Source organism: Gymnodraco acuticeps, unplaced genomic scaffold, assembly GCF_902827175.1.
Source record: "Gymnodraco acuticeps unplaced genomic scaffold, fGymAcu1.1, whole genome shotgun sequence".
Lineage (NCBI taxonomy): Eukaryota > Metazoa > Chordata > Actinopteri > Perciformes > Bathydraconidae > Gymnodraco > Gymnodraco acuticeps.
In genome coordinates this window covers 34,577-295,000 of record NW_022989742.1, presented here as the reverse complement: position 1 = coordinate 295,000, position 260,424 = coordinate 34,577, and the positions used below count along the sequence as shown (strand labels likewise).

The 260,424-nt window shown below is 41.7% G+C and overlaps 5 protein-coding genes and 1 long non-coding RNA gene across 10 annotated transcripts; all 6 read right to left on the bottom strand.

The window, feature by feature from the left end:
- Nucleotides 1-24,709: 24,709 nt before the first annotated feature.
- On the bottom strand, nucleotides 24,710-27,865 carry LOC117562736 (gap junction delta-2 protein). The gene is made up of 2 exons (XM_034241025.1): nucleotides 27,425-27,865; nucleotides 24,710-26,715 (listed from the first exon to the last, which is right to left on the bottom strand). The coding sequence occupies exons 1-2, from the start codon at nucleotides 27,493-27,495 to the stop codon at nucleotides 25,872-25,874; spliced, it is 915 nt and encodes a 304-aa protein (XP_034096916.1). The 5' UTR covers nucleotides 27,496-27,865; the 3' UTR covers nucleotides 24,710-25,871.
- Nucleotides 27,866-29,519: 1,654 nt separating this feature from the next.
- On the bottom strand, nucleotides 29,520-32,447 carry LOC117544084 (actin, alpha skeletal muscle). Its single transcript, XM_034213253.1, has 7 exons — nucleotides 32,411-32,447; nucleotides 31,936-32,074; nucleotides 31,347-31,671; nucleotides 31,113-31,274; nucleotides 30,643-30,834; nucleotides 29,869-30,050; nucleotides 29,520-29,796 (listed from the first exon to the last, which is right to left on the bottom strand). Exons 2-7 carry the CDS (start codon nucleotides 32,062-32,064, stop codon nucleotides 29,653-29,655), a joined length of 1,134 nt encoding a protein of 377 aa, XP_034069144.1. The 5' UTR covers nucleotides 32,065-32,074; nucleotides 32,411-32,447; the 3' UTR covers nucleotides 29,520-29,652.
- A 6,811-nt stretch (nucleotides 32,448-39,258) lies between these two features.
- Nucleotides 39,259-43,892, bottom strand: LOC117533342. Of its 2 annotated transcripts, XR_004567116.1 has the most exons (3): nucleotides 43,853-43,892; nucleotides 41,873-42,038; nucleotides 39,259-39,920 (listed from the first exon to the last, which is right to left on the bottom strand). It is a non-coding gene; the product is annotated as an uncharacterized LOC117533342 (long non-coding RNA). The 2 variants fall into 2 exon arrangements; XR_004567081.1 differs by lacking the exon at nucleotides 43,853-43,892 and having other exon boundaries at nucleotides 41,873-42,078.
- A 2,480-nt stretch (nucleotides 43,893-46,372) lies between these two features.
- Nucleotides 46,373-97,435, bottom strand: aqr (aquarius intron-binding spliceosomal factor). 2 transcript variants are annotated; one of them, XM_034211296.1, is made up of 36 exons: nucleotides 97,304-97,435; nucleotides 96,767-96,871; nucleotides 96,403-96,459; nucleotides 96,125-96,165; nucleotides 95,973-96,008; nucleotides 95,740-95,860; nucleotides 95,424-95,564; nucleotides 93,035-93,103; nucleotides 92,782-92,882; nucleotides 92,589-92,665; nucleotides 91,501-91,565; nucleotides 88,947-89,063; nucleotides 88,716-88,829; nucleotides 87,536-87,639; nucleotides 84,802-84,904; nucleotides 83,079-83,199; nucleotides 82,507-82,648; nucleotides 81,796-81,974; nucleotides 80,621-80,788; nucleotides 78,268-78,437; nucleotides 77,126-77,367; nucleotides 76,805-76,954; nucleotides 76,276-76,345; nucleotides 74,821-74,931; nucleotides 74,188-74,297; nucleotides 69,476-69,611; nucleotides 67,655-67,864; nucleotides 64,804-64,941; nucleotides 64,616-64,687; nucleotides 63,696-63,883; nucleotides 63,404-63,575; nucleotides 60,296-60,466; nucleotides 51,982-52,067; nucleotides 48,761-48,935; nucleotides 47,542-47,652; nucleotides 46,373-46,996 (listed from the first exon to the last, which is right to left on the bottom strand). In XM_034211296.1, the coding sequence occupies exons 2-36, from the start codon at nucleotides 96,848-96,850 to the stop codon at nucleotides 46,586-46,588; spliced, it is 4,563 nt and encodes a 1,520-aa protein (XP_034067187.1). In that variant the 5' UTR covers nucleotides 96,851-96,871; nucleotides 97,304-97,435; the 3' UTR covers nucleotides 46,373-46,585. The 2 variants fall into 2 exon arrangements, with proteins under 2 accessions (XP_034067187.1, XP_034067964.1); XM_034212073.1 differs by having other exon boundaries at nucleotides 46,373-46,993.
- Nucleotides 97,436-99,628: 2,193 nt separating this feature from the next.
- dph6 (diphthamine biosynthesis 6) lies at nucleotides 99,629-155,957 on the bottom strand. Of its 3 annotated transcripts, XM_034209774.1 has the most exons (16): nucleotides 155,818-155,927; nucleotides 154,800-154,891; nucleotides 154,579-154,658; nucleotides 153,764-153,948; nucleotides 141,153-141,226; nucleotides 140,197-140,315; nucleotides 132,446-132,507; nucleotides 131,920-132,014; nucleotides 131,702-131,795; nucleotides 129,575-129,725; nucleotides 129,027-129,152; nucleotides 127,225-127,354; nucleotides 126,927-127,101; nucleotides 112,271-112,519; nucleotides 105,307-105,688; nucleotides 99,629-101,307 (listed from the first exon to the last, which is right to left on the bottom strand). In XM_034209774.1, exons 4-16 carry the CDS (start codon nucleotides 153,929-153,931, stop codon nucleotides 101,189-101,191), a joined length of 1,944 nt encoding a protein of 647 aa, XP_034065665.1. In that variant the 5' UTR covers nucleotides 153,932-153,948; nucleotides 154,579-154,658; nucleotides 154,800-154,891; nucleotides 155,818-155,927; the 3' UTR covers nucleotides 99,629-101,188. The 3 variants fall into 3 exon arrangements, 2 of the variants coding, with proteins under 2 accessions (XP_034065665.1, XP_034058540.1); XM_034202649.1 differs by lacking the exon at nucleotides 154,579-154,658 and having other exon boundaries at nucleotides 155,818-155,957; XR_004568477.1 differs by lacking the exons at nucleotides 99,629-101,307; nucleotides 105,307-105,688; nucleotides 112,271-112,519; nucleotides 129,575-129,725; nucleotides 154,579-154,658 and having other exon boundaries at nucleotides 126,960-127,101; nucleotides 155,818-155,957.
- A 69,064-nt stretch (nucleotides 155,958-225,021) lies between these two features.
- LOC117532626 (uncharacterized protein K02A2.6-like) lies at nucleotides 225,022-229,400 on the bottom strand. The gene is made up of 2 exons (XM_034196382.1): nucleotides 226,917-229,400; nucleotides 225,022-226,556 (listed from the first exon to the last, which is right to left on the bottom strand). The coding sequence occupies exons 1-2, from the start codon at nucleotides 229,042-229,044 to the stop codon at nucleotides 225,070-225,072; spliced, it is 3,615 nt and encodes a 1,204-aa protein (XP_034052273.1). The 5' UTR covers nucleotides 229,045-229,400; the 3' UTR covers nucleotides 225,022-225,069.
- Between the last annotated feature and the right edge of the window lie 31,024 nt (nucleotides 229,401-260,424).

Sequence of the window (260,424 nt, the reverse complement as noted above, 5' to 3'; positions counted from 1 at the left end):
GAAGAATGATGATGTGCAAATGAGACATAAAGATACAGATTTACGCTTCAAATTAAAACAGAGACACTGACACAAAAAGGCATAAGTACATGGACACACACATTTACTGTAGAGGCACTTTTTTCTTAACTTGCAGTGGGGAGAAGCCGGAGCCTCTCATCACACATGAATAATTAAAACCGAAAGAACGCCTTTGCTTTTTTGCAGGGTCAGCGCACAATCAGTAGGAAAGGTCGAGACCAGGGACACTGTTCTGAAGGGGGCATGAAATGAAAACAAGCTGGTGCCGTGTGGTGCAAAGATGAAAGAGAGGTGTGCTGTTGAGATTGGGTGACAAAGGGGGAGGGGATGGAACACTGGGTGAGGGCTGGGAGTGAGTTGGAATGGATTTAGAGAGGGAGGATTGATCTTCTGAGTTATTACAAAAAGGGATTGATATCTTGGTTTGTGTGATTGGACTGAGAAATCGATCTCGGCTGTGAGGGTGGTTGGAAAGACTTTGGATGCTGTACTATTACCAGTTTCACTGCCTTTGCTCTGTTTTAGTGAAGATATGCTATGTCAGACTCAGCCAGACTACATACCCTGAGAGACGTCTCTCCATTTGAAAGCATTAATATTTGCATGCCTCTTTACATGAGGGGAACTCCAAAGATTGTGGGTATGTGTGTGAATAAAGCTTGCATGCAAACAATATTATCATGTGTTTGTGTCCATGAATGTTTGGTTATGTTTTCAATGTTGTCATTTTGGCTACAAGCAGCAACACATGCATGGTTAGAGATTGAACTCTGTATTAGATTTGATGCTTTTCAATCGGTATAAGTAGAACACTGATCACAGTTTGATAATAGTTATCACTCAAGTCAAGTCAACTAATAAGTGACTTTTTTCCCCATGTTTTACTAGAACAATTTAAATAAACCTTGGAAGGTAAAACTATCAAGTAATTCACCCTTACAGTATAAGCCTTGCCTTCCTTATTAGTAACTGTTACTATTCCTTAGGGCATGCGCTAACAGTGTGCCAAAGTTCATGTTTGTATCATCAAAAGCACAATTCTTTCACATACTGTATCTGCTAGACTATATCAATCTTTCCATTATAGTAACAATGTCAGATTAATCACACAAAAATGGAGAAGCAGGTTTATCATTTATAGATAGACCATTGATTTTGAGGGCTGAACTAATAGCAGTTAGCTCATTAATGTTAGCTCTTCCTGTTGGTTTAAAAGCCTGTCTTTGGTTGATTTAATTTTTTTAAACATTCATTTCTGCATTGATATTACTTTTCTATTTCAACATCATGTTTCAGTTTTGGATGAAAGGTATGATAAGGGCTAAGCGATGTGGATTGCAAATACTGGTTTGAGGGTAATCCCCAATTTAAACAGATAACAAGATGGAGCCTCTATTGTTATTCTCAACTCAAAGCATTAGAGCTGTAATGCTGTGCATGTCCTTATTATATGATTTGTTGTTTACTGAACCTGTAACACTTGTCCATTGCTTGAAGATATGTTGCTTTACTTCTTGTGAGAAACACAGATCTTTAATCCATTCCTTACAATTTTGCTCCTGAATGTAAGGTTTATGAAAGGTCTTTGGGTTCAAAGTGTATCACCGTTACTATACAAATCAAAAGCTTGACAGGCCTGCCATGCCTAGTTTGTGGTTGCAAAGTTATCATTGGACACTCACCATGTGGGGGTTTAGCCAGCAGTCTAAGCAAAGATTAGAACAGCTTTGAGATGATGCTGTATTTATTAAATGACCCCTATCTTGCTTCATTGTTCCTGACCCCCAGGTTTAAAAAAAACTTCACTAGCCCTTGCACAAACCTATTCTTTTCACAACAAACCTATATTTTATATCGGATTATTTGAAAATCCTTGACTATGCTAAACACTGATGATTACCTACTAGCCTCTGAGCGAAAGATGAACTTTTAGCCTAAGTTGCAATTACTAAAATCTTCCTCCCCCAACAGGCTTTTACATGACCTCAGATTGGTACCAGTCCATGTGTCCATTCTGCCCACTCTAATCATCAATCTGCAGCCTGCTTCACCAGCCGCTGGCACCTGTCAGGATGAAAGACATGGATTAGAGACAGAGAGAGAGAACGTGAAAAGGTTGGGCATACAATACTAGCATCACGTGTGCCGTTGCTAGGGAGGCTGTGTGGGTGTGTGTGTTTGTGTGTGATGTAAGTCCAACACCGCTGTCAGGCCTAGCTGCAGGCACAATGGGACGATATCCAGATTTGTTTGTGTTGGTTTTTCTCCAAGACTCATGTGTGGCTTATATGATTTTGTGTGAAGTTTAAGATAGCTTGTGCCTCTTCTGCTATGTTGTTTTGGAAGAGACTATCACTGCAGATCATGCTCACCCATATAATCAAACAGCCACACACACACACACACGCACACACAATCACAATCACATGCACACCCCCTCATGCTTATCCCTTCACTATTTCAAGTCTAAAAATAGACCTTTATCTCAATGATCTCTCTGCATCTCAAAGCAGCCGGCTGTAAGACATCCATGTGCATGGGGTTAACTACAGCCCATCCTCTGAAGAGCTCTCTTTTCTCACTACCCCCCCCCCCCCCCCCACAACTCCACCCTCATACAGACACTCATACACACATACGCACACACATACGCACACACATACACCCTGAGAGCAGCCCATTCAGGGTGCAGATGGCAGCTAGTGTGTGTGAGACAAGAGACCCTGTGCGCTCAGTTGGTTAACAGGCAGTCGGGCTCATTGACATGCAGGCAGCACTTCTCCTCCAGAGTAAGCTTCACTCTGTGGAGAGCTGGGAGACACTTAGATCACAAGATATGATGACCATATGTTCATTACACGCTGACATCCTATGAGTCCTCGCTGCCCTTGGAGGAGATAATATTAGGTTTACAATTAACACACCACAATCAAGTGTCACAGTCCTTCAAGTAGTTAAGTGGTGATGTTCAATAATGGTGGAGAAAGTGAGTCAGCCGCTCTGCTAACAGGCTTTGCATGTGATATCTTAGTTAAATGCTACTTAATGTAAGCTGCTTAATGATTTAGATATTTGTCCATATGATTTAATTTAGTTTTCCAACCAATTTGTCTATTTTGCTATGTATTAATTATGCTCCCCATTCACTTGCTCAAGTTTTCCAACCATCCTTTTTTCTTCCATGTATCTACGTAGGCCACTGCACATCATTAATGTATGAGTTTATTAAAACAAAATGTTATCAAAAATCATGTTAAAGATAACAATGCTCTTATTTCCATTTAACAAGCAATACTCAATATCAATTCCATACAAATAACAATGAAATACTTTGTTACTAACCCTAACCCTTTTTCAGGCTATATAAAGCGAATGCCTCCATGCCCTAACACTAATCTTTCATTAAAAAAAATATGGAAAACATAAAGTTATATATTTGCTTATGAGTGACTTTTTTAAATGATGATGATCATCTCATAATTTAATTTGTAGTCTTCCTCTTGCCTCAGCAAATTATCAAAACTGTTCCTTCTTGATCTGAACAGCTGTTAAAGTAACAATCTGAAATCAAGGTCTAGTCACTGTCTTGTTCCGGAGATCATTACCATGTGATAAGTATTGGAAGATTAAATTGTAATTCAGAATAAATTGTATAGGCCATGTTTTGTAATGAAGAAATAATCCAAATATGCTGTAGTAGGTATTTATTTCTATTTTTGAACAACATTATACCTGTACTAAAAATGTCTAACATACAACTTTGTGGTACTCCACATTTCCTGGTTCACAAAAGGAGCTGGCAACTACACTATTGGGCTCATATGTAAGCTGCAGATAGTAGTTCCTAGTAGAATACAATATATTTTTGTATTTCCATGGGATTTAATTACCAAATAATAAAACATAAAAGCATACCAGCCCTGTGCTTCACATCACCAATAGTGTACTGATGAAATCATTCATTTAAGGACACAGACAGCTGCAAAAATTGAAGGAGGTGATGTCCTCATTATAGGCCACAGCATAACAGTGAGCTAGTTAGCGCTGCAGGTAAAGAGAAGGTCACTGTGGTGTGATTGCAGTCTGTTTGAGGCTAACCAGCAGACAGGATCATCCAGAGGGATTAGTACAGCCCAGCAATCTCTTAAACATGTGCAGTGTGATCATGAGTCCAGAAAAATAGGCTGATTAAAGCTACCGACCAACAATTGGACTATAAATGTACTGTTGGCTTTCACATAGTATACATAAGTCATGGAGACTGTTTATTGTAGGTATTTTTTGTGTTTCTGGAACTCAATGGGTGCAGATGCTTGTTGTTTTCTCCATTTTTACTTTTACACATAAATTCACTTCAGTTAAACGTTGTCTTTTGTCCCCATTGTGGTGTGACTTATGAGCCGTGTCGAAACAAAGCACATACAATAAAACACAAACCCTCCCTTACACTCACTGCCCAATTAGTCTGCCCATTCATGTTCACATCTTTTTTTACTGCTTCACACCACCATGTTAATTAATAAAAATGTCATCCCTCATAAATTAGGATAATTTTTGCACTGTGTGTGTGTGTGTGTGTGTGTGTGTGTGTGTGTGTGTGTGTGTGTGTGTGTGTGTGTGTGTGTGTGTGTGTGTGTGTGTGTGTGTGTGTGTGTGTGTGTGTGTGTGTGTGTGTGTGTGCACCTAATCGGCGCCTCTGCAGCTGAAGCAGTATGTGTGTCAGCAATAGCCGAGCTCTAACAAAGTACCGTCTATCATTCTGCTACGCCAGGCTTCAATAATAATTGGGTTAGAATAAATGGGCCATGATTTTGGAGCAGAGAGGAGAGAAGAGATTGCCAGCCAAAACAAAGCCAAAGACAATTCAATAATCAGGCCCCACCCAGAGAGAGAGGCAAGAAGCAGAGCGGCGTGGCAGAGGCTGCAGACACAAAGCGGATTGATGTCCTGCCCCTGCACAGGGCCAGCTCTGAATAAAGATGTATCTGTTACCAAGGCAGGGAGGACGCTGCGGCCCTGAGGCGCAGTGACACATCAGTGGGCCTATTCTGCAGCATTTGATCAGATTATACATACGATGGAATGCAGGAAAGATAACAATATGTCATGGGAATTAGGAAAATCATTTAGAATAACATGGTGAATAGGTGGTGGATGCAGGGTGAGTTACACCTCATTTAATGTAATGTATACATTGTATACTCTTAATCTTTGACCCGTTGGAATGTTTTCTCTGTTGCTATTATGAGACATTAGTGTCGGTTTAAATCAATCACTGGATTCACAGACTGATTAGCTGTAAGATTATTTTTAGTTGGCTCTCATGCCGGAATAAAGAAAGTCATCAATGAAAGATCAGAATGAAGTCCCCATAAGAAGTATCGTAAGTAATATAGTAAGCATAGAGTAGAGTAAAAGCAGACAGTATAGTAAGACACTTAGTATAATGAGTAGCTAGCTTGGTTAGCAGTAAACTGATGGCAGGCAATGTCAATGAATTGATCAGGAGTATTACAATATTTACTGGTATGCAGATCTGATAAAAATAATGAATGTAACAATGTCATGGAACTATGTCAGGGGTTGTTGCTACTAGCAACAGAATGTTCAACCAAAACCACCTGCCATTCTCTCATAGAATAGAAAAACACCATCTAGATGCTAATGTTGTTGGATTGGATGTTGGCATTGATGTTGTATTGGAATAGCAGGGGTTGACATGGTTGACAATGGAAAAACATGAATAAATGAGGGGAGAAAGCATTGCTTATGAGACAATGCCAACATGTTTTACAGAACTCTCCATCTCCATAATCAAATCACCAAACTAGGCAATATACTTTGGAAAAAATGTGCTTTATTTTCCCTGTAGAGACCCAGAGAATTGTAAAAGCTATATCAATAAGTATTGACGCTATTCAGATAGCTTTGCAATACTTGTTTCTAACACAATTTATGCTGTTTATTCCTTTAATGCGTCACCATTCTGCAAATGCTATTTAAATGAGTCTCATATACTGAATTTACGGACACAACTTGGTATGGTATTTAAGACAAATGAATACTTTGTTTTAAAAACATTATTTTTTTATCAATATGTTTATTGATTTACAGCACACAAAAAAATCACATACATAGGACGAAGACATAGAGCCAAAAGCAATACATATATACACAGGACAACTACATTACTTTACATTTAAAGAAAAATAACAACACTAAATTAAATTGGTACATACATTCATACATATAACAAGGGCACTCTAATACATCGGCAACCATCCAGTTTTCCAGCAGTAGGGCCGTATTTCTGCAGAGGATATCACAGTAATTTACATTTTAACATATTATAACATATTATCCTGCCCCAGGTTTTAAAAACATTTTAAAGTAATAATAACGTTTTGTGAAATGCTGTTCACTTGTAAACATTTACAAATACAGTGGTAAACAGTTACTAACTACATCGATTACAATTTTGAGGTGTATTTTTAGCACTGCAAATCTTTTTTTAAGTGAAAACCTATATCATGCTTAGCGCATACCACATATAAGTTTGTTTTGTTTGGCAGGAAAGTCTTTCATGATTGAAAGTAGAGGCTCGAAAGCAGGGAACAACATTTGCAATGAGGGCAGTAAATCCCCAATTTCATGTAGGAGGACAGGGAGAATGGAAGCAGGGCAGAGGAGAGGAGAGGGACTTACGAGGATCAAAGGGCTCAAAGTAAGAAGTAAATTCCAAAGAGGCCTGACAGGAGACTCAGGGAACAAGCGTGTCCAAGGTGCCATTGGGCATCCCGTGCAAGATGGCACCCGTGCCCACCTCTATGGACAAACATACATTTCCACTCTCGGGGACAAAATGCTTCACCCACTAATCCCCTGACAGTGTGTGAATGACAAGGTGGAAGCCAGTCCCAGTGTGAGTCATTTGGCAGACTCACTGAGACACACCTAGAGATAGCAGCACAGGGATGGAGTCACATTGAGTCCGTATTACTGCAGATCATTCTCCAGAACAAAACAGCCGGATTCCACCTTCCTCCAGTGGGTTTGCATCGGAAACAACAGATTAACACTCCTTTTCTTTTATGGCGTGAAACAGAGTGGTGGCTCGGATACAGCGCAGCAATGTGTTGCCTAAAGTGGGGGTTTTGAAGTCACAGATAATCTGCTTTTGAAAGAATGAGATAGTGTTGCTTTTCATTCGGCTCGGTTAAGCCATGCTCCAAATGAGGAGAGGGAGATAGTGCGGATCAAACGTTTTTTGTGTCGAAGCCGAAATTGTACAGCGCTTTTAAGTAACAACAGCTGAAACATCTCCATGTATTGTCCTGACTTCTTTTGGAGATGATGGAATTTAGCATTTTGGACACAAATAATCCTCATGAAGTACAGATCTCAATGAAGGAAGAATCCAGGCTCTTTTTTTAAACAACTGGGCACTGTATTTCAGCTTAATCTGCACATGTTGTTTCGTGTAAGAAAATAGTATGAAGAACAATAGATGATTCCACAGAAACTGAATGAGTTTCCGTGGCATGATCCTGGTTTACGTATAGCCACAATGAAACAACACATCTCTTGTATTACAGTGCAACATTTCAAAAGCCTTTCTTTGAAAGCATTGATGGATTGTATGTACAAAAAACAAACAAAAAAGAGCTTGAGAGAGACATTTTTTCTATACTCAATACACCTTGGTAATCTCTGGATTTAGTGGGCATGATTGTTGAGTTATCTGTTTTGGAAAGTTGCCACAATTGTTGGACGGTATTGTGGGAAAAGCGTGGGAGGAGGAGGCTTGGACGCTGTTAGATTACTTTGTTTGAGACTTACTTATTGATTATTTTTCCATTACAATAGCCCTCTTAGTTTATGTGAATGAATTTCAACTTACTAATATTATATATATACCAAGAAAATACATTCCAGGAATATAGAGACCATTGAGAGTATTATAGTAGTTTCATAAACTCCTGAACCAGGAATGTACACATCACTTGAAAAAACACACTATGTGCAACGCTGCAGTATGTATATTTAATTCCCTCTTTGAATGTGCTTACCAATGAAGGAGAATTATTTATAAAGTCAATTTAGTCCAATCCATATCTTGCATGTTAGTAATGGACATCTGTTTATTGCTTTTATTATGATCATTAGCGAGGTTGTGATGCATGCAGCTTACTCGCGCTGTTATTTGGATTTATGCAGGACATAAATTCTGATCCTTTTGTTGTTTATTTGTATGGTAATGTTTGAGAATGAGACGTGAAGCTGAATGACATTTCTGTATTACATCGAATTTGCGCCGCGCTGTGCAGAATACCAACGACTGTATTAGGAAAGGAAGGAAGCAAAGGACAAAGCAGGACATTGCAGAATGTGTTGGAACAGAGATCGAAACAAGATTATTTCTGGTAGTCATTTTCGAAGGGAAATTCCTTCAAGAAACAAACAACATTCAATGTGATTTTTACGTGGGAAGATCTTCAGGTTTAGTGTACAAAGAAAGCTCGATGTTGGTACTGTAGAGCGGAGGAGAGGTCGGGTAAAAAGGGAAGAAAACTGGAAGAAAACTGGAAGAGGCAGAGGACACAGAGTCCTGAGCACACAGATCCATGTTTGCTAATGGAATCAGGCTGCTTCTCGGCCCTGCCACATTCAAAAGAGCCCCGGACCGTCGACCGCGCTTTAATCTTGGGCAGGTGCACAAAGGGAAAATACACATGAGGGAGGGGTGAAACAAAGGTTAAGTGAAAAGAACGCTTTACAAAATGGAAACCATAGCAACTTGCATCAGGGACAAAGTGACTGCCGATTAAATAGTGCAGCTAAATTGGAAACCACTCAATCACACAAAATGTCATTATCGAGGAGCAGTTTAGTTTTATCAATATAATTTAACGGTGCCATTTATAAAAACTCTGACATTAGTCATTCTGGTTTTTTCTTTTTACTTACCTGTGAGGGCACCTAATCCATGCAAAGTGTCATCACATTTATTGTAATTGCTGAATTAAGCATGCCTACTTTTGCAGGAGATTTAGTCCTGAAAGCCACTAAAAAGCATTTCAGCTAAATGAATGGTTACATACAAGGAAGGTGTATTATCAACTAAATCTTGAATGTAGATCGTAGTGTAAATAATGTATTCAGTGCATACCACAGGCATGGTCAAGCTTATTTTATGTCACCCCGGCCCTGAGTGCACATAACAACATGTGTGTAAATGGTTAATGGACTACATATATAGCATATTTCTGGTCTTTACAACCCCTCGAAGCGCTTTTATATTTAAGTCAGCATTTACCCATTAACAACCACTCATACATGCTGCCATAAACTAACATTTATACACATTCACACACCGTTGGCCATGCCATCGGTAGCAATGTGAGGTTATATCTTGCCCAAGAACTGCAGAGGCTGGGAATGAAACCACCAACTGATTAGTACATGACCACTGTAACTCAGAGCCTCAGCCAGCCATGTATTATGAATCCTTGCACGTTTGTGTAGTGGAGTATGTCTGTATGTGAATAACCTCTGGCATCTCTCAGAACCAAAGCTGTGGACGAGTGATGAGGATGTGGCACGTTGGCCACAGCTGAGCTCTGGCACTGATGAGATAACACGTGATCAAAGAGACATGAGGAAGAGGAGACACTCTCAGATTGTTGATAGAGAGGGAACTAACAAAGGACGCAGTGTGTGGTGCTTTCACAGCACTGTATTGGTTGGTCTATCCCACTCACAAAGCTGATCCTGGTGGCTGACAGGCATCATGTTTTACAAGACAGCTGTCAGGCTAGATGCATGTTTGTGCTCCTACAGCTCCTTGGTGGAAAAATAGAGCAAATAAGATCTCAGACTATTCATCCTGAGTCAGCTAATGGAGTGTGAGAAATCAGGCCAGCAGCTCTTGTTTCTCTCGTGTAAACTGCCAGACTGGTCACTGTGTGGCAGAGTAGCTTCCTCACACATCCTGAGCTGCTTAAGTTTGGAGAGGGTGACATGTGTTGCTCGCTCTCACTCAGACGTGTTGGCCGCTGAATGATGCAGAAGGTGTTAAAAGCCTTTGGAATGAGTTAAGGAGCTGCATATGTGTCTATGCTGTGTTCGCACAGATATGTGTGGCCCAAACATACTAAGCCTTTCTGACAGAAACAAAAGTGATGTTGATATTTTAAGCAGACTTTGTGTTTTATGCCATCGCCTATGTGATATGAACAGGATATCAAATTGAACACTAGACCTGCAGGTTATTTAGAGCAGCTTGGAAATGTAGAAGTCTTGGAGAAACACAGCAGAATATGGCAGTTGAAGTAGAACAGTAATCTTTATACCAGATAATCCACAAAAGAAATCAAAATTACCTCAGCCAGACTGTTACGTGCCAGGCAGGTTGCACTTGTTTTGTTTTTCTTTCCCTCCTGTTCTTTTCTCTTCTCCCTGTTTTTCACTGCAGCTAAACAGCAGCTGATCAGTACCTGCCTGGGCACCTGAGACTGATGGCTGATTGGATCCCCCTCATCCTCAGCCAGGGCCGGTCATAAAGGAGGCACACAGGAAGCCTTCTCCCTCTCAGCCTGGGCCTGCTGCTGACTGAAGAAGAGCCTCTGTTTGATTGTTTGGTAGTTGCTGATTCGACTGTGGATCTTGTTTTCAGAGCATTGTTGAATGTGTGTGTGGTGGGAGGTGGAGGAGTTAGGTCAGTTGGGGTACCCTCATCAGGTAGGTAACATTCTGTTAGACACACTAGGTTAGTGGATTGTTGCCACCACTGTGTTTTGCCTTGTCCCATTCTTAGTAGTTCAGATAGTGAGGGTTTTTGTTTGACTTTTGGTTTCGGAGGATATATTTAGAGATAGGCCTGGTTTTGTTATATTTATTTATTTTGTTTGGCGCAATCTCCTCTTCCTCCTCACTAGAACAACATTTGTTGAGTTAATTGGTTGTTGTGTGTTACTGTCTCCAGGTCCCCAAGACACAGACACATTAACTCCACCTTATCAGGGCTGCTGCAGTCAAGCTGCCCTTTCTTGTACTGAATATTCAAATTCAACCAATAGTTGCTGCCCTTGTGCTCAGGAAATGATGTACAATAGACTACATTTTTCTAAATGACTTTCCTGTAGGCTACAATGTAAAATGGAGACGAAATGAATAGAAAGTGTGTCGTTGTCTGAGTGCAGAGGTGCAGACTCTCAGGTTATCCGGGGAGTGACTCAGGTGAGGCTGTCTTGAGTCCAAGACTGAAGACATCCATGAATCATCATTTTTAAGATAAAGTTTGTGAGTGTGTGTTTGATTTGTTTATTATACAGTTCTCATCATGAAGTCCTTCCTCTCTCTGGAGATGGACACATACTGCGTCAGAGGTGTCCGTCAGAACCACCAAACCACTTCAACTTTTCATCACAAACTCACTCTCCCCTCCATTGTTTCATGTCACTTGAGAGGCTAAAGTGGAACATGTACATACGGACATTGGGCAGGGGAGAGTGGAAAATGTTTGGCTGATAGGAGACCTCTGTCCCGAGGGAACGCTCTCAGCATTTTGACCGGAAAAATGAATGACAGTTAGTGTTTGCTCAGCTGGCATCCAGAGAAGAATGAGGGGAGAGGGCCAGAACGGGGACAACAAAGTAACAAGGTCACGCAAACTGTGTCACTATGAAGGGGCAAACATAACTTTTGAGTTGATCGGAGACATGCAGTATATAGCCCATATAGAATGTGTATACACACACATAAATATGTACTTATATTAAAGGGTATAGGAATCCTACACATGGATGTTGATAAAGTAAATAAACACTGAAAAAAAACACTGTCTGGATTATTAGTCTGGGTCTAAACTAGACCCTGAACTATAATTTCACGGGAAGACTCGGGGTAGAGAGGAATGTGAGAATTTGGTTAGGGGTATTGTCAAATATCTGGAACAAACTACCAGAAACCTGCTGGTCCGCTGCAACTCTTATTACTTTAAAATCCAGGCTGAAGACTTTTATTTTTGCCGCTACTTTTAATTGAACTATTCACATCTTACTTATCACTGTAACTTTTCTGTATGTACCTGTGTTATTCAAGTTTTATTATCTTTGCTTTTTAATGTTTCGAATGTGTTTTATGCTCTTAATGTCTTTCATTTTTGTAAAGCACTTTGAATTGCCTTGTGTTGAAAAGTGCTTTAGAAATAAACTTGCCTTGCCTTGAGTCTGGTAATCACAAATTCATGATTTAATTTTCAAAGTTTATTGTTTCACTGAGTTAATTGTTGAGATTTGTTAACAACATCAGTAATAAGGATACCGTAAGAAACACCAGCAGTCCAATGATTTTATATGAATATCCTGTAAAGATTTTAACCCCCAAATGTGTTTTGCTTATTAACAACCTCTCTGATCTTCTGACTGCTTCTTTCACCGGTTAACCATTGCATTGTTGCCATGCTCCAATTGGTTTGATTAGTACAATGTTATTTTAACCAAAACAATGAAAATATATATAAACTTACTGAAAATATCCTTTAAATTTGTTGTTGAAGGACTAAGAAGACTTGAAATAAGATTTGCACCTCAAAGGTATGGGGTATGACCCACCAGGATGAATACATTAAAAAAAATCTAAAACCCGCCATATAAACCTCAACACTGTAAACGGATTCAAGGCTCTGCTCTGAAAGTGTAAAGATAGGTTTCTGCAGCTAGACATCTTCGTGCTGGAGCACTGTTGCACTTCAGCTCGGATGAATTATGCAGTTCAGGATCAACTCAAACGTTTTGGGAGATTTGGCTTGCTCTTCTGCGGCCTGTGTAGTAGTAAACACTGCATGATTTATCAAAGGTTAGAAACAGCTTGTATGACTGCTGCAGGTTCCCACAGACGAGAGGAGCAACTCGTATACAAGTATGTGGCTTCATCGAGCTAATGCTGGATGGCACAGGCTCATGAGGTCATACTATATCTGCAAACAAGGAAGCTGTGGTGAAGTCATGTCTGGCTTTGTGGAAGAGACAGCAGTCTGAGACAAACACACGTGTGGCCTCATCCTCTTCTACTGCTTTATTCCAATTTCCTCTATTTCACCATATGTCTTTCTCCCCTATTGAAGTGTAATTTCCCCCCATGTATTGTCTCTCACGTTTCCATAGCTCTGGCCTTGTTCTGATCCAGCGCTCCCATGATAAGGTACAGAGGTGATGTAATGCAGGTCTGCGCTCATGAATGTTTGAGTACAAATTTCACACTCTATTTCAGTCATGTGAGAGGCCGAGCCGGGATTGACTGAGCATTTTCATAAAGCTTGTGTGTGTTGTGTTTGTGTTTGTGTGTGTGTGTTTTCATGGAAGTGCATGATGTCTTTTCCTGTGCTTCCGCTCCAGTGAAGAAGTACAAAGGCTAAAGAGTTGTAGATGTGAGAAATGACTGTAGAGTGTAAAGTGAAACTACAATTTGAACAACCTCAGACTCATTAATGTATTGCCTACATTATGATATAATTATTTTGAAGACATTAAACATATGGAGGGGGCTTTAGATCTATAGCCTTTAAGGCATGCATGCATCCATTTACATACGTTTGCATAAATTAACTTATAATGTGTTTAGTGCTGAAATGACAAGTCAGTGAATATGTCATTTAATTTAAAACAATTTTAATAATTGATATGTCGTCGGGGTAATTTATCAAAAGAGAAGTGTCAAACATTAACTCCTCAAAAAGGAGGATCTGTTGCTTTAGTCTTTAGTCTAATAAATATCATTATGGGCTGTTGGTTTGACAAAACAGGACATATTACTTTAGGTTACTTGACATTTCATGCACAATTTTCAGAAACATCATACAAAATAATCTAAAAAATCTAAAAATAAATCAATCAATAATTATAGTAATAACTAATGATAGAGGAAATTATCGTAAGATGCTGCCTTAATGTGTAAGTTAAAAAAGGAAAGGTTAGAAGGAAACAAACCTGAAAAGCTGATTTTAAGGAAAAGTAGTGTTAGCCTTAATTACAATAAATCCTCTTTGTGATCAGTACACCTCTGGATAGAAAAAGACGACAAATTGGGCTCCGGTAACCCAGAGAGAGCGATGATAATAGCACAGTCTTTGCCAGATGTGTGACGTCTCCCGGGGGAGAACCCTGGTGCACTGTGCTTCAGGATTAATCGTTTGAATAAAATAAAACATAATTAAAACCTTCCCTCATGCCCAGGCAATCAAACAGAGAGAGAGAAAGAGAGAGAGGGGAGAGACAGCTTTGATGGATAACCAATTCCGACCCCCTTACACTCCACAAGCACACACACACCCACCATGCCTTTAGCTGAGACGACATACCGTACATAAGCGAGCACAATTGATAGCTCCTGTCTCTCAAATGCAGAGAGCGTCAATTTTCCCTTTGTGGGATTACAGCGGCCACAAGGCGGGATGGCAGCTGAAGTTTTGATGGTCGCATGAATCAGCTGTGTGGAGGGGTTCAGTGGGAGTGGCAGGCAGTGATTGTGTGTTCTCGATATACAGTATCTATGGACTGTTTTAGGGGGAGGCCTACAGGCTGCACTCAGTATGTGTTTGCAGGCAATCATGGAGCACAGGCTTTCTCAAATATAGTGTGGTTATCCTTGTGGATAAGAGAGTATTTTCTCAGTGAGGGAAAAGCAAGAGCACAAAGGCAAAGAGGAATAAAGTGAACACAATAAATGACAACATGAGGGTCGTGCAATAGGTCACCTTAGGAGTGTCTGTGTATATGCATGTGTGAAAAAGGGAGATGTCTTTTATTGTTTACTTGAGTATGATTTTTATTCTCTGTAAAACTGTCTAAAGAACAAATGATCTTGCAGGGATAATAAATGTATCGTAACTGCAGCTGCAGGGCTGGAATTAGTGATCTGAGGCAGCTTCAGCAGGGTCTCAGTTGTACCACTACATCGGATTTGAAAAATGTCCAATTTTTTTTAGAAGCGTTAAAGGCCCTCCCTGCTCTTAGCAATAAGGTCCTACATTAACATGCTATTGACACGCAGGTCTGGAGTGTTAACATATTTCTAAACTGAGGATCCTCTAACATCAGTGGAAAAATATGATGCTGTTTGTTCTAGTGGTTTTTAATGTGCTTGAGCCGGGGTCTTTTTTTAACAATTCCTCTATTGGCCGTGCTGTTTGAAATGTGTGTCATGATGGATATCTTTTAACCGGAAATCAAATGGTACAAATAAATAACCTGACCCTGAATTTAATGTTGTATTAGTGTCATTAAATCCCATGTAAAGACCAAAATTATGTGATGATTTATTTGCTGTTGCCAAAGCCAGATGCTGCCCATTCCCCTGTGCCAAACACCTCCATTGTTGTCCAACCATTTATAAAAAAACATAATAAGCAGCTCTGTTGTACTGGTCAACATGTCTGTCATTACAATGGACATGGAGATTGTAGTCTTTTTTTTGTTGCTACAAAAATCTGCTGAAAATAAGCTCTATCTTGGTTACCTGTTTTCAAATGTGCATGTCCTCATTAGGAACAAATGGGAGGGTTTTCACTGCACATTTTCACCCAAGCAGAACAAATGACCTTACAAAATATTATTTAATATGGATGGTTCATTCACATGCCTTCGGGATATTTAAAACGCCCGCAGTAATGACTTGGCAAGCTACAAATTTTACTTAATACTCATAAAGCTATTCTATAGTCCTGTATGTCAACCATGGGAGAACACAGTGTTCTGTCCATGGTGGCTGTTTTTAATGGTGTGTGTGTGTGTGTGTGTGTGTGTGTGTGTGTGTGTGTGTGTGTGTGTGTGTGTGTGTGTGTGTGTGTGTGTGTGTGTGTGGTGTGTGTGTGTGTGTGTGTGTGTGTGTGTGTGTGTGTGTGTGTGTGTGTGTGTGTGTGTGTGTGTGTGTGTGTGTGTGTGTGTGTGTGTGTGTGTGTGTGGGGGGGAGAGAGAGTTCACTGCTTAGTTGAAAATCATGGCTTTAACATGAGCAGAGCTTCTGCACAGAGGACATTCCCATTCTGCAGAGTGTGGTGCTGGGGGGGGGGGACTGTGGGGGACAGCTGCTCGCTCAGGTCATGTGTCTGTTTGGAGGGAGACCAGCTTGTCTCCAGTTGTGCTCCTAAGGCCATGGGGGGGGGTCCCAGACCAGCCCAGCCCAGCCCAGCCCAGCCCAGCCTGAGCCTCAGCCTTTACATGCCAGTGGAAACACCTCAAAACAACTGGGAATACATGTTTCAGTCTTGTAAAATGTTGGATAAGAGATGGCTAATAATAAATACCAGAACATAATAGCTAATAGATAAGAACTGAAATATGTTAGGCTCTTTAAGAATAGTGTACTGCCAAATGTAATTCAGTACTAGACAAATCCGTTGGTAACAACAGTATATGCAAATGCTAAAACATTCATCATCATGACCTAATGCATGTCAAAAGACATGATACAGAATGAACATCAATACTGATAAATGCTAAATGAAGTCTGCATTAGTTCATGTAATCACATTGTAATGCTTAATGGATTGTCATTTATGATGGAATCACATTGAATTCAGATTGAAGAAACATGATTCTTCTATCTTCATGTGTGTATAGAGATAGAGAATGTATAGAGAATACATGTATATAGTAACATTTCTCTACTTAATTGATACATGACCCAAACTCCTCTCAGAAGACACTGATCACTGCAGGATACAGTAAACTAGATCCTGAAAAAAATGGTTGTGACCTACAAAAGGTTTGTTATTGTCAAATGTTCAATTACAGTACTGGTTAAAACATGTAATAATGAATTTGGGTTGCAGAGATTCAATAATATGAAGAGCATATCTAAAAAAAAAGAAGAGCACCCTACATGTCAAAGCGAAAATATTATACAGTTACAGTCTCATATAAACCCACTCTGCTAACCTACACAGTGATGGATGATTTTATCAATAATGAGTAATTGCCACAACAGATTAGGCTGCCCCAGCACATGAAACAGTGTTCTGTTGTTATCAAGTCCACCATCACACCGCTGGGTGTGTGCCATTATACTCCTGTTGGCTGGCGGCAGGAGCAGCCTTTTAACTTCGGTTTGTGCAGAGGCAATGCAAGACCTATAAAGGTTAACAATTCTGATCCATAGTTAGCTTTTTTTAGATGTATTTTTCTGATAGGAAAATAGGGAAACATTAACCAGTGCGAAACAACAAATTGTTAACTTGTCTTAAAGATTCTTTGTAACAGACGGCTGATGATAACGACTAAAGCTGTAGTGAAAATATCTCCTCTTACTGGCAGAAAATATGGGTTTAAGACTAAATGACTTGTGAAAACAGACGCTTTTTGCAGTATGAGAACATAAATCAGCTGAAGTCAGGAGAAATGGACCTTCAGCAGGTAGAGCCCATCTGTTTGCTGCTGGTGTATTGATCCCAGAATAACATTAAGCCATTTCTTTAAGGATTCCTCTGCATCAGCAACCTGACGCTCTTCCTCCGGCCCTCATTGGTCCTGACACCCCTGCAATGATTTTTGACTTGCTTCTCCAGTGATGGAATGTAACTAAGTATACATCCTCAAGTACCTTCCTTTCTCAAGTACTGTACAATTTAGCGAGACTCATACTTTGACTTGACTATTGAAATGGTATGCTACTTTAAACCTGGACTTCAGGGAAGTATTGTGCTTTATATTCCACATACAAAATAATCATGAAATAAATTCCATTGTATAATGAAGAATGACCCGGCAGTAAGTCAAAATGAACCCTACCTTAACCAGATATTAGCAGCTTAGAAATGACATGAATTGTACTTACTGTATAAAATGTATGCCTTCTTTTTGGTTATAATTGCATCTACGATATTTTGTATTTGCAGCTTCCAAATACAGCGTGTTAATTACAGTATGAAATCATGGCGGTGTTACCTTTGGCTGTTAAGACAAGTTGGCATGAGAAAGCAGAGAATCATTAACACAATCACACGCCAAAGCCCGGCCACTGATCTCATCCAACACATTTACACCAGCTTCGACAGAGAAATGAATGACGCTCAGATTATGAATGATCTTTGCTGATCAACCGGAATTTTATGCACACATTTCAAGTGGCTTACAGCTAAGACATCTTCTGGCAGCCATAGCTGGTTTTATGGTGTGTGGGGGGAGGTGTGTGAGTGTGTGTTATCTTCTTCTGTGTGTAACTGGACGGCTTGGAAGGAGGGTCTAAGACGAGATTTCTCAGTCTAATTAACGCCTTAGCAACAACAACCCCAGCATACGTTTTTACATAAATCTTTTAGCAGCTCTTTTTTGTCATTTGAAACACTCAGTAGGGAGCAGCTCAGCATGTGTGCTAGGAGACGTGAGGGCCATGAGGGTAGAGTGTGTTTCCTGGGCCATTTTGGGCGACTGCTGCCTTCTGACCCACTATTGGTAGAAGCTGTTGGTCCATAGCCAACAGTCAATTTGGGGTTAGTGCTACCATCTGCATCATATTGGCAGGATACACCAAGATCAGAGATTTGAATTCAAAGTTTTTTGGCGAACAGACAGAAAAAGGATGCTGCTAATTCTGACTTTTGATGAATATACCATTTTTCTCAACAGCTCATATGCACAGGCAGATGGAAAGGCAATAAGGCCTTCAAAAAAATGTCTGTATAACGACAAGATTAAATCATCTTGCATAACACAGTATAAACAAAAACGTATTGATTTAGTTACAGTAGCATACTCCCCAGTAATAATAGAGAATCTAGAGTGGGCATAACAGTACATTTGTATCTAGATTGGCCTTCAATCCCCCACCCAATCTATTTGTAAGCTTTGGTTTGAAACCCTGGTGTTTCTAAAGCAGTGCTGCAGGAATAAGAGACAGAGCTGCGATGTAGAGTGTGATCTCATACCTTTCTTTAAGGCTCAGTAAAACCGCAACCACGTGATTCATCGACGAAGGGGCTACACATCAGGATAGAATGGGAGTGGGGGGATGGGTAAGAGAGTGGGAGAGGTAGGAAGAGAGAGAACGGCACTAAGCAGAGAAAAAAAAAGATTAGATTGGATTGTAATAAAGTAAGAGATGGAGAAAGGAAGAGGTAGATTATTAAGCGGTAGGGTGAGGAAAAGAGGAAGGAATAGAGATACTCGCAGAGATAATGCAGACAGCGCATTGGCTGGTTCATACAGAGTCCAAAGGTAAACCACAGTGTGGTAGAGTCAGTGAGTCCAACACTCATTGTGTAATATTACACTTCCCCTGGGATTCACCATCAAAGTAGCAATATTTCTTTGTTTGTCTTTCTCTTTGTCTGCATTTCATTAGCGGCGTCCTCACTCATCTGGCTGCAAGGATAAGTTCAAAGGAGGTCCTTTTATTCTGCAGCCACAAATCTTACAAGATGAGTATTGCCTTCCTTCGCTGTATGCCTCACACAGTAGTGAGTGAAATTCTTCCCTGTGTGTGATTGCATTTCAGTTGGCTGTAAATTAATATCTCTATACTTCTGCCTCCGTGTCTCTTCCATCTTTCTAAGCACGATGTCTTTCTCTACCTCCTATATCGGTACAAGTCCAATTGGCCGGCGAACGCTCCGTGTCTGATTAAGACTTGCCAGCCACTGATTTTTATTGGCTGTGTAATGGTGCAGAACCTAAACATTTATCAGGGTCGATGGGCTGTGTGTCGTACAAGCTATTAGTGAATGCAGAGGAGGCGAGTGGGCATAGAAATGTAGAACAAGCAGCCAGTGTCAAAATGAACTGTCACCTCTGGAAGGAAATGCAAAATGTCACAAGCAGGAAATTGTTTAGGGTTTGTTTTTGCTGCAGCGTGGCCCTGTCTGCTTTGCATTAATGACAAACTGCTTTACCACAGAAAGTTTGTGCACTATGGCAAAAAGTTATTCAGGAGGTTGTTGCTTCCAAATGCTAGAGCCGCATAACAGAAGAAATGCTTCGAGTGCACAAATGAAATAGTAAAATAAATAGGAGGTGTGGAGGATCAGGTGGGCACAGGTTCAAACCCCACTGCAGTCAGCATGTCGTTGTGTCCCTGGGCGAGACACTTCACCCCAAATTGCGCCTGTGGGGATTGTCCACAGTATTGAGTATGTAAATCGCTTTGGATAAAAGCGTCTAACATGTAATGTACATACAGGAACATCTGGTCTCTTTCTGAAAGTTCTATCTTCCCCCTAACTAACTCTTAACCTAACCCAACCTACTAGCTGAACATAGGATGAATATTTGGGGTTTTGGTACATTGTGTCCTCACCCAGGTGCCGCGCTGTCCCACTGCGAACCTCTGGTAGACAAATCTGTGTATAATCCCCTAACGTTCTTAATCCTGGGGTCACATTAAAAAATGGATGAGAAATTAATCTGCTGTCAAGTCTGTCAGGTATATTTTGTTTGTGCCAGTGCTTATTTCCCACCAAATCCTTCTCTCTGAGCCAATACAGCCCAACCACCACCAGACCAGCCACCCAAATCCCTCCGAACAGACTCTGTCGAATGATCTCTGTCCTTTTGTCCTTGTACTGTGAAGATTTCATTAAAGTGGAGAAGTTTAAAAACAAAACACCCCAAGCACAAAACGTAAGTTTGGTGTTGTGCTTTAGAGCAGCAGTGGTGAGGAGGGAGAGAGCCTGTTGTGGCTGGAGACATAGAAAACGACTTTACAGCCAGAACAGAGCGAATGCTTTTGCTCCCCTGGCAGACAGAAAGTTATAAACTTGGCCGCGCCGGGCGAATACGTTACGGTTTCCTCCCCCACATGAATGCAAACATCAAGTGTGTTTTGTTTCAATGTCTGCCATATCTGCCTATGCCATGCTATGCCGTGCATATGTGCAGCAGTAACCAGGCTAATTTCATTGCTTCTGGATGAGTGGATCAAAAAGACCCACATTCAGTGTTTTTCCTCTGTTTGCGCTCCCCCTCTCATGCAGTAAGCTGCGCAAAAAGCAGAATTAAAGCAGCGCTCCCCTGGAGCCAGCCTTCTCTTTTCAGACTGGTGAAAGAGGAGAAATTGGGAGGACATGCTTGTTTTGGGGCAGAGGGATTGCAGGATTAACTCGCAGGTGAAAGTTTAATCTGTCACAATTACTCAAGGCGGGCCACAAAGAGAAGGGGCTGCTGCCAGAAAAACAGTTCTGTGTGTGGGTATTTCTTTTCTGCGGAATAAAATTCATACTGTAACATTAAGTTAGGCTGTTCTGTGTGGCCTATATTTTACTGTGTAGAAATGGGGGAGAGCGAGAGAGTTGGGTGTGCAAAGGATCCGAGATCAGTCGAAGCCTATGTTGTGGTTTGATTTAATGCAATGTACCCACCCAGGGCTAGTTGAACAGTTTTCACAGACATCACAGAATATGAGAAGTTTAAACTCTTCGAGCCCTGTTCTGATTGATTTGGTTGTATTTTGGAATCTCTTCCACTGTAAGGCAAGTTTATTTATATAGCACTTTTCAACACAAGGCAATTCAAAGTGCTTTACAAAAAATGAAAGACATTAAGAAAATGGCATTTAAAATCAGTCATTAAAAAGAAAAGCTAATAAAATAAACATTAAAAGAAAAATACATGGACAAAGGTTACAGTGCAGTCTAAGATATGAATAGTTCAATTAAAAGCAGCGACAAAAAGAAAAGTTTTCAGCCTGGATTTAAAAGTAGTCAGAGTTGCAGTGGACCTGCAGGTTTCTGGGAGTTTGTTCCAGATATTTGGAGCATAATAACTGAACGCTGCTTTACCATGTTTAGTTCTGACTCTGGGGACAGAAAGCTGACCAGTCCCTGAAGACCTGAGAGATCTGGATGGTTAATAATTTAGCAGGAGGTCAGAAATGTATTTTGGGCCTAAACCATTCAAAGCTTTATAAACCAGCAGCAGTATTTCGAAATCTATTCTTTGACACACAGGAAGCCAGTGTAAAGACTTCAGAACAGGAGTGATGTGATCCACTTTCTTAGTGTTAGTGAGGACTCGAGCAGCGGCGTTCTGAATCAGCTGCAGCTTTCTAATAGATTACTGTACTCATCTAACACCTTGTTCCGGGGTTGTCAGTATGATGTAAGGTACCTGCCAGAATTTGTAATAAAGCCAGCTCTCCTCCTCTATCACTCACACACCTACCAGTCTGGATGTGTCCCTCAAGAAAAAATACACTTTGGTCTGGTATATACATGGCAGATCTGCAATTCCAAACCACTAATAAAACCTTCTTCTTCTTCTCAGGAAAAAAGACACGTCGATCTGCTTATCAAACCACAAACCACCCAAGTCTTCCCTGGATCCAATCAGCAGGCTGGAGATAAACTCCGCTGATCATGTAGCTAAGTGTACGATGCCATATTTGCTCCAGTAAATGTTGTGTTATTTAGAATGTATAGAAAATCTTAACAGTAAAAGTTGAAAACATTTTTTATCATATTTTTTTATTTTGAACATAAACACTGCTTTAGAAATTGGGAATAGTATTTTTCTAAGGATGATTACAACAAAAGCGTTTTTTTTAATGTTGATGTCATGATCCACTACAGAACATTTTACATGTGTGAAACAATGACATTCCTTTTAAATCAGGTGCCTTTAGAACGAAATCGTTGAGTTTGGATATCAAATAAAAATGAGTAGGAACTGCTGTACTGCACATATTGCTGCTTTCCCCATGCTGGACCTGTAACAGTCTTTGACTCATACTAAGTGTTCCTGTGAGTTCAACATGCTGCAGTGATAAAGAGAAAACGCAACTTTATCACCCACCCCTATACGAGTTGCTTCTTTCTCTGGAACAACTTGCCTACTGACCTTAGCATATTATCTTACATTATACTCAACCGTAGACCTTTCTTCTTTGTGTGTGACTAGTCAGTAAATACTGAATATTAATGGTGTTATATTATGGCCTGCCTTAGCTTTGTTACGTGAGTGTGTCAATTTATGTGGGATTGTAAATTAAATGTTGACTAAGATCATATTTAGTTTCTAACAATGGCACCTGCATAACACACAGCCCTATACAAAAACATGTCTGCATCTTATGATCTTTAATAATATATATATTTCATCCTGAATGAAAGTGGACAGAGTTAATATGAGGGGGCCCACGGTTTGCTTATGATCTAAGGGCCTTCCACTCCTATAATATTACCAGGGAGAAAGCCTCTTTTCATTATTAGAGTGTCTCTTCATCGATGAATCTAATTAAGGGAGGAAATACTTCTTTAACAAACCCTTCCTCCACCCTAAGCACCTGCAATCACATGAACCTGGAGGTGTTCCTGCAGTGTTTGCCTTGTAGTCTTAAAATAGCTTGCCTGCAGCCTTGATGTGTTCTACTGCAGTGAGTTGTTAGGATGATTAAGGCCGGTAGATAAATGCACAGGGCCTTGAGATGACTCGATCTCCATATACAGTACATTTGCATTGTTATTAGATGTGTAAATGTACCCCAAATGATTCACATTGTACGTACCGTCTCCAGCCTCAGTGTAGCCTGTGACCTGGTGTCATGACGGGGAACATGCAGACACACGGGAACAGTGTAATCTCTGCTGAGTCCTGCAACACACATGATTTAAATGCCTGACAGCATGCAACATTGCATTGGAACATACTCCAGTAATTATGCCATTTTGCCGGAGTTTGAAACTAGGTTAAATTCTGCAGGACAAATTGACTAAAGCATTAAAAATGTATGATGTTAATGTTGTACTGTAAGTAAATAATTCATTTTTTTTGTTGAATTGATATTTTCCGCTAATTCTGTGATGTTGTGAAGTACGTTAAACCCTAATATTTAATAGAGTAGAGCATATAAGAAGTATTTGAATGCCTAATTAAAGGAAAGAGGAGGGAATAACGGGCGAAACAGAGACGCACAGGCGGGCACTGCATTGCATCAGAGTGAAGTTGACAAACGGTTCTTCTTTCTTCTTGTTTTTTCTTTTTTTTCAACTTCATGACTTAGGGAGAAATCTCGGGTCCCTGCTGAGTTGGAGATGGATGTGCCGGTGCCGCTGCTCTTCGATTTCTCCTGGCTTTGCAGAGTCATCCTTATAATCAGAAAGGAACCAGCCCTACCCAGTATATCTCACTTTTTCTACGTGTTTTGTTTTCACCCTCTCTCCCTTGTGTGGGCGTATTATTGAGCACCTTGTCTTTTTTTCCCTCTCCCTATCTTTTGTTTTCATGTTTGACCTTCACAAGGAGCACACAACCTTTCCCTCACTCCAGGCTACTTTCTTACATCCTTTCTCAAATTAGAGAAAAAGGGGATGAGCAGAGCTGCAGAAAGGGCAGCTCCGTCTGTTTCAGAGTCATGATCAGATTTGTTATCATTCCTGCAGAGTACAGGGAAAGTCATCTAATAAGTTCATAGCAAGACTCTGTGAATGTATAGCTCATGTTGGATTTGATGCATTTAGACTAAAAGACCACTCTGTTATCGAGCCTATCGATGCGTTATGGAAACAGCATCAGTATTGCAACACATTGCAGAGTGATGAGATCCTGCACAAGGTGTGTCCTGCAGTGTTTTTTTTTTGTACAGAGTGGGTGTGGCTAACATCTTCACTGCACCAAGGCAAACTTCCTCTGGTTAAACTGTATGTCTGTGTGATAGGTCAGTCAACACAGAGTAGCAGACACAAAGCACTCCACCTCACACATTGCTGGTGTACATGAATCCCACTTTTATTTTCCACAGAAAAAAAAAAGGTTTGAGATTTTTTTCTGGTTTATTTCGGTTACATTTAAACCAATAAGAAAAACTGTAGCACCAGAGCAGATTTATTTTGCCCATTCTTTGATAAAAAGGTCAATTTGTGCTATTTTCCAGTTTTTAACAGCTTTGATTAGGGAGAAACATTTACTTCTTGTATATAAAAAAAAGACTAGCACTTCATTTCTTTTTCCAGTCATTTGCAAAAGAAAACAGAGAAAACTGTACATCTTATTATTTTTTTCTTCATTTAAATCACAACAAACACATTTAAAGCAAATAAAAAAATTGGGCGGCATTTAGCATAATCCAAGCAGGGAATCAGCTCTCATGATGATTATTATATATTTATATATTTATATGTATACATATATATCATGTTTATATACAAGTATGGCACTTGATTACACAAAAGCAAGAAAAAAACACAGTGGGCGCTTTGGTGTGTCATAAATTAAGGAAGTCACAGACGTTAGCATTTGCAGCAAATTCACCAGATACTGTTTTGCAAGTCAGCTATAAAGCAATGAAATGGTTACATATGTTAAGGTCAGTGGTGCAACACAGGCAACAAAAAACATGAATTACGCTGATGTATTTCAACTAGGTCGAGCCATAGTCAGTAAGGATTTATATATCGAAGCATATAAATCTGGATAATAGATTTGTCCTTTAACCACTGTGTATGTTGCCAATTAATTAGGTTGATGCCAAAAACTGGTGGAAAGAAAATGTCTTTAAAACACCGTCAGGTCAGTAGCACATTTTGGATAAGGTCAGGCCCTCAAGTGTTCACCTCTTAGTGCAATTTTTGCATGAACTCTTTTCAAGTACAGCAGAACAAGCCCACAAAGAGTAAATATGTGAACACGTTAACATGGTCTCCTTTTAGCATCTTACAGAGTATAAACGTTACTAAAAAGTTGCATCAGTGCAATAATAAATAAGATAACAAACGTGTAACCCACGTTTGCCATGAACTCCTCAAAAGACCAACAAATCAAAAAAATCTGCCCACTCTTAAAGTCATGACACGAATTAGGCGTGCGGAGCTGTCCATCATGTCCATCATTTTATTTGACATGTTTTCACTCTCTTCTTTCCATGAGTTACACATAAGCGGAGTCACTGGACTGAGTGCGGCCGAAATTAGGCACACTCATCCTCGGCATGTCCTTATTTCGGATTTCATAAATGGACTTCCTCCGAGCCTGCACACCTCGCACGGCCGTTTTGATTTTCCTCCATCCTAAATGATTGAGTTCTGCCAGGTTCAATATCACACAGAACCCGCTGACCGCGAACATGAACACCAGGAACACAGTCTTCTCCGTGGGTCTGGAGACGTAGCACTCGACATCTTTTATGCAGGGGTAGCGATCACATTCGTACACCGACGGGACGTTGAATCCATACAAGAAATACTGACCCACCAAAAAGCCTATCTCCAGCGCGTTTCTGAACACCACCTGGATGATGTAAAACCTGGAGATGCCCTCTTGTCGCCTCATTTTGGACTTTGTAGTTCTCATTGCCGAATTAGGCATCTCTTTGACTTCTAAACAGTCCGGCTCGGTTTCTTTGGTGGAGTTCTCTGTGTTCTGAAGTACTCCATTAACAATGGTGTTCTTTATCTTTTTGCTCTCATCTCGCTTCAGTGAATCTTGATCCTTATCTAGCGTCAGATAGACTGTTGAGTAGCCGCGCTCCTTCTGTTTGGCCGATTGATGCACGGAGTATGTGATAAAACAAAGGCTCGGGGTGCACACCATGATGATTTGAAAAACCCAATATCTAATGTGTGAAATGGGAAATGCCTTGTCGTAGCATGCCTGGTTGCAGCCCGGTTGTAAGGTGTTACAAACAAACATGGTCTGCTCATCATCATAGACAGTCTCTCCAACTATTGCTACGATTAGAATCCGGAAGATGACCACCACTGTTAGTAGGATCCTAAAAAGCAAGCAAACAAACAAACAATGTGAAAAATAAGTGTAAGTATATGCGTGTGTTTAGTGATACAAATGTGGTTCATTTGGCTGAAGCGCTCACAGTCCAATTCGGGTGTTTGAATTTAGGGAGCTGTCCAGTGCTGAAACCGGACGCTCTTCGGGATCATATGTGTGTGCTTTTTACTGTGTTCTTGTAATTGTTGCGTGTGTTGGTGTGTCTGTGTGTGAGGTGCGCGTTTTTCTGATGTAATGGCTGAAATGAAATGACATGAAAGCAATCGGCGTTGCTTTGACTGTACCTGTATGAGCTTTGTTAATGGAAAGAGGAGACATCGCCGACTCTTTTCAATCTCTTTCTGCCACCCATGATACCACAAACACCTCTCAAACACACCAACAAACATGAAATGGATAATTGGATGAATGAATACATGAAATGACACGTGAATTTGAGTTTAGGCTGTTTGCAACAACCATCCCAGGTTCTGAAACGACAGCTGTCAACTGGTTTGCTTAGCTGTCTCGTTTAGAAGCAGGAAAAATTGGAGATCTGTGAGACACGACAGAAAAAATCCACAACACAGACACGAAGGACTGGGCACTACAGAAGATCCTCGAGGCACAAGACAGAAAGGAGGGAATGGGAACCATGCTAAAGCGGATCCTGGAGGCTGCTGCAATTCTTCGTCCTTGTTTTTCGTTGATCTTACCTTCCTATCATAGTCGAGTGCTGCTGGACAGCAGCCTCCAGGAGCCTCTCTAGTATAGTCCATTCCCCCATTTCTGAGCATCCGGAGAAGACTAGAGCACAGCGGCACTCTGTTCAAATCCCTCCAAAAAAGCGCGTTATTTCCCTTCCTGTCTCTCTGACTCTCTTTGTTTTCAGTCTCCAAAGCGTCCGATTTTAGCAAAAAAAATGCATCCGTATGAGGATGCTGCTGCCGTCCTCTCTTCCCTCCGTCTCTCTGCGCGCTATCTGGTTGGTTATGTGCTGAGCGCGCAGCTCCAGTGAGCGTCCTGCTGTGTGGACCGAGCGCTCCCACGACGTTGCCACACTTTTCCTTGTCATGGAAGTCTGAAGGGCTGATTACTATAAGCCCTCCTATTTTCGATCTTCAGACCAAGTTGATGGGCTGCGCGCGGCGTCTGTATGGAGGGAGGTTGGATGTAATGTCTTGCCAGCATTAATCCGCCTTTAAGTAGTCTCCCCCCTCCCATGCGTCACGTACGCGCAGACAGGTCGGAGGAGCGCAGCCAGGAGCACCAGGGCTTCTAATATCCAATACTTCAGTTTTGTGTATAGCTTGCGCAATTCAGTGGAAACTTCGATGGACGATCGTGTCCAGAGTGGTACCTGTATGCCTTAAGTTAATACATTTTAGCTTGGGTAGCTCCACCTGAGAATCAAACCCTTAACACTGCCTGTTTTATTACGGATTGGGTTACAGAACAAGCTGATAACAATATAAATTGTTCTTAAACAGATGCACCTTATTGTGGGCACAACGCTTAGGGTGACGTGTGTGTGTGTGTGTGTGTGTGTGTGTGTGTGTGTGTGTGTGTGTGTGTGTGTGTGTGTGTGTGTGTGTGTGTGTGTGTGTGTGTGTGTGTGTGTGTGTGTGTGTGTGTGTTTTAAAACGAGTTCATGTTGTGAGTGTAATCATTATAACCAAATATTTGTTTCAACAACCTTTGGGCTGCTTAGTATGGCTTTATAAATGAACTCAATCGCGCTGTCTTGAGCGGACAACCTCGCGTGCCCAGAGGCTTCCCTCCTCGTGTCACAGGCTGCTGGCCCTGCTGGTGGAGCTGTTGTTTTCACATCGGGCAAAGATGGTGCTCTGGATACAGTGACAGTGAAAGTTGCTAATCGCTTCACAAGGCAGCCTCTCCTCTCTCTCTCTCTCTCTCATCTCTCTCCTCTCTCTCTCTCTCTCTCTCTCTCTCTCTCTCTCTCTCTCTATCTCTCTCTCTCTCTCGCGCGCGCGCGCGCGCGCTGTCTCTCGCTGTCTCTGTCTCTGTGTGCAGGTTTAAAAATAGAAGCAAAATATGTGGCCCCGCCCTGTATACAGCGCTGAGATTTGATCAATTTAGAACGCAGCATTGTGTGTGCACTAATATTAGATCTCGTGTGGTTTTACACTATTCATGTCAGATATCAATGCGATTGCCTCTTTAAACTAACACCTATGGCTTCATAATTATGTTTTATCAAACCACTGTAAAGCGTCTTTGAGCACCTGGAAAAGCGCTTTGAAATAAAATGTATTATTATTATAAATTAATTATGGATTAACACTGCATGTTGTCAAGACACAGTAAAAGTGTGCTTCGTTTTAAGTGTATACATCATCTTATCATTATAATTATTATTATTATTAATATTATTATTATTATTAATAATAATAATAATAAGTGTATATGACCATATAACCAAGTGATGCAGCGATTATTATCAGCAGTATTTGTTTGGTACCTGAGTACCTTATTGTTAGCATCATTTTAGTGTATCCACTGGGTTAGACAGTAGAGTTTTGCCTAACCTGGCAAACAGGGGATTTACCGATCATGTGACCCTGGGGTTTTCACTCCATGGAACTTTGTGTGTTTCATTTCTCATGAGGTGGCTTATCTTCTCCGCTCACTGTAATCTTTTTTAATTCAAATCTTTAATAACCTTTACTCATCCATCACGTGGCAGAAGGACAGAGCCTCGCTGCTTTCGAGAGACAGTGAGAGAGATTTTCATAGATCCTAAACCAAATCCTGAACACACCCACTTATGGTTCAGATAATACATAAAAAACAACTTCAGGTTCTTATTTATTTATAAAGCTGTACATATCCACATATGTATTTAGTGTAAACAAAGAATTTGACGACAACACACGCATTTCTTCAACTTGGGGGGATGATGAGGAAGGGGGCAGTCCGGCACTTAGAAGCACTTCCTGTGGACGATGGAGGGTCCTGCTTCATCATACTCCTGTTTGCTGATCCACATCTGCTGGAAGGTGGAGAGAGAGGCGAGGATGGAGCCTCCGATCCACACGGAGTACTTCCTCTCAGGGGGGGCGATGATCTAAACACAAACACGTGTTCATCTTGGACTCTGCTTATGGAGAGGTGTGTGGTTCACAACATTTAAAGTTACCTTAATCTTCATGGTGCTGGGGGCCAGAGCAGTGATCTCCTTCTGCATGCGGTCAGCGATACCAGGGTACATGGTGGTGCCTCCGGACATTACGTTGTTGGCGTACAGGTCCTTCCGGATGTCGATGTCACACTTCATGATGCTGTTGTAAGTGGTTTCGTGAATGCCAGCAGATTCCATGCCTACGTAAACACAACATACAAGTTATTGGGTTCCCTGCTGCAAAGAACACATCTGACACCGCCTTCAGCTGTCTGAACCGGAGCTGAAACGGACAGCTCCGCTAACAGCTGCGTGCACTGTGGTGCAAATGTGAACAATAAGCCCCTGCTTTACACTACTCATGTCTATTTATCGAGCATGAAGTGGAGAAGCCCAGCGTGGATAAACTGTGACCACCAGTTGGAGATTATAAGTAGGCAGCCAACCACTTATATTTACTGAGCAATAAGCATTTCTATTTTAGGAAAGACATGAATTCATCCAGTGTTTATTCTTATAGTAAGATATTTATGTTCGCCTGAAACTATTTCAAGCTTTTCAGAAACCGAGTTTACTTCATCTTGTTTTAAAGCATTTCATATTATCTTGAATTGAGTTTGTGGTGATAAGATCACACGGATAAGATTTACAGTTAAATGTTATTCGTGCCATTACAATTGAACAGTTAATAATGATATACCTATAGTAAAGTCATATCACTTTGAAACTACAAGTCCTTAGACAGTGTCAACCTTAAGGAAATCCTCCGTTTCTGCATTTGTCTCTACGCACCAATGAATGAGGGCTGGAAGAGGGTCTCGGGGCAGCGGAAACGCTCGTTGCCGATGGTGATGACCTGACCGTCAGGCAACTCGTAGCACTTCTCCAGGGAGGAGGAGGAGGCGGCGGTGGCCATCTCATTCTCAAAGTCCAGAGCCACGTAGCACAACTTTTCCTTGATGTCCCGCACAATCTCACGCTCAGCTGGAGGGGATCAGGTTGATTTTTGTCAGTCAAAAGTGCATCATCAAATATAATAACATGCTCGTGGAATCTATGTTCTCCTTGTTTGATTTGAAATGACATCCAACAAATATCTTTCTCAGAAACAAAGTACATTGTTTGCTTTGTTTTTAAACATCTGTATGGATGACACTCAAACTGATGTATTCCTTTTGTGCCTGTGTGGTATCAAGCCCTTTTAGAGTAACCATGATTTGTAAATACAGTTTATTATATGTGAATAAGTCATCTGTGCTCACCGGTTGTGACAAAGGAGTATCCACGCTCAGTCAGGATCTTCATGAGGTAATCTGTGAGGTCACGACCCGCCAAATCCAGACGCATGATGGCGTGAGGAAGAGCGTAACCCTCATAGATCGGCACGTTATGGGTCACACCGTCACCGGAGTCCAGGACAATACCTGATGATGGATACGTTTAATGCATGAACTCACTGAATACAAACATGTGCACACCTGAGAAATCTGTCCTACCTGTGGTACGTCCAGATGCGTACAGGGACAGCACGGCCTGGATAGCCACGTACATTGCGGGGACATTGAAAGTCTCGAACATAATCTGGGTCATCTTCTCTCTGTTGGCCTTTGGGTTGAGGGGGGCCTCTGTCAGCAGGGTGGGGTGCTCCTCGGGGGCCACACGCAGCTCGTTGTAGAAGGTGTGGTGCCAGATCTTCTCCATGTCGTCCCAGTTGGTGATGATGCCGTGCTCGATGGGGTACTTCAGGGTCAGGATGCCTCTTTTGCTCTGGGCCTCGTCGCCTACATATGAGTCCTTCTGGCCCATACCGACCATGACACCCTGAGTAAATAAAATGATTTACATGTTAGAGAACTTGAATCGCCACAGAGCACTTAAAGCACAGTTCAACCATGTTTTTAGAAAGATGTAGGCATTGTATGGTCTGTTTTTCTCAGTTGAAATCTAGATTATAATTCCGGTGTGAAATTACGCAGAGTGGATCTGGCCCTGAACCAAAGCCATATGTTGTTTGTAAGTGTTGATACCAACTTACAGTTATACTACTCTTTAAGTTCCATGGTGTTTATGAATAGTTTAGTTTACCTGGTGTCGGGGGCGACCAACGATGGAAGGGAAGACGGCCCGAGGTGCGTCATCACCGGCGAACCCAGCCTTCACGAGGCCAGAGCCGTTATCACACACCAGGGCGGTGGTCTCGTCTTCATCACACATGGTGTCAGTTCTGCAACACAGAGCCACTGTTAGGTCCAGACATACAATGCCCTGTTGGTCTGGATTTGATACTTGCTGGGATGTTGATAGTGTGTACTATAGGAGTGCATGTTGTACTATAGGGTTAGCATATAGTGAAAGTTATTTTTCAGTATTTCACAACAACTGTATCCACCAAAAAGCAAATAAAGAGGAATAAGCCGATGCTGCAGTATGATCCGTTTCAGTTAGGTGTGGTTATGAAAAGGTGGACATTGTTGCTGTTCTTGTTCAAATCCTGTATCGATCTTCAATAATAAATCCAATGGTTGGCCCTTTTCAGTCCCTGGGTTAGGCGTGTACTCACCAGTTCAGCACCAAGGGAAGGATCTTGAGGGTGTAAACCAGGGGTGCCTGATGGTCACGTCGCACCACTTTATACCCTGACCAGTGTCCATATATGGTAGCCCGTTGCCCCATTGACGACAGCCGCTCCATGAAGGGTATGACAGGAGAAGGAACTCCAGCGCGGACATCTGTGGCCGCCTCCCATGAAGGACAGCAGTGAGGACAGACAGACGATGACAGGCATCCTTTTGATCTTTTCCTTACCCATAAATCACAGTACTATTACTGAGGAAACATGTCTGCTGAGGAATGCCTATACTCAAGTCAATGTCAGCTACAATGATGTCTTGTGCCAGAGTAATATCCTTTGGAGAACAGTGTTTTGACAAAGGGAATCTGAACCTATAGGCCATGATAAGCAGAATCAACCAATTGAAAACAAAAAAACAGAGACACTTCGTTTGTATATGAATATCAAAAACAAGATACTGATGAATTGTGAAATTAATTATACATTTGTGAGGATGTTTCTGGAAAGGTCTGCTAAGAGTCCACTGGCAGGACACATGTAGCCCTACAGAACCACATGGAAACACCACTTGTGCCACACAGCTGGTGTCAGCAGCTGTTTGACTCTATTAGCTGCTCCAAATCCCACATTTTAGATTTGCCTGAACAAAGAGGGGGAAGCCACGGCTGAAGACCACACATTCTCATTATAGTTCAGCTTAGTTAAGTGTGTCCCGCATTCGAAATATTTTAATTACATTTCATGCAAATATATTCATAAACTACAGCGTACTGCTGAACTCGACATATGGCAATGAAAATATGTTTTTGCTGATACATTCATAGATTTATTTAGCATAAAATCAATGAGTTTCCATATTTCTAATGAGCTGCTTGGATTTTATTGATGTAGTTGCCATGCAACCCGCTGTGTCCATATATGGAACATTTTGAAATGATTAAAATCCATGACTTAGTCATGGTCTTTTAGTTTTTTACCATTTGCATTTTTCCCTTTTTCATTCGTTATAGAAAAATCCTAATGCAAACCAGACTATCAAACAATTAGATGTACCTCTCAAAAGTATGGAGAAATAACTTAGAGTGAAACCAAAGGGTATCACATTGCATTGAAAAGGAATTGAATATTCTCCTTGGCATATTTAACTTCCTCTGTCTGAACACATACTGGTTCCTCAAACACCAACCAATCCTCGGTAATTACCTTTTTATATAAAGGAGGCGTGTGGCGCAGTGGGTTAGTGCATTGGTGTTCGGATCAGGTGGTCACAGGTTCAAACCCCACTGTAGTCAGCATGTTGTGTCCCTGGGCAAGACACTTCACCCCAAATTGCTCCTGTGGGGATTGTCCAAAGTATTGAGTATGTAAGTCGCTTTGGATAAAAGCGACTAACTTGAAGTAACATGTAATATAATACAAGTCAAGGCAATATTTTTATTTGTGCAGATACATCAAAAGCAATGTTGAAACCATTTGTTGTTCCCCACATCAAAATAATAAAGAAAAAGGAACATCTCTTGTTGTGACACATGCCATATTCTCTCCTTATTTCTGCACTGAGGAAAGAACAAGACATAGGAAATGACATTGCCGGTTTACTTAAACAGACAGGGAGCGAGCTCTGAAGGCTGTGAAATCACATTGGCTAAGAGCAGTGGATGGTCCCACCACAAGGAGGACAAGACAAAAGGGCACAGCAAGCCATGAATCATATGCTGCTGTCACCCGACCCCGAGCCATGACCCTTCACTGTGTGACTCTTTGTTTGGCTCTTATGTAATGAATGGTAGGCTGTGGTGTGCTTTAAGCATCCTTTTGCCCCAATATTCAAATAATGCTAATATTTTACAACTAGAGCTTAGTTAAGTCCGCTGTGGAGAACAGAGCTTTGAAGATAATGAGGGGAAAACAATGTGAGGTTGCCCTTGTGGTACAATATTTAAATGTTACTGAATTATATGTTGGTGTTTGCCACTATTCCTTTCCAGTGTGTTCAGGTAATATCACTTCTAGGGCAATGGTTTAGGATGTTTGAATGGAACATATTTGTTGAGCTTGTTGTCGGAGCAGCCATGGGTGTGATAGGTTTATGCCAGAGCCAGGATTAGACAGAGAGACACTTGGAGGCTACTCAAACAGTCCTGTAGTGTGACTTTCACTTTAGCTGCTGCTACTACTGAGAATTAATCATTGTGGCACGATCATTCTCCTCCTACTCACGAGCCCTCAGGAGATCAGCCTCATTGCTCAGCAGCAGCAATGAGATAATAAGGACAAAACAGTCCAGAACAAAAAACCTATTGATTTTCTATGGGAATTTCACATCATAAACAGAGTACAAGCCCTTTTAGAGAACCCTGAGGGGAAGTCATTTGCCTGATGCAGGCCAGGTTTACTATCTAAATCAATAATGTGCAGATATATGGGAATGTCCCCACGCTGGATCGTAGCATTTGAGCCGTTCATCAAAAACTCGCTCAATACAAATGGTCTGAAAGCACTTTCTTCATTCCAACATGGCACATTTATGTGTTTGGAGCGTCAGGGGCCATTTAAAGGACACAGCAGAAGGAAGACATGAAACATATTGCTCAGTGAAAAGTGGGTGTGCTTTCCCTCTCTGGCCTGTGCACTGAATTCTGAGTGACAGGCTGTTGGCTTATGTTAGAGTCTTCTGCAGGGTACCTAAAAGAAGCTCAGGGCTTGGATTGCTGTCAGTGTGGCTGCATTTATACTTTAATATTGATACTTTGGACAGTAAGTCTCACTTTCCTAAAATGCACAGTTTCCATGTTTTATACTTTTGAACATCTGTTACATAAAAGGCTTATAGGAAACATGTATTAGGATTACACTGAAAACAAGTTATGAGTTTAGAAAGGTGAGTTTCAGGTCAATGTTCATTATCTTGCAACATGATAGAATTCATTAAATAGAATGCAACACTTTCAATATTTGAATATTTCAAATATAAATTAATCTAAGTTAGAAACCCCTACATGACCACTCACATTCGGTCAGCTGATCACCTGCTCCTGAGTGTACCAAGAACAAAGCTCAAAGGGGACCGTGCTTTAGCTGCTGCGGCCCCCAATCGGCCCCTAAAACCCCTCCATATTAGAAAGGCTCCCACCTCTTCTCCTTAGCGTTCTGTACTTTGTAGATGGTTGCTTTTATTGCTTTTAAATGGCATATTGTTTTTACTATGTGGCTGTTGTTTTTATTATTGTTTATTTTGTGTTCTTATCTTCATTAGTTTTTGTTTGTGAGCTTGGCTGTGTGATTTTGTATTTCTCTGTACAACTCTTTGGTCTGGAGGTTTTGAAGTGCTTTATAAATAAAGTTGGATTGGATTGGAGAAGGCACATAAACCCCATTGGGTCTACATTATTAATGAATGGCCTTCAAAAATACTCAGGGTGATGTCTTAGAATCACTTTTGTTTCTTCAATTAGCAGTCCAAAACAAATAATATATTCAATTCGTAATGAAACAAAACAGAAAACCTTAAAAAACCGGGAACCAGAATGGTATTTATACGTTTCTTTGCTGAATACATTAAGCTGAAAATATTATTTATTTATTAAAACTCTCAAATGTCTCATTAGGAAACTAGAGAGTCCTCCTGTGGACTGAAGAAATGCCCCACTTCCAGAATGACATTTCCTCCCAGCAGCGACGTGCAGTCAGGGGAGGCAGAGCCTCGTCTGTCATACTCATAGACTGGCCATACTACAATGTAACGGAAAAACAACTAAAGAACAACTAAATAGTAATAATAAAATGTCTCCACTGATCTGTGTTGTAAATGTGATTTATGTATGATTCCAATCGCTTTTTATAGTCAAAATCAGCAAATCTGCCGAGCTCCGCTACAACTACGGGTAGCGATGAGAAGTGAGGCAGGGACGAGCTCTGCCTCACGTAAGCCCACAGTAACTTGCTGGAGCGCGGGCACTAATTTAGCGCGGGCACTAATTTAGCGCGGGCACTTATTTTGTGAGCGCGCTCAAGCCAGTTACTGTGTGGTAAGGTGAGGCACAGATGAGCTCTGCCTCACCTCAGAATGCGTCACCTCACAGAAACTGTCTGGAAAGCGGGCCCTAAGCGCATGCCTGCACCATCTCACTGTATGTCACCAATGTAATGTTTGTAGATCCCTTTATTACATTTATCCTCGCCATCCATAGTCTCTAAATAACTTATTTCACGTATATGATATTTAGGCTCGCCGTACTACTGTTATTCTACGCAGAGACGGTATCTATGGACGGTATAGACGCGAACAACAAACTAGACTTTTGAAACTAGAGGAAGATAAGGAGGACTTTTACAAAAAAGTAATAGAGATTGTTGTCAATGGACAGCTCCCCCCCCCCCATCTATACTCGCATTTTAGACTATGTTACTAACTGTATATCTGTAGACTTGGTATGTCTTAAATGTCCGGTTAGGATGTATTAGAACAAAATCTAAAATGAAAATTGTAAACAAGCAATCTGTATGTAAAAAAACCCACCTGTATGTAAATTGTAAATAAGCCATCTGTATGTCAAATATGTCTTATATGTCTTAAATGACATGACGAATTGGAAATGGGGGACCCTGATGTAAACAAGACGAAAGTATTTCTCTGGTCTGCATCCCCTTAACAATTGTATGTTTTGAGCTGTACTGTACTGTACCCAATATACAAGCTGTTAATAAACTTTTCAATCAATCAATCAAGTCCTTGTCCAGAAGGATAGCATGGACTTCATCTTCAAGTCAAGGTAAGACCACATTGGTAATGAAAATTGGTTCTTACTAAGAAAGAACAATCCAATATTTAGATTGTGGGTATCCTTTTGTTGAACGGTCTGTTTAAAATGAATCGAAACATCAGACCAAAAAAGCTTTTGAAAATAACAGAATATTTCGATTAAGGTCAGAATATAATATTTGTAAATCTGACTCTGAAAGAGTCAGTGCCTCACCAGCCATGAACCTCACCGCACGTCACTGCCTCCCAGCCATTTCATAGTGTATGTTGTGTGTGCATGTGTGTGTAAATCTGAGGCTGAAATTACAGAGCAGTATGTGGTTAATTGAATGAGGAGGCCTCTCTCTCTCTCTCTCTCTCTCTCTCTCTCTCTCTCTCTCTCTCTCTCTCTCTCTCTCTCTCTCTCTCTCTCTCTCTCTCTCTCTCTCTCTCTCTCTCTCTCTCTCTCTCTCTCTCTCTCTCTCTCTCTCGCCTACTGTGTCCTCTGCCAACCGAGAAACTAAAATCGGACGCTTTTTTTATTTGGCTCGTGACTTCTTTCCCCCGGATGTTTGGGAGCAGAACCGGGCAGACAAATAAATCTAGGTCTCCCATGACACTCACATAAATATTGCATTTTTTCAACTAATGTATCTGAATAAGTGAGGTCAGTCTGTGCATCTGCAAAAGTGAGGGGTAGAAAATGAGGTTAAAAAGCGATTTGGATTAAAAATGAAATATTCATGAATACAATTTAAATAAGCTACAAAATAGACAGATACCCAGATTTGTAGGAAGGCTGCTCAGCAAGAGTATTTTTGGGTGCTTTTTAAAGGTATCCCTAAGTACCCTGTCAGTCCAAACTGATAGGAGAGTCAGTGAGTTTAAACACCTAGCCGAGAATACGTTCAGCTAAATAGGATTTTGCTCTCTCGTCGTGCATATGCTGAACATTTCGACATGTCATTTGAACATTCTTTTTGTAAGACATGCAACCCCCAGGGATTGTGTTATGAAGCTACATTTGCTTTAGCCTTTAGCATCGCTTAAAGGATTCCACCCCAAATAGTTGAGTTGTACATTAATGTGCCCATTGGTTGTTGCACTATTATTTTTGGACGGTGTTTCATCTTTGTCTCACCAGCTTCCAACGTGTATTATACAACGATCAAAGCAGGAAAATGAGCTGCTGCACTGAACTGCTATTAAGTTTGCAGTGAAATGTATTTGTTAATTTAATATACATAGAAAATCTAATCGATTAAAGAGAGAAATGTGCAGATATAAGACATAATTTGTGGATTATTTACAGAATGAAGCAGGCGATAAAAAGCCTCTCATCATGAGCACAAACAACTTTAAAATCTCCATAGAGTAGAATAATGTACTTAAGTTTTACGTTACTGTCCTGTGAAAAACGAAATGTCAACTTTCAGTGTGCTAAGAGAAGCCAGCTTTCAGTTTTTAGCTCAGGGCTCATAATTATACTCAGTGCTCCTCACTTTCCAAAGTTCTTCTGAGAACTTTTCAGCCTTTCCTCTGGGTGTTGGCTTTCAGAATGTAATAACTTACTGAGGCATGAACCCACAATGTCAAAACTTCAGTGCAGCCATCAAACAATGGATCATACTTCACAGCATTTGGTCAAAACCTTTCCAGCTTTACTTAAGTTTGTTTTCAAAGGCCATAGTGGAAGAAAGAGACCTAAACCTTGTAACTTTAATAACAATCTTACTTATTGAGCCCTTATCCAGTTGCAATAGGGAGCCTAAATATACACTCCTGTTTTCAAACAATGATTGAAGTATATTTGACAACCCTTAAAACAATGGGTCGCCCCAAAGCAGTCGCCACGTCAAAGTTTAAAGTTTTTCTAGAGAAAGTCTTACACTTTCTGCAAAGTCATGTTATTTACTTTTTTTTCTATCTCCTATGACCTAAGGATAAAAGCAGGTAAACAGAAATATCAAAGGAAACTATAAATCCATCTGTTTATATCTCCTGCTTGTTCTGCATCTCCATTTACCTTCAAATTCTCCAACATGGATTTCCAACCAAATACTTTGTGCAATAAGTCAGTCGACAAATACAGAGGGCAACTTCAAAGCTATTTAATCGCATTAAAAGTTTCCATACAGTCATTTACAAGTCTAAGCATTTCCATTGTTAAAATGCCATTTTCATTCTTATCTTCTGCATGCAGTGTCATCATGAATTAAACAGCAAACAGACCATGAACACAAAGCCTATTTTCTTCCAGACATACCCATACAAATTTCAAATCCGTGGTTAATTACATGTTAACAGATCACGGGGAATCTATTTTGAAAACCTTCTGGAACTTTGTTACATAACTTGCTAAACAGTTCCTTGCTGTATTGAGTGCCAATCATCTGATGACATCTCCACATGAAACAGATATTAACCCCTCTGTGGGACAAATAAAGGTATGATTCCCCTTAAAGCAAAGGATGTTTTTCAGTCGAAAAGCACCAATCTCCCCCCCCCCCCATCTCTGGTTCTGGGTGGATTTTAACACATAGGCTTGCTGTGCCTCATGTTATTGGCACAGGTGCGGCCCAGGTTGGCCCCCTCCAGGAGCAGATCAGAGAGTCTGTCCAGGCCGAGGCAGGTGGTGAGGGGGCAGAAGAGACCGTAGAGACCCCCGAGGAGGATGCTGAGGGGCCAGCCGATGAAGAGCAGAACCACCAGCCAGATGATGCTCCACAAACACGACCCGCTATCTGCCATCCTAGTCTGGGAGGTAGAGAGGGAAATGAGAGTGGGAGATCAAAGTGGACAACAGGATGACTTGCAGAGCAAAACTCATACAGCTATAACTGAGCTTTGAAATGTGTGGGAGCCTGGCAGAAGTGCACTTTGGGTTCAGTAAAAACACTCAGTCACTACAATAGCATCCGAGTGTGATGCTGTGTGAAGCCGTGACTCTTTAGTGAAGATAGCAGATTATCAGAATGAAACATGCCCGGTTTGATGATCTGGTAGGTTGTCAGGATTAAGCATTGGCCTATACAAAGCATGATAAACTGGTGTCACGCCCTGGCTCAAGGACGGACAAAAGAAGGAGAACACACACGATTCATATCCAATTAAAGTACATTTATTTAAAGAAACTAAGTTAACTATGAAGTCAGTTAATCAGTAATGTGTGTGAATATGCATCAGTAGATAAAGCAAAGACAAACAAACCAAGATCCAGTAGTGCCAAGCAACCCAAGAGGAGAGAGAGACTGACTGCTCAGGCACCCATACTTGTAGCTGCGCAGTCAACCTGAATCAGGTGTCAGCAATCTCTCCTGATTGGGGGGAGTGGCTGACCAAGGAATTGGATCTGAGGCCTAGGGGCCGTCACACTGGCAACCACAAGCAATAACCACCAGTCCTGTCTGCCTTCGAGGGTCAGCAGGCCGCCCACTCACGGGGTGTCGAAGACCAACGCTGGCACATTAGTCACCCGCTAATAGCAGATCAGCGGAGATCATGCATAACTTTAGTAATGAGCATTACTTTATCTGTCAACGCCGATCACAAACAGTGACCCAGGCCAGGAGTATGATTTGCTGCTGTTTTAAGCCATAACATTGCCTGTTGTATCGTCCGCAATGAAAAGTAGCTAATTGGAATGCAGTGCAATTTGTGAACACTTCCAACTTGATAATTTATGCATCTACACATATACTATACTGTATATGTATATCGTTTATACTGGTGAAATGTATTCGTTTGCTAACTGATAGCAACCTGACCACCAGCTGTGAGGTCAGGCGTGATTAAAGTGCCGTATATATTTAAACAAAAACTAAAACTGATATTGATAATATAACTTTCAGTTTCAGCAAGCTAAGCATTTTGCCTCTTTAATCAAAAGTTATACAAATATATATTTATTTATATATAATGACAAACAGTAGATGTTTTATGTGGTCTATAAATCTACAAAGATCCGCCCTGAGGCCCAGCCTTAAAGTTCAAATTGTAGAACTGATGGTTTTATGAGTGTGGAATTGTCACATGCTAGTCAGGCGGATTCCCTAAACCTCATTCAGCTGTAAGAAGACACAATGGTCAGATGCTTCCCCCTGGCAGGAAATACCATCTTCTTGATGATGCAATGTGTAATTTCCTGTTGTGACACTACTGTCATTTAGGGTTGGGCAATAAACGACACACTGAACATGAGTGTGTGTGATGGTAAACCCGAGATTTTGGAAATGCCTTTACACTAAAAAGAGAAAATACTAGACACCAGCAACTACATTTTCTTAAGAGGAACAATACAATAGTGCAGCCAGTACAAATGGACTCTGTCATACCATAAAATCACAAATAAAACACTTCAGTGCTCTCTGCTGCTCTTCCATAAAATGACTTACATTCGTACAGGTACTTTTTTCCTAACCACTCGACTGAATAACTGAATATTACATTCAAAATGCCTCTTTTCAGATTCAATGCCATTTTTGTTGCAGCATAAAACACATTTTTATGTGGCAAGTTACAAGTCAGTATAAAGATACCAATACCATAATGCATATGCTCATGACCAAATATACATTAACACTTCTACTGCATGCTGTTAGTCTTTCTCACACACTAGCTCATAGCAAAGGTTAAAAGTGAAAGCATTGCAGAGTAGCTATTAACCTAATGAATACCTGTCGTTGTGTAAGTATAAAAGACATGTTCACCTTCAGCAGAGAAATGTCCTGTTGGTTGTAGGTCTGTCTTCCAGTCTCTCAAAATCCTGCTAGAAACTTCCAGGGATGTTGTGTGCGAGCAGTAGTCACGTCCCACCAGTTAGCTCTAATTTACAACAACAAGGCACCACAGGCAACTGAATTCTCATGAGTCCGGCTGAGAGAAAGCAGAAAGTTAGTAAGGAAGTGTTAGCGGAGGGAGGATATAACACAATAAAGACTCTCATGTGACTCAGCGAAAAGTATGCAGGCTGTCATGTGTTTGTAGACAGATAATTAGTGCTATAATCCACCATGAACATGTGTGTAATTGTGATTTGTCCAGTACAAATCATGAAATATTTCACCATCATGTGATATATTACATTGTTCTAGTAGGCTTTATGCCAACATTGTCAAGAATTTGAACATGGGGCCTCAGCCGACAGGGATTATATTCCTTATCTAGCCGCTCCTTCTAATCCTTTCCTCAGCCGACAGAGAGGTACTACTCCAAAATACTCATGCGAAAACTTCGACCCGGGGTGCCCTGCTCTCAGAAGATGGACAAATAGACGTTACACGGCGGCGGCGCCACACTTGACTGAATGCTGAAAATATGTCTCTCCACATCTATCAACACATGGTTCTCTCTGTCAGGTCTTTAGACTGGGCCAGGCTGGAGCAGCTGTGCAGCTGACCTGCTCCCTCAGCCTGCCCGAGGTATGATGTAACAACAACCAACCTCTGGTGCATGATAATGAATGCATTTCCACTCTTGTGTTTTTGCCTAAAGGGCTGTGGACCTTGTTAACCTCTTCATTTTAAGTGGACTTGTGCTTTATTTATTTGTTTATTCCACACATTGCAGTTATTTTAAAACAAAACATGTACTCTTATACTGTTTAAAAATAATAATAATTATAGCGCATGGTGGAAATGAGCAGGGAGAAGAACATCTTATTTTACTCGTCCCTTCTTAAAAAAAAGTATAACCATAACAAAGTAAATTAAAAGCAATATTCTTTCAGTCACAGTTGCTTACAAATACTGAAACATAAAACCAGAACACAATCAAAAGTCAACTTCATACTGTCCAACTTTAATTCTATGAGTCAGGCAAGACTATATAAGAAAGGGGGTGGAGTAGCTATTTTGTTTAATGACTTATTTCAATGCAAGCAGACTATGTATGGAAACGTTGCTTCTTTTGAATATGTGGCCCTTCAGTTGAAATGCTCCTTTCGAGCTCTTTTCCTAAACATCTATAGACCACCCAAATACTGTGCAAGCTTTTTTGATGATTTTACCGAGTTGTTGTCTATAGTGTGTATTGACTTTGACCGTTTAATCATTTTTGGCGATTTTAATATCCATGTTGACAACCCTGAGGACAGAGGGGCTAAAGAACTGTTTTGTGTTATCGACCATTTTGGACTGACTCAGCATGTCAAGGGTCCGACGCACAATAAGGGGCACACCCTGGACTTAATTGTATCAAAGGGTCTGAACATCTCTAAGCTTGTGGTGAGTGATGTTGCGCTCTCCGACCATTCCTGTGTTTTCTTTGAGAGCTCTATTACCGTCCATACAACTGTTAAGAAAGAGGTAACCACTAGACGTCACTTAACTGAAAATGCAGAGGAAATGTTTGCTCAGATTTTTACTCCCTCAATTGCCCATACTAACTTCTCAGTAAATGAGCTAGTTTTAATCATCATTTTAATTCTAAAATAACAAATGTCATGGATACCATTGCTCCCATTAAAATAAAGGAAGTATCTGGCAAGAAAATATCTCCATGGAGAAAAGCCATGACTCTGAGAACAGCAAAAACTGAGTGCAGAAAAGCTGAACGCAGGTGGAGAAAAACAAATCTCCAGGTTCACTTGGAAATATATAAAGAGAAACTTGGTTTCTATAATCAGGAAATAAAAAAGGCACGACAGTCGTTCTTCTCTGACATCATTACCACAAATAAAAACAACTCACGTGCCTTGTTTGCTACCGTCAACAGACTAACAAACCCCCCAGTGTCGATAGCCTCAGAATTTCTATCCACCAGGGTCTGCAACGATTTTGCCTCCTTCTTCACTGACAAAATCATGCAAATTCGACAGGCAGTCAGTGCCTCTGTATCAGGTACAGCAAATGTTTTGTCCCTGTGTACACCTAAAGTCAATTCAGACATCATGACACATTTCCGTCTGATAAATGCTAAAGACCAGGAAGACATTATCCAACATCTGAAATCCTCCTCCTGTAGCCTCGACATCATCCCGACAGGATTTTTCAAAACTGTTTTTCATTGCTTGGCCTCAGATATACTACACATAGTAAACAAGTCTCTTCAATCAGGTGTATTTCCACAGGCCCTGAAAACTGCAATAATCTAACCGCTCCTAAAAAAGCATAACCGAGACGCAACCAAAATGAATACAGGCCAATATCAAACCTTCCCTTTTTAAGCAAATTGATTGAAAAAGCAGTTTTTCAACAGTTGAGTAATTTCATGTCTTTAACTGACGGTTTTGATGTGTTTCAGTCGGGCTTTCGACCTAACCACAGCACTGAGACTTCACTTGTTAAGGTCTTAAATGACATCCATTTGAACACAGACAGTGGCAGAATATCAGTGTTAGTATTATTAGATCTCAGCGCTGCCTTTGATACTGTTGACCACAACATATTGTTAGACCGTCTTGAAAACTGGGTGGGAGTTTCAGCAACAGCTCTAAACTGGTTTAGCTCCTACTTGAAGGACAGAACAAACTTTGTCTCAATAGGCAATTACAAATCAACCCTGATAAATATGTCATGCGGGGTTCCTCAAGGCTCCATCTTAGGACCTTTGCTTTTTAATATTTATATGCTACCTCTGGCTGAAATTATTAAAAAGAGCGATCTAAGCTATCACATCTATGCAGACGACACCCAGATTTATTTTAAAATTACACCGGGAGACTATTCTCCGATTAGAACACTGAGCAAGTGCATTGAGCACATCACTGACTGGATGACTCAGAACTTTCTCCAATTAAACAAACTGAGATCATTGTTTTTGGAGCAAAGAAGGACCGATTAAAAGTAATCACAGAGCTTCAGTCGGCAGACTACAAAGGAACTCACAAAGCAAGACATCTGGGTGTAGTGATGGACTCAGACCTGAATTTTAACAGTCACATTACAACAGTTATTAGGTCTGAAGAATATATCAAGGATTAAAAAACTAATGTCGCAACAGGATTTAGAAAAACTTGTCCATGCTTTTATTTTCAGACTCGACTACTGCAAGTGTATTCACAGGGCTCACTAAAAAATCTATCAGAAAGCTGCAGCTGATTCAGAACGCTGCTGCTCGAGTCCTCACTGACACTAGAAAAGTGGATCACATCACTCCGGTTCTGAGATCATTACACTGGCTTCCAATCGACCAAAGAATTGATTTAAAAATAATACTGCTAGTTTTTAAATCACTAAATGGCTTAGGACCGAGGTATATAGACGACCTCCTCCATCACTATGAAGCATCCAGGAGTCTCAGGTCTTCTGGGTCGGGTCTGCTCTCTGTTCCGAGAATAACCACTAAACATGGAAAAGCAGCTTTTAGTTATTATGCCCCAACAATCTGGAACAAACTGCCTAAATCATGCACGTCCCCTGAAACACTCCCTATTTTTAAATCCCGACTAAAAACACATCTATTTGCCGCTGCTTTTAATTTAGCTGCTCATACTCACACTACAGTATGCCTTTTCAGTCATGTATTCTGTTCCTGCTGTGTTTATTTATTTCATTACCTTTGCTTATTATGCCTGTTTTTAAATGCCTTTTTAATAATGTATTTGTGTTGTATTTGTTCTTAAATGTCATTTGCTTTTAATCTGTAAAGCACTTTGAATCGCCACGTGCTGAAAAGTGCTATATAAATAAAATTGCCTTGCCTTAATTACGCTTTCTTTATACATTTTCTTAAACATACAAATGTTCTTACAGCCCTTTAACTACAGATACCCGGGTTGGAACTTGGCTTTGTTTTTGATGTTGACACAAATATTGAGCCTTAAACTATGTCCAAAATGTGGTCGTCAAGCCTCAACCCAGACACTGATCCCCCTGATGAGATATTCTGCTGTCAGTATTCCACAAAAAGTTATGAATGAGTATTTAAGGCTTGGTTGAGTGAATGTGTACATCCAGAGGGCAAAGCCCAAATCCCCCAGCATGCACACTTACCCTTGGGTGAAGTGACTGACCTACAAATGCAGCTTAGTCGCAGCTTCTGTAGCTGGTATAGGCTGAGCCAATCAGATTTGACTTGTGTGTAAAGCAGAGGGTGGAAGCAGATGAATGGATGCAAGTATCATGACAGAGAGATTTTAACAAGGCTTAAATATGTGGAATATACGCTGTATTTGTCTGAGAGGGTGCGTGTGAGAGGGATACAGATTAGAACCTCTGTAGGAGCATTATAAGCTCATGCACATATAGTTAAACATGTCCCAGACAATGAAGGATTTGCAATTCTTTTAATAAAAAAGGACTGATGGTTACAAAATTGAATGGTATAGAAAAATGAATGAAACATTATCACCAGGATCTGCTTTGAGCAGAAACAAATAAAAAATCACTGACTTTCCACTAATCTTTTCTCAAGGGACAATCCACTCGGTCCCCTAAATAACTGAGGCCCTTAATTAGACAGCAGTCCCAGAAGAAGATGCTCTACTGCTTTTGCTCCTCTTCATTTTCCTCTTCGTCACTGTCGCTGTCTCTGCCGGGATGCTCTGGCATCTTAGCATGGCTCACTGCTTCTTGCTGTTCCTCCTTCTCCTCCTTCTCCTCCTTCTCACTGGTGTCCTCTGGGTTTGGCTCTGGGGTTGCCTCTCCTTCTGGGTTTGGCTCTGGGGTTGCCTCTCCTTCTGGGTTTGGCTCTGGGGTTGCCTCTTCTTCTGGGTTTGGCTCTGGGGTTGCCTTTCCTTCTGGGTTTGGCTCTGGGTTTGTCTCTCCTTCTGGGGTTTCCTGCTCCATGGGGGTTTCCTCTTCTGGTTTTTCTTCGGCGCTAACTGACGCTTCCTCATCCACAGCATCAGGCTTGGTTTGTTGTGGAGGCAGAGCCAGTTTCTGCTGCTGCTGCTAAAAAAAATGGTGGAAAGGAAAATATTTACATTATTACATCTTAGTGCGTTCTACTGGGAAATCATCTTTAACGATGGCAGTGTAGTATTTATTCCTTTCCCAGCAGAGAAGCCTTTTTCTCATTTCTTCTCCCCCTGTCATGCCATAATCCTCTTTTTAAGGCAGCACATAAAATATGAACGTAGTGTAAAAATCACCTGCGCTCTTACTATGCTCAGCTTGTTCATTCTCAACACGCAAACTACAACAACTCTTACATCTCACTTATTTACTGCTCTGCATTACAAATACTAAAATAGCAACAGTGACAGAGACAGTGACAGCTTTTAGCACTGCTTTAGTGTTGAATATCACTACGACTAAAATAAAGTGTAAGACAGAATTGTGTTGGTAAAACAAGTGTACACTCAAAGTAGTAACAGCTCTCAAATATTCTAAGGATTATAAGCCTCTCCTTTTCGAAGCGACAACATGCTGCTGGTTGATTTGAATGATACAGTAAAACATCCTTTGACACTCATTGTATTTATGAAATGTTTTACCTGTCGGTGCTTCTGGGAGGTCTGGATCATGTGCATGTACATGTTGTACACCATGTTGGTCATCTCTGGCATGTTCTTGATGATTTGGTCTTTCTGTCCAGAAGCATCTCTCTGAGGGAAGGAAGGAGAAAGATGACGTGAAGGGAATGGTAATGATGTATATCGGTCTTGTTAGCACACACACTATGGTTAACTATTGATTTGATGCAAATGTGCACAGAAATTACAATTCCACTATGTTCGTTATTTGAAAGCAAATTTCTCGCCCACTGTATCCTGCGATTGCTGCTCACGTACTATCAAGAGGTTTGGAGTTTTTAATTGACAGTATCAGTATGCAGACAGAGCCGTGCAGCCTAAACTGAGGAGCAAAGCGAGCAGAATGTTTAATCTGCTTGCTCCTAAAGACATGCTTGATGCTCACAGAGGCCCCCAGGGCATCAGTACTGTAAAACTTAACCATGTGTGGTTTTATTACTGTAAAAACATCATGGCGTCGAAGTGTTTCCCAGTGATTAAGTGTGATTAAACATGAAGCTTTACGGCCTGTCCAATACTGTTCAACGGTGCTGTAAATACGCCTATATCCATATGGAGCACTAAGCAGCATCCTTTATGGTTTAGTTTCTGCCTCTGAATCAGCCTGTGAAAGTTCTGATCAGTCAAAAGTCTGAAGCAAGCTGTAAGCAGCAGGGGTTACCGACTCCAGATAGACGGGCTAAGCAAGGGCCGCATGTGTGAGCTGTCCCCCCCGGCGACGAACACTCTGGAGTCAGTGGAAGTGTCACAGGCTGAGGGGTATTTTAGACGGCCATGTTGCCACACACGCCAGTCAGCGAGACACAGTGACCAGACAACAGTCGTCTCATGCTGGCCTGGCGGGATTTGGGAGAGTGCTTTAGCCTTCTGACCTTCGAGGGTTAATTATAGCCAGGCCTGTGTTTCCTATGCTTTCAGATGGCCCCTGCAGAATGCTGTTAACAGGGCAGGGCCTATGGGCGAAGTGGCAGTAAGACTTAGAACCAGCGAGGAACAAAGGGAGAGAAGATGCCATTCAGAATATAGAGGCAGGATTAGCAGAGTCAAGGGGCTTTGGAGTGCGCAACAGTTATGTGGAAACTGGCAAATACAGAGCTTGAGTTCTTGACTATCATCCAAATGTAATGGAGTAGAAGAAGGAAGCGCTTTGAGAAACTGTTTTGTGCCTGTGTGTACGTACGGGCTGTTCCTGGCTGTAGTACTCGTGTGGCCGGATGTGCAGCTGCATGGGTCGGGCGGTGAGCTGGTTGAAGACGGGAGTCAGCTCGAAGCAGTTCTGGAACAACGACACCCGGGCGAAGATGTACAGACCCAGCCTGGCTCTGGACATGGCTACCACCAGACGCCTCACGTCCCTGTGGAGCAATAGGAAAAACAAGTTTAAAATTGGTTTGATAGAGGGGAGAAAAAACATCAAAGAAGTGGGAGGCAAGTGTGAAATTGTGAGAGGAGATGAAGTCATGTGTGGGGGGCAAAGTCTAAAACAAGTAAAGGGATCACATTTCAAGGATGAAGTCAATATTATAAAAAGGAATGGAAAAATCAGTGTAGGGTAGGAGGAAAGAGGTTTAGTGAAGGATAAGCAACATGAAAGGGGGACAAATGTATAGGCTAAGAGAGAAATGAAAAGCAAAGGGCATGGATAAACAAAACACAAAGAGCGGGAGAGGTGGGAGATAGCTCACTTTTTCTTGCAAACCCAGTAGAATAAATAAATGTATTCTTAAGAACCAGAGAAACTAAGGAATGCAGCTTGGCTTGCTCTGATGGCCTCAGAGTTTGTTTACCTGCTGCATTTTAGAGAAATACCACTGAATGCCTGTATAACCAAGTTAAGCAGCAAAAGAAAAATGCTTTGAACATGCCTTTGACTTTATAGCACACATCCAGATATTAGACTCTATTATAATTAAAGTAATATACATTCATACGGTGGATAAGTAGCAGAAGCTATTTGACAAATTCAGAAAGACACAACAATCTGGGATACCATTGAAACTGTATGTATAAAATACACACATACATATCTTTGTATTGTGTTTTAGGTGTTTGGATGGTCGACCAAATGGAGCTTTGCAAAAATACACCAGCTGGCCTATAAATCTGTGGGACTAAAGCTTATAAAAATCTACAGAAGAAGGCAGAGCCTATGGGGGGGGGGGGGGGGGAAGTGTGGCTTATTCAAGCAGCTGTGCTGATACCGTCTTTGGTTTAATGTACAAGAATGTTGGCTTACCAACACACATTAACATATGGTGAAATGCAGCCAAAAAATAAATGTGGAATATGACCACCTGAGCACTTCATGAGATTAAGAGGATTAATACTGCAATATGCATGATGGGTCTCATGAATATGCAGGAGGAGAGAAAAAAGGCTTATGGAAATCATCTCGCAGGGTTTATGAGTGAGGTAATGTGCAGCAGGCTGGTAGGTGTATTTCAAATGGTTGCACCTTTAAAACATGTAACAAAATGAAAGTAGAAAGCACAACATTTCCACAGAGACAATCTTCACCAATGAGCACCGAGCTCAAGGAGAGGGGAACCAATCGTGGAGCTTGTGGCCTGTGGACATGGCACTACTGAGACGCCCACCTGTGCTGTGACATGGCAGGGCAAAGTGGACGCATGCTGTTTGCGTGTGTGTGTGTGTGTGCATGTCAGAGCGTGTCTGGATCTGCTCCTCCCTGTCAGAGAGGGTGCTCTGTGTGTCTGTGTGTGTGTGTGTGTGTGTGTGTGTGTGTGTGTGTGTGTGCGCATCAGCAGGAATGCCTCTCCTGACAAAGTAAGGGGTCGGCTTGTCATATGGTCAGCTGCGTCCCCTGCGGTTGTCACGACAACAGATTGCCATGAGGGCAGATGAAGGGAGGGGGTTGTAACGTGGGACTCAGCGGTATACCACAGTGATCCCTGTGTGGGAAAAACACAATGACAGCACAGGAATTTCCCATGAACCCCTGCTCTTTTAATCACTGAGGCGGCCATTCACAAGTGTCAGCGACGCCAAGATATGAATGAATATTAGGTCAAAGCACAGCTCATGAGAAAGGGAATTAAAGACAGTTTTTGTTTAAAAGCTTTAAACTCAGCTGTTCAGATGTAATGTATTTTGGCATTTTAATAAAACAACCTGCCATTGTTATAACATGAGAAATAAGAGAACATGCTCATCACTCATAGTAAGAAGCTGACAGAAAGATGATATTATCAGGCCCTAGAAGATCAACTTCATTGATGGAAGCACTCATCCAGGATAATGAAAACTTGAGTTATCTGTCAGTGAAGGGGTTTACAATAGTGCTGAAGTTGTAGCACATTGTTAAAGGAGCAACCTTTGACAACCTTCCCACTCTGTGTGGGCTGAGCATGAGTATAGGAGCAGGGAGCAGTGTAAGACAAGATCAAATGGATGATACTGAGAGGAGAGCAGGCGCTGGCAGCAAGATGAACTACCCTCTCTGTGGCCCGCTGCACTCCCCATTCATTGCTTTATCTGTGGAATGAGGAAAGAGCAAAATAGAGTTTTTAAGTGTTTACCTGCCGGCTAAAAGACCAAGCTCAAGGGTGGGGTGTATAGGGGAGGCTTGTATTTAGCTACCAAAGAAAAGGCTTTGTATTCGTGCTGGGGTTCCATTTTACAGAGTGTCCAGTGTAAGGGTGGGTGAGAGCAGTGGCAGTGCAGCTGGGATGAAGCTGTGAGCGGTGCAATTCCAACAGCAGCTTCTGTACATCACAGCCAGAGGCCAGCGTGGCAAGCTGGAGCACCGAGTTGAGCCTCAATAGTCTGGTATTAAAACATGGAGCGTATTAGTCACGAAGAGCTCATCAGTGTGTCATGGCAGCCGAGGAGCGAAAAGCCATTTCACTACGAACCGATTCAGTGAAATGAGGCGGTAGTGAAGAGAAGAGGAAGCAGAGAGATAAGGAGCTGGAGCTGAAGGGAGGCCAGTGAGGGGGGATAGCTGAGCAGATAGCAATGGGACATGAAACAAAAAGACATAAAACCTACCGCTGCTGTTTGGTTAACACTCCTGCCTCTTAATGACTATTATATGGTATGCCTTTGATCCGAGCAGAGCCCTTTGTTTGATACTCTCACCCCAATCAGCATAGCACAATAGCTTCTCTTAAACATGACAAATACATTCAGCTGCAGAGACATGCGCCTGTCCCGAAGCCCCTCTTTATCCTCCCTGCCTCAAATTTGAGCATGACAGAAGCACAACGCCTCCCGAGAGCAGCAGTCTCAGGAGAGTTTAGAGCCGACGTCTTGCTGTGTTGTTTCCCTGGAGGGTGTGTATCTAAGGTGCAGATCATATTAAACATGTATTTTGATGTAGTAGAAAAGCAGCTGAAGGTGTCTACTGAAGGTTTTCTGCCTGGCACTTAAAGTATTTACCTGAGATGTCCCACGGCTTTGGTGCGGACCAGGGAGAGGATGATGTAGTCATTCTGCTGACCCTGGAACCTGTCCACTGTTGTCACCTGCACAGACACACAAACATATTCATGATTAAACATACACTAGGGGTGTAACGGTATCCGTATTCGCCGCGTACCGTCACGGTTCGGACGTCACGGTTCGGACGTCACGGTTTGGACGTCACGGTTCGGCACATGCAGTCACACGGCGAATACACCTTTTTTTACGAGTGGGAAAAAAGTCTGTCACTCAGGGCAGTATTACACTATATATAATCCAGGGGGCGGTATTGCGCCTAAAAGCCAGCCGCCCGTAAATAACAAATGAAGAACAAGAACAAAACGAACACAATACATGAAGAAGAAAAGTTAGTAGCTATGGCGAGTTCACACAACAGACAGGAGCTAGAAGACCCACCTGCTTCTTTTAAATCAGCTGTGTGGGAACATTTCGGGTTCCCTGTGGACTACAACAATGATGGGGTGCGAGTTGTGGATCGGACAAGGACGGTGTGTCGGCGTTGTTCGACAGCGGTGCGGTATGCTAGTGGTAACACGTCAAACATGCTCAATCACATCCGAGTCAGTCTCAGTCCCCAGCGAGAGGGTTTTCTCGACGGCAGGTGACATAGTTACCGCCAACAGATCTGCCCTCACTACTGACAACGTAGACAAACTCATCTTTTTGAAGAACAACTTGAAAATAGAGTAAAGCTTGAGTACCTTTATTTAGGCATAATGGCCTCACACACTCACAAGTTAATTACACATGTTAGACATTGCTCCTTAAGGTACAGATTTTATTTTGTTTTATATTTATCATTGTATTTATTTTATATTTTGACATCAGGAGATGTTATACAGTTCTGTATTGCCTTTTATTGAAACACTTTATTATTATTTATTTTAATATTTTCAAGACATTCTTTTTAGTTGTACAGCTTATTTAACCTTTTAGTTTGACATCAGCCAATAAATAATATGGCCATCTGAGTGTGTGTGTTACTGTTTGTGGTTTGTTTTTAACTGTAATACAGTTAATGATTCCAAATGTTAGAGTTCCTTATTTTCTTACCAAAATTTGCACTACTGTTAAAAATAAATAACAGCAAAAACAATATGCATTTGGAACTTTTTTTTTGCTTTTCCTTGTTGTACCGAACCCGTACCGAACCGTGACCCCCAAACCGAGGTATGAACCGAACCGTGACTTCTGTGAACCGTTACACCCCTAACATACACACATACATATTAAAGATAGTGGCAGAGAAAATGAGTGTATGCATTTGAGGTAGGTGGAAGGATTTAGCTGAAATGTTTTGGAAACACGAGGGAGATTGCTTTCCTTCTGAAATGTTGCCCTTTTTCTTATTTGTTTATTTTTTGGGGGGCTGAATGAATGCTGGTGGCAGTGCCTGTGTTTGCTTGTTATTGCTGTTATCTCCGCAGGCCACATGGGCAGCTAGCGGGGCTAATGCGGCTTAGAGGGCATTTGCCACCACTAGCCTCTTACCTGGGCCCCTGAGACTCAGGGCCAAGGTACTTGTGACCATGCTGCCTGACGGGTGAGAGATTATCGCAGGGAGGAAGAGAAAGGAAATCACTGTTGGAGTTTTCTTTTTCAAATCAAAAGGAAACTCATGTCAACCAATTTGCTTTCATACCCAGGTTATCCTGTCTTGCTGAGGAGCGTTCTTATCCCGTACATGAAGAACAGAGCTGTGTTTTTACTTAGCAAGTGCCTATACACCTTACATAATCCAAAAACATATTTATAAGAAGCTAGGACCCTGTAAAACGGAATACATTACAATACTAGCAGTAGCTGTACTGTATGTACAACTGCTCCTTCAGCCTACAAGATCTGTGCACAATAAAGTGTTTTTCATTTTTAAGTACGGCTGGTCATAACAAACCGATAGGATCGATGTTTAGTCCCACTAAGAGTATTGCCTCAATAATAAATCTAATTGAAATACAAAATGGAGAAAACACTTTCGAAATCAGCATCTCATCACACTTGGTAAAGGCAACCAAGTAAGAAGCAATAATGTTATCCTGAAACCTTCATAAAGTCAGACTGGAAGTAAATAATGGTGACACAAACAAAGCATGTCCTCCTTATTAACATGTGTACATAAAAAGGATGCTATGCTGTTGTAAAGGCCACATATGCGGCTTTCACACCAGTGCTTTTCCCTTTCTAGCTCCGAGCTAGAGCTTTTCTGGTTCAGCTCCGGTTTCCCTTTTCTGCTCCCGCTCTGTTCACACCGCCCAGCACCCGACTGGTGCTGCAGCTGCTGCGTCATGACGTCACCGTTTACATCGCTGATTTGCTCCCCAACGGCGTTACGGCGCTCACAACAACGGGGAACTGCGTCGGGTCGATGATCGTGTTGCTTTTAATCACACGAAGCCAGAATAAATTGAATAACGACTTCTCCAACCTTATACTTTGCTCCAGAGTGCCGTGGTTCATTGTTTATTAATGTGTTTCTGCAGCATTTACCGACCGCTGCAGTGCTGGCTGCTCTTCTACGGGAGTTTATTCTCCTCCGTTAGCTCCCGGTTAGCTCACACTGCAGCGGCCGCTCTAAAGTATTCACTGTCCGACTCACACAAGCAGCTGATACATATCCCCAGTTCCCCTTAGCCTAAGTGAATGTGTGTCAGTCTGAATTGACGCTGTTTGGTATCACAACACTGTTATGAAAGTTTCTCTGGTATAAAATGGGTGATGTTAGCATAGCAACCGAAGCTAAACTGACTACTTGCTATTGCTATCCTATTGTGGCATAAACCGTTTTCTACAGGCACATTTTACGGGCGTATTTTTATTATGATTCTACTTGTGATAGTCGGACACGACAACCTGTGCAGCCCATGTATTGATTCCATCCGATAGCTGCTATAATACAAAACAACACGTCTGCCTCTCTCCACAATGATCAATAACAGTGAACGGATGGTCAAAGTAAGGTACAAATAAACAGAATCACACGAAGCCTGGTTAGTGTTGCCTGACTTTATAAAGTGTGTTTATAAGCACTACTGCTTGTAGGCCGGCATGACAGTCGACCCATGTTCAGGGGAGGAGGGTTTAGTTTCCTGCACGCCTCGACGTAAGAGAGACGTAAGCGACGCCACCTCTTAGCTCCGAAGCTCTTGCCTCTAGACCGACAATTTTTTGGAGCTGGAAGTGAACCGGATTCCGGAGCTAAGAGCCGGCGCCGCTGCGGTGTGAACAGGAAAAACCGGCGCTTTTCAGGCTCCAGCTCCGAGCCGGAGCTGAAAAAGCGCTGGTGTGAAAGGGGCATTAGTGTGGTATCCAAAGCCCATCAGAAAGACCTCGGCCTTCCCTCTATAGATGCATCCTGTAGAGAGGATCAATGGAGCACCAGCTACCATTGAGAAGCCGCCCAGGCCTAGGACTACCAACATAAGAACCAGCCATGCTGAATACATCATCATGTGGTCCCAGTTACCTCATATGAGCTATTGCAACTTTTAGTGATCCTTTACTAAACCCTGTTTGGGTGACGGGAAGGGAGTGTGGGGAAAGTGTGTGTGAACGTGTAAAAGAGGAAGAGATAATCATGCAGCAGACCAACATGTCTCCCTGTTGCTATGTAGAACAGATGCAGCACCAGAGGCAACAATATGTCGGTTTTACACTAGCACGAGGCGTCATGGGCTGTATGTTAGAGTCAACTGTTTAATGTTCAAGTCAAACAGCCGCGGTATGCATGCATGCACGCACACATGTGACATGTAGAGACCGCGCTCCAGTACACCATGTGTTGATATAACTGTGGACTTAAAGGGGATATAAAGACATCGCTTTAATCAAAACATGGCAACTCAATACTGAAGTAGGGGCGCTCAAGAAAGGGAGTTATTCTGAGCCCACAGACAAAGAAGCCCAGATAGAGAATCTCCCCAAGGCGCAGCATTTTGCATGGAGTTTAGTTATTTATGAGAAATCTTCCAGGGAGTGAATTACCGAGGTCATGCCATTGTGGCACACGCATATCTGAGGACACGAGGAAGCACACCAACACACATAACACACTCTGAGATGCATATGTGTGCGCACACATACACACAGTTTATTGCTAGTAGAAGCTATTTGAATAAATGCTCTTCCATTTCTCACCGTGATGATGCTAATGGTCAAGCATGAATCTCTCCTCTCTCTTTACTCACTCGGTCCATCCTGCCGTCTAATTCATGGCAATTACGCCCTGGAATGTGCAGAAGTCAGGCTGCCAGATTATCACATTTTTCACTCTTTCTTAGAAGTGTAAGGTCGCGTTTCCCATTTCCGAGGCTCAGGATTTAATTTCCGTTTCAAAAGGCGTGATGGGACATGTTAGGAAGAGGTTTTTTATCTTGGTTAACACATCTGATTAATATATCCTGGTTCTGGTCACACAGCCAGATTTTCTTTCCTATTTTTGAAGAGGCTTCAGCTCTCAAGAAATGAAGGGATCCCACAGGAGGGATGGAGAAAGTGTTTGTGTTAGCAGCCATGCATATTAATGAAGGGAGGGGGGCACAAGGTGACACTAAGGATTCAACATGACCACTCCTCCCTTCTAATTCCTCTCTCCACGACTGTGCACTTTCTATCAAGCTAAACAAAGGTTTACTTGATCACAATTGCTCAAAAAGGGCTTGGCGGCTTTGGTAGGATTGGGCTGAGATTTGTGTGGTAAGAAAAGATGCAATGACTTTCGTGTCATGAAGTTTTAAGTGTGACGTCAATGAATCCACAGTATCCTGGTGTTTAAAATATACAGCAACAGAAAGTGAACTCAAATGTACCTTGTCACTCTGAACACATACAAAATGAGATATGTATGCAAACTGTTGTGTTTTGATACAGCAGACAGCTTTGGCCGGTGTGTTAGTTGTTGAGTCAGTGACTGGTGCTAACTGTCCCTTCTCCTCTTTCCAAACTCATTTCAGTCATCGCAGTAAAGTGGGATGGCTGTTGACATTTGCTTGGTTTTAGCTATTGTGACACATTCTCAGACACACTGTGGACCCAGCGCTCTGCGCCATGACCTTTCTGCTGCTCAGCATTTTCCCACAAGAGCCCCTCTTTCTCTTTTATCTCCCTCCCTGTCTGGCTATCTTTCTTTTCAGCAAATCTGACAGCCTGTCGCTCCTGTCACTTTATCACAAGGATGGCATACTGACTAAGGCCATGAGCACAATGCATGACAGTTTATTTCTAAACATTGCAGGACTTTTAACATGACTAAGCACAATCTATGGCTAGCTGTCAGAACAGTGAATATACTTGAAGACAAAGCAACAAGGATGTGTAGCACAGCAGAACAAAAGGCTCCGGCCCTGCAGGTGGTACAAAGCACCACGCACACAAAGACATAAGAGGGATCCACTTCCTGTCTGCTTGTTAGAAAATTACTGACCAATCTGCAGTTTGTGTTTCTGCCTTCATATGTGAAAGGATAAGGCTGATTATGTTTCTTATTGTCAGCAAATCCCAGGAAAACAAACATAAATAGTTCTTCTATTAAAGTCAGAAATAGCTTATTCCTCTGCTTAATGACTCCCTGGCTACATGTCTTGCTGATGCCGCCAAGGCTAAACGTTACATACCACTCACCGTGCGACAAACAGCAGAACACATATGCAAAATATTTGAGCAACATAATTGTTGATCCGCTGCCACTATGGTGCCCTAACACAGTGTTTCTCAAATGGGGGTACGCGGAGCCCAGGGGGTACGTTGGGGTACTGCAGGGGGTACGTGAGATAAAAAAAAAAAGGTTAATTAAAAAAATACCATGCATGATTACAAAAATAATCATAGTACAATAAATTAAATAGACGCTGAGCGGAAAGCCATTTGCAATATTATATTATAACGAATAGACATTGAAACGGAATCGTGGTTTAAACGTAGCAGCACTACAGCAGGGAACGTGGACAACGGAGAAAAAAAGAGAGCCAAAATTGAGCCAACAAAATGCCGTCAATATCAGGAGGCGTACGCTTGATGGGATTCATGTCAACAAACGGCAACGCGCCCCGGGCATTGTGTTATTTCTGTGGGGAGAAAATGGCCAACAGCTCGGTGAAACCAGCGCACCTCCAGAGACATCTCAGCACCAAACACCTGTGTCATGTTGGTAAGCCACCGGAATGTTTCAAGAGAAAACTTGCTGAGTACAGATCCTCGCAAGAGATGATGCGAAAAGCCTCCACAACATCCGCCAAAGCACTGGAGGCATCGGACCTAAAACTCCTAAATAGTGTAATTGCAGTGTTATTACATGGTTTGTTTATAATTGCAATTTAAAAAAAAAAACTCTTTCATGCATTGTGGTCACTACATTAGAGACTGCTAATTTAATGCTGTTTTCTTGTATATGCATGGCGTTTCGGATGGCATAGTTGCACATCAGGCACCACAGTGGATTTTTTTATAATATGTGTGTATTGTATTTTATAGTTTTTGCAAAATATATAATTTTGTTCATTGGTTTGCTAAATTGGTATTACTTAAAAATCAGTTTTTAAAAAATGTCTCATATATAAAGATGAAAATATCCTTAGTTTGTTGTAATTCATGCATGAAGGAGTTAATACATCACACACTGATGGAACATTACTATATTGTAATTATATATATATAGGCTTTTTCTATCAAAAATGTTCGGGGTCGGTCAGGGGGTACTTGGCAGAGAAAATGTTTCAAAGGGGGTACATTACTGAAAAAAGTTTGAGAAGCACTGCCCTTACACCCCAACTGACACTGCGTTTGCACTCCGATCTCACAACTTTCTCTGGCATGCCTAAATAGCTTTTGGCATTTTTAAGTGTGTGAAAGGCTCGAAAAACAGACACCAAAGAAAGGTGAGAGAATGTGGGCAAAAGAATAAAGAAAAAGGAAAACATATCCTAAGGCTAGCGGGGAAAAGCATTTAGCAGTACAAACAGAAAACGGATGGGAGATGGTGCCAGCGGGCTGCTGACTTAACACACTACAAAGGAAGGAAATGGAGAAGGTAGAATAAGAGGAGTAGGGGGGAAACACCGTGGGCTGGAGACAATATAACAGTATTTTTCAGGGATGAACATAGCATGAAGCATACACCCACTCGCAAAGTATTCACATCTCCTCACACACACACGCACCTCAGTGAGTTTGATTTACAGAGGTATGCAGTCAGCTGGTATGTAAACTGTTGGGGACAGAGTGCACACAAAGTGCTCCTCTTGAGTCTCATGACCTGCAGCAGTCTTGATGGTCTCATGATTTGATTGAGCGGGACAATGAAGGCCACAGTAAAACTAAAAACGGACTCTTTTTGCTTTGCCAACAACCGGGAAAAGAGAACCAATGAACCTCTATGAGTTGTTTAATGAATTTCCCTGCAAGTATCACGCAGATCCACTTAAGGAGGTAGTGTATGTCGCACTGAAAGCACAGGGAGGTGCAACAGCTAAAGCCTTGTGAGAATTGAGAGCTGTGAAGTTCTCTCTCAGAGAAACAGAGGAAAGAAGGCTTTTTGCATTGATATCAGCTGACATCTGAAGGTGTGAAAACAGTGTGTGCCTGTGTGTCACGCATGTTCCTAGTAAACTAGCCTCAGTCCTACACATACTATACATGAGGTGAAAACGTGTCTTTTGGGACTGTGGATTTCTTCTTGACAGGAGGGAAAAATGTGTCAGCCTCAAGTGATATCAGGAGTGTGTACAGTTCATGTGTGTGGTATTATCGCATGTGTTTCACTGTTAGAAGGCTACATGAAATGTGTAAATGTCAATATTTCCCAAGTAGCTTGATTGATTTAGACAGAATTTCCACCTTTTTTTTTTATTCTACTTGAATAACTGACAAATGTGAGATGTGCTTGGTGAATCAGAGGTCTAGGTATATATGTTGAATTGTATTAAAGCCTGTGTAAGAGAACAGTCAAGAAAGTACAGTAAGGAGATTAAACAAAACAGGGCTTGATTCTGCTTCTAAAGTGCGATAATATTGCTACAAAGAAAATAATAATGAGACATTTGTTTTATATTACATTAACAACAGACCATTTTGCTTTAGGTTTCAGCCCATTATTGAATATTCTTTAATAAAGTAGCATAAGAAATCTGTTATACAACAAGATGTTGGACTCGCAAATTTCACCTCTCAAACTCGTATCAATGTAATTAACATTTCATAAGGACATATTTCTACTACTATCTGCTTTATAATAATAATTATTATACAGCCGTTGTGTGCACTGTGTGTCGGTCTTTACCTTGTTAGGCTGACTGAAGAAGGGGTTGCCGGCGCAGCGCTGGTTGATGACGTCTCTGATCAGGTGTTTCTGCCCGTTGTAGGTGGTGAGGATGCTGATGCGGTCAGCAGGGTAGCCCAGCAGACGCATGTACATGAACAAAGCCACGCTGTACTCCGCTTCCGCTAGGTTCTACACAGGAGGATAGAGAAAAAGGAGAGGGTATGATTGCATGCAAGAGTAACTATCTGATTTGGGCTGGAATTAATTGCATCAGACGGTGCTCCACACCACCATAAACCAGGCTGGGACAAAATGTCCCAATTTAAGGATCCCCTACACTGCAGCGAGGACGTCAAATGGCATATTTCTACTGTGGCTTTGATATCTATAAAAAAGAGGAACAGCTGATTGCTATTTTTTAGAAGTGCAACAAGAGGCTGCATGACCAAAAGTTTCATTCGTCAATCAATGGCAGGGTGTTATCGTAAAATAATACCAATGTCAAATCAACTACATTTTAACTAGGAAAGAAAATATTTCCAAAAACTGGGGCTAGTTGCTTTCAGATTCCATACAAAGAGATTCTAACAGGAGCATATATATATATATATATATATATATATATATATATATATATATATATATAGTAATAAAAACACATTGTTCTTAACATGACACCAAATGTCCAGGCCCCAGGACAACAACACAAGACCTTGTCCTCTAATGTGACTTAATGTAAAGGCCAGTGTTGCATGCATCATTCAGCCCTCTTATAATCAACTAATTCCTAGGCATGTGCATCCTGGCTTCAAGGCTACACTCTGCCCTTCAAATGTGACCAAAAAAGGAAAAGAAAACAGCCAACAGTATGCATTATTCATCCTGTCTCAATTAGACCTGGTCTGCAGCCTCACATCTTTGATAATAATTCATGCAGCTCCATAAACCGTTCCTGATCCAGCTGCACTGGAGTCAAAACATCAAAAACAGTGACAGCCTCTGTTCTTCTTCCCATATTACATGTCTCCAAATGGCACAAACTCGACACTTTAATGACCAAACCATAGTTTTACTTCTAATGTATTCATTCAGGCCATACCTTACTTTTTAATTATTCGAGTATAACATAACAAGAAAGTAAACAAAAACATTGAATTAGGTATTTAGGTAGATTGTGGCTCGAATGCCAAATTGAGTTCTACATCTTAATCCATTAAACATAGTCTCAGAGACACAGGAGAGGAGTAGTATCTATGTAGGCACATGGTGGGCATTTGCAGCTTTGCCTACCATATGTGCATATTTAACATAAATGTGATCTAATGCCCTAACACTCCAGAGAACTCGTTAACCATAACAACAAGGTCATGCCAACCAAACCCAGCGGAGTTTAAACCAATGTCCCGAGGCTACATGAGGACCGGAGAGGATGAAACAGGGACAGAAACAGAAGGGACGAGAGGATCGCAAAGTGTGGTGTCGGTACAAACACATTAGGTAGTAAGACGATAAATCTACCTGTGAGCAAACAATGCTCTTTGCTCTTATGTAATTTAAAATGTAGCGTGTGGAGTAGAAAAGACTAACCGCCTAGTGGCTGAGAAAAGCCATTTTCTGACAACAGAAGATGTGGATTTAGATAAGCATCTTACCCTTTATGAGCCATTTGACGACTTGGGAAGCACTATTAACGGGCTGAGGCTCAATATGGAGAGTGCTCTGACAAATGAGGCGAAGGAACAGGAACAGACCTTTGGACTGTCTGAGTGCACGCACATGTGTGTGTGTGTATGATGGATGTGCAGTTCCTGTGGAAGTGCAAAGCAGGCTCGTGGCAGTGTTTGTTCAGCTGTGGCAGGCATTCAGCATACACTGGATACAATTGCTTCTCTAGAGTCCAATTTATCCCTTCTGGTTCCTAGGAAAGTGCATGCGCGCCCGCGTGCGTGTGTGTGTGTGTGTGTGTGTGTAAGGTACAGTGAGTGATACTGCCAATTCCCTTAAGGGGCCTTAAAAAGGCAACAGGCAAATAGAGTTGAGGTTCATGTGACCTGATGCCTCGAGAAGTGCACATGGTCTGGATTTAAGAACAATAGGAAGCTTCAGAGACATGAGCAAGCACCGTGTTGAACACAGCAGTAATATTCATGAAGCAGCACTGAGAGATCCTCACTGGCCATGAAGCTTTAAACAAATCTGTGCCCCACTTATCTCGTTTCTCTAACAAATTTGCTGCTCTTAGTTTCCTGTATCCAAAAGGAAGATTTCAGAATTCCTAATAATCCAGTAACGTGAAATAAACTAAATAAAGTAACTCGTTATGTGTTATACCTCAGCACTTTCACGAGATACCTTTGCTGTTACATTTGATCTCCTGTGCCAGTAAACTATTTTTGTTTTTTACAAACCCCTATCAAGCCTGCCTTCCGCCCACACAGCAATGTCATAATGAAACACAATCCGGCTCCTGGTGTGAAAGACAAACCCACTGCTCTGTGCTGGGCAGGCAGGGCTAGCTGCAGACTAAGCAGGGTTATGAATATATAATATGAACCGGCAGCTAAACCATTAAAGTTTTTAAATGAATGAACTGCTGTACAACAAGCGGTTCAGAGGAAATGGAGGTAAGGGCAGGATGTGGTTCTCTGCTCTGGTGGAACTAAGTGTGCATGAGTGTAGAACCTTGTAAAGGAGTGTATCAAATCGTGCTTGGAAACTGCCACACAACTATTTCCGCTGTTTTAACATAGTGTATACCTGTGCAACCAATATACTAAATACTGGAGCAGCAAGTTATTTGAAAATGAAACATGTATACTCGCATCAAATTACAGCTTTTTTAGATATTGTTTTTGGGAAAACATTTAGTTTTACAAGGATGGATTATCATTAGTCCCACTTTCTCTTGGTTGTACACACAGCTCAAATTGACACGCCTTCTTGTCGCCACCCCAGCTTGCTTTGCACTGTAGGTATCCCAGCATGCTTTGTGCAGCAAATCAGTTGCTTCCCATACACAATAAACAGTAGTGAATGTGTTGCAAGTCTAGTCGAGTAGAGATGGCATTCACCGTCACAGTTGTGGCGGGTGTTTTATTTGTGTACTTGTTGTGCACTACTACTGACCTGGTAGAAGTAAGGGTTGGGCTCGGATTCTCCCACCCCATTGAAGTCCTCCACGTTAACAAGCTGGAAGTTGAAGGTGAGGCCGGGGTTTGGCACCTGGAACTCAGGCAGCTGCTGGACATGAGGCAGGTTCCCCAGCTGTTTGTAGCGCCAGTTGTACAGGTTACATAGGCTGTAGGACACATAGGACAACATTAAGTCATGCTGTTGTTACTTCCCTTCTGCCATGACCCCCTATGAGATCTAGTTGGTCAAACTTCCTCCAGCTTTATGTCCCGCCATGGAGACCCACCTTGCTCGAGCTCGGCCCTGTGCATCCAGATCTATGGTGGGCACTCCCAGGCGCACAAACCGGGTGAAGAGAGACTGCTCCATGTTGGAGTACTTCTGGAAGGCCATGTTCTTGATAACAGGGGGCAGCTGATGGTGGTCTCCAATCATGATCCAGCGCTTCAGCCTGCTGTAGCCATCCTCTGGGTTCTGATGAGGGGAAGACAGAACATGAATGAGACCAGTCAGTATCTTTTTTGGCCAGAGATTCTTTAAATTCTGGTTTGTAATGACTTGACAAAATTATAAAGTGCACCTGCTATCCGACAACAAGATTTGCCTCAATGAAGCATGAAGGGCCTGTACAGTTTTTTACTCCCGTCTACGTCATGCTTCCAGATTTTGCCAATTAGACGTCGTTTATTTGGAGCTTGACCTCGGACAAATATGATATATCAACCACTGCATGTCAAGACTTGATTCAATCGCTGAAATCCCTGATAAGGGTTGAATGGCTGGATAATGAAAGGGGAAGGGAGGACGAGGAATAAACAGTTTTGCTGTGACGTATATCTGGCAGAAGGCTCGGGCTGTGACTCACTAGAGTAGAGAGATAAAGTGAGGAGCTCTGGCGAGGTTATTGGATTGGCTGATGTGCTTAATGATCTCATCTGTAAACAGACATTAGCACTATCTCGGGCAATTAGGCACAACTACCAAAGACAAGCAACCATTACTGTGCTCGTAGGCAATTAGTCAGACCTTAACAGGGAAAGTCAAGTGGTAGAAAGCAGTCCTGAGTTAAGGATTAAACTAGGCTAGATGTCAGAACTTTTGACAGTGCTTAGGAAGTGATTTTTCTGACTGCAGTTTTTCTAAAAGACAGGATTAACAGCTTTTACATCATACATTTAACTTTTAAGACGGCATCAGGACATTTACCTGTAACAGGAGGGGGATGAAGGTTTCGATCTCCAGAATCTGAGCAGCTTCTTCCATCAGGATATTGTCATACTAAAAAAAGATAATCAGCAATTTAACCAAGACTTAAACCAACCTCACGTACTGTCACTGCAGTAAATGCAATCCTAACCAGGTTGTATTCTAGTTGTTAGTTGATAAGAGCATACCTTAAATCCCAGCTCCACCAGGTCATGACGTTTGAGTGCAGCATGGGTACAGGTCATCGCAATGATTTTGGCTTCCTTCACGAGCAGATACTTGGAGCGGTCCAGTCCACTTCTTAGAAGCTCAAAGGCCCTGAACTCCTACAGGATAGACAAGAGAGGAGGTGAAGAGTCAATTACCGCATACAGAAATGTTTGGGAATAAGAAAATAAAGAAAGAAAAGCAGCAACTTTTCTGACCTCTAGGAATAACTTTTATTACATGTGTGTTCATCCATCTGTGAATGATGGTGAAGTTTTGCTTTCATGTTTTTATAGTGGGGTTGTGAGGGGAAACCTAAATGGCCTTCTGACAAATTGATGGATGAATACTGTCAAAGATGATGGATAAGGTGATTATCTCGGGTGAAGTAATCCCACCTCTAAAACAGAGTTCAATAATCAGATACAACACCGACAGTGTTGCGTCTACCTACATTTAAAAAAAATGTAAGTGTTTTAAATGCAAGTGACGTAACCTTAGCACCTCTAATAGCTCAAATCACCTTTACTTTTGATACCCTTTATTCCAATATACAAGAGAATCATAAAAGATGATGAAATGATCGGCAAGTTACTAGCCTTTTTATCAAATATACAGTTAACAAAATCCCCATGCTTTCTTTTCTCATTAGAAACAGTCTCTTTTCCCCAGGTGCAGGTGAACAGAGGTCAGCAAGCCACAGGGCTGCTCTGGGGAGAGTATACCGGGTGTAGTTAGCTGCTCAATAACTGCAACGTGAGGAGCACTTTAGCACAGATTGTCTTACATAGCTTATACTGGAATGAAAAATGTAGGGCCAGTTTGAAAAACAAGAAATCCCTTCTCTTCAGAGGTCCAATATCACGGCACTTTGAAAGCCACGCTGTGAGGGAAGGACAGAGGGGGAAAATACGGGTAAACAATAAACATGCGTGCTATTTCCCGTTTGCCACACTAGTTGTGTAGGGGTATGGAAGGCAGAGAGGAAAGGAAGAAGTCGACTCGGACAGCACTGGGGTATAAATATTTGATGTGTTACTATTTTAGCATTAATATTAAACCGATCAAAACATGCAATATTGATGAGATCTATTTTTAACACCCATGGCTCCAGAGTGGTTGAAGGGTGAAATCAAGATGGGAAGGTTTCACTGAAACTGAGAAGCGGGGGCAGAGAGAAAAACGAGTAAATAGCGGTAAAGGTGTGGTGGGTCTGCAGGAAACTTGAGACGTGTATACAGGAGGAACCCAGCAGGCACAATGCTTTGCTGTCTATCTGGCTAGCAATACATTCTTTGGATATTCGTAAGACAGCTTATTCAAAACTGCTTTTACATTTGAAAAGTCAGACAAGACAAGCATATTCAGCAGAATGTTGCCTTGTCTACCCTGCGCCACAGACAGCAGTTCCTCTTAATGGGTGTACAGGTTTCACTGCAGCAAGGGTGAGGCAGCGGGAGGAGGGAGAGGTGCTGTGATGCAGTGATACAGAGGCCAGCCACATAAATCAAGGTCGCCACACGTGTTGGGATATTACCTCCAGCCAATAACTTCTTTATTGCTTTTCAGAGATCTTCTTGGTGTTCCCATAAATCTGAAATGTTATTGTTATCCCTATAGAAAACACCGGATGGGTTGAGAAGGGAGAATAACACATTCAGCCGTGTGTTTGTAAGTGCCAACGAGTGCGAAAAAGAGTGACAGGGAGAGTAAAAAAAGATAAGCAGTAATTGCCTTCCTCACTTTGTTGTTACGCTTATCTTTTTAAAAGGGGTCAGCAATCGTATCGACAATTAAACAGTACAAGTAATGCTTGGCATTATAAGGGATAACGCTTATAGTTAGGGCTGATTAGATTCAGCCCCTAGTTTTGCTGATATAGGCTTAGTTTGTCGGGGGACATCTTACTTCTTCCTTCTCTCTGTCTATACCTGTGTACTCTCATGTTCCGATTAACCCAGCTTCCCCAAATGTCTTTCTTTTTGGTGTCTGTATACGCCGGGATCCGGAGTCATGGATGATCCTGTGCTCCTCTGTCCTGGATCTTGAGTCGTGGCTGTGGTCCTGGATCATAGGTCCTCGTGGATTCATCTTCCTATTATACACACATGCATTTCCAAACATTTGGTCTACCTATGTTGCAAATGTATTATCTTTTCAATTTACACACGGCATCTATTGCACGTCTGTCCGTCCTGGGAGAGGGATCCCTCCTCTGTTGCTCTCCCTGAGGTTTCTCCCATTTTTCCCTTTAAACTGTGGGTTTTCTCCGGAAGTTTTTCCTTGTACGATGTGAGGGTCTAAGGACAGAGGGTGTCGTATTGTCATACTGATATTCTGTACAAACTGTGAAGTCCACTGAGACAAATGTAACATTTGTGATATTGGGCTATATAAATAAACATTGATTGATTGATTGGCATCTTATATAATTATTCAAACTTTGAACGAAGCAAATGGGACATGTGATGGCTAACCACTTCTAACCTTCAGCAACATGTCACTGTGGTGGACAGGAAGGCCTTTTTATTTGTAGATGGGAGATTGTGCAACACCTGGACACACAGATGGCAAATAGTCCGAGTATCATCAGCCAATGTAGCCTGTGTCTGTGTGTGTGTGTGTGCCTGTGTGTGTGTGTGTGTTTGCGTAAAATATACGTTAACCTTTAGTTAATGTGTGCTTCTGTGCATGTTATTTGTTGCTGTAGTGCATTGAATTAAACGGTACATGCGCTCTAGAAATCAAATTGCCGTATTACACTGAAGTAACCTCCTTACATCCCACTGGGTGTTGCTCAGCAGCGAGCGGACTAGTTTACCGTGTTCTTACCTCCAGCTGGGTGAATATTTTCTTGATGTGGCGGTAGCAGCCCTCTGAGATGTCCATGTCCTCTTCGTATGAGCGTCCCTTGAACACAGGCTGAGGGGCGTTGGAGAAGTACTGGTGGAAGGGAAAGTGTGCCGCCACAGCTTGCACCTCCACCTCCTTGCTCTGCTTTGGCCTGACTTTGCTCATGTACTCTTCCCAGCGAGATATCACCTGTTATGGGTAGACAAAGCACACATACATTACCCTCTGAATGTTGAGAGACAAAGCCCAGTGTTATAGTATGTGAATACTGATTGCTAGAAATGCCAAGACACTGTTTTTGGTTTGGTTTCTATATATATGTTTTGTATGTTGACACTAAGACAAACATGGCTTTCCAATAGAATCAAACTTTTTGTATGCATGAGTCGATGATTGTCTGATGTCTGCCTTAATGTTGTCTGTGCACACAGTGAGTGTTCTGTATGGCTCAGTCTGTATTTTCCCTTTCATTATTTGACCATAGCAAAAATAATACACAAATGAGAACAGATAGCCTCACTTGTACAGAGGAGCCCCTGCTGAGCAACTAATAACCAAACAGCGGGGTAGCCTAGTTCTATAAATACCACTATGAAAAACAACATTATGGATAACACTAACGAGTCTGCTAGAGGACCAGCTTAATTACATGTCAAAATATACGTCTATATGGACCATTAGGATCTCCATCGCAACCTGAGTATGTCTACATGTGTGTATTCTGATCATTGATTACTGACAGAGAAGACTGCTCATTATCACAGATTTGCTACTCCAACGACTTCTTGACATTTACATCTTCAAATGTCAAAGAACTAGATTGTTGGCCAGTCGTCAGAGCTAAAATAAACATAGAAACTTGAGAGTCCAGTCTCTATGCGATATCAAATTAATGAGGACCCACAGTGATGTGTGTGTGTGTGTGTGTGTGTGTGTGTGTGTGTGTGTGTGTGTGTGTGTGTGTGTGTGTGTGTGTGTGTGTGTGTGTGTGTGTGTGTGTGTGTGTGTGTGTGTGTGTGTGTGTGTGTGTGAGAGAGGCAACTGACAGATTCCTGGCAAAGTGCAAAAATGGCAGCATGAACATGATCAGAAATAAACCCTGATACTGGAGCTTGGGTATACCGAGTTATTACCACCACTCCAAACTATGTGACTGGGAGATTTACACTGCTTTTACAGTATAGGTCTAATATGACTGCCGTGAAGCAAGTACGTTTACAAACAATGTAAGGTTGGATTTTAACTTGAGCCTGGTAACACCTGAAAATGAGAGCTAGGCAGGAGCTGCTTCATGTTGAAACTGTCTATAATGTCTTTTTTTAGATCCCTTCTAAAGGCGAACGGGGGTGCGTGCACCTTAGTAATTGTCTGCCGTGGCATTTCTACTGCAGCCTGAGCGGACAGTGATAATTAGGTGACAGGATTAAGCAGCGAGGGCTGAGACCGTTTCAGGATAATTGTAGCCTAGGCAAAATAAGCAGCAAGTCTGGGGAATGAATATTTTAAGAATGTCTCGGTCTGATTGGCATGGACATGTCCAAGGAACAAGAGAGAGGCACAAATCCATTGTAATTCATTCAGCAAAATCTCCTGGATCCCCTGAACTTTCTTTTAAAAATCAATATTATTATCTAATTTGTAAGGTTTGTTCTGCTAAACCTCAATTACCGATTTTATTTGAGCCTGATGGAATATTTTACATGATATGAAACATTGCTAAGTGGGTAAAAAGGAAGTATGGCATTATTACAGTTTATGTCTCAGCTTGTTACAGAAACATACACCATGTTATATTCTTACCTGGTAGAGGTAGAAGTGTCCAGCTGTTTCACAGGTGTAAGAAACATCTCCTGGGACGTCCAAGCTCTCCTGTAACCTCCCCACCTCCCTGAGGAGCTCCAGGCGTCTGGCTAGGACGTAGTTTACTCGACCATATCTGGAGACAGTCAACACAGCATTGTTAGTCAAGAATCTAAAAACACCTTTACATATAGGGACAGATAGACCTATGTGAAGAATGATACAATGTAGTAAGATTAATGTTTGAGTTTAAACCTTCTCTTTATAGAAGTGTACGCATAATCAAATCATGTTTTTTTTCCAAAGGTGGGGTTAGACTTTGACATTATTTGGAAACATCCCTTCTCTTCTTGTGTTGTTGATTTTTGGTTACGGATATAGTGTTTGTGGAATAGGCTGTAAGCAAAGTATCTAAAAGTAAACTATACTGTAAATACGACCTAAAAGAGAACATAGATTTAAAGAGGGCATCATTGTTCTTGACTGCACACGGTTTGTTTAGGTTCCATCATGCTTTTTTTGTATAGCTTAATACAGTTTTAAAGCAGTATCAAGACATGCAGCACACAGGAAGACAGGAAGTAGGCGGGGTCACAGGGTTATACTAGAGGTTCATTCTATTTTAAGACCCTTTGCAAACATCCTCAGTCAGCAGATGACTCAAAGAAAGACAGAGGTCTGCCGTTTTGGCCTGAATACAATTAAATAACATTTGGAGTGACCTTGCTTCACAGGATGACGAACCTGTAATGAATTCAGCTACTTAGACAGAAAAACCAGAATAGACACACAGCTGTGAAGCAGCTTTACATGCCAAACCCAAAAAAAGAGGTGCACAAATGTGTTTTGTTTTACCAGGGGGTAAAGATTCAAGCTGTCTACAACTGAACATACACATGTGTGAAGGTCTTCTCTATCAAGAACCAAACATGCACTATCTGCAATCTCATTAGAACCGCTCAGAATTCATCATAAAATGCAGGGGAGGTATTGTTAATGGATGGTGCTGCAGCTTTGCCTTTGCTAGGCATTCGGGGGGCGTTCATCTCATATACAGTGTTAATTAAAACTCTCCGGCTCCCTCCTCTCGCTGGTGTCAGTGGGGTGGAAGGAGTGTGGAGTCTGCATGTTGTTAGTAGGCAGCCAGGCAGGGGGAACATATTAAATGCTACTAGCAAAAGCTCTTTTATGTCAGTGTTGCTGGATAATTTAAGTATGTAACAGACTGCTTCAATGTGCAGACACCAGTTCCCACTCCATGCCCCGCCATTCATACAGTTATAGTGAGCAGGAGTCATACACAGGGTATAGCAAAATGAGAGACATGCATCACCCCTCCCTTACTCCATTGGAAGTGTTGCTAAGAGCTATAGGGTACAATTTGCTCAGTGCCACAGATGGATAAGTGGTAATTAACAATGTAGGTTATGAGGAAACTTTAAATAGTACCAGCACAAAAACTTAATTAATATTCAATGACACCGAGCTATTTATATCTAGCTGCCTGGTAAAAAGCTTTGCTAGCAAAAAAAAAAAAGAAGGTCCTGGCTGATAATGTTTTTTTAAATATAGCAGCAGTCATGAAGAACTGTAAATGTTTTGGATATCTGAGATAAGCCGCATTCACACCGCAGGACTTTCCCTGGTACTTTGGTTCTTTAGTTCCGTTAGTACCAATAATGTCGCGTTCACACCGCCGGGACTACTCAGTGCCGGGAACTCTTTTGGCCATTTTCAGTCCCTGCTAGAGAGGTGGTACGAACCTGGTGATAAAAGAGTGCCAATTTCTATTCTATTTCTATTGGCTGGGCGAATTGCAAACCACGCCCCGTTAGACTCTGAATTTTTTTTGTCAGGCAGCCATTTTTTTCCTCGCTACAAAACCACATCCACACCTGAGCGAGTCATTTTTGTACTTTAAAGCAGTTATGACCACACGTACTACAACACCGGAGCGGTGGAATGATGAGGAAGTGTCGGCGCTTCTGGCAATTTACTCCAAGGACGGGATGCAGCAGCTTCTACAGAAAGCAGTTCCCAACTCCAAATGTTTTGAGCGATGTTCGCAAAAGCTACTTGAGCTGGGAATCGTGCACAGTGCACACGGATGCCGGGTAAAATTAAAGAAACTCAGGCAGGACTATAAACAAATTAAAGACCACAATAATAAGAGTGGTAACGATTTTCTATTGTTAATATATATATATATATATTGTTTTTTAATACTGACACCTAACTTGCACTAAGGCGTGTCTGCTGCTATATATATTGCCACTGTTACATTGTTTTGAAACTACTTACACTTTATTTTACATTTCACACTTTTATTTAACTTCAATTTACATGCATACGACACACCTGGAACAGCGTGATGCCGTTATTGTTATGTCTTGACTGTGCAATAAAACAAACAAACTGGCGAAGCTTTATTTATTGTGTCCCACCCCAAATTTGCAGAATAGAAGAATGTGAGAGCAGACAGGTGTCGGTGGTTGAATTTATCTACAATGTTGCAACCTTGTGCAGCAATGGCAGGGGCAGAAACACAAGTCTTACACACATAAACACAAGTAATTTATCATGTCATTTGTTTTAGATAAATAAGGGAAAAACACCAAACAAGGGTTAATGTCCTTTTCCAAAATCAGCCTGAGGGGGTAATATATAATAAATACATACAGATAAAGTACATTGTTATAATGGGGTATTTTATTTGTAAATTACCCTTATGAACTCCATCATGTCTGAGGTCGGAAAGTAAACAAACGCCTCATACAGCGGGTGGGCTTTATACCCCCTCCCCCGTGTAGTTCTTCTTCTCTCGTTTTTTTTTGTACTCGCCGTGAAGTGGTTTTGCGGCCTGCCAGTAAACCCAGAGAAGAAGAAGACGAAGTGACGTCAGCGTAATCTTGCCTCAGGGAAAGTACTGCGGTGTGAATGCGATTGGCACTTGCCCCCTGGCGGATTCAGTGCCGTGGTACTTTAGTGCCGGCACTAAAGTGCGGCAAGTCCTGCGGTGTGAAAGCGGCTATAGTCTCTGTTTCTCCAGTATATCGTGAGGGCTTAAAGTGCACTGCCCCCAAACGTCTCTTTACCCCATCTCACTATGTCTCAGTAGTAAGGACTGAGTCACTATCCTTCAAGGCATAACACACAGACCCACACACACTGGAGTTTACACATAAATGGGGATAAGAGAGCTGGGAACTACCGGGGCTTCTAACAGGACTCTAGTGGTTCCTGTCTGAGGCCATTTGTTGTTGGCTCTGCCACCTGTGCTACATGGAGAATAGCAGCACTGTGTGTATTGTGTGTCCATTAGGGTGTAGGAAAAAAAGTTACAAAAAGATCACAGTCAGAGAATGTGGCCACCTCAGATAAAGGAGGGCTTTTTCCTGACCTGAGCTAAATAAACATTTAAAAAAAGGTCTTTAAACCTGAAATGAAATTATTTATTCATGTAATTATGTATTTCTTTGTGCATTTATTCAAGTATTTTCTTTGTCTTAGTGTTGATTATGTATTCATTAAAAAGGGCCTAATGGAGCATGGGAATTAAAATACATCAGTTCATCATTTTCTCTTCTCACTGCAACATTGTGTAGAATGCCTACACCCTTTCTGAAGAACCTTATTTATTAGGGTATTGAACAAATTATTATTAAAATAGGTTTTTAGGTTATCACAATTGATAAAAAGAGAGAAACTGTTGGGGAATAATTTGCTTAGGTATTTAACCTTTGACACAGTTCATAATTCTCTCCTCTCACTGTCTCCTTTCCCATGGCGTAGTTCTACGGCCTTGGGTATTGCTGCTATCTCTTTTAAGGAGGAGCCGCTTGGGCGCATTGTTGTTGCCAGTCTATGACAGAGCACAAGCCGCTATGAGGTAGTTTACTGTTCAGGGACGTAGGTTCCCTGGCGCACATTCTTTTCTATGGACGAGAGCTCTAGTTAGATTCAGGGTCCATATTGCTTTAGTCTCACTGATGAAGAATGTTGATTATTACACTCCGAACTAAATAAAACCTCGAGCTGCAGAAGAGTTCTTCAGAATTGGTTTGGCAACTGCTGTGTCCACTCGTGACACACCACCTGTCTTGTAAATTCTCCGGCCGTAACTCCAAATAAACCATCAGTGTTTGCCATCAAAGCTCCTGTTTCCAATTGCTTCAGAATTTTCCCCCACAATACATATAGCTATTTCCCTGTTGAATTTATAGCAAACCCCTTTCTTTTGTTTTTACATTAAAAAGATTCCTCCTACTACCATGGGGCATGAGGTGAGTTTACATGGTCCAGAGCAGAGCAAGTGGAACTGCCTCTGAGTGCAGGGCTGCAGGGAGAGATCACTTACACTGGTGGAATGGCCTTCAATGTCTAATGAAGATGAACCAAGTCCATGGCTCGCATATGAGAGTATCGAGTAGCGCTGTTACTGTGTTTGCTCAGACTAATTATGTATGTGAGCAGCTGGGATGCATTTGTGTGTATTGACTGCTTTGATCAAACTGTAAAGGTAATTGTTATGCACTATAATATAAGTCTGTAAGATAGTTCAGGTATACATTCAATTTGTCTTAATTACCACATCAGCATGTCTGTTTGTTTAGGTGCATCTATCGGTGTGTGTTGGTGTATTTGTGTGTGTGTGTGTGTGTGTGTGTGTGTGTGTGTGTGTTCTCTCGCCACCTGCCCCTGGCTGTCCTCACCTGCTGAAGTCCTTCTCAGTTTCCAGCTCCTCTTCTCCGTGGCCAAGACGCAGGAGATGGCGCTCGTCGATGTCTAGAGCCATGATCTTTTCGAACAGCTGGTTCAAAGCCTGATGAAGAATGAACCATGGAAACAAAAAAAACATGTTCAGACAGAGAAAATATATTTGTTTGTGTGTGCTTTTTTCATAAACATGGTTCATAACAACCTTTATGGATTTTTGGTTTCTTTATTCCTCTATGTATTTGGACCAATTCTTCATACAGTGCTGTTTGTAATATATTTGAGGTATTTCTCATGCTATGATGAAGATGTCTTCCTGTATCAATAATATAAATCGAAAGTGTAACTATTGCATTTTCATCATTACATCCAGGTTTTTTTGGCAAGCTTCCACTGCTGTAAAACAACAGCAGATTACTTTATGATTAAATACTGAGGAGAGTCCGGGTCGCAAGGGAGATTAGATTTTAATTTTTCCTCTATGGTTTGAATATGACTTTTGGCTGATTAATGGGCAGCTCTGAGTACAAGCTCTATATTCTCCAGACGGCTGCACGGCTTTTTAAACGGGGTGTTTTAGAGGAGATGTTTTTTCTTTGGGGTGTAGACGTAGTGTGTGGTGAGTTAACCTGGTTAGAGTGTGTGACTATCAGGGTCCTCTGCTCAGGAAAGTTGTGATAGAGGTTGGAGATGATCTGAACGGCAACATCTGTCTTTCCGGTACCTGGTGGTCCAACAACCTAGAGACACAGAACCAATGAAGAAGGAGGTGTGAGAAAAGAAATACATTTTTTGACAGAAAGAAGCAGAAGATAATATGAGCAAAAACCAAAGTAAGGTCACATTGCATAGGCGCTTGCCCTGGAGACACCCTAGTGGTTGTGACAGCTAGGCCATGTGCATGTCAGAACGGGCTAGGCTGGTGCTCCATCGCTAGCCGTGCTCAGATACACAAAGCAACAAGGCTGTGGTGCTGCCTGGCATGCTAAGACACAGTGACTGCACAGATGGGCAAATATACAGAGATACTGAAAATGGAAAAAAAAGATACAGGAGGCAAGAGTTTTTCTCTAGCCCCCTTCTGTACTTGTTGTTTGAATGCTAGTAGCACATCATCTATTTATACAGGTCACCATGATAATGAAACTGAGCAACACATTTACTGAACAAGGGGGGGGAACAGCATCTCATTTACTACATACATATTCATGAAACGGGGTTGGTCTTTGCGTGGGCATCTAAGGTGAGTCATTTCAACAAAAATAGTGGGTACAATTAGATATTCCGGCATAAACGGGATGATAATGTGCTCTACATGAGAGCCAAGCCAGGCAGACTGGGAGGTGGTGTGTGTTTGTTATGGCTGCTAATGACATATGCCAAGATGGAAGGTTAGACGGGGTGAGGAGAGGAGCGGAGAAAGGCATGCATGTAGAGTTGTTTTAAGACTCTGATGATAGCCTACTTTCCTCTGCTGGCTATATAATAAATAACTCTTCCAACTACCACATCAATCAAGCACACCAAAATCACTTTTGTCAGAACAGTGTGTGTTTCTTCAGCTAACAATAGCAGGCTGGAATGACAGAGCTGTGGATGTGTGTATAGACTCCATAGCTGTCATACGTGTCATTTTATGTGCGGCTGACTATGTTATCAGCAGTGCCAAAATGACAGAGAAGGTTTTAGGGGAATGTGTCATCACGTTACAAGAGTGATGGAAATAGAGATACCTTACAACAGCATATTTAAAGGTGAAGGAATTTGCTTTGGTGCATATCACAAAGATTAATAGTTACAAATATGTATATCAGTGAGGTGGAATCTGGAGCATCCCACCCCTGGATATAGGATGGGTTAAACACATGGCTTCTTATTCTAATTTAGTCCACAACGATAAACTCATTTTATTCTGTTACCAAAAGAATACAGTTGGAGACAAAACACTAAAGTTTAATCATATCTGTACTGCTATCAAATCATCTTCCAAACATAAATAGAGAGGGTGACTACACAAGTATATCATGAAAACCAGATATTCACGATTATTGTTTATGTGTGTACACTCTGTCTTGAATGCTTACCATGGTGAGGCCTGGCTGCATCCCGGCCCGAATGGCTTCAATCTGAGTAGGAGTGAACTGAATTGTGTTCCTGTAAAACATGAACATTGCTTATTTTAATACATCTTGTAATTAGTTGGAAATACTGAATATCCTTGACAGCATTCTTTCACTATTTTTAAAGAGATGCTCCAAATATTATTTGTATTGCATCTTTAAAGATTGTTAAATCAGGTCTTCCCCACGGACGTGTTGTTTATATCAAGATTGAAATATCAAAGTGTAATTCGGAAATGCTCAAACACTACAAGATGAATCTTTAATTTGCTATTATTTGGTGTTATAGTTAGCAAACAAATATTTGCTCTGCAGCTTTAATTGCGAAACACCATGGAGACAAACAAATTAAATGAGTGTTGTCTAGTACATAATAAGTCCCCATTTCTTTATACTCAAAATAGTATGGTATATTTGAGGTAAAAAAAACCTTTGACCCCCTTTATCATTTTATAGTGAACGAGAAGCCTGAATGTGCGCAGTGACCTCTCACCTTTTGGGCTGGTTGTAGGGATATGGCCCGCGGTTGGGGGTGACAAAGGGCTCAACGATCAAGGTCTTGTCTTCACTTTGGTCTTCTTCTGGTTCATCAGTCTTTCTTTTCTTCCCTTTTTCTGCTTTTTTGGAGATTGGGAACTTGATTCTGGTAAAGCAAAAGGAAGATGGTGAGTAAAATATAATATGCTATAATGCAATATATATTATTAACCGTATCTAAACATGGTAATTAGCCTATACATTTATTTTGAAGAAGGTCGTTCAACAGCAATAACACTTGTATTTATGATGTGATTATTGGATGTTTGACTTTCACCTGAACGGGAAGACTTGCAGCTCGGGGTCGTCCTCGGTGACCTTGATGGTGTAATCAGGGAAACACGATCGTAAATGGTCCAGGGACAGAAAGGTGTCATTGAAGTCCAACGTGGAGATCTGATTAGGCATTTTGGAGTAGTGGGCGCTGCCTGGGTCGCCATAGCCAAGGATGATGTCGTGAAGCCAGTCTGGGACCACACACTCGGTGTTCATCAGGTTTCTGATGGTCTCCAGCACTGCCTAAAACCAAGAGACAGAGAAATGTGGGCGTCGTCAGACAATACACAACCTTCCCACAAGAGCTGTTTTAGCTGGACAAGAATAGCTTTGTGGTGGGCTGATGGGACAGCAGGTAATTTGTATGTCTGTCAATTATATTTTAATGAACTGCAAACTGTCTAATACCCTGAACATCAAACACCGGGTAGGGGAACGCGTTTACTTCTATCTATGTCACACATCAAAGATGGAGAAGAATGTTTCCTGAATACCCATTAGTTCCTGCTCATTTGAAATTCATTACAAAAAAAACACTTCAAAATAAGCTGTCATTTCCCCGTCTGTGAAAGACGGGAATGCGTGCGCCGAATTAGAAATAGCAGTTTTGACAAAGCAGTAATAAGAGGCTCTCAAATAAAAAGATGTGATAAACAGCAAGAGTTTTTTGCAATGATTAACATCCAAAACAAAAATAAGTAGAACAAAATGAAGCAAAAGACAGATGGCATATCTAACAAAAGTTTCACACACTTACATGTACAACTTTAGTATGACCTGCTTTTTAATATCTGCAATAACATCTACATATATTAACCTCTCTGCTGTTGGCACCTGTATGTCATACTGACAATAAACAATGGTTTATTAGTATACACTGATGGCTTGCTGCCACAGGAGAATGCTTAAAGGTTAGGGCGAGGTTGGGGTACACAACACATGAATATCCAGTGAGAAGTGTCTCTCATTGAGTGGGTGGTAATCTCAGGGCTGCCCTGGCCCCAACCTTACAGCTACAACACCCAAGAGAGTGTAATATGTGCGATACATCACTCTAGGGTAGTGTTGGCAGGACCAGAGCTCATGGTCTGTAGATTAACTACTCAATACAACATAGTGTGTGCTTTAGCGTATAGTCTGAACCTTGAAATTGTTCTCCTTGGGTTTGCGTCTCATGATGACGTTGAAAGACTCGTAAGGGTCTTCTGTGCCACTCTGAATGCTGCTGGTCATATCCTGTTGATACTGGTTTGGGTCCAGCCATACACGGAAGGTTCTGGCGTCTCCTCGCAGCTTAGGCTTCGGGTCGGGTCCTAGAGCAGAGGATTTGGCGGGGAATAAGTGTTACACCAATGTAGTGATGACAACCTTAAGTGATAAACAATACTAAATGCAATTCTTTCGAAGTGCTAAACGCGAAAACTGAATACAAATGACGTAATCCTAACACCATTTTCTTAACAATATCCATCCTTACATTCTAAACAAAACACTTAGAGGAGAGTTCACCCTGGCTTGCCTTGCTACAGTTCTGCGAGTCCCCATGAACAGGAATTACATAGATGCTTGACTGACAGGCCACGGGCTTAAGGCTTCCCCCATAGGGAGCCTGTGTGCTGCAGCAAGTGCAGCTTTCACAGATGTCTAAATAGATTCTTGTATGGCGCTGCAGGGCACAGAGCAGGAAAGTGAAACTCGATCCCTTCGGCATCTGATGTGTGTGTGAGACCATCTATGTGTATGTCTGTCTGTGTGCACACGTGTACAGCTATGGTGGATGATCAAATCCCCCTTACTAAAAGGAGTATGAAAGCTTACGGGTGGAAGCTACACCCTCAATGGCATGGAATAACAATGTGGACAGCTGGGCCAAGGTGTTTTAAAACAAGTACCTTCCTTTTTGATAAAGCTTATAGTTAGGGCTGATTAGATTCAGCCCCTAGTTTTGCTGATATAGGCTTAGTTTGTCGGGGGACATCTTACTTCTTCCTTCTCTCTGTCTATACCCGTGTACTCTCATGTTCCGATTAACCCAGCTTCCCCACATTTCTTTCTTTTTGGTGTCTATATACGCCGGGATCCGGAGTCATGGATGATCCTGCGGTCCTGTGTCCTGGATCGCGAGCCCTGGATCTTGAGTCGTGGCTGTGGTCCTGGATCATAAGTCCTGGATGGATATCCTTGTGGATTCATCTTCCTATTATACACACATACATTTCCAAACATTTGGACTACCTATGTTGCAAATGAATTATCTTTTCAATTTACACACGGCATCTATTGCACGTCTGTCCGTCCTGAGAGAGGGATCCCTCCTCTGTTGCTCTCCCTGAGGTTTCTCCCATGTTCCCTTTAAACTGTGGGTTTTCTCCGGAAGTTTTTCCTTGTACGATGTGAGGGTCTAAGGATAGAGGGTGTCGTATTGCCATACTGATATTCTGTACAAACTGTGAAGACCACTGAGACAAATGTAACATTTGTGATATTGGGCTATATAAATAAACATTGATTGATTGATTGATGTACGTGCCATTGTAGGTATTGTGTTAAGCTGTCAGTTATTAAAAGGTTGGATTAAATCAATACACATTTAGATTTAACTGTTTTGATATTTCCTACAAATATTCTGTATTTAAGCCCTATTGTTTTGCACTTCTCAGCTTGCATCTCACCTTCAAGTGCCCAATGATGTATGTCCAACTCATCCACCCAGTTACCTTGGGTACCACTTAGGCCCGTTGGGGATCTGAAAGTTTAACCAAGCCAACAATCTCAGGGCATGTTCCCTGCAGGCTGCATGTCTAGTTAGAAAGCCCTGCCCTCTGCATATTTAATCCAAACAGATGAGAGGATAGGGGAAAGGGAGCTTCAGTGCACGGAAACATGTTCTGACAGGGACAAAAGCAAAGGCTTAGAATAGCAGGGCTGCGAACTAATTTAGGTGAACCGACGACTCCGAGGGAATGCTTTGGGCTGTGGTTAAAAACATGTCAGTGAAACAGAGGAGATTGTGATGCTGTATAAACATATTTTAATTTCAAGGAAAGACCAGGAGTTTAAATTTGATATGTAGGGATTCCTTACGCGTGGACAAAAACAGAATGTTTCTATTAGCAAAATACAACAGCTTAGAAATAGAACTGGCTAAACTTTGTCGGAAGAGCACAATCAGTGTTCTCTTTCAGCATAGAGTGAATCCCTGTATAGCCAATGCAACACTTCCCTTAAATCCAATAAAGGAAGCAGAGGGCAGGGTCCAAATCTCTCAGGTGTTGCTGTCGACCTCAGGTTAATGGAATGTTAATGTGAACAGGTCAGGTCTCAATGTGACTGTCACCATGACAACACCAGTCTGACCCTCTCTCAGGATCTGTCGTTGGGGAGACAGAAGGTCTGACGGGTGGGTGGATGTCGTGTGTCACTGGTGTGTGTGTGTGTGTGTGTGTGTGTGTGTGTGTGTGTGTCTGTGTGTGGGCAGGAGCACACAGGATCATACCTTCTTCAATGACGCGCCCCTTGTCATCCAGCATGCCCTGCACCTCGCAGCCTCTCACGTACACCAGGCCCGTCTGCTCCACAAAGGGCTGGCGCCGGTCGAAGCGCGTGCCGTAGGGCAGGTTGGGGCGCACCGTGATCAGAAAGCAAACGTCATGCTTCCGCAGCCCTATGGGGAAAAGGGATGAACAGAGGGGTTAGAGAGAAAGAACAAAGGAAAATAAGGGTTTTAGACAAAGAGGGGACAGAGGGAGAAAGAGAAGTGACAGGGAGTGAGACAAGGTGTTGGGGGAGAGTGGAGGTGCAAGAGAAACTGCCCTTTCAGCATTAGCCTGATCTATAAAACATGATGCTCTAATTATATGATGGGGTAAGAGCTATTGGTTATGAGGAAATACACCATTCCTTCACTGAAATTACACAAAAGAAAGTGAAACCATACAATTGGGTTTGAAGGAAATTAAGACATCAATTTGGGATACATTAGGCTTACTTTTTTTAGCCAGTTATCACTTCATTACTTCTACAGCATTTGCCCACTGAAAGAGCCCATTTCCTTTCTACATTAATCAGTGCAATACCCCATTGGCATACATTAGTGTATGAATATATCCTATGTCTTTCTCCGAAGAGCTATGGCAGTCAGCTGGCCGACGGCTTCCTTGGGCATCTATGTGCATCCCAGTGAATCAATGTCTTTCAAGGCTGACAAGCTACTGTAATCATTATCTACAGTGCCCTTATCAGCCACATTGAGAAACGGAGAGGAAAATGATCAGAAAATAAAACAAAGCGGCTCAGTTGTAGAGGCTACCCAGAAATAGCATGTCTTCACAGAGACATGAGGCTGGTGAGGGTCATGAGTCAAGGCCCAGTGGGATGAGGGAAGACTTTATGGTGGTTATAAACGGCTTACTAGGACTCCTAGAAGACACAATAAGAGAATATAGAGGGAAGACAATGTGTAGCAGGTCTAAATTAAATGGAGGGTAATCAGATTTAATAGGCATGAAGTGTGTGAGGATGTGTTTTGTAATCAATACGTTGTTGTTAATTCTCCCTTTCCATTAGAGTAACTATAAATAGATTGAGAATGCAGGATAGCAATATAAATGGTGGACAGACCTTCATAAAAACTGGTTCAAATACAGTAAAAGTATTGACAAAACATTTTACCTTCCCACTCATGCTTGATATGATCTTGTACATTCAGATTTACAGTGACGTCCCCTCGCACACGGGCCGGCCAGCTCTCTCCAATGTTTGGCTTGGCAACCTCCACTATGGAGAAGGAGGTGATGGTCTGAGCCATCCTGGCCCAGCCCCCAAACACCACTCCGCCGTACTCCGACTGCCTGCGTAAAGGGACAGACACGACAAGAAGTTAGACAAGCGCTGTGGGCTGTTGTCAAGATTGAAATCAGTTGGATTTAGGGCAGCACATGGCACTACTGCTTACTTATTTACTTTTGCAGGAACAACAAACAAGTTGACATAATGGGAGCACGTATTATGTTAAGCATGCAGTTTCCAAATGTGGTTTACAAAATACCACAGTTTTTTAATAAAACATTATCAATCCGCAATGCCACTTAATCAAATGAAAGGGGGACACAGGGTAAGGACCTTTATTCATTGATGTTAAAAATACGTTATAAAGTGTGCTGTAGAGATTTGTTCTACTTAGAAAGAGAAACCAAAGCTGCTTATCAGTGTGCGAGAATCCTATTTTAAACATATAACTTGTATATGATGATATTCAAATTCATTTTATTGCACATGAACCTTTTAACCACTTCCTCTATAGTATTTTATTCCTAGCGTTTTACCCTACATATTGACAATATGAGCATACAAGAAAGATATGTTTCTGTAGAAAGCCCTCACCATGGTTTCATACGCCAAACCACATCCTCTATGTCCTGTCTGATCTCATAGGTGGACTCTAGACGAAACAGGTTAAAGTTTCTCAACAGGTAGTCATGGAGGGTCAGGAACTGGAGATTCAGCTTAGGTAGCGCTAGACAGCCTGAAAAGACAAAGAGAGAAATAGAAAGAGACAGCGTTAACATTATTCACATTTTTTGAGTAATAACACACACTTACAATAATCAGTTCATCATTTGTATTTGTATTCAATTACAAAATGACCAACATTTTATGAAGCAACATCTGTAATGTCAACAGTTTGAATTGTTGCTTCTACAGAGGCTAAATGTCTATATGTTACAGTCAAAGTATGCTTAAGGGCTTTTGCTTGTGCTCCGAGAGTTGTTAAAGGTGACCTTGACAACTAAAGAGGAATCCCGAGAGAGATGCCAGTTCAGTGCCAGATAAGTGATAAGAGATAACAAGGTGTGGGTACAAAAACTGATTTTTGAATGTGTGCTCTAGTGTTCCTAGACTAAAACAGGCACAGTAATGCAAACCAAATCACATTTCACAGATGCAACACACACCTTCGCCTGAATAGTACTCTGTCGGGACAATGTTCTCATCCCAGATTATTTTTTCTGTTGGATAAAGGGGCATCTGGTTAAGTTGCTCGATCTGAGAGATTCTGCGCTCATGACGGGACACCTGTGTGTGGCAGACAGCAAGAGAGACAGAGAGAAATTAGATGAATTACACATGTCCCTGATGTTTATCTTCTCCCTTACTAGAACACATACCATGGAATAAAGAAAAAAACAAAACCAGGTCACTTCAAAATATGTTACATCATACCCACGGTAAATCTCTAGTTTACCTGAAACCTTTTTATAACATGTCGTGGAAACTCTATTTTAATGCATTCACTTCTGCACACATACATTATATCTAATATGTCAAGGGGAGGACTATTGACATCAGAATACATATCGGCTCATCGGTTCCTCCAGAGGAAATAAAAGCCTTAACACAGGCTGTGGTGTAACAGCAGGAGTGTTTCTCAAAAACAATGGGCCCTTCTCCCTAAGCATATTTATGGCTATTTCCCCTGGAGCAAGTACAATTCTTTTGCTACCTTGTGGCAGAATTCTAGCCCTGTGGGCCCTTCCGCTTAAACCCACTCGTTCAGAGATGTTGGTTGTTGGGGGCAACCTCAGGCGCACACAAATGAGTCCCCTGACATTGTCTCCTGCAACAATCTAATCAGATAATTATGAAATGGCTTTTCTCCATTGCTTCTCTGAAAAGGACCTGGGGAGGGTCTGAGTGGGTAATTATGAATAACTGCAGGACAGCCTTGAAACACCCACTTAGATGAAGAGGTCTACAGCGCATGTGTGAGTGTCTGCTGGGACACTTCAGTCGTTTCCCGGGGGGGTTTTAAAAATAATCAAACTGGGAAACAAGGGGAAGTGGAACCAGAGAGGACAATCAAACTAGCTATAGTTTTTTTGAATATAAAAAAGTAAGAACAAAATGTATTTCTATGTTATCAGCACTTCGTCCAATTTACCCTACGACACACAAATGCCCAAATAAGGGAGTAATTGGATTAGAAGGCAAATTCAAGAGGGACGGGCAGTGAAGAGGGGATTCTGTACGTATTCCAAGGTCAAGGGCTGAATGACTTTAATATGAGAAACATAAAACCTATTATGCCGCAGCGCTGACCGGCCGGTTATTGTTCTGAAAAATAACTGTTCACCAGCATCTTAGTAGAGGTGCACCAATACCAATTATGCAGTCTTTATAAGGCCGGTTGACAAGCACACAGTGAAGTATTGCTTCATCCCCTTATACAAATGCATTTCTATGTAATAAATAAATGTCTTGGGTAATAAATATGGTCTAGGATAAAAAAATATATATATTTGATGTACAGAAAAGTAGCATATTTTCAGTTTAAAATGATTGTGGATAATCATTTTGCAACTTTGGTTTGCCATAAGGTTTCCCAAATGTACACGCTATATGTCACTGGTACCTTTCTGCATTTCCATCCAGGTCACATTTGTTTTTATCTCTACAATCTATAAAATCCAAATGCAAACAGGATTTTGTGAGACAATGATGGGTCACCCTCTGTCTCTTTAGGGGATGAAGGTGCATGCTTGTCCAAAAAATTGTTTGTCTATTTTAGAGTTAAAGGCATCAATCTGGGCGGTCACAGTCAAGGGAAACCCTTCCACTATGAAGCCTAAGACTTGCATTGTATAACAGACACTAAACTAAAGTCATGACTGCACTTACCAGAAGCTCAAGGAGAACCTCCTTCTCATAGGTGGTGTCTTGTCCTTCAGGCAGCTCTGGCAGCAGACACAAATACGAGGCCACCTGGTGGAGCGTATTGGGACTACGGAGAAGAGAAACAAGAGGTTAGTCAGCTGAAAAACTATTGAAGATAAGGGATGACAACAAGCAGATGTAATTATTTGGTTTCTAAAGACAATGGTGAAGATTAATCATGAGAAAGAGATCATCTGATGTCTAAAACAACATTTAGTTGTGGTATCATTGCATCATATTTCCAAAAAGAAAAAACTGCATGATCAGCCTCTCTCCTAGAAAACGACATCCCCTTCTCAGAAAGACATTTCAAATGGCTACAGCAACACCACTTTATGTGTGAAGATACACCGGCTTATCGAATTCTTTGTGCTTGTTAGCACTGTGGCACAAAGCAATTCCTGTGTTTGCTTTGACACTCACTCCTGCTCTGTCAGCATGTGTGTTAAGGGGCCGGGGAGCACTGATGCGACAGGATTATGAAAATCAAAGCCCATCTCCTTCTCAGAAAGCTGAGGCATGGCTCTGTGCATACAGACCTGTTTTAATCAGGCTGACACACTGTGACACAGGCAGGGTCTGGTACACAACGAAGGACAGGGCCTGGACACATTGTGACAGCCCTGGACAGCCACACGTGGCCCTGACCGGCTGAATCCGTGAATGTGCATCAATTCTGCTACTTGTGATGCCGCACTGGGACAGTTGGGCGGCAATTCTGCCAATGTAGCAGTTTGGTGGCTCAGTGGATGACCTGGCATAGGTCATGTGGACATTCCTTACCTTAATAAAATAACAGCAGCACTCTTGAGTAATGGAAATGACTGGACCAGGTCATGACTGACAGCTGAGCTAGGGGCAGGGTAAGGTAAGGATGGGGACATGACAGAAACTGGTCTACAGTAAGTTTACTAAACAACCTAAAGGCTTCTTGTTCAGACTTTGGATCATCTATTTTAGCTAAAGTGTATTTTTGTCAATTACATTTAATTCTTAGTCCAATAGGGGCAGTTTTATTCAGCTAGCTACACACAACATGAGAAAAAGAACCCATGACAAAAATGTGTTTCCCGGCAGCTTAAATCTGCTAAGTATTGAGGACGTTTATGCTTTCGCAATGTTTTCTTTTCTTTACATAAAGCCGTCAGAAAAGGAACCAGGATTAAATGAGAAGCATAATCGATCAAATCCAAGACCCTTTTCAATGACAGTACCACGCTGAAGAGCTAATCCACAGACCCAATTACATCCTTTCTTTTTGCTTTTGATGACTCTCTTCAATTTTGCCAGCATTTCACAAAGTGCTGCATACTCTTTGATCATGTAGTCAATTCACGTTTGGCCTGAAATGACGCTCACACATACTAACATGTTCTATGTAACTGAAAGTGTGTGTGTGTGTGAGAATGGGTGTGTATATGTGTGGGCAGACTAAGCAATAATGCTGCGTTTGTGTGTTTGGGGGACTTAGCGGATAAATGCAGAGCGGCGGGTGACTGGGAGCTTAGCCCGTGGGTAGAGCAGCTGGAATAAACTGGCATTAGCATGAGTTGTTTGGATGAAAAGTGCCTCGTTAAATCTGATCGGCATATTTGGAGTTACCCAGGAGCTGCTTTGGTGACAGTTGTGGAGCAGGGAACAATGCAGTTCCTGCTATATTCAAAACCCTAATTCTGGGAGAAGGAGCAGAGCCTCTTGAAATGCATGAGATGGTATAGCTCAAATCTTTACCTGATTCAGCTCAGCGCGGCTCATAACCCTCTGCCTGACTCAAAGAAACTAAGTTTGGGATTTAAGAATTTATAATCCACTAAAGAAGTTAAAAAGAGGTGATGGATATGCAAACATCAAATGCGAAGAGGCAATGTATGTTGTTCCTACACGGTCAGAGAAATCATGACGAATAAAGACAAAACATACTAAACAAACAAGTATTCAGCTACTCGTTTAAGTTTGTCGTAGAGCTAAAACATTGGTGGTTTAAAGACCTTCGAAAAGCTTTGGTCAATGTTCATTATAACATCAAAATGACAAGAGCGATTAGAAACCCTAAAGTAATTATAAGTTAGAATTAAATCAATGTCTTTTTACTCCCCTTCACGCATGTGCACAGGTTAAATATCCCACACACAGGCTAGTTCAAAGCGAGGGTGCTTTTTAGCTCTTTGGCAAGCTAATATGATCTGACAAACACAGCTGTTCAGACAGTTTATTCTCAAGCCACTGCAAATCGATTAAATTAATGAGGCGTGCCTCTCTCTCTGGCTGGTACCAGCTGCCTGTTTAAGGGCTCACTAGCTGCCATTTAGCAGGGAAAACAGGCAGCAACGGTGCTGATGCTGTACTGCTACTTAGTGACGTCTGCGTGGGCACTTCTCGACTGGGGTTTGTCATTTCTGGAGCTCCAAAGAACCTCAAATAAAAGGTCAGATCATCTGCTGGAGGGTTTCAAAGCATGGAACTCTTGGCCACTGACAGTGCTGTATGATGACACTTTTAAAGAAATAAAGTACACTCGTACATGAAGTACTTATATATATATATATATACGTATATGAAGCAGAATGGTGAAAAGCAGAAAGGGTGAACCAACACAAGGTTTTATATGCAGTATGTTTACACATCAAGTAGTCCATTTAGATCAAATAAAAAAACACATGCTAACGCCTTTTAGGTTTAACGCCACATCTGGTTTTACCTGAGATGCCCAAAGTGTTTGGTCAAGGATTCACGAGTGTCTACTGCTGCCACGTTGGACAGAGCAAAGTCCTGCAACTCAGGGAAATGAGCAAATGCTGCTCTCTGCAAGACACAAAACACAAAGCAAAACACAATTAAAAACATATTACTCTTTATTACTGCATTGCCTTTACCAAGATAACGCCTCTCCAAAAGTATTAGGAAACATGGCAACAGTCTCGGGTGTGGCAATAGATAGATATACAATACCGACTTAAGACATATATCTAGGGATGGGTATCGTTTGAAATTTATCGATTCCGATTTCGATTCCGGTCTGCTTATCGATTCCGGTTCTTATCGATTCCCCGTTTCGATTCCAAAATTGTAAAATAAAGAGGTCAAACGTTTAGATAACAAAAATATATTTATTCTTAAAAGCTTTAACTGAAATTGTTACTAAAAAATATACATGCAATACAAATGTATTGCACAATAGCTGTGCTTTATTTTAACTGAGCTATGCCTGTGGCAAGCTATTAACAAGCATTACACTTTTCCTTTTCTTTTTTAATGTAGTGGAGCCTCACTTCAGAGCGTTTACCGCGACCTATCTTTGGTGTTATGAAGTGATTGAGCTCGTGAAATGTCTACGGGAGGGCGGGGGAGCATCGCTGCGGGGCAACTGTGGACCTCTGTCGCCTGTCAGCGCAATTTATATGATGCCGTTTAAAAAAATGAAGGGCGGTGCCGGCCGTCAGCGTACCGAGCCGGCCGTCAACGGCCCGCTGACGACCGGCCGTTCTGTGATTCTCTAGGTCCGCCCTGTATTCCACCGGGTCACCGCAGCACCGCGGTGCAGACGGACCCGCTGGAATACAGGGTCTACCGCGTTTAGGAACCGTTAAGCAGAACCGAAATTGTGTATTTTGTATGGGCACCCGGTACCCGGCATTTTCTTATCGGTTCTCATCTGGAACCGAGTTTCGGTTCCCAACCCTACATATATCATTTGTCACAAGTATACAAATGTAATTTGGTCACTGCCTGTATCATTTTATATTGAAGCCAAATATTCCATCATAAAGAAGAACTATATGTAGAACACCCTGAATACTTTGTGTTTCAAACAACAGAAACGAAGCAGGCAGCTGATTAATGCCACTGCATTTCGGTCCTTATCCATGTATAGTGTTTACCTGCAAAGAGAGGATTTTGTCATAGTGCAGAGTGGTCATCTCTTTCTCCGTCAGGGCAGTTCCTGTCTGGTCACTGATCTCAAAACCTGTGTAGAACTTCAGCATGTCCAGCAACTACAGAGAGGAGACAACAATACGAGTTACTTCTACATTTGAAAAAACAGAGCAGAGGTGGTTTCATTTCAGCATACAATCATTTCAAGTGTATTTGTGTCTGCTATCGTGTTGTACCTGGCAGAAGAGGTGTCCTTCCTTCTCTCTGTGGACGAGACTGGAGAGGTGGCAGCTGACCACCAAGTGAGAGTCATCCAACACGGTGTTGAACCAACGCCTGGTGGGCAGCAGGGCCTAAACACACAAGACACCACGTTTACAGCTTGTAACAAAATACCTGAATACATCCGGTGTAAAAAGCATTCTTTATCAGTAGACAGCATCAAAATAAGACGAGCTCATTTGTGCAGGAAAGGGTTCAGATCGCCCTCCATCATGGTGGAAAGAATTAGGTATTGTACGAACAGACGTTTCACGAATCAATTGGCTCCACAACTACAGCATTTCCCAGCATCTGGACCATGATTATCCATACATCTTATTGATCCATGAGCTTTTCTTGTCTTGAGGTTGTTTTGCATTGTATGATAGAGAGGCAAACAATAGGGCAGGCTGGCAGTGATATGTGAAGATCACTGCTCTAGACATCATTCATGTGCTTGCTGAAGCATGCGTACATGACATGAAGGCAAGTAATAGGGAAACCTGTCAAAATGAGATGAAAGGGCCGCTTTGGTGTAAATATAACAAAGAATTACGGTACATGTTGATGAACTGACAGCCTAAGAGATAGAATGACTGGTGCACAGAGGTTCAATCTATCATAGTATAAAAAGGCAGAAAGAAAGAACTGCCCAGAAGAAAACGGCATTGTGAAAAAGAATATGAAATACTGAAATGCAAAGCACCAACAAAACGTCATATCCATTATTTTATTCATTGAAAACAGATCTTCAAAGGGAGCAGGTGCAGCAAGCGATACCTAAACACTGGATACCTTTATATCCAACAGCCATCTTTGATCTCAACACAGCACTGACAGCCGGCATACAAGACACATGAAAACGAGGATCTTTTTTCCTGTGTTCATTTTCAGGTCGTCATCAGAGAGGGGGAAGTATGGATTTCAAGCTACTGAGGCTTTGTAAAAGGATAGCGCTGAAGGACAGGAGATGTCTCTGGAGACTTTTAGCTGGCCGGCCACTAGCCGCTGCCAGGAACAGCGAGGCCGGCCTGTCAGCACCAGAGCCAGAGGAAATCTATTCAGCTCCTTTGCTAGAAACAGGAAATCTGCACAGGCAACAACAGCAACCATCGTATGTGTCTTCAGTCCAGATAGCTAGCCACATTTGCTCCCTGAAATGTGGTCTTTTGAATTAAGCCATATGATGGTGGTGGTTCTTAAAAGTTCTTGCCTCATATCACAGAGAATTAATTACTCGGTTTCCATTGTGAGCCTGACCTTTCCACATTTTATGTTCCCAATTGCTACATACCATTATCTGCACTTTACCACTGGTGGTTAGCCACGCCAACAACCACATTTTGCCAAGGTATTAAGAGTGGACTTGCCTGGCGTCCAGCTTAGTCTTAACAAAAACACGCCACAATACAGCCAATGCTAGTGTATTTCATCGACAAGACATTTATTTAAAAATTACACGGCAGATAAATTAAAAAATAGGGTGAGCTCCTTCAATACCTGGGTTTATTCCAGAAGTGAACAATGTCTCAGGTCATAACTCTTATGTCCAGCACACACACCGCACATAACTCCTTACACCTTACTAGGGCTACACGATTTTTCTGACAAATATTGCGATTCGAATTGCGATATTTGTTTTTAAGCGACCCAACGGAAGTTTATTGTAAAATGCGGCCATAACTCCGGCTAGGAAGGTCGTATCAACGTACTCCCGTCTCTAGCGCCCCCGCAGCCCGAGCTACGAGTGAAAAAACTAAACTTACATGAAACTTCCGTTGGGTTGCTTTAAAGTCAAGCTTCAGTTTAAGATTCACCCTGTAATAGAAACATGTGATGGAGCATTACTAACCTGACCCAGATGGTTTGTTTCACCAAACCATCTAAAGCTCCATTGGAAGCCATTTGGAAAGAGCAGGCACTTTCAGAAGCACTTGGCAGGTGATTGGATCAATCTGTCTATCACCTTCTATCATGGGCCACTTCTGATTGATTAACAATGGCTGGTACATGTGGAGCACAGCACTTCTGATTGGTGTGGATGACTGACACACAAGAAAAAAAAAAAGGCTTTGTGATTTGATAATTGCATCATTTCAAATCGCGATTTCGATTTAAAATCGATTAATCGTTCAGGTTAAAAATAACCTTTCATACTTGGATGAAAGACAACCGTTTCAAATACTGCATAGCTTTGCAGACAGCAATGACAGAGACACATCGGGTGGAGCTGAGACTGGACATTTGGCTGTCTGTTGACCTGAGTTAGCTAGAAATGTGAAGGGCAAACGAGCTGTGCAGAGACGGATGTCTACACCACTTCCTTTATCAGAATACCATGATTAAGCAAATACACTGTACGTACACGGTGGGGATGAGCGCCTGCTGAGTCTGCGTAAAGCCTGAGTGCATCATCCCGCACTCTGCATTTTAAATTAAGCAATAAAATGTCGGCAGGGAGGAAGTACAAATGGCAAAAGATTGTCAAATTAACCGAATAAAGCTTTGCAATGGAAGGAAGTGTCTTACCTCCAAATCAATCATGAGTTCAATGAATCTTTCGCAGTAATGTACTTTGTCCATGGATACAGGCCCTATGGAAAAGGTAGGAGGAAAATCATTGAGGTTAGCACTTTACTTGATGTCAGGGAATACATGTTGACAATGCCTAATACAATCTGACAGACAAGCAGACATGACTTTTTGACAAACAAGGCCAAAAAAAAAAGCCAGGGGGAAATAACGATGAGGTGTAGCAGTGGAAAGGAGGCTGTGCAGTTATCACAGAGGATATGAGGACAGCAAACGCATGTGGACATCACCGAGGTGCCATGCTGAGTGTGTGATCCTCACTTTGAGATACTGCATTGCCAGCACAGCAGCATGCTGGGACCTCAGCCCTCATTAAGCATGTTGGTGTGTGTGTGTGTGTGTGTGTGTGTGTGTGTGTGTGTGTGTGTGTGTGTGTGTGTGTGTGTGTGTGTGTGTGTGTGTGTGTGTGTGTGTACACACTTAAAGTTGAGGCATGCAGCACGCATTAGAGTGATGTGGATCCTGCTGGGCTTTGGATTGTAATCTACCCTGTCAGGTTTGAATTCTACCTAAACCCACAAATACACGTTCTGTTTTTAGCATTCAGGTGGGGGGCCTCTGTGTCGGCCTGCATTACAACGTAGAAGTCGGTGCCAGTGGTTGTATGGCAGCTGGAGCACATGCTCCTTCGGCGGATGCACGACTCAGAAAGTAAAGGAGGAAGTAGTGCAACTAGTGAAAGAAAGGGTAATATTGTGGTTTAAACTGGCAGTATGGCCCGGGACCAGAGATGATCTTCTGACACTGCAATCTATAGAAAATCCTTAGTACACTAATCATGCCGGAAGCTAAGATCTGCTTTGGGAACAAAAATACCCAGTATCATTTGTAAACTCATTAAATGTAAACACTTATTTTGAGCTAGAAATCCAAAACCTTAAATGTACAATTTTTCAAAATAAGTAAAAAAAGGACCAATGTGTCATGGTCATTTGTCTTCATGAATACACTTCATGTTAGAATTAGAAGTACACAATAACACTATGAACTCCTAGGGAAATAAACATAATACTTATATTGTTTACCTAATGCCGGGATGGACACGAGAACTCCAAGAAACTTTTTAATGAGAGCTGAGAGGAATGCCCTCTCCTTCTGTGCCCTGAGGAGGACACAAAGAAAGCAAATTAGAAAAAAGCTTAGCAACTCCTAGGATACCAAACACTATTTCCTAGTGTGTATAGATCTCAACACACAAGCAAAAGAAAATGTTATTACTGTTCAGCTTCGTCAGCCTCCATCTTATCAGATTTCTTCTTGATTAGATTCCAGAATTTCTGCAGCTTTGGGACTTTCTTAAGCTCGTGCTGGAGTCTGGACTGCAAACATGAAAGCAAACAGATCATTGTTTCAAACGTTGAGTATCATAACAAGCAGGTTATTGTTTCCTATGATGAATATCAAACATTATGACAGTGTGTGCCAATGACCACCAGATCAACTTAATTAGGGTAATAGGTTGATATCTTACTGGTAGGAGGCCCATCCACATAGGCAGAGAGATGAGCTGCTGCACCTGCTCTCTGATCAAATCTACCTCCTGGGAGAGGGCGCACAGGGGGGGGGGGGGGGGAGAGAGAGAGAGTGGTCAAAATGCACTGTGTATGACAGATTTTTATTACACATCAGCCCATAATAAAAGTATGCAACTAAAATATTTAGAGGGCTTTATAGGATACAATCAAAGTGCAGCAGGCTATCACAGCAGATTTTAAAGTGAGACATCTGCAGTGCTTCTCTGTGGTTTAATGGCTGCAGAGCATCCAGAGGGGTGGGAGCTGACCCAGGTGTTACTGCCTGGTCTACTACTGCCATCTAGTGGGCATTACTAAAAAAGGTCCTTATTTCCACAAATATATTGGGGAATAAGGCATTGCTTGCATTAATGAGTAAGAAGCTAATTGTCTAGAGTAACAATAGAATGGTGTAAAATGAACACTTCCCAACAATTAGGCATTAGAGTACACAGCAAATGAATATACCGCACTGAATAAAGTATTCTCATATTCTACTGCGCATTAATAAACACAGCCAAGTCAAGCAACCCTAGTTTGATAATAGATGTTACTGTTATGCGATAAGGAATAGATACTCCCATTAATCTAGACATACAAAACAAACGTTGTCATTGACCTTAAAGCAGCAGTACAAAACTAAAGATAGATAGAGCTTTATTGTGTCCCTTGTCTTTGGAATCGAGATAATAAACATAAAACATTTAGGACAATCGGTCATAGATACAGAACAGAGATCACATATCACATGGCAAATAAATAATACAGGTACAGAACTTTCCCTATTGCACATACATAAATCAATTATTGCACTTTTCCCTATTGTATTTATACACAAATCAAATATTGCACTTTCCCTATTGTGTCCATACCTATTTACACATATTGCACTCCCTATTTAACCTTCTCGATTGCACAAACTACACTGTAAACATTGCACCTCCCAACAACTCCTAACACAGCATAATCACAATTGTTTCTGACTGTTCAGCAGCTTGATTGACAGCGGAATAAAGGAAAACTTATACCTGTTCAATTTACAGTTTGGTAATCTATACCTTCTGCCGCGGCAGCAACTCAAACTCTCTATACAGGATGTGTTTGGGGTCGCATGTGATTTTACGGCCTTGCTTCCTCACCATCTCCTCAAATATCTCCTGAAGAGAGGATGGTGGAAGCATGCTAATTATGCTTCCAGCCCTTTTTATCAAGCTCTGGAGTTGTGATTTAGATTTAACTGACAATTTACCAAACCATGTTGTGATGCCATAACGAATAATAGACTCAATTGCTGCCCTGTAGAACATTAACATGATACATTTATCCACTCCATGAACCCTGAGCCTACGCAGAAAATGCAGGCGCTGGCTTATCTTTGAGCATACCTGATCCACCTGATGGGCCCAGCCTAACTGAGCATCAAAATAAATCCCAAAATATTTAAAACTTGTAACGTGCTCAACTCCCTCCCTGTTGATAAGGACTGGGCTGTGATCACCTACTGACCTGGGGTCAAAGATCATTTCCTTTGTTTTTTTTAACATTTAACACCAGGTTGTGCGCCTCACACCACTTCACGACCTCTTCAATCTCAAGTTTATAAATAGAAATGTCTGAGTCTCTAGTCAGTAGACTAAGTATGGCTGTGTCATCAGAAAACTTTATAATGTGTATAAAAGTGACATACTGCTCCATTGAGTCAAGATATTAAATATGATGACCTCTGCAGCTCATCCAGAATGCAGCGGCTCGTCTGGTCTTCAACCTTCCAAAATGTTCCCACACCACTCCCTTCACTGGCTTCCAGTAACTGCTAGAATCCACTTCAAGACAATGGTACTTGCTTACCATGCTGCGAATGGATCTGGCCCTTCCTACATCCAGGACATGGTTAAACTGTACACCCCAGCACGTGCACTACGCTCTGCATCGGCCAAACAGCTCGCTGCACCCTCGCTGCGAGGGGGACCCAAGTTCCCATCAGCAAAAACACGTGGGTTTGCTATCCTGGCTCCAAAATGGTGGAATGAGCTCCCCATTGACATCAGGACAGCAGATAGCTTACACACCTTCCGGCGCAGACTGAAAACTCATCTCTTTCGTCTCCACTTCGAGCGATAGAACTATTAACGAAGCACTTATATAAATATATAAATAAAGGACTGGTTTATCTAAAGCCAGTTGAGTAGCACTTGAAATGTTTGGCTCTATGAAACCTGATGTACTTATATGATTCTGTTTTCTTCAAGGTTTGTATCTTCTTGGTCGAATGCACTTATTGTAATTCGCTTTGGATAAAAGCGTCAGCTAAATGCAATGTAATGTAATGAGTGTTATGGTACCTACCAGACTGTTGAAGCAGTGGTCCAGGAAGACCAGCAGCACGGTTTGTTCCTTCAGACTGAGGCCGGCCCCCTCACTGGCCAATACAGCCTCCATCACACATTTGAAGAAGAAAGGGAAATGGCTCGGCTCCTTTTTGAACACCTGATGCACACAAATCAAAAAATACAATAATGCTGTAGATAGCCATACATTTTAAAGGGTAAATGTGAAGATGGTGAACAAACAGTGAAGTAACTCATTGCAATATGGTGTCTTTAGATGCCCAGGTCACCATGCATTAACAGTTAAGTGTTCGATGAGATACTTCATTTCTTACCTCCCACGCTGGGACATTCTCCCTGAACTTCTCGTTGACGATGCAACAAATGGACATGAGGTAGGCATTGCTGGACACTTTAGGAGTGTAGTTCACCCACAGGTAGTTCTCAAGGTACTGGCTGATAGATGAGAAAATATTGTATTAATATATATCCACCAAGTTGTTTAAATACATATTTTCTTATTGGCTTCTTCATAATAGAGGGAAGAAGATGAAGTGACATTTCCCACCTGAACTCAAGCAGCATAATTTTTCTGATGGCAAATCTGAAAGTAAAATGAAAAGAGGACAATAGAGAAAGATACATTAGTTTAAGTGTTGATGTGAAATATGTGATTAAACGGAGCAGTATAAGGCAACTATTATGTTAGTATTCACTTACTTGGACATGAGAATCTCTTTTTCGTAAACATCTTCCAATACCTTAAAAAGGGGAAGAATTTGTAAATGTTAAATGCACACCGAGCATCAGCACCTCCATGCTTAAAGCATAACAGGTGAGTAGAGTTCAGGCAGAGTGCATGAACTGGTCAGAGAAGCACTTTACCATTTCATTGCATCAAACTCAAACACACAAGTAACTATCATTATGATAAATAAACAATACAACAACAAATTGCTTGGCCAAAAGAGAACAACAATTCAATACATATAACTCACCTTTGGGTCAAATGGTAGCTTATTCTTTGCATGAGGAGCCCAATATTTATTAGCCAACTGAACAAATAAATAGGAAAACAATCAATAATAGTATTAAACATAAAGGAAACTTGTTTAACTTAGATTGACTATCTCTTAAGATCAAACATGATATGATCTAGAGCAAACATGCAAGTCTCCTGTCAAGAGTACACTCCTCCTAACATATTATAAATGACAGATGCATTAAATCAATTACAGGTATATGCAAAAACACTGACTGGAGGTTGAGAAAAAAGTCGCTTCAGCATATATAAGGGATGGGACACGTTTTTACAACAGATCTTGCTGGACAACAAGTGTAGGGTTGATGTAACATAATTACCTGTGTGACATATTCAGCATTAATCTGAGACACTGAAGGCGCCGCAGCCTTTTTAGCGGGGGTTTCTTTCCCCTTCGTGGCCATCTCAAGCTGCTACAATGACGACTGTCAGAAAAAGAGGGCAATGATATGTTATATGAAAGTAACCGTGGCTAATATTTGGTACAAATAAGGTTTGAAGTTAGTTGGTTGTACTGGTAATGCCTTAAGAATATGGGGCTGAGAAAGTTAGCTAAGGTTAGCTAGGTTCAAAACTTCAGGATCTCAAGTTAATAAAAGAGTATTACATTATATAATTACTGTAATGCCTTCCTGATACTTTTATGAACACGCACACCAGTCATGTAGGTTAATTGATCATTATTAATACTAAAACATAACAAGTAAACGTTAGCTGTTTCACACTATCAGGGGTGAGCTAAGCTAAGCTAATGAGTCGCAGTAAGATAATAACTAAGACTTTTTCTTAATAATGGCTTTGCTGAAAAGTACCGGGGCGTACCCGATATATACGAATTATAGATAAAGCTCTCAAACCTTTATGTTTATTCCAGCATGAGTGTTACTGCCGTTGGATGGTTAGTTGCGCATGTACACAATCAAAACGCGCTGTTTGCGATTGACTTCCTGAATGGGTACGTTCGTAAAACCGTCCCCCGGATACAGAAGCAAGACCTCGGTTCCTACTACGCACGAATACATGTTTTTTTACATTTTCCAAAGACAACTAAACCTTATCCCTAATTTACCTGCGTTTTGATGTAATATACAAAACATATATTAAGACTCTCAAAATTATAAAAATACATTAAAAAAGTTAGGAAAAAAGCAAAATAATATTGGATGTCTGAAATATTAATGAAATGCATTAATTGTTTTATTTTTGTCTTCATAATTGTCTAATAACACCATAATGTTAATCGTGAACATAATACACACAATTGTATACAAAAAAATCACTGCACAGCAACATTGTATTATTAATGAATTAATCATAAATGAGTGAGTCAGTGTGTTGACTGTGAAGCTTATGCCACAAATGTTACACCAAACACCGTCTGACATCACACTTCTACATTATGAGCATTGCCCGCATACTGTTTCAGCTGTCATGTTGTGATTGTGGACCACATTATTTATAAATATATTTTTTAATAATTTGCCTTATATTTATTTATAAGGCAAATTGCAAAGTTCTGAGTAAAATGGATAATATAAACTTTAGCCTGATCATTATTGTCAGTAACCTGTTAATAATGTTTGTTTTTTTGTAATTGTTAGAATGACATCTATAAGGGTATCGTTATTGGGTTTGGCAGGATTTATTCTAGTGGGACTATCAATAAACTGGGTTAAGTTAAAATAATCACAAACCTGCTTAAACTGTGAAGATTTATCACTCAACCAGTCCCACATTTAATGGATAAACGACTCTGAGTTTGTCCATTATTTAGTCTTGGAAAATAGTTTAGTCTAGCAAGAACCAGACGGATACCCAACCCCTTTTTAAGTCCTGTTACATTCTGTTTCCATGGTTTTCCGATTGGTGTTTGCTCACATTTTGTTGTTGAGTAAAAGAAAAATTAGTCAAAAATGAATCAGTAGCCTACCGTTTTTTATAACTTGTCATTCAAGAGCGTTTTTGAAAGTGTGCATATCAAAATCTAAAATCATCTTTTGGTCTTTACTAAACAATCTAGAAATTAAAGACAAGTTACTGTAACGTAGAAATAAAAGAGAATTGTTTGATCATCAGAAATACAAAATATAAAAGTGCAATGTCCATTAATTTGAAATAGCAACACTGTTAATATAAAAAAAATGTTTAGAAAAAATATTCAATATCTAAAGTATTCACACAGAATATTGAGCACTCAACCAAGTATATCACTAATTTATTATAGGCGCTGAATGCTTGTAAAATATATGGCTTTATTTTAAATTGCATTTTTTTTATGTGGACCACAAGAGGGCAGCAGACACCACTCAATAGCATGTGATGGCTTGCCAGTTCAGCAGAAAGAACAAGTTTCATTTAGTCAGTGCTGTGACCATGAAGACATGCTTTTACAATCTGTCAGGGGAGGAAAACAATGCATTATGAAACAAAAAGGAATCAAATATACAAACAAACAAAACCACGGCCACTGAGGCAAACAGAACCCAATGTCAGGAAGAGTCATGCTGTGAGGCGGCTCCTGAGCTGGGCTCCCCTACCGAAGCCCACTGCTATGGGGAGAGAGAGAGTCACACACATCAGCCTGGTTAGCCTGGAGGAAGAAACACACAGTTAAAGTCCATGTGCAAGGCCACAATGACAAGAGCCTGAGGCTGGTACACTGTGCACAAAGGACAATGTTAGCCACAACAGCCAGTTTGTTTGCAGAGCGATTGCAGGTCAGCTAAGTAGAAAATGTACATTTGACAAAACACATGAGAAAACTAAATGTCACCCTGTCTTTATTCATTTCATGTGGAAACACAGTGGTGGAGACACAAATAAATGTGTCTGCCATAGGCCATCACAGTGGCCATGATTATAATGTGATGATATAGTCGTGGCTTTGCCTGTGTCTGTATGAAAACATGTCTGCTGAAAGACACAATGTAGTGTTTACAGTGTGATCGACAAGTGGTTGTTGTGCACTGAATTACAGTGGCAAATCTCCTCTGTGTGTTTTTAAATGGGTTTTGTATGTTTGTGTATTGTGACACATACAGTCCTTGTCATTTAGCCATTGTTACACTAAAGAAAGAAGCATGGGCAATCAAGACTGAATACAGAAATGTCTTGCAAATGTGGCTTTTTATTTAAAATGTTGAATCTACTGCCAACTTAAAATAAATGAAATGTACATGGGCTGGCGTAGGTTGTTTCTTTATTACTCATTTCTGAATTTCGACAACAAAACGTATTTCTAATCCTCTCTGTAAACCATAATGTATCATGTCTGGTGAATATGCATGTTAGCGCAGCACACAATTGTTTGGCAATAACCTGCTTGACGTTCAGACTGTCACACACAAAGAAATGTAAGGAACCAAGAATATGTACAAAGAAAACATTTTTAGAGCAATATCTTCTTCAGCTATTTGTTTCATTGCTTAATCTGTTGGAATTATAATCAGTTTTATTTATTGGAAACACTGAAATATAATCAAGTATGTAACATGTATTGGTGTTAAGTTAACTGAGGTGTACAAGTACAAAATACAAGTACTTTATTTCAAAATATCTATATCTTCGTGCTTATTTGACAGCTACATCAATCAACAATTCTAAATCTCCCCCTGGTGGGGCCTTTAAAAGCAAACAGGTGAACATTAACACACACTGTATATTTATGGGGCATTGGATTGCTCGCTCTCATAAATAATTGCTTGTTTGTGTTTTTCAACCCTCAATAAAATCTTCAGGCTCTATTGGTTGCCTCTATTATAAATATTTTGATAACAACAATCAAAACAACATTCGGTTGGTGAAGATCAATAGCCCACTCCACTCTGCCGCCATCACAAATGCGATAAAGAGAATAGCTGGAGTGAAGATGCATTCCAACTGAGATCATCAATACAGTTCATGATCTTTGAGAAAAGCATTGTTCCAGGAGCAATGGTTAATGGCGTTGTTTTCTTCCCACATCGGCACAATGTCCATTTTCGGGCCCGAGCACATACACACAACACAGAACACACACCTGGCCTGCAGCTGTGTGTTGCAGGGTCCCTCTCCTATTAACCAGCTTGCCTTAGAATCAATAAAACACATAAAGAGGCTTAATCTTTTCAGGTGCTTGCCACTGATTGCCCATTACACAATAATAACACACCTTGAATCCCATGGAGCATGAGAGAGAGAAACAGTCACATCATCCACAAAGCAGTCACACAGTAAATCTATAGGTTTACAACTGAACAGATGGTGTCAGCGGTGGCGCTAGGCCTTTATGAGGGGTGTTAGCTAACGCGGTGAGAGAAATTCCACCAGAAACAGTGGGATATCAGGGGATACAGTTTATCGCCTCGTGGAATGAGACACTGCTGGTGTCTCCTTTTGTAGTCCGTGGTCTCCAGCCTTCTGGTATGCAGCTTTAGCTTATAGAAGTTCTATAAGACTCTTCTCGAAGGAAGAATAACAGCTGCTGCAGTAAACAACTCCAGTCGAGGACATAGGGATTATTGGCCTAACTTCTGCGATATGAAGTCAAATAGCACATCCTCAAAACTGCACATCTTCAAAACCACTTGGAGGCGGACAAAAGTTTACAATTCAGTCAACATCAATAAGCAGTTACGCTGTTTTTATTTGTCACATTCACAATGTCCTGTTGTAAGTCATGAGTTGTTGGGCTTTGATAGTTGCTTCGCCAGAAAAGCCCCATTGGATTCCAGTGCTGTGGATGACTGGAGTCTGGCTGTTGACTATAAACTGAGCCAGCAGGACAGGTGGACGATCTCGGAGTCAGGCAAGTCCAGGACTGGAACCAGGGCCACAGACGGACTGGAGTCAGCTAGAGAGCTCCTCAAACTTTCTTCAAGCCCTGGCAGTTAGAGGTGGGGAGGGAGATAAGGGGGTGAGGACAAAAAAAGAAGGAGGTGTTAGTCTCATGAGAACTTTGGCTGGAGTTGGACATTAGGCTCGCATACAGACGCCCCACTGGGACCATCCCAGGAGAGAAGCTACACTTAACCCTTCGACCAGGGAACACGGGCCTATTTACAAATGATTGGCATTCCTAAATCCTTGGCAGATTGTAGCCCCCCCAACTCCCTGCAGTGCGGACATATGGTCAGCAAGGACTGAGCTCTAAGCTACCCCTCCTGAACTCACACACATACAACCAAACATATACACAGAAGAGAGGGAGGGGGAAACCCTGCCATGCCCTTTTGGACAATTGAGCAGCTTGTTGGGGGGGATCTAGTGCAATGGATCCTCTGCTCCCGTTGTGTTGGGATGTTAGGAAGCTGTGTTGGGACTACCTCTCAGCTTTACTGGAGCTGAGAGATGTTGTTAGTGTGTGAGTGGTGGGGTCGGACTACAGACGGGCAGCGGACATGTGAGAATTCATTGAGCATCTCAGCGCCTCGTCTTGATGACAGCCTGTCTGTTTAGGAGCGGCCCGCTGGGATGTTGACCATTCCCTCCTCTGCTCCGTGCACTAATTGGTCACAAGTGTTCCTGTCTTATGGTTGACTGTCCTGGCTTATTACTACTGACTTAAAAGCACACTGGATGGGCCTGGGGTGTGGTCATAATAGAGTTACACATCTAATGCAAATCAATCTTTTCCATTCACAGAATTAGTCCAATATGATGTATGTAAAATGTAATCCTTGACCACTTATCTTGACTGGACAAACAAAGTTTGACCAACTTCTACTCTAGTACAACTATGTGACATTGATGTGAACTTGTAGAGAGAGAGAAATCAGGACAAAAAGGTTATTTAAGCAATTGAGCACTATTCTCTTTCATTTGAAGCACCCGCAGCATGCCAAACATCCTTACAAAGAGCCCACACACCCTAATTAGCTAATACGCAGTACAGCTTAAAATACCCCCACTGAACACAGGCCTTTTTTGGAGGGCATTAAAAGCCTAAATATGTGTTATCAGAGCATGTGGTGCACCCTGGGAAGTCGGATCCTCTGGAGGTGGCTAGCTGACAACTGAACGAGCTATAGAGATCACAGACAGGGGATGGTTTTATTAAGAGAAGAAACACACCCTTCATCACACCTTGCGCACTAAGCCTGTTTTATGTCAGGATGTTTTAATCTTTGTACTAACAGATAGGAAATAATTGCGCTCTCTCTTTGAGGGTCTCTGTCTGTGTCTGTGTACACAGACATGCCTGCTTATGCATGAATGAGAAACACGAGGGGGGTGAAGGTGAGTGACTGGGCAATTTTGTGTTCTTTTGTCTTTGTGAGTAAAAAGCGTGTAAAGACAGACCAATCCCATATAAATGCTTCTGTAAAAATCACACAAAATGTATAGAACACTTCCCATCACACACCCACTCCCCTGCCCTGGGCTCTTAACCCCCCTTCGGGCTACACAGGGAGCCTCATTGAGGGGCTCAGTGGACAGAGGATGTAAGATTCAAAGAGCCATCACATTAGCAATGGGATGGAACTAAACCATCTACCCAAGAGGACCAGCCATTATTCTGCTTACACAGCGAACTAAAAAGGCTTCTGCTGAATCACTGTGTTTTAAAAACCAAACCATTACTAATGCCCACAACACCCTTTTATGCTAAAACCAAGAGCCATTTCTGTTCGAACTGATTGATATATAAATAGTGTAAGGCTAAGTGAAAAGAAGAGGAAATGGTGTTTCTGAGTGGAATGGTTAATGCCTGCTGGGCTTATGGGGCTTTTAAGCACTGGCCAAGGCCCAGAGCCAGTGGTTTTTAGTTGTGCTACACTGACTCCCATACTGGTCAAATTACCCGGTAAACGAGGTGGTAATTAGCGTTGGCTCATGAAAATTGTTCATTTAGTCCAAAAACAATGAACAATTATTACGAGGGGCTGTTAAGTGGAGCCACAGAGGATCATTACACTTCCTCACCTTTCCTAAAAGTAGCCCTTGTTATTCATTTTATATAAACAACAAGTCGCCCGCCTTGTATGTGAGAGGATTTGCTCGTAGTGACGAGCTCACAGAAAAAAACAACTTTACAACCTCTCAGCTCTAGGGATCATTGTATCTTCTTATAGCTTATTGTTTTTGGGCTCAAATCCTATATGGAGACCAAAATATAACTACATTTATTAGATGGAAACAAACAACTTCCTCCAAATGCTAATGTTGCTCTTTGTTTGATCGGTGTGAAAATAAGCGACTAATTGCTATAAAGTTCACCATTTTGAAAGATGTCAATTTCAATATTGTTTTTACAGTGTTTCAGCTACACAGAAGTGGCCATGCAGATTAGGTTAAATATTAGAGGTACTTTTTTCTCTAGCATTTAGCAACAAATAAATCAAAACGTATTAAATTAAAAATTCTTACTGTACAAAATAATGGCTTTCTTTAATCACAAGACCTTCATACAGTCCTTCACCACAAATGTGAGGTTTTATTGAGCATTGAGGTCCTATCTTTGAGAAAACCTCTCTATCGTAAGTAACAGGTTGAGACAAGATGTTTAAAGGTTTCATTTGGAGCATATGTCATGTCTATCAGCTGTGAATCTTAACACAAGTAACCCAAGGGTGGGGTGGGGGGTTAGGGGGGGTGCAGTCACATTCTGCTCCAATGTTGTTGTCTGTCTGCTCGCTGACAGCAGCAGTTGTGAGGCTGTGACTGCTAGCGCCAGAGGTGTTACTTTTCCTCCTTTGACTTTTTGGATTCATCACTCGATGAGCATAGGCTGTGACCCATAAAAACGCCCATGGGTGAGCTCCCAGGGCTTGGCTGTACGTGCAGGGTAAGGTAACAGATTCAAGCTCAATGATGAGTCAGTAAATGGTTTTAGGGGAGCCGTCTGTGCAAGCCATAATTAAAGAAACATACATTTCAAGGGTGAAGATTGAGGTTGATTTTGCTCCAGTAAACCAATGACCCAGTAACACAGTTAATGGTTTCTATAAAGAAAAACTAACATTCTTTCTATAGTGGCATTAATAGTAAATGTTGAGTTGTCCTAAATATATACGCTAAGCATTTATTGCCATATCTACATCTATATCATTTTGTATTTGACATTTGTATTTGATACATTTGAATAAGATTCCTCCTCAAGCCTCTTACGCTTGCATTGTGAATAATGAAAGAAGATATTAATGACATGCATCGTATATCATGAAACAGTGTTGAATAACAATTATATAATTAGGTTACAAAACAAATAGCACTGTTCATCTGTCATGCATATCAACACGTTTTCCAAACGGATCAACCTTACCCCCATTCATCACTGGTAACCATAATTTCCCGTCCTCAAGAAGATGAGTTATGTCAAAGCTAAAAATGACAGTAAGATGGCTGGTTTGGCACGGATTCAAACATGTTAATTGACTGCTTCAGCGATGACTTGACAACTGAGCCTGTGTGATCGATGTGCTCGTCGCCCTTTTCCCTCCGAGAGAACATCTCTCAGGATAAAACAAATACCGTTCCACATTTGCCTTGACGAGAACCTGGAATCCTGGGAGCCGGAGATGGTGGCGTATAAAAGTGTAATGATGACAAAAGACTGTGCCAGCTGCTTGCGTTACTGTACGCAGTGCAGACACAACAAATGACTTACAATAATTAAACACAGGAAGAAAGATTCCTCCTCTGGAGAGACTGCTTCCTAGAATATCTTATGGAGTTTACATAAACAATGTCAGCTCAAACTTTATACCAAAAGAGAGTGCAGAGAGACGGGCTGTCACTTTGTTTCTATTAATACAGTGATGTGGAGCTTAACTGGTGTCGCAACAGAATGACTTATTTATGATAAATCCTGTTAATGAGTGAACAATTTAAAGCGTATGTGTAGTGTCTTCTTGAGTGAGATACATCTCCAGTGACATACCTTCAACAATCTGCTGTGCCAGCGGGTGGTTGCACTTGTAGAACACCCTGGCACACAGTGGCACCAGCTCAGCAGCCATCTTCTTCATGGCTTTCTTTAATGTAGCGCCAATTGCTTCTGTAACATCCTTTACACCGGTGACCTCCAGGTTATCGCCGGGCACAGCCAGGGAGAGTGAAAGGGAAGCGCTACATGCAGACATTACAGTGTGGCACTCTATGGATCCGCACGCCACCTTTGTAGTCATGTGACAGGAAGTCCTTTGGGTGGGATCATCCTGTACTGCAGTTACATGAAGCTCCACAGCTGCACCCTTGGGTAAGGCCGGCACCACGACCACCAACAATGGCGCAGGTTTGATTGCATGCTCCCACATCAGGTCCTGAAATGCAGAAAGATGACATTCAAATGAATTGGCTGGCAAATTATATACTGTGTTCTCCTATACACTTCAATCAAATGAATGGCCCTCCTGCTGGGAAACATGCTGCGTCCTCTGACCACAAACACTGCTCCATCAACATAACACATTATTCTAAAGCAAGTCATAAAACTCTACCACACAGCACTAAGACAGGCTCTTTACTTGACAGACTGACAGGCTATCAATTAGCATGAGATTGGGAGGTGACCCTTGTAATGATAGTGTGTACAAATAATTCAGAAATAATCCATACTACTCGCAGCCACCGTAAACAAAATGCACAAATGCATTTACTTTGAGCTAACATGACAGGTCCCATCAGAGGTGACTTCTCACCTTTGTAAGAAGATCACTCACAACATATTATGGCAGTTTCACCACACGCATTTAGTTGAGATCTGCCTCAATTTTATCTATAGAGCCAAAATCTCTTTATTTGTTCTCCTCTGGACTGAGGGCCATTAGCAGTAACAAAATGTCTTGGAGCAATGCTACAATGTGGCCCTCTAATAATACTTGGCTGTGGCTTCATCTGCTAATGGGAGAGAAATGAGTGTTTTATATAACCGTCATTTCAGTCGATAGGGCACAAACACTTAACCCCCTTTCCAATTTGCTGGATCAATTTTCATCCACTTACACCCCACTTCGTAAGTGCAGAATAATAACAGGTTTCTTACATTTTATTTTGATATTCACTCACATACAGAAAAAGAAGAGCAGACGACGGCCACTTTGTCCCTTCAACAGACCAACCCGTCATGACCCAATCAGCCAGATTCACTGGAGCAGCACTTACCTTCAGATTAAACTTTAGCAAACGCTTAATTGTGTATCAACAGCTAACCTCTTGCCTTGGAAAGTGAAGAAAACGTAAAAAAGTAAGTGTGTTGAATGAGTTTGCGTTCAAGGGTGGAGATTTCTTTACTTGAAGAGAGGCTAGCTTGCAGTGATGAACAATCACAAGAGCAGAGAACAATAGCCGTGTCAGCGCGGACCTCTTAGCATGTCAGACAAAGTGACAGCACACATACAGGTCCTATGCTTTGATAAATGTTATATTAGCACTTCTGGCACAGGCTAGGTATTCCTCCTAGAGGGAACTGCTCCTGCGCTTGTCAATAGTGATTGAACATGGAGCAGAGAGTGGGAACTGGGGAGAGAAGTGACAGGACAGGGGGTCCTGCTCAGCCAGGCTTAAAGGCCACCCTGCAGGCCTCTGCTGCTGAGGTACTATACCCAACCGACCATTCACAAGGAGATCAGGGGACTTCAGTTCTGCAGCTCCAGCCTCTGGCAGGACTTTACTGTCACGGCACAGTTGCTGACTTTTTGTCCGAGCTGTCGGACGAGGTTACATCAGTCCCGTTTTGTTTCTTTATTAATGTATCCAGCAAAATGTAACATTATGAGGGAAGTTTGTTCAGCAGGTCTGTGGAACTAAATGTGCAAAAGGTGCAGTATTGAGTGTGTGTCTATGAATGTACATGTGTCATGTGAGTCTCAGGCTTGACTGGTCAGAACTCCATTACCCTGCCAGAGGAGTGAGAGCGGAAAACAGGCTGACATCCCTACCTGACCAGACATCATTTATTAAATGAATCCAATAAAACACAGGCTTTGATATATAGTGGAGCTGAATGCTGGAGTGGCAAGTTGGGAGGGCAGGCGGGTGGCAGAATGTATGTGTGTGTGTGTGTGTGTGAAGGGGGCTCTGTTCCGCTCTACACCAGCCACTTAACACAATCCATCTCATTACTTCATCGCACTTCGGTTCCAGGGCATGCAGCCATTCCCCCAGTGCTCTCTCGCTCTGTAGGCAGCAGGTAAACGCATGAAGTCTGGATCTGCTGCGCTCAGCTCTCTACACTGATGGAGTGTGACCTGCCTCTCCTTATGTTTGTTTTCTTTCTCCCCACTTTCCTCCCTCTAACTTGCGTCCGTGTGCCTGGAGCGTGCGGTGGGTTGGATGGCCGAGAGGCGTGAAAGCCGAACGGTAAACACGGTAATAAGGAAGTGGTGTAGAGGCGGGGAACAGCGGGGAGCTGATGGGACTTCGCTGCTTAGCCAGTTCCCCTACATTTCCTGCCCAGCGGGACGCCTTCAGCATGTGGCTCTATGTCTCAGCACTTACTGTAGTGCTGTCAGTCTGCTATAATATCCCTTCCCATTCACTCCCTCATTCCCTCTCTTTTCTTAAGATTCCACGCTGAAGCCCGTCAGACTGTTTGTGTAAATGAAACACACAGGGCCATGTCAGTGGGGTGAGGAAAGGTTTAAGGGTATTAGGTCATTATAAAACCATGCCAAGCACTTTAAAAAGTACCAAGTAAGCAGGAGAGAAACAATGGAAAGAAGTATTTTACTCTGGTATGCAAGAAGGAAACTCCCCATATTGCAAATGCAATACTATTAAATTGATCACAAATCAAAATATCAACAAACAGATCGTTTGATAAATAATCTTTCCCAAAATAGATAGGTGCTTATGAATATTGTGTGTGAAATTAAAGTACTGTTAGTCTTAATAACAGAAAACCTGCTTCATAATTATTTGTCACTATACGACACGTTTCCAGAACCTGTTATTGTTACACAAAGGGACGTCTGTTTAACATTTATTGATTTATCACATCAACATCTCTCTGTTCATCAAACCCTTTTCACACACAGACAAACAGGCTCTTTGTGGTTTAATGCACCGTAAATACAATTTCACACATATAGCGACTCCAGTATGCTCCCAATTAACCCTGCAAGCTTTTCCATCCACCTGATTAGAGAAATTATCTGCGCACAAAAACAACATGGCCCTTTGGCTTCACAAACACGCCATGCCATGGTGTTTCTATCATTTCAATTCACATGTCTGGTGTCGGAAAATACACTTTACCATTTATCTATCTTACATGTCAACATGTAAAGCTACATACACTGGTTCTCAATCAGCATCCATAAAGAACAGATGTATTGTGGGGTAAACAAAGAAGGGATCAGAATGGGGAATTAAATCCCTAGTATCAATAATACAACCTATAGCAATTGACAATATAATGTCTTTAGGCACTTGATATAATTAAATAGTTATTTTTTGGCAATGCCAATTTAAGATTACGAATTAGGTATTAACCCATCACTGTACCCTGTATGCAAGGGCAGGTTTGCCTTCACTAACTGTACGGAGGCTCAGTCACTGGTACATTTTTATATACAAAACCATGTTAGGGAAACTTCCATCCTACATCTGCTCCCTGATCTCACTGCAAATTGTAAGTGGCTACTGCCTGAGATAGCATGCTGTGGTTTTATTAAATGTGCCAACTGCTAGGACTGTCTCAGGGAAGATAGCTTTTAGATGCGCAGCTCCGCTAACTTGGAATAGTCTGCAAAAGGAATGGAAGCTGAGCAATTTGGTTCCACTAAATGTTTTTAAAGCAAGGATAGATGCTATCCAATCGGAAACTGTTGGAACCTGTAAATGTTACTAGCTATGTAAACTGTAGTCGCTGTAAATATGCTGTATGATGTCCTTTTTGTTTATCTGTTATGTTTATATGTATTCATGTGGAACCTACTTGCAGCAGGTCACCCTTGAAAAAGAGATCAATGATCTTGTGACGAAGGTAACTTTGTCACTATGGACTGACTGCTTCAGGTCGGGTAATTGTGTGCACCTGGTGTCCTGTGTTGTCTCCTCCCCCCCTCACCTGTGTCTTGTTGTGCTGATTAGTGTGTGTATTTAGGCTCTGTTTCCCTGTCTGTTGGGAGGCTGGTAGTGTGTGAGATCCTTGTGGCTGCAGGATGGGTGCAAGGTGAACAGCAGGATTGAGGCTGTGAACTTTGTGCCCAGAAGTTGAATAAATGCCCACGTCGGGTTATATTTTTGGACGTTCTGCCTCTGCCTCCTTGCTTGGTCTGGGCCGCTCAACGGTCAGCTTCACAATTGGTGTCAGAAGTGGGATTTGACCAAGTAAGGAAGTGAACATTTTGAGAGGAAAGAAGAGGGACCAAAGAGAGGAACCGCGGCTGGGGGTGGCTATGCCTGGAACGGACCAGGGGGCCACGGCTGTTGAGGCAGCAGGAGACGAGAAACAAGCAGCAGGAGAAAAAGATTGACTACTTTGAGAGGGCTGAACGCATTGAACATGAGCAGCGAGAGGAGGAGGATCGGGAGTACCAGGAGCGTCTGCGCAAACTCGAGGAGCAGGAACAAAAGCAGCGCGCTCGTCAACAGGAGATCGAGGAGCGGGAACGCCGTCGTGACGAAGAGAAACGGGTCCCAGCCGAGGAGAAACCCAAGGATTGGAGCGAAAAGGAGGTTGCAAAAGACACTGCTTCCTGGGGAGAGGGGGAAGGAAATGTGACGAAGGTAACTTTGTCACTATGGACTGACTGCTTCAGGCCGGGTAATTGTGTGCACCTGGTGTCCTGTGTTGTCTCCTCCCCCCCTCACCTGTGTCTTGTTGTACTGATTAGTGTGTGTATTTAGGCTCTGTTTCCCTGTCTGTTGGGAGGCTGGTAGTGTGTGAGATCCTTGTGGCTGGTAGGATGTGTGCACAGGAACAGCAGGATTGAGGCTGTGTCCTGTGCTCAAGTTGAATAAATGCCCACGTCGGGTTATATTTTTGGACGTTCTGCCTCTGCCTCCTTGCTTGGTCTGGGCCGCTCAACGGTCAGCTTCACAGATCTCAATGGGATTCACCTGCATAAATAAAGGTTTGAAATGAAATGAGGTATAACTTTCCCATTTTATTTAAATGTAATTGATTGTTCAGTTTTATAAACCAGAATGCCAAAAGTAAAAACATACTAGATTTAATGTTAAATCACACATTATAGATATTTTGCAACGAACTGACTGTGGAGCATAATGTGATTTGGTTGGTTAATGTCCCTGTTTAACATAATTATCTTGTCAGTCCTCTTTTCTTTTATCTATTTCTGTAAACACACTTTATAGCTTTTGCTTTAAATAAATCTTAGACACTAACTTAAAGAGCTACCAAAATTAAATTTAAATTATTCTTGCAAATTCCAGCTGGTGGAGTTATCGCTGTTGTCTGTGGGAGTCGTGTTATCAGCGTTTGACCTGAGTTAACCATTCTAATTACAGTCAGTTCAAATGAGCACCGGTGCTTTGTATAATCCCCACCCCAGGGAGAGAGCATTTCACCTAGTTTAGGATGAAACAGTTTCCCCCACCACAGCCGCTCTGCCTATCTTCCCTTGAAGTGGAAGAGAGGAGAAAGTGTGAGAGCCAAGCTGGGAAGTCACACGAAGATGATCTGCCTCACAGGCAAAGAAAGAGCATGAGGTCAGGTTGGTAACCCACCACCTCAGCCAGATCTATTCTTAAGGGGAGAACTCGCCTGTTTACAGATGGAGCTGTCAATTAGAGCTGCTTAATCTTAGAATCAGTTGAAAATAAAACATGGTCTCCTGTTGGCAGTCCTGGGTCAGCAAAGTGACATGGAAGCACAACAGATGGATGATGTTGTCCATCTTCAGTGACCTCTGACCTGAGACGAGTCTTGTGACCTCCCTAAGATTTGCCCTTGGTTAGCCTTGTTAAATGAACAACCCAATATGCATGCTAAATTGCTGGTACGCTGTCAATGCTTTCAAGATTTTTAATCCACAGTGAGTTACAATATGTCAAATAAATGCACAAATTGACGGCAGCTCTTGACTGAGATAAGCTTAAATATATGTATTTGAATTCAGAAAGTATCACTTGATGATTTGAGAATATTTGCTGGTCTTTAATAACACATTTATAGCTGAATATATGCTATACTTTTCTGGAATTGACACAAAGTTGACATCCTCTCCCCAGTCTTTAACACCTCTCACCACTGAGCAGAGCCACATGTTGGAGGTGGGCTCCTGCCTCTCCCTTAGGCCCTATTCCCATGGCGACACAGATTATTGTAGGAGGAGAAGGGCTGCCAGGGGAGGCTGGTGCTCCTATTAGACGTATGGAGCAGGGGTTGTAAGCCGGGGCGGTGGGATGGAGGAAAGGATGGAGGGAGGTGGCAGGAAAGGGGGGTGGAGGGGGGGATAAGCTGCTCTGAGAGTTGAACGGAGCTCCAAAGTGGTGTGTGGGGGCAAAGGATTAGGGAAGCTCTGAGGAAGACATCTGCTTCTGTGCCAAGCTCGGCATTATCAAAGACACCAGCGTTTCCCACATCATCAACTTTTCATGAGCGCACTCACTGGTAAATATCAGTCGCGGCGGCTTGTGTCTCAAGGGGGCAGAGAGGGGCGAGGAACTTTACCTTATTTCACAACTATAAAACACAATTCTGAAAGGCTCTACTGAAAAACTTCGATACCATATCAACTTTCTCTCATTTTACTTATTCATCCACTGTCTTTTAATCCATTAAACATGTTTTCATTCTATGTGGGAGCAGTATCGTATTATAAGTATGATCAATATTTCCTCTGCATCTATAATAAAACAGACAGTCATTGCTTTTTCTTTTTAACCACTGGTATATATTTCATAAACAAAAGCTTCAGTGCACATGAACTGACCTTCTCTTCTTCTGTGGTCCTCAGCATGCTCTCCCAGGCGGCCCTGATGATGGGGATGTTTTGGTGTTTTGTGGTGTAGCAGTGGGCCTGGACAACATGAGCTAGAGTCAGGCTGCTGATCACAGCCTCCAGAACCTTCTCCACGTAGCTGAAGGACAAACGGGCCTGCGTCCTGGTGCCAGCCTTTACCAGCTGCATGGTACAGGGGACCAGAGCAATTTGGCCTGCGCAGAAAACAGACTCATCGACCTGGAGAAAGAGAAGAAAAACACAGCAGTGCGGCTTTATTATGGTGGCACTAGACAAAAGTTAATACAATATATCCTGAGTAGAACATGACTGACTGTACCAAATGTCATATCAATCAATTCAGTATAGTGTTTTGAGATATTTCACTCAAAACAACAAATGTGAAACTCATGGTGGCACTACAGAAAAGGTCCGGGGTGACTAAAGTAATTAGAATTCATCCTCTGGGGACTAAAGCAATCTACTCAAATTGATACAAAATAGTTTTTTTATGGTGTAGCCAGTCTATACTCAAATGCTTTATTTATATCACACATTCACATAAGTTCATACAAGGGCTAAAGACTTTAATTTAGCTTATTATGCTTGACACTTCATTAGAGCCTTAAAGGGAACTTTTGTGATGAGTAACGTTAAAAAAAGAATACAATCTTATTGCCAAATGAAAACGTTGCCCCTGCCCTGTACTTACTGTATGTATGTTTGTTACCCCACCCTAGTAGTTATTGTGGAAACCTTGGCCTTGTCAAAAGAATATTTAATTAGCCAATTGTGAACTGTGAACACATCTATTCAACCAGAAAACTAGATTTAAAAGTCACCCAACATCAAAACAAGTACAATTTTAATCTATGAGGTGCTATAATCAAATTAACATTAATTATAAGTGTTTGTTTGTTTTAGTAGCACTGCATTAATTAACAAGTTTTATCAGCTTCTTATCACCAACTAATTCTTGTTTCACAAGCAGGTACACTGTGAAAAGCCTGCCAATGCCTCTCGTTGCACAGGTGTTATTTATGAGCATATTAACAAAGTGATAATAAGCTCTATTTTCAGTTAAATACCTTTGTTAGAATTAAGCTCCTGAACAAAAATGTATCTGTTTAATGCAACGAGATGAGTAGGGATGAGGAATGGCGTTAAGGGAGGTCAGGCCTTTAGAGACCCTGCAGCTCACCAGTGTTTGAGGTTGGATGGCATTAGCGCCGGACACTAGCTGCTGGTCAATGCAAATAGCTGTTGGTGACATGGTGATAATTGCTGGCCTATGCAGGGCCCCCCCTGAGCACATGCAGATCTCCAGGGAGGATCAAGAAGGCCTAAATCAATGGATACATGGCCCCTGACATGGTCCTTCACTGATTAGCAAAGACACAGCCAGGGGGATCATGTTCCACAGTGAGATTACTAGAGTCGAGCAGATATAATACTTAAGACTTAGCACCCTCTCAGCTGAACTTCCTCTCCAGCTCATTTAAAACAAGCCCTTTGTTTTATTGTTTGAGGCCTACACAGATAAGCCATGACACAACTTGTTCAAAGGAGCAATACTGAAAACGGAATATGTTCCCTTTACTGGATTGGTATACACGCAGAACAAGATGCTAGCCGCACAACTGTTTAGCTAGAGCACAAACATGGTCATGGCTATTTCCATAATCAGATGGGTTTGCCATGATCCCCAGCTCCTGGGTTCACTTGTCAACTTTGATGAATCGTCAGCTTCCATCTCTGCTGCTCCAAATGACTGGGACAGTGTGAGAGACAAGAAACGGAGGGAAGGCGAGCGCGAGTGAGTTAGGGGGAAGAAAGGGAGGAGATAAGGCCCTCGCTGCTTTCAACGAGTTGGATGAATCACCGGATCATTTACCTGCAAGCACAATCTGCCCGAGCGCCTGCATAACTATGTCCGCCTAACATAAAAGCCAAATTCCCACACATCAACAACAAATTGTCAATGGCATTTCATTTATGAGCCATCAAATGCCATCATATCCACTCCAACAAAGTAGGGCTCCATCAGGTTGGACGGGTGGCCAGAATATCTTAACAAGCTTGTCCCCATGAAAAGAGCTCGCTCCACTTTGAATTCATAAAGACCGGCAACCATTTGTCAATTTGAATATCAAAAGGGGCTAGCATGGGGCCCCTTGACTGTTAAAGGCAGACTCCCATAGCTTCTACCAAGCAGGTGTGTGATGATCAATTATTAAGGATCCCGTTCTGGTTACTCTTAGTGGGAGGTGGAATTGGGGATTTGGGGGTTTGTGGAGGTGGGGGCAAATATTTCTGTGGTGAACCTGGGAGACATTGGAGAAGGGAGAGCGAATACTATTTACATAAAATTAACAGTTCAAAAGAACGAGTTCACACACCAATCAAACTTGTTAATTGACTGTCAATGGTGTGTCCCTGAATATACAACACAACTACATTATTCATCTTAGGCCTTGACAGGGAAGACAGTCCAATTTGCATGGGCGTTCTAAACGTGATCAACAACCACAATGCCACATGCATTTTTAATAGGACAGAGACGGGTTCCTTTAATATTCATAAGGGTCAAACAATTGCATATGACATTAAACTTTCTATAACAAGGTAAGTCTTTTTCAAAAGCTAGCAGTTGAAATGGCCCACAGAGAAAAGGGTGAATCAATACTACATGTTCATATTGGTTTATTTCTGTTCTACTGCTGTTTAATAATATTTAATATCTCCTGTCACAACTTAAAGGTTTTAGGAAATGTCACACTCAAAAAAATAAATATGACTTTTAATATATTTTAGATGTATTGATGTTTTAAATGAACATTCAGTGCCAATGGTTGGGCACTTTAGACACAAATATTCACAGTGAATATCGAAGCAGTATTTCATTTTCACTACTTGTATTTAGTAAGAAAATTAAGATGCATTCAGTCAAGTAGTCACGTTTTGATTAAGAAATGCATACAATATCGCCATGTCTCTTTTTAACATGTCTTTGGCGCATTGTATACAATTATACTGGCACCCAGCCTTTACAGTAAAAACAGACAACGACGCAGTTTTTCCTGCTTATAATGAACCAAGCATTTTTTTTGTCATGCCTTATCAACCTTTATTTAATGTCTAAGATGCCATCACTTTTCTAATTGACCCAATGACATGTCAAAAAGGTCACCCTCACCAAAGACACCCTCTCTCTCTCCCTGTGAGCTGCAGACAGTAACATATATGTAAATGTGCTCAGGAAGCGCCTGCCTGTGTCCGCTCCCAACCCTTAACGGTGTCTTGTTTCAGGCTGGTGTGTCTGAGGTGTTTCTAATTGCAGTTTTTTTGTCAAAGAGCTTCCAGAGATGACCAGACAGTGCTAGACTATATTCACATTGGTGTTGGAGCCCTCTGGGCCCTCATCGAGTTGAGGACGTCTCCGAGTGTCATTAGCAAAGCTTTGGGACGGTATGGATGAACTGCGCTGGCCAGGATAAAATGACCTGGTATTGACGAACAGTCAGGTTTTTCTGCCTGCTTCCAAGGACAGAGAGAGGTGGAAAACGGCTCCAGCGCTCCTATCAGATATGCTAATGGTCACATTTCTCCCCATTGAGACCTCATGCATAATTTAACCAGTAAAATGATGAATACAAAATGTGTAAAATAGGTTGGATTAATATGGTGTAACTTTTCCCCTATGCAAGGACACGTTATCAAGCTAAGAGGTTAATGGCACACACAGCAACCGAATAGGTAATTAAATACAACATTTAATACATATTTTTGACATGTCCTTTCAGGGAGATGTTGAGCGTTGTTTACAGCTTACCCATCCGTGTAATAAGAGTGCATCTTCAGAGCACCAGGTTTGTTTGTACTCAAGAGCTAAAACTTTTAAAATATGTTTTTTTAAAGTTGCATGCCTTAATTTAAATGGTGTGTCCCATTCATACTTCATTTGATTTACACACTACAATTCATTTTAAATGGGACACTGGGTTGTTCCATAACGGTTTACCTAAATCCCTTATGGAACATTCCTTATATATGTGACAAATTCCAAATTTCTAACTTCATATTTTTCACTTCAGTCATTTCTTCTCTTCTTGAATATTTTAGGGTTGGCAAATGACTCGAAATGTGGGGATCAAAAACTGAGGGTTGAAGTTTTGTTAAATGTATTTAAATGCATATATTATTTCTTCTTTTTGGCGGGGATTTGATGCAACGACTGTTTAATCCGTGTGTGGTGGATGGCAGTTTGTCAGGGATGTGTGCAGTGATTTCATCTTGAACTGGCTTCAAGTCTGTGGGGCTCTTTCAGCATTAGTGCATTCAAAGCAGATCACGTCTGGGAGTGGGAAATGATAAGAGATGGGCTCATGTTGTGCTGCGCCCTGAGGAAATCCTGCCTCTTCTGACACCTCATTTCTACAAATACAAACCTTTCAGGAGAACCACGACCCTGCTTCTACAGAATCTCTCCCCATGTTAGGCTTCTCATTTAAGGCTTCATGGGAAGGGGGAGGGAGATATTTGCCTTTTTATATTCTCTCCCCTTCTTTTTTCTACTATCTCTATTTTTTCTTCCTGTTTGTGCTCCAGTTTGAGCCTAACCCCTGTATGCTCAACTGTCACACAAAATCAGTGTTACTTAAACGGCGACATAAATAGCAGTATGAAGTGCACAAAGAGCGGCAAGTACAGGGCCCTTCTGAATGCATTCTCTCAGGTCTAGAATTGCACATTTATTCCGAAAACTAACCATAAGCATATGTTCAGAACACAAGGGGACACATTTAGAAGTACATTAAAAATGACGCAACTATAAGGAGCCATTGCTGAGAAAAATGTGTGGTCAGTCTGAGCCAGGGACACTGGCCTTTCCCCAACCCCCACCTTCTCTAAGCTTATGTGTATTTTCCTGTTGTGCCTGTTTGTCTGCCCTCGACATGCCCGCTCCATAGACACTGAAGCGTGTGGAAGAGTAACACTGTCATGTCAGCTTTGGTCAACTTTATGGTGGTCAGGAGCTGCCGCTCAGTGCTATAACCAAGGTCAGAGGAGCCTGACTGCTGGATGCTCAGGGAGACACATCTGAATGCCAACAGGCATGAATAAACAAATAATAAATAAATCTTTCCACTGCCACAAAAATATATTTTTAACCAAAAAATGATCACATTTTGAAGCTAAATGGTATTCTGTTCCTGTGTAGATTTACATTAGCAATATTGATGTCAATATGATAAAATAGAATCAAATAAAACCACAAATACTGAAAGCTGATGTCATAAGATTGTTGTTGTTGAGTACTGTGCCACACCAGAGCAGGGCTGTGGATGCAGAGTAATGGAGGGGCATGGTTTTTCATTGCGTTAGGCAAAATGCCCTGCTGCCTTCAACTGTCCCGACCTCACATTTTTTGACAAATTGGTTGTGAGGCTTTTACGACTGATGCACATATCGCAAAAATCATTTCTGCCAAGCTTCCTCTATGACCTGCCCGTGGGACATGACAAGCCCCTCCATGCATCGCTCTATCAAACCGAATCTTTCCAGGACAATGCAAATTATGACAAATTCCATCATCCTGCATTATGCGCTTTCCTGCTAATCTCCCTAATTCGAGAGAATCGGGGAGGGTCTCGCTGTTTCAGCTGAGGGGCATGTTGTCTGATTGAATGATGCTGAAGCTGCATCCCTCAACCCCCGTTCTTTCTGCCTTTCCAGCTGTGACCACCTCGTCTCTTCTGTCTTTTCATATTTTTCCTCTTTTTGATGCTGCATCTCTTGGTCTGGCTGGTAAAGTAACCACTAACTTAACCTGGGCACAAACAACGATGTCAACACAGAGGCACAACCATTAAAGAGTAACTATCAGTATCGGTGAGGTTAAGTAAGTCTGTGTAGAGATTGTGTGAGATTTGAAGGAGAGGACTACATTGTGAAATATTTATTCAAATGTCAAAAAGAAATCAGCTTGCGACCCAGTGACATGAAGATGCTCTTCCATTAACAAAAGTATTCTGCGTCCGTGTCCAAAACATCCAGTCAACCCACAAACACTCTCTTCCTTGCGTTGTTGCTACTCTGTTGGTTGTAATGGATCAAATGTGTAGTTCAGTTAATAAAAGATGAATAAGAGACGATCAAAAAAATGAAAGACGGATTGAACAAGATGGTGTTGAAATTGCAGAGGAGAGCAAAAAGAGATGTAGTCCCTTCTGGTCTCAACAGATGGCAGTATGGCTGCATTCAAAAGGCAGCCGGATCCACAATGCTGTTCATACACAGTCCGCCAAATCCATGGACAGGCTGGCTAGACAGCTTCGAAGTCTTCTTGGATTTTCCTCTTTTCTTTTTTTTGTTGGCAAAGTCAAAATGTTTGCATAAATAAGCAGAACATTCCGTCAGTGAGATTCATAAATATGGATGACATTTTGGGGTAAATTATAAGTAAATAGTGTAAAAAAAATAATGTGAGGTTGTTATATATTTATTTTATCATCAAATAATGAAAATCTAATGAATCTAAAAATGTGTCTAAAAAAGAATAAAAATACAATTACAATATTATTTTCCATCTCAGAGATCCTTTCATATTCTTACTTTGGAATAATTACAATCTGTATTTTGTTGTAAATGTTCACAAGAAACAATAACATAACTATAGTAAGCTGATAAAATACAATGTGCTGCAAATGAGCTTAATCTCCCTTAAGATTTGTGTCTGAGCATCAAATTGAACTCAATATATTTTGACATGTAGAAAATATTGTGTACTCTATTTTATATTGAATGAACTCTTACCCCGAGCATCTAAACTACATTACATTACCCAGACTCACAGGGCCTGACATCCCCTTACATAATAAATCCATAATATCAATAATAAATATATATTAAAAGTGAACATGCCGATATGTCCGCAGAAAAAAAGGAGGCTGTGTATTATTCATCTGCAGCAGTTTTTACAACAGTAAAGCGGTCTTTGATGACAATGGCATTTCAAAAATGAATGACCCAGGTTAAAAGTTACTACTCAAAAGAATTGCCTCCATAGGAAATTTATGATGAAGCTAGTTGCCAAAAGTAAATGGAATGTAAGCGCTAACTCATGTCTGACTCATCCGTAGTACTGCTAAGAAAAAAGTGAATAAAAGAAGAGAATACGGCAATGCCTGCAGACTGTTGAATGTGGATGTAATAATCATTCCTAACCAGAGGCGCTGACTGCCACTTTTAATGTACGCAACTTATGGAATCACAGAAACATAGTGAACATAATAATTATAGGAATAATCTATAAAAGCTGTTTCCTAAAATACATAAACTACAGTGCAGGGATGTACAGCAGACAGTAGGAGAATCTGCTGCAGTAAAAAGCCGACTAACACACACTCTGGGTCGGTGACAATTACTGTTATAAACTACGTGTTTGTTACTGACATATCAATCGTTGTTTCTCTTTGTTTATACATTCATTCTGTGCTAACAAAACACTATTACATTTGCTAGACATTTGTATATTCTGTTTGGTTGATGGATAGAAAGCATTATCCTGTTTTTTTATTGTGCCTATTTTGCTACGTTTTATTATATTCTCTATTAGGAATATTTCTCCATTACATGTTATGAAAAAAAATGCTATGAGTGAAATGTTAAAACTAAGGGAGATATATTTCTCCCTAACACGGATCCCTATTAGTTTCTGTATGTCACTAGTTTGTGTGGGAACCTGTTTCTGTAGTTGCCACACGTGTATATTTCACAAGTAGCATCTCCAAGAGCATCCCAATCTGTGTGTTTTTGTCTGTGTGTGTATATGTGTAGGCCCTGTCAGCTATGCCCTCTCGTCACTGCAGGGGGAAGAAACACACCCGGGCAGCTCTGAATATAGTGGCTAGTTACCATAGTAATGGGATGGTCATACGTCTCTCCTCTCTCCGACAGTGATGGGAGTGGACAGGACACGCCGCTATGCTTTTTATCTATGCATTCGCTATTCAGTTATTTCATTCCACAAATAAAAAGCCAAGCCACCTCTCCTCCTTTTCCCGTATTCAAATAGAGGGGCAAAATGGGAAGTAAATAGTTGGATATGGGGTAATAATTCACACATGGGACTACACATAATGATGTGTTTTGACTGAGTGTTTGTGATTGCAATTGTAACAACGTGAGTGTCTTGGCAGATATCTGCTGCTGTGGGATCTTTAAATGACGCTTTTCAGCTGCCTTCTTGATATCTCTGAACCATTCGTCCCTCCACTACTCATCAGCAGTGACAAAGTGTGAGGAAAACAAGCAAACACACACTCATGAAACATGTGGGTGTCTCAAATAAAAAATGCAACAGTCTGCCATTTATCAAATCAAATCATTTTCATACTTCATAGCTAATTGCTTGCATCTATGTTACGTACAATGTTATATAGACTATACTGTTTAATCACTGTGGCCTCAAAAATAATTACAAAATGCTTTTTACACATAAGGTATTTAAGTATTTGAAAATCTGTAAAGGTGAACAACTTGGATAGGGTGCTGACCATTCACTACAGACACCAGCGATCTGTGTTTCTCGAGGCTTCCCAGGTGATTAAGAGGCAAACACACACACATAATGATTATACAGTATATTTACATGCATGTCTGGTATCTATCTCCATTTAATAGAGGAAGAGGGGCGATGGACATGGCTATCCTGTCCCTGCTCCCCATGGCTTGTTGACATGAACCAAGGCAGTCAGGCACCAATAATACATGAAGAGCTGTTCAAAGGCAATTAGGATCAGTTGTCAGGGCCGAGCCCATTAATGAGTGGGAGTGTGGCAGGGGCCGGGGAAGAAGCACAGCGCCGGCGTTCACGGCCGCGTGAGAGTCGATGCGCTCTGACAGATCCAGTCCTTCCCCTGTCCTCGCCTGGTACAAGCTGATACCAGTCTGTCCCCACGTGGTGCTTCAGCAGCACAGCGCAGGATAATGTATTAAAGAAGACACTGACTTCTGAAAATGACCACTGCCATTGCAGGTCAGCCTCCACGCGGTCACAGCGGGGCAGAGGGGGGGGGAGGCATGAGGCGCGTGGGACAGGGTTGGGAGGAACATAATTACCTCCTCTGCCGTCTACCACTTCCCATGAAACTGCCCCCTCATCAGATTGAAAACATAGTCTCACATGAGCTCTCAAATATATGTACACATTTAGAGGCATGGTCCCTGTCCAATAGCTATTGCTGTGTCCCAGGACGGAGATATGACCGCGTGTCAACAGATACATCTTAGGGTGTAGAGATAAATTACAAAAGGGGAAAAAAGAGCCCATTCTTGCAGTAAACACAGTGTTAAAGAGTATGCACACATGTTGTGGGTAACTAAACCAGCATATGAGTAAACATTTGCCAGGAAATGTTTGTACGCTGATGGTTTGAGATAACCTGCTCAATTGCTCATTTGATTTGTCTTTGCATACATCTTTATCTATTTGCATGTCAATCAGAGTGGTTTGAATGTTGTATACCTGTCCTGTCAGTCATGAGTGAGTAATAGGTAACAGTTAGTCACCTGTGACTCATTTTAATGACCAAACCAGTTTACCTTTTCATACAGCCAGGACCTTTCACAAAGAGCTCACAGGTGTGCGTGCGTGTGTGTGTGTGTGTGTGTGTGTTAGACCTGGCCTCGGGCATGCAGCCGACATGCCATTGCGGTAAGGTCTTACTGGGTTTGATCAGTGTGTTTCGTGTGTGTCCAGTTCAAGCGTAGACAGTTGACCCCGGTGTTTGGGTAGGATGAGTAAAGCCTACAGAGACAAACTCAGGTGATGTGCAGAGACAGGAACTGAATCGATGCTCGCAGGGGAAAGGCTGAGAGGTGAAGCTCGACTGTCAGTCAAAACCCTTTCTGACTCTCCCCAGACAAAAGACTCCTTGCACACAATTCAGGCATTCAGGAAAGGAAACAGCCAGACAATTCTACTTGTGCCTTCAGTGAAATGAAAAAAGGAAAAAAAACTATTCTGTGTTAACATCCTCCTCTGCAACTAGGAGCAAGTACATACAAGTGCTAAAGAACCCCGTAGTTTTGAGAAGCTCTCAATCTCATCAGTGCTCAAACCGCTGAGCTTTCAAGACCTCATTTTTCATCGACTCAATTACTCGACAACTGTTCCCCTCCTGGTCCCTCCCCCTTCCTCCTTGCCTCATCCCCCCTCCTCCCTGGTTGGAAGTGATCATTCGTTCTTTATTAAAGTTGATAACATCCCTTGCATTGTCTGAGTGCGCACGCTAGAGAGCCGCCCCTACTGTTCTTGCCTCCAGCGCTTCGTATTATTGGTGCATTATTTCACGCATGCCCTCCTCTTTTATCAAGCGCTTTTGAAGTAATGTTAATAGACTAGAAAATTGAGACATTTATGAAGTATGGGCCGTGTTTATGAAAAAATCCATAAAGTATGACAGGGGAGAGGTGAGATAAAAGCAAGGTTTTAATAGATTATGGCAAACAGGGGAGATGCGTCAGATGCTGACAGGCACCTCCTCTGAGATCCCTCATATTTTATGGGATTAATTTTGTTGTATTAGAAACGAAGTTAAATGTCCTAATTAATCTGTTCGTGCTGCATGAATACCTCCCCCAACGCGGATGCACGCACACACACTGTTTTTGGGCTAATTACTCTTCTGTGGTAATTGAGGTAGATGCAGTCTCTAGATGTATACTGATGAAGGTTGGGGAGTTGGGGGGTGCTATTTGATGTGATGGAGTGGGGGGCTGCTGAACTGTGCATGTTGGCTCTTTGACAGTAGAGAAACATTCTGGGTGAGAACAACAAACCATAAAACTAAACCACTTAGCTTAATTTCTGATATTCATCACTAACATTTTGGCTTACTCACTCACCACACCAGCTCATATTTAGCTGTCAGCGATTTGATTGTTCATCACAAAGCAGGGCTGATATCTTCATAAACCCATTGTGAACTATTTGTTATAGAGCTATATTTCAAATGGATATCCCTGTGAAACAGATATATGTGTCTTTTCAAACAAAGATGGATTTAATCATTTGAGCGGTGAATTCCTATCCCTCTCATCTCATCCCTGTCACTCTTTCCTGTCAATCCTCCGATATGCGACTTTGTTGGCTGGAATAAACAAATCAAAATGAGGCTTTCAACTACCAGAGGCAACTTCTACCTTTGTCATTCTTGCACACTCTCTCTGGCCTAACATGAGTGGTCCAACTTCACTATGACTCAATCTAACCTCTGAACTTTCATCAAAAGTGTCAGACAAAGTTTAGATTATTGTTTTTAGACATCAAGACTCCTGCGAGGAGATTATTCAAATGCTACCCCCCGCCAAACACACTCCTCCCTTTGACACTAATTGGCGGCGTCAGATCCACTTTTCTCCTGATGCCTCATAGTCCACTTTGACCATTTTCAAAATCCAATGCAAATCCTATCGCGGGCTTGTGCAAGACAGTCCTCCACAATATTGACTGTCACTCACAATTAAGGGAATGAGGCAAGGGGTTAGTGTTCACCAGCAACCTGAGGCTAGTGTAGTCAGCTCCCAAAACACACCCCGCAGAATCTGATCAGTGAGTATAATTTCCTAGCAAATATCCCAGGGGTGAGCCACTTACCTTAACAGGAAAGGGGAGATGTTTAACAGCCATTCAACGGCTAGTCTTTCCTTTTCAGACATGGTTTGGCTTTTGTGTTTGCCTCTGTGAATGTGGCTCCGAAGGGAATGTGAGGGAACAACCCGCAGTAATCTAAATATATGTGGAAGAGGTCCTGCAGTTTGAATCTCCTGTTGTTAACTCTGACTTTAGTAAGTAATGGGTACATTTTTTCCATCTGGCAACTCAATCGCATAATCATCTTCTATAAGCACAAATGGATTTCTGTGCAAAAAAGTTGAACATGCTGGCTAAAGAAACAAAGACTCTTTTGTCCTGCTTTTATCTTAATGCAACAGAATTGTTTAAAAGCACCTTTTAGGAAACATAAAGTCATCATTTTTATTAATTTTAAGAGCATGCTATTATTTGGCTTTTGTTGTAATGAGATCATTTGTTTTGATATTTTGAAATGAAAATACTGGATGTCAGAGAGCATCTTCGTTTTCCTTAAGTTGATTGATGTATTAAAACAGTGACATTCTTATATCTTAATTAGATTATGCAAATGTGGTTAAAACAAGTGACAGCAACATTTGCATTTGTTCTCTGATAAACAAGGCAGCAAAACAAAACAACATTGTGTCATGAACTTTGTTACCGCTGCACTCACAAATGATATATGATCTGACAAGTAATGCATATTGTGATGAATACAACCTCCAAACACATGTCAATCAGGTACAGAGCAACGGTAAAAACAAAGCATACATTAATTCACTGTTTTTGTCTTTATAGCTTGTGGCTTTTACCTAAACTACCAGCATATCGTACATTAACATACAATACACCAAGAAGCCCGCAGCTTTGACATCATAAAGGTTAACTAATTCTTTAAATCAAGTCAGATCTGAATCTGTCAGCATGCCAGGTCGAGTCGACAGTTAGTCAGCATGCCATTCCCGAGAGCTGAAGCTGAGAGAAATGACAAGCCAGGCAGATAGATGAATAGATAGATGGAGTTTGAAGGTCCAGCATCCATCACATGCCAATCCTTAATGCCGTTCCTTTCTACCTCCAACCGTACCACCCTTTCAATGAGGAGACCTACTGTAGTCACATCCTGCAGGGCCAGAGCCATGTTCTGTCAGCATGTGCTGTCTCTCAAACCACTGGACACTTGTCAAAGTAATAAACTGGTCCCAGTAGAGCTGGACATTGGTCCGTTAATAGCCCTATTTGTATACAGCACATTCAAATTGTTAGCAATACCTCATGTTGTCAGGAAAACAAACACCAGAGTTAACAGTTGACCTCAATTAATCATCATAGGCGACTCTCAAATTGTAGTTTTTTCCACCACTTACTGTAGTTATTCCTTCTCCATCACGAAAACACCTCTGCTGCACAAAACTGATTACATTCTCTGGACATAATTAAGGTCACAAAGACTTCCTTTAATCATTACAAGTCCAACCCCCAACACTCTAATATAGCTGGATCCTTCTTTTAATTACCAATTATTTTCTGCAGTCGGTGAATGTGGAGGGCTCCAGGTTATTTGGTCTCAGAAAGCAGCTTTTCTGTCTCTGTTGTTGCCAGAGCCATGTCGCCATGGTGTCACGGCAATAGTCACCAAGGAAAATTGTCATTAAGATGGAGTCAACGTACTGGTGAGAGGAGGGGTTGCACTGCATGCTTGCTCACAGCAAGGGGCTAATTGTATCAATATGTAAAAATCTCTAGCTGTACTGAAGAGTTGTTAATACATTTTTGATCAAATTAAGTCATTGTTGCGTGGAAGAGGAGCAGACACACTGAGAGGCGACACAGGGGTCGTGCAAAGCGTCGCGTACGGCTCTGAGTGAGCAAACTACCCTCATTGTTTTCTCAAATTGCTTTGGATATGAATGATCATTAGAGGACTGAGGGATTAAACTGTTTTCCAGAGGCAATAGCACATGCCCACGGCTGACTTCAATTTCATGTCTCAATGAGACTCCATTGAGGAAATCAAACACGGCCGGCATGTTAAAAGCAAACCTGACTCTGTAGGTTACATCTCAGGAATCCCAACTGCACCAGAGCCTCTGAGCTTCGGTGACACACTGGTGAGATATGCCGTCAAGCTCTAAATGAATGGCTAATCCACACATGTTCTCACTCATAGACAGATTTGGCTGCGGGATCAAGGACAGTGTGGAGGAGATGGACACTATCCTTGTTGACAGTACCTTGACAAGTGTAATCCCATATAATACACACTGGGTAAACAAAACACCAAGCCAACCGTGCAACCGCGGCCCACACTTCCTCTGCTCTGCCTTTGAATTTGACATTCTTCCTGGGTTTGAAACAATATGAAAGAAGTGCTATTCGTGGCTTTACAAACAAGTGCAAACATGGATACACACTGCCCACTAGAACAGGGATACATATTTACATGCATAGATAAAACCAGCAATGAGAACAAACTATCACACGTAACAACAATCAAACGCATGCAACTATACATAAACACAGACAACAGAGACAGCAGGAAACACTGCATGTAATTTGAGACACTTGGAATGCTTTGTAAGAGTTGAGCACAAATAAGCATCACAAGAGTCACCTGCAAGATTCATCATTCATTCAAGTAATCCTTGGTACTCATCCATTAATCTATTACTCACCTGTATAAAGTGATACTTTAAATTGCTATGCCAACAATGACGGAAAATAATATAATGTTCTTTGTGCCTTGCTCAGACACAGTGACAAGAATCAACTGATTCAGTGGATTAGGTATCATTTGCAATTAGTAGACAAACATGTTATGTACAGAACAGGGTTGTAATGAACAGATCATACAAAGCTTATGATTTGACAAGTCTATAATGCTTAAATGATTACCTGAATAATTTCCTAAACTATTAACAGTTCCTTATTAGTCTATTAAACCGGCAACACCCTCACCCACCACAAGCAACACCACCCTTCCCTGTTGTGGAGCTCGGAGCTTACCCTAAAGGCCTGACTGTAGGGCCCGATGTTGGCGGGGGCCCAGTGGGACAGGCTCTGGACATGCAGGGCTTCTCTCTGGTGGAAGCAGCCCTCCTCCAGGGGCTCGGCCCAGTCATGGAGCAGGCAGTCCATCTGCAGCAGCTGCCCGGCAGGAAGAGGAGCCTGGACACACACCCTTCAAGGAAAAGAGATGAAACAAGGAATTAATGGCTTTGATTTTAAACAATATATATACTGTATGTTTACAGAGAGAGAGGAAAAACTGCAGGAAAAGTCTGTATGTGTGTTTGCATCTTACCTGGCTGGAGGGTTTATGCCAAAGTGTTTCTTATAGACGGTGTTCAGAGAAACAAAATCGTCCATGGACCTCACATACAGGTGAACAAGGATGATGTCCTTCAGCTTCCAGCCTCTGCAGTCCAACTCACCTGGACAGAAACACATGTTTTAGTATATCACTGTAGTGTAGCATAATGTCAATTAATTATAGTAATTTAACCATGACCAAATACTCCCATATTTATCAAACAAATTATTGCATATTTGGTAATCCCTATTTGGGAATGTTGGCATGCATTACACATAAGTGGCTTATGGCAGCATCATCTATATACTATACTTTATTTTTAAAAAGCATTATATTCATTTGTCCTGCTTATACATGCATAATACGCATAGGCTTGAGACCAAAAAGAAGTGCTGCATCTGGCGTACATGCCGTGTTTGTAACTGGTCACCAGCTTCATGCAATTGGTTCTTTGAGACTTGTGTTTTTGGTTTACCACGATACACTTATTCTAGTTATAGTATTTATTTTGACATGTTGAGGTTATAAATTGCATTTATCCAACCACCACAGGCAAACTTGCCTGTGAACAAAAAATCATGGAGTCTAAAGTGAGTGTTCAGGCATTTGTTTGTGTACAAATGTCAGGCTTACAGCTGTGCTATACCTACCATAAAGCCAGTCTGTTCAAACAGTCTAAAAAAGGCTATCACTATTGTAGTTAAGAGGTAGAGGAAGTGGTTAGCTTCAATATTTTTTCCTAACACTGAAATGTATTGAAACTGCATTAAAGCAGTGTTGGTATTTGTCACCTTCTATATAGAGCAGTGTAACACAGTATGTGTGCACATCAATGGCTTTGGATGCAAACACAGGCACGAGGGCTCAAAGCAAAGCCTCCTCACTACAATCATTTGAAAGAGCTTCAAGTTTGTTTTTCCTTTGCCAACACTAGCGTCTCAGACTACTTCGCCTTCATACAAAGAGGTTGTTCATTAAATATTAACTTGTTTAATATTGTCTCTGCACTGTGAAGGCTGTTCTGCCGAGCACCACGATAAACATTAAATATGCTTTTCATCTTTCGCTCCTCTTTCTCCATCAAAAAAGAGAAAGAGGGAAAAAGAAAGGCTCAGACACACTGTAAAAGCGTGCACTTTAAACTTCTGCAGGGCAAAAAACGATAAACCCACCCAACATGACTGCACTGTATGTGTGTGTGTGTGTGTTTTAAAAGATGCTCTGTTTTGGTTTATTGCAAGCGCTTGTCCTTGTTTGGTGGTCAAATCGCGATCCCATTCTTGTGACTGACGGAGCCTCTGACACACAGGGTTTTGCCTTCTGGGTTGACAAGCTCTTCAGAATAAGGAACAACTTCTCAAGCTCTGCCACACCTCCTTGTGTGTCTTTAGCTAAGGCAGCAAAGAGAAAGAAAGACACCCAAGGGACAAAGACGTTTTCCCCACATGTTTCTCTACATTGAGTTTTTGGGGCTTAAGTGTTTGTAGTACTTCAAGCCCTGCAGAATCTGTTTTAATGCTTGAATCAGTAAAGGACAAGGAATTCTGTATCATCTCTCCTTGATCATTTCAAAGATGAGATTTTTATTTGATAGAAGATGATTTATTAAAAGGTGAGTTTACTTCTGAGTCTCCTTTTATGTGGCTTTTGCTTTTGTGATATATGGGAAGAAAGAAATAATTTTCTAGCAGACTTGTGTTTTTCCTAAATATATTTTAAAGCAGGACCACAACTCTGGTCCACAATGTTTATTTTCTTCCTCAATACTTTGTCCCTCAGACTTAACACCTTACTTTGCAGCTGTGTGAAAGCTGCCGTTGTCTGGCCCTGGATCCCAGGAACTTTGCTCTGAAGGCCGTTGATGCCAGAGATCCACTGATAGCCTTTGGAGCTCTTTGGTGAGCAGGATGGGGAGGGGTCTGCAGGAAGAGATACAAGCAGAGGAAGAGGGTAGGAACAACTTAGTACAATCAGCACTACAAGTGTATGGTCCAAGGCTTCTAAGGCTTGTTCAAGACTTTTAAAAGATACAAAATAAGTATGTAACGGCTTGCTTTTTTCCTTTACAACTAGGGAAAATGCTGTATGGGAGATAATGCATGCATAGGTGGTTTTGTCAAAGGAGCAATGAATTCAGAGACTGTCACAAATACATTGCTGAAATGACAGTTCTTGTCAAACAATCACTCATAAAATACCGGCATCACGATGCTGGCCGCATGACACAGATTCAGGAAGCACACACCACACACAAATATCATCTGACACACACATAGACACATAAATACACACTGTAGCACGCATGTCAGCATGTGGATGTCTCGCCGTAAATGAATCTCACCGTGGCCCCGCTGACAACTAAGGTCACAATTTGATGTAAATTCTTGCTGGTTGTCTTGAGCTTGATCAGCATATTCCACCTCCTCAGTCATCTTGTCAATGGCGTTCTGGCAAGGACAACTACCATGGGGCAAAGCTCTCGCCACCACATCCTGCAATAAAGCACCACAGGGAATACATCAGGCCAAACGCCCACCAAAGCGCGCTGAGCCTTTTGCAAAGACAGACAAAACGCTGTATAATTAGCCAACCTTTTCAAATACCCCACCAAGCTGGCTGTGTGTGTCAGTCCTTCATGACAAGGGCCCAGACACACATAACTTCAAGGTGAATGAATATGAAACAACATGCTAACATATTCGTTGTTCAGGCGAATAGGGAGTGGTGTTTTCTGATACTGTAGATTCAATCATGCTGGATGTCAGTCAAGTAGCTCATGACTGGATGTGTGGGACATGTTTTGGATTTCACCAGTCAGATCCTTCTGTTGGCTTATGCTTAGCCCGACTGCTGCTTCTTTAAATAACAAATCATTATTATTCTCTAAGGCGTACATATTACCTGCCAAATCCTGCTGGGGCGTCACACATTTGAATACATATTTCATATTTCTTCAACGCCCCCCCCCCCCCCTCACCCTGTCCAACACTCATTCACCCCCCTCATCTGCTGTCAGCTGCATCAGGCCATATGATAATCAAATTAATTATACTTCAGCCCCTCTCTCCTGGCCAGCATAAAAAAAATAGCTTGACTAGCATTAACGGAGGGCAAATGATGGTGGTCCATCCCCACCCCCTGAGCCCGGTGCAGTTTCCTCTAGTGCTGGTGTCACCGCGGATCTGTCACCCTGACGAGAAGAGCTTCAGAAGGCTGAACCAGGGCAGGTTCTCCCCTGGTTGCACCCCCCCCCCCCCCCCCTCCCCTCGCAGGCCCTGGATCTCCCTGCTCTTCCCCCAGCAACCTAGGGGGGGCTACAGGGGCTGTGTGTGTGTGTTTGTGTGATGGGGTGGGAGAGGAGACGTGGGGAGCGAAAAATATATAGCTGTAGGGAGTGAGGCTGCAGGGTCACGAGGGGTTGTGGGATGGGGGTATGTTTTCTGTCCATAACAGTCCCAGCCCCCACACACACACACACACACACACACACACACACACACACACACACACACACACACACACACACACACACACACACACACACACACACACACACACACACACACACACACACACACACACACACACACACACACACACACACACACACACACACACACACAAACAAATAGAAAATCAGATGTACGCATTATGTGATGTGCAAAGAAACGCACGTGCAAATCACAAGCGTTACCTTGGAGACATGTGAGCTACAGGCGAGTAGCATCCCTCTGTGTAACCCTTGTAGTGTTACCCCGCTGCAACAAATACAACGGCGTGCGAGCGGCACTTCTTGTCGCTAGGAATACTCATCAACCAGTAGGTGTCTTATTAAAGCAGACAATTTCAACCACAGTCATTAAAGCTGCACATAAATGAGGTCACCGTCTCCATCACAGAATACTTGATTATAAAGTAGTGTGTTTATGCAGGGAAAGTGTTTCGAAGTGTCGCCCTTCTTATCTGTGAAGCCCCGTTCAGCTGCTTTTAATATACCAAAAGCCAATTCTTAGTGCCTCCCCTCAACCCCCGCCTGTGTCCGCTTAGCAAGCTACCTGAATGCAAAGCGCCTTAATGTGAGCAGACATGTTTATTAAGCTGGGCCTAGTTTCAGGCTGCAGTGAATATTGCAGACGTCAAAGTAGGCCATGTAGGGCTGGCGGAGAGAGAGAGCGAGGGATGAAGGGAGACACAGAGAGCAAGAGTGTGCGAAAGGGAGAGAGAGGCCCTCTGGAGGTCGATCTGAACCCTGCCCTACAGTGCTGTGTTTCTCTTCTGTTCGACAAAGTTATCAGACACCAAAAGGTTTTGTTCTTGTGTTTGTTTTGCCCTCACAGCGGTTTTTGAAGTAATCAACCCCGGGAGTGACTCAAACTTTTGTTGTGAAATCATTGATTCGGCATTGAAAGCATTGATCTTATTTGCAAAACAACTTATACTCATGGATTCCTTCAGAAGTTTTACTCACGCTATCTTTGTTCTCGCTGTGTATCTCTGTGAAGCGCAGGTAGCCGACCGGAGCGAAGGCATCTGCTGAGTGGATCACCGTCTCCACTGCATCGCTGCACACACATGAAGAAACTTTAATGTGCAGTCATGCTGGCAGGAACACAAGTTAACTTTCCAAACTTATAGCAGCAAGAGTTTTAATACAGACACATAATGAACGTTTATATCTTTACTCACACAACCATCTTTTTTTTGAAGAGGGGGCAATCGAGAGTGAAGGATTCATATTCTCCTCCTTCTCCGCAGATATGAACTCCATACTTCTGAGACAGCTAATCAGTGAAAGAAAACACCTTGTTAAACCATTGAATCATCTATTAAAACACACTATTTACTTTCACTCAATTTCAATCATTTCACCTAAAATTGTCTAAACATATCATACAAATACCTTGTGGTATTACAAGTCTTACACATACAAATTGTCATTTCTAATGTTCAAAATAAACTTAGATTTTTGAACATTATAAATGATTTTCTGTATCTCTAATAGAATACAAATATGTTCGCACAATCAATCTGTGAAAGCAGAGAACTGAGAATGAAATCACTCTAAAACTATAACTGAAAGTGAATGATAAATATATTTTACAGTATAATAAACATATTAAACACCACAACATGTTTTAAGTATCGTAATGTAAACATAGAAATACATGGAAGTGCTGCAGTGATGAGTGTAAACTGGGTGGCAGTGTGTGACCTGTTTCAGATAGGGCTCCATGTCAGATAGAGATTTTCCCAAGTGCTTCTCTGGATCCAGGCCTGGCACCCACGTGGGAAACACACACAGGAGACATACAAACATACACACAACGTGCACAAAGACAGAAACACACACAGACACACGTATGTAGAGAGAGAGAGAGAGAGAGAGAGAGAGAGAGGAGAGAGAGAGAGAGAGAGAGAGAGAGAGAGAGAGAGAGAGAGAGAGAGAGAGAGAGAGAGAGAGGTCTGATCAGGAACAGGGAACAGTGATTGAAGATGACAGGCAGGGAGGTTTACGGGCAGTCGCACAAACACACACGTAAACCTGCACCCTGGATCTATTTGTTTGACTTTGCAAGTAGTGTACACAGATCTCTCTGGGTAAGGGCAACAGTTTTCAATTGCTGGCCGCAGACCCCCCCACACCCCCTCGCCTGTCGCCCCCTCATCTAGTTTCCTTTGAGAATATAAACTCTGGAAAGAGATCTTGTTTATTTGCCTTTTCCCTCCCCTTCCCCTGAAATGGTGCATGGAAGTGACTCACAGGCATGGGAGAGAAAAGAAGGAGGGGAAAGAAGTTTGGAGGAGAACTCTGCATGAATACCCAGTGGTGGCACACTCCTAAAATACAAGCTCATTCCCCAGACAAAAAAAAGTAAAACCAAGCTGAGTAGACTTCTAGAAAAAAAGAAAAACAGGCCATGCTTTCTGCCCTTTAAGATATCACATTCTAGATCAGGGGTGGGGAAACTCCGGCCCCCGGGCCGTGTACTGCCCATGAGACCATTTGGTACGGCCCTCGAGGTAATTTATAAACACATGCAAAGAGAAAAATTAAAGAAATCTAGACCACAAAATAATTAAACAAGCAAGTGCCCGTTTTTCCTGGTCCTTGAACACAACACGAGCCTAGTGTCATCACGTGGTATATGTCTCGTCTGACAGGGGTGTAGTGCTGACGGAGAGCACCAGAACTCCGCTCCGGCACTTCAGAAATGTCAGTACCCATAAGGAGCCGTACACATGCCGCAGTTTTTGCGTGGCTGTCTTTAGTTGAAAGCCCAGTGGCGATCTGTTCATCTGTCATACTGATCATACAGTCAATAACTTTGTTGTTATTAGCATCTGGTTAGCTAGCTATGCTAACGAATATAAGAAGCTTTTTCTACAACCAGTGAGGTAAAAGCACATCTTGATATGATCATTATATAGTTATATTATAAGAGAATAAAGTAAACAGGTATAAAATACTATATGACAAAAATCTTCCCGGGGGAGCATGTCCCCGGACCCCCCTAGAGGAGGTTAGGTCCCCCCCACTTAAATCATGTTCACATGGATAGGAAACTATATTGCACACATCTTGTGTCCATATCTTTCTGTTTTGGTGGCCATGCCACAACCGTGCACGTGCATGCATGAGTCATGGTAAGATATCTGGATTAAGAGGTTGCTTTTTCTTTGCACAGCATGAAAGAAAGGCGAAATGAATGGGCTGTGATTTTAGTATTTTTAAGCAGAGGTCAATCATTTGTACGAGCCCTCGGAGGATGTTGAAAAAATTGAAATGGCCCTTGAGAGGAAAAAGGTTCCCCACCCCTGTTCTAGATCATAGCTTCTCCAAAGTATCACCTTTATCTTCTTATTTAGGGATTATAAAAAAATATGACCAGTTCTAAAAAGGTATACATAAACAGTAAACACTTGCTTGTTTGGCTTTTAATAAGGCTTTTAATTCTTCCTCAGACTAAATCCCGATTTTGTCTTTCAGACGCATGTTCCTGAAGGCACCACGCTGAACTCCATCTCACCATGTAAACAACTCCTTTCACAAAGAAAGTGCCGCCTGCGTTTTCCTACTGTACATTCTTTACTGTTCCGATGAAAAACAAAAGCCCTGAGTACCAGGTGCTCGGGACAAAGAATAGAACAGTAAAAACATAACAGGACATGAATGTAAAATGCTACATTTTTAGGAAATTCCAAACTGTGTAGTTATATGCTGTTGCAACTATGTTTAGCGGAAAACATGATCGATATCTACAATTTTATCAGGGCAAATTACTGGAACCAACAATTACACCCTAACAGTCACTGATGAAGGCTTCCCTTATTCTCCAACATTTTCCTCTTCATTTGGCCGCCTCTTAATTGATTGACATAATCATTAACAAGTTACTGATGACCTATATGGAGTGACGTGCAGTTGTGACAGTAATGCCATCGCAATAGAAAGAAATTGCTGAATTGTCCCTAATAATTTATCGGAAAATCCACTAGCTCCTCTATTCCGAGGCATCACCGTGTCGCGCTCATCGGCACGTTCATGTGTTTAATTAAAGGAAAAAAAGTTAATCGTAATGTGAGAATCTCTCCTCTCTAATGGTCTGACAACCTCAAAGGTTAACGTGTCATCCCGGGGACCCATGGGGAGCAACGGATGGGAGCCGAGAGGAAAGGGTGAGGGGATGTGATGGGAGGACGTCGAATCCCATCCTGGGTTCATCTTAATCCCAGCTGTGTCTCTCCTCGGGGCCCCGGTGGTCCAGCACTGCGGGGGGGAGACGCAGGGCCACAGCGGAGGGAATGAGGGAGGGTATGGGGGTGTGGAGGGAGAGAATGAGCAGGCCCTTATTCTCTTCCCAGGGGAGAGGTGGTCTTAATTAGTGTGAGAATATCTAATCTCAACATCCTCTCATCTTAACCCTGCCACAAAGGTAATAAGGCAGGAGGGGGAAAAAAGCATTAAAATTCAATCCCATTTAAATATCCTCTTTAATTAGTCATGCTTTTTAACAAATTCTAATAATTGGCTCCAAATTGCTGAGGGGATGCCACCTTTTTTGATATGTTCATTAACTTGGCTTCTCGTAAATAATATATGGAACATGATTTGATATTTACAAGGAGGGAAAAGGACGATGGAAATCTAGGAAGACAGGAGTGAGGGATAAAATGATACAAAGATGGCATTAACGCGGAGGCATTACTCCCAAGACCACTTAGCACTTGTATGAGTGTTTTCATAATTGAAGTTCCAGACTGACTTAAGGTTAGTGAAACCGTTTGGAAATGAGGGTATGGGGAATGAGCTTGCACTTGTACAATACATGCTTTGAGAAGTCTTTGAGTAGCCACTGGTGAGAGCCTTCAGCGATCTAACACCACTCATTTACATCTTCACATCTCTGTCTCCTCTGAACCTGTTTTACAACTTGACCTAAACCCAATTACCTAACCTCATTATGCCACATTAAACCCAAATAAGCCCACTAGAAGCTGCCATTAGTCTGCCACCAGAGACAGCAAGACCGCACTTTGGAGAGAGAGGAGCTTCCCTAAGAGAGACTGAGAGGAATGGTTCTCCTTTAAAAGAGCTTTTTACCTCGTATTATCCTATAAAACTCCAATTAAATTCAGTGAACTTTAAAACCAGTGAGCACAGTAATGAGGGAGAGCCGTTTTCAAAAACCCTGTTGACATTTAAGGCCTTGAAAGTAGCCAAGAATAAAAAGTTGACTAGAAAACCAAGAGCCATTAAGGGATTCAAGTTGTTTTAATATTAAAGATATGAACAAAAATGTAAAAGCTGACTTCTATGCAAAGAATGATCAGACACAATGATAGAATATTAAGTGGAGTCTGGACAACCCGTTGTTTCTGCTTGAAAACTCATTATTTAAAGTCAATTCTTGGACCAAAGGAAAGGCTGTGAGATAAAAACCCTTTCTACGGAAAATGCTGCTCTCACTTCTACCCTTATAGAAGTCAATGGCAATTCTTTTCAGAGCACACTTTTGCACTATTTCTTTTAAACATCCATGATCGGCCTTGTCCTACTTTGATGAGTTTGATTCATGTAAACCCACAGCAGTGAGTTGCCCATTTAATTGAAACTGCTTGTGATTTTGCTTACTGAGCCTAATGCTAAATTAAAAGCCAGGAGATTGTAGATACTGTCTGAGCTGAGCTGAGCGCAGTATCGCAGACATCCACGGGTTGTCTTAAGATCTGGCGTGCCAGCTGACAGCTCGGCTTTAATCCCTGCCTTCAGAGAGAAAAGGCAGAGAAAATTGGATTCATGATGTGTAAAATGTTAGCCTTTAAATGGATGAAATAAGCATCTCCTACCTAGTAGGTGAGCTGCATCAGCCTTTAAACAATGCTCTCAACGACCCACGCCAAAACAATAGCTGTTCACTATCACCTAATCTTTGCCAAAGAAAGACAGAGAGAATACAAAATGGAAAGGAAGAAAGAAGGGGAGGGAGGTGGCACCGTGCAAAGGATGATAAGATTAAGGTTATATGTGAAATTTGTCAGGCTCTTATCTGAAATTCAGCGTCTGTGAGCAGAATAATAGACAGCATGAATTGTGTAGCAATCACATCAAGATGAAATCCTTTCAGTTTAACAAATCAAAAGGAGAACCGGGAGTGCTTAAAACCATACAGAACTTTCTCTGGGCACATTTTTTTTTCATGTTAAGGAATTCACACAAAGTTCGCCGGTGATTTAAAAAGACGAAACAATTTATTCCCACCATACTAAAATCATTTAAAGTTATAATCTCGAGAACTAATTGTATGAATATCTGTTAAATTGCCATCAATCATCAAATAGGGTATCACAATGGTGACTGAGACTATGATCCGATGATGAAAGCCCTTGCATTTGCTGTATTGCTAACTTTGTAACGGCAATTTCTGGCAAGTGAGATCCAAAAACACACATTCCTGTCTATCATACACTGGAACTGCCCTAAAACCTCCTTACATGTGTAAACGGCGCTGTTGAGTTGTATTGTAGTTAAAAAAATATATATCAGCAACAGATTACATGAATGTATGGATTGAAATGATTCAAAGAAAGTCGGGTTAGGATACAGTACACTTGTTCCAGAAGCACATTGCATCTTGTTTTTTAAAATATAATTTCCTACTATCATGCTCAACTCTTTAAAGAAATCTTATGCCTGTTATTTTTTTCTTGAAAACATTTGTCATATTAATGTGCCGTCTCACTATAGCTCAAATATTCCTTTATATTTGTACGGTAGGTAACTGACAAATCTGGCTCTCTTTTGCATTGTGTGTTTCTTTAGAAAGGAATGCTATTTAAATGCTATTCATTGCCTTTTATATTGACAACAAAACAGTTCACTTTCTTGATGTGTTTGAATTAATTGTCCTTTAAATATATAATAAATGATATTCAATGTCCTTAAGTGGGTGAGGTGATCAGTGAAAGCAAATTTGTGACATAAATTCCTTTCTTCGTGGCACAAAGGCTACGTTCGTGTGAAGGGTAAACGATCATGCAGTGATAAAAGGTTTTCCAGGGGAGAGACCTTGATTTCACACATGCCAATTATCTCTGGAGCTGAGGTCCAATTAGCTGCTGAACCTGTGCCCTCATATATACCTGCACTAATCAATCAATTAACTAATCACATGAATATTTAATTGGAGCTTTTGGAATTGACAATTACCACAGTTAGCTCAAGAGATAATGCATTATAAAGAGAATCTTTCCAACAATAATATGCATTTCCCTTCGAGAGAAATGCTTTTTTTGCTAATTAGAAGCATTTTCATATTTAAAATGACTTCACTACAACATGCAATTTGGCATCTTCAAAGACTAAAATCCTCTTTCTTTCTTTTGTGGTTTTATGCTGCCATCAGCACGCAAATGAACACTTCTAGAGAATTCACTTAGAGGCTCATCCTGCATTTGGACAGCTGTCTTTTCTCTGCAGGGATTTGTCATCAAGGAATATATCCTCCCTTAAGAAAGAAAGTCTTTTTTTCCCTTCTTTATCCATTCACTGCTAATTTCCACCTGTCTTTCTGAGTGTCTAATGAAGGAATATTAATCTTGAATGACTTCTCACTATTCAGAGCGCACCAAAACCCATTTCATACTACCGCAGAATATCATAAGCCGTTTTGGCTGTCAGTTCAGATGCAGACTTAACCTTTGTCCTGCAAGAGTTGTTTTTTATTTCTCCTCATGAGGTCTGCACGAGTAAATCCCTCCGAATCTCTTTCTCTCGCTCACACGTACACACACAAACACCAAAGGCCACCAGGTACGCCCTTGTGTCACCCAATCTCCCCTAAACAGCACACCTCACTGCTCAGACCTGCTCCCACCAAAGCTGCAATTATGTGAGTGCTGCCTAAAATGCCTTGGGCGCTTGCATCCCTATTCAATTCTCTCCTTTCTAATTACCACTGCCTCGGGACAGGTGAGGAGTCAGGGCTGATAAGATCTTTCCTTTTTACCTGTAGCCAAAACACACATGCACACAAACACCTACAGATACACACTCAGAGGCACCCGAGGTGATTTTCCTTTCTAATTATAATCTTCCAAAAAATGTTGAGAATTTGCTTTTAAACAAAGTTGTGTTTAGAGTAGAAGGCTTGGCAGAGGTAGATGGGTTAGGAGGTGACCGGGGTCGTCAAGGTTGGGTTCCAGAAGGGTAATTTGACATTATGATTGGTCAATTAATATAAAATGCAGACTTGGATCTTATCTGGTTACAAGTGTAATGGAATTTAAAAAACATTGTGCATGTCAAACAATTATTATAATCATGCAGAATCCTAGAGAAAGAGAATAAATGTTAAAAACATGGGATTCTGACATCATCCCTCCTCTGATGGGCATCTGACAAGTCATATTATTTATTACCAAAAAGTCCTTTATCATGAGACCATTAAAAATGAAAAATGGCTCCAAATAAAGTACCAAAGATAAATGGCTTGACAAGTGCATTCCATGAGAGGTTATTCGAGCAGCGCTGAAAGACATGCAGAATATCTGGAACGCGCTGCTCAGCTCTGCGGGTCATCAGTCAGCCGTCGACCCCTTTTGGACTGATTGCAACCAAAGGTGACAACAAGCACTTAACAGCACGTAAACAGTGTCTACATGATGATGTATCGCCATGAGTAGTTTGAGAGTAAAAAGAACCATTTGTAGCCATAATTATCATTTATCACTGGCACCGTCAAAAGGGATCCGGCTGCACTTTCAAGTAGATACAGGTAGAGATCTTAAAGTCATGTACCCGAGAAAAGAAAAAGACAACTTTTTTTTTTTTTTACTCTCTCGTGTTATTCAGTAATCTGATCTCTCTGTCCTGGGGCTCCAAAACAGGCAGGTAGAGAGCAGGTGATACCAGACTAACCTCGTCTCTCAGTGCTGACGCCGTTGAAAACCTAAATGAGAGATTTTAATCTTCGCTTTACGGACCATGTATTCTGAGCTATGCATAAGCAGAGAATGAGTGCTTCTCTCACACAATGGGGACATGCGTCGTTTATTGACAGGTTGCATTAATGTGATTATTTCTCAACTGCCAACAGCCCAACCCCCCGTCCCCCCCCCTCTCTACACCCACCCACCTAATACCGCTGCGCACTTCCCTCGCACCTCCTCCCTCTGTGCTTCTTATCTTTTCATATTGTTCTCTGCTTCAATACCTTCGCCGCTGGCACAAGTCTCAACATCGCTGCTAAGCCGCAGATTAATGATTAGGGCATTACTCTGCTTGTCTCTCTTTTTCTCTCTGGTTACACCTCCCTTTCTCCTCCTCCTAGCCCTCATTTATCCAAATGCTGTCCCTTCTATCCCCGTGCCAAACACCACTTAACCAACATGGCTCAGAGGAAGAAAAAAAGAAAGTAAAATATTCCCGTTCCCTGAGACACAAAGGTTGAGACACAAACTCACCGAAGGCGGCGACTTTGATGAGGATAGCATGGAGGTCAGATGATATCATCTCGGAAAGCAAGGACTCTTGGTTTCGGCGCCACAGGTAGGCCAGGGGCTGCAAACCTAGACGCAAACATCTGGGGAACAGGTGAAGGGAGCAGGGAGAGCAGGAGGTTGTAGACAGAGACAGAGATGCGAAGCGGTTATATATTGAATATTTGCCAGCTTCCGATCAACTTCAAAGCCTACAGGGCCGGGCATCTTCTACTTTGGCGGGAAGGCTGCCACCCTGATAGGCCATTAGGACACACTCCCATCTGCCACCACTGCCAGTGGCTTTAATCAAAGACAAAACAAAAACACCTGGAAACACACATATAACAGCAGGTAACTGGGAGTCTGCACACAAATGTCTACTGCTCAAGAAAGGCTTAAGATGTGTATGTTTAGGCATACATAGTTTGCGTATTGGGAAACAAAAGTTGACTGACAGGAGGATTTGTGAATAAGAGGAATCATTTGCAATATGTCAAGTTTGTGTAGGTCTATAACGAGACAACAAAGGGCAAAGAAAAACAAAGAGAGGAAGAAGACAAGACCAAGAATAGAAAAAGGGCATGGCTATCTGTGTCACAAGGAATTCATCTCCTTTGTTTACAATGAGACAGTTTCACACATGACGAGAACGTTTTTTTTTATATTAACAAAATTATAATAACAACCTTTTCTTCAAAACAGTTCCATAAAAACAGAGTGGCACCATACAAATCAAAGCTAATCTAAATAAAATGGCATAAACAAAAGTAAGTGTGTGTTTAAACAATATCGGTGGCGGTGACTACAGAGGATGTACTCTTTTCCTTCAGTGGACCACAGAGTGTGCGTCATTCGAGTTCAGAGGCCCAAACTCAGCGGGTGTGTGCGCACTCCAGATAGAGAGTGTGAGCTGCATCGTGAGTGTGTGTTGGACTTACACATTTTCCACACGGACCCTCTGGTAATCGGAGAGAATGGCCCCCACAGACACTGCCTCGACACCCTCCTTTTCCTGTGGGGAGAAAAAGATGGAGGAAACTTAACCTCAAATATTTCTTTCCTTTTCCATTATACAGCATGTGCAACGTGCATTGTAACGGCAATATGATGTCACCGTCCCATGGGGCCAAATACTCCTTGCTACAATGGTTTCCCAAAGTGTTATCTGAACAAAACCACGCAACACATGTAAACAAATACACACAGTGAAACAGACAAAGAAAGCAAATTCCTGACGGCTCTATCCTTTCATCGGACGGCAATTCTGTGGGGATGTTTACACTCTGGTCGTATCAAGGCCTTTATGGTCCAGACCAAATCCCCGGGAGGGTTGTGTACATGGCTCTGTGAGCGAACGTGTGTGTTTGTGTGTACATGTGGGTGTGTCACTGGAGGCCCCGGCACAGCTAAAGGCAGTTCCTGGACCTTATCCAGGTCTAGTGTGAGCAGGAGATGAGTGTGTCTGGCCGCAGCCTCCATCCACTACACAGCCCAGCTGGAAGACTGCAGTGACAACTTGAAGTATCAGTGGAGCATTGTGTCTGTGAGTGGCATGTATCTTTAATATTGCTGAGGGCCAATCTAATTGCTTTTCATATCATATTCATATTTCATAAAAGTGAGACAACTATGCACTCGAGAGATGCTGACACAGCCTTGAGATGCGTTCAATCTTCGCTCATGGAAACAGGCTTGATCGGCAGTGACACACACAAACAGACACACATGGGTGCAAGGAAGTGGTGCATGCTAGCATGCATATATAAATAGGCGTGCATGCACAACCCCCTACACTACCTCCATGCCCCCTCCCTTACAGACACACACCTGCAGATTCATTAGAACATTACATGGGCTGTAATTAGAATGAGAGGCCAGGGTAGAAGCAGTGGAGGGATGCACTAGTCTCCAGTAAATTACCTTGTAGCCATTATCAATTTCCCTGGCTACTGGTCCTTAAGATAACCCCCCCCACCCTTTCTCCCTGTGGTCCCTTCCTGCAATTTTTCTCTGCCTGATAAACATGCTGATTAAAGCGAACAGCGTGTAAACCTTTGATACTTTCCTAAATGAAATCCATGCCCTGCCTGGGGCCTGACGCGCTGCGCTGTGCCTCACACACACACACACATGCGTGCATGCACACACACACACACACACACATACACACACACACACAGACACACAGATCCACGAAGGCGTGCCAGCTAATCAGATAAAGGATGTGCTCTGTATGTGTGGCTACGTACGTGTGTGTGTGTGTGTGTGTGTGTGTGTGTGTGTGTGTGTGTGTGTGTGTGTGTGTGTGTGTGTGTGTGGTGTTTAGGGTGCAACAGAGGATGTGAGGACTTAACACATTAAGACAAAAACACAGCCAGAATTTAACTCTTTGACCTTAAGTTAAACACCAAGAGATCTTAAGAACTTGGAACTCAGTACTCAAGTTGTAATATCTCTCTAACGTGTCCTACACCAGAATATTCATCACAGTCAATTCCACTGTCCAGTGACAGTAATTAAGTCAGACTGATAACATTTCAGCCCTGCACAGAGCGAAGGGGGCTGCAGGCAGTGTCATGTAATTCTAGGTAAGCCTCAGGGCCAGCACTCTATTCTAATACAATGATAACCTTTTCCCTAAATACAACTGTCACTTCCTAAAGAGGCATATTAGGAGGTAAAGAGCGGGATGAGGAGAGACGGAGAGAAACACAAAAAGAGATAGGAATGGAAGTGTTGAAGGAGTGTGCTACATCAACACCAATTTGGTGTGTTGGCTTAAACTTGGCAGGACCAGACTTGGCCTGACAGAACAACAGCATCAGAGCAAACAACATCCTCATCTTGTGTTTCAGTTTCCTTCTGTCTCCCCTTCTCTCAGGAGGCAGATTGTTGTAGATACCGGGGCCTCTGAGGCTCGACTCAGACTCAATTAAATGGCTTCTCTTTTCACTAGCTCTCATTACATTACATCATGCAACCTTATAATACCCAGGCATACTGACTTCTAATGATAACACCCATTTCTCACACACACCCTTGTTTTTATGGAGACTCCAGCTCGTGGACCTTTTGGAAAAAATGTTTGGAAAATGATTATTTTTGGATGCAAATATGTTTTTCTCGCAATTATAGCCATCACAAGGAGACAGGCAGGAATGAGGGGGCAGCTAAGGCTCCTCTGGACGCCATTTTACAAATTCTAGACATACTTTCTCATCCTCTGTGGGAAAGGTAGGATACATTATTGGGAAGGAGTGCTATATGCATGTATAAACCTGAGTTGATGGATAGTATGGGAATTGTTCATGTGTATTCATGACTCCATAAAAAATACAAACTTTGATTTTATGGTAGCTGAAATATTTATCAAAATGGTTTATAGTGGGAATACCTGACAAAGCGACAAGGTAGCCCATGAAGCACAGTATGATAATAAATAATAATAAAAATCTTTATGAGACCTATCTGGCTAAACGATGTTTTCACTACATTAGAGGTTGGATCCGGGTAAGAAGCTAACATAATGATAAATCAATGCAGAGGTCATCAGGACTCTTTTGACCCGCAGGCCACTTTTCTTTCTTCATGACTGTTGGCACGAGATCCGGAGAAAGAGTTCCTCGTCTGCCCCGATTCCGTGTCACTTTTCTTTTCTCAATGTTTAATGACCCCAGCTCATTAAAGGAAGCTTCACCTGATCCAGGACCTGGGGCCCTGCATTAACTCACGCCCAGAGCGGGACTAATTCTGGCGTAGCATTGTGCAACAGTGCAACCCTGTAGCAGCCCCATCAGAGGGAGACTAAACAAAGGCCTGGCCCGGCTTCCCCTGTCCTCTCCAGCAGGCAGAAAGCTATTAATGAGGATCTATGGCCCAGAGCAATGGAAGCCCTCAGTCCCCCCAGCCATGTCCATCAGGGTACTTAGCCCCATGCAGTCATTAACTTCTGTTACTAATTGTCAAATTCATTAAACTAATCCTTCCCCCACATCCGGATGTCTCCTGTGGAAATGGATGGAGAGGACTGAGTTATTAAGATGTCAGCAGTGGGGAAGATTAAGGCCAGCAGACATGCTCCACAAAGAAACGATACAGCCATTAAACTCTATATCAAGGTAGTGTGTGTAATATACTTTGTAATTATATATACATATATCTTAGTAAGGGAGTAAAAGAGTGGTTCAAATGTATTCACAGTCACAGACATGCCTCCAGTCGAGAAAGGTATCTGCCCCAAAGATACATACGTGACGATCATAAAGCAAATAATTCAGCTTAAGAATGCAGCCATTTCTTCAGCTCTCAGCTTAAAAAGGTACTTAGGCATGCCACACATTCAGTCTGGATAATATTCAACAGTCAAAACCATTAACAGCATCCAAGGCAATTAGAAAGCCATAAAATATTAAAAATGCAATATTCATATTCATATGGAATACATCAGAACCCTCATTAGCTCTCTCTCCCTCTGAATGGCTGTCACAATGAGCTCTTAATTATACACCCTAACAATACAAAGCTCCATTTTGCAAAATGGTGGGTTTCCAAAAAAGCCTGCTTCAGCCTGTTCTGATAACCAGGAAGCCAGAGTTGGCAGATATTGGCTATTACAGACACCAGGCCTCACATTTCCATATCAAAATAGTCTTTTTATTGAGTCCAAAGTTGTTGACACGCACTTTCCATTATATTACTGCCTCCTGTAAGTAATAAGCTTGTGTGTGATGGCAGGGAGACGGAGAGGAAGTCAAAGTGGGGGAATTAATTAAAGTGCTTTGAATGACAGTTTGCTCAAGGGCACCGGGTACCATCACAAGCTTTCCGCTGCTGCATTCGCACGTTCATATCGACACCGCATCTAACCTCACAACATCCCTTCCCCCTTCTCTCCAACACTCCTTCTCCTCTTCATCCCTCTCTTCCAAGATCCATCAGGTAAGTGACTGGACGCGACATGGTTTTAATGTTCTCTCCATTAGATCAGCTCTGGGCCTGTTGTAATGTAATGGGATTGTTCTCCCCTGTCCCCCTACATGGTGGGAACATGAGAAGGGGGTTGCACCTTGTTGTAGCAGCTCAAGTAGATGTGGTACAGGATAGGGCCAGCTAGGGTCAAGCGATTGTGTTTAATGTAATGCAGACATAGTCCCGGGGCGTGTTTGGCTGTCCTGACAACTCAGACATGCCAAACTGACAGGAAGCTTAGCACGAGCTTAGTAGGAGGAGACACTAGTTATTTGTTTTGAATCAGCTTCTTCATTACAATTCTGTGCAGACAGTTACACTCCAAGGTGACTCCCAGAGTTGGTGAAGGAGGGACAGGATGTGGAAGAGAGGGGCATGAAAATGTAGCCACGTTTGGATCAATTATAATGTTCTATAAATTACAACTAATGCTGACAAGATGAAATGCTGCTTATATATACTGAGACTATGTACAATGTCTGATCCATCAAAATAAAGCAACAAATGGACATGCAAGCTTAGCAAATGTCTTTGTAAAACAAACATCAGCCAAAAGCTTGTTCTAAAAGGCTTACAGAGTCATTCCCTTTGGTAAATTGGTGGGGCTGTCTGTTTGAAGCAGCTGTTGAAAGACGGGCTCTTCCTTTGTGTTCGTGGACGGGCTGGCGAAATGACTCGCCACGTGTCAGTCTTCGACCATACAGACTGGTGGAATAAGAAAAACAAACGGCTCACAAAGCCAGCTGCACATAAACCTAAATACCCCGAGCGGTTCCTGAGATGATGCAGGTCACAATTACAAGAACAGGAGAGAGGGAAAGTATTATCCTCTAGTGAGGCCATGGTGCAGGTGTGACCAGCCAACAGAGGATATGACATGAGACATTGTCTCATCAGCGTGATGATTGAGGGCCGCTTAGCAGGCCACAGAAATGTGACAGGCCAGTGTGCACTGATTTAGGTCCGGACAGGAATGAAATGGAAGCAGCAAATGTAATCCATGAACGTACCACTGCAGCTTTTTCACGGTTGAGTTTGTGTTCGTAGTTTCCTAGGCTGAAGTTTACACACACATAATCTACACGCACACTCTTTAGTCTTGGATAGTGATTCATTTACAATGACAGAGCTGTTTTCAGTGATAGAGCCTGAGCATAAATATGGCATGCCGCACAGCTGGAAAATGTAGAAATTCATCAGGGTTAAAAAGTAGAGAGATTAACGTTTCACGAGTTTCCTCTCTGATATATATGGTTACGTAAACAGAGGCCCAGCCAGTAGTCAAGCAGGGAGGGAGAGGGTCTTGGCCAAAGCAAGCACAAAGCCCTAGTTTCAGCAGGCCAAGGACAAGGAGGCTTTCCATATCTACACGCATGGAAAACTAAATGTTGGGAAGCAGCAGGGAGACATAAGGTTGTTTATCGATGTACTGTATGGCCATAAATACTTGAAATTAAAGCAAACAAGTTTAGTTTTCACCGGCTATTAAATGCAATTATCTTAAGTTGTTTTTTACATTTAAGAAAATGTCACTGTGCCCACCTACCAATATTCAAGGTCTCCCCATTAAAAGGATACGTTTTTTTCAAAAAATAAGCATGATCAAACGGTTTTCTGCAGGGAATAAAAAAAAGCCATAATAACAGCTCTGTCATTACAGAACTCTCATTTGGCTGAGGTAAACGTTTTTGAGCGTCCAAGGAAAGAAAGCTACTTCCAGAGTGAGTAGGACTGAATCAAAGAAGGAGTCTCATGCCACAGAGAGGTAAACTATGTCAGTTGCTTTTCATGGTCCGTAACAACCACCTAGTCCGCAGGGTGTACGCACACACATGTATTGACGTCCATGTATATACACAGTCAAGAACTGGCCTACAAACACACACACACACACACTCCAAAATGTAAATGTTTTTCTGGTGAGATCAGGTTCCAGGCTCTTGGCATCTCAGCTCTCCTGTCCTCTATCCTCCATAGCTCCAACAGACATCATGAACCCCCCTTATACTCCCCCTTCCCTCCCAAGAGGGAGACTGGAGGAAAATATAGCAGCGATGCTGGTTTAACCAACTCTCCAGACTCCAGACAGTGTTTTTCTACGGTCGGGTTATGACTTTAGCTGCGGGAGGTGATGGGGCCTGCCACAAATATTTCTTGAGGGGAATGGTTCACAAAACACAACATAAAAGCCCTCTTAATTTTCGAGTAGATGAATGGCAGGGAGTTGAAAGACTTAGCACTATTCCTCAGCTGTCTGCTCTGAGACAGGCAGTATTGGGCTTGACTTGCTGTTAGTACTGGTGAGTTTAAAGGTTTCATTACAAGTCCAACCTCTTCAGTGACTGCCTGGATTATCCTCACACTCTTACATGGGGCTTCAAAGATCAATCAACTGGCTAGAATCCAAATGGACGAATAATTTAAACATGTTGAAGTCATGTAATTCTAACTATATATTTTCAGATTTACTTGAAATTTAGAGTAAAAAACAAGTATTTCATCAAGTGCAAAAGTGAAGACGTAATAATAGATCTCAGATGATCAAAAGTGGAAGTTGTTTTGAAAGCAAGAACCAAAAGCATTTTGAAGAAAAAGTGACAAAACACAGAATGACAAAAAGAGAAAAGATATCAAATTTAGTCAGCCAGGCTTGGGAAATGATCAGAGCATTTCCTCTTCATTTTAAATATCAAACAACAATCAAACAAAAGAAAAATAATGATACAGTTCCATAATGGTGTATTTTGTTGGAAACTTAACATAAGTGCATGACAAAACATATTAGCCAATATCTCAAATGCAAATAACTGCAAGATACATCTACAATCCATCCAACATAAAAACAAATCTGAAAATACAAACATACAGACACATTCTTCATTGGAACAATGTTCAACCAAGCAGTAGTGGCTCATGCCCTTGGCAAGGCGAGATAAGGCTATCAGCTTCCATCATTGCTAAACAAGATTGAGCAAAGTACATTAAGCAGAAAAATATAAACAAATTACAAAGGCTTGAGGCAAGGCTCTTTATCTAATGTTTGTGGGGACTGTTAGCGTCAGTTGGAGGGAAATGGGCCTGGGTCTAATAGATCCTGCCCCACCACTTCCACACGGCCAGCGAACAATACACAGCGCCATTATCTCAGCGCTAATGCTATCCTTCCTCATGTGCAAAACAAGCTCCCAATCTCAACCTCTCTGCCACTGTGGCGACCAACATAAATACAAGCAGTCTCAGACCAAAGGAAAAGATAACAATGGCTATCGCACAGAGAGGCGGCTGTTTAAAAGAATCTAACCTAGCCTGCTGAAATATATTCTTAAGTATGGTGCTCAAAGAAAACTTTCTACAAAGCGATAATCCATTGCTTTTAGACTGCTTGTAAGCTACTTCTAATAACACCATTTAGAGGTCTCTCTACTCCACCAACCAGCTATAACAAGCCTGCATTAGCTTTGTTATTGATCTGATCTCCTAAACCCCTTGCTGTGACCCTAGGAGTCATGATATGATTAAGCAGCTTTTTAAGAAATCCATTTTCCTGTTGAGCCCCCCAATGTTATGTTTATGCTGCACCCATGCGGAATCAGAGAAGGGATTCTTGTTTGATTTTGACGCCCCCCCCCTTTCATACATAGTTTGCAACCCCTCCTCAACAACTTGTCTCACAAACACCTCGGTCCCTGATCAATACCACAGAGTCCTGTTCAAACTGGAGATTCCTCCGCCTCCTGCCATTCCTACTCCCTAAGAAGAAGCATAAAAATAAGAATGTAACGAAGAATAATCCTAATCAGACATAATCCTCCTCCTCCTCCTCCTCCTCCTCTCTGCTCCTTTCTTTTTCCTCTCCCTCAATCCCTCTCCCTCGTTTCCTCGCAGCAGGATACACCTCCATCAGGGCACTCGCAACAACGCAGTGCCAGGCTTCTGAAGGGTCCGGATGAAAGTGCGACGACAATACAATGGAGACAAAGATTCCTGAAGAAAGAAGAAAGACGGAGCGAGGGAGAGGGAAGAATAAAAAGAGCGTTTGGACTTGTGGACAAACTGCCTCTGCGATCTCAGAGGGCCCCACTCTTGTCTGCTGATGTCGATAATGGAGCAGCAGCAGAGGCTAAGGATGGGGGGAGTGTGTGCGTGTGTATGTAATAAAGGTCAGGAGAATCAGGGGATGGGGGGAAGAGTGTGTGCGAGTTTAAGAGAAGGATTATCTCACTAAAAACAAGGTGTTTTAACACACCAACGAAAGGGAGTGTTTCATCTACCAAAGGTCCCAGTGCAGAAAAAAAAATCTTGTTCGATTTTTTTTAAAAGGAGGGGAGGGACGTTAGGTGTTAACTGACCTGCAATATCAGTTATCCAAAATATAAAAGAAGCAGTGTTTCTGAAAAGTCGCACCCATTACAGGAAAATAAATTCGATTTGAAAGTAACATTTCCGTCGTTCTCAAAGCTGGGTCTCAGTACGACAGAGATGTCATAGTGGTGCTAATTAGAGCTGGCGGAAAAGTACGTTCGTAGATATCATCTATTGTTCCTCATCACTCTAATGAGCTTAAATGTCTTTGTCTTCATTCATCAGCTCAAAAGTTGCAAAGTTGCTGAAATAGAGTCACTATCTTTTTATATACTATCTATTAGTACATCAAGTGATTAAAACTGTAGTAACATCTTCCTAAATCTCACTCACTCACTGCTTTCAAGTAAAAACGTCTTTGTGTAAGATGTTCTATATGCTGAAAACCAATCTTTAAAATATATTGCAAACACATAATAAATTCAAAGCTGCTTCTACAATTTCTACATGTGTGCAACATCTAGTAGGTTGCAGTTGGCACAGAGCAATAGAGCACTTATTTCATCCGCGTTGAAAGAAGGCATACTGGCTCAAAAAAGAGAGGCAGAGGTGTGTAAGGAGAACAGAGATAGACCTGTTATCATGTAACAGAGGCCCGATTTGACCTGACCTTGAGCAAACGAGCGTGCACGTGTGGACGCACACACACATGCAGGGTCACGGGGCATAAAGAGCCACTGTGTCAGGTCACAGAGCACAGAGGGAAGGATAAAGGACTTGAGGGATGTGATATGACTAATATGAGGGGTTTTGCAGGCCTTCGGGGGGACTGGCGTTACAGCCAGGGGTGACTGACACTGCTGATCTGTATCACACATCAGAGCAGATCACAGCAGAGGAGAGCAGCCCGAGCACACACATGAAGTATGGACACACAACCTACGGAATCCAATTTCTAAATCCACACAAACAAGGACACTTTGAGTTGAAAAAATGTAAATAAACTACAAATGTTATACTTACACAGTTATCATTTCACATAATGTTCATATCCTACCTTCCCTTTGAAGCGTAGCAAAGGACACAAGGACATAAACTACTCTATAAAAAAATAAGCCATAGATGTGCAAAAATGAAAAATCCCCCCTGCCGCTGACAAAACTGTTATTTCTCCCCCTCAAAGAGCGGGTTCAAAGATCAGCACCTAGCAGGATGGGATGGGGTACGCTGTGGCTTGCATGTCTATCAGGTTACACACTTCAAAGACACACTGCCATACACAGCCAGCGATGAGAGCAAAGGGGCCAAGGATCGGGCCGCATTGTCATTCTGCCATTATCACTACTGCCAGGGGATGGTCGGCTCATTTTTTCTATTATAATTGGACTTTTTTTCCTCCATCAACAATGGTTTTGAAGAATATGATCGCTTCCTTTGAGTCCTTTGAAAGGCTCCAAACATTCTGCGAGAGAGCAAAGTGTAGAGTGTCTCAGGTTTGTCAGCTCCTGGGAATGATCCATAGATGGCACTGTTGGCTCATGCTACGGGTCTGTTGCCAGCACTGCAAAGGAGGAGGAGGGAAGAATATCCACTTAAAACTCATCAACTCCGGATCTGAGAAAAAACAAATTCTTTCATCTATGCTCAAGTGTCATTTGCCAAATATAATCTTGTAACTTCTAATTAATTCATACTGCTAGAAAGAATCTTTCAAAATATCACACTTTCCAAACAGAGCACATTTTCTTCATGCTAAAGATGTTCTTTCCAGTACGGGTGATTTAACAGCTCATTATCAAAAGAAGTGTTTTTCTCTCTTTCTCCCCTAGCTACCATTTCCCTCACTAATCAACAACACCACAACCTTTAGAGTGAAAACAATTATAACCTAGTGAAACGGGTATATTTTTTTAACTGAATTTGACCATAATCCTCAACTTTTTAAGAGGATGTTTCAGATGCTCTGACAGAATTGTTTAAGAGTTTATACCCTTCTCAACGGTACTTAACCTAAAGATTAGTAAGAATTATAAAGAAAAACGTCAGGGAGGTTTCTTGAAATTTGAGATAAGAACGTTTGTAATCGTATGGTTGACATCACTCAGTGAGAACGAGAGGAAGCCTGTTGTTTATGGTGCAGGTCGGTTGATGATGGTGAGAGGGGTAAACTGCGAGTTGGCTGGAGGTCTGCTAGCCCGCGAGGCCCCCCTGGGAGTCCAACTGCCCTGATCTATGGCTCCTCTGACTGCTGAGGTCAGACCAGAGAAGCCCTGGAAATGGGAAATTAGCAGCCCTTTGCAATTAGAGCCCTGACCACAGGCAGAGCTGGTGTGTTGCATCACTTACTAGAGAGAAGTCCACTTTTTGACTGTGAAATAAAAAACTGAAATTGTAACGTCACAAGGAACCACACAAACAAGAGCTTTCTCGTGTAGCCGCATGTGTAAAGCCTGCGATTTAAGCAGAAGACGACAAAGAAAGTCAGGCAGAGGGCGCGAAATGCCCTGAGGCAGGCTGACTGGCCCTCGTCACCCAGGCGCTGTGTGGACATGCCGGGGCCTGGAGCAGCCCTCAGCTCCGGATGAACATGTCTCCACCTACAGTAGGAACCAAGCACCCCCCGACCCCCCTCACTAATTTACACCGTGTCAAGCCAAGTCCCATCTCAACAACAAACTCCTATCCACCATCCCATAAGCAGCTCTTTCTTCTGAATTGTGATGCTGCAAGCTACTAAAAGAGGTTGTGGGGGGAGGGGAAACGTGTTACACAGGATCAATCCCACAGCCTGTTTGCGCTGACAGCAGGGAGAGCTGTTGAAGTGTGTGTCCAGGTAGCTTCCTCATGGCTGCAGGCGGTCAGGTAGCAGGCAGTGCCAGCGGTGTGTCAAACACACACGCAGTTGCCTCCAACCTGTCAGTCAGCCCCCCCGCACCACATCCGACCACCGAGGTCTCATACATAATTTGGCATCAAATGAATATTTTCTCAACGTCCTGGCAAAAGTGGTATTTGATGAAATATTAATTTGGTGATTAATTTTTTGCATCTGATCTTCTGTCAAGTGAGATAAAAAAAAAGAATAGAATTGTTCCTGTGAAGCCTGCTGTTGAAGGGCACCTCTCTCCAACTTCACACATAAAACTTTGATTAACTGATACAACAGGCATGCTTTTTCCCCCAGATTAAGATGAAAAGAAAAAACGTACTCCACTTTGAAAGTGGAATCAAGACACACTAAAGAAGACAGGCTAAAAGCACTAACATAGATTTTTAATCTACTGAGCAGCTTGCTTGCACTTTGCTATAGGTGCTAAGGACCGTTAGGGTGCAGCAGGCCAGATGGAACTAGACAAGCAGCATCTCTTTGAGACAGTGCTGATGGGCTACAAAGTGACTCTGAATCCACAGAGAATGACTTGTAAAACATCTCAACAGTGTGACATATGTCATGAACCTTAGCCGAGATGAAAAGTTTAGTAGTGCTCTGAGAGCTTGTTCACTAAAAAGCAGTCAAGCATATGTCAGTGGTGGCAGAGAGTCAAAACGATGACTATTGTATATGTTCAATGGAGCATTGCCATGGTGAGTTCACATCATTATGGTGCGTTCAAATACTTTTTTTAACAAGATACACTCTTCTTTTTGTATTGTATGTGTGACACCTCTAATACCATGTGTGAAAATAAAACTACATTTAATGAATCATCCTAACATTTAAATGAAGATGTTTATTTGATTTATTTAGCTTTTTCTTTTTTAAAAGTAAATCTGAATATTTTTAATCAAAACTCTTGGATTTTTTTTAATAGCCTCCATGTAATGTGCCCTAATACTTCTTAACTAATACAGCAGTATAACTAAACTGGACAAGTGGAAGACACCTATTTTAAAAATATTTTAGTGCTGTTTCCATTATATATGAATATTGTCGTAAAAATGCAGCTTTTTATTGAAAAGTCTAATTTATTTCCAACAGCTTTAATGTCGTGTTACCAAATGATTCCAAATCAATGCAGCATTTTTAAGTACAACAAACAAGTAGGACACACCTCTTTGTATTCAATTGTTCTATTAGATATGATTTTGTTAAATTAAAACTCAAATTCCTTAGCAAAAGCTTCCATAGGTTGTTTCTGTGTTCATGGGAAATAACAAGTGGTAGGCTATTCAAGTATTAAGACTTTGGCCAAAGATCCTGTTTTGATTGACAGGCTGTATGCACTTTGTGACAATACATATTTTGTTTCTCTTTAATATTAAGGACAGAAAGGCCTACCTTCACAAGCTTGAGCAGCTCATATAGGTCCTCCACCTCATCCCCCTCAGTCACGCTGTAGTTTCTGCTGATGTCCAGGCTCGAGCCCTGGATGGTCCGTCTGTACAGGGGCAGGTCCATGGCTTCAGAGTACAGATCTATGGCCTGGTGGCCCACTGTCTGATACATGTAGCTGTCCAACTCATCTGTGGCATAAAGGAAAACATTTGAATAACAGAGCTTAACAATAACTTTTAAAAGTAGTTTAAGGCTGGCAACCAGGCATCAGTTTTTGGATGCTGAAACTGAAATATAGTGGCCATTTGTAACACACCTTTAGATAGACTCATTAAGATACTATGCAGTTATAGGTAAGCTTAGTTTTGAAAATGTGAACTGAAAGAAAAAAAGCTTTATCATATTAGCCAAAGTGATCAAAAGAAACAAGAAATGCAATTTACTCAAATCTAACACCGGCAAAATCTGAAAATGTTTCTGTTTATTATTTGAAATCATCATCAAATAGAATCCATGTTTACTTAAAAAATATATAATTTAACAAATAATTGCTTATCGGTCAATATTTGTTTTAATACCTAATTGTATTTTGTTTCCATCCCTTACATAGCAAATTCCAATGCCTTCGCTATAAGGCCATCGGTCTGTGGTCTCTAGGTAGAAAACAAAACATTATGGAAATAATGTAACTGTAACTGCAGCTAATGCTCTAATAAACAGAGCAAGCATAAGATAATGCACTACTGTCATGTATGGCACTTCAAAAAGGGTGAGTGTATTTGTAATGTATTTATAAGGAATTGTTTTACAAGTTATACTTCTTATATGTCGCTCATATGTCTTGTTTTATCTCTGGAATGCTGAATCTCCCATCTGCAGCAGCACACTGCAACAATTCCTGTGGGATTAACAGTAGGATTTACATAAAGTCCTGCAGTACTTTTGCAGTTTCTTGGGTCACAGAAATGCAGATGGTTGGCCCATATAGCCCAGCTGCCCCCTGTAGATCACGCAAACCCCAGCAGCGCATCCTCCTCACCTGTGTTAGCAGGACGGAGGTTGGCAAGAGCTACGATCCGGTGCCCAGCAGCAACACACTGCATCATGTTGTAGCAGCTGTCTTTGCCCCCACTGCAACACAGCAGGAGAAACAGACACAGAGGAAAAGGTGTATTGGAATCATTACGACAGAGATGGCACACACATCCTTTACTCAAGAAGAAGTACAGACACTCGTGTTTAAAAATACTCTGGTAAAAGTAGAAGAACGTCTTTACTCGAGTAAAAGTAAAGAAGTATAGGCTTCGAAATGTACTTAAGTAAAAAGTACCCATAACTACCAACTGTTTTAAAGAGTAAGTGACCTCACTTTATATTAATAGAACAATCATGTCATTGTTAGCTAAAAAATGTTTTGATGCTGAACAACGGCAACATGACAACGTTTTCATTGGTCCCTCTTCTTTAGAGAAGACCAGGAAATCGTGTTAAAATAATAACGATCAAGCCACTTAACACAGATTACAACTAAAGTAACGAACCTGTTTTGAACATGTAAGAAGTACAGGTATTTGTGTTAAAAATGTAAGAAGTAAAAGTAAAAAGTCGTCAGAAAAATAAGTACAGTAAATGTACTTAAGTACAGTACGAAGTGTTTGTACTCCACTACTTCCCACCTCTGCATTACGATGAAGATATATTATATGTGGTGATCTGGAAATGTGATGCACAGCAAGAATATTCAGTGATGAAGAAGCTGTTTGAGGCTTCACTTACTAACTCTGGATGCTCCATTCTAAAAAGTGTTTACCACACACTAACTGTGATGTGTGATGCTCTTGTACTCATGTTAAAACATATAATCGATAACAGTTTTCATTTCTACAAGAGCATGATATATCCTGACTTTAAACGAAGTCAGAGGCGAAATACAACCCCTAACACCTGATAGGAATAAAGGTCCAGCGTTTGTTGACAGCAATCCATCTGAGATGTAGCTCCTACCATGCTAGCAAAAACATCATTTTGAGAGAATTCCGGCGAATAAACGTTGTTACCTTATTAACGCGACCACTTTCATCTTCTTATTTTTTGCTCAAAAGCCTGCTGACATCAAAAATATTGGCTGTTATAGTACACAACGTGATAACTGTGCTTAGCAACCGGTGCATGTACACAACACATGTGAAAGCTAGACTTCCGGGTTGCTAAAGGACCCTTGTATATAGCAAGTTGCCCTCAAATATGCCTGATAGAAAATCGGTCCTTGGCATTTTCTCTCTTTCTATGACATTTAGATCTATTTGTTGTTTAACAGGCAGGGCCATAATTAAGTACAGTAATGTCAGGTTGTTAAAAAGAAAAAAAAATAAGTATAATATTATTTATTTTTTAATTAAAATGTCAATTATGTTCACATTACTATGGCTATGCTATGATTAAGGACATAAACCAGCAATTAACAAAACATAAAACTATTACTAAAATGAGTAATAATACATCAAATTGATTCCAATAATAATAATAAGTACATCATTATTTTATACAACGTACAGTATAACACATCAGCTAACAAAAGAAAATACGAGGGCAGGTTTAACTTAACTTTATCAGATCCGACAAACTACACATATAACTTTAGAAACATAATCAAAGTGCATATTCACAGTAACTCTAAAACTGACATCTTTTGCCACGTGTGTCTCAAGAGAGGACCAAAAGTCCATGCACTGGTATTCACACACAGGTTGCGCTTTTCCTCTGAGGGAGCCCTATTTTGCTCTGAGTCAAGCCTTTGATGCTCTTTTTGCTCTCTGTTGTTGTGCCAGAGCTGAATAATTGCCGTGCTTTTGTCTGCTTCCCTCACCTTCTACCCCTAAGCAGGCTAAAGGCAACAGATTCTGTTTGAGTGAACAAAATTGAGAGAGACGTCTCTTCATCCCATTGCTTTTAAACGGGTTCCCTTTTTTGTTTTTGTTTGTTTTTTATTTTATTCATCCTGAATAAATGGCAAAATCTACATCCTACAATTGAGCATCTGTTGTATGGTGGTACAGCGGGTACAGACTGAGAACAGGCGTCTGATGTGATATGATTAATCCTTTTGAATCTTACTTTAAATAAAAAAAATTCCATCGGCCCTTGTTTCTTTGTTTGATTGTTTCTGTATTTCTTTATTTGCAGTATATTCATTTTAGTTTATTTAACATGGACCATTATTCTTTTATTACATGATGGAGAAATATAAACACCTTACTGGACATATAATATTCATCCTCAGTCCCTGGGCACGTAACCCATTATAACTACAAATACATGTATACACTTAATAATCTCAAGTGTAGGACATTTTATTTGACAAGATGAATGATATAGTTTTCCAAATCATTCTTTGACATGTTGGTTTGAAAAATGGCCTTCCCTTGGGGAGAGCAGGACACGTCCCCTTGGGTCTGGTTGTCCCTCAGTTTGTAAACTCATTAATATATCACCTATTTTCCAATTTTGTGGCAATACAGCTTCACTGCCTCTGGTCATTTCCATTAAAGCCGAGGCTCATAGGATATGACTCATGCAAATGTTGTCACTTATCAGTTTTAATTTATGTAGTTTATTACCCAGACAAATAAAGAGGTGTGTTGTTTTCCGGTTTTATTTGTGGCAGCACTTTGCTGACGTAAAAGAGCATTTTATGTCCGTATTGTTGGTGCGATGGGGATAAAAAGTGTTGATGGATAGCCCAACTGAGACACAGCCAATGGACGTGAATATGAGACGCATAAATATGAAAGCCAGGCAGCAGGAATCAAATGACACCCATGGCCTTTCGTTAAAGGAGCATGTGCATATGACAGGTGATTTACACGGACACACAAACTATTTTTTGTCGCACAAGGACACAAAAACTTTGTGTGTAATGAGAAACTGAGGCCTCAAATCACAAGGCGGTAAATTGAGTGTCACAACAGGCCAGCCAAGGTTGCACGCTGAATGGCCAGAATACAAACACACATACGCAATTCTGGTCTGTTCCACAACATGACAAAGCAAGTGATGCACAGTAACACAGTGCTTCATGTACACTTCATCATTCTGAATAGAGGAAGTGGATTATGGGTAAGGCCTAAAACAGATAACAAAGTTAACTAAAATCGTGTTGTTTGAGATTGCAATAAATGTTTAACATAATTGAAAACAATCCTTGGGTGTTGTATTTGCAAAAATAATGTCCATTTGAAAAGGTTTATATATTGTTCATGCCAAGAATAAACAATAGAGACATTATCACAAAGGCAATGCCTGATGTAAAGTTAACATGGTTTACAATTATTACAGGCATTTATATTTAAAGATTAAAAAGTATCTTTATAAGTGTTTTAATAGTCCAAAATATCAGGTTAGATGCAACCCAATATCATAGTTATAATGTCATAGTAATCCCATCACCATGTCATTTAAAATAACATTGACATCTAACAGATTTCTTTGCAACATATCAAGCCAATGTGCAATTCCTATTCTGACTTTATGCAGAGCGCAAATTGGATTTGAATTAACTGTAATTTGAATTTAAATTTCAATTATGCCACACACGAAGCAGAGGGGATGGAGAAAGCGGTGGCAAATTGAGACGCTTGCCTGGAACATCTGGCTGTACAGGTTCTGGATTTCTTTTTCTACAGTGTGAATCACCGTCTATCCAAATGTCAGAAGTTTATATTACAACAGAAGCAAATAAAACTCTTGCTAATTATAGATGCAGTTCAATGAGGGCTGATGACAGCTAAATGTTATCTTAAGATAGGGATACATTTGCTCTCAAGTGAGCAATGGTTGAAAGCAGTCCTGTGTATTCCTAACTCTACCTCACTCTGGTTTTTCCTCCATCAGGGGCTCATTTTCCAAAGAACTATCAACATAATGATACCTCTTTAGGGCCTAACCACATCCAAATCAGTTAGTAAACAACCCAAACGGGGATCTGTACACATTTTTACAGACAATTAACTGTTATCACGAGGGGCCCAAATGGATTAGTAGGCTCATTAATGTCTGAGGCTAATCGCTCCTTGATTGGAAATGTGAGAGAATGTGAAATAAAGTCGTGGTTTGATCCAAATTGTGTTTGATCATGGCATCGTCCTTAACAACAGCCCCAGTCTGCAAACAGTAATTGAATTTTTTTCCCCCAATGAAAATCTGTTTTTTACCCTGCCACCATTTGGCTTCTGACTCACATAAAGCATTAGAATCTATGAAAAATGTGTTGCCTCCTAAGCTGCTGCACTTTTGTGAAAGCCCTGAGATAATTTTGCTGATAACTATTATTTTGTCGTCAAAATAATAAATATCCTTGCTTAGAAGAATGCCTTTCAGAGTCGTTTAAAAGTGGTGCTGATTCACTTCTACTTGATTTTATGTCTCGTAAATTACATCTATTTAATCAAGGGTGTTACAATATGTCATATCTCAAATATAAGACAATACACATCCTGGAATATGTATATATCAATCAATCAATCTATCAATGTTTATTTAGATAGCCCAATATCACAAATGTTACATTTGTCTCATTGGTCTTCACAGTGTGTACAGAATATCAGTATAACAATACGACACCCTCTGTCCTTAGACCCTCACATCGTACAAGGAAAAACTTCCGGAGAAAACCCACAGTTTAAAGGGAAAAATGGGAGAAACCTCAGGGAGAGCAACAGAGGAGGGATCCCTCTCCCAGGACGGACAGACGTGCAATAGATGCTGTGTGTAAATTGAAAAGATAATACATTTTCAACATAGGTAGTCCAAATGTTTGGAAATGCATGTGTGTATAATAGGAAGACGAATCCACGAGGATATCCATCCAGGACTTATGATCCAGGACCACAGCCACGACTCAAGATCCAGGACTCGCGATCCAGGACACAGGACCGCAGGATCATCCATGTCTCCGGATCCCGGCGTATATAGACACCAAAAAGAAAGAAATGTGGGGAAGCTGGGTTAATCGGAACATGAGAGTACACAGGTATAGACAGAGAGAAGGAAGAAGTAAGATGTCCCCTGACAAACTAAGCCTATATCAGCAAAACTAGGGGCTGAATCTAATCAGCCCTAACTATAAGCTTTATCAAAAAGGAAGGTCCTAAGCGCACTCTTAAAAACGGATAGGGTGTCTGCCGCCCGAACACAAACTGGAAGCTGATTCCACAAATGTGGAGCTTGATAAGAAAAGGCTCTGGCTCCCATTGTACTTTTAGAGACTCTAGGAACAACCAACAACCCTGCATTCTTGGAACGCAATGCCCTAATAGGACAGTAGGGTATAATGAGTTCTTTAAGATAAGATGGTGCCTGCCCATTAAGGGCTTTGTAGGTGAGAAGAAGAATTTTAAATTCTATCCTGTGTTCTATAGGGAGCCAGTGTAAGGCAGCCAGAACAGGAGTAATGTGGTCCCTTTTCCTAACTCATGGTTAGTACATGAGCTGCAGCATTTTGAATCAGCTGAAGCGACTTGACTGACTTCTTGGTACACCCTGATAATAAGGAGTTACAATAATCCAGCCTTGAAGTAACAAATGCATGTTTCTCTGCATCGTTTTGAGGCAAGATATGCCTGATTTTTTCAATGTTACGTAGATGGAAGTAGGCGGTCCTTGAAATTGATTTTATGTGGGCGTTAAAGGATAAATCCTGATCAAATATAACACCAAGATTCCTTACAGTCTCACTGGAGGCCAAATTAATGCCATCCATAGTTAGTATATCTTTAGATAATTTGTTTCGTAGATTCTTCGGGCCAAGTACAATAACTTCAGTTTTGGTCATGTTTAACATCAAAAAATGTAAGGTCATCCACGTTTTTAAGTCCTTGAGGCAGTCTTGAATTTTATTTAGATGATTAATTTCATCAGGCTTGATTGATAAATATAGTTGAGTATCATCCGCATAACAATGAAAGTTTACAGAATGATTCCTTATAATATTGCCTAACAGAAGCATATATAATGTGAACAAAATAGGTCCGAGCACTGAACCCTGTGGCACTCCATGGCTAACTTTGGTTTGCGTGGAAGATTCATCGTTAACACGTACAAACTGAGAGCGTTCAGATAGATAGGACCTAAACCAGCCTAAAGCAGTTCCCTTTTTGCCAACTAAGTGCTCTAGTCTTTGCAATAGGATATCATGGTCGATAGTATCAAATGCAGCACTGAGATCGAGCAAAACATGAATAGAGACAAGTCCCTTGTCTGAGGCTATTAGAATGTCATTTGTGACTTTAACCAGAGCTGTCTCTGTGCTATGATGTGTTCTAAAGCCAGACTGAAAATCTTCAAATACAATTTATAAAATATATATATTAAAATGTTTTATAAAATATATATATTATTTAGAATAATTTGTGTGCAACAAATTGCATTTTGTGGCTCACTTAGAGAAAGTCCAATTACGTTTAAAATGTGGTCTTGATGCAGACAATTTATTATATTATTGTTGTTGTTTTTCTATTTATTAGCATTATTAGTATTTTAAATTTAAAAAAGAGTTTACATATATACTCACTTTCACTCTCAGTTCATATTGGTGGCTTGAGATAAATGCAAACCAGCCATCTATTCCTAAATACAAATGTATTTTCCTGAATAATTCTCCTTCATTTGAAATTGTCTTGCTCTGCTTATCCCAGGATCAAAAATAATGGCTTCAGTGGTTGAGGCTTGTGAAGCTCCAGCCAAAAGGATGTGGTCCATTACAGTTTGCCACCATTCCACCAATTATGAAGCAGCCAAGGCAAACAGCACACACTGATATCACCTGACCACGCTGCCAAACACTGTATACAGGATCTTTTGTCTAATGGTATACAGAGACTCTCCACTAAACCTTTATCCCAGTTACATTAAACCACCTGTGTGTATGGTCAAGCCAAAACTAAAACTATTTTATAATAAAACAACCTTAAAGTGATCATTTGTATTTCCTCATCCTCTCTGTTATATATGAATACATTATAATGGTACATGTTGTGGCTTTGTAACTGAGCTGACTATTATAATGTTGGTGAAAATACTTTTTAATCTGTAAATGGTCTGGTGGTGGGATGCTGTAATTAGCTCGTCTGCTCTCTGATATACAATCCTCGGACGGTTTTCCTGCAGTTGACATCAGAGATAGCCACAGAGGCGATTCCCACACACCCCTCCCATAGCTTCAAAGGTCTTCCTGGGCCTGTTATGGGTTTCCCTCGTGATGAAGTGTGACACTCCACAAACACAAAAGCCCCAGCCCTCTCGTGGGTCCGCTTTGCTTTTCTTGGATCAGTCCAATCCGACCAATGCCAAGTCAACTTGGCGGTTGTCAAAACGGGCCCCATATCTCTGAAGAGCGTGTCTGTGTGGTGCTTGTATTGCTGCGTGTATGCATGTGGTAATGTGTCGAGAGTGTGTAGATAGCTTGTCACAGGGCCTGTCTGCGTGTGAGTGCTGTCTGTGTGTGGGGATGTGTGTTTGTTTCTACCTCAAAATGATGTAATGCGCACCCATAATCAAAGCCACCACCTGGTTGTCGGTGGGAGTTGCTGGTTTTCCAAATAATCTTCCATGTGCTCTCCGGAGACAAATGATTTAGTTATGTTGGGGGTTTTTCCTTCCATCTGAAGATCAAACATCATCACCACCACAACATTTGTGCCACTGAGAAAGTATTAACGCTGAATCTTTTTCTTTTTTCTTGAAAATGCCATTCAAAAACATTCTGGTTTGGATTACAGTTTCCCTTCTATCATTTTCAGAATTAATCACATGTCTCTTCTTCCCTTTCCTTTTCTATCCATCTCACCCTCTTTTTACTCTACCCCCACATTTTCTTTCATCTATCAACCTACTCTCCCCGGCGGTCAGTTTTTTTCTTGCAGTAAGACGTCACCTGCACTGAATGGCTGGCCACAGTTAAGCCAGACCAGCAAACTCACTGCCAGAACACAGCGAGCTCGGGTCTGCCATTTGTCTTGTGGTTTTTGAGTTGGGGATATTTGTCTAACGTGCTGTCCAATGTCAACAGTGGCTCTAAATACCCTCGCTGCTGCACGAAGTGGGCTTCCTTAGGGAGGATAAGGATTAATGCTGGGTTGGAGATGAAATAGAGAGAGAGGAGGAGGAGGAGGAGGAGGAGGAGGAGGAGGAGGAGGAGGAGGAGGAGGAGGAGGAGGAGGAGGAGGAGGAGGAGGGTGGAAGAACATATGGGGGATGAGCATTGAGAAAAAGGGTTGATCAAGGCAGGTACTGTCTATGTTGAGGACAAGCAGAGGAGGAGAAAGAATGAGAATAAAGACACCTTCAGCACTGGATTTATGGAGTTATCTTATCCAATAAGGGATACATTTTATACAACAAATATTTAAAATAAACTGTCTTTATTGCAAAACTTTCTTATAACAAAACTTTTCTTATTACGAGCTAGTATTTCTTCTTTTTTTGCCTCCCAGACACAGTGTGTACACAGAGGGTTAACCATTTTAGAGCTGTTGCAGCGCCTTTGTGAAAGATAGCCTCCGATCATTCAGACCCATTTCTAAACCTGTGACTAACCATAAATAACAAACAAAATCCAAGGTCTCCCACCAGCATTAACGCCGGCATTTCCAGATGAGAAACTGTCGGCTAGATAGGAGATGGCCTTAAGTTTACGGCCTAAAACCTGTTGATCCTGAGCAATTGATTGTCACCCATAAGACAGAGCCCCTGCCTCCATCAATTCCCTACTACCGCCTCAAAAAGAACAAGACGAATTCTAGCTGCGATTCTGCCATGAGAAGCATATCAGTTGCTTCTTCTTTTATGGGGAAAATTCCACACACTGAGCCCAATATTCCTGGTTACTGGAGTCTGGTGATTAAAGTGTATAAAAAAGGGGGCAGCACCACTAAAAACTGTGATTTAGTGAGCTGTCACCCAGTTCAGGCGGGGCAACAAGTTCAAGTCTCTGCAGGAGGGCTGTAATAAAAATAAAACAAGGAACGAGATGGTGTTAGGGAGGAGAGGTTGGAGGCCCAGAGGGTCGAAGGGGTAGGAGGTGTGAGTCGGATGGGGTCATCTGGAGGCTGATGGCATATATTCCGTTTTTAAGCTGTATGATGTGTGTTTGTGGTTGTCGGATAAGTAGTTTATGCAGATATAATAAGTACCAACTATTGTCCAAAATATGCCATAACTTTTCAAATTGATTTCCTACCTAATGTTCAGCCATTAAAGGTGGGGTAGGTAATTTTGGAGAAACCAGCTCGAGTGCGCTAGAATTTGAAAATACACAGCTGGAAAAAATCTGCCACTTCCTTACAGAGCCCCTCCTCCAACACACACGAACGCGCACATGACCAATGAGGGCACGAGATAAGTTTGTGCACAGATGGAAAGCTGACAGGCAGGTAGGCCATCCAGTTATTTTAGCCGGGCCGGCTAAAATAACTAGTCGTGCTTTTTACAGTACTACGGCTTCCACAGATGACATTTTTTTATGGATTTTTTGTCAAAGCACTTAAGATATTCATTGCTATCAGGATGTCAAGAGCATTCCATGGAATATAACAAAAAGTGTATCTCGAGCCGGTTTCTCAAACTTACCTACCCCACCTTTAAGATCCATTGACTATGTAATTTAACATACCATCCGTCTTTCCCAGAGGGTGTGACTTTCAAAATTGCTTGCCAGATATAAATGCTTTAAATAAATATTCTCCAAAGTCACATATTCTTAAAAAACATCAACATATCCTTATCATTTGTCTTTTCAGTTATATTTTCTGGCAACAGAACTTTTGGCAGTAAAGTATACGTAATTTGTATCATAGAAGCTTTGTATCCTTTTTATAAAACTGGAAACAAATGTATTTGTTTTGCGTTGGAATATCTACCGTAATAAAGTAGAAATGTTGTGTTTTCAGTTCATCCAACTTTATTTATAAAGCACTTTTGTTCATGAACGTTAATTGAAATGTCTGTCCAATAGTTGCCTTAAAAGTCTTCTTCAGACTGTTGTACTGTAGTTCTGTTGTCTTAACACATGTTAAAAATTACAAAGTGAGGGTCTGAATGAGTTAACAGACATCACAATGTCCTAGACTGAAAGGAAGGATTACTGGGTCCATGCCCCTCCACTCACCTCGCCCTGACCTTGTAAAAACCCTGACCCCATCATTTCCACCCTTACAGGATTCATCTGCTGGCTGGACTGCCTGCCTCTCATCTGTGGGAGTGGGGTTTGATGCCTTCAAGTACCAGCCAGCTATAAAAGACACATCCTGATGGGCCTTCCTCTGTTGTGTTTAATAGCTGTCTCCCCCTCCCCGCCTCCCCCATCCTGACCTACGCCACCACACCCACCCTCAGCCTCTGCGCTGGCCTTTGGCTAACCCCTCATATTCAGGGTTCAGGGTCAGGGCAGCAGACTCCCAGCCAATTGGGCGGTTGCCCAGAGGAGCTGATGCAGCCCTGAGCAGCAGGAGAGACGTACAAGACCCAGAGACCCCTCTGATGTTCCTGAGATTTTCCAAAGAGGGAGAGGCTGCGCTGTGTTTACAACATCTTTAATTTAGAGAGGGAAGGAGCGACGCACTGGCTTACACAGAGCATGACGGAAGAGCGGTACAGTGTATTAATAAGTGTCACGTAAAAAAGAAATATGAGATTATTTAATTGCCGAATGGAGGCAGATAAAAGGATGACATGCGTATTGATGCTTTCTTTGATGTAGATCTGGACTAAAAGCCACATTTTAATTTTTTTTAAAGTGTGCACACTCTCTTTTTTTATATTCCTCATAGTTTAACCCTAAAATGAATGAAGTCACTTTTTGAGATTAATATTACTGGCCAGTTGGTGAGATAATAACACAAATAAAAATAAAAAACAAGAAGAGAGAAAAAATTAAAACAAGTGACACCGTGGCGTGTAAAGGGTGCATTTATTTCTATTTCGGTGCTATTCAATTGAACTTAAAGTTTCTTCCGGCCCTAGTGAACACTGATTCAAGAGCATGGTATGTGCTGCTTCCTGCTAAAGGATAACACCAAAATCTTTGCACACAGACTCTTCTGGCATTCTTAGATTAGTTGCGTGTGAATCTTTGACATTATCAATTTAAGCCAGCACTTCTTTTGTTTCCTGCGGATATGAAATCCCATTCAGCTGTAGTTCCGTTTTCTGGCCCACTTATTTCCTAAGCAACTATGATTGCACACAATGGCTGCAACTATGTTTTTTCGCTGTAAAGACAACTACGATACAAACAATAACACTCACAAAAGCCTACTTCCTGAATTGGGTTCTTTGGAATAACAAATGTTGGCTGCTTATGGCTCTCTGATGGCTTCATTTTTCACTTGGTGTAACTTGCTAATTTTTACTGCTCAATGTCCTCCCCTCAGCCGGTGTCACTAAGTCATAAGCATGCTGCTCCTGGCTGATATATGGGTCTGCACGATGATGTCAGCAAAAAACACTTTCAATAATTGCTATGATTAATATTCTCAACCTTCCAACACCTTCCCTTCTCCATCTCGCCACATATCTCCAGCGAGGTTCATCTATCAGTGTGCTCTCAAACTGTTTAAGTCCTCCGAGTGATGCATGGCGCACTTCCAACACTGTGTTCCAATCCAAACTATTTACATCCATTCAAATTATGAGTCGATGAGCCTCCGGAGCATAACATTACCATGAGTTAAAGAGGTAGAAAGAGGGTATTATTTACTATTTAATTGTTTCAACTTCATTGTGCAACAAAGGGAAATGCTCTCTGTGTCTCAGCTATAATGACGTCATTACAAAGTGTTTTTTCACATTGACCCTGTGCTCGTCCATGTCCATGATGTCCTACAGCTGGCTGGAATGTGCCCAAAGCTCTCACAGGCCGGGTTTCCTCTTGAACTGCACACAAATTGTTTAGGAGGAAAAAGGTGAAACAGATATGTTTAAACAGTGGCGGCCTTTAAGAGAGTCGAGAGAAGCCGAGAGGTCCTGGGACAGTAGCTGACCTGTCATATTCCCCATTCACTGAGGAGCCAGCTCTGCCATAGTCTGTCAAGTGGCGTCAGAAAAATAAACTCTCACTTCCTCAATGTTGATGGACACATTTATACTCCAGTGGGAAACATTTCTCACACACGTCATGTCAGGCTTTCCAGACTACCAATACAGCAATAGAACGGATAAAGCAGTAGATTACACAGTAAACACTCTTGTTGATGACTAGGAAGAGGTATTACACAATATAGCTCACATATACTGCTACAACTTGCTAATACTGTCTTTCCAGCCATATAAAATGTCTATCAAAAACATTGTTTTCAGATTAACTGTACCAATTGAAACATGTGCTTATATTTTGATTACAGCCAGTTATATACAGAAGTTTCAACAAAGAAAATATGTATCTTGCTTAATTGATTTAGGCTCAGGCCAATGAACTACAGTGTATGTTGTTTATAATATGTCATATTTCTATAATGCATAGTACCATATTGTATGAAAGTGGCAGTATCATGTAACCTGCTAACAGAAACAATTAGATTCAAATTATACATGTCTCATGATTCATGTATAATATGTCTCATACATTTTAATGAAGTTACTTAGTTTAATGAGTGTTACAAAGTTAATGTTTAAATCTTTCCTTACTCTTTGTCTACCTGTGTTGAAGCAGCTTGATCAATATTAAATATGTTTTGCCTTTTGCATGTGTGCACACACATTTCCTGTTCAATCTCTCTCATCCGTATGTTTTTCTAGCACTGCACTACATGAAGTCCATTCAGCACTTCATTGTCTTTGTGTATCACAAAAGTGCTGATCATAAAAAAGAAATATGGTTATTGCTTTGAATATGCCTGCTCTCTGTATGAATGAGATCCTTAGACAGTGATGTTCAGTGTAACAAATTGATAGGAGTCAATTAAGCATCTATTATTAACCTCCTATGGTTCACTGTCAATTATCTGTCCCATTAACTCTGTAATATTGTATGCAGTATGTATTTAACACTGAGGAGATCCAGCATGGCTCATATCTAATCTGCACTTGTGAACAAAGACAGAAATTATGACTTTTGATGTCAATTAAATTAAATTAAATTAAATGGCTAAGGTCATTTATACTTCAGAAGATTTATAGTAATAATAAGGTACGCTTATATAGATCAGTCATAAATTCCCTGCACTTGTTCGAAAGTCTTTAAGTCGAGGCACAAAGGTGTTTTTTTCGACAATGATTTTTATATTAAAGATAATATTACTCTCCACTTCCGAGAAATGGTATAGGGAATTACATATATCTATTTAAAGTCATGGGAACATTCGGAGAAAGGCATTTCTTAAAAATAGATGATCTTTTCGTGCTGGAAAGCATCACAGAAAAGATAATCACCACCACATGGAAATAATGTGTATTTATCCCATGTGGCGGGTGCAAAAATGCCCTTCAATGTCTTCCATGTTGCTCAATGCCTGTGTTACGTGATGCCAATCCTGCCGTGTCCCTCTTGATGTTCATCAGCAAACCACTGTGCTTGTAACAGGAAATCATTCTACTGCTGGACTGACTGGGTCCTATTTACACAAACTCCCCCAAAACACTTAAGACAGGATATTTGATTGTGAGAAGTATTTTCCATGTTGTTTTCCCAGGGCTGGCTGTCACCCTGGGTTAAGCCTTAAACACATGAAACACAAAACTCAGAGCACTGCCTACATGGTTAAAAAAATATTAAAGACCTGTAAGCCATTAGAGACTTGGGTTGCTGTGTACCACAGTACAGATTTAGTCAGACTTTGTTTGATGACTTTGTTATTGTCTTCAGTGTACTGATTCAGTCATGTGTTATATACCTACTGTGTTGAGACACATTGCATCAGGCAAATGAGCTCAGTAAACAGATCACATTGTTAACTATTTGCAGCAGTTAAAAGACAGCACCAAACACAATGACAGTCAGGGAACATATTATACGATAATTCAATTCTTCTGAGAGTTGGGGAGGATACTATTCTAACCGCAAAAACCCAAATACCAGCCAGCTAGTTGCTGACATGCTAGGCCAAGCCAGACGTGCTGTCATCTGACCCTGCAGTGAATGAACTGCAACTCATTTGTGTCTTGAGTCTCTGAGTATCTGGACATCCTCTCAGTGTGAATGGACCAGCGACGTCTCTGTGGTAGAGTCTCTGCCAGCCATTTTTGCTAATGGCTCTTCCCTGAGAGATTTACGATCCAGAGGCACAGGACAATTAGAGAAAGGGAAACACAAAAGGCCTGGAACCCTCCAGAGAAAGATTTATGGTTTACAGTGTTGCTATTTCTGAAATTGAAAGTCTGATTAGAAAGTGCTGATGGTCTGATTCAGGAGACGACTCTGTTCAGGTGTCACTTAACTTGTGGCCTTATTACATCCACTCTGGTTCCATGGTCTGGTGCTGTGACTGGCATGTCCTTTTTGTTTGTTCACTGTTGAGTTTCTGCCATTAACAAAGGCATCAATTAGTCACAATTAGATTTATGGCATGATGGCAGAACTTGCTCTGTACAAAGTGTCTTAGATTATTACCCCCGCCACCACTGCCAACAACACCTCTCCGCTCAGGGAGTGAAACAGGAAACACTTGTAGTCATGTTCCAAGACTCCAGGAACCTTTGGTTAGTCCAGTAACACACAGAGAGGATGTGACGCTGCATGATAGGGAGAGAGACGGAGAGAGTCACTGAGGTCAAGGGAAAAAACGACAATGAGACAATAGAGAACATTTAAAAAAGAGACACAGAGGGATACATAAAAGAAATAGAGAACATTTGTGGAAGAAATTGTCTTGTTTGTTTACCGTTTGTATGTACCGTCACTGCAGGTCCCCCACGTTAAGTCTTCCATGGTGACATCTGAATCCACAGACTTTTAGCTTTACTTTGGGCTTATTCGTACAAAAAACTATTTTATCATTCAACTCCTTGTGTTGAAAATACGCAATCAACTACAATCAAGGATCCTACAGATTTCTATAATGACACTAAATCTAAAATAAACTTTGAACGTTTTCTACTGTCTTCCTCTCTGTGCACAACATATTGCTCAGTGATTGTCTCTGATTGTCCGTGTTTAATGGCAGCCTCCATCTGCCAGCCCTGTGTGTCTGCAGGCTAGCGGCCCGCGGCGCCCCACATTAAGGCCTGTTGGCGCGGGCCCCAGGCACATTCCGCTTCTGGAAGTGTGATTATTGAGGCCTGATTACAATGTCTGCGACCACGATAACAAACCAACCCTCACTGAGTGCTTGGCAATCTCATTGCAAAACAAAACGGCTGGAGAATTAATGGCGCTTCAAACTTGGACAGGTTTTTTACCGCTGATAATGTCGATTCAGGGTAATTTGCACAATTGGTGGCATATGGTTTGGTTTTACACTCAGTGTCCAGCAACAGATAGGAAATCTGTTGGACTGTAAATGATATAGCAAAATATAAACAGACACATTGCAGTTCATTTAGAGAAATTGCATAAACAAAAATAATAATACAACAGAAAGTTCACACAAATGTGATTTGTACAAAGACAAATAAATGAAAGAAAAGAAGAGAAATGAAAAGAGAAGGGGAAAAAAAGCGTACAAAATCAAACGTTCATCACAACAGCAGTTCAGCTGTCTGGTTTGAGTGTTCCATAGGATGTCAATGGGGAGGCTAAAGCATGTCGCTGTGGAGAGGAACCAGAAACAAAGAGCCCGCTGCTTAGTGTTTGACACACACCTGAAAGCCCCCACGTTCTCTCTCTGTAGAAGTGCCTGTGGTGGTCCCCAACTGCTGCTTGTTTTTGAGTGGTACTCATTGCCTCATCCCTGCCTCCAGGCAAAAACTCCATCCCTTTCCCAACTTCCTCTCTTTTTCTATTCTCACTTTCCCCTCACTCACCAACTCACAATTTGTTTTCAATCTACACTCACATTCTCTCTTCTCTCAGTTTCTCCATCTCACCCGTCCCCTCAGGGCAGCAGGTTCGGGTAGAAGTCTATTGCGGCGATCAGAGCTGATAACCTGTATTCTGGACAGGCGTGCCACATGGGGCCACACCTTGCCCGAGGATAGGTCCATCCATGCTGGGGGCAACAAAGGCACATGGGCCAGGGGGCTAAAGCCCGGGGCTAGGTCTAGAGTCGGTGCTGGGCCATTGAACTGCAAAAGGAGCAGGGGGGAAACAGGCTGGATGCTGGGACATCAGCTGCATGAGCCTGAAGGTCAGGGCAGGCGGGAGGGGGCACATAGAGGAGTGAGAGGCAGAGATTTGGAGCCAGGAGGAAAGGGAAGGGTCAGGGTTAGTGACAGGGGTCTGCACGGTCCAGCTGAGGCTCTACTGATCCATGGTCGAGTGGAGCTGACAGGTGAGAGAACAGCACCACCCCTAATGATGGCCGCCAAGGAAGGGGTTGGGGGAGATCCTGGTGCAGGTTGACGTTTGCTCTTGCACTGTGAGGTGAGTTTGACGGGGTGGTAGAGGGTTGAGGTAAAAAGAAGGATAGAAGCGAGAAGTGGAAAGAGAGCTGTGGAGAGTGATGGTCTCAACCGTTACAGCTTGCTCTGTGTGAAGCTTTTCTTTGTCTGATGTTTCGCATCAAACATCAATTGGAGGCCTTAGTCTAGCTGTGTCTGGAGTGCAGCTGTTGTGCTAAAGTAGAACCCCCATATAATTACCCATCAATGCAACGTCACAAAAAGTGCATTTTATAGACAAAATATGTATTTTCAGCACAAGTGTTGGAAGGCAAGCAGTTTCTCCCACTTTTTAGCATTCACACATTAATAATGCTTTACTCACTTAGCTGGCTCAACAGTATGTGACAACAGGCCATGTGTTCAGCCTCCACTGCAGTGCTGAAAATAGGACTTCCTGTCACTTTAGTAAAGAGACCACAAGGAAGAGTGGTTGGTCAGAGGAACTATGCAGGTGCTGTGTATATTCATCGTTGTGCATTTGTTTATGTGTGTATGTTTGTTGCAGAGGCATGTCTGTGTGGCAACGCTCCATCTGCCTTGGATGCCTAGATTGCCCTGTCTGTGCCGCCCCGATTCAATCACCTTCCATGGGTTTGGAGGGTGGGGGGAGTTGGAGTCGATTGGGAGAAGAAAGGGCGGCAGAGGGGAGTGTACACAAAAAGTCACCCTGAATCTGCCAGCTGATTAATCAAGGGTGATTCGGCGGCAAGCACAGCCTACCCGCTCCTTCCTGGCTAGTCCGTGTGTATTTATTTAGAGTAACCCGTGGCCAGTCACGCCTGACCTCAAACCATCAGGAGCAGCCACAGTTGCGCCCAAGCATAAACAAAAAATGTGTAATGAAGGTAAGAGGACAGAGGACGGGGTGGTGTGGGGCGGGCATGGAGGGGAGGGGGGAGAAAGAGAGTGGGAGGAGGGCAGCGCTCAGAGATAGGGATCTTGAGCTTCACAGCAGAGCTCATGGGTCCAGACATTGAGCTGAAATAGCTGCCTGTATCCTGGTGTTTACTTCTCAGCTGACATGGGAAGGGAAATCATTGACCTCTGTCGGAGCAGCCAGGGTCCATCCATCTTCCAACGCAAAGGTATTTTTTGTTGGGTATCAAATAGCTGATGGTGAGGGGGAAACCTTTCCACTTGCATAAAGAGTTCATTTGGAACGCCAAGCTAGAGAAAGAAAAATAAGAAAATATGGTGTGGCTGAAATTGTGAGTATATATTGAGACAATAACAATTGGACTAAAGCTGGCCACTAAGTTCAGTTGTAGAAAAGCAAAAAAAAATCTATTCTATTCAATTTTTCACAATGTTTTTCTGCTCCCTTTTCTAAAATGCTCCAGTTCATTTTGGCGTTAAGAGCATCAAGGTTGATCAATTTCATCATCTTGGCTGTGATGTAAGTAGCACGGCAAGCAGGAGAACAGAAACAAACAAACTCCAAAGATGGAGCCTCTATAGAGAGTTATTGATTGAACATGAAGGTTAGCCAGAATTCTGAGAAGGTTGGCTCTCAGTGGTCCCACGTGGCGTCGAGAGGCCCAACTCTCTGTTTTTAAAAGCAAAACACGGGAAAGAACAAACACAGCGGATGGGAGAGAGGAAGGGAAGAACAAGTATAACACACTCTCAGTCAGGCCGAGGATGTGTGTTTTGATGATTCCCGTGGTCAAGAGTCATTGTTACAAAAGTCATTTGGGACTGTTTTAGAATGATTACCACAATAAAAATGGATTCAATTAAGAAATTCATTAAATTAACAAAGAAACAGTATGATGAGCTAAAATATGTCTGTACTTGCAAGTCCTCAAAGTTACTTTAAGGGTAGAAGACAGAAGTCCAATGTGACAAGGGCAGCTGGCAGTTAGGATGCCTGTGTACCAACCTCTGTGTCCTACACACATGTCCGCCACTTTGCTCTGTGTTAGTAAGTCATCTGCATGACACATGGTAATTGTGCTGGAGAGGCACAGTGGCATTTCAGGTGAGCAGGTGGAAACATCCAACACACCACCTGGTGCTGGGAGAAAGAGCACAAGTAGCACAGCACAGCTTGTTGGGTTCTGACCCACCACAGCCCTCAATCTCTAAGAACCAAACCCACCCTCCTTTTTCCTGTGCCATCACCTTCCGATCAGCCACACAGCGCCTGCTTGACTGAAGCAGGAAGGGGCCTGTCTCCCGCAGAGGCAAACAGGGGAGAGGAGGATGAAGGGAGGGCAGGAGAGAAGGAACGTAGCAGTAAACAACAGCACCTTTTGTCCTGCATCTGTCTGTGCCTGGCATCCTACAGCGTGTGACAGTTAGAGTTGCATGTGGTACATTCAGCAATCCCGACATAGATGTTGAGTCATCCCAGATGGCCGTCACTTTCTCTCCTTTTCTCTTTCACACTCTTTCCCTCTGTCTCTTCATTAGTTTCACCATAATCCGTCAATGAAGGACAGACAATCGTGTGTGACTTTGAGGAATGGGAACAAACAATTGAATTAAATTCACAGTGACCAGCATACATACACATACAGTCAGCTAAGTAATTATTGTAATATTGATTGAATTGATATGCATAGCCTTGTAATTATAAGGAGTAAATTCATTCAAACATAAGATTCAAAAAAAGTTTTAAAAATACATGTGGATGTGGTAAGCTGGGTTTACAAAATGTCTTCTTACAGTGTAATATTCAATATACTGTTTTTTATAAATGTTTCTTCCTTTTATATACTTATTTATAGATTGCTAGCGTAACATCATTTTGTTCTACGGAAACTTTACTTACCTGTGAACTATTATATTGCATTCCATCTGACTGAGAGAAATACTATTTAACATCCTGCACATTTCATATCAGAGGGGACAAAGAATGATGATTAACCTTCTCTAATAATACTTCTAACATAATTATGCACATGCCAACGGTAAAGAAGCGCACCGTGTCAAAGTTAATACCCCTGACAGCTTCTCACTTTACGTTGACAAAACAGGGAAAAAAAGATGCATAACCCTTTGACTTTCGACAGTTTCAATGAAGAAGCCGGCTTGACAGATGCTATGCTATTCCCCACATCTTGAGATGGGAAAAAATATGAAAATGCATTATTAATTTCACAATGTGGATAGCCAATATTCATAGGGTGCAAAGGAAGAAAAGGCAGGCAGGCGGATGTGCCAGCCAACGAGTCAACGAGCAACTCTAACCTTGAGCTTCCACCATCGCCGGATGACATCTCTGAAAACATGTTCTTTTTTTCCAAGTGTGGGTTGTCAGCGGCACTGTCACTGGCAGGGAGAGGCGACGTTAAGTATAGAAGGACACATGTGGCTCGGTGAGGAGGGGGGGTCTCTGTAAAGTCACTCACAGAGTTCCTGTCACGGTTAAGTAGACAGGTGCTTACTGTTAACACCCCACTAATATCTTTATGCATATTTATGAATCTCCCTCCCTTATAATACGTTGCTCGTTAATGTCACAGCTGCCAAATATTGACTATGACTTTCTTTTAAAAGCACATAAATAAAACTGCTTTTAAAGATTCTGACCTGCTTAAATACATCGCTTTTCCTGTCCCTTTGATCAGAAAGCTTTTCATTATTTAAGCCTCCACGCTTCTTTATATTCTGCCACCTTATCTGCAGCAAATATGCAATATATCTTTATTTAGAGTAGCTATTCCTTCATCTACCACACCCACGCTTAATCATTCCACTTTTTCTTGAGTCTAAGTGTGGCCAGAACATCTAAGTGTTCTCATTATGGGAAAAGTTTTGAGTGGGGCAAAACTTACTGCTGGGTCTCATCAGTGAGAAAGAGGGAAATGGCTTTATAGTCTCTGAGGATTTGTATCCTGATTGCTGCCTAATTCTGACTCGCGCTCTGTAACTGCGTCTTTCATTTCCCATGAAAACTTGGCCAATAATTGAAGTGTGATGCACATGAGTGGAAGAGTTTTAAAGAGATGAATATAGAATTGGACAAGTTCCTACTTTCGCTGAAAAATCCCTCTTCTCCCACAAATAGTCCCATCAAAAAGATGTTCTATAAGTCTGGCCCCTACACATACTCTGTAGGGCTCAAACAAAGGCTTTAATAGAAATCAACGTAGCATAAGTGAAACTTCAGATTTAATTTAGTACGTTAGGTTTAATATAGTGTTCAAACTGTGTTTTTACTGACTGATAACTCTGTAGAAGGTTGAAACATTTGTATATATCTTATTGACAGTACTGATGCAGCCCAATGCAAACCAGAGAGAAGGTCATAACAATCAGGTTACAGATGGGATATTCCCCTTTAAGATCGACAACTCTGGTTTAAAAGGATCAAACTTGTTTTTTTGTGTGTGCTTATGGTGCAGATTGGATAAGAAAATAAAAACCTCAAAGATCTGATATTAAACCAGTATCACTTCAGTTATGTTAGTTGATCAAAATAAACATAGCCAAGGTTTGTGAATGCAACCAACCTTTGCCAATGATAACACACATTGTGATAAACAACCCTTTACTTTGTGCTAACAAAATACATGACTTGAAGCCAAAAGCATTCATAACTGATTATGAACAGGCGAAGAAATATCAGCAATGATCCCACAAAGAGTATATTAACATGTACCGAATATCAATATTTACGCCTGGAAGCTTTTGCATTCTATTGGGATTTTGTTCTGTCCGTCCTGTCTCTAGGAGTAAACAAATTAGCTCTGTGGAGCCATGGGTGGGGTCAGAGGTTAGGCCTGACACAGGGAGGCATGGTGTGACAGGCTTAGGCCACTTGGACTCCTCGCCCATGGAACAGATGTTAGAGGCGGTGTGATTATCGCCCCGGCAACTGAAGAACAGGAGCAACGGCCCTTGGATGGATGCTGGTAATTACCCAGGCTCCCCTGGGAAGGAGATGACACGTGCCCGCCACTCTTGGAGATCACAGGGGCGTAATTAAAGCTGCAGTAACAGTTGTTAATAGGGCAGCAAATAAAGGTAGCAGGGGATGGAGAGAGAGAGAAGCGAGGGAGGAAAGGAAGTAAGGGGGGCATAATGGAGGATTGTCTCTCCTTTGTCCTCTCTCTTGTTTGTTTTGCACACTGTGACCTTCTTGTAAGGCAATATATTTAAATGAAGGACTTTTCATTTGAGCAAAACTTCCTAAATATGTGATTTTGTGCCACAAAAGAAAAATACATCACCTTATTTAAAGGGCAGTAATGTTGAACTTAACAAGAGCCATTTAGTAATAGCAATGATGTGCACAGATATTAGAATTACATTGATTTTCATTTGCTTCTTTTTTTTTCTTTCACAGGAACAATAAAAACAAACTTCTCAACAGATCTATGGCTTCAATGTCCAGCAGCAACAAACAAAAAGCTTTACTGTACAACAAAAATGTCACAAAGTCACCTCAAGACCTCTGCTGGCATGAAATCAGCTTGGAATCTCGTTAAGTGCAGCAGTAGTGTTTGCCAGTGACAGGTATGTTTTTGTCTTGCTCGGCAGTGTGTGATGTAGAGAGTGCCCACGCCGAGCTCTTAAAAGCACCATACAAGACCCCAAGTGTCAGAGCACATCACCACAGCCTTTTAGAGCCACAAAACCCTCTGACAGCACCAAAATGGCTTCTCTTGCTTTTTTTGTGCTCCAGTCTGCTTCTTATAAATGACCACATTCAACCCCTGTGTGGCACTTGACAGCGCTATGAATTCCTCTTCCTGAAAGGCCTGATGTGAAAAAAGACACATCGCGTTGTGTGGGAGTGCATTCTGTAAGTGCGTTTAGACATTGTATGAACAACTTAAATGGTTTTCAGCCTGATGGTATAAGTTCTCTTTTGGATGTCAAAGAGAGTTGAAAAAAGGTTGAATTGGAAATGGTGGTGGGCAAGTGAGAAGTTGCCAAACAATTACGGCAACAGTACGATTAATCTATCTGATAAGACTGGAACGCTTTCAGTGCCTAAAGGTCCAATAATATCAAATGTTGGACCAAAGGCAACAATCAAATTGGTTTAATGGTTTACCTTCTTGCATTGAGTTACATTTGTATTTTTGGTACAGATGAAGTTTTCATTCTGCCTTACTCACTGTGTTTTCTGGCACTTTACAGATCTCTGAAGTAGAAGAATTAAGGGAGTAGAAGGGAAGAGGCGTTTCAGATGACTGTGGCGATAATGTGTGAGTTTGCCAGTCAGCTCTGTCTCCCATAGCAGAAGGGAGTCCCAGAGAGAATTAGCCATGCTGAGCTTGACACAGAATACGCACCCAGATAAATGGCAAGGTTCTGACAGGACATAATTTTGGGATTAACTCGCTGAACCAAAAAAGTGTTGTCTTGCAAAATGAGACCACCAGGGACAACGGAAGAGAAGTAGCCATTTCTTCAGCTGTTAGGGTCAGTGAACCGCGTTCTTTCAATTACTGTCGTTTAGCTCTCAAAGGCTTAAAAAGGTCCAAAAGAGAGGATTTGTCCAACTGAAAGCTGCCAATTCATACGGGAAGCAATGGAAAGGTATGGAAAAACCATCTCTATTCTAGCTGAATTAGCCATTCCATTAGCGTATAGCAATCATGAGCCACTTTAAAGGAAAGTAGGGTCTATTCAGTGTCAACTCACCTCAAATCCCTTAATGGAATGGTCCCATCTTCTGGTGTACCGCTTCCTAAAACCGTTTTATCGTTTGTTGAGACCACCACTGATGTTACCCTACAATACCACTCTCTTTTTCAATTGTATCTCTCACTCCCTTGCACTCTGTGGTTACATTCACACATCACACGCTGCAAACGTCCATATGCTCTCAATTTCTTTGAGTGTTGTGTTGTCAGTGTTTCATGACTTATTCACTGATTTTAACCCACTAAGGACATCAATATTTAATTGCAATGGAAGCATGTTTTCCCATGGCTTAATAAAAGATATGGTGAGCATTAACAACACACACACGGCCAAGTATGTGCATGCATATGTGAGTTTATTGTCTGCAGCTCTACAAGGGCTTGTATTATCTTCAGCAGCAGAGTACAGCTTCTAAGTTCAATGTTTTGTTAGCTGCTAATGTCACATTTTCCCAATAAAAACAAACAATTAAAGTAATATGTATATTATCATGAGAGTACAACACTATATTTTGCAAGCAACATGTATGAAAAGCAACCCATCACTGTGTATAGATGTTCACATTATTTATCTGCATGCTACTGTATCATGCGTTTGTGCCATCTATAAATATTTCACTGCACTGGTTAGCTCTTTTTTTCACTTTCATCAAAACCCAGCTATAACTTATAAATGTCTCTATCTGCATTTGATCTAATGCTGGGTTTAACCAGGTAAAATCGATTTGTATAACCTTATGCATTTAAAGGGCAAGCATGAGAGCATTAACATACTGTGTTACTTGATTAGCTACCGATCGGTACAGTCCAACAGCTATATCAATTCCAAAGTTAACACTCATCAAATCTAATCCTGGCTGGAAATCCCCATGCAGCCCGCTGTCATATCTTGTTGGCAGGTTGCATCTAAACTGATTTGGCAACCTTTAGTCTTCTCTAATCTGGTCAAATCAATAGAAATATTCGCCCTTGATCCGGCATGCCGGCCCTGGATCAATATGAATATTGAACAATAAGTGGTATTGAATGCAATGGGAGGTCAGCCAGTCCTAGGGTCGAGGCTAATCAGTTTAAACTGCCCACAGGCAGTAAAATGGGGGCTAAGCGAAGTTTAAGAAGTGACCTGGCCTGGAGAGAGTCCTTGGCTCCTTCTATGTTATGAAAGCTCCCACAGACAAAAGGGACTTTTATTTAAAGTGTCAGATCATTTAATTGATTTATGCAACAGCACCAGAGATTATCAGATTGCAGTTTCATTGTCAGTCTCACCTATAATGAAATAGAATGTTTCCTATTGTCTTTCTATCTATAAAACCTCCACTTCATCAGGAAGTGATGAATGCATATTCAAGTTAGTTCAGTGGTCTCTTAAATGTTTTACTGAGCTTAAGAACTAGGAAATTATTCTCAACCAACAAGGAGCGTTTATTACAAATGTACCAAACAATGCATTGACATAGACCAACCAAACGTAATTTAGGAGTAATCACTTATTTTTATTTCAAGGATGTTTTCTATTTAGCAGAATAGTCTTATTTGGGTAGGAGAGAACATGGTAGCTGCCGTTAAATCTGACAGATTACACGTGGCACTGACAAATGAGACATGGCCATGGTGTCGACACACACAGAGACACACACACAAGCCTGTAGGGGGTAATTAACACAAGGCTAGCGTATTCCAACCCCAAAAACCTGTCCATCCACCCATATGTTTTAGCAGATTTGCTGAGTTTATTCCTTACTTTTCCTTTTGACTTTTTCTTTAACTCGCTGGATCTTTTTCTCCTACTCCAGGATGTATGTCCTGACAAGGTTAAGGATACACATAATCATTGGAAGAGAGGATACACATGAGAAGGATGAATGAACTCTCCACATGAGAAGGATGAATGAGCTCTCCAAGAGTGACTTGACATGAATGGTATTGTACAATTTGATGTGCAGTTAAAACACAAAGACCTTATAAAAAAAGAAGAGGAAAGAAAAAAGGGAGAGGCACAGGAGACAGACGGAGAGGTACGGGGGGAGGAAAACAAAGAACACGGTGAGTCGTGGCAGAGTCGGGGCAATAGATGACCTTTTCAGAGAAAGCCCCTTACGCAGTCTTGGGCCAAGGTACACTTTTATTTATAGAAGGTATTTATAGAGGCGATTTTCCCGAGGTTATCCTGCGCAAAATGCCAGTTCTCATTACCAGCCGGGTCCTGCCTGTGCCTCATTTTACGGCTGGATGAGCCCAGGCAGCGGGGGACCCTGCATGCAGCCCAGGGTCACCTATTAAATCCTCATGTCCAAGAGAGCACCGTCATGCACTTCTTGTTCTACACTGGGTGGAGCTATGGAGCAGCAGGAACAGAGTGAGTAAAGGGGTGGCCAGGTGTGTCTGCGCACGGGTGTGTGCTCGCCATTGTGTGGAAAGTGATTTATTGAGGGACTGCCATTAGCACTGGAGTTTGCCATTTGTCAGCCCTCCTGTTGTTTCAGGTTGTGATGCTTACATTTACATCTAAGCTTCTTTACTTTACAGTACTAAATAAACTAAAACTAAATGTAGCATTTATTGAACCTGGGGTGGACAAAATTGTGTCTGTTGCAATAATACTTGACAGAAAGAAAACAGTTGACAGGACCCCTGTGTCTGCATACATGAGCCTGATGCACTTGAATTAGTGTTTCTGTGTGTCTACATGAGAGTGTATGCATGTCTGTATGTATCAATGAGTCTCTCATCAGAGCAGCTATAAGTCACCCTGGCGAAGCACCTCAGGCCCTTCTGGCAGGGCCCTGAAGCCCCAGCATGGGGTCATCACAACCCAGGGACATACAGACAGCGTGGAATGTCAACTCAAAGATATAACCAGACATGTACAGGCTCTAGGATATAAAGGAAAAATCTATGTCCTCCACTAATGATGGCAAAAAGCAAAAGTATACCTGGTGCTACTGTAGCACACAGCACACCTTGCTCAAATAAAAGGCTGTGATATAATAAATCCAACTACATTGATAACCATTATGGATGGTTCTGCCAACAAAACAAATGTTATATATTTCTCAACATGCTGCTTTTTCTAAAATGAAATCAGAAAAATTGATGATGAGGCCAAAAAATCCACACACCTGCACATTCTTCTACTCATCTGTCTCTGAACAGCAGCAGAGCAGTGGGGAAGGTACAGACCGGAAAGATTCTCTACGGTACAGGGACAATGGAAACCCAGGGGAATTGCACCCTCTTCACATTGTGCAGCACATTTCCTATTTGTCCCTCATCAAAAGAGTCTTCTACTCCTACTTTTTAGTCTTGAGGGAGTCCAAGGGTTTCAATGCTACCTGAAGAAATGGAAAAATAATGCAAATTGCTTCAAAACTCAGACAGCAAAATGACCTGCTTACCATAATGGCTATTCCTTAAGACATACTAACTGCATATGCAATGGTCTACACTGTACAACACGGCAATTGCACTGGTCTACAAGCTACTGAAGGCATTATTAAAGTAGCATCGATTTGATATTTCTTCATTTAATTGAATTGAATTGTGTTTTCCTCTAGTTTCTTTTTTTTCCAATTGGGGATCCTGGTATTCTTTCCTACGCCCCCTCCTCCTTCAGTTGCTATGCTGCTTGTTTGGTGCAAGGTTGTGAGGCTGTCAGGGGAGACACCATTAGACCAGGTCCTGACAAGCTGCAGTAATGACGGCCAATGTAGTGGAGAGGGCGAAATGTTTTGCACAGGAGCAACATACACATACACAGAGGCACACACTTGTGCAATTGCTACAGATTCTTGACGGACAAGAGTCCAGTTAGTTTCAGGCCTCCTGCTCTCAGCAATGATGCTAACTCCTCTGGTCATTTTATGTGTGTGTGTGTGTGTGTGTGTGTGTGTGTGTGTGTGTGTGTGTGTGTGTGTGTGTGTGTGTGTGTGTGTGTGTGTGTGTGTGTGTGTGTGTGTGTGTGTGTGTGTGTGTGTGTGTGTGTGTGTGTGTGTGTGTGTGTGTGTGTGTGTGTGTGTGTGTGTGTGTTTTGATAGTACAGAGAGATAAATTGGGCCTTCAGCCAACATATTTTTCAAAGCTTTATACAGATTACAGTAGAAGATGTCTAATCTGTCCGTTGCCATTTCCTCCCACTGAGAGAGAAATTTGCCCGGATCAAAAAAATGTATGTGGGGGGATTCTACCACAGGTTTGACATCATCTTTATCGTACTTCTTGGCCTCATCACCTCACCAGCAGGACTAGATTGCAGCTTGTCAGAGCTTGGCTGCTTCCCCCGTACCCTTGTAACAACCCCCCAATGTCTGATTGGCTTATAGGCTCTACTATAGGGCTGTAATTCTTTCCATCCCACAAGGCTCTGTAACACTTTGCATGGATGGAGCACTTCCAGAGGAAAGATGGTTGATGTGAACTTGGCATCGCTAAGTTCAAATTCAGGCAAAGTTAGCAACCCAACATTTATGTGAATACAAAAGGAAGAACAGTCAAAATAAGAGCCTCTAGAAGAAATACCCAACAGGCACAATCTGTACTTTAACCAGTTCTGTTTGCACAAGATCTTTGTAGGTTTAAATGTTACCAAGGAATAGTGCAAATACTAGGTGTACTAGGAGTTGCACATAGCTCTACTATTTGTTTACACCCCACTAACTGCTGTGTATTTTATTTTTGCGTAGAAACCAGATCAAAAATAACAGCTTGTGATGGTATAGTGACTTCCTGTTTACATTGTTGATGTAATTTGATTGGAAGCCACTATGTTTCATACAACTGATTTACACACTGTAAAAGTATTTACAAGAAGAACATTTCCTAAGATATATTGGTGTAACACAATAACATATTACAGAGATAATATACAATCATTTACAAAAACCTACACATCATTTAAAATACATACTTAAAATGAATTATGAAATAGCTGGAGCAAGCTAATTCCTAATGATTGACCATTTCAGAATAAAACAGAAATAGTCTCTCCTTATCCAAAATTCCTCCACATATGCCATTCATTACAAACATTAACTATCCACATAATCCATTCATCAAGAATGCCAATAGATGGAGCTTATTTTCCGTTTCTGGAGTGCTAAAAAAGGTTTTACAGTGCAAATGTAATCACTGACACATGGTCTGAGAATCTGGCTGCCATTCTCCCACAATGCAAAACATTGGCAAAACATGACATCTTCATTGCAGTTATCCTCCCCCGTGAGTCTCCCTTAATTAGTTAAAATCTCATCAACCTTCAACATCACACGCAGTTTCGACCATCGACTGCAGTCCCTAAAGGTGAGACCGCCCGCCTTCCTGCCTGTGCGCCCGGGTATCTTTCCAAAGCCACATAATTCCCGGTGTTCCAGTGTTTGGAAGTAAGGGAGCAGGGTCTGTCCCCCAGGGCTGTTTGCCTGCCTGTCTGACATCATAGACTGCGGCATCTTCTGATCCCCCAGCACAGAGAGACGATCTGACAGGCTTAATTTACAATGTCAGGCCTTTCAAAACCATTTCCCCCTCATGCTGACAGCAATCCTGCATTTATAAATTAGCAGAAACATTAACCTTTAGACTGATTATAACGTGTTCTGAGGGAGGCAAATTAACTTCCATTTGTTAATGTCAAATTTTGGGTTCAAATGGTACCAAAGAAAATGAAGTAAGTAGATTGAGAAGATAATGTGATGTATCGTGTGTCCTAAAATGAAATGTTTTGTCAGCTTTTGATGATGAATATGATATTGTTTTTGAGGTAATGTGAAGCGCGTTGCACAGCAGGTGAAGCTCGGTAATTGCAGTCGTGCTCTCATCACATGCAGCACAAAGGTCTTATTGTCTGAAAACATGATGCTATGTACTGTCTTTTTTTCATTTCACAAGATGTGACCCTAAAAACGTAATGCTGAAGAAAAATACAATTTAAAATCACATATAATAGTTAAAATATACAATTCAAATATGTTATTTCTAACATTGGAACAATGCCAAATTAGATACATGCAAAGTCTCCTGATTGTTATTAAAATGTGACATTGCTGTTCAGTTACATCAGTGGGATTGCTAACTTGTGCCTATCAAACCCAGAAAAGTCTTCACACATTGGCATGTAACAGCTTGCCATGAGGAACTGTTGCAGTAATATTTGTGGCTATTACCCTAATTAGAAGAAAGTACACAGATGGTGTTGTTTCACAAACTCACAGGCTGAGAATCAAAATGTCATCACTGCCAAAATTAGTGATGGTCTGAGAAAATAACCTGAAAAAAACTGCATCACTCTCTCTCACAGCCTTGTTCAATTTCAAAACTACTTTCTTCTCTCCAAGTGAAACTGACATTAAATGGCCTTTCTTCCTTGATGAAAAAACAGGGTCTTTAGTGGTGAAACAATGGTACTTGGGTACCATATGCTGCATTTAAATGCTGTAAGACAGCTGTGAAGCCTGAGTGTTCCTGGATTTGGGCCAGCTCCAGAAGAAGCCTTCCACTGCTTGGAAAATGTTTCCAGCGAGAGCAGGAAGAAGCCACTTTTCATGGAGCAACTTCCAGATGCAGGACACAGAGGATGAGATGTGTGTGTGTGTGTGTGTGTGTGTGTGTGTGTGTGTGTGTGTGTGTGTGTGTGTGTGTGTGTGTGTGTGTGTGTGTGTGTGTGTGTGTGTGTTCCCATGTGTATATCATTACTGTACGACGTTTGCAGTGAAGCGAAAATCTTTGTCGATAGCCTATCTCTAATGAAGGAAGTAAAAAGGTGAGGAAGTCTACAGGTAGACATTATAATTGGTCCACTCTAACTTGCCATCCTTGACCTCTTCAACGACTTGTTTTGCCTGGAAAGACACATTTAACAGCCATATCTACTTTAATGCTGCTCTACATTGCAAGTGGGCTTAATTGTTTCCTTTTTTTCAAGAAAGGTACATTTTTACTTTACAACAAAAGGAAAAGAATATCTTGTATTTTGTATTCAGTCACAGAGGAGGTGAAAAGTGGATATGCAGCTGCACTTTTTCTGACTCTGACTTTATTACTTACCCCCATAGAAACTGTCTGTCAATCAAATCATGCTCCTTCACAGACTAGCCCAAGGGTAGAGTGCTAGAGCACCTTCTCAACAATGTTACATTGTTCACTACATATAGCATATCCACCACAGAGAGGCAGAGGATTCAATAAGAAGACCATAAGGCAAGACGATCCCCTTTGTTAAAAAAGAATGCTGAGGATTTTATATTGCTGAGGTGAGCTTTTATGTGATGCTCGAACATGGTTATGATGAGGTGAGAAGTTTCCAATAACTGTGTTTTGCCTTCAGCGGGGATTAAACTGAATCTATGCCCAGTGCTGGAATCTCGGATTACAAATCTGGATCCTGCCAAAGGGGGGTTTAACTCATCTTTGTCATTCCAGAGTAATCTCCTCACATAAGACCTGTTATGCAGTGATTTGTGTCTTAAACATGAATTTAAGATTTTTTAGTAAACACGTTGCAGAGACTTGCTCGATGTTGTCAAAGAGCGGTTCGGTATGTGCGAGATCCTACCTACAGTAGTGCTGATAATTCCCCTTATCCTGTTTGGAAAAGGATTTGTTTACGTTAGACAACAAAAGCGAGGGATGAGCCGCAGCCACCACCTAAGAACAGAGGGCCTAACTTTTGATAGCTGCTGCAGGTAGACAGAGACAGGAGGAGAAAGAAAATGTGTAAAAGAAAGAGAATGAGATATTTTCAAGGGGAAGCAAGTAGGCATCAGATTCACTCCTAGGAGCTTTAATAAAACGTGCTCAGTTAACCCCTACTCATTACTATACTATGAGTATTGACTTTGGCCTAGAGTCATGACCAGATAAAATGGTGTAAGGGCTTGTCCTAAGTGATTACTCGGAATTACAAATCTGTCTGCATGTAACCCAATACAGCCAGTTTGCTGTGCACTGAAAACACTTCCACACACACTCTTACCATGGGTGAATATTTTAAAGCATCAATGTTCATGAGTGCCTCACGTACACCTGAAATGAATAAATATTGTACACATACAAACGCAAAAGGAGGCCAAGGAGAGCGGCTAATGATTGCAAAAAACTCATGAAGCCCCCCAACACACACATACCTACTACACACACGCGTGCACACACTCCCTCGCCTTCTCTCAGCTATCTCACAGTCACACTCAGTCACCCAGTGTTGGTATAGTGTCTGGTCCTGACAGCTGAGTTTTAATTGGCCAGGGTGGTGCAGCATGGGCCGCTGTCATACGGCTGGCAGTTTGAGGGGTTGCGGGACAGGCCCCTCCGTGGGGGCTGTCAAACGGCCCACGGTCTCTGCAGGAACCCCCACAGTGGGTGTCCCGCCTCATTTAGGAGTGCACAGACAAAGCGCCAATTAAGAAGGGCTTTAAACAATCAAACAGAGTTCCTCAGGGCCAACAGACACTCCACAGGGCTACTACGAAAGACAGATATATACACACATATCCATGCCTGGTAGAACACATGCGAACAAAGATAGAAAGGTAAAAATAGACTGATCATGACTTGATCTGAAGACATAATTAATGCTTGTTCACAAGAGTGCATGGGTGAATCTGTGTGAAGGCATCCCTCTGAATTAAAGTGGGAATTAAATGTGATTGACAACAACACATCACTGAATCAATAGGGAAATGCTCAGAATATAAAACAGAGGCCCCATAATACATTAGTTATGTCTCTTTCTTCCTATAAATTCTTGCCTTTTCCATTTCCGGTAATAACTCAAACTATTTCTGCAGCCGCAACTTAAAAAAAGGGTTCAAAAAGGAAACTTGCTGCAATCACAAAACCTATTGCATCTGCCTGTGTTTGTTTGCCTCCAGTCCCGCGGAAGGAAGCGCCCCTGACTGATATTCCCCACTAAACTGATGAACCTTGCATTTTAAGAGCAAAGCAGAGTCTTTAATGTATATCTCTGTCACTCCCCCCCTTTTGCCCCATCTTCTACTATGAGCTTCCATATGCCACTTCCATATGGCCCTGCACCCTCTCCTGACAAGCCCATGGCTAAGGCCCATCCATCATTCTAGGGAGTGCACTCACTTGTTATCAGCTCAGGCTGGCGCTGGGGAGTAGGGAACACAGATGAGAACAGGGCTGGGAATAACAGAATTCAGGCAAATTGCCTGCGTCCCTCGGAGAACAATTTTGTCTCAGAACAGAGCATCATTTGGCTGTTGGATATTTTATTTGGGATTTTATTTTTCCATTGGTGATTTGAATGACGGATATTAGAATCTGAGGATGGAGATATCTCCCACTGCTTCTTCTCCAGCCTCAATGCTAAGGGAGAATGGGACCATAATGCAAGTTGTCCTGGAGGGGGAGATACAGGCATGCAATCGAGCTGGAGCAACACTACACCACACTATGGTGGAGAAAAGAGCACAGACATGAACTACACCTTAGTAAAATAAAGCGTGCAAAAAAGAAATACAACAATTATAATAATAATGACCAAATAATAATACATTATTGATATAGCCTTTCAAAAATGTGTTAAAGTAAATGTTTACTGTATGCTCCAAGTGATTCATCAATAAGGGAAAAAAACATGAACATCCTGAAATATCGTAGCAGAACAAACGGAATCAGGAGAACAATATTTCATCTCTCTTTTACAGTAAAAAAATAAACACGGTCCTTAAGACCAGATGCTGCCTGAATTCATGATGTTTATCAATGCTAGTATAAACATGGGCCGCAGATAGTTTACATTTCTATTAGAGAACATGTTCTGTGCTCTCTCAGTATTAGAAGAAATATATATTTTCAAGTGCAAGTGGTTGTAAATGGAAGACTGTGCTTGTATTATATTTCAATTATAAAAACATTTCTATAAAAGTCATAACAAGGTTGGGATTTTTTTTTAAAGCAGAGTCAACACATACCATAATTCTATATCTTTACATGCCATGGTAGTGTTTCCTTTCTCTAGTCAAGTAGGGCTATCAGTCTGCTGAATATGCTCGAATAGAGGGAAATCAATTCAGAAGGATGATAAACAAAATACACCTCAAGAACGATAGCCTTGGTGGCCGCAGGTGTAATGGCATTCAAACACTGATATAAATCAGTAAACACTCAGGAGCATAAAATGAAAAGCAGCTCTGAATACAGAAACAGGAACAAGTGGACTGTATTTGTTATCCACTGGTTTAAAACAGCCACCTTGAAATATGAGAAAGGTGCGGAAAAAACATTCACCTTCAAGGTGAGGAAGGCGAAGACTGGAGATAAGAAAGACGGAAAGGACGAAGTGGAAGTGGAGGCATTGTGGCCATTTTGTGATATCACTGGTGCCAGATATTCTATCTGGAGGGACATGTAGCCTCCATGTGCTTGTATGCCACGGTCACACTAGTAGTCGGCTGGGGAGTAGAGGATGAGTAATTTTAAACCCCATTAACAATCACCATATTTATTTATGAGGCTGGGGCTGACTTGGTATGTATTGTTACCCACACTTCCTTACTTACAATGAGTCCAGAGGACAGATGATCCTTGTCTGAGGCTTTCTGGAAGGAAGAGAAGCCTCACTTCCTTGTAGACACTCTGATAGCATGAATTATTGAGAGGGTGTAAAAAAGAAGCAACTTAAATGTAATGTGTGGCCTTGTTATTGGCTCCCACCTTTTGTAACCTTTCAGCTTTAATTAACAGTGTGGGATAAGGCGAGCGCTGGGGTGGAGGGGTGATGGTGAAGGTTGGCGCCTGTATGCAGATCTGTGGCAATCGAAGAAGTGTGAGTTAGCTAACAATGTGTGTGTCTATGTTAGTGTCCATGAGGTGTATTCTTTGTGCTCATGAGAAAACAGCTTTCAATGAGCCGTCAGGGGGTCATTTTCTCCACATTTCTTGCATTTTCCTATCACTTCCTATTACTAATATGTCAACAGGATTGTTGTTTAATTCACGTCTTTATGACAGGCAAAGGATGGTTTTAATCCAAAGCACTTTAAATTCAAATATCTCTACTCCACACTTTGCATCGGACAAATCGAAAAAACCCAGCACAGCTGCACACTCTTCCTACTCGTGCCATTAGGGTCCAATATTCTCCCTGATCAAACACTCTGTGTCTGATTCTGCCCATGTGTCTCCAACAGCAAGTGCTGCCAATATGGCCCGTCTCTTCATGCTCCCCGGGCGAGATGCTGCATCACTGCTGCACACTGATGACTTCAAAGACCCCGACTAGCCGCACTCAATTGAAGGACAGGCGAGGAGGCTGCCCGATGTAAATAAACACTCAAGCATTTTACCATCAAAGAGGTTGAGCCATTGTTGTGGTCAGCCTTGCCTCACATGTGTCATATTGGATGATGTGGCATGAGTGTGTTGGCTGTTTTGATGTACAGTGGAGCTTTTCATGACCTGTTAAAGGGTTGTGGGGAAGGGGGTGTGTGTTCAACCACAATGCTGAACCTCTATCGATTAAAGTCAAGTGTCAAAACAGACAATTGGGCGATATGGTGTCAGAGGAGTTTTCTCTCTAAAGCAAGGGAGAAAGGGATTTTAAAATCCATGGCTTTGCTCTTGGACACAAAAATACACATTGTACAAATAGTTTATTCTTGTTTACTGAAGACGTTTATCTATAAAACAGAATGTCTTTAACTGGGTTATAAAGTATTAAAAATGCCCGATAAAACTTGGATCGTTACTTTTGCAGAGAAATTATTTTGCAAAGACATAATACATTTTTCTGTTTTCAGGCTCTGAAAACAAGTTTATGTTTCATGCTTCAGGACTCCAGGCTGTCATTCAAAGGGTTTGTATTGTAAGCAATTTTTCTTTCGCCTTATTCCACTTTTCTTTGTGTGCCGCTGGCGACCATCATATTAAAAGACCTTTGTTTATGTTTCTCTCCTGAAAACGCCTCGTCTCCCTTTTGCCCAGTATCTTCAAAAGATATGTCATCTCTTTACATGATAGGTCTGGACCTGCAGGAAAACCCTCCCCTGTCCAGCTGTTTTGTTCTGAGGGTAAAGTGTAGGGAGAGTGATGGGGGGTCAATATGGGGGAGAGGAAAGGGGGCCGAGGGGGAGTCGAGAGAGGCGCTCCAAGGGGAAAATGAGCAGAGGGCTTCTTCTCATCCTTGACCATGTTAACCATGAAGATCTGTGTGTATTCATGGGAGAGAGAGACACAGAGAGTGAGAATCTGCGCCTGAATATTTCTGCCCAGTCCTCACAGCAAAGGCATTTCCATAGCAGGTGGTCCAGCTCAGCCGCCATCTGGAGGGCCTGATGGCCAGATAACCTTTGCTATTTACAAACCCCAAACTTTGTTTAGACAAACCCTCTAAAAGCCATGTGATGGCCAAAAAAAACTTCAGGCTCACTTTTGTTTTCAACCAGCGAGACCTGGGAAAAGGGAAAAGTCACGCTGAATTTCCCCAAAACCACAAAGAGAATACTTCTGTTGGGATTGCATAAATAAATAGTGAATTATAATTAGATTGCACAGTTATGTCTCAGACGTTTTGCGTACCAGAAATGAAAGTCCATAAAGTGGAAATTCATGGGGCTGAATATGAAGTAGTTTCCTATTATATCCCTCCCAAATAGTAAAAATAATCATTTCATTTAAATACCAGGGGTGTATGAGCCCTGCATTTTTGTCGTATGGGAAAATATTTGACGGATATTTGGTATGTCTTTTAGAATCAATGCAAAATAAATAGCAGACATTAGGTCATTTTCCAGATGTGTTGTTTATTAGGAAGTATTCTCAGTAGTATTTGCTTCATTATTTATTATTTCATTTTCAGAAATTATTTTTGCATGATTACAATTAATCATTCTAAATGAATATATTTCAAATGTTCAGTTCAACTCCAGAACCCCCCTATGTAAACATCCTTTCTAAGAATACAGCGAGTGAGAACCTGCAGGAGTTTGGTTGAAAACTAGGTCATTTACATTAGAGATACACCTGAGTTCAACACTCTTTGAATGTTGTTTGAACATCCTTTTCCCCATGCAGCTTCTCAGCTTCTCGGTGATTGGGAGTGTAATACAGGCCGACTGCATTAAAGCCATTTCCACTAAGTGAAATATGTGTCCCGTCAGTGCGGCTCATTCATTATTTATCCGTTTGCTCACATCTGAAACAAACCTGAAAAAAAACAAAGCTGTTTATGACCCTATGGGTTGGAGGAGCACTCGCTGATGTCATCCAGGGGATGTTGATTTATTCTGAATGTTATTAACCTTTCCCTCCCCGGAAGGCTCCACTCACCTCAGAGTGAGAGAGAAAGGTAGGGGGGTGTATGATTGAAAGGGGAAAAGTGTATCATGGATTGGGTTGCTTCACGTTTGTCCGGGTCAATCTGGGCAAACCCTTTCCCCCTCAGTTCAAAGCAGATAGCATGTGGTTTTTCACTGTCCTGTGAGTAATTATGAATGGTAAAATAAAGTCACTATGATATTGCCATAACTGAGCCTGCTTGCTGTGGATGATTTCCAGATGTCCCTTTGCGAACTAATGCATTTGCTACAGCAATAAAAATACTTTCGATTATATTTTCATTTCAAGAATATCTGGAGCTATCATTGCAACTGGAACAAAAGCACATTAAAGGCAAAGGAAGATCACAGGGAGATGATGAGAGGGTTAGATTCCAAGGAAATGGCATTATTGATAGAATTTTACTATGGGGTGAGAGAAAGGGAAAGATCAAGAGAAGAGATGGACTGCAGCTCTCAGTATGCAAGTAGCACAGAATTTATCGTCTCGTTGCAGGAGCAAGCAAGGAAATTAAGTGATAAGAAAATCAATTGCATACTCCTGGATCCATATAAATGTTGCTAATGTTTAAAATTCCCAGTAAATGTGCAGAGAATGCAGCGTGGGGGAACGAAGGAGGGTGAAGTAAGAGGTTGCAAAAGAGGACGTGGGTGGGGGGGGGGGGGGGGGGTCGAGGGGCGTGGAAGAGAGGGTCATCAATCACGTCTGGGTGACACACAATGAAATCTGACCGCAGCCCAAGATGTTTTAATACGGCATCCATTAGAGCCCTCAAATAAATTGCAATTTGGAAAACAGAACATAATACCAGCCAAGTTTTCCTCATCCATCTTGCAGTGTGTCATGTAATGTAATTGCGTTGTTAATTTATCCAAGAATTTCCTTGGTACACCATTTCATCCGCATTGGTTAATTTCCCTGTAGAGTATATTTTCTCCCTTTCCCTCAGCCAGCCCTCCCCTCCTCTAGCTGTATCGCTAGCGGGGGCAGAGTAATGTTTCTGCTTAGCATGGCATTAGTCGAAGGGCTAATCAAAGCACTGAAGTCTGTGACACTTTATCAATGCCTGGCTGTGTTGGCTGTGTGCCGGCCGACCTCGCTGTAGTGCAGATCCAATCAGGCCTCCACTGCCTGTCATTATGTCCCCACGACAGCAGGATCACTCAAAAATGCCTGTGGATTACATCAATATTATTGACAGAGTTTGGGGGCATTTGAAGCTTGGCAGCAGCAGCGAATGCATAGCAGAGGCCTGACACTTCCTGTGTTTGGACCGAGGCATTACAGCGAGCCTGGGAGAAGACGAGAATCAAAGAGATGTATGGGCACGACCAGGGTTAATACAAAAATCAATACACCGCCTAAAATAAAACCCAGGAATAAGTGGTGTGTAGGGTTTATTTGATGTGTGAAAAGGCAACTTTGCAAACTGAGTTTTTTAACCTTTTAGCCACCATTTGAGTGAATAATTTCAACAATAATACAAGAACCTGGGTGGTTTAGCTGTCAGCGATAATGCGCTAAGGATCTATAATGCTAACAATAACACTAGAAATGTTCTTCATTCCTTAAATGGCTAAGTCAGACATCCCTCTTCAGCGGCACGGCGTGATATCCACAGGTGTTGACCCTCGACTTGGTAAGAGGAATACCATTGACATTGCCTAGAGGCGGACTAATACGGGCTGCTGTTGGAGAAGTACATCCTGGTATCATGCAAAAACCAGGAGTGTCTTCTTACCTTCTGTCACATGACTGAGGATCTGGAGAAGGGGGCTGGGAGGTGAGGGTAGGAATGGCCCTGCGGGGGGAAACGAACAAGGTGAATGGGACACTTTTGTCTCTCCCGGCGCAGTCCCGAACGTGTCTTCTCCACCATCAGACCCATGAGGGTAGACAGAGAGCCAGAAAGAGAGCCGGAAACCTAACATGATCAAAGGATGACAGGAGAGCAAGAGGAGGAGAGTCGACCAAAACAAAGGCTCATTCTAAAGTTCCCTTGTGAAGGGTTTCTCACCGGATGACAGAGAGGGAGAGACATGGACTCCACCCCTCAGCCAGCGCTCGTTCCTGCCAGTGGACACATCACAGGCAACACATGAGCTCCTGTCGTTTGATTCATCTGTATAGTTTACATACATTATATGTTCAATGATAGAAATGTAGGGTAAATGAGTCAGACCAGGCACATTCTAGCTATGAGGAAAATATAAGTTAATTTTTTTAAGTGGTAATATAATATTTGTTTCTGATTACCTGTTCGTACCTTTACTACTCTGCAATCAGAACCTGTACATTAGGAAATGATAAAGACAAAAACTGAGCTAAAAGGAGAATATTTATATGAATCAGAAAGACACTATAAATGAACACTGACGTTGCCCTGTATCTTAAATAATATATAAAAACACATCATATTTTATTTGTATGATGTACAGATTTTTAAAGTCCCATAAGGATTTATTTTTTATTTGTGGCATTTAGCTTTATACCTAGACTTTACTGGACGGGCAAATGTTTTACGTAAAGTCTTAACATGCAGGTGTAGTTTACATGTAGAAATAAATGCTGTGGAGTAAACAGCATACTTGCCCATGTTGTGGAGCAGAAGTAGCATGAATGGAAATACTTAAGTAAAGTACATACGTCAAAGTTTGATAAATGAATAAATGAATGAATGAAAACTTTATTACAGACTGAGGGTCCAAATAAAAGACAAGGCATTACATATAATAAATTACATACAAAAATAAAATTCATAGTCTAAGAACAATTTAAATCAGTGTCCTACAAAGAGACAACTATACCAATGTCTCCACAGCTGTGATTGGTAGCGTGTAGTACTAAACCTTATGTTCGATAAGGCCAAGAGGATTTCATTATCATTAAGCCGGCAAATACATGTATACATGAGATTTCTTAAAACAGCTTGTAGAGTATTGACTCCTGCAGCCACAAACATTTCACTTGCACTAGACCACCCTTCAGCAATATTCTCATGGCATCATTATAAGCTACTTGAAGTTTCCGTAAACTTGCTTTTCTGTAGTTAAATGGACTACCACCACTGGAAGACACTGACAGCATAAGTCAAAATCATTCAATGGACCTTTATTTGAGCTGATTTGGTTATTCTGCTGATGTCCGTTTAGCTGAAAATGATAATTCAGTTTTAGAAATCACCACTGTGAGTTTCCATGAGTCTAACTGAGCTGTCTTCTCTGTGATACAGATCTATCATTGAAACGTTCCCGGTTTACAGAGAGGAACTCTCACTACTTCCAGATAAATCAGTGAAATAAAGACAAAACCTTTCATGCATGTCCAAAAAGCAACGGCCCTCCAACCTCACAAACCTCAAAGCCAAGGCTGCAGAAAGACATATTTATTTTCATGGCTTTGAGAGGCATAATCTGATGTCATTATGTGGATTTGGCTGAGCTGAACATCTACACATCTAAGTAAAGTGGCAATACTTTTGGAAAGGAGACTTTTATTTGGTGTTTTTTTTTCTTCGCATTGAACACATTTGTTACAGGATAATATTTTACACATTAAGGGTGCCCATATGCTACTTTCCAAAAATATCTGGGTGATCTGGAGGATTGACAACAGCCACTCAGCATTCTAACCAGAACACTAACCATCATTTACTGTTTTAGAGGGTTGTATGAAAATGGCCTTGAAAACAGATTTTGGGTCTGATTCCGTGTTTGCCTGCGAGAATTTAACTTGTTCTTTTTCTTTGGATGGACGGATGTTTTCCTGATCTGACATTAAAGCCCACACCTCCTTCCACCGACCCTAAGATCCACCTCTACCCATCAAACTTTCTCTTCCTGTCTTCTTTGCCGTAAATTATGTCTCAGGAGAAAGAAGACAAGGAAGAGTTGCTTGCTTCCTCAAATCCCACCACCTCACTTGAAGTACAGCTATACACTGAAAATATGGGAGGGTCCTTGAAATCCTCACTCCATCTATGTCTTCCGTACAGCCTGTCACAGCCAATGCGGCTGAAGACGACAGGAAGGGCAAACAAGCACTTGTACGTCCGTCACCGTTCTGACAGGTGAAATAAAAGGTTGACAGGACTGAAATCTAGCTTGGCCCCCCAGACATGGCCTCCTCAGCTCTTAGTCCAGATAGAAAAGGTGAGAAATAAATTAATAATAGTACTTTACCTGTCAACAACACAGGCACTCCCGGCTATCGACCCACTGGTGTTTTTGCAGAGTGCAACTCAAAAGCATTTACCCACAGTCGAAAAGTTAACAATGCATGAAAAGGTTTCAAAATCAGACAAGTTTGATCCCCATGCGAGCTTAAAGTTGGACTAGATAAATCCATAGCATTTTGAAACTACCAGCATGGTTTTAAGGACAATTGTAGCCTTTACTTGTGTAAACGTTTTGAATTACTCAATGTAACTTTGACAAGAATACAACATATTTATTGACAGTCATACTCTGGAAAGTGTTTAATCTTTTCAACAATCAACAGAATTTCTCTTTGCTTTGGAATGTGTTAATCAGGAAATGTAAGTGTATGTGTGTTTTTATTCTCTCTATTACCAGCTATTTGAGTAATAATCAACCAAGACTGGTCCTGGTAACTGAAAGTATTAGCTGCACAGAGGAGCTATTCAAACAAAAACTGCCATTTAAACCAAAGGCTTTTCATTTAGTGCCCTTATCCATAGGAAAATCTCCAAGCTTCAGGTGTATCACATATCAACCAGCCTCTGAAATTAGCACAGGAATTTGCCTAATTGAATTTGCAATCAACTTAGGTTTCCTCCTTGCACGTCTACATCCATTTGTGCTCTTTGTACTACTATTAAGAGAAATAAATGTGTCCAAGTTAATCTTGAAACACTACTTTATGGCTGGGGTCTTAATTGGTTTAAACTTAAGACCTTTATACACAGAAGAAAAATATTTTCTCTACACATCTGGTCTCCAAGCACTCAGCACTCAACACTTCCTCATTTATAGATGGAGCTTTTTGTAACGAAGCATTCTTGGTGCATTTCGTTGGCCTTTCGCAGGACGCTCTACAAGCCCTCATTTTGAACCATCAGACTTTCATGACCCCTTAAATCTTTCTGTGGGATTCTACAGGCTGGTAAAATGGTTAGGACCTATTTATCTGTTTTATGGACTCCCTGGTCATTTCAGATGGGTAAAAATCAATGTCATTTTTGACTGAAATCAATAGAATTTACTGGTGGTAATTTGAACATGTAGCGGAATAAGGTTACAAGGGAATTCTGGGCTGGAAAACCACTGACGGAGAGATTTCTACCAAGTCGATAACATGATTGAATTTATGTTTGAATATATAGAAAAAAGCCAAATCCTACACCATTTGTTTTAATTCTACAATTTCTGCATTCTTCAACTTTGTGTGAATAAACCCATGGCTTCTAAGAAAAAGGAATGCAGCGTATTTTATATGACAAGACAAAGACATCATTGATCATTTTGTTGTGAAAGCCACATCTTGGTAATCCCTCCCTTCCTCTCGCCATCACTGCACTGTCTAATGATGCACAGATTGACACTGTGGCCCCTCCTCCTCTCCTTTTTCTCTTCTCCGCCCATCTGTGTGAAAGATCCCAGTGTACAATATTGCCTCTGCATGTCCCCTTAGATGTGCCTCCCAGCCTGGGAAAATAAGGGATTAATGAGATAGATTTATCTTTTCTGGTAATACACCCGCCATTGTTTTCTCCATGCATGTCCTAAATGCATCCCAGAGTGCCTTGGGAGAGGGCTGCATCATTGAGTCCCATAGATCAGTGGTGCAGCATTCTATTCTAAATTCCCATTTCCCTTTGGAGGAAAAAGCAAGACGTGCGTGCGTACTCATATTTTTCACTAAACATTTCACCACTTTAACGAGTACATTATTCTGAGTTCAGTGTATTTGTTACCATCTCTGACTTTCATTCACATAGCTACACACTTTTAAAATGTGATATGCATAGCGTTTTATAAATAATTCAAATAATTCACTTTATGATGGAAATAATAAAAGCATAATGTTAAAGTGTACAGATATATCTAATAGTCCTAATTTGTTCTAGATGCTTGGATACATAACTTTAAACAATGATGTGGTTTTAGTTGTAGTCATAATAATGTAGCATATCTTCTCAAACTGATTTTCACTTTTTTAAAACCACTTAAAAGACATACAATCTAAACAAGGGAAGAAAATAAGAACAGCGTTGTTAAATGCTCTCCTGATTGCCTTACAATCCATATCAATACAAACCATGATTGTACAATTTACTGAGACTACTACGTACATGAACTCATCAAAGAGCAATATGAAATAACCTGGAGCTACTGATATACATGGATAGACAATTATAGTGTCCTTAGGAGAGTAGTTAAAAAAGGCTAAGAGTCAATAATGACTTACATGTTCTTATTCGGTTTTGTCAATGCTTTTGCCCTCACTGGGAAATTGTTTTGCTGCACTGCCTCAAGGATGATGTAAATTAGCCAAGATTTTTACATTAGTGCCATGCAGATGAATATGGGAGAGCTCCATCTACAAAGACAATTATACCATTTGTGTAGATAGTACCCATTTACCCTTAGATCAATTGCTTATAGCAAAATTGTTGATGGAAATAAAGATTATCTCCACAATTGTTTCATAAAATGCAATTAAGATTTCACACTTGTCTTTTGGAAAATGTATGCTTCAAAGAAATTACACGGGACATCTAAAGAAACACATACATCCCTTTCAAGGCATATCTTCATAGCATCTGTTTGAATAGTCAGCTGCTAAAAATGAGAGGACACACACTATAATTATCAGGGCATGAATCACACACACTATCCTCCCATTGCCATGCATTCCTGCCTGGGTGGCAGACCAGAGAAAAATACACAGTGACCCCGGAGACTACTGGGTGTTCTGATAACAGGTGAAGAGCCAGCTTTCAGCACGCCAGAGATCAAGTTTCTGAAGAAACCCGGTGAAAGCGCAAGAGCATTGATGAGTGTGAACATTGCACATTTAAAGTGTGAGCGTGTGCGTGTGTTTTTCTCCAATCGTAGCGGCCTAAAGCAAATCAGGCACACATCTACCCCAGAAGTCTCTGACCTCCCAGCATGAATGGCAAGTGTTTTGGAAATGTACAGCGGTAGTGATTAGCTCATATTTAAATGCAGCTTAGCGGCTAACTTCCTGAACATTTCACAGGGGGTGAATTAGTCACTGGTATTTATTTAGCCATCCCAGTGGTAGTGAGTCTTCCTGAGTGAATGGCTAAGGGCTTCTTTAATTACCGATTAAGAACTTAGAAATTCTTTCTGGCCTGTTTGAGACTTCAAGGTGAAAAGAATGAGGTCATATCCAAGCACATGCACTGTATTCATAAAGCATGGGATTTCACTTGATATATATTTAAAATGTAGCAAGCTGTCTACCATTCCAGCAAGCCAGATGTAAAGTGGTCCTACAATCATATGCACATATACTTTTGATTCATTTTCGTCTCTTGACAGCCAACGTTTAGGTGAAGAGAGAAGACGAGGCTAAACCTGCAACACCAGCAGCTTACAGAGAAGCAAATGAGTGATCGTTCCGCTGTAAGACTTTAGCCCCGGTGTCATAGTAATGTGTGTGGCTGTCTTAACTTGAAATGGCGACGCAACTGAAGAGGGTTTCCTCCCCTGAATCCCTCGCTTCTCTCCACACATGCACAGCCATCAGCAGGTTAATTAACTGTGAAAGCTGCTCACTTGAAACCTTAAATCACTCATTCAGCGTTCTGTCACGAGCCGCCAGCTTAACCACGCTGACGAGGGTTCCGCCTTGTTTACCCAACACAGGAGACAGCGGCATGGAGGTGGGGATTTAGGTGGTGTGAGGCTGTACACGCGGGGGGCATCAAACTTGGACTGCGAGGATGGAAAAAAATGTCAGTGGGTGATCTAAAATCACAAAGAAACATACCCCTGGGTGTCACTATAAATGTGTGGCTGCTCTTCGTACTATCTCTGTGATTGCAGACTGCCATTCTTTGTGCTCTGTGGAACATAATCTGCAGATTCAGACTGTTTGAATAATAACAGGTGGATTGGATATGAGAGTCTTGGGTATTTTGGAGGTAAACCAATGCCACCCACTCCACCGACACCCTTACCTAAACACATGTACACCCAGATCTTCTTCCTTTGTCAAACATGAATTATATACCTGAATGTATGTAAAAGGCTTTATGTATTCCTTCTTATCGTCCAAGCCATCCTCTCTGCTACAGGGCAACATGGCGAGTAATTCCCAGCGTTCCTCAAGGTGGCACAGTGTGTTTGGGTCTGTATGCCAGCACTAAGCAAAGCTCATTCACACCATTCAGGGCTTGTATTATTCCTGCCTCCATAGGTCATCCATAATATCCAAATGTGTTTGCTTAGGGAGAACTGTGATGTTTGCCCGTTTTCCCTCATTAGTCAAAAGGCTGAGGTGGGATAGGCCTCCCTTTCAGAGTGAGAACCAACAGAGAGGTCGAGCACGTCTACTCATTTTCCTTTTAACAGGTTGGACATCTCAGAGGCGCGGGTTCATTTTGTTCTCACTGCAGGGGTATTGACCAGTAATGGCACCCTAGGGATGACAGGAATAATAAGTAAGAGCTTTCAACAACAGCAAATATCTGGGACACAGATTTGGACTTATGAAATAAGACGTTAATTAAAGAAAGATGAGGAGAGAACCAAGTTATTATATTTCAAATGTGGCCAGAACATTGTGTTTTCCCTTTGACTGCTTAAGTGCTAACAGTATTGACCATAAACATAATGACCACCCCGTTGTGAGCTTCCCCCCCCCCCCGACCTCCCTCTCTCTCTGCCTTCCCAATGCCCTGCCCTGCCTTTGAAACATTACCGGTGAATATAATATATATAAATCACCTCCCATCGAAATAATCTCATAAACTTTTTTTTTACAGTGTAATTCATGCTCATCAGCATTCTTTGTTTAACATATGTTTATTGATAAATGAAGATAGGTTTAAATAATTCAGACCAAACATTAGCTGTGAGCAAGGAGATTAATAATTGATGAGGTGTGTGAAAGGCTGGGCCACTCTGGGAATAGATAATATTAGCTTAATGCAGGGCTGTGTGAACAGGGGAAGTGTAATGGACCAGCCGCCTTTAACTGATGATGGTTATTGTGGCCTGAAAGTTGTTACAAAGGGGAAAAAGGGGTCTGAGACTTGCAGAGGGGGGGAGGGGTTGTAGTGTGGTCATATATTTGGCTCATAGGAGCTGACAGTGCAAATTGTGGTTTTAATAACAGGAGGTTTACACATTCTACAGAGAGGCCCTAATGGCCAGGCCTGTGCTTAGCGTAAAGGGAGAAAAATGGCCCTGTGCTATTAAAATGAAACTTGAGAAGGTCCTTGCTCTTAGTTTGGTGTTTTCTTTTTTCCCAGTCAAACTCTGCCTCTCCATCACTCATTTTGATCCCCTCTTGTCCATTTCCTGCTCGGGGTCTCACTTAAGTTTGCCCACACACCCTCAACATAGCTGCTCACAAAGTCGTCCAACGCAAAGACCCTGTGTGTGAGGCGGACTCATTTTACACAGAAAACTGAGGACATGACCAGGTCACAGAGACACTCGAGCCTGTGAAGCAGATCATTTTATGACAATAATCTCATTATTACATTAAATATTAATATATAAACAAATTGAGACATGAATTGGAAACATTTCCTGACCATCTAAGGCCATACTATTGTCCCCCAGAGAAGTGCTCAATAATGTACAAAGCCATATTATTGAGGCGTTATTATATGGTACACAAAAGCGATGTTAGATATTACCCATATGCTTATGTTAATGGCTGCTCAGTGCCTGCAGGTCAGCCTGCAACAAAAGGGCTTCATTTACTCTCCAAGGGATACTATTCTTGTTGTGCCAGGCTAGTAAAAAAGATGCAGAGGGGTAATGTGAATCAAAGGCAGAGGAGGACCCCTTCATTCCATATTGCTATCACAGCAGCATATTAGCATCTAAACAAAGGAAGCAGAATCCCCTGCAGCGCAGCACTGTTTCAAGTGGTCACTCACAGCCTTTATTTATTTCTCAATCCGACACATTTTATGCTGAGCAGCAGAATTCAGCACACTACACCCCCACCCCTCCCTCCCCCCATTGTTGGATAGCATGGGTCTTCAGCACAAAAGTGTTGAAGTTGCTGCTTCTTCTCTTTTTCTTCTCTCACTCGGCTCTCTTCTGTTTGACTATATCACAGAGCTATGACAGCTGTCATCACTCCTCAGCAGGCCTCAGATCTGCATTTCAAGGTGTGCAGGTTTTCCGGTTCACAAGGTTCTGCTTGGGCAGACAACACAGGCAGAGCGTCTGAACCCCCGTCTTCTGATGAGCTCCTCTCATAAACAATAGGTCACACGTACATGCACAGCACCGCCAACACATGTTACACTTCAGGAGCATTAGTGTCACCTTAGTTAAAGCAAAGCAGTGAGGTATGGGTGGTAGTCATTATTAATAATACACACAGGTAACAGTAGTGCTGTTATAGTAATGCTACATCAAGTTCCTATGCCCTTAAAAGTTATGCTTATATCCATTACTTATAAATATGCAATACCATTTATTGACGATGTCACATTTTGGAATAAATATATTGTGTGAGAAGTGTTGAGCCCATATATATAAAGCTTTAGGCTATGCAGACGGACACAAAAAATAAGACAGAATGAGCGGTAAACCACAAACAAGAGGAAGAGAGGATTGTCTGCAACAGAATGAGAGGTGATGACCATTATTTCTTCTGTCTGCTACCTTGAACGTTTGCTAAGTACGAGTGCATCATCGATACCAGTTAAAACAATAAATCAATATTCTTAGAAATAAAATATGCTTATGCTTTGACATTGCAATTGATGTAGAGTTTCACTCCTATAACGTTGATACACTCATGATGGACATTAAAATAAGTGGCTGCAGCGGAACCACTTCCTGGCATCTACATTACCCACAATGCAACTGCCTATAGACAAAAGTAGCTAATTTAGACCTGGGCCTCTATAGCGTAAAGTACAGATTAAGTTCAATATTTATCTTAGGAACAAAAAGGTACTTCTCCATTGATGTGATTTCTGGTAGAGTACAGAATGATTAGGATTGTAGGCCTCTAATAGGTATTGCTTCTTCTTATACAAACCGTACTTTTATTCTACCTTTTTTACAATTTTCTTCTCTGGGTGGACATTTCTGTATTGTTGAGAGAGCAATCATAGGCAGACAAGATTGCTCCCTCTTGTTACATTCCTGACAGACATATTTGTATGTTTTTGACCCTGACTGCTCTCTTCTAATGCTGTCACTGTCAGAAATGAAATGCCCTTTAAATTGGCTGCTTGACTGGTCAGCTGGCGACTTGCTTCACAACTCAAAGCTCCTGGATAGATGGACAACACGCTAAGTCCAACCCTGCAATTTGGCAGATTTGGCAGCACGATGAAAAGGATCAATAATAACCTGTCAGAAGAAGGCAGCCATTCCCTCTCATTTAGTGATAAAGGTGAGTTTGTGTTAAGCAGAAAGATGGGAGAGGAATAGAAAAGAACATGCAGTGCCAAAAATGTACACAAAAAAAAAACTACATTGGTATACAAAAAAAAAGGAATACATGAATAAATCGGAACACGCCCTTTTTGGTTATGTTTCAGTGTTAATTTTGTTGTCCGAGCAAAGGCACAGAATGTCTTAGGGATGTCATCATTGTCTTTAGGTTGGTCTATGACCTCTGGGCATGAGGACGCCTGTGCATATGTAACCAGGCTAATTTACACAACGCTCTGAGCAAGCTTTATTCCATAATTCACAGGCTTGGTTTGTTTGAACCCTCTTTCTCCCCATCAGACGGCACTAGGTCTGTGGCCGCGCACAACTTCAACCCCGGCTCATCTGGATAGCTGGAGGCCTAGTCGCAAACAGATAATAGACCAAAGGTACAAAGGCACACATATCTCAATACATGCATGAGAGGAAAGTGCGGGGTCGTTATGGTAGTCCGGGGTGGCTCCCGTCCCATCACTTTCTCTGATGTTTGTGTACAAGGGTGACATATCATTGTCCTCATGCTCAGCCTAAAGCGAAGCTCTTTTGATTTGGTCTCTGAATGCATAAATCCTTCTTGTCTGGACCTCAAAACAGAGGACAGGCCAATTACAGACAAACCACCAGGGCGTCATTTTGAAAGAGTCTTCTGTTTTTGTCCCATTTCCTTTTCAAAATATGTCAAAAATGAGCAGAAATCAATGTGTGAAACAAATGCATTGATGAATGTTTTCATGATATGAATCACACCACTGAAATAACCTAATAAAACACATTCATGCCAAATTATTAAAATGAAAGAGGGTTGATTTTAAGTTGACTGTTAAAAACTATTGGGAAAAAACAACCAACAAACATGAAACATGTTTGTGTGCCCCCATGGCTACAAATTGGTGGATCTTGACATGAGTACTAGACTAAAAGCAAATTTCAGATCACATGAAGCACTTTGGCGGGCCTTCAAAACAAACTTCACTGCCACCAAATCTCAGAAATATTACCACGGTTCCCCCTTTCCCTCTGTGAGAGTGTGATGACGGGACGTTCTCCCAGTTCAGAGCACTAATGGTGTCTGTGGAAGGCACGCAGCACCGCGCTCAGGCTGGCAGGGACGCGCTTAGAGCGGTACACTTGTCACAGCCCATCATGAGCGCTCCTCTGAACTACAGCCGTGAATAATTTCTTCAAGATCCAAAAAGTCTTTTTTTTCATGCCATCTTTACAGAACCAACCACCAAGTCCTTGTAACTATTTCAACACTTAAAGAAAGCAAAGAGATGGAATACAGTAGTAGTCTCTCTTTGTTTTACAGAAGAAAGTTTGCAAAACTGCGCTCAGAACTTGACATTAAAAGAAGAGCTTATGTGAGCAGTCAGGCAGAGAGAAAGTAAGGGTGGCAGGAACTGAAAGGGATTGTGGGTAGCATAGCTTTTCTAATTGTAAACCAGCACCAGTGTGTGGACACTCATCATACACTTGTCAAAACATAGCTGCCTGTGATTTTATTTTCTTTGCTGTGTTCTGCTGTTATGGCTGTGTGTTTTAAAGTTTATTTACATTCAGACAGGCCTTTTACAATTCCAGTTTGAGTGTACAATTGTAGCAATTACCCCGAAAAGGTGCCGTACAGCTGGAGAAACAACAGCATGAAAAGAGTTTACACATGAATCCCTTACAATTATTGCCTCATTCTTATGCTCTACTGTATTTTCTGTTTTTGATACGCATTTTTCCCACTGCGGTTCTCTGATGTGATCCTTAAAGCAAAGTGTTCCTCATTTGTTTGGTTTGCCATACAGTATGTGTTAAAATGAGGTGGTGAAGATGCAGGAGACTGTCAAAAGTTAAGTGTCATTCATGCAATATGATGAAGTAAATAAAGGTTACTTATTAATGATTTAATCAAAAATACAAACAACTTGCGAGTTTGACTTACTCTTCTAAAGTGTATTGTACGTATTTAGTGTGTTAACTGGGAGAGGGGGGGGGCATGTGATAAAAGCTTCCTAACAGATGTTCACAAGCTGCTGTCAGAAGCACATCAACATCTCCTCTTAACGGAGACACTCTGTTCAAGCCTGAGAACACAATGATAGCACACATCTTTCCAAATATACAGTACATTTGAAGGAGACACTTCCTTCTGCAGTCACTGGAACATCCTCGCTCACCAGGTGTCACTGGTTGCACTGGGGTCAGAGTTGAAGGAAGGAAGAGGCAATTTTGTTTTTCACACAGGCCTGGAACTGCTGATGGATGCACTTCCTAAGTCTTCGCATACACACACACAAGCTGGAACAAATGGTGTGATTGTATGCTAATGTTCTTGCTTGTGGCCATGCATTATCTGCTCAACAGAGCAAAAGATTGAAAACAATCTCCGATCACTTGTGTTTTCAAGAACAAATATTTGTTTGACAGTATTTTGCACGTCTCTTTTAATGCCACAAGGCATAATGTCAAGTAACGAGTCACACTAATCCCTCATTGGTTTCTGTGGCTTTAAGCATTAAAACTTGATGCGTCTCCTCACTTCGCAGTAAATGCCTCTGGACCTCTTAATGTGCAAGCCAAATGCCCTGCTGGGTTGGATTGACCATAATGGATTTGGTCCAGTGACAGATATCCAGCACTCGTAAATTGATTTGATCTCTGAGGAGACAGAATGAGAGATGATTTTTACAATTGAGACATCAATGGAAGATAGACCACAACAGAGAAAAAGAAGAAAGTCAATCCCTGCTAAATTGGCACTGTAAAAATCCAACATGTTACACAAGTGGCTGGTTATGAGTGTCCTCGAACCCCTTGTATCTTATTTTGGGTGAGGTAACAGATTTGCTCAATAAATTAAATAAATACTGTAATAATCCAAATGTATTAAGGACTAAATTGGAGCCAATACTAGTGTGGAAAGTGTACTAATACTTTTTTAATTGACAGACATAATATATAAATAAATAATTATGTTGTCGTTGTTAGTATTACTACCAAAATATTTGAGGGTAATCTTTTACATAGTCTATTTTTAAAACCACTCACTCAACCGGACAGGGTCCTATTTCTCATATATTCAGTATCAAATAAAGTGATCAGATTACATTTAATGCATTTTTTCGTATCCGCAGAATTGTGCCATAAATTAAAACCATCTGAAAGCGTCTGGAGTGCATTTCATTTTGCCTTGATTCATGGGCTGTAACATAACCCCTCTCAGATTCCCTGTGTGGCACAGGACAGCGAGGGGAGTGAGCTGAGTGCGTCAGGAGATTAAAACCAAACCACAGGATTGGACTCAGGATGTCGGCATCAGATCATTTAGTAGAGATATAATGAAAGTGTAAACAAAAACCTGGCACATGAGAGGAGCGCCTACTCATAAAGTCTCTTCTCTCACCATTGTCTTCCTAACAAAGGGGATTCCTCAGGCCTGGCGCCCTGCGAGGTATTCACAGTTGACTGAATTACATACTTTAAACCTTTAATTGATTTGATATTTGCCCTAGCTTTCCATTATAGATAGCATGTGTCGACATCCACAAAGAGGGCTGAGTAAACAAAAAGCACTTTGTACGGAAAGAAAACAATAAGGGGAATCCTTCCAAACATCACAATGTAATTGCAAAACTGACCAACGAATATAATGAAGACCTCAAAAATTCAGTTTCGAGCCAATTAAATCCCTTCAGCACATGCAAGTCTATGTGGACATATCCTGACGGGCAAAGCTCTGTCAGCACACTGCTGAGCCTTTCTCCTCTGCAGGCTGGGTTTACACCTTTGTGTCCTTGTGTGCCCGGCTGCTGTAGTGATAGATGGGTCCTCGCTTTCTTGTTGGGAGCAGCTCCGATCGAGACGCCTGCCGGACAGCTGTGCTGGCACAGACTGCGATCCTTGTTGCCAAGTCACAGAGCCTTTTTACCCCCGCTGCTCCCTGAGCACTGCTCAGTGCTTACTGTCAAGCCTCTTCCCTGTCGTGCTTCAATGACAAAACACACGTCAGGCTTTAACAGCTCACTTTGCACTGGCTTGGCGGGCCCAGGCCGGTTTTTGTGTTGTTGGCAGGGTCACTGTCTGAGGTGTATGCTGAGCCAGTGGAGCATACAAGGTCATATTTGGTCTCTTTTGATAATATATAAATGAATCGAGAAGCCTGGATCAGTTCAGAAATTCAAAGACTGCATAACACGGCCAACATTAATTTCCCTGGCTGGCTGCTGAGAGATGTTATCGTTTTATTTAAAGCAACTCACATTAAACACCCAGCTGGGAGACATCACAGCACACTTCTGAAATATCGCCATCGGGTTTCCAAGACCTTGAATTGAGATGTACGCTTAGTTACAGTAATTGAAGAAGTTAGAATGAAAAATGTAGAGAGGTTTAATATATGATTAGCATTTTGCTGTGGCACCAGACAGCATTAATAAGAGATGATGAAAAATCAATAGCAGTCATTACAGTATACCACAACGTAGGATAAAATATTAACTAGTTTGGAAACTGACCTGAGGAGATCTCTTCTTCTCCAGCGCTGGGTGCCTGATATTGGTAATACACACCTACAGTGGTGCAACTACTAGCTTGGGAAATATCATATTTACTAAAGAGGGGTTGGATGTGCAATTCAATGTAATTACACCAACATGCTTTCTTCCATGTTCTGCCAGTCTATACGGAAAGATGGAGGTGTTTGAGCAGAGAACATGTTAGGTAATATAAACCCTGGGAAACTCAGCTTCTAAATTTGCAAACTATATTGACCCCAAGCCCCAGACCTCAAAACACATACCAGAACTATCACAGCTTTGTCCACACATCTGTCTGTGTCAAATTGTCTAGTATCACATGAATAAAGTTGCTTTGATCACTCCAAGCTACTTCAAGTGTGAATGCACAATATCTCTATGGCATGTTATGATTGTCCCTATGAAAAGCATAACTTTGAAACAGGAAGCAGATGATCATTAACCAGATTCTCCATACATTGTACCCCTTCTCACTGAAGTTACCCACCCATCCAGCCGAGCCCTCCTTTCTCTATCTTTTGTGAATGGATTCCCAGTGGAAGGATCGACATGGATTTCACAAACAATTTATCCTAAATTGCAGGAAAATTGGCTGCAGATCTCAGGGAGAGGACGGGGGGGGGGGGAGTAGGATGAGGTTAAGATGATCCACAGGGTATTTATTCACTGAGGCTCTCATGGTCGTTCCACAGGGTTCTCCCCTTTCAAAATAACCCACAGCCCCCCTTTCAACCCCCCGACAGCCCCTCCTTTCATTCGCCGTTTCAAATGTATTAATGGGCCGGAACCTTCCTGGATGATCTTGGCCCTCTTCCTAATGAAAACGCTCTGCGGCTGGATCCCAGTGCAGTAATCAGGCTCTGGCCTTCGGAGCACTGGAGCATGCACATGCAGAGCAGGAAGAGCCCCAGTGTGACCCCACACTGTGTCCTTCAGTCACCCCATGTTGCCCTGCGCCCTCTCTGGCCTGGGCCTCTTCTCCTCCAAAGCCCTCAGCGCCAGAGGCCACAAGCATGGACCTCTATAGAGCGAGGAGGAAAACCCGGCAGTTTGATGTACTAGAAACGTCAGCGTTCAACAAATGTACTGTTTATGTAATCTCAATGAAGTGTAATGTTCCGTAGTATCATAGTTATGTGTGTTTGCTGGCAATTAGAGACTGAGGAAACTCAAAAGATTCGGAGTATGTTTTTACACTCTGCCTGTTGCAGTCTATTTGTTTCAGTTCCATTTCAGGAGGATATGTCGGCAATGTTTATTTTGACATGTATTTAAATAAGTCTAATCTCACTGTCACAAAGTTACTTTTATACATTTCAAGTCATTACATCATCCTTAACTATGAAAGCTATGTATATGTGTACTCGCCTTTGGGTATCTGAGAAACACCATCACAGCCTCAGCTACCATAAACAGTAACTTGCCTCGGATTGTAAACACTGAAATAAATGCCATCTTCCATTTGAGGTGTCATTTGAAAAGGCTGATGGGGACAAAAGAGAAACTGAAACCATGTCTTTGGTCCTCTCTCCATTTAACCTGTCGGTAGCCAGCAAGCCTTTGTTTGGTCTCTTCTGACAGGTCTCCTTTAGTCTCCACCGTCTGTCCCCCCCAGGCCCCTGCCTTCAGCCTCGAGGTAAGCCCGGCCAGATGTGGCGACCCAGGGTTCTTCACAGCTGCATGTGAAGCAGGGCACTAAAATGATGGGGCAGTCACCAGGACGTGCATCATCTGTTTTAACTTGTCTGTCTTCCCTGACAGACCCGCTGAGTGCTGTTTTCATTCCCCTTGGATAATATATTTTACAGTTACAAAACTGTCAGCGAACCTAAAGCGCTGAGCCCCACCTGCCTGCACTGTTGCCCATCACCCCTAATGACAACCAGACACCCTCAAAGACAGGGCACTGTAGGTGCTAACTACCCCACAGAGCTACGACTAGCACACATTTGCTACCTAACATTTTCCAATTGGACGGTAATAGACAGATTCTCTCAGATCTTTTTAAGAAGTTCCCAAGCTCAGTTTTCCTGAAATCCACTTTCAGTTAAGTGTAACACTCTGAAATTCTCTACCCAGTAAACATGCACCACTTTTTATGTTGGGCTTTGAAAAGAAATATCTTTCAGATCATTTGTGGAAAACACTGCACATCTTGGGTGGGTAATAATCTAATGGAGGGGTGATGTCACTCAAACTCAACGACATAAGATAAACTCTGAGGACCATTTTCGCAAATCATGAAAAATGCCCCTCTTACATCGGTTTATGTGGGACACATTTATGTGTGAGCACTTCTTCAGGGCAATTTATTTGAGAACAAAAGAGGAGCCAGCCTTCACATGTGTTAGTGGAGCGTGTGACAACTACACTATGGTCTGCATTTGTTTTTCTTGGGCACTTCCATTCTCTCTCTCTGACCTTGGGGGAACAAGGACCGGCGGGCAATTATCTGGTGTCTCGAATAGTTAAGTCAGACATTTCGCTGCTCTACAAAGAACTGTAGCCTCCATAACTACTGAAGAAATTATGGAGAAAAGATAATGAAAGAAAATCTGTCAGATATGAAGAAGTCTCAGCTTTTTAGTGTCAGTGCTCAGCCAGGCATAAAATGCTCCATTTAGACCCCTTTACAGAAACAAAGCTTTCTGGCATAGGCTCACAGAAATTGTCTGAGCATGTACGGAAAGATTTCCATTTCTTCAGCTCTCTCCTTTACCCTACACATCCAACCTTTTTTTTCTCCCTAGCTCTCCCTCTGTCTTCATATGAAACTGTAACATTCAGCGGCTCAGCCTGGCGTTGTGAAAAAAACTTGGTGAAAAGCAGCAGGAGATGAATCTCTTTAAGTCCTCTTGAACAACATAAAACAGTCTGGCTTTCCATTATTCAGGGCTCTGTGCTGCTTGTTTACAGTGGAGTGGGCCCGCTGCACCTGCACTCCGGATGGCCTGACAGCTTGATGGGCCCTTTAATGGTGATTCACTGGCCAGATCTGTGTGGATAAAAATGGAATTCTGGGAGAGCAATCTAATAAGAAAATAAAGCGCTGAATGGTTGCCATGGCTGTTGGATGGGCTTGTTGGGCCCTGTTCAACGGGCCATGCTGGCTGGAAATCAAATCCAAACTTTGATCTTCGGGCTTTATTACATGCTATCACATCAGCTCATGGGTCCTTTCGAATAGTGTCACAGGGTCAAGTAGTCAGTGCTTCAGTTTTTCTTTTTAAAACTGGAGCTTAACCTTGATGCTCTGTAAACGCTAAAAATTCAATCTCTGCATTGAAGATTATATGGATGTCTTTGGATGTGACTTTACAGTGAACTGTGTTTTATATGTAGATCCAGAATAAAACATCTGACTGATATGGAGCTATGCCAACAATATTTCTATACCGCCTATCATTATGATAGGCGATAAACTCTATAGGACTATGTTGCACATATGGCAATGCATACAAAGAAGAAGCAACAAAGGCTTTTTAACATTTTACTGATCGTTATTGTCCACAAATGTCTCCAAATTGGATATTTTAAGTTTTTTTCCTATAAGTAGTCCATACTTAGTCAACATCAATTTAGGAACCCACTGAAATCCCTAAATATTACAAGTTAAAGTAGTTATGCTTTATATCCATTCTTCTTAAAAACAAACAAAACAATTCTCAAAATCTATAATAATGCTAATAGTATTTGTGGAGGTGAGTAAATCAAACAGAGAAAAAATATTAAGCCTAATATATTTCAAAATTGTTTGTATCATCTCAAATGTGTCATAACATGAGCCCCCAACATTTCTACACTTCCTAATTTTTGTACAAATACAAATGAATATAATACAAAATCAGGCACCATCATAAGTGTGAAAGAACAGCTAATCAAAAGGGGTTTCAGCTACAGTATATGTTGAACCTTTATTCTTTGCTTAACTTGTGGTTTTAGCTGCTATGACCTCCAAAGGCATCCCAGCCTGCTATTCTCAGCCTCGGTTCTATGAGGTGAAAACGTATCCAGAGGCAATCCAGTCTCTATGATGTTCAACAGCATGTACCCATTAAAGGCAGTGCATTGAGTAGTGTGCACACACACATCGACACACACATATACAGACATGGATACGTACAAATGCTAGAGCACACACACACAAACACACAGATCCAGGGCTCTAACTCGCAGTCTCCATTGATCTCCCCTGTCATATATCATTAATGAGGGTATTAAATCCATGTTTAGGAAGCAGAAGGCTGGCTTTAAGTGGGGTTTGCTGGAGCAGCTCATAATGCAAAAGACCTTTGCTGAAATCTTCCCCAAGGAAAGGCCACTCTCTTGCTCTTTTTGGCTGAGGAGCACATTAACGGAGTGATGTCATGGTGGCTCATATCACAGATACTGTCCAGGGAGAAGTGGGGGAGAAAATTCAAGCCTGTGACCCATAAATTGACCCTGAACCAGCTAATGAAGATGGACAGAAACCTTGAAAGAAAATACCTAAATATTGTATTTATAAAATGGACATTTACAAAAAACGTGTGCACCTAAAATGTCCCTTTAGCTTATACAGTATGTGTATAGTACGAGTGTTCATATTGTACAGAAGTAGCATAAGGTTCTTCTTTATACAAACCTTGTCATACTGTACACGAGAATTGCATAATATTGATCAGTCTAAAATGTGCCCCTATGCGTCTCACCCCTGGGTTATCATCGCATCATTATCATCCGGAGTTTGGGGAGACGCTACAGTATGATATGGCAAATGGACTTGCTATTGATTTTGTCAGGGAGATAGCGAATGGCAGATGGAGAGAAAATCAAATGGGAACATCTGGAAGGGGACAGGGAGGAAGGGTGTGTGAAGGGCCTCGGATGTTAGATGGAACAGGAGGATAGTGCACACCATCCTGTTGAAATCTAAACTGCGTCAGAAAAGTACAAGTAAGAGTTATTGTAGGATAAATATTTAAAAGCTGCACCAAAATCAAGCAGAATGCTCATTTTTCATCCATTTGGCTCTCATTAGAAATGAGCAAAGACTGTATACTTTACACTATATTAAAAAAATAACACATAACTTATCACATTATAAAAGGGGCTCTTTCCTTCAGACTGTAGCTGAGGTGTTAATGTGATGAGCAGCGTGAGAGTTGAAAATAAAATAAAATGGGGCAATCCTTCCTTTCGGGAAAGGGATATCCTGAGGCACGGCTATATAGACCTTAAGTGCTGACAAAGAAGATATTGTGTTTTTCCAGTAATCCTTTTAAACACCGCAGGGCAGAGGCATGCAGTTCATTTCAGTGTAATGCTGTTAAATTTCATTGAGGAAAGACTCCTTTTGTGATCTTATCGTTCATGTATTACAAGCTAGATGGAATAAGGTGAATATTCATATAGTTACAGGGTGCTTTGTAAAGGAAAGATTCTGAGAAAGTTAAATAAAAGCTAAAAGTCCAATTTCTCCTCTCTCCACTCCTCCCACTGGCTAGATTTGTTTTGTTCAGCTTGATTAAGCAAGAATGCTGGAAACTGTATGTATTGTTTCCGCACCATGAGCAGTGTCTAAAATATTTGCTGTGCATTAAATACTTTAGCAGACAATCAAAATCCTTTCAGCGCTCCCTATTACTATGAATAGGCTTAAGGGGAAAATAAATGTGCTGGGCATGCTGGTTTAGGAAAACATGTCAACAATTCATCGTCGGTAGAGTTTCTCACTGTCAGGTGGAGCTTACTAGGGGCTACGATTAGCGCGGATTTGTGTGATGCACCATAACCTTGACACTGAACTGTGAAACAGCTTCACGCAACATTCCAAAGCACCTGTCAATCAACTCACACCTACAAGGATAAAAACCCATCTGCTAAGGCGGTACTTAGAAAGAAGCGGTACAATGAGTTCTGTGTGGCTGTTTTAGTTACATCAGGAATATGTTTTGAAATATGTTATCGGCTGTTATTTGTTGTTCTTGCGTCACAGCTGACATTGTGGTGTGCAACATTACTGACAAATTGACACACACAGTTGTCTGTAATGCTCGACTTTGGGGATTGTGGTTGACTAATATTGAGACAGAATAAAGTGTTACATATCTAATGTTGTTTGCCCTAAGCCTAAGGGCTTCACTTTCTCAGTAAGGACCTTGAGAAGCTGCAGCCAGCTGCATCGGAAGTTGGCAGGACTCTCTCCCCGTCACGAAAACCTTCTAACTAGACTGTCTTTTCAATAAAGCCAGCACAGGTGAACAGCAGAGGTTATGTGAAATGTGAGGGAGCGAGGAAACACATTTTTCAATCATTAATTTGCGGGAAGCATCTTTCACAAATGTCTCTGTTATTAGCTGACCTGTGGGATGGGGTTGAATGAGTTTCACCCAGCGTTCAAGGTAGGATAGCAGCGTTTAGGAAGGGCGGGGGTCAGAGAGCATTCGTTTTCGTAAAACAAGCGTTAATCACTCCTGTGCTACTTGTGTGTGTATGAGCATGCATAAGCATAAGAGAGCAATACAAAGACTGCATTTTCTTATGCACCTATTAAAATCCACATACATCCTCAAACTTTGTTCTTATTCAACATTTCCAACACAGGATGTAAAGTTAGACTAACTACAGTAGCCAAAAGGAAAACAAAAAGGACATAAATCGATTAACAGATAGACGTATGTTTGAATTTATGGCATTTCTTTTGTACTGGACGTTTGCCCTGCCGACAACTGCTCATAATTGTATACAATATTTCATGGCTGAGAAATACAGGAAGTCTGGCTGCTTTGCCAGGGGAAGCCAGAGGTGTAGTGAGGGCGCCCCGCTGAGAGGAAAGATGGGCCAAGGTGTGGTGGAGTACTCAGAGCACCTCACAGGGGACCAAAAAGGATTTCACACCAGTTGTGTCCAATTGTTTCGTTCATCCCAGAATGAACAACTCCACCTTACTGGCAGGAGAAAGAAAGTTATAGAGCAACAGTCCAACGCTATGCAGGGTAATGTTGAGCTTATTCACAAATGAAAGATATAATTGCCTAGAATGCTTTTATAAAAACACTGAGTGGCGTTTCTGTTGTCATGAAGCTAACACTGACAGGATTAATACTCCAGCCTCGCCTCTTGCCATTCCTCCTGGATTAAGGCTTTGGCAGGGCGGTGAAGCTGTCAGTCAGCGACATGTCTGGACTCATCATCCACTAATCATCAGAGTTTATGAAAGTGCCTCACCTCTGACAGGTGAGGATGACTGATACCTCACAGCAGCAGGCCCCACTGCCTCAACATGCACTTTAGATCCCATCAGCAGCCTCGGAATCAAAACAGGATGAAATGGCCACACTCTTTTAAGTGTTTGGGAATAATTCCCCCAAGGCAGATTTAAAGTTGTTTTTTCCAGGTTTGTTCTATGATGGAATTTACCATGTAGAGTTTGACAAAGGCTGGCATTCTCTTTGACGTGTTATCATTTAGTGCTCTGTGCCATCAGGGCTCCGGAGGGTGGGAGATGAGTGGCGTGGTGAGGTACACATGCCTGCTGGTGTGACGTAAGGGCAGTGTTTATGCGACATCATACATATGCATGTTGCTTCTTACTATACAGGGGCATTTATGACAGTGGAGTGACAGTATTTGCACTTTCAGAGGTCATTTACCTGTCATCCACTGTGACAGTAGGGATGAACAAGCCAGATGATAACCGCACATAACATCTACCCGACAGGATGATTTGAAAGGCTTTGAGGGACCTTGTGAATAATTGTAAGTTATAGTCAGTAACTTTTAAGTAAGTCATTATTATGATTTTGTAAGATAGTGGATGATTCATAGTTTTTAAAACGAAAGGCATGAGTTTACAGAGGTATATTATACACACAGTGTATGTTCCCCTGGATAATACACACATCTCTCAAATACATGTTATTGTTTATGTTATATTACGATATGGTGGCCAGAGAAAAGTTAGGACATGTACAAACAAACAAAACAATAAGATAAGGAGTATTTGTGTCAATTCAAAGCAAGAAATCAGAAGAGTTGGAAAAAAAAAGTTAAGATCCCCACTGTTTTTCCTTGTTTCCCTCTTTCTCTCCCGGATACTGTCCATAAACTGATTGGGGTTAATGCAGTGTACAATACTGCACTTCTGTTCCACATTATTCTCCTTTTTTTGGAACATGGTGCTACTTTGGAGTATACACAAGCCCTTGCCTCAAAATAATATTTGCCAGACCTAAACACCATGTGGTTTGACTTTGATGGTAGAATAGCAAGGCTGATATCATCAAGCCTTGTGACCTGAAGCCTGTCCTATGGATGTATGAATCCATTATAAAGTGGTCATGGCGATGACGCTGCGCCTGTTCACCTTCTGTGAACTGTAGCCTGAGCAAAGAGGTAAGCAACATTTATAATCGCAAACATATCTGAATACATTAAGCTTTAGTATTTGAAATATATTATTTTAGGACATTTTACATTTTATGAAACTATTAAAACCATTTTATTTTTTTATTATGTCACTAAAACATAACATTTCCGTACAAGAACATGTACAAAAAACATCAACTATGGTACTGTAGATGATGTCATATTATAAGTAAGTGGAGGCAGAGACGGATGAGTCTTTCCCTTGGTCGACACTGGGTCAGTTTGATCAGCCAGGATGAGTTCTGGACATCAATGTGCCCCAGCTGCAACCCCATACTCCCTGTCCCGCCTCAGACAGATCATGTGATGTGCAGAGCTATGTCCAAATGAACACAGGTGCTCTGATTCGTCCTGCGTGTTCCAGCACAAATCCAGGCATCCAGGGAGCCGCGCTACCCCTCCCCAAAGACCATCTGCCCCGGGGAGACACTGATCCCGGGGATCTAATGTCAACACCGAGGGGATGTTTGGGAGCAATGGTGGAATCTTAAGTATTGAGTCAGAGGTGTGGGCGTGTGTGCGAAAGACAGCAGGGAAGGGGTGAAGCTGCCTGGGATCATTTTTCTTCGGAATCAGTGAAAAGGTGTATTACACAAACATATTATTTAAAATATTTAAAATAAATAATGGACGCTATCGGATATTTACAATGCCTCAGTGACAAGTCCTCAACTATTCCATCACTTTATTTTATCAATGGATGAAATAATTTAACACATGAGCTATAGTGTAAGGCAGTACACGATGGAGGAGGGTCATAAAGGAAAACAGCAGAGATTTAGAGACTACCGATCGCACGTGTCAGTAAGTTCAGAAAGTGATAAATCCCACCAAAACCAAACCCCGCTGTGCTGAGACTCACAATAGCTCACTGTTTCCCCTTCTTGGATACAAGTCTCAACAATCTCCCTCTCACTGGGTCAAAGTGTCATATGGCACAAGCCCAAGCACAGGCCTACAGTAAATAGAGAGTTATTCAGAGTGCTCAGAGCCCTGCTGCAGAGGGACAGTGTTTGGATAGGCCCTCTCCGTCTCGTCCACATGGACTCAAATATTGAATAAATGAGCTCATGTGCAGCATGTTAGATTTATCTCACAGTGCTGCTCCCTCTCCCCAGCCCGCGTGCTACATGTCTCTCACTGCAACATAAAGCCAATAGTAATAACTTTAAAGTGTATATGTAAAAGCAAACAACTGCTGGGGCACTTGAACCTGACTCCATGACAGGCGGAAACATCTATATGATTTCGTTTTTTTTTAGTCAGTTTTTTTCTTTGTTGACTGAGCTAGGAGGTAAGAAGTCATAGCCTGGGGCATTAGCTTGGAGTAAGTCCATTGTCAATGTGTTATAAGCTAATAGGATTAGCTCTGTTTGTGTGCATGTATTTGGGTATGTGCATAACTGGGTGGGTGTATTTACTGTAAAGAAAAATTAGGCAGGGAGGAGGTGGATGCCGAAAAACAATTGCCCCATTCCTCTCACTGCCTGAGGCTGGGGCTGATCTGTCCCTGGCATGGGCCCCAGGCACCGAGAGAGGAGAAGCACTCCCCAAAATGATCGGCCTGGAGAGTAAATACAAGTCTATCATCGCTCAGCTGAAAGACTCATTAAGGCTGGAGGGACAGAGGGAAGATGGAGGAGTTGGAGGATGGTGCAAGTTTGTTTGCGTATGAGTGTGTGTGTACTAACAGAATGGGAGAGTATGATCAAAAGCGAGGGGGAGGCAGGAAATGATGCAAGGCTCTAAAAAGACAAACTGCTGGTGATGCTTATTTTCACTGCACTCAGAACTAAAAATGGACTGAGGTCTGAGGCCCTGAAAGGTTGAAGCTGATGCTTTGGAAGTGACCCGGCACTACAAATAGCCCCCCTGCCCTGTCCAAACGTCATTGTTTGAGTTCCTTCTGGAATACAGATAGTTCCTATGGGGTCAGGATCCCAGGAGATGGATATTTCCCTCGTGTCCATATCTACAGAGGAAAGGAAATATTAAACAACTCCACCACACGTTGATATTTCTGCATACTGTTTCCTGACTGAAATCCTGCAGACCCAGGAAACACACTATAACCTAAAGATGCAGAGTCCGCTCTATACATTTCTATTTAAACTCACAGAAATACAAAGTGATAAGGACAGACTGGGTAGGGGGCAAAGAGAAAGAGTTAAACAAATAACGACAGAGATAGCAACACTCTCAAACAGGAAGGTACAAGAGGCGGAGATCAGACATCAAACTGTCAAAGTGAATCTATATGCGGCGTCTCCATAAACTGCTGGATGCAGACAGGCCCAGCATGAGGCCAGGGCCCCCAGTTTGCAGAGTGTTCCACTGGAGTGAGCCCAGGGGAGCCCTGAGCCAGGTAAAGTACATTCCCAGCCACAGCTCTGTCTTCTGCTATCACTATCCGTCTAATGGAGGAGACAGAGCACTTCCACCAGTGTCTCTCACAGTCATTAACAATCCTCACTCATAAAGATTTATAACCTAATGATAAATGTTTGTGTGACTAAGTACAGTAAAGACACTTCCAAGCATAACAGTTTATTCTCCTTCCAAGGACTTGCTGGATGGGACTTTACTCTCTTCAGCTCTGAACACAAATCCCACTGTGTTATAAAATGTAACAAAAAGATGATTTATGTGCGTCATTTTCCATTTCATAGCAATTCCTTAAATGTTTTTAGATTGGGACTTCCGGTGAGGCACGAGGCTGATGGCAGCAAGACACTGAGCGCTGAACAAAATCCCCCCTTTTTTCATATTTATTGCAACTCATAGACAGTAATAACACACATTTGAGAAAATAAATGTCTCCAGCAAAGAAGGATAAGACTCCGACTAAAAAACAAGAATCTAACAGACAACAGCAAGCTAGCGATTCACCCGCCGATATAGCTATGCTAATCAAGCAAGCTATCGCGGATGAGATGGAAACTGCATCCCTCTCCTCTGTCATCATCCTGTTGGACCTGTCTGCTGCATTCGACACGGTGAATCATCAGATCCTCCTTCGCACTCTCCAAAAACTTGGAGTTTCAGGCTCTGCACTTTCCCTCCTCACCTCATACCTGAAAGACCGTACCTACAGGGTGACTTGGAGAGGGTCTGAGTCCGACCCTTGTCAATTAACTACAGGGGTCCCTCAGGGCTCTGTTCTTGGTCCCCTCCTCTTCTCCCTGTACACAAACTCGCTCGGATCAGTCATTAGCCCGCATGGTTTTTCTTACCACTGCTACGCTGACGACACCCAATTAATTCTGTCCTTTCCCCGCTCAGAGACCCAGGTCGTCGCACGCATCTCTGCTTGTCTAGCTGACATCTCTCAGTGGATGTCTGCTCATCACCTCAAGCTCAACCTTGACAAGACTGAGCTGCTCTTCCTTCCGGGAAAAGATTGTCCCACTCTTGACCTAACAATCAACATCGGCACCTCAGTTGTTTCCCCGACTCAGACTGCAAGGAATCTGGGTGTGACCCTAGATAACAATCTGTCCTTCACTGCAAACATCGCTGCTACAACCCGTTGCTGCAGATACACGCTTTACAACATCAGGAAGATACATCCCCAGCTGACACAGAAAGCGACTCAGGTTCTGGTCCAGGCTCTCGTCATCTCACGCCTAGACTACTGCAACTCCCTCCTGGCTGGTCTACCTGCATGTGCCATCCGACCTCTGCAGCTCATCCAGAATGCAGCGGCTCGTCTGGTCTTCAACCTTCCTAAATTTTCCCACACCACTCCGCTCCCTTCACTGGCTTCCGGTAACTGCTAGAATCCACTTCAAGACACTGGTACTTGCTTACCATGCTGCGAATGGATCTGGCCCTTCGTACATCCAGGACATGGTTAAACCGTACACCCCAGCGCGTGCACTACGCTCTGCATCAGCCAAACGACTCGCTGCACCCTCGCTGCGAGGGGGACCCAAGTTCCCATCGACGAAAACACGTGGGTTTGCTGTCCTGGCTCCAGGATGGTGGAATGAGCTCCCCATTGACATCAGGACGGCAGATAGCTTGCACGTCTTCCGGCGCAAACTGAAAACTCATCTCTTTCGACTCCACTTCGAGCGATAGAACTATTAACGAAGCACTTTTATACTAATAAAGGACTGGCTTATCTAAAGCCAGTTGAGTAGCACTTGAAATGTTTGGCTCTATGAAACCTGATGTACTTATATGATTCTGTTTTCTTCAAGTTTGTATTTTGTTGGTCGAACGCACTTATTGTAAGTCGCTTTGGATAAAAGCATCAGCTAAATGCAATGTAATGTAATGTAATGCAGAGAACAGTAGCAGACATGCTAAAGGGTGCGATTGAGAAGGCTCTCAATCCTATAAAGAAGCACTTGGTCGAAAACGGCAACATCCTCCGGTCATTAAAAGAACAAGCTGATGGTCACGCAAAAAAGTTTAACACGGTTTTCAATAAGATTGATAGCATTCAGGTTGCCGTGCGCAAGAATGAGAAGGAAACTAGCACGTGTATCATGGAGGTGACACAGATGCGAAGGAAGCTCAATGAATTGGAGGACAGGTCCAGAATGAACAATGTTACTGTTTGTGAGATCTGCTATGCTTTATCTTTATGCAAGGGGGGGGAACAATCAGTGTTCAGTGTTACCCCCCTAATCCCACCAGGAGCGTCTGCGCTGCGTTGCGCTGCGGCTGCGGCGTTTTTAGCGATCGCGGCCACTCTAGTCAATGGGTGCTATTCCACCAGACACGCTGCGCCGCGCTGCGCCGCGGCTCGAAGCGTCCCAGAAGCTCCTCGCCGCAAGGAATTTCTAAAATATAGGATGAATCCTATTTTTGACGGGCGCAGCGCGGCGCAGGCAGGAAGTGGAATGTTCATCCAACAACTGCGAGGCTGCACACAAGACGCTCCGCTTCCGCAACGTTTTCAAACGCGCCTGGTGGGTTAGGACGCAGGAGGAGGTCGCAGCGCGGCGCAGCCGCTCCTGGTGCGATTAGGGGGTCAGACGTAGCTAAGTGACGCTCACAGATGTTACCAAGAAGAGGGTCGAATGGGGGGGGGAAAGGGGAGGGTTGTAACTCAGGGATCCACCACCAACTCACAACAGGTCCAGGGAATAATACACATACAGATACATTGGAACATTTGAATATTGTATCATTTAATGTAAGAGGACTTAACTCTCCGTATAAACGTTCAAAAATCTTAGATGTCTTACGCAGAAAGAAGATAGATATTGCCATAGGCGGCGCGTGAGGCTCAGGTTTGGGAAGGCTAAATAACTTTTTTTTACCTGATGCTGCCCACCTCTGGCGTCTATAGAAAATAGATCAACTCATTGAAAGCACCGCCTGCTGACCAATCAGAGCTCAGTGTGCGGAGTTTAAAACTATCAAGTCATATTACAGGATAAAGGAAATACAGTTTAAACTGCCTATGCAGAGAAGACTCCGACGTGTCGCACTTATCATTCATATCACATTCAATCAGATTATCGATCATATAATATCACAATATTTCCTTATCTGAGTCAGCTTCTCGAGCCGTATCTAGCCGTGCAACACTTACAGTGTCATTACGTTGACGAAACACTCGAGTCAAATGTAATTAAAGTCAGATCCACTAGTGTCGATGGGGCAGTGATATCATAAAACTGTTGTACGCTTTCAAACACTGTAGTTATTTTTTAACCAGTTGTTCTGTATTCTCCTTGCAGGTGCATCCAGTCATGGATGGTTAAAGTTCATATTTGTCTATAGTTTACTTTTCATTAATGAAGTATGACGCTGCGCCGTTAGTACACTTGTCCCTGTTTGTGATTGGTCAAATGTAGCTAACCCCGCCCCTTTCACGTGAATGCGCTCTCAGATGGAGAGAGAAACCCTGGCTTGATTTACCGAGTTGATAACCAGCGTCGTTGGACCGCTTAGCTAGATCTCGTTTGTTAGGGTTAGTTAAGAAAACTCAAACATATCCAGGGTGTGTTGAACTGGCTTCGTAGAATCGTAGTGCACAGGTGGCTGCATAGAAGCGCAAATGTCAAAGACACAAACATACATTATATTTTTATTTTACCAGGATGCAGTGACAAAAATATTTGGGAAGGCTTAGCCTTCCCTAGCCTACAGTACCCGCCACCCCTGTATATTGCAATGTTTCAGGAGACACACCTTAAACCTAATGACACCTCAAGGGTTCAAAACAGATTCTATAAACCTATTATGGCATCAACTGATGACACTCGCACTAAAGGAGCTATGATAGCCTACTTATGAGGCGCAACATAAATGTATCAATTGAAAGGATTGGCTCTAACAATAAAGGACGTCTAGCCTATTGCTGCACATCTATTCAGGGTAAAAAAGTGGCTTTTGTTAGCATATATGCCCCGACAGTATTTGAAGCTGATTTTTTTTCCCTCAGTCACTTCACAGTTACTGAAGTTAAATGACTACCAATTATATGTTGGGTCGGACATGAATGCTTTTGTAAACAATAACCTTGACAAATCTGCTGCAACTCTATCAAGTTCTCAAGAATCTGCTTCCAAAGCACTTAATCTCTTTATAACAGACATAAACTTAATTGATGTGTGGAGGGTGCATAATCCATCTGCGAGAGACTTTTCCACGAGACATAAAACCTTGACCTCGAATAGACTTATATCTTCTGGGCTGATGCCTTCAATACAGTCAATTGAGTTCCTACCCAGACATCTCTCGGATCACAACCCAATTTTAGCTAATTTTAACTATGGAAATATAAAAAATGGGGCTACTAGATGGAGGTTCAACACGACCCTTTTAAAGAACAACACATTTATATCGCAATTGAGATCAAAACTGACAGAATTTATAATCTTGAATAAGAATAGCGTCACGGATGTGACGGTGGTTTGGGCCACCATCAAGGGTTTTATACGAAATAATGCTATACGGTTCAGTTCCCACCTACATAAAAGCCGACTGCAAAATATTTCTCACCTAGAAGAACAATGTAATATGTTGGAAAAAGTCCTAAAAGAGAGATACACAACAACAATAGAAAGTGAGCTCAAAACAAAGCAAGCAGAATTTAACAATCTATTAAGACACAGGGCAGAATATATGATCCATATAACCAAACACAAGTATTATGCAGAAGGCAGCAGACCAAGCCACCTTTTGGCATTAACTTTAAAACAACAAGAGGCTAAAAGGACCATACCAGCAATCATGTAATAAACGCGGAACAGTATCTTCTACAGAGGAGTACAACCTGTCCTTCACTGCAAACATCGCTGCTACAACCCGTTGCTGCATACACGCTTTACAACATCAGGAAGATACGTCCCCAGCTGACACAGAAAGCGACTCAGGTTCTGGTCCAGGCTCTCGTCATCTCACGCCTAGACTACTGCAACTCCCTCCTGGCTGGTCTACCTGCATGTGCCATCCGACCTCTGCAGCTCATCCAGAATGCAGCGGCTCGACTGGTCTTCAACCTTCCTAAATTCTCCCACACCACTCCGCTCCCTTCACTGGCTTCCGGTAACTGCTAGAATCCACTTCAAGACACTGGTACTTGCTTACCATGCTGCGATCTGGCCCTTCGTACATCCAGGACATGGTTAAACCGTACACCCCAGCGCGTGCACTATGCTCTGCATCAGCCAAACGACTCGCTGCACCCTCGCTGCGAGGGGGACCCAAGTTCCCATCGGCGAAAACACGTGGGTTTGCTGTCCTGGCTCCAGGATGGTGGAATGAGCTCCCCATTGACATCAGGACGGCAGATAGCTTGCACATCTTCCGGCGCAAACTGAAAACCCATCTCTTTCGACTCCACTTCGAGCGATAGAACTATTAACGAAGCACTTTTATACTAATAAAGGACTGGCTTATCTAAAGCCAGTTGAGTAGCACTTGAAATGTTTGGCTCTATGAAACCTGATGTACTTATATGATTCTGTTTTCTTCAAGGTTGTGTCTTCCTGGTCGAATGTACTTATTGTAAGTCGCTTTGGATAAAAGCGTCAGCTAAATGCAATGTAATGTAATGTAATATAAAGGAGTAGGGATGGGTATCGTTAGTTACTTTTATCGATACTCTTATCGGTTGTTTTGGAGAAAAAAAAAAGGTAAACTAACTAAATAAATTGTGAACAAAACTAACATTGCTTTTTATTTAAATGAAATACATACTATTTCACATCAAAAGAAACAACAATGTTTTAACAAATAATATTAAATAATCTGATGACAGAACTGTAAACAGAATAGCTGAAACTGTAACTAAATAAATAACTTAGTTACCTCTAATGATTAACCCAGGTTTGTATAATTGAGTTGTTGGATAGGGCTACAGAGCTACTCGAAAGACGGTCGAACCCGGTGCATTTCTCCGTCTGAATGTGGTGCACTTTTGCTAAATGTTTAGACAAATTGCTCGTGTTACCGCCCTTACATGCTAAACTCTTATTGCACTTTTGGTAACGAGCATTGTCCACATCGAGACGGGTAAAGTTTAACCACACCTCGGAGCGAGTTCTCTCCGCCATCTCCGCAGTGTGTGTTGCTGCATGTAGCAGCCGCGTGTGTGTAAACTGCCCCGCCCCCTCGCACACAGACGGGGGAGAGAGATCGAAAATACTAAAAATAATCATGGACGCATTTTGCAGTCTTTTTGCGTATTAGAAACGGAGTTGACGACACTAAAACTCCAATATAATGTTTGTGTAGCAATAATACATATGACATACATATTTTTTAGATGTCTCCAGTACCGATAAAAATACCGATAACGTCGGAGCTTAACGGTACCACAGGCTTTAATAATTCAGCCCCGGGGTCCGTTTAATACCGGGGCTCGGTACCCATCCCCACAGAGGAAATAAATGAAACATTTAAAAATGACTTTAAAGAACTGTATTCAAGTAGCTCAGTTCCTTCTGACGAAGACTTTGTTTCAGTCTGCAGCTTTATTCCGTAACTCACAACTCCATCACATGTATATTCCCGCGCTTGCGGATATAGTACATCACAGTGTAAGCCTGTGTCAGCATGCAGTTTACTAAAGCGCCAACAGGCGTCACTATATAGCAGGCATTAACAGATGCCCATATCTGTAACATCTCCTTTCCTTTAGCTGTAAACAACATCAGCATGTCACTTTAAAGTGCAGGTAAGAGCTACATTGTGTAAAGCTAACACTTTAACATTGTCAACCTCCAATACATGAAAACAATTACAATACTGATTAACCATGCAAGTACCGATACAAAACTATAATAATATCCAACAATTCTTTTTTTTTTCTTAACAGTCCAACAGACTTAGTGACAATGTTCCCAGTTGTATCACAGGTTCAGTCTCTGCGGCGGCCGTAACAGGCGACCACACCGCGAGTATACAGCTTGGCTCTCTGTACTCACTGGCTTCCCTGGTGTCAAACCCCGCCCTTGCGCCGGGACCCCTGGAGAGTGAGGAGGCTCCCCCAAACCTGTGTCATCCTGGACCGGGTCGGTTCGAGCTCCACCTGCAGCCCTCTCTGCGTTGACATGGCCCCGGTCCGTGTGGCTGCTCTGCTCCGGCCCTACCAGCTGTCGCATCCGGGCTGAGTGCTCTGCAACCCGCAGATCCACCCGGTTTCTCCTGTAGAGCGTGCCGTCCACCTCCACTACGAATGAGCGAGGAGCGACTTTCTGGAGGCATTGACCCAGTTGCCAACGGCCTGTGCGATCTCCTGGAAGAGGCCTCATCCTTATGTGTTCCCCAACATTCAGTTCTGGTAAGTCCCTTGCCGATATGTCGTAGGCGGATTTTGCAAGCCGCCGTTTCAACCGCAGCTTCTCCGTCACTCCCGTCACTAACCACGGTTGCAGCAAGCTGTCCGCAACCGGCAGCGAAGTCTTCAGCCTTCGTGACATTAAGCGTTGGGCTGGACTGCTGTCCAACCCCTCTGTGGGCTTGTTGCGCCAATGGAGAATGGCCTGCCATTTATCCGTGCCATCCAACTTTGCCCGCTTGCAGAGTGATTTCACTATCTTGACAGCTGACTCAGCTTTGCCGTTTGATTTTGGATATCTGGGTGAGGATGTGACATGGTTAAATCCCCACTTTGCAGCAAACTTCCTGAACTGTTCACAGGCAAACTGTGGGCCATTATCTGTGAGCACTTTGTCTGGCTGTCCGTAGCATGCAAATTGAGATTTACAGCGTGTGATGAGAGTGTCAGCTGATAGATCCGGCAGAAGATCAATCTCCCAGAAGTCTGAATAGTGGTCCACTAGGACGATGAAATCTTGGCCAGCGTAAGAGAAGATATCCATACTCACTGTTTGCCATGGACGTGTTGGGATATCATGCGACATCAATGATTCCTTCTGCTGGGCTCGTGCATATTCATTGCATGCAGAGCAGTTCGACACATAGTCTTTTATCTCTGTTCTCATGTTTGGCCAGAACAGCGTATCCCTGGCGCGCCTGTAACATGCCTCCCCCCCGATGTGGCTGGTGTGTATGCGTCTTAACAACTCTGCCCTCAAGGCCTTAGGGATAACAACGCACTGCCCTCTGTATAGCACACTGTTTTGCACGTTGAGCTCATCCCTGAAGGGCCAGTATTCTCGCACCAAGAGGGGGGTGTCCTCTTTGAAATCAGGCCATCCCCTGAGGATTACTGATGTCAAAGCTTGTAATACATCGTCCATCTCTGTGTGCTGGGCAATTTGGCGAAACCTGAAGTCAGTAACATCCAGATGCTGTGCCTGATCCAGCTCTGAGTCCTCCACCTGAAAGCTGTCCATGGAACACACCGCCTGTCGTACATAGGGGGTGTCGGAACCACGATACGGTGGAGTGGCCCTGCTTAGAGTGTCACTGACATACATCTCCGTGCCTGGTTTGTAAACAACATCCAGATTGTACCCCTGGAGCTGCAGTAACATGCCCTGAAGGCATTTAGGCGCATTCATGAGGGGCTTCTTAAAGATGGTGATCAGTGGTTTGTGGTCTGTTTCTGCAGTGATTGTGTCCCTGCCGTATAGGTACTGGTGAAATCTCTGGCATGCAAAAACTATGCTTAAACACTCTTTCTCTATTTGAGCGTAGTTTTGCTCAGTCCGTGTCAGTGCGCATGAAGCAAAGGCTACGGGCTGCCCCTTTTGCAGCAAGCAGCACCCCAGTCCATTCATGCTGGCATCACTCTGGATCGTTACAGGCTTTGTGACGTCATAATATTTGAGAACCGGCGTGTTGGTGACCATCCGCTTTATCTCGCGTATTGCATCATCGTGTTTTGGCAGCCAGTGCCATGCTGTGTCCTTATCCAGGAGTCTGCGAAGAGGTTCACAGATCTCCGATAGCCCTGGCAGGAACTTAGCCAGATATGTCACAAACCCGATCATGCGTTGCACTGCCTTAGCATCCGTGGGCGTCGGCATGTCCAACACTGCTTGAGTTTTCTCTGGGTCGATTTTCAGTCCTTCTGTAGACAGTACATGGCCATGGAAATGTACAACTTTGAGCTTGAACTGCAGCTTGCGTTCACTCAATCTGAGCTTCACAGCCCTGCACCGTTGCATGAGAGCTCTTAAGTTGGTGTTGTGGTCCTCTTCAGCCTCTGCGTCCGTATCGCCACACCCGACCACCAGGATGTCATCCGCAATAGGCTCGATGCCAGCCAGGCCTGATAGCAGCTCATGTTGCTTGCGCTGATAGATCTCTGGCGCCACTGAGACTCCAAACGGGAGTTTGAGCCATCTCATCCGACCCCATGGGGTCCAGAATGTCGTCAAGCGGCTGCTTTCCTCATCAAGCTTGCACTGGAGAAAGGCGTCACGAGCATCAACCAGTGTGAAGACACGAGCCTTGGGCAGTTTGTACAAGACGTCTTCTAGCGTTGGCATGTGGTAATGGGACCTGAGAAGTGCCTGATTGAGAGGCTTTGGGTCAATGCAGATTCTTATCTTGTCTGGTTTAGCTACTGTCACCATGTTGCTTATCCACGCTGTTGGCTCTGTCACTGGCGTAAGGTTGCCTGCTTTCACATGTTTGTCCAGCTCTTCCTTAACCCGGGCTTTTAGCGCTACAGGGACATTTCGTGGTGAGCACTGGACTGGTGTCACTTCAGGGTTCAGATCGAAATGAATATTACCTGGGACTGACTCGATCGGGTCATGGAAAACATCATGAAAGTCTTTCAGTAGCATTTCTTTTGTGAGTGGCATAGACTGGCTTGCATCAATAGTGTTCACCTCCGCTGGCAGTAGTTCTCTTGGAATAGTGAATTTCACAAGGCCCAGATCAGTGCATGCAGCACCACCGAGCAGGGGCTTTTGTTTGGTGTTCACTATCTCAAACACAAGTCTGTGTATTTTCCCCCTGACCACACAGTCAGTGTGAAATTTCCCCAGGGATGGCATGTATGTATCAGAGTACAGCTTTAGCCTTGTTCTGGTCGGCTGTAAGGCTGTCTTTGGTGACAGTTTCTCTTTAAACTGGCGGCCCATAACATTGCAAGTGGCCCCTGTATCTAGCTGGCATAGCTGTCTTTTCTTATTCAGGTGTAGGTGTACAAACCATTTGCGTCCAGGTGCTTTCACATTCCCCACATATTCAGTGACATTGTATAGGTTTTCACTTGTATCCGAGTCCCCTTCAGTTTGCTGTACATCCTCAACAACATTAACTTTTCTTGTTTTCTCTGCTCTGCTGCTGGCCTGACATACTTTTGCAAAGTGATTTGAAACGCCACATGCTCGGCAGGTCTTACCATAGGCTGGGCACTGCTCTCTGCCCCGTTTGTGTCCATTTCCACAGTATTTGCAGGTCCACTGCTGCTCTCTCTCAGCCGCTGTGTTTCTTTCAGCTGTTTTCCACTGTATTTTGCGTCGTCCGCCTTGCCTGTCCACCATAGAATTAATACTGTCCACCTGTGCCTGCGGGCTCTCAATAAGCCTCATGCGTGACTCCGTCAATTCTGCAAGGCGGCAAATCTCCACAGCTGTTGGCAGCGTTAGGTCCCGTTCACGCAGCAGTCTCCGTCTGGTGCTCTCGCTGGCAATACCGAGTACCAGCCTGTCCCTAATCAGTTCATCTTTTAGGTCACGGTACTCACATGATGATGCTTTTTCCCTCAGCTTTGTTATAAAGCTATCGATCGGCTCGTTCGGTCCTTGTTTGCAGCATCCAAACGTGTATCTCTCATAAATCACATTTTTTGCCGGCTTGAAATAATCCCCCAACGCATCCAAGATTGTTTTGGGGTCTTTCTTTTGTTCCTCGGTCAGCGTGACGTTGTGCATATATATATGCCGGCACTCGTTCCCCATGCCGTCTCAGCGTGGCTGCCTGCACCGCATTCGTTTTTTCGGTCAGACCTGTAGCGAGCATAAAGTCCTCAAATTCTGCTCTAAAAACCTCCCAGTTTTTGGCTATATCACCAGACATATGCATGCCCTCGGGTGCCGGAATACTGTTTGTCGTCATGACGTGAGTTTTCTTGAGCTTTTAGTCCAAGAAGACCACTTCTGACATCATGTTTCAGTCTGCAGCTTTATTCCGTCACAACTCCATCACATGTATATTCCCGCGCTTGCGGATATAGTACATCACAGTTTAAGCCTGTGTCAGCATGCAGTTTACTAAAGCGCCAACAGGCGTCACTATATAGCAGGCATTAACAGATGCCCATATCTGTAACAGACTTTGCCAACATTTTTAGCGGGTTAGGCCTCCCTACATTATCATTAGATGACACCAAAACACTGGAGTCACCAACCCAGTCTCGTAAAAAAACATGTAATAACTACGTTGGTCCACAACGTGGGACGTAGTATTTCTACAAAAACGCCTCTGAAATTGTAAGATCCCTACGTTTTTTTTTTCACCATTCATTCCAATGGCTGGCGTCTATGGCTGCTTCTCAGGTCGATTAAATGAAATCCTTACTTCCCTCACTTGCGTCGTTTCCCTGCGTTTAGTCCCTCCCACCAGGGAAGCATGGAGAGACGCAAGGAAACCACGAGAGGCAGGGAAATTAGTTTTAAGAGCAATGGGACGTCCTTTCCTCCGGAGCGTCACGTGAAGCGACGTCCGTTTGTGATGACGCCGCACAGTTGATCGTCTGACAGCAGCTCTGTTCCCGTTATTTTCACAAACACCCCCGCCTCTGTTAGTACACATTTACTGACACAAACATTTGTATCATCTGTTGTAGACCCAAATACATTAAATACAATAAGAACTAATTCTCAAAAAAGATAAACGCCATTCTTAAAATGTATAAACGAACAATAGTTTGATTAATATTGATTAGAGTGCACAAAATAAATAAAATAATTGAGAGAAGAAAAAGAGATATGCTATCTATCAAAACCCAGTTAGATTAACATTCATTGGATTGCACACTTTGTTTGTTTGTTTGGATATGTAGTAAATTAACATTTCAATAGCCCATAATGACTGACTGAATGGAAATGACAATAAATGAAAATGTAAAACGAAAAAAGCGATCATGAAAATGTTTCCAAAAAATGAATTAAATGATTTTTGACCACTTTGTTGTTCAGATATATCACATATTTGTAACTAAATGATACATGAATTGAAACAAAACACGGTATAAACTGAGGAGTGATTCCCGTGAGATTCATGTATTTTCTTCACTCTGCTCTCATGTCAAGAAGCATCAGATCAGTGCATGCGCTGCATCGTCCAATCAGTGAGCGAAATAAGTGCCATGGGACGGTACTCAAGATGGCGCAGGCAAATCAACTTCCGGTGAGACCGACGAGCGAGGAAATGAAAATAGTCGACCTGAGAAGCAGCCTATGTCACGTGATCTTCACATTTCTCCCTACAGAAAAAAAAAACATGGCCGAACTTCGTTTTATTCTCGGTGTAAAATGCCTATTTTAAAGTTAGTTTGGCCATTAAAATGCGTTTTGATGTCATTTGATGCGAGAAATATGAGTTGTTATTTCAGATTATGTGTGCAGTGGATGCACATGATCTTTAGTTTGCTAGGTATTACGAAGATTACTTCAGGAAATTGTGTCGATACAACGTTTTCATTGTCACCAAGGTGGTTGCTAGGGACGCTGCTATCGATATTATTTCTGTTATGTTGTGTAACAGTTTAATGGTGTAATCTTTATTGCTACCCCCTCCCCCGTCAATGTATAGTGTTGGTCCACAGCCTAAACGTATTAGTTTAACAAAATCCGCATCTAAAAGTGTGGCATAGATACGTTATTTTCCCCTGTGCAATTCCAGTCTCACATCTCACATCACATCGTCATAAACAAATACCGGAAACAGACCAAAAATACTTTATTCCGAGTGTGCTTGCTTTTCTCTTTGAAAGTCATCACATAACGGCATTGTAATACACGGTTCGGCTGCATTAAATATGACATATCTGCCGTAGTTCTCTATAGAGCCCTGATGAGAAGACTTCTAGACAAACATGAGGAACTGCCGCAAACACTGAAAACGTGACATTACATTACATTACATTACATTGCATTTAGCTGACGCTTTTATCCAAAGCGACTTACAATAAGTACATTCGACCAGGAAGACACAACCTTGAAGAAAACAGAATCATATAAGTACATCAGGTTTCATAGAGCCAAACATTTCAAGTGCTACTCAACTGGCTTTAGGTAAGCCAGCCCTTTATTAGTATAAAAGTGCTTCGTTAATAGTTCTAACGCTCGAAGTGGAGTCGAAAGAGATGAGTTTTCAGTTTGCGCCGGAAGATGTGCAAGCTATCTGCCGTCCTGATGTCAATGGGGAGCTCATTCCACCATCTTGGAGCCAGGACAGCAAACCCACGTGTTTTCGCCGATGGGAACTTGGGTCCCCCTCGCAGCGAGGGCGCAACGAGTCGTTTGGCTGATGCAGAGCGTAGTGCACGCGCTGGGGTGTACGGTTTAACCATGTCCTGGATGTAGGAAGGGCCAGATCCATTCGCAGCATGGTAAGCAAGTACCAGTGTCTTGAAGTGGATTCTAGCAGTTACCGGAAGCCAGTGAAGGGAGCGGAGGAGCGGAGTGGTGTGGGAGAATTTAGGAAGGTTGAAGACCAGACGAGCCGCTGGACGAGACATGGATCATATCAGCCATTAAACAACATCTTACATTTCTTTTCACACAATACGTCTCCTTGCAGTATCAACACTAATTCGGCTGACTTTTATATTTGATCCAATTGATAGATAGGCTGTATTTACACCATAACGGTGCACAGCTGATATAAAGGGACACCTAGTGGTTAAAGCACGTTATTGAATTTCATTATTTTCATTATTAGATATGAATAGGATCCCTATAAAGTATATTCATTACTCGTTATTCTCTACTAATAGTTAATTAAAGACTGTATATAATGACTATTTTGCACATCCCTTTCAAGATTTCAAGATTTTCTAAGGTTTATTGACATATCATATACACAAACGGTGTAGTTATGCAATGAATGGAAAACTTTGTGTATACCTCCAGCAATGTTAACTATGTTGAAGCACTTATGTTAACTGATATTATACATATGTATTATACTCTTACATAATATGTATGTAGATAGTATAAGAAATGTGCAGAATACGACAGTTTAATGGTGGAGGTACACACATATTGATAGATGTCTTGTAATGCACTGTTGAGGAACCTGCGACCAAAGTTTTTCATCTCCGGCCTTGTCAGGTATTGAACAATCAATAAATAAAGAACACAGAATTATTAAATATAAAACACAGAATTTGTGTGATTATACTAAATGATTTACAAATAAACACCACTGCATATTTACAACTGTTACACATGCTGATGTAATGCAAATGTTTCCAACTTGGGATAAATAAAGTATATCTTATCTTAAGATGATCGATGGCTACTGCCAGATTTGCTAAATGTGCCTCTGAAACTTGACAAGTGCATGTTTCAGGCTTATCAATTAACAACAGGAGGGGTCACAAACATAAGACCAGCTGTTAAATAAAGCTCTTCTGACCTTAGCTGGCATGTGGGTAATGCTACCCATTATGGGCACAAGCAAATTTCACCCATTTATTAATTATATGTTTTACATTTGAGTGTTTCCTATCCCCTAAACCTCCAGGGATGTACACAGTTTAATACTGGCCACTTCTTATTATGGGAAATACGAAAACGTCTTTTAAAACTACACACTCTCAAATCACAGAGCTTGAGGACTATCACGGGGTTTGTCAAGCGAAGCGGAGAGAACACTTACTTCCGGGTGTAATATTCTGTAAAGCAAATGAGCTGCTCCGACCCTCGGTCCTGACGGACTCCAACTTGTGTTTATTAATCAAACAAATAAATAAACACAAGGATAATTAATTGATGTGTTATTGTTGAGTAAATGGAGAATTGCACAGGGATGATGCAGATTTTGTTAAACTAATCCATTTGCGCTGTGGACCAACACTATACATTGACGGGGAAGGGGGTAGCAATAAAGATAACACCATTAAACAGTTACACAACATAACAGAAATAATATCGATAGCAGCATCCCTAGCAACCACCTTGGTGACAATGAAAACGTTGTATAGACACAATTTCCTGAAGTAATCTTCGTAATAACTAGCAAACTAAAGATCATGTGCATCCACTGCACACATAATCTGTAATAACAACTCATATTTCTCGCATCAAATGACATCAAAACGCATTTTAATGGCCAAACTAACTTTAAAATAGGCATTTTACGCCGAGAATAAAACGAAGTTCGGCCATGTTTTTTTTTTCTGCAGGGAGAAATTTGAAGATCACGTGACATAGACGCCAGCCATTGGAAATGAATGGTGAAAAAAAACGTAGGGATCTTACAATTTCAGAGGCATTTTTGTAGAAATACTACGTCCTACGTTGTGGACCAACGTAGTTATTACACGTTTTTTTGTGAGACTGGGTTGGATTGTCTCATTGTGTTCACCTGTTGCCCTTGTGTTTCTCCCTCTCCTGCCCAGCTTTGTCTTGTCCTGTGATTACCCTTCTGTGTATTTAGTCTTCCCCTGTGTTCCATGTCGGTTCATTGTTTCCCCTCCATGTTATTCCACGGTCTATGTTCCTTGTGCTGCTCGTTTGTTTTGTATATTTTGGATACTGCCTTTTTGCCACAGCTTTTATTATTTAATAAAGCTCGCTTTTCGTTAAATTCTGCATTTGAGTCCTACCTGCTTCACCCAATCGTAACAGAATGAACCGACCAAATTTGGACTCAGCAGATTTGAATGTTTTGGCCCCACAGGCGGTTTTCTCTGGAGTACATTTTTTACACCTGGAAGAACGCCTCATCTAGACGGGGTAAAGAGGCTACTTTGAAGGAGGCACGCCGGGAGGTTGCCCGCAAGCCCTGGCTCAGGAGCTTGTTGCCTGAGTGGCTACAAAGTAGCCCTGAAGACTTGTCACAAGCTTCTAACCCTTTCCTGGGATCCGACTACTGTCCTGTTGGAGGTCCACGGAGTCTCCAAAAAGCCTCTAGGAGACGCAGGGCCAGGATTCCAGCCCGTGCTCCAACAGCCATGATCCCGGCTTCAGTTCCGGTTTCCACAGCCATCGATCCATGCACCAGTACCGGCCCGCAGCGCTATGTTTCCTTGCTCGATTACCTGGCCCACACAGCCATGGTCCAGGCCTCTGTTCCGGTTCCAGCAGCTCCAGTTCCAGCCTCAGACCTTTTCTCAGGAACCCGTCTGGCGTTTGGAGGTCCACGGAGCCTCCAAAAGGTCTCTGGAAGATGCAAAGCCATGGTTCCAGCCCCAGTCCTGGCCCCAGCAGCCATGGTTCCGGCCCCAGTTCCGGCCCCAGCAGCCATGGTTCCGGCTTTAGTACCGGCCCCAGTAGCCATGGTCCCCAGGACGACTCCAGTTTCGGCTCCAGTACTGGCTCTCCGGCCGACGCCAGCTCCCCGTGTCCTGTCGGCGTACTGGCCGACTCCAGCCCCTCGTCTCCTGTTGGCTCTCCGGCCGACTCCAGCACCTCGTCTCCTGTTGGCTCTCTAGCCGACGCCAGCTCCCTGTGTCCTGTCGGCGTAACGGCCGACTCCAGCACCTAGTCTCCTGTTGGGATTGAATTAATCCAAAATGTTGTGCAACCTGAATTGTCTTCTGTACTGTGTTGTAAATTGAAGATGGTGCAATAAAAAATGTATGATTTAAAAACAAAATGTTTTTAGATTTAAAGGGTAAGTTCAACAAAATTGCAAAAAAAGGTAACTAAGAAAATATGTTTTACTCAAGAATACTTGATTTAACATGTGGTTAATGCTAACATATGAGGGAGCTACATTGCAAGATACAGATCAACTACAAATAATGGAAACCAATGGAGTGGATGATGTTCAGCATTCATGTGCCATTTTTAAGCAATCTGATAATGACATCAATTGTATTATTACTGCAGTGTGCACACAAACACACCTTCCCACACAAACACAGACACATAGCGCTATCTGGCAAAGAGCAGCAGCAGGTAATGTGAAGCAGTTCCAGGACTTAGTGCTGCTTAGATGGCTCCATGCCTTGAGGGCCCGCTAAACACTGCTCCCTTGGCTAAAGCCCCGGAGAGGAAGAATGAAGGAGAAATCAGTGGTTGAGCTCATGCAGGCCTGCAGCACAGAGCTCATACTAAAGCTAACCCTCACCTGTCCATGAAGATCCTTTTACCTCCATGTGTGTGCACTGTGTACGAGTGTGTGGGTGTAAATGCACATTGTGTATGGGAAGCATGTGTGCGGACTAAGAAAGTCCTTGCCAACAGCTGCCTTCATTCTGACGCATGGTTCCATTCCATCTGATCTATCTATCCAGAAAATGAACAACCCACTTTTTTTTCTTCCTGTGGTGTCTTTCTCTGACTTCACCTTTCGCTCTCGCTTTTTCACATCTCTTTATCTCATAATTTCTTCCAGTCCTGCCGTCTGACTCTTCCCTCCAGTCTCAAACTGTGCCGGGGACACAACCTGGAGCTCCTGCCCTCCTCTTGGAATGCCATTAATCCCGACATTCCCATCTCCGGCTAAAGTGAGATCATTAGACTGCTCGCTGGCTGTGGACTTAAGAGACATATTCTGATGAAAACATCCTGCCGCCTGCTCCTGCTTTCTCCTCCCTCAATATGTTGCTGGTGTGAGCCAGAGGTCTACAATGGACAGAGGAATAGGGGGAAATCTATGCATCAAAAAAGCAACACTAACTATGAATAGAAAAATGGTCACATGTGTTTTTTGGCAACATGAGCACCTCTAAAGCTTTTCTTTGCATAGTAAACCAACTTGGCAGATGTTGGATGAACAAATGATTCTGAAAGCGCAACAAAAGGATGCTTATTTAAAAGATTTGGACGTATCAGAACCACTCTGGGTGTATAAATTACAGTGTCACATTTGATTGACCATAAACACTGAAAGTGAAATACATCAACAACATTTGCATGGTCTCCAAGACAGAAAGATAGAATGTGAGAGTTGGAGGCAGTGAGGACAGATGAGCGAGACAAGAGCCTTAAACAGTCCGATTATTCCAACTCCCACAGGGAGACCATGGGCAATACAGTGCAGCACAAGTGTCTGATAGATCCGACTCCCTGCTTATTGATGAGAGCAAATAATTAAAGGGGGAGGTGGAGAAGTGCAGCTTAATAGCTGGAGACCTGGAGGTCCCCTTCTACAATACAAATGAACTCCCATATTTTCTGGGCTGTCATCACTGGGTATTGTATAGAGTACATGTGTGTCTTTGGCACAGCAAAAGGCTTGCATTTAGAATGTAAATACTGTCTGCACTATTTTTCCAATTTTATTTCTAAAGCCTGTTTTACTTTGTCTCTCTCCCTATGTCTGCCTCTATTATCAATAATTAGCCTGTTATTTATACTTCTTTTGTTAACGTACTTAGATTAAATTCTGCTTTCCAAAGGCTTCATTAAATGCATTCATTCAAACTAAACAGTATTCTTCTTCCTGACTGCAGTTTCCCATGCAATCTGATCCAATCCAAATGAACAAATAAAAGCCTTTTACAGAACGCTGCGACTCAATTAGGCCTTTTAACCGAACCAAAGCAAATAAATCACTTTGTTGATCAATGTCTTCAATAATTAAATGCTGGGCAATAGCTTTTCTGTTTTGCTGCTGTCAATACTGCTGAAATTTATTTCTCTCCGGCTGTACAGGAAGTCAATTTTTACAACCCTTCGATTTTCGACTGCGAAAGCAAATAATTTGAATGCAGCAGTGAGGGGGGAATTAAACAGTCTGCTGTGTAACTGCAGACGCTGATGTCTTTACAGGGGCTTTCGTTTTTGCTTTTTCTGCTGCAGCGTTGATCAATAGCTGAATTTAGATATACCCTACAGTCTTAAACCCCATGTACTACGCTCAAGGAATGTTGTTGCACACTGCACGAGACTCTGCGCCAGAATATGAATATGATATAACCATCCAGTAGTGGTGCGAACCACAGTAGTAATCTAACATGATGAAATACATCCTCTGAAAGCATTTCAGAAAGTTTTCTACAAGGGTCTGATTGTGTCTCATGCTGTAGTCTCCCTCTGGACAGGACTGTATATCATTATTTTCTCCTAACCTCGGGCTATTTACTACACTTTACACTGACGAAATAATTTACTTTCAATCGGCAACCCTTGCCCTCTTTGTAAGGTGATTTCCCTCGCTGAGAACGGAGCAAGCAGAGGAGGAAGCAAAGGGACAAATTATCCTCAGTGTCTAGACGGGTACACGGGGTAACAACAAGACTAACCTCTGCAGAGAACACATCTGAAGAAAAGAAAGGCACACTTTTCAAATCTCTAGGCTGCAACCCAAGGTTTACACAAAGTCTACGCAATATACAGTTTCGCTGCACTAAGCAAATAATCACAACAAACAGAAATAAATAATGAAGTTGTCATGCGATGGAGGGAAGAGTACACGGGGAACATAAATCACACAAGTATCACAATATGGCACCTCCTTCAATGAGGCTCCCAGGGGAAGGGTCTGGGCAGACTTAGATCCTGGACTCTCTCACAGCTATGTAAATCATACCTGCCCTACTAGACCCTCCGCCAGACCCCAACAGCCCCCTCCAGACACTCACAGCTCCCCTGTTCAACTGTTAATTCAACCCAGAAATCACTACAGCCGCAGAGCCCGTGGCTCCGACTTAAGTCTCAGAGGAAGCTCTCTAACCCCAGCCACAAAGCTCCAGACCTCTAACCTCAGCCCCTACGCTGCAGCCCCCAGCCCTTTAGCTTGAGTCACAGTTGTGATGCTGTAGTGGTCTTAGTAGCATCCCACCTCAGACTCCCACATTAATCATGAGATCCAGCCCTTCAGTCTCAGTTTCAGTCCCCTTTCCAAAACTCTAAGCACAGAATGATGAAGTGACACTGTCATTTCAACTTTGACTCCCAGTGCTGGAAAAGCACTAGAATAAATACACAAAATAAATCTGGGTGGGTAGGTGGAGAAAGAGTTAAAAGTTTAGCTTCAGAGGCCGTACAGTATATGATCCTTCCAGACACTTCATTGGGAGCCCAGCAGGAGGAAAAAAAGAGCTGTTGATGGAATGCAGCCATTTAGTTGACCCTGTGGCCGTCTCGGGGAGGAAGGCCGGAGACAGGTAGATATATGGCCAGTTTGTTATTGTGAATTCCAGATCCTGTGATTATCTCCAACTCTCAACCTTCTGGAGTTTTTTAATCTGGGGATGGCTGAGACAGTCCACTCGCTGAGGCTGACGTCGCTTCTCGCTCACCTTTGTCTGACCCTCTTCTTGAAGTGCCTTAACACACACACTCACACATGCATGCATGCACACACACAATCTGAAGGATTCCCTGTTTAAGAAAAAAGAAAAAAAGAACAAAAAAAACCCAGTACCTTACAGATTCCAGGGCCAGGGTCAGGTTTCGTTTTAATGTCCGTTTACATGTGGAGGGGGGGCTGTGGGAGCGGGTGGCTGGGGAAGAACTGGCGTTAGTGTGCAAGGGTGTGGGGTTAGCGGGAGTTCCCCATGGCAGCCGTCCATTCTGCACATTCAAACCCCCTGATGTCACACACCGCTACATGCAAGCTGGATGACGAGAAGCAGCTTCTTTCTTTTTTTTAACTGCCACTGAAGTTGCTCTCCTCACTGCTGATGGGAAATTTAAAATACCGTTAGCTGTAAAAGATGGTGATAGACAAGACAAACAGGAGACCCCTGATAGCAGAGACTTCTAGACAAAAGGAATCAAGTTTCTGCACCTTGCTCCAAACGAGAGGCGGCTGATTGAAACCAGATAAGGTTCAAATGGAACTGTTAGGTCCAGTAATGAGATTCCCCGAGTGTATGTTTGGATTAGGTGATTACAGACCTCGCCTTCCTCCTCACAGTCACTCTCACATGCACACTGACACACATACACACTCGTACATGCATGCAGGCGCACACACACACACAATGGTGTGTGTGTGTGTGTGTGTGTGCGCGCACACAAGTACATAAAACTACGTATAGAACCAACAAATAAATTATTAATCAAACTAAAAACACTAAAACTACAAGACCTGGTTGACTATAAAACTATTAAAATTATGTTCAAAGCCGCAAATCAACAATTACCTCATAATATCCAGGGACTTTTCACACGGAGAGAAAGCATGCACATGTTGAGAGGAAACTGCATTTTCAAAAAACCACCCGTACGAACAAATGCCAAACTTCATTGCATCTCATCAAAAGGTGATAGTCTGTGGAATAACTGTAACGATGCACTGAAATATTGTACAAGTCTATCTAAACTGAAAGTATTATTTAGGAGCCAAATCATTAATGGTTATGAACAGGACCGGTAAAATCCCATTTGTTGTTATTTTTTGTAATTGTAAAAGTAATTTCTTTCTGATTGTTTTGTAAAAAAACAAAAAGCAAATAAATTAACAAGACAAACATGATGACGATGACCTAATATTTTATTTATAAGAAAAATATATGCTAGAGGGGGTAGGACCAGAAAAGTTTTTTTTAAGCTTCTTCTTGCCCCTGTTGAACATGACAGAGACTATTTGAGAATTATTGTTGTGTTTTTGTTGTACTTTGTTATAATTAATAACTTGAGTGAGAAAAAAAAAGGAAAAAAAGAAAATATATATATATATATATTATTGTTGTATGTTTTCGTTTCTGACATGTTTAATAAATTGACTAAAAAAAAAGAAAAAAAAAGGTTAAGAGTAGAGCATTGGGATATCATAAGGGTAAGAGTTCATGAAAATGGTGAAATACAACTCTGTCTTCCTGTCTCTGTACTTTTATAGGGAGGTGTAGTAGAACAAAGGAAAAATGGGTTATGAAAATAGACACAGCTGGCAGAGCCTAAACAATGGGCCAGCTGGTTCTTTTTGAAAGTAATGATCCTCGCGGCTTCTCACAGACGTGATAGAGTCTGCAGAGTTACTAATAAAAGTGCAGCTAAGACTAAAAGAAGAGTACAACTCAATAAAATATACTGCATGTCATTCACACACCTGCTATTGTGGAATATAATGTCAGGTTCAGAGCAAAAAGAGTGCAGGCTAGGGTTCAAATAATGTTTATTTCCCCCCATCCCTTAAATAATGCTTTTGAATTAACAGTTTCAATATTTCATTTGAATTAGAATTTGTTCTGAATGTATTATTATTACAAAGCATGAACCTCATCTATAAATATTTCATGTTACCAATGTGTCGGTGCACCCAGGCGCTCTGCAAAGTATATTGACATACGTTGAAAGTTTGTAGGCTTAGCTACTCAGAGGGAAAATATGGCGTGCATAATTAGGTGATGTTTCCATTTTTTAACTGCTGGGACAACACTGTCAGAGGCTTGCAGCAGCTCACTTCAATAACGGTGTGTGTGTGTGCATTGTTCTTTTGAAAAGTTTGTCACAGTGACAGCGTCACCGGGGTTTTTGACATCGCCTGTCATGCTGAAGATCTCTGCTGCCTCTGTTGCTGTCACTCCTTATCAGCACTCATTTCTTAAGTTTATGCTTGCAAATATTCAAAAACCATATTACCATACCTACCTCTGCCAGGGGGGCAGAAATGAAAGGAGGCAATAATCTCTCTCTTTCTTTATCTGCGAGCTATCCTTCAGCAAAGTATTCAGAGCAAGGAATTTTCAGCAGGCTTATAAGAGTGAGAAGGATATTAATGTTTTGATTGTCATCTTTTTTTTCAAAAATGATCCAGCTTATGTTCTCTATGGCAAACACTCTAAAGTTATTCTTTTAATACTCCTCTAAATTATTCTATTTTACCTCGGGTTAAATGGCAATGTCACAAAAGAGCGTATATAAAATTATTAAATACAGCACACAATAGTTTGGGGAGTGTGGGGGCGGCTTACATGCACATTTAATTGCATTACAAGACAAACACTTAGCACCATAATGCAGAATCACAGCAGTACAATTTCACAGGGCTTCTGCACAAAAGCATCCTGCCTGGCATGCATTTTGGCATATCCATCACAATACTCCTATCTGCAAGGTGCAGGGTAACCTGATTTAAGGGCAACTTATTGGATTTGTGGGAGGGACTGAGAGGGGTGGAAGGGAGAATAGAAAAACAAAAGGGAAGGATTAATCACGATGCAGCGGCATGACAGAGCCCACAAAGGCTGCCATGAAACAGTTGCTTGACGAGAGAATGATTGCAGGATCTGCAAGTAACTGGCTGCCACCGGCGATGTTCTTCCTCCAACTCAACTTGTCAGGTGTAATCATTTTGTTAAGCTTAATGTTTTATGCAAATGCACTTGGGGAGAGTTTTGTCAGGGGGCTGGTTGTTTATTTTGTGTTCCTCTGTTGTGTGATGTATGTGTGGGTATGTATTGTGGTTAAATGTGTGTGTGTGTGTGTGTTAGAGAGGGTGAGTAGGGGGGGGGGGGGTTAGTATTTGGCGGTGTGTGTGGTATTGTTTTTTAAGCACTCTGAAAATATTTGCATTCCTCTCAACCCTCCCTGTGTTGCCCTGATTATTTCCTGTATGCATCAGGGTTTTCTCTCATGGAGATCACACGGCTCAAGTCACATCACACGCTGCCTGAAGAGGAGGGAGCTGGTGCTCACTAGAGCCTGCCTGCTCCAGTCTGCACTCTTTCAATAGAGAGGAGAGGATACAAGAATCAATGTGGAAAGAGAGGAGAGGAGGGGAGGAGAGGAGAGGAGGAGAGGCCCGATATGTTGCCTATTTCTTGGCTGCAGATATAAGTTGATCTTTCACCATGTATCGACACAAAACTCAATGTATTGGCATTGTCTCATTATGATATATGCCGGCATGTGACCCATCTATATGTTTTAGACTTTGACTGAATTCAATGTGGACATTCAAGGTGACAAAGAAAACTCCAACAACCATCTCATGTGTCCTTTCCAACTGTGTGTCAATATCAGTCGGTTTTCCAATTCTGTCACCAGTCATTTATTGGATTAGGTTTTTTTCCAGTGGTATTTATGATGACAGTGATGACAACAACACTACATTATCCCAGTTTCTAACAGATAAGAGGTCATAGATCTTTAGTATTGGCAACACTCTATTGGATATGCACAGCCTCGAAATACCTAGCAGACACAAACATTCAGCCACACTTACTACCTCAAATCAAAAAATGTTTCATCCATAAATATCCAAGGTAATCATCTCTAAAAGCCAGCAGAGGGAGAAGAAATGCATTGGCACGGACCAAACCTAACATGGCCCTCAGGTCCTCTTTATGAACTGGCGCCTTTTGTACTTTTATTGAGCTATATCATTTTTTATGGTTCATCATCATCATCAGAGGATCTCATGTGAGAATCAAAGCCTAATGTCAGTGTTGAGGGAAGAAAGCAGTCAGGCTGAATGCGGTCTTAGCCCCGGGTTTCATTTTCAATCGTCCTTTTTTCCCCACACGTGCCTTAATTCGCTGCCAGATGCAATAAAACGGATGTAGCCTGTGGAAAGCTGAGTGGCTGTCTTATCTACAAGATGATATTCACTGCCTTGCCATTTTTTTTATCACCTTTAAAACACCCTTATACTTTTACACAGATGCCTGAATCACATGGAGCAGGTTCTCCTATTTTAGTCAGTCAAAGGCAGAGCAGACAGAAATCCATCTACACTTCAGTGCTTTAAATGAAGTTTGACAAATTGCTAATTTTAAATCCCCAAAGAGTATATGCCCCTAAGCTTTTCACTCTTTAAGCTAAGGTTACATCTTTTTCATCATTCCCTGGAATTGAAGCAGTTTGGAATAGGAAGTGGAATGTTGATGATTCGTGACTTTGAAAATTATTTTTGGGTCCTAAAAGGGAAAAAGCTGTATGATCTTTAACCTCTAGTTCTGTTGTGCATCTCCCATGTGCATACAAGTCATGGTGAAAATATTTGAGGATCCTGTTTAAACTGACATGACCTAGAGAGACGGAATAATAGTGCAGAGGAGAAGGGAGGGGACAAGCCTGTTTTAGTTTATGTTTAACTGTTTTCACCTCTTTTTTCACCCCAATCTTTCTATCAGAGGAATGACTCTCGAACTTGTGCTTCTATCAACATGAATAATTTGGAGCTGGCCTCTTAACAATGCTAATCAAAATCTACGTATTACAAAACCTATTTACTGTTCAACTAAGATTAAATCACTCAGTGTTTTTGCAGAAATTATGAATGTCTCAAGCCATTAACCCTTTGCAGCCCTGCAATTTCACTATTTGAGGAGAATTATACATAAACATGGGTGGTAGCAGAGGTACAGTACACATGGCTCTGTTTCTCATCTGAGTTTAGAGCTAATGTGAGAGTTGTTATGGAGGAAAGGCCACCTAGCAACCGCAGATGGTCGCCACGTGCCGTCTGTCCGTCCATTCGTCTTGTCAGCATTGCTCAGTGGGACAGTTACTCAGAGTGAACTCAAGGAAAACAGTTTAGCAGAGGAAATGACATTCAGCATCAGATATACTTCAGTCTACTTCTTCTCTGTTCTCCTCACAGAATCTGGGATGTTACTATATTTTCTTAAAGGGGAACTTATTTTACAAATTGACAAGTAAGTAAAATGCATGGAATAAGAAAGCTGATTTCTCTGGTTCTTCTTCATACATTTCGACATATTTTTTAAATAGTCCATCATAAGTTAAATGTTATATAAGTGCAATGGTAAATTGGTGGACTACTCTTGATATTCTAAATATGAATCTAAATGTACAGTTCTTGCAAATACAAATATTTAATCCACAGGAACTCCACGATACAACTGTAATATGCAAACGTTTATGTTATTCTAAGGGATTTACTGAGATTCGGGAGGCTAAAAAGCAGCCTTAGGCATAAAGATTGTTTCTTATTTTACTCTTTGGACACACACATGCTCTAAGGCAAACTCAAAATAAACACATGCACAGACAAACACTGCCAACGCATGCACAAATGCACATCACAAAAACATTCCTTCTGTCCTTGCTCTGCTACACTGCTGCATACTGGGGTTAATATTCATTCTTTATGCTAGGTGGTTCTGATGTCTCACCACCCATAAGTAAGCAATGAATAAACTGTAGCTTCCAATAAGCACTGGATGGTGTGTGAAGTGGATTTGAAATATGTTAATAAGAGCATGTGTGCGTGTTTGCGTACTGAGCTTAGACTGGACCACCAAACCAAACCAGAGAGGACAGGCAATGTTGCAAATGACAACAACGGACTTCAACAGCACTGCACAGGCAACAATAAAATGGCATCCATGGGTGCAATTACAGAATTACTAGAGTGGTGTAGTGGCTCTTTCTCATTAGAATATTACCTCTGGCTCCCATTCACAAGTTGAACCCCATTAACATGACCTTCACTGGTACAGCGCTCATTAAAGAACGCTGAAATGCTCTTTTTCATCTGTGGCCGTAATGAGACGACCAGTGTACATATCAATATGGAATTTTATCAGGAAGACACAGGCTGCAATTATAAGGACCTTTTGAAAAGTTCACTTCTATTATAGCCCTCACCAGTGGTAATGACATTGTGGCCATACGCGCTCCCCCAGTAAGTTAATATCAAATATGAAACCAGATACCAAAGGCCCCAGAGACTGTGTGTGCCTGCCGTGTGTGTACATGTGTCTGCATGTAAGCACTGCCACGGTGTAAGCAGGCGCGTCCTTCATTGCATTGTGTCTTTAATCTTTTGATATTACAAGCCATTCATCATTTCATCCTGACACCTTCATGAAATAAAACATACAGTAATTAATTTTGTTAGACGTAGAGAGGGAGACGATCAGGAAAGAGGAGATGAGGAGAGGACTATGAAAAGAAGGTTTGTGTCTACTAAATTAAGATTTAACTTTATCATATTTTATGTGTCAAACCTTGTACAAATCGACTTTTTCAAATTCTAGATGTGTGTCACAGGAAGAGCAATGAAGCAAATGCAGTTCAATATTGTCATTATATGATCATAATATACTGATGACATGCTTGATTACTAAAATACACTATAGCATTCAAGATGATACTGTAAAATCTCCAGATTTAAGCAATAATACTGTAGTGTACATACAGTATATATTTAAATGTAAATGACTATGTATTATACTGCTCACATAGTGTTTCAGGTTTTATACAACTGGTTTCCCTGTAGCATAGTATACATCTTAACTTTAGTATATAACTCAAATCAGGGAATATTATCCGCATATTACTAATTCTCTCTGAAGCACACGTTGCTAAATTCACTGTTTTGGAATTCCGATTCAAACGTCTGCAGAAAAATATCATCAACATTTAATAACCACGAATACTAGAGACTACTCGATGTAGACTGACATATAGAAAATATACACAAGCAAACTGTGTGCACAGTATACAGTTTTATTTTTTTATTTTTAGAGGGATCATTACTCCATCGCAAACGCGCTCCTCCCTGTCAGTTGCAGGCTACACATCAGCCTGTTTCACAGCGCTATGCTCTGAACCCTCTAACGGTGCTGCAGACAGCGGAGATGGATGCTTACACTGTGGAAAGTATGAAATTAAAAGGAAGAGTCTGATAAATTGACAGCAGGCACCTCAGGATAGAGAAACAGGAGATGGAATGATCAACCTGACTTGAGGGGGGAGCGCTGGGCCGCTGAGGAGAGGCTGATGGATTTACAGCTGGGTTAGATGTTTGGCTGTAAAAATGTGAGTTCTTTGTTTCATTTGGGATTTGCATGTTTATACTCTTAGCACACTTTTTCATAGTTGGGTATTATTTAAATACCAATACAACTGACATGCCTGCATTGCCTTTATGCATTTAACCTTTTTCGTTATTATGAAGAAATGAAAAATGTTGTATTGGTACATGTATATATCAGCAGGCCTTTTTAACACTGTGACATGAATGTTAACTCTTTATTAAAAGTTTGAACCAAAAAACTAGTTTTGTGAATTTTTTAGATAGCTAAGAGGTTACAATGGTTCTCAATCAATCAATCAATCAATGTTTATTTATATAGCCCAATATCACAAATGTTACATTTGTCTCAGTGGACTTCACAGTTTGTACAGAATATCAGTATGACAATACGACACCCTCTGTCCTTAGACCCTCACATCGTACAAGGAAAAACTTCCAGAGAAAACCCACAGTTTAAAGGGAAAAATACTCTTAATGTTTTAAAGCCATGTGAGCCAACAAAAAGTCAGAATACATATCAAGTGAAGATAAAAACTGCCATTATTCTCCATGTAGAGATTGTCTGAAATGCTGCCACAGGCTTATGGATGGTAGAAGCATTGCAGTTTTTCTAAATGACTGCAGTTAGTCCTGGATCCCACTGATACATAAAGAGAGAAACTAAATCCAAGTCCTACGATTGTCACAGCAGAGCCAAATCTTTACTCAAATATTATGCAAGGGGAAAGGAATGCCTTTGTTTATATTTCTGACATCAGAACATTTTGGAGAGTGGATAGTATCAGCACAGAAATACTGTAGGGAGATGCAGCAAAATATTAAACTCATATTTCTGCTTTTTAGTTTGCAGCATTCCCATTCCCAGATTTTGAATATCAGCTAATGTACATGTACTATATGCCTGCTTAAACACATTCTTTTACATACATGGTCTTTCAGGTTGAGCCTCTGGTGTGGGATCTTGACTGCAGCACAATCGTGTAAAAATATTAGGGGCAATGATAAAGAAATAACTAATTTCCTTAGTCCTCCACTTCTCAGCAGTTACGGTGAGGATGTAGTGGCTTTTCCAATACCTCCCTCCAGCCTTCCCTTCCTCTTCGAACAGTGGTAACCCCCCCCCCCCCAGCATACTGCCCGGCTGCTCACCCCAGCACAGGTGTTTCCCATTGCCAGTCACAGTCCCTCTCACCCCAACACCAACATTGTTTTAAGGCAAAGGACTCTGGGCTCCTTCCACAGGCTTCTGACAAGCCATCGGGCCCAAGTTTGACTTCTCGCATAAAACTGCATGCATCACAGTGTCCACTGGCTTAGCCTCTAGGGACAACACATGGTTTGAACATTAGCTTGTCCCTGTGAATGGAGTAAAAGTGAATCTGTGAGGCTTTAAGCCCCGCAGGAAAGAGCTGAGAACAACAGACTTTTAGCATGTTTTATGCACTGTGTACAGCAGTAGATTCACAATTTCTATACTTTATAAAACAAGTGCTATGTGATAATGCGGTTACCATACCTGAGTTGATGTGAGCAGCATGCATGCACTCATCTTGATAATTTAATTTGAGTGTGCCCTAAGGTGGAGCAATCTTTATTTCATCAGCTCAAAGCCGTTTACTTCATTAAAATGTCTACTTGTCCATCAGTAAGAACCTGTTCCTTTTGAGATAAGCTGGCGGAGTTCATCATAATTGCAAATGTTTGCACATAATGTAAAGACCTTGTGGGGTCTAGTATTATTTGAGATGAAAAAGGTTGTCATGCATACAAATCGGAACAAGTGACAGCAAGTGACAGTAATTCCCGCCAACATTTTTCGATTAGAGGCAATTCATAAAGAAGTATAAAAGTTGCTTGAACCTGCAGAGCATTATAATTTGGTTCCACCGTTTGTTTTATGTCTCTGCTTTAGACAGTTTCAACATAATGTTTTCTATCAAAATAAAAAATCTGTTCTTTTACACATAGTTTTATTTTTGTCAACAATTGAATAGACAGTTAGGCATGAAAATGAGTACAAAATCAAGTCTTCTTCCGCAATCACTTTTAATCTGATCCTCCGACTTCCACTTCTCCCACACGTTTACAGTATACACAATAATGTACACAGAGGATCACACATGTATACACACACACACACACACACACACACACACACACACACACACACACACACACACACACACACACACACACACACACACACACACACACACACACACACACACACACACACCACACACACACACACACAACACACACACACACACACACACACCACACACACACACACACACACACACACACACACACACACACACACACACACACACACACACACACACACACACACACACACACACACACACACACACCTCTCTTGGAGTAGCGGCTGAGAGGGGACTAACTGACAGAGATTGCTGGGTAGTTCAAGCCAACATGATTGACTTTATGAGAACTTTAAAGCTCCAACTAGTCTTATGCTTTCAAGAAATGCCAAAAGTTTTCAGCACAAAAGTGGCAGGGAATCAAGCATGAAGGGAACAAGAGGTAGAACCCCCCCCCCCCCTCACAACTGCTTTCACTTCCAAGCCCACCTCCCTCCCTCACTCTTTCCCATTTGGCACTTTTAATGGCATAAAATTATGGGCCTGCAAGCGCGACAACAACTGTCTAGGTTTAAAACATAATACGTTGACAGGAGTGACATGGCCATTTTATCCTCCTCCATTAGCGCCGACGTGGCCACCTCCTTTGGCTCTTAAAGAACCAACCACAGTGGCAGGCCATAGTTGTCAGACGTCACTTCCTCTGTGATTACCCGCTGACACACTGATCGGGCTGCTTTCATACTGACACTCAGAACAAATATCAAGGAGTGTGAAAGTATTTCAAGACAGGTCTCTCCGCATTGTGACATTAAAGCACACTTATCCATAAGTACTTCCAAAAAAGGTATAAAATATGATGGCTTATAGGAGAGAGGTGCACGTCATGTTCAATACCAAGAAAACTAAGTTATTCTTTACGGAACTATTATAAAAAAAATATGACTTTATATTTCAACCAGTGTAAGGTTTTTGTGATTCCAGTAAAACGTTTCTCCAAATGTTCTCTGGACAAAGCTTTTAAAATATGATTTTCAGATTTCCTTGTTTTTGTTGTTGTTTGCGCTTTAGGAAATTATGATGAGCGTTTTATAAACTCAAGGTTTTTTTTTCAAAACTTTTGTAAAGTTAAGTCATCTGAATACAATATTTTCAATAATCAACAAATAATTTAAAACTTACTTGCCTTATTTGACTGATGTTCTTGCAAGTACTTAGTGACTGTAGTTTTATGTAAGTATTCTTAACTTATTTTCACATAAATGTCACACCAAGGCAGACACATACTGTTTAAGGACACATTACCCATCAGGAAACACTGATCTCTGCTATCATAAGTCCCCCAGATAAATCATCAGCACTCGCAGTGATACTGTAAATATTATTCTTAGAACCTCCTTTCACCCCTGCAGGATCCCAGACCCAGTCCAAACCTCGTGTCAGTCGTGGTGCAGCGATGATCCGGAAGCATGAAATCTGTCCCGTGGCGAAAGGGCCTCAGTTTCTGAAACTGTAGATCTATCCGCTAGCTAAACATGATGACCACATTCTGTGTTGTTTGCTGCTTCAGCCTAAAAGAAAAAGAGAGAGAGACATGTGAGATATTTAATTCAAATAAACAGGAAGAGGATTATAACTCATAAGCTGCATAAGAACTTCAGTGGGGAATGTTGGGTTTGCTGAGACCATAAATAAACAAGATCACCAGAAAGAGAAGAGAAGGAGCTCCTTGTTTTGGTGTCAACTTGTCCCGGCTTAATAAGTGTTATTGTTGCTCAAACGACATTCTCCGTGACATGCTGCGTTGTTGTCCCAGTAGCATACTGTATCAAAGCCAAGGCCTTTGTTTAGCTAATGTCCTGTGGTGGCTTCTGATTGGTCTAAATGACCTGTGACACCTCATTAGCTCCTCAAGTTGGCCTCCCTACGTCGTATTATTAATGGCGACATTGAAAACAGAAGCCATATTAACCACCTCACACTTAATGGTGTTGGTTTTGATTAACATCACCAACACTAAAATGACAGTGAGGTTAATGGGAACTTTGAACAGGACCTTTCTCACACACACACACACCATCTTGGCTGATATCATCTTACCAGGGATTTAGGTGGTTATCATAGTGAGCATGAAAAATAAGACTGAACGGCCCAGGAAGCCTCCACTGACTTGTCTATATGGAGCCTCATTAGGGACATTGATGGATGGGCTATTGCCATCACCGGGCTCGCCCAGAAAAGCTGTGGGTACTATTAGTGTTTGTGTGTTTATAAACTGACACTTAATTACAGGTGCAGTATCATACCACATACATTAACGAGTCACAGCCCATTGAGTATAATGCAGGCTGGATATCAAGAGGAAATGGAACTACAGCACTGTTGCCCATGCATTGGTCAACACTCCATTATTAAAATACATAAGGATTGACATTAATCATGCAATTGGAGGTATATCATATAAAAACTTTACTAGTTTTTACTGCAGGAAAAATAAACTCAAAAGGCAGCCAAAATTAGAACCCCTTTAAATTTAAGAAAACAACAACTTTGAAAGTTAAAATAAAGGAGCTGGCAGAATAATTGTTCTTCATTTCTGGTTTTTAAGTTGTTCGTTTGACCTTTCTCAAGTAACAGAGAAAAGGTAAAGGTTATGTTAGTTAAATACAAATAATTTCATTAAATATACTAGTAGTGAAAGAACAGAAATCACAGTACGGAAAAATGAAATGCATGGTGTCTATTTTGTTTTTTATTCACCTTAGGGGCTGCAAATCCAGATCGAAACACACATCAGAACGCATAACAGAAACTAAAGGTTTCTGAAAAAAATATTTTACTGAGTGAAATCTATACCAGTTCTAGTTTCATACACATCAATATATTGATCACAATATTTCTGAAATTCTAAAACATCTTTATTATAATTTAATGAAAAAAACAGCTGATCTTCATTTTACTAGTGAGCTTCATGTCATAGAGAACTCACTTCCCCACCTCACCACACACACTGCTGTAGTTGTGTATCGGATTTACAGCCGATAGTTTACTTTTATACCAGAGGAGGTCATATGATATATTTTCTGTTTCCCAAAATGGCTTCAGCCAAGGGCTCAGACATATAAAACATACTCCTGACAGCGATACATTTCACGTGATGACACTACTCTGAAACAATCTCGATATTGCCTTTCCCTGTCATAAACAAAACCTGACCACAGTTCTGTTCGCCGGTGTGTGTGTTGCTGAAAATGTGTCTATCCAGCATGTGTGTGAAGAGGGAGGGAGAGAGGAGGAATGGTAGAGGGATATGGAGACGAAAACCTTCGTATTCTCAGCGGCAGACGGAGTAAGTAGATGGGCTCACTCTGGGGAGAGCAGTGGGAATGGTTGTAAAATGCCCAACTCCATGGTAACTGAAGGAGATGTGTCTGCTGAGAAAAGGAAAGAAAGGGGCAGGAGACAGGAAGGGGAGAAGTCTGAGTAAGAAAGGGGGAAGGAAGAGTGAAAGAAGAAAGAAAGTGAGAAGAAGGGAGGCGAGCAGACATAGAAAAAGGGATGGAACAGACATGGGGGAACTCTGGCAGGTGCTTCATCATCTGCTAAGGCATTGTCGGGCTGCCCGTAAACAGTCATTGGGCTTCTCGAGGGAGCAACCTTCTCCATAACTAGCACAGGTATAAATCTGCCTCTTAGCCACTAAATTAGACACATTCTTGAGAGAGTCTCACTCTGCAAGTGCTGCACAAACCTGAGGGAAAAAGGAAGACAGAAAATTAAGCAAATCCGCAGAGAGTAGTAAAGGAGCTGCAGGAACACAGTATATGGCCTGTGTGAATTAACCAGATGGCCACTTTGATCCATATGAAAAATTGTTCATGTTTTCTCTCGCAAAGCTGTTATGAATAGTTTCTTTACACTGAGCAAGAATTAATTTCCCCACCATCTCTAAGGGCTGTCATTGCATCTCATGTACGAGCCTGCTGTGGCTCAAAGTCCAAGGTCTGCGCTCTGTCACCTCGTCACGATGATTATCCTTCATTACGACTCCGAAAACAGCGACACACCCTTGATTTTTTTTCCTACGATGAATTTTCAAACATATATATAAAGTGGTGACACTGTGCGACAACATGACACTTAAGTATTGTTTTAACACTTGCAGGGGTGGGTAATGGGAGGAAAGGTCAGGGTAAAATACACGAAGAGGAGTGATCTAGTGTTCTGAACACATGATGTTTTTACTGCGTGTGTGTTTATACCGTAGCAATGCGTGCATACTGTACGAGCCAAGTCTGTAAATAGCACTACTTTCTAAAAATAGCAGGAGAATATGTGGACTTCCACTAGTATTTTTTTTGTATTTAAATAACGTTTCTATGAAAGCCAAGTTAAAATAATTCTATGACCAATAGATAAAATACACACACACTTTTAAACTCAGTAAATAAGCCAAGGAAAGTCAAACAAAAGTGTACAAAAATGTTCTTTGATAAAAACAAGGCACGAATTGTTTACCTGGTGTATATTTACATGTCATATCTGCTTCCCTGAATGCTATCTGCTGTTTTAAACAACTTTTCTGAAGTCGGAGGTCAAATTTGTCATCGAAAAGCCCTGCAAACATGAAACTCAAGTGTGCTGCTAGTGTTGTAACAGAATGCTAATCTCCTAAACACTCCATCTGTATTTGCTAAAACAGTGCCTCACACTCAACCTTTGCATAAATGTCACCTCACACGTCACTCGGGTCAAAGGAAAGAAAAGTATTCTTTATTCTAAAAGTGTTTTTATAACCGACAAACTGTTTTTATGATAGGGCTGTTTTAAAAAAATATATACAAGGAAAATGCACACATTGAACAATCCCCCTTGTGTATGGACAACATAATATAAGGAATATTTGAAATGTTTTAAGTACTATTTCAATGATATCATGCATGATGTAATGAACTATTTCAGTCTGGTGGAATTTGCACGTAGTAAAACAATGGACTGTATTAATACATGCTGTCTAGGCCAAGGCTTTGTCAGTCCTCCAGTTTAGCAGGACTATTTTACTAGTTCCTCTCTCAGAGAGTTTCTCTAAAAAAATCCCCACAGGACTTCTTAACATTCTAATAAAAAGATTTTACAGAGTAGTGCGAGTGTGAATCTTGAAGATGATGCCATGGAGAAAGGAGAAAGGAAAAAGAGGTGAGCACAAGATTGTTAAGGAGGGACAGGAAGAATAAAGGAAAGGTTGTGAGAATATTTTACTCATACATCCAGACGGCCCCATAACATATGATATGTTAGGTTTAATTTAAATGTTGCTGTGAAATAACAAAATGATAAGCAAGAAAGTGAGTGAGTACACTAGTTTAAAAAAGTTATTAAAATCATGCAGATACAGAAGTTTTCAACAATTCTAACTGAATACAAAAAATAGTTTTAAGTGAGGTTTTAAATGTATTATTGCAGAATGTTTGACTGATCACACAGACAGAAGTGCATACTAAATCAACCAAGCCATAATCAACCTTTGATACAATAAGCCTGGTGCTGACAGAAATAATCCACTGGCCACCTTCTTAATGAATAATTGATGCCCATCTTAACAGGCTAATGAATGAATGTGGTTTGGGTTTGAGTGATAGCCCTCTCGTTGGGGAGCTATCCCAGGAGGGACGGGGCACTGGAGACGGAGGTGCCATCCTCTATAACCTGTATAATTGGTAATTTGACATGAGCGACTTGACTGTGTGTGTCCGTGCACCGCCAGTGGAGACTGACCCTTTTGCCCTACTGTTTATTAGCACGGTTCCAGGTTATCACACCAATTAGGGCTGGGATAACAGTGATCAGGAAAGGAAAACAAAAAGTATAAAAAAGCATACTATTATCCGAGGGAACAGCTCAGCAATGGCAAACATAAGAGAGTACTCTTTTGACCTCACTAAAAATATTCTTAAAAGAATAAATAACGGAGAAGTAATTATAGAATGAGATGAAAACTGTCACAGATGCAAAAAGGTTTTTCTTTCAAAGTGCATGCTTTGTATCTTAGTCTCCAAGGCTGTTCCCTGTGTGCATTTGTGTTGGGCTTGTCCAAACAATCATACTTACATTTTAGCACTATAATCACACCCTATTTCCACAGGTCTGATAACATTCTCACTGCAGTTTCGGTGTGGCACTCTCACGAAACAATACCTTATTGACACGGGATCTGGCCACACAATAGCCACAAAACATCATGGTTCCTGTTTTTGTTGACACTGTTTGAGCCCTCCATTGAAGGGAAAATCCACTGTGGACACAGCATTGCATAATTGGAGCTCTCTGTCATACAATACCACAAATCAGCCCTTTAAATGTTTGAGCATGATAAGGCAGCGAGAGGACACACAGAGGGGGAGCGGGACAAAGACAGGGGGAAGTCAGGTGAATGGAAGTGTGGAAAGTTGATGGAAATGGAGAGTTGGGAGAGACTATGGAGTGGAGCACCACTAGGGGACAGTAGTAAGTCATGGACGGCAGCAGGAGCAGTGCGCGCGTATCTGTGTGTTTATGTGAGTGTGTGTGCGGCAAACAGTGAACAAAAGACTTTCTTTGTTGCACTTTCAGATAATAAAATGATTCAGAAATAGCTACTTGACTGCTTTAGAAAAGATCTTGACAATGCGTTGGCCCATAATGCACAGAAACAGCTCCAGATTTACATAATCATATGTAATGTAAACCACTACGAGGCTCCACAACCAACAAACAAACTGACTGGGGAGAGGGTGACAGCGAGAGGATCCGCTTTCCCCTATGGACTTTACACACTTACTAAAAGTACATTTCGCTTCATCTGCTCACAACAATAGGACAATGTTTGCAAATCTTGTGTGCTGATGATTCAACAGAACCTAAGCTTCTTAAGTAAACACCTAAATATACTTAAAGCACAGAATGAGGGCAGTATGCTTTATTTACTTTAAATGATTTATACCTTAATTATTGCATTTTCCTTGAGGAAGAAGCCCTGGAATGAATGTAGATTCCACAGTAACAACATAGCAGAAATTATATTTGGTATAATAAAGGAAGCCTGTGGGATAATGAGACACACAAATATAGGGACTTTTTTCTTTAGAACAAGATGAATGGCCAGAGGATTTCACGCTGTAACTTGAGGCATTACTACTTATATCTGCTCTCTTTGTGTTGTGCGTTAAAAGGGGTAATTTGTTTGGTAACTGGTTAAACAAGAGAAGTTAACACCTCCACGTACCTCTGACGTTAGATATAACTGTCAAGAGCGAGCCAGTGTTTCTTTTTTTTGCTATGGTAACCAAGGACGTATATTGAAAACATGCTGCCGCCTCCTCCTCCTCCTGCAATTAAAAGCAGAACAATAACAATATCCACCAATGACAGCAGCGTCTGTACAGTAGTTATGCCCTTCGTTAGTTTCACAATGTTCCTCATGAATTAGTTAAGTCTGTTAATTGCATATTTATTACACTCAAGGCCACAGAGAGATACACTAAATGGCTCCGGAATAAAATAACACTTCCACACGTATAGGAGTCATGAAAAATAAATTAAGCTTTTAGATTACAGTTTAACCTTGTGTCGCAAAAATAAGTGTCACACATTTTATTTACTTTCCAATTTGTCTTTCAGGTAAATAAGAAATGTTTAACCAACCATTTTAATTGGGAAATAGGGCTAAAATTCATAATTACAACATTTATTTAACAAACACAAATAGTAAACAATTGATATGCTAAGCAATAAATCCTAGATTAATAAATAATAACAATTACATTTTTTAATCTATATTTTTAGCAATAAATAAATAAAACCGTAATTATTCTTGAGTGCTTCAAATAGACAAGAAATAAGGCAAATATCAAAACGATCCAGCAACATTATCTCTTCATGTTTACACTTTATCATCGCTTTTTCTGATCTCGGGCGTGTTTCATTATGGAGTGACGTTTGAGTGACACTGCGGCAGCTGTCACCGCCATGTGCTGAGGTTCCCTCTCATTTCCAGCACCAACAATAATAATGACTATTCCAGTGCTAGCCCCACTATTTGTGTTATTGTTGTAGGGTGTCAGACACAGGCCCTGACGTTTGCTATGCTATCAGCAGGAGTGTACAAATACAAACACATTTGCCTGAGTTATTGACCTTTATCTCCCCACTTTCTTGACAGCCTTCTCCAGTTATTGACAATACAAACACATGGGACGACGCATAACCTTTCATTTACAGAGCGCTCTCTCTCCCTTTTTGTCTGTCTCCCTCTCCCTGGCTTGCTCTTTCCCTCAGCCTGTGTCTCTCTGCTCTTGCAATTTGTTTAAATAAAATGGGGCAGACAATGGTACCGCTCATTTCTGCCATTTTTCTTTCACTCCAGATTTCAGAAGATAATATCATTAGACCGATACAATGGCTGCTATTCAGCCTCAGATACACAGATATTTCAAGTATTCAATATAGTTTTGACATGCTGACATTAGGGGAGATTGTTGTTTCCCTATTTGTTTGCTTACAATGTCGATTCCGTCATAAATCTTAGATTGCTAAGGCAACGTTTGTCTTCATAATGTTCAAATTACCACAGAAATATATACATGGACAGAACAATCAAAACACAAATAAGATCCAAAAGATGCACAAATAATGATCATTTTGAAAAAAATATATAAATTGGTACTGTGAAAAATAAATATTTACTGTGTATATATGTAGCATTTACATGTATATTTAAACACACAAAAAGTGTGAGGAGAGGAGTTTTATTATGCAGAATGAGGGACAACATAATTATTCTGAAAATGGGACTGCATCCATAAAGCCATAATAAACAGAATAATTTACTGCATCTCAATACAGCGTTGAATAACAATGGTCATAAAAACCACGAGTATTCCACTAATGATTCTCCTCCAGAATTTATTGTGTTTTTCAATGTGTGTCCTCTTGCATTTCAGCATGAGAAATAGCACACATAAAATATGTGTGTCCCCACCAGTCAGCCCCTCTGCAGGTACTTCAGAGCCCCAAAATTAAATTTTAAACAATCCAGACCAGTGTTTGGTGACCATGGTTAATCATCAAGAAACAAAGACATCAAACAATATTTGATAATGAGAAAAATGCCTCCAGGATATTAGGGGATGGGGGAGAGCACAGCGTGAGCCTCGGCAGCAGAGCTAGGTAGAGAGGCTACACCAGACACAAGCCGCATTCACATGTCTGTGTGTGGTGACGGTGGGTGTCTGTGTGTGCGTGCCTGACACACACAAACCCACACACGCATGCATACGTGTGTCAACTTCTATCTCATGCACATACACACATGCATGCATGCACACACACCTCGTATGGTGTTAAAAAGCCATTACAAAATTACCTCTTTTTTAAAGTTCATGACGAGATAATTAGAATTCAGTGTATTGAGCCACTGGTGAGATTACAGCTTTGTGAAATTGTGCCTCATTTTGAACTTGCATCATGCCTCAACCCAATTATCTGCAGCGAAAATGGCTTAGTGTGGCTCCAAACTGTGACTGATAAAAAAATAAAGACGAACCAAAAAACTTTTCTTTAAAGATAAAAATGATTATTCTCTAAAAAATGGTCTATAAGGCTAAAAGGCTAGTCTTTTATTTGATGTATCATTCAAACCAAATATAACACATTTGAATTAGTTATTATATGTTAAAGTGTATCAATATGCTTAAATTATACATTTAAGAGTATTTTTAACACATTTATGTTTTAAAAAACAAATAAGAATAATTTGAGTAATAAATACAACTGAATTATTCATTTTTTCCTCTTGCCAGTGTAATTAGTGCTTACTCAAATAGGTTGGGAAGACAGGGAAAGGAGCGTTGGGTAATGAGGAGAAAATGTTTTTTATCCCTCTTCCTCTGTCTGGGTTATCCTTGATTGACGCAATGTTAACAGTCTGGCCAAATCGAGGCAGATCCAGCAACCTAGGCCGAAAGGCAGCATGTGCAGCCACCTCGGACATGCAAATTGCACCCAGGCAACCCGTTGACTATGATTAATGAGCCTGGGCTTCAGCCTTTGTTTCCGCGTGCAGCCGTTTAGAGTGAAATACAATCCAAAAATATTATCAATCCCCTGTTAATCCAGTAAATTTGTTCTCATCGCACATGTTGTTTGAGCAATTTACTGCCAAATGTGTGCATGTGTGTCGGCATGAGAGTGTGTGTTTGTGTGTGTTGTGGGGGTGAGCACAATTGCATTTAATTACATGTCCTGTAATTAAATTCATTAAAAGGATAATAAAATAAATGGAAGGAACAGCTTTGAAAGCTAGGGTGAAACACATGTGTCTTGTCTCCCGTGATGTAAAATATGGATGTGGGATTTGCAGGGGCAGTCATGCTGTTCAGGGGGGAAAGCATGAATCCGATACCTTGCTAATACTACAGGCATTTCCTGGTTATGGCTTGCCTCGTGTTTAAACTGTGATTTTTAGAGCTGAGATCCCAGACTCCCTGAAGATTGGAGAGCAATTCTGTAGTGCAGAGGAGTGAAGTCACTGACTTCACAAATGGAAAAAAAGAAACATTATGACAGTAATGCTGACGATCTAGTGTAACAAAACGCTCTCTGTGTATGGTGAGTAATATCAGTGGATATGGTAAGGAGGGACTAATGTGAGAGACATGGAAGGGCTAGCAATTTCCTTAAACTGTATGATGAGTAAAGGAAATTACACAACCTCAAAAATCGTACATTCATCGGCTGAAGATGTTGTCGATAAAAAGCAATTTCTCACACACAGACACACAGACACACTTACACACACACACACACTTTCCTTCTGCTGCAAGCAAAATGTAAATGTTTCCCAGGCATTAAGGTATATAAGTGCCATTAGTGGCACAGTGCTTAGCACTACAATGGTGTGCCGAGAGCAGTGGAGCAGAGATCAGTGCAGCATCTCCTGGATATCAGAGGGAGACATCCTTTGTAAATTCATCTCCCACTGTGAGCTAGCTTCACAGCTGGTTAACGGCACTGTGTGTACCACTGCCCTGTTTACACACAGCCTCCAAAGCACTCGTCTTTCCCCCTGCATTCTTTCCCTGTATCCCTTCCATCGCTCGTGCTCTCCTTCAGCTCATCACAGCCCACTGTGACTCTCATAGCCATCAAAGATGCACACAAACTGATCCAATGCAAGGGTGTTTGTGTGCGTGCACACAGGAGTACAAACACACACAAGTAGACACCTACACACAACAAAATCTCTGATCCCTTTGCTTTTGGGGCCATTACAGTACACTGCCTTCCAACCCTTTCTCTGATTTTTTATCTTTTTATACCATCACATTACACTGATCCTTTTATACCTATTACACACGCGGCTCCCCATCAAACCCCCTGATCCTCTGATACTTAGATGAGTAAACTGCTCCTCCTGCCCCTGACCTCAGCCCTTTGTAGCAATCAGACCAGACTTCCTCAGAGGCCCTGATCTTATCTGGCCATACCAATCCCACTACACAGCTCCCTTTTGTAGCCACCAGAGCACTGAGCCCTTTCAGATCCAGGGACTGTGCCGGTGAACACACAGCCCGAGACCTCAGCTCATCTCAGACATCATACAACACTGCCCAACAACAATGAGCTCTATTTTCTGATGCACCACAGGTCAGGTAGAGCCTTTCTGCTCACCGATGCATTGTTCACTCACAATGGAGAAGACCAGCAAATGTTGTTGTCAAAGAATGTTTTACTTACAGAAAGGTTTGATGTAGTCACAGGCTAGCGGACAATGATGCCAAATGAAGTTGATATTTTTCACATTTTAAGGCTAATTTGTCATAATTTTTGTATTGAGAATACAAAATTAAGAGAAATTAAAAACTCACCATAAATTACTCTGAGACTTTTCTGCATTCATCTGCAAAGAGAGAATGTTAAAGAGAAAATCTATTAGGGTAGACTGAGGTTTAGCACTGTTCAGAGACTAATTACACAACAATGCCATTGTAAAATGATATTGATCTCAAGGGATGTATTTGACAAATTAGGTCTTAAAGATTTTAGTCCTATCTAAGTATGGTAAAATCAACACTCCAGACAGAAGCAATCATATGGTTCAGAGGGAAAAAAGGAAACAAAATGAATCATTAATTGACTATTGACCATCTTTCTTCACATTTCAGCTTGCCTTTGTTGAATAGCTATTTCCATTAAAATACCAGCAATTTTGAAATTACAAATGTTACAACCATCAGCAAAGCAAACAGTTATATTTTATATAAAACATTGTTCTTGTATGTTTTACAATTTCTTTCTACAGTACTCTCCATCATCACCCTTGGCCTGATTTACATA

What these genes read in the sequence shown, in the direction of transcription:
- LOC117532626 (XM_034196382.1), bottom strand. Translation starts at nt 229,044, where the DNA reads ATGGGGAACGAGTGCCGGCATATATATATGCACAACGTCACGCTGACC. An exon ending in AAAGCCTGTAACGATCCAGA is followed by an intron (nt 226,557 to 226,916) that starts GTGATGCCAGCA and finishes CACCGTATCGTG; the next exon opens with GTTCCGACACCCCCTATGTA.
- aqr (XM_034211296.1), bottom strand. Translation starts at nt 96,850, where the DNA reads ATGGCCACGAAGGGGAAAGAAACCCCCGCTAAAAAGGCTGCGGCGCCT. An exon ending in TGTGGATGGGCCTCCTACCA is followed by an intron (nt 92,883 to 93,034) that starts GTAAGATATCAA and finishes TCATGTTTGCAG; the next exon opens with TCCAGACTCCAGCACGAGCT. An exon ending in CCAAGGAGAACAATTTCAAG is followed by an intron (nt 77,368 to 78,267) that starts GTTCAGACTATA and finishes TCTTGGTTTTAG; the next exon opens with GCAGTGCTGGAGACCATCAG.
- LOC117562736 (XM_034241025.1), bottom strand. Translation starts at nt 27,495, where the DNA reads ATGGGGGAATGGACTATACTAGAGAGGCTCCTGGAGGCTGCTGTCCAG. An exon ending in CACTCGACTATGATAGGAAG is followed by an intron (nt 26,716 to 27,424) that starts GTAAGATCAACG and finishes CTTGCTTTTTAG; the next exon opens with GATCCTACTAACAGTGGTGG.
- dph6 (XM_034202649.1), bottom strand. Translation starts at nt 155,840, where the DNA reads ATGAAAGTGGTCGCGTTAATAAG. An exon ending in AGGGTCCGTGTGGAAAATGT is followed by an intron (nt 140,316 to 141,152) that starts GTAAGTCCAACA and finishes CCTGTTCCCCAG; the next exon opens with ATGTTTGCGTCTAGGTTTGC. An exon ending in GGACCACAGAAGAAGAGAAG is followed by an intron (nt 105,689 to 112,270) that starts GTCAGTTCATGT and finishes TCTGCATTTCAG; the next exon opens with GACCTGATGTGGGAGCATGC.
- LOC117544084 (XM_034213253.1), bottom strand. Translation starts at nt 32,064, where the DNA reads ATGTGTGATGAAGACGAGACCACCGCCCTGGTGTGTGATAACGGCTCT. An exon ending in CGCATCTGGACGTACCACAG is followed by an intron (nt 31,275 to 31,346) that starts GTAGGACAGATT and finishes ATCCATCATCAG; the next exon opens with GTATTGTCCTGGACTCCGGT. An exon ending in CTTCCAGCCCTCATTCATTG is followed by an intron (nt 30,051 to 30,642) that starts GTGCGTAGAGAC and finishes GTGTTTACGTAG; the next exon opens with GCATGGAATCTGCTGGCATT.